The sequence below is a fragment of the Nuphar pumila genome, chromosome 6, assembly GCF_984573655.1.
Source record: "Nuphar pumila chromosome 6, dmNupPumi1.hap1.1, whole genome shotgun sequence".
Taxonomy (NCBI): domain Eukaryota; kingdom Viridiplantae; phylum Streptophyta; class Magnoliopsida; order Nymphaeales; family Nymphaeaceae; genus Nuphar; species Nuphar pumila.
Genome location: NC_143254.1, coordinates 56501787 through 56790144, shown reverse-complemented (window position 1 = coordinate 56790144; position 288358 = coordinate 56501787). Strand labels below are relative to the sequence as shown.

Sequence of the window (288358 nt, the reverse complement as noted above, 5' to 3'; positions counted from 1 at the left end):
AATAGCTCTTTGACATGCCATTATTCAATTTCATTAATGCGGAGGGTATTTTATTTGAGATTTGCTCTTTGTTTATTAAAACTGTCGTATTTATTTGAAAACTGACTGAGGGTGATAGGACGTTTCATTAATATTTGAATGACACATCACACAGGTTAAGGATGTGTTCCACTTTGCTTCGCGAATAAGGAACCGACAAACCGACAATTCCTGCAAAAATGACTTATTCTTGAATCGAGTGTATAGGCGGCTTCGACGCAGTTGTGGTATCCGTGTAGACTCTTTTCATATGTATGCAATATCATAATTAAAGGAAAAGTCGTTTAAAATTCAAAAAATTTTCAAATTCTTACACAAGATTTCATGGTAGTAGTAGTGAAGCTGACGTTAGACCACCATTTCTCAACAGCAAACTCGTCTTATCGCTGTGTATTATTTGTAATTACGAAAGCGACATTAATGGCTCTTGTTCACCGCATTCATCTAGAATCTCTTCTGTGATTTTCATTCTGTGCGTGTCAGCAATAAGGCGATGTTTAAACATCAAACATTTTATAACGATGTTGACTATTATCATTTCGAACATTAGAAGGTTTCGTTCATTGCATACATCGCAATCTAATTCTACGACTGTCAATCATGCGGGTTGGGCACCGCTGGTCGTTGCCTTTTAGATCCTCGTGGCGGCTCGGTTAGTTTCGCCTCCGCAATTAGAAAGGACGTCAATTTTTGGCAGAGTTCTTTGCGGAATCCAAGTATATCAACCTACAAAAACAAATTGTAATGTGGAACCAATAGACATGCATTTAATCACTAATAACAGAGGCCAAGAAATGGCATACAGTGTCGAAACAGGGTTCTGCACCATCGTATATCGCTTTAATGTACTTCATTACAAATACGTCGCAATCAACGCCATTATTTTGTAAAGGAGCATGGTATGTCGTGTGATAGATCCACTCGCTAACGTCGACTCCCAAAATGGCTTTGACAAAATCGATTTGAGAATAATACGGCCGAAAGTGAATTCATGACCTAGTACACGACACGATACTCATATAAATGGAATCTTACGAGATGGAAAATGTCAAGCCGTAAACTACTGTCAACTTCCAACGAATTGAAACACCATATTTGTTTTTCTTGTAAATCCATCACGTATAAGACCCAATGCTTTTCAGCATGCCAGAGTGTAGGAATCAATATCTGCAAATGAATCATAAAAAATGTTGTTAGCACTGTTAAGCTGTGACCTTGCACTCTAGGGGTGTTTACTTACTTTTTCATTAGACAAAAGGTCTCCGCAATGATTACCGTTAACCAATAAGGTAGGCCATCTTTAAATCCACTGGAGTATGGCAAACGGCGTAAGATAGTCTGCAAACCGAAACCTTATTAACAACAATGTTAACATACGAATCAACTGGACTAAATCAATAACCAAAAGCAACATAAAATACAACTGATATACCATGAAATACGGGCTGACGATGCTTATAGTCTTGCTTGGCGCATTGCTTTTAATATAACTGACGAAATCGGATATAGCCTGTTTGCAACAAATATGTTGTTGTTAACATACATACACATGGCTTACGTATATAGACAACTCCTACTACTTTCATACGAACAAAATTACTGATCATGTTGCACTGTGCGAATTCATTGTGCATTCTTTTAATGTCCTGCAGGAGTGATTGACTAAGTTATCGCCCAACTTCGTCGGTGGATGTTCTACTGAAATGAACAAGGACATTGCAATGAACGGTATTGAAATTACATTATAGAGTACACAACACAAAGCGCAAATACGGCATGAAAGAGACAGATTTCTATGAAAATGGAGATGATGTGTAGACAATATCGTACTGATTCACCATTGTTGGTCGTGTAGTTGTCTTCCTTTGCCTCACATGTTTGAGGGAGGAACTCCAGGTTTATAAAGGTACCGTCGGTTTGACTATTGCTGGTTCACGAAGTAGAAGATAATTACACCATCCAGTGCTTGTGCGACTATCTATGAGCCAAAAGATCTACTGCTCACCCACCGTGATAAATGAATAATGTATGATTAATAAAAAAACTTACGATACATCCTTTGTTGTCCGTATGCAACACATATGTGTATTGCGATTTGTAAACAACAAACATTCTGTTCCTTACTAGGGCAGCCTATTGAGGACCTATTTTCCTTTACTCATAGAGTATTGTGGAACATGTGAGCCGTGTAAGTAGTAGATCGATTGAATGAGGTGGTCTTATGACCTCGATCAATACAGACGAAGAAGAAGAGGAAGGAGAAGAGGAATAATTGTCATAGTCCACTGGATTTCAAGAAGGCCTACCTTACTGAGATAACGTTAATAATTACAGAGACCCTTTTGTCTAGTGAAAAATTAAGTAAACAATCCTCGAATGCAAGCTTACAACAAAACAGTCCTAACTGAAATTCCACTAGAGGGGGGGTGAATAGTGAAATATGATTATGATCGATAAAATAAAATAATTAAGCAATAAGGCACAACACATAAAACACAGAAGTTATACTGGTTCGGTCAATATCCAGACCTACATCCAGTCCCCAAGCAAACCACTTGAGATTCCTCTATAACATCCGAGTTACCGGATAAATAGTACAACACCCTCTTCCCAAGAGGTCTTCTTCTCTCAACAGAGAAGGGGCACACCCTCTTCCCAAGAGGTCTTCTTCTCTCAACAGAGAAGGGCAACACCCTCTTTCACAGAGGTCTACTTCTTTAAACAAAGAAGGAATACAGTGAATAACAGAGTTACAATTCTTCCTATAGAACCTTCAGAATGATATGAATGCACGAATGAAGGATTCTAAGAATGTTCTGTTTGTCACTCAGAGGATACTCTTTGTCAAAGAGCTGGACTTGACTTTTTCTCTTTTCTTCCTTTTTCTTTTTCTCTTTCTTTTTCAAGGCTCTCTTTTCAAATCACGAATAGAACTTTTTCTCTTTGTAAGCTCACACGTCTATTCCATTCCTCTTGTTTAATAGTTTATTTGAGTGTGTTTATATAGCCTTTAAAAAGTAGTCGTTACATTTTGGAATTGTAACTTTTTTGAAATGTGAAATGTTATGTCATTTCAAAAATATCTTTTAGAGAAGATCGAGAATGCCTTTTTCCAGAAGAGTAAAATAGAGGGTACACTAGTCGTTGTATTGTTTTTAAGTAATACATATTTTATGTAAAAAGTCTATTTCTTACAATAGTACATTGAACGTTGGGTTGTAGTTTTGTCTTTATTCTAATTAATGATTTGAGGTACATTAGTACTTCTTTGCTTTAAATGAGTGTAAGTACTATGAGTATTTTGAGATATTTATTTGTACATAGTCATGTCAAGTGTTTTCTTTATGTTGTGTATTTCAAAGTCTCCAGAGAGAATGAGGACCAAAAGGAAGGTCGACATTCTTTGAGAAGGATATTTAACAAGGATTTGTTACAGAAGGCATTTAATGCTTTGTAAAGAGAATGATGACTTCAAGTAAGTCGACATTCTATGGTTATGAGAAAAAGTAACTATAGTCCTTTTTAAAACCATATTTTATTTGTTTTTCTTATGTGTAGCCGATTTATGTTTTTGTCTTCTTTTTGTATTTAAGAAACATTTCATTAGAGAAGATAACTAAGGTCTTTTCAAAAACATATTTTATTTGTTTTCTCCATGTAGTCGATGTTATGTTTTTGTCTTTTTCCTACATTCCTTTTTTTTTTATGTTGTCTTGTATATAGTGTAAGGTACAATGATTATATGACAAAAAGTCTTTTTCATAAAAGGTTGTAAGAAGGTACACTTATTATATGACAAAAAGTCTTTTTCATAAAAAGTTGTAAGAAGGTACACTTATTGGTTTTCAAAAAAGAAGCTTTTTGAAACTATCGTATACTTTTATGATATAGAATGTATGAATGAGTATGTAATATGCAAAATGCAAGATCCTAAGGTTCTGTTACATATGACTCTAAAGAAGAAAAAATCTTCATCTGGAGGTAGCCGATATCTTCATTTGAACTTTAGGAAAGCATGGCTCATCAAGCTTTTTCTTCAAGGAGTATGATTGCACCATAGTTGTACTTGAACAGGAAGTCTCCATCCTTATTGGGTGAGATATCCTTGCATCAAATACTCGTTAGATTTAAGGCAAAACATATTCAGTCATAATATAACATTATTTCAAGAGAACATATTATCATATCATACAAAATCAAATAAGACAGTGTATCATATTATGTGACATCAAAACTGAGTTTCTCAACATTCTCCCCCTTTTTTATGATGACAAAATATGCTCCCCCTGTCAAAAAGACATTATGCATAGAAATAATAATATGATAAAAAAGGTGAAATAATGTTTAAAGAGAGAATATTTCCCCAATAATGGAGACAGGTTTTCTCCCCCTTTGTCATGGACAAAAAGGAGGGATCAGAGTAAGAAGGTTATTACAGACCATAAAGTAATTTAAAAGTTATTACAAACAAAATAAAAAATGAGTCTTAGTCAGAGTCAGTGGTATTGAGCTTGCGGCGACGGCGACGTGAATCTTGGCCCATTGTCAAGGAGTCAAAGGCATGTTGCAGAGAGGCTTGATTCCTGAGAAGTAGAGCCTGGGTATTTTGGATGTCGACGAGGGTAGAGAAGATGTCGGGGTCAGAGCTTGCGGGAGGATCAGCTTCACTGGTGCTTTCATCGTCAGAGTGATGTCGAGGGGACCCTTCCTCAGGGAGGTACGAGTCATCGAAAGCATGATCAGACCGGTGAATGATGTCTTGGTGGAGAGGCACCTGGAAGTGCTGAAGGATATGGGTTATGAAGTACCCGAAAGGAAGAGAGTGGAAGGCCCGAAAATTGATCATGTTATTGAAAATGATACTGGACCAGTTGATGGGAAAGGTGCAGAAGATTGCATATAGGAGAAGGGAGATTTCGTTTGCCACGAAACCCTTGGAAGGAAGCTTTGGAAAGACATTGGATGAGAGGATGTGTGAGAGTATTAGAGCATGAGGTTTGAGATTGCTCGTATGCCATGGAAAATGGGTGCAGCGAGTGGAGAGAAGGACTTTCTTAAACACAGTTTGATCTATCGGAACTATGTTAGGAAGCTCAATGCCATAGGAGGAAAGGTTTAGAATGCAGCCTAGTTGAGAGATATTGAAGGAGATGAGTTTTCCATGTACCATGGATGTAATGGTGGTGTGGTCACGGTCTACAGAGAGGTTGGTATAGAAAATTTTGATGAGATGAGGATAGTAGGTCATGGAGTTAGTCGTTCCTAAGATGGGAACAAAATCTTGAAGAGAGGTATGGAGGTCAAAGGATGTGAAGGCGTCGAAGTTTACTAGTTTGCCAGTTTGAATTGGCAAGGTGCTAATGTACGAAAAGTGGTGAATAAGGTCAGGGTATCTTAGATCTGCGGAGGTGATCGCATTGGTAGAGGAGGAAGCCATTTTCGAGTGTCTTGAAAATAAAGCACTAGGAGAGAAAGGAGCTAGAACCGAGAGAAAGTTTGTATAAGGATAGAAAAGATCGAATGGAATGGTAAGAGATGAACCAATTGATTAAATAGAAGGAAGAAAATAATTGTTGATATGAAATGAATGACATTGGAAGTGAGTAATTTTTAGATTTTAGTCAAATAAGGAAATCCGTGAGGAGTAAGTTAATAGACTTGTGAATGACAAATCAAATCAATGTTTGAGGATAGTGTATTATATTAGATTGAGGAGCACATAGTTATTGAAATATATAGATTTTACTATGGGTGAGTTTATCGACTAGTGAGAGAACCCATTAATAGAGTATGGGGTGTCATGTTGAATAACAAAATGATTGATCTTTGAGAATAATAGCCTAACAAGACAAACAACTTGTTATTCTATGTGAAGGGATTCTAAATTCGTGAATGGAGAGTTAAAGACATAAAAAAGATGATGTGGATATCTAGAGAGGAGAGAAAGAAGATAAAGGACAACATTTACTTGATTGAGATATGACATAAAGTAAAGATAGAATAAATAAAGGTTCTCGATTTTAGAGAGATATACAATAAGAGAGAGACAAGGTCACGGATGGAAAGAAAGGTCATAGGGTGATCATGTGATATGATATTTTAAAAAAAATGTTTTATGATTAATATTTGTAATAATAATTTTTTTTTTTTAAGAGTATACGTGGATATGAGAAGGACATATTTGGACTTAGACTAGTGGTGAGAGAGATGATGAGACAAAAAGGAGAAAGAGTTAAAAAATATATAAGAATTGAAATAAGAATAGACATGTAGGAGTCGGATTCAAAAATGTATATAAAAAAAACGTATTCGAGAGATGAAATGAGGAGACAAAGAAATATTTATGAATGAAGAGTAATAAATGTGAGTTGTCATAGAGAGAGGTGAGATGACATATATGGATTTTTGTGAAGGATAAAGAAGTAATAAAAAAAGGTTGATGAAAGACATGAGGTTATGATTGATATGAATTATTATTTATATTCTTAAAGAAACTCGACAAGGTTAGGTTAAAACAAGAGTTGACAAGAATGGAGGCTTAATATGTATATGAAAGAGATGATAATAGATAGTTTGTAGGGCTATGATATAACATATGATATATTAAAAAATAATTTACGTGAGAATATAGCAACTATATCTTTTAAAGGAACTAAATAGTCATTCGATTTTAACTAATGAAGAGTAATAAGTTCTCATAAACTAAGTAGGACCATTTATCGTAAGAAAAGTTTTTATAAAATGACAAAAATAATAAAGGAGTAGAGTGATGTGAACATTGTTATGATGGCTTTTAATATAATTAGTTCTTATGGATATGAGAGAAAGGAGATAGGACAAGGAGTTATAATGGATGTGTACTTGAAAGATGACAAGTTTGAATGACATAAAGAATGTGTCTTATAAGAATACGTGAATATGGAAACTTAGTTTGACTAACTAAAAATGATAATAAGGAAAGCAATTTAAAATACGATTTAAACAAGACTTATAAGAAGTATTATATTAAGTGTAATTAATTTATAAGTCACTTAGTTTGCATATTCCTAGTTCTCTTCTAATTCGTGTGAAGTCTTCATGTTTTAATGGTTTAGTGAATATGTCTGCTAACTGTTGATTAGTGGGTATGAATTCTAGTTTAATTATGTTTAAGACTTGTTCTCTTAAGAAGTTGTGTCTTATTTGAATGTGCTTAGTCCGTGAGTGTAAAATAGGATTCTTAGATAGGTTTATAGCACTCGTATTATCACAGAAAATAGTTGTATTTTCAAAATTTAAACCAAAATCTTTTAAAGTTTGTTTCATCCAGATGACTTGAGTACAAGTAGGCTAGCAGCAATGTATTCGGCTTCAGTAGTTGATAATGATACACAATTTTGTTTCTTACTGAACCATGATACTAGTGAGTGCCCTAGCATGTGACATGTTCCACTTGTGCTTTTTCTGTCAGATTTACTTCCAGCAAAGTCAGCATCACTGTATGAGATTAGATCAAATGTAGAGGATTTTGAATAGAATAATCCAAAATCAACTGTGTCTTTTAAATATCTCATTATTCTTTTTACAGCTTTAAGATGTGATTCTTTTGGATTTGACTGAAATCTAGCACACAAGCAAACACTAAACATTATATCTGGACGACTAGCAGTTAAATAAAGAAGTGATCCTATCATACCTCGGTATACCTTTGTATCAACAGTCATACCATCTTCATCTTTGTCCAACACAGTAGTAGTGCTCATAGGAGTAGTTTTTGAAGCAGTTGAGTTCATGTTGAACCTCTTCAGAAGTTCACGAGCATACTTAAATTGATTGATGAAAACTCCATCCTTGGTTTGCTTAATATGCAGTCCAAGAAAGTAGGTGAGTTCTCCCATCATACTCATTTCGAATTCCTTCTGCATGGACTTAGAAAAATCTTCACAGAGAGTGCTGTTAGAAGATCCAAAGATGATGTCGTCGACATAGATTTGAACAATTAGGGTATGATTATTCACTACTTTGACAAATAGTGTAGAATCTGCTTTGCCAACAGAAAAACCAGTTTTCAATAAAAAGGTTTTAAGTCTTTCGTACCAAGCACGAGGTGCTTGTTTTAAACCATACAAAGCACGTTTGAGTTTAAAAACATGATCTGGGTATTGTTCATTTTCAAATCCTGGAGGTTGTTTTACATAGACTTCTTCATTTATAAAACCATTTAAGAAAGCACTTTTAACATCCATTTGAAATAATTTGAAATCCATATAGCTTGCATATGCTAAGAGCATTCTAATAGATTCAAGTCTAGCAACAGGAGCAAATGTTTCATCAAAGTCAATACCTTCCTCCTGGTTGTATCCTTGAGCTACTAGTCTGGCCTTGTTTCTTATAACATTACCTGTCTCGTCTAGCTTGTTTCTGAAGATCCATCTTGTCCCAATGATTGGATAATCCTTTGGTCTCGGTACAAGATCCCAAACGTCATTTCTTTGGAATTGATTCAGTTCTTCAGTCATGGCTAGCATCCAGAACTCATCAATGATGGCTTCATCAATCTTCTTTGGTTCAAGTTGAGAAATGAATGCCATGTTTGCAATCCGTTCTAGCTGAGCTCTAGTTTGAACCCCCTTTGTTAGTTCTCCTAAAATCTGCTTTTGAGGATGATCTTTGATATCGACAAAGGTTCTTTGGTGATCATCTTCATTAGACTTAGCTGTGTTATCTAAAAATAAATCTGTACTTTCAACATCATCATCATTAGTTTGTATATGAACAGATTGATCAATAGATTCACAAAAACTAACATGCATAGATTCTTCAATAGTATTATGACACTTATTGAAAACTCTGTATGCTTTACTATGACTTGAATATCCTAAGAATATGCCTTCAACAGATTTAGCATCAAACTTATCCAGGCTATCTTTTGTGTTTAGGATAAAGCATTTACATCCAAAGACTTTGAAGTAGTCTATTCTTGGAGTTCTGTCATAGAATAGTTCATAGGGAGTTTTATTTAATAAGGGTCTAATGAGAACTCTATTTGTTATGTAGCATGCAGTATTAACAGCTTCTGCCCAAAAAGATTTTGCAAGATTATTGTGTTGGAGCATAGTCCTGGCAGATTCCTGAAGGGTTCTATTCTTTCTTTCTACTACACCATTTTGAGGTGCAGCTCTAGGAAAGGCAAAGTTATGAGAAATACCATGCAAGTTACAAAAATTTTCAAAGAGTTCATTTTCAAATTCTCCTCCATGGTCACTACGGATTTTAACAATAGAACATGATTTTTCGTTTTGTAATTTTTTACATAAGATTTCAAACTGACAAAACGTGTCACTTTTGTTTTTCAAAAATATTACCCAAGTAAATCTTGAGTAATCATCTACAATGACAAAAGCATATCTATTATGATTAAGGCTAGCTACCCTAGAAGGACCAAAAAGGTCCAGGTGGAGAAGCTCTAAAGGTCTTTTACTTGAAATGACATTTTTTGATTTGAAAGAAGATTTTGACAATTTTCCTAATTGACATGCATCACAAAAATAATCTTTTTTAAAAGATATGTTGGGTAACCCACGTACTAATTTATTTTTAGCTAGTTTGGACATGTATTTTGAATTGACATGGCCCATTCTCATGTGCCATAAATGTTGAGTGTCATTATTAGCTATGAGACAATGTTCTGTGATGTTTTCTAGGTATAGTTCATATATATTATTCTTTCTTATACCTTTTAAGATGATGTTTTCATTTGTGTCAGCTATGAGGCATGCATCATGATTAAAGCTAACATTATAACCTGTGTCACACATTTGACTGATACTTAGTAGGTTATGTTTTAAGCCTTTAACAAGGAGAACGTCTTTGATAAGAGGTTTGTCTATGTTACCAATATTTCCAATACCAATTATCAAACCTTTGTTGTTATCTCCAAAGGTGACGGTTCCTCCTTCTTTATGATGAAGAACAGCAAAAAGGCCTGGATGTCCTGTCATGTGCTTTGAACATCCACTATCTAGTATCCATCTGTTCTTCTTCTTTAGAGCCTGCAAAACATTAAGTAAATCTTCTTTTTGGTACCCAATCGGGTCCTTTTTTGTTAGACTTTGGAACCCATATCCATTTGGATTTGGGTTTGTCTATCTCTTTAGAGGAGTTAAAAAGATTATCAATATAATACTCCTTATTTGGTTCAGATGAACTTTTCACAAACGTGGTCTTTTGATTTATACAAGAAGGTTTTTTGAAATGAGAATAGCCAATCCCATTCTTGTAAAAGGAGACCTTCTGAGAGGATAAGAGTTTATCCAAGTTCTTTTTACCTTTAGTAAACTTGAAAACCGTTTTCATGAGGTTCTCAATTTTACTTTTTAGCTCTGAAATTTCTACTTGCATATTTTTAGTTTTGGAGCTAGTAGAAGAAATTTCAGATATAAGCAAAAGATTTTTCTTTTTCAACTTAGAATTTTTACTGCTGAGTTTTTCATTCTCTTGAGAAAGCTCTAAATTTTCAGATTTTAAAACTTTATTTTTGAAACTCAATTTTCTAGATTCTTCAAATAGTTCTTGAAAAGCATCTAGAAGTTCTTCAAAGGAAAAATCAGAGATTTCACTTACCGAACTTTCTTTTGCCATGAAGCACATGTTTGCAGTTTCGGCTTCATCATCACTTGACTCTTCACTAGTGGATGATTCTGAATCATCCCATTGAGCATGCAGAGTCTTTTTCTTGAAGAACCTCTTCTTTGGTTCTTCAGTCTTGGACTTTCTTTTGAGAAGAGGACAGTCACGTTTTAAGTGGCCTGGCTTATTACACTGAAAGCACATGGGATCTTCTTTAAGATCTTTTCTTTCCTTGTGCCTGTTTGGAAGCCGGTTCCTTCTCATGAAGCGCTGGAATTTTCTGGTAAGTAGCGCAATTTCTGATTCTTTATCTGAGTCTTCATTCTCAGATAGGGCTGGGAAAGCTAGAGTTTTCTTTACTGGTTGCTCTTCTTCCCTTCTTTCTTTCATATGGACTTCATAGGCCATAAGATTGCCTATTAAGTCGTCCAATGTAAGCTTAGATAAATCTTGAGCTTCTTCAATAGCAGTGGTCTTTTTCTCCCAATCAGTTGTGAGAGATCTCAAGATTTTCTTCACCTTTTCAGTCTGGGAATATGTTACACCCAGAGATTTCAGATCATTGGTGATGTTGGTGAATCTGGTAAACATCTCTGTGATGGGTTCATCTTTGTTCATTTTGAACAACTCATATTTTCTAACAAGAGATGATATTTTGGCTTCTTTAACTTTGTTGGTTCCTTCATGAATAACCTCCAAAGAATGCCAAATGTCATATGCAGATTCACATATAGATATTCTGTTGAATTCATTCTGATCAATGGCACAATATAAGGCATTCATAGCCTTTGCATTTAGGTTTGCCATTTTCTTTTCTTCATCAGACCATAAGTTATAGTCTGCGGATGGAGATGTGTATGGATGCTCAACAATTTTCCATACAGCAAAGTCTATGGATTTGAGAAAGATAGCCATTCTGCACTTTCAATATCCATACTTGGAGCCATTGAAGAAGGGAGGACGAGATGCGTGTTGACGTTCAATATCACGAGCATAAGAGGTAGATGCCATTTGTGCTGGAAGACTTGTTACGTCGAAACCAGCAAACCTGCTCTGATACCAAATGAAATTCCACTAGAGGGGGGGTGAATAGTGAAATATGATTATGATCGATAAAATAAAATAATTAAGCAATAAGGCACAACACATAAAACACATAAGTTATACTGGTTCGGTCAATATATAGACCTACATCCAGTCCCCAAGCAAACCACTTGAGATTCCACTATAACATCCGAGTTACCGAATAAATAGTACAACACTCTCTTCCCAAGAGGTCTTCTTCTCTCAACAGAGAAGGGCAACACCCTCTTTCACAGAGGTCTACTTCTTTAAACAAAGAAGGAATACAGTGAATAACAGAGTTACAATTCTTCCTATAGAACCTTCAGAATGATATGAATGCACGAATGAAGGATTCTAAGAATGTTCCGTTTGTCACTCAGAGGATACTCTTTGTCAAAGAGCTGGACTTGACTTTTTCTCTTTTCTTCCTTTTTCTTTTTCTTTCTTTTTCAAGGCTCTCTTTTCAAATCACGAATAGAACTTTTTCTCTTTGTAAGCTCACACGTCTATTCCATTCCTCTTGTTTAATAGTTTATTTGAGTGTGTTTATATAGCCTTTAAAAAGTAGTCGTTACATTTTGGAATTGTAACTTTTTTGAAATGTGAAATGTTATGTCATTTCAAAAATATCTTTTAGAGAAGATCGAGAATGCCTTTTTCCAGAAGAGTAAAATAGAGGGTACACTAGTCGTTGTATTGTTTTTAAGTAATACATATTTTATGTAAAAAGTCTATTTCTTACAATAGTACATTGAACGTTGGGTTGTAGTTTTGTCTTTATTCTAATTAATGATTTGAGGTACATTAGTATTTCTTTGCTTTAAATGAGTGTAAGTACTATGAGTGTTTTGAGATATTTATTTGTACATAGTCATGTCAAGTGTTTTCTTTATGTTGTGTATTTCAAAGTCTCCAGAGAGAATGAGGACCAAAAGGAAGGTCGACATTCTTTGAGAAGGATATTTAACAAGGATTTGTTACAGAAGGCATTTAATGCTTTGTAAAGAGAATGATGACTTCAAGTAAGTCGACATTCTATGGTTATGAGAAAAAGTAACTATAGTCCTTTTTAAAACCATATTTTATTTGTTTTTCTTATGTGTAGCCGATTTATGTTTTTGTCTTCTTTTTGTATTTAAGAAACATTTCATTAGAGAAGATAACTAAGGTCTTTTCAAAAACATATTTTATTTGTTTTCTCCATGTAGTCGATGTTATGTTTTTGTCTTTTTCCTACATTCCTTTTTTTTTTATGTTGTCTTGTATATAGTGTAAGGTACAATGATTATATGACAAAAAGTCTTTTTCATAAAAGGTTGTAAGAAGGTACACTTATTATATGACAAAAGGTCTTTTTCATAAAAAGTTGTAAGAAGGTACACTTATTGATTTTCAAAAAAGAAGCTTTTTGAAACTATTGTATACTTTTATGATATAGAATGTATGAATGAGTATGTAATATGCAAAATGCAAGATCCTGAAGGTTCTGTTACATATGACTCTAAAGAAGAAAAAATCTTCATCTTGAGGTAGCCGATATCTTCATTTGAACTTTAGGAAAGCATGGCTCATCAAGCTTTTTCTTCAAGGAGTATGATTGCACCATAGTTGTACTTGAACAGGAAGTCTCCATCCTTATTGGGTGAGATATCCTTGCATCAAATACTCGTTAGATTTAAGGCAAAACATATTCAGTCATAATATAACATTATTTCAAGAGAACATATTATCATATCATACAAAATCAAATAAGACAGTGTATCATATTATGTGACATCAAAACCGAGTTTCTCAACACTAACACCATTTGTAGACCAATTTGCATATATTGATTCTTACACTCTAGCAATCTTAAAAGCATTCGGTCTTATAAGTGATGGATTACAATAAAAAACAATTATGGTGTTACATTCAAAGTTGTTTGTGACTGGTTTCCCTCCTTATTCAATTTCGCAGCAGAATTCCAAGCGCGCCTCCTGATCATGTTGAGGTTGTCCTTCCTATTCGCTGGACAATGATTTGTAGTAGTGATCATCAGCTGAATGACGATTTGTAGTAGTGGTTTGTCTGTGTATATGAACTCAACTCCATTTTCATCCTTTGTTGTCCTCTCCTCTTTAACAACCACAACTATCTTTTGATACTTGTCAACAAGCCACCGGTAGAAGGATGGCACACCCATCGCTAGATAGTTTGTGCTGTGAGCCAGACAACGATTTGTGGCTTCTGCAGGAAGTTGATTCATGGCATCACTGTATGACGATTTGTGGTTATCGTTGAATAGCGATTTGTGACATCGCAGCATAGTGATTTGCGGTTGTCCTTCAAATGTCAATCTAAGCGGGCTGAGAAGGGTTGTTCAAGTAAGCTTTTTTTGGGCCATTGATCAAGATTGCAATTCATTTTATGATCTGAGTAAGCTTTCACCTTCATTTTTCAGGTAGATGTTGGACTTGAGTAATGATAATAAAAGGAAATCATTTTATGATATGAGTTTTTTTGTTTGATTTAAGCAAGTTCTTTATTTATTGAATTGCGATTTACATCCAATAAATAGAATGTGTCCCAACATAGCTGCCAATCTACTCCCAACATTGAAATAGAAAATATAAGACACATACTACAAGTTTCACAGGAAATGCAAACCTCCTCCCAACATTGATTATATATCAAAAGACTTCTAAAGCGCAATTTACGATAAATAAAATAATAATCTATTTTACAAGATGTTTATACGCACAAGTACAAAGAAAAAGAGGGGCACTCGTAGCTTGTGAACATGACACTATCTTGGAAGTAGATTGGAGCTATGTTGGGACACAATCTATTTATTGGATGAAAATCACAATTCAATAAATAAAGGACTTATTTAAATCAACCAAAAAAACTCAGATCATAAAATGATTTTGTTTTATTATCATTACACAAGTCCAACATTGTGCAACCACTTACCTGGAAACGCAGGTGAAAGCTTTCTTACATCATAAAATGAATCGCAACCTTGATCAATGGCCCAAAAAAGCTTACTGGAACAACCCTTCTCAACCCGCTTGGATTGACATTCCAACAATACCCACAAATCACTATGTTATGATGCCACAAATTGTTATTCAACGATAACCACAAATCGCCATTCAATGATGTCATGAATCGACTTCCTGCAGAAGCTACAAATCGCTATCTATTTGTTTAAGCAAATCCAACCACGGACCGCAAGTCGTCACTGACAAATCACTATAAACTCTTAACAAATCCGACAATGTGGAAATCGGGTCATGCAAAGAGGCATGACAGCTAAATTAATAGCCCACATGAGATTCCTGTGTCCCATACCTATCTGTCGAAAACATCAGAGACTGTCATGAAATTGAAAATATAAGACACTGCATTAAGTTTCACAAGAAATGCAAACCTCCTCCCAACATTGATTACATACCAAAAGACTTGTAAAACTGAAGCTATCGATGCCGAAAATCTGGTCGGGAGGAATGAAGGTTTCAACGTTTGGTGTTACTTTTATAGGGTATTGTTGCATGTTCGACTTTACATGAGTTAGATATTGACAAGCTTCACGTAATGGAAAGCAATATAATGTCTTACATACCTGTTCATTCGAAGAGCTTTGTTGTTTTTTATTATAGGTTGGTTGTTTCTTAGTCCTTTTCTTGCTAACCAATTCTAGTGCACCCTTTGCTCTCCGACGACTGTGATGAGAGGCAGGTTTTCTTTTCATACCCTTTGCTTCATAAATATGTCCATCATAATCAACAACGTTCACTACTGACTTGTTGAAGATAATGTTTACGCTTCGGCCAAACTTCTGAGGAGTGTCAAGCAAAACATGATTTTCACATACGTTGTTCGATCCCATTATCTTCGACTGGTATTCATTTGCTGCAACAGACTTAAGGTGAATTAACTCCAAGTTTTCAAGTAACTGCATTGAAGCTTTTCTCACGAATACATAGCCTTCTTCACTTCTCGATGCCAAATCAGCAACATGCATAAATGACCTACACAGTTATTGGTAACGGGAGGCTATGTGGCACTTCTCGTCAACACCAGATTTACTCACATTGTCTATAACAATGGTTTTTATCTTTGCACGTCTCTTCCATCTTCGCATTACGTAAGACTCAGGTATTTCTTGTATCTTCTCTTGATTGAGTGTCTTTAATGCATGACAACATAAAATACTTTTGAATTCATACATTTTGCACGAACATTCAACTCTTCTGTTGTCAACATTGTACGTGACATGTCCTTCTCGCCTTTCGTGATGCTTTTCGCCCTGCCATAAAATATAGTATTTGTGCATATTCTCGGTTTGCACGAGTCTTTCTATTTTGCAATTCATGACATGTAACACCTCTTTCTTGATCCATTCAAATACAGTTAGTGTATACAGAGCTGCAGGTCGCATCAATATTTTCATGCCAAAAGTTAGAGGTCGTGTGTTGAAGCATTTCACGTCTTGTTCAAGCTCATTTTGTCTTAAACCGTCTACAAATAATTCATATTGTTCCATGAAACGAAACATTGTCAAACATGAATACAGGGTTTTCTTCAGCGTGGCATGCATAGATTCAGCTCTTTGTGTGCTTATCATATCAGCACAAAAGTATTGTCTTCCATATGCCAATACCCAGTTCTTTTTTTCTATATATAAATTTTGTAACCACAGACAATCTTGAAGGTCGTATGTCTGAATCATTTACTCCCAATCAGACATAAAGGTGATCTCGTCTACGCTCTCAAGCACACACCTAGTAAACTTTTTGTCAAACCATGTCTTCTGATTAAATATGTGTCCTATGTTCTTTGTTGCATTTTTAAAGATATGCCACAAACATAAGCGATAATGTGCATCTAGCCACACATGAAGCACCGCATCCGCAATTGCGTGATCACCATCTGTAAGTACAACTTCAGGTTGCTTCCCATTCATTGCCTATGTAAATACTCTGAACAACCACTCAAAGCTTTCCTTGGTCTGGTCATACAAAAACGCCCCGCCTAATATACAACTCTGTGCATGATGGTTCACTCCGACAAACTGCGCAAATGGCCATTGTTCAGTATTAATTTTTACTGTAGTATCAAATACAAGTACATCATTGAAGCATTCATAATCTACTCTTGACTTTGAATCTGCCCAAAACATATTCACAGCATATCCATCTACGTCCACTTGCATTTCACTAAAGAAACCATGTTCATTGCTTGATTTATTCTGTAAGTAATCTACCAAAGAACATATTTCTCCTTTCTTCATGTTATCTGTCCTCTTCCTTCTCAAGTGGTTTCTTGGATCCAAAGGTGTGAATGGCACATTATCGTGACCATCGTCGATGTGGGCAAACAAATTGTATGTCTTTCTTGGTGCAATACCGGCGCTATCGGCTATTTCAGCCATTGCAGCATGCGTTACAGTTACTTTATGATGTGACCTTAGCATAGGAGTCATAAATGATGCAGATAAATCATGATTATGATCACTGATTAAAGTACGAACTACAAATTTCCCATTCGGATGTCTTCTCAAAACCATTCTCGCTTGACATCCACATCTTGATTCTGGCATGCTCCTTGTTGGATTTCCCATTGATTTCTTCCAACCTTGCTTGGAACAAACATACGTCTTTCTAACCAAGACACCCAATGCATTTTTTGACCAAGAAAACCTTCTCACACTCAAGTCAACTTTTAAGGCATAATCATTGTAAAATTTGTATGCAGCTTCCTCATTATTAAACTGCATTCCTTCTACAGGAACAGAGTCAAGTGTAATTCCATGTACATTCAAAGTTCCTACACTTTTATTATGTGTACTGCCATCAAAATCTACCTCATTATTGAATTGCATTTCCACTACTGGAACATTCAAGTCTAGTGTGCTTCCATTTACATTCCCGGTGCCTACTCTTTTATTATGTGTATTGTCATGATAATCTACCTCATTATTGAATTGCATTTCTTCTACTGAAATATTCAAGTCAAGAGTGGGTCTAATGCCGGCACCTTTCTTTTTATGTGGATCATTAGCGCAGATGTTCAATTCTCCAGATCTTTCAATTGATTGAGCTACATCATCTTTATTACAACCTGATGATAAGCTCAACAAAGTTTTAAGCAATATATCAATTGGTGTTTGCAGCAAAATAACAAACAAATCGATATTAACTAACAAAAATATATCTCACAAAAAACGAGAGTATGTTACTAATAGAGGAGTTTGAGATACAATGCATATAATGAGTGAATATAGGATACTTGATGGGGTAGAGGCTCTTCCTAGCATTTGTAAACAAGCATTCTTGTCAACAGGTCCCAGCGTCTTACAAATATGGATAAGTTTCCAACCATCGTAAGAACAAGATCTACCTACAATAAACAAACAATGCCTTAATGGCACACAAGACGAGATGCCTTCTTCATCGATAGCATGATGAGATGGAAAGCTACTCACGCCGCCTTAATGGAACTGGTTGGAATGTTTGTGCATCACTGCTTTATTCCATAATGCCTAACAACAACGAAAAAGAAGAGAAGAAAGTGGAATGTTTTGTAAGCAATATATCAATTTGCGTTAGCAAGCACATACATTTACTGCGATTTAATCAGGATGCATATAACAACGGATACCGATAAGGTTAAGCAAATTAAAGCAACGATTTAATAAATGACAGTATCAAAGCAAGTGCGGTTTGATATTTGCTTATACTGAGCATCGAGTTGTCACATACCATGCCAATAAAAGATATATGTCGTACATGTGTGTTGACAATAACGCTCTCATTATATTCACGATGCTGTAAAGCGAGTTCAATAGAAATCGCTGACAGAGCAACGGTATGAATGCGAAAATCGCCCCCGCAATCGTGTAATGATGTGTTTCTGCACACACACGTTTTCAAAGTTTGTATACAAATATCTTAGAAATACATATTACAAAACATATAATATCTTACAAAGCGATATGAATATCGAATAATATATTGAAAATCGATACGACAGTTCAGCATAATAACTTACAACTCGACAATACAAAACCATAATATCTAAAAGGTCAATAAATATATTGCACAATAAATTACAAATCGATACGGAAGAAATTGAGCAAAATAGCAAACAAATCGATATTAACTAACAAAGATATATCTCACAAAAACGGGAGTATGTTACTATTACAGCGGTTTGAGATACAATGCATATAATGAGTGAATGTAAGATACCTGATGGGGTAGAGGCCCTTCCTAGCATTTGTAAACAAGCATTCCTGTCAACAGGTCCCAGCGTCTTACAAATATCGATAAGTTTCCAACCATCGTAAGAACAAGATCTACCTGCAATAACCAAACAATGTCTTAATGGCACACAAGACGACATGCCTTCTTCATCGATAGCATGATGAGATGGAAAGCTACTCACGCCGCCTTAATGGCACTGGTTGGAATGTTTGTGCTGAAAGTGCAGTAGGATCGAGGCAACGAGCACTAGAGAGAGGGTGAATAGTGCTTTTAAAAATTGTTTGCAGAATATTGACGGATTTTGCAATTTGAAAAGCAAACACACAAAAAACATAATAATTTATCCTGGTTCGGTTTTTCCCGACCTACATCCAGTCCCCAAGCAAAACCCGCTTGAGATTTTCACTATCAACCTTGTGTAACTACAAGATCATACAGAACAAATCTGGTCCCACTTCCAGTAACACACCTACTAAAAGCAAACAACTCCTTTAAACCAAGGAGTCCTTCCTTTTACAGAAAATTAAAACAAGTAACAACTTACAATACAACCTATGAGCCCTTCTTTTGAATGCAAATGAGATGCAATTGGCTTTTGAGGTTGTTGAAATACTCTACTCACGAATTCACTATCTCTCAAAGGAATTTGAGTGAAAAACTGAAGTGAAAAAAATCACGTGAGTGAGAAAATGAATATGAGTGAAAAGCAAAGAGTAATTGATTCAAATTGATTGAATTGCAGTTGTTTTGAGTGTAAAATGCACTCATATTTATAGTTGAAAGTTTCCATACGTTGAGGGTATGAAAGGGTGTCAAAACAGTCCATTTTGAATGATCAAAACGTTTGAAAAATGAAAAGACATGCTTTTTTAAAGTTTCAGGAAAAATGACAAAATTAGTCGATTGGAACAGTAGTTAGTCGACTAATAATTAGTTATTAGTAGACTGACAGTTATCGTCGGTCGACTGATCTGTTTATCGAGCCGTTTGAAAATTTGAACTTTTGAAACTTAGTCGACTAGAGAAAAATTAGTCGACTGATAATATCATCAGTAGACTGAAAAAACTTTCAGTCGACTGCTGCTAAAATTTTCTGAAAAACACAAGTTCTGTTTGGTCGACTGATAAAAGCATTAGTCGACTACTATTAAATTTTTTCTGAAAATACATGTTCTGTTCAGTTGACTGATAAACTCATTAGTCGACTGCTGCTAAATTTACAGAAAATAGATATTCTGTCCAGTCAACTGATTAAACCTTCGATCGACTAATTTGACAAAAATGACATTTTGGAAAATATGGCGCGAAAGGATTAGTCGACTGGTGAGTCTATTAGTCGACTAATAAACACAAAAATTTAAAAAAAGAGTTTTCTAAAAAGATTTTCATGAAGGGTTCTTTTAGAAAAGTTTTTCTAAAGACTTTTTAGGTAAAATGCAACCTAAATATGCATTCTAAGTAAGACTCTTACAAGAATCTAAGACTTTTAATGAATTTAACATTTACACACTAGTCTTCAAAGATTCTTCATCGATATCTTCAATGTCTTCATTGCCTTAGCTGAAATGCAGTTGATTTCACTTTGCTCATCATCAAAACCTTGTACTTGAAGTATCATATATGGCTTCATTGTCGTAACAATCTCTCCCTTTTTTATGATGACAAACTTAATCAAAGAAGAAGCATTTAGAGGCATAGATGGAGATTTTACTCTCCTTATCAATATGTTGCACAACATTAAAAGTTAGTACATTCAAAGCACATATATCACATATTGATTGGTTTGCATTTTCATCATTACTTCATGCATTTTTTAAACTTTTTCAAGAATGCAATTTTCAATGCTTTCTAAAATAGAACCAAAGAATATCAATGAGGTTTGTGATGATGAATTTTGGCTTTTTGCCATGTCTGAAGAACTTAACCAATTTACTAGGAATGATGTTTGGGATCTAGTTGATAGACCAAAGGATCATCCAGTAATTGGAACAAGATGGGTCTTCCGAAATAAGCTGGATGAAAATGGCGAAGTCATTCGAAACAAAGCCAGGCTAGTAGCACAAGGCTATAATCAAGAAGAAGGCATAGATTTTGATGAAACCTATGCACCAGTGGCTCGATTGGAGTCAATTCGAATGATGCTTGCTTTTGCTAGTTACATGAACTTCAAGTTATATCAAATTGATGTTAAAAGTGTATTTTTAAATGGACACATCAATGAAGAAGTTTATGTAGAGCAACCTCCAGGCTTTGAAAATGAGAAATATCCAGAAAAAGTATAAAAATTAAAAAGAGTTTTGTACGGACTTAAACAAGCACCAAGAGCGTGGTATGAAAGATTACAAAATTTTCTACAAATATCTGGTTTTTCCATTGGTCGGGTAGACTCCACTTTATTTATTAAAAATCTTAATTCAGATATTCTTATTGTGCAAATTTATGTTGATGACATAATATTTGGTTCTACTAATGATTCTCTTTGTAAAGAATTTGCTAAAGCTATGCAGGAAGAGTTTGAAATGAGCTTGATGGGCGAACTAAACTACTTTCTTGGACATCAAATAAAGCAAATTGACGAAGGAATCTTAATCAATCAGGCTAAGTATACAAAAGAACTTCTCAAGAGATTTGGGATAGACTCATCGAAATCAAGAAGAAATCCTATGTGTACATCTACTTCTCTTGATAAAGATGAAAATGGTAAAAATGTAGATACTAAGCTCTATAGAGGTATGATCGGATCTCTATTATACTTAATTGCTAGTCGACCTGATATAATATTTAGTATTTGTATGTGTGCAAGATTTCAAGCTAATCTAAAGGAATCTCATTTAACTACAGTAAAACAAATTCTTCGATATTTGAAAGATACTTCAGATTTTGGTTTGTTTTACCTAAAATCACCTTCCTTTGATTTAGTTTCATATAGTGATGCAGATTTTGCAGAAAGTAAATCTGATCGCAAGAGTACTAGCGGAACTTGTCATTTCTTAGGAAATTTCTTAGTCTCTTGTTTTAGTAAAAAGCAAAATTCAGTGTCTTTCTCAACAACTGAAGCAGAATATATAGCGGCTAGTTTAGCATGTTCACAAGTACTATGGATGAAACAGACCTTAAAAGATTTTGGTTTGAATTACTCTACAACAACTATTTATTGTGATAACACTAGTGCTATAAATCTTTCGAAAAATCCTGTTCAACACTCAAGAACTAAGCATATTGAAGTTAGACATCATTTCTTAAGACATCATGTGTCTACCAAGAGACACCAAGTTCTATCTTTTTCTCCCCCTTTGTCATAATAAAAAAGAGTAAGGGCAGAAATAGCATAAGCAAAATGTAAATACAAGTTTAAAATATTACAACCCATAAAGTATTAAAGTTCAGTAAAGACATAAAATAAAGATCGGAAAAGTGAGTTGAGCAAGTCCTTGATTGCAATAACATCTTTCTGAATCGAAGAAAGTTGTTGAGTCACATCTTCACGAAAAGTGCATTGATGCAGCTCCAAAGCTTCCAGTTGCTGCAAAACTTCATCATTGTCTTGACTTGTAGAAAATTTCTTTCTTTTTGCTTGAGATGAAGGTGTCGCAGAAGATGGTGAGGGTTCAGTAGGATCAGATGGTTCAGTTTGATCAACATTTAAAGGAGACAGATATTTGATTTTCATCCTTTTAAAAATGGTTTGATCAAAGAACTCCTTTGCTTAATATATTTTTCATTAGTTAAGGGAACTTTGAAATGTCTGAAAATATTAGAAGACATCCATAAGGAAGAAATGGTTTTTGTTTTCATAAATTAGTAAAATACACATTGGCCCAATTTATAAAAATATTTCCAAATAAGACATAAGGAGCCGTAGAAAGATCTGTGGAATAATAATCAAAAGAACCAGTTTTAGGTAGAACATTGTGGGCAAGAATTCGTCCAGCAATGCGTGCACAAGTTTGAAGATTCGTATTTTTGAAAGGAGGACAATGATGTGCACCGAGAAGAAGAATTTGTTCAAAAATTCTTTCATCATTAAGTTCAATAGTATTGAAAAGAGTGTCTGAAGGTGGAATATCTAGGATTTGTCCAAGCAATTTAGAATCAAACTCAATTTCAACATCGCGAACAAGAGAGGAAAGAAATCCAGTTTCATGATTAATTTATAAATTTGTGTAAAACAAGTGGATCAGTAAAGGAAAATGAAGAGGGTCTGCACCGGCATAAAAAAGATATGAAATACCTGGAAATAATTCTTTGATATTGTAACGAGAAAATAGATGAAACAGGACATTTCGACCTGGTAAAATAGGAAGTGCAGAAATCAATCCAAAAGTATCATATAAAAGAGGATTTCTGAGTAGTCTGAGAGAAAATCCATGACGTGCTTGTGGTGTAGTTGGAGGAGAACCTTGTGCAGATGCAGTCTTCTGACGAGGCATGATTGATAAGGAACGAAACAGATTCACCTGAAAAAAAATCTGCAGTTGCAGAGAGTGATTGATCAACACAGTCGTTGAGAGGAACAGTTGGAGATGGTGTTGATGTCGGCTTTCAAATGCTTTAAAAATGATGTCCGACGGGAGGAAGATATTGTCCAACGTCGTGGAGTAGAATCAATGCACCAAAAATACTTTGTGCAAAGTAAACGTTGTGCCTTCTACGATCAAGATCGTTGGTAGTGGCCAAAATAATTGACAGTAACAACCCACCAAAAGAGATGTCGATTTTCCACAGATGTTAGGCAAGAATGAAGAGGCGAGGAGGAGTTCGTCTGCAAGAAGATGACGGCGGGTGAAAGGAGGCTGCCACAAGAGGATTCCAACAAGAACTGAAGATGCACCAGTCACGGCAAGAGGATTCCGGCGTAAACTGAAGATGCACCAGTCACGGCCAGAGGATTCCAGCGAGGAGGGGTTTGAACGACACTCCGAGGGATTTTTGGAAGAGAGAGAGGAGAGAGAGGAGAGAGAGGAGAGAGAGGAGAGAGAGGAGAGAGAGAGAGTTTCATTTTTCAAAGGGTTTCGTTTAAGAAAAACGAAAAGGTGCGTAAAATGAAACGGTGCCCTTTTAAAAAAAATCGGGTGTTAAAAAAAACCCAAGGGGTATCGGGTCCCTTCAGTTGAAATTTTAAAAAAAAATTTAGTCGACTAAAATTTTATCAGCCGATTAATAAGGTGCGACTCATTCTAAAAAAAATTTTAAAGCATCAGTCGACTAGAAATTTATCAGTCGACTAATAAGGTGCAATTTTGAGATTTTGTTCAAAAATAGCATTTTCAAAAACAAATTTTATAAATATACAAATAAGCAAATGTCTGGTTCTCTCATATTTTAGATATGAAAGCAATATTTGCAATATATTGCAATTGCCTTCTAGTTTGGATATCACTCTTTATTTCTCCAATAACTTGTTCATGTGGATGATTGAGAACTTCTTTCCAAACCGGTTGAAGAGGAATATTTTCTTGAGAAGTACTCTCTATCAAAGGTTCTTCTTGAAGTATTACTTCTTCTCCTTCGCTTAGAGGTATAACCTGCTCACAATTCTCATCAAATGCAATATGTAAAGATTCTTTAATGCAAGATGTTCGTTTAATAAAAACACGATAAGCTTTACTTCTAGACGAATATCCAAGAAATATGGATTCATCTAATTTTGAATCAAACTTATCAAGATTATCTTTGGTATTTAACCAGAAACATTTACTACCAAAAATTTTGAAATATGAGATCTTTGGTATACGATTATAATACTATTCAAAACATGTTTTATGTAAGTTTGGTCGAATAAGAACACGGTTTAAAACATAACATGCTGTATTTATTGCTTCAGCCCAAAAGTATTTTGGTAAATTTTTATCTTGAAGTATGGTTCTAGCACATTTTGCAAAGTTCTATTCTTTCTTTCAACAACTCCATTTTGTGGAGCTGCTCTAGGAAAAGCAAAGTTGTGAGATATACCATGTAAATCACAATACTTTAGAAAAGATTCATTTTCAAATTCACCACCAATGATCACTATGAATTTTAATAATAGATGTAGATTTTTCATTTGTAATTCTTCTACAAAGTTTGGAAAATTCAGAAAAAGCATCATTTTTGCTTTTTAGAAAAATCACCCATGTAAATCGAGAATAGTCATCTACTATAACAAAAGCATACTTGCTACCACTCGGACTTTGAATTCTAGATGGTCCAAATAGATCTAAATGTAAAAGTTCAAGAGGACGTTTTGTTGAAACTGTATCTTTTGCTTTAAAAGAACTCTTGATTTGTTTACCCCTTTGGCAAGCATCACATAAGTGATCTTTCTTATATGGTATTTTAGGTAGGCCTCTAACAAGATCATTCTTGGATAACTTGGAAATAATCTTAAAGTTAACATGTCCAAGTCTCTTGTGCCATAACCATTGAATTTCATTTGAAACAATAAGACATTTTTTATTAAAAGTGGGTAACTCATCTAGATATAGTTCATACACATTGTTCCTTCTTTTACCTTTAAAAATGATCTTTTTAGATTGAAAATAAGAAATTAAGCATAAATCATTTGCAAAAAAAAAATGAAAACCTTTATCACATAATTGACTAATAGATAATAAATTATGCATTAAACCATCTACTAAAAGAACATTTTCTATCAAGGGAAATTTTTGATTACCAATATTACCAACACCTATTACTTTTCCCTTGTTATTGTCACCAAAGGTGACGGTTCCTCCATCCTTATTTTGGAGGGTGGAAAATAACTTCGGCCTTCTAGTCATATGTTTGGAACAACCGCTGTCCAATATCCATTTGCTCCTTATTTTGTGTACCTACAACAAAATTAGAAGACAAAGCATTTGACCCCTTTCTATTTTTGGGTCCATGAGAGTTAGTCTTAGGAATCCATATCCATTTGGATTTTGGTTTCCTTTGATAATAAATATTCTTTCTATAAAAAGATTTAGCATTTATAGAGTAATCATGTCTAGGCTTATAAGCATTATAAGTTTCATGATTAGGTGCATTTCTATTAGAACTGGAAAATTTAGTTCTATGAACAAATGGTTGAGAATATTGTCTTTGATTCTTCACCACATAGTTTGGTCTATTTTGAGTATCAAAGAAGCTATATCCTAATCCGGTTTTATTAACCGAGCATCTTTGAGAACCAAGAAGTCTTTCTAGATTCTCTTGACCATTTGTGAATTTGGTCACTATAGAAAGAAGATCATTTGATTTTTCTTTTAGACTAGTTATTTCTTTTTGTAAGAGATTGGTTTTTGTTCCAATTTCTTTTATCTCAAATGCTTAACAAGAGTTTTCCTTCTTGAGATCTTCTATCTCTTGAAGTAACACTTTGTTTTGAGAGTCAAGAGTTAAATTTTCAGTTTTTAACTCTTTGTTTTTAGAACTTAGACTCTTAAATTTAGCATATAAATTATTGAATGCTTCTAATAAATCATCATAGTCAAATTGACTTACCGAATCTTCTTGTGCTACAAAACACATGTTGGCGACTTCTTCATTTGATTCTTCATCGGAAGAGGAGTCACTATCATCCCAACATGCTTGAAATGTTTTTTTCTTCTTGAATTGGTCTTTGGGCTTGATTTTGAGAAGAGGACAATCTTTCTTGATATGTCCTGCCTTTTTGCAATTAAAGCACTTGGCTTCATTTGGATTATAAGAATCCGCTTTCTTTACCTTTCTTTGAAATCTTCCCTTTTTGATGAATCTTCTGAATTTCCTTGTAATGAGGGCAATATCTTCATCTTCATCTTCTTCAAAATTTTCAGAGTCAGAAGTAACCTTAAAAGCAAGAGATTTCTTCTTGGGTTCTTCTTCTTGTCTGTCTTGAAGTTGAACTTCATATGCCATTAAGTTACCAACCAAATCTTCAAGAGTGAGAGTGTTTAAATCATTTGCTTCCTCAATAGCTGTAGTTTTTCTCTCCCATTCAGGAGTTAAACACCTTAGGATTTTTCTGACTAAATCCACTTGTGAATATTCTTTTCCAAGGGATTTCAGAGTGTTAGTGATATTGGTCATTCTTGTTACCATGTCCGATATAGATTCATTTTGTTTCATTTTAAACAATTCAATTTTATTAACAAAAGAAGCAATTTTAGATTCCTTTACCTTTGACGTACCTTCATGAGTCACGAGAAGAGTATGTCAGATTTCATTTGTTGTAGAGCATTGGGAGATACGATTGAACTCTACCTTATCAACGGCACAATACAATGCATTCATAGCCTTGGCATTAAGTGAAGCAGTCTTCTTTTCTTCATCGGTCCATTGACTGAAATCAGTTGATGGCATTTGGTACTTTTCTAAAACAACTCTCCAAATTTTGAGATCCATGGATTGCAAGAATATTGTCATTCTCACTTTCCAGTATCCATAGTTTGTTCCGTCGAAGAGAGGAGGACGAACAGAGGAGCATCCTTCTTTGTGCTGAGATGTTGTAGTTGCCATGCTAGATGATGGTCAAATCAAAATAATAGCAAACCTGCTTTGATACCAAATGAAAGTGCAGTAGGATCTAGGCAACGAGCACTAGAGAATAGTGCTTTTAAAAATTATTTGTGGAATATTGATGGATTTTGTAATTTGAAAAGCAAACATACAAAGAACACAATAATTTATCCTGGTTCGGTCTTTCCCGACCTACATTCAGTCCCCAAGCAAAACCCGCTTGAGATTTCCACTATCAACCTTGTGTAACTATAAGATCATACAGACCAAATCTGGTCCCACTTCCAGTAACACACCTACTGAAAGCAAACAACTACTTTAAACTAAGGAGTCCTTCCTTTTACAGAAAATTAAAACAAGTAACAACTTATAATACAACCTATGAGCCCTTCTTTTGAATGCAAATGAGATGCAATTGGCTTTTGAGGTTGTTGAAATACTCTACTCACGAATTCACTATCTCTCAAAGAAATTTGAGTGAAAAACTGAAGTGAAAAATATCACGTGAGTGAGAAAATGAATATGAGTGAAAAACAAAGAGTAATTGATTCAAATTGATTGAATTGCAGTTGTTTTGAGTGTAAAATACACTCATATTTATAGTTGAAAGTTTTCATACGTTGAGGGTATGAAAGGGTGTCAAAACAGTCTATTTTGAATGATCAAAATGTTTGAAAAATGAAAAGACACGCCTTTTTAAAGTTTCAGGAAAAACGACAAAATTAGTCGACTGGAACAATAGTTAGTCGACTAATAATTAGTTATTAGTAGACTGACAGTTATCGTCGGTCGACTGATATGTTTATCGAGCCGTTTCAAAATCTAAACTTTTGAAACTTAGTCGACTGATAATATCATCAGTAGACTGAAAAACCTTTCAGTCGACTGCTGCTAAAATTTTCTGAAAAACACAAGTTCTGTCTGCTCGACTGATAAAAGCATTAGTCGACTGCTGCTAAATTTTTTCTGAAAATACATGTTCTGTTCAGTCGACTGATAAAATCATTAGTCGACTGCTGCTAAATTTACAGAAAACAGATATTCTGTCCAGTCGACTGATAAAACCTTTGGTCGACTAATTTGACAAAAATGACATTTTGGAAAATATGGCCTGAAAGGATTAGTCGACTGGTGAGTCTATTAGTCGACTAATAAACACGAAAATTTAAGAAAAGAGTTTTCTAAAAAGATTTTCATGAAGAGTTCTTTTAGAAAAGTTTTTCTAAAGACTTTTTAGGTAAAATGCAACCTAAATGTGCACTCTAAGTAAGGCTCTTACAAGAATCTAAGACTTTTAATGAATTTAACCTTTGCACACTAGTCTTCAAAGATTCTTCATCGATATCTTCAATGTCTTCATTGCCTTAGCTGAAATGCAATTGATTTCACTTTGCTCATCATCAAAACCTTGTACTTGAAGTATCATATACGGATTCATTATCGTAACATGTGCATCATTGCTTTCTTCCGTAATGCCTAACGACAGCAAAAATGAAGAGAAGACACAAGAATGTTTTGTAACACAAGGCAAGCACGAGAAGGCGACAATGTGTTGTAAAACAGGATAAAAAACAAGGCGAAAACCTTGAGTGGAGACGAAGGCAAAGTTTGGGTTGATAATGGGAGCTACTGTTACACCAGATGGCGCAGAAGTTTCATGAATAGGGAACGTCTCCACTTTAAATAGTTAACATCAAACTTTCTGGATGGAGGACTTTTTTGTCCTTTTCTCGAACCATATTTTCCCAACTTTTGAATGGCGGATATTTTTGTCATTTCCTCGAACCGTTATTTCAGGGCAAGAAAAGCAAGTAAGGGTGATTAAGTCTTTGCAACAGCACCAGAGTCCGATGCAAAGTTATGTCATCATACACAGGAATACGAGCCCCATGTGCATAAATACGTGTCACTCATTCGACCCCCCGAACACAAACGTGGGATTCAGTGAATCATCAGGGGCGAACATACACCACCCTCCCAACAAACAGTGGACGAAGGTGTCAGACTCGCGCGCACCCACATTTCCGTAAAAATGACCCTTTAGAGGTGGTCACTAAAGGGTCCTTTTATGGAAAATCAACGCGCAAGCACGTGACACTGTTCGACGATTTTTCCATCCATTGTTACTCCGAAGCAGGTTATATACCCCCCCCCCCCAACACGCAGGTGCGTGTTCTCGGGTCTTAATGAGCGTCACATATGTAATCACATGGGGCTCGTTTCCCTGTGCATGTCGGCATCACTTAGCATCGAAGCCCAGTTTTTTTGCAAAGACTTAAGTACCCTTTCCTGCCACTAGTGCCATGAAATGACGTTTTGAGTAAAGGACAAAAATATCCTTCCGCCAGAAGAAAGAAAGGGTTAAAATCATCATCATTTTTGCCCTAAGGAGTAAACGATTCTGCTTTAATAGGAGCTCCTCGCAATACATAGCCCTAAACATTTGGTCTCACCCTTTGACGATGCACCATTTGATGTAACAGGAGCTCCCTTTGACGATGCAGATTTTGACATTGTCTGCTGCCGCAGGATCACCCTTTGTTGTTGTTTGCTGCCACCAGAGCACCCCTTTTCATCGTCTACTGCCGCCAGAGCACCCTTTTTTGTCGTTTACTATCGTCGGAGCATAGTCGTAGCACCATCAGCTGCATCTACTTTCTAGGCATTTCTCCTTCAGTGTCGGATTAGCAAAACTTGTGTCCTTTCAGTGAATTTTGTGTAAGGTTTCATTATGTAAACAAATCGATTTTCGTTAAGTAAAACTGAATGCTAAATCTTATAACTAGTTATACTATTCATGCTAAATAACACGTATTTTCATACTGAAACAAATCAATTTGAACCTATCCACCTTCTTGGAAGTCGAAAAACAATTAGCACGATTTGTTCTTATGAAGGCCAAACATTACAACGATATGTACTCATAAAGGCTAAATTTCTACAATGATTTGTAAGTTTGAATTTAACAATTATTTATACATTTAATGCAGCAATGATTTATACGTTTCAAGCAGTAGCAATTTAGCTGATTTATGATTCATGATTTATACATTTAAAGCAGCCACGATTTATACATTTAATGCAGTAGCGATTTATAATTTACAACGATATGTACTTATGAAGGGTTCGATTTCTACAATGATTTGTTGTTAAATTTATGTGTTGTGCAGGTTAGCAATGGCTACAATTCGTAAGACAAGAAAGCCTTCGCCGTTGGAGGGGATGACTCTTGGAGAAATCACCTGTCAATCCGATATATATGAGGGTTATGTAAAGTACCAAAATATAATGAACATTGACCATGAAAAAGACGAACAAATTGTTGGATATTTATTATGTTGAGCCTGATCCATCAGATATTGAAGATGAAAAGCAAACGAAGAAAGATAAGGAAGAACTAAGGATGACGAAGAGAAGGAAAAGCAAAGGAAGAAGGAGGAGGAGAATGAAAACTACGCACACTTATGAGGCAAAATCATTTCTTCCTGCCGACCATGCAAAATTAAATCTACATAAACATCATTCTTCATGTTATCTTTCATGAGTGTCAATTGCATCGCACTATACTATGCATCGAGTTGTTATTTATCTTACCAATTAAAGAAACAACTTATCCTATATGTGTGTTGATGATAGCGTTTCACGTGACAGCAATTTAATGACAACTACGACGTTGTGAAGCGATTTCAATTTTAGTCGCTAAATGAACAACGATTTGAATACACAAATTGCTACCGCAATCGCGCAATAATATAAATGCCGCACACACACATTTCAATATCATAATACAAATATCTTACAAATCGACACTAGCAAACACATAATATGTTACAAATCAATATACATGTTGTATAATATATTACAAATCGATATGAAAATTCAGCATAATAGCTTACAAATCGCGATTTGCGTTATACTATTCCAATATTATCTATACAAAGGCAAATCATTGTGGTCGACATATACGTCATTGCGTAAATCGCATAAATCGTCAACCGAAATCCAGGTCTCACAAGGCATATCGATTTTTGACAACGAGCGGGATGTGGAACGATGTTTACTGTTGAATCTCAAATATTACAACGATATGTACTTATGAAGGGTGTGATTTCTACAATGATTTATATGTTTGAAGCAACAATTCGTATGTTTAAAGCAGGAATGATTTATACGTTTGATCAAATAGTGATGTATACTTATTGACGATAGCGATTCACGTGCCGGCTATTTAATTACAAGTACGAAGCTTTGAAGAGATTTCCATAGTAATCGCTAAATGAGCAACGATTTGAACACGCAAATGGCCACCTCATGTCGCTACAATGTAAATCTTCACACACATTTTTCAATTACATACTACAATATTTAATAAATCGACACTAGAAAGTACTTAATATTTTACAAATCGATACATATATCCAATAATATATTACCATACCTAAACCTATACTCTAAACCCCAAACCCTTAATATCTTACTAAACCCTAACACTAAACCCATAATATATTACTAAACACTAGACTGTAAATCCTAATGCCTAAATCCTAACCCTGAACCCTAAACCCTAGACCCTAAACCCTAAACCCTAAACCCTAAACCCTAAACCTAAACACTCAACCCTAAACCTAAACCTAAACCCTAAACCCTTTAATCGTAAACCCTTTAACCCTAAACCCTAAACCCTAAACCCTAAACTCTAAACCCTAAACCATAAAACCTAAACCGAAACCCTAACCTAAACTAAACCCTAAAAATCTTAACCCTAAACCTTTAAAATATTGTTTTGATTATTAATATCGATTTAAGATATTGTTTTGATTCTAAATATCGATTTTTAAGATATCAATATGAATTTCCAAATCGATTTAAGATATTGTTCTGAATCTTAATATTGATTTCTATATTGATTCTTAATATGAATTTAATATATTGTTTTGATTCTTAATATCGTTTTAAGATATTGTTTTGATTCTAAATATCGATTGTTAAGATATCAATAGGAATTTCCATATCAATTTAAGTTATTTTGATTCTTAATATCAATTTAAGATATTGTTCTGAATCTTAATATTGATTTCTATGTTGATTCTTAATATCGATTTAAGATATTGTTTTGATTCTAAATATTGATTTTTAAGATATCAATAAGAATTTCCATATCAATTTAAGATGTTCTTTTGATTCTTATTATCGATTTAAGATATTGTTTTGTTTCTAAATATCGATTTTTAAGACTTCAATACAAATTTCCAAATCGATTTAAGATATTGTTTTGAATCTTAATATTGATTTCTATGTTGATTCTTAATAGTGTACGCCTCATGCGCCTTGAGGCGTACGCCATGAGGCGAGGCGCGCCTCAAAGTGAGGCATGCATTAAAAAATCGGATGGCCCAGACCCGAGTTTGACCCGGATCTGGGCCCGTATTCTCAAAGGATCGAGAACCTGTGTCTTTAAAAAAGACACAGGCGCTTTGAGGCAAGGGAAATCCCTCGCCCCTTCTCTCTCCACTCCGTCCCCCGCCACTGCTGTCGCCGGCCACCACTCGCCACCGGCCACCACCTGTCGTCGGTCATCGCCTCTTCCACCTTCTTCTTTCCTCATCTGTGAAGGCATCAGCGATCTGTCGGCCACCACTGTCTTCTTTTCTTTGTTACAAGGGCGCCAGCGACTCACCGCCACCGCTGTCCATTCCGGCGAGCTCTGTGTTTTCCTGTGATAGGTAAACTTCTTTGCTTCTTCTTCTCCGTGATGGGTCGACCGACAGGGGGGAAGAGCCCCCTGTCGTCGCCTCTCTTCGGCAGGGGGTTACCCCCTGCCAATCTTTTGGGGTCAACCGACAGGGGGCGGTGCCCCCTGTCGTTGCCTTTCATGGGCAGGGGTCCCCCCTCCCCCCCCCCCCCCAATATGCTTTTCTCACTTGGTCGTTGCCTCTCTTGGTCGACCGATAGGGGGCGGAGCCCCCTGTCTCTTCCTTTTTCAGTAGGGGGCTCCGCCTTCTGTCGCTCACCTTATCATCAAGCGGAGGGTTTACCCCTTGCCTTTCTTTTGAGGGGTCGACCGACAGGGGGGCAGAGCCCCCTATCGCTCACCTTGTCATCAGACAGGGGGTTACCCTTGCCTTTCTTTTAAGGGGTCGACCGACAGAGGGGCAAAGCTCCCTGTCGTTGCCTCTCTTTGGCAGGGGGTTACCCTCTGCCTTTCTTTTGGGGTCGACCGACAGAGGGTGGAGCCCCTGTCGTCACCTTTGGTGGGCAGGGGGTCTCTTTTACTACTTCATGGAGGCAGAGTGTCATCCTCATCATAAGCCCTTAATTCTTTGGTTGAACGGAGGTATTTTGTTCCTTTGTTTATGGTTTCAATCTTTTTGTCTTTTGGGAATCGAATTAGCTAATAGACTGTGTTTCTGAGTTTCTCCCTTATGGTGATGTGGAGTTAAGATTTAGCATTTGTTTTTTGTTGGTTTAAGAGAACATTGAATTGAGGATTCAGTTTCATAGTTGTTCATGGTTCTTTATCTTTTTCTTGGGGTAATGGAGTAAATCGGCTCGAGGCTTTTTGGATGTTAAAGAAACAAAAAATTTGTGTATGTTTTTGTCTGTGAATTAGTATAAGTCTGGATTCTCTTTTCATGATATGAATTTTCAGTTTGTAGCTAAAAATTTAGAAGTTTGTTTCTTTGATTATTGTATGACAAGCAATATACTTCTGGCATACTTCTTATTGTGAATTGGATGTCTCTGAACTTCCAGGTGACAGATAATATTATGGCCTTAGGGGATTTGAAGTTAAGTCGATTTTTCATCTGCTTAGCTTTTTGCTTTGTTTTACTGTTCCCATCTTCTTCTTTTTTCTTTTTTTTCTTGAGAGATTGTTTTACTCTTCCCATCACTCTTTGGTTCTCCACTATGAAAGGTTATCATGCCAACTATTTAGACCACTAGACGCACTTGGCCTAATTAAAACTGAAAAGTAGGTTCATTATATGAATATTTTACTGTTGGCTTCTGTTCCTGTTGTCTTATTAATGACTTTTTTGCCATGTTGTCACTCGTGTTTTTCTTGTCACCTTTTAGCCTTGTTTGTATTTATGTATTAGTTTAGTGACTACGGATTCAAAATATTTTGGATGTTATTCCTTGCCTCTTCAAATATAGAAATACTCTAGTCTCTGGACATGCACAAGTAGCCATCTTTTCGCTTCCATCATTTTTGACTTATAGTGACAAAATGTTGATTTTTAGATTTCTTTAAAAAATCTGACTAAACATGATAAGTTTTGAATGTGGTATGTGTTTTCAACTAAAAGAACTAAAGAGATCACAATCATGGGTTTGGTTTACAAAATCTGCAACGGACCAAACCTGGTTAAGATGGACAAAATACTTAAAGAACCTTTCAACTCACATTATATTTTGATAGATTTGCAACTTCCTGACTACTATGCCTTCAGTTAGCATGTTGTATATTAGTTTGTTACATTACAAAAGAGTTATGTATGCCGTCATTGTTTTGTTTCTATTACTTTGGCACACATGAGCAATGTAGCTCCTGTTGCTCAATTATGTTTTTTTCTAGGATTCCTATATAGCTTATACACCAGGATTGTCTATTTTGCATTTGTTTTCATGTAATGTGGTCAGCAAAATGCATGATGTTAATATATATTTTGTGTTATGTATTTTTGCAGTTGAACAATGACAAAAGATGTAGGATGGGATCATGGAGTTAAAGTTCCAAATCCTATTAAAGATCCCAAACTCGTAGGACATGTAATTTGCAATTACTGTCATAAAGAGACTACAGGAGGCATCTGTAAGCTAAAACATCACTTAGCTGACACAAAGCATGGTGTAAATATGTGCAAAGCGGTTCCACCTGACGTGAAAAGATTTTTTCAGAATCATCTAAAGAATCAAAGGCTAAAGAAAGAAGAGTTAGAACAAAACATGTTGGATATCGGGAGAAGTGTTTATTTTGGATCATTAACCGGCGATAATGTTAATAAAGAAACTAGTGGATCATGTAGTGATGCAAAAACAAGTACAACTGGTCCTATGGACCTTTTTGTGAACAAAAGAAGCACGACAAACCACAATAAACACTGCTTTCAAAAGGGATGAAAGAAAAAATGTATGTCGTGCCATTGGTAGATTTTTTTATGCAAATGCCTTATCATTTAATCTTTGCAACAATCCATATTTTGGTGCAATGGTAGAAGCTATTGCAAATTATGGGCAAGGGTTCAAACCGCCTTCTTATCATGAGATTAGAACGTGGATTTTGAAGGACAAGGTAGATTGTACTCATAAAATTTTGAAAGAGTTCAAAAAAGAGTGGCAAAAGGTTGGTTGCAGTATTATGGAAGATGGTTGGACAAATGGAAAAGGAAGAAACTTAATTAATTTTCTTGTGAACAGCTCATCTGGGACAGTATTTTTGAAGTCCGTTGACATCAGCGACATGGAAAAAACAGGTGTAAATTTGTGTAAGTTGTTTGAAGAAGTTGTTAAAGAAGTTGGTGAAAGTAATGTGGTGCAATTCATTACAGATAATGCGCCAAATTATGTGGCAACTGAAAATATGTTAATAGAAGGAAAAAAATGTTTTTGGACACCATGTGCAGCCCACTGCTTGGATCTTATGTTAGAAGATATTGGAAATATATCAATTTTTAAAGATACAGTGGAAAAGGCAAAAAAAATTTACAAGATACATTTATAGTCATGCATGGGTATTAAATTTAATGAGAAAATTCACAAAGAAGAAAGAACTTCTGCGTCCAGCCGTCACTCGTTTTGCCACAACATATCTTATACTTCATAGTATTGGATGTTATAAGAAAGAGTTAAAGTCGATGTTCTTATCTTCAAATTTTAGAACATCTAATTACTATAAGAAATCTGATGCAAAGAACATTTCTTATATTGTTCTTAATGATCATAAGTTTTGGGCTGCCATATCATATGCAATTAAAGCTACACTACCTCTCGTGAAAGTGTTGCGACTCGTTGATGCAGACGAACCTGCTATGGGATTTTTGTATGAGGCAATGGATAGAGCGAAGGAGGAAATTGCTTCAAACCTTGACAATGTCGAAAGAAAATATAAACCTATTTGGGATATCATTGATAGACGATGGGACTTGCAACTTCATAAGTCTTTGCATGCAGCTGCCTATTATTTAAATCCACATTTTCATTATGCTGACAATTTCAACCCTGATGGAGAAGTTATGAGTGACTTTTATGATTGTGTTGAAAAATTAGTTTCTGATGAAAATATTCGGTTGAAAATTACAACACAAATCAATGCATTTAAAAAGGCAAAGGGCTTGTTTGGCAGAGAGGCAGTTGTTTCAACAAGAAAATTAAAAAGTCCTGGTAAGTTTGCAATTATGTTGTTATTTGTCAATATTTTTTTATGTTTTTGTTAATTATGACATTCTTAATGTTTTTATCAATTTTTTATTATTTTATTTGAATGCAGCTGATTGGTGGAGTTCATTTGGGCACGAAAATCCTTAGTTGATGAATTTTGCAATTCGAATTTTAAGTTTGACATGCAGTGCATCGGGCTATGAGAGGAATTAGAGTACTTTCTCATTGGTTTGTGACTTTGTATTTTATTTTTGAAATACATTTTTATATATTTAATTATCTTATATTTGATTATCAATGATTTGAAATTATAGGTGCATACAAAATGAAGGAATAGACTTGAACAAGAGAAGATGAATGCATTGGCTTTTGTAATGTACAATATGAAATTAAGAGAGAGAAATATGAAAAAGAGGGCTACCGAAGACCCTATATGTCTAAATCATATAGACTCAGACGATGAGTGGATTGTGGAGAAGGAAGATCCAGTGTTGCCAAGTGATCCCAATTGGTTGGAGGATTCATGGTTGGATCCGAACTTTGACATAAATGCCATTGAGCATGTGCTTATTGAAAAAATCACTTCACAAAAATCACTTCACCTCATGTTTTACAAAGTGGTTTTAGGCAAGACATGTCTTCAAGAGATCGAGGTAAAATTATATTCCTTTTACCTATCTATGAATATAAATGTATTTTTTTAATTACATAACATAAATATTTAATACATGATTTTTTATTGAAGAAAAAAGAAAAGCAAAAGAAGTAATTGAGGACGTGGATGAAGACAATGTAGATGATGAAGAGTCAGAGAATGAAGATGAAGAAGAACCTATTTATATGAATTCTTCAGATGATGATATTGAAGACTTAAATATTGATGATGACGAGACACAACAAGACCCTAGGCCCTAATTCATATCATAGAGCTATTGGCCATTTATATGTTTTTTGGGACTTTCAGTTGTAATTGTGAATGTTAACACTCTCATTTTGAAGAATTCTGGACAAATACATTAACATTTGGTTGTTAATGTTAACATGCATTTTTTAATTATGACATGATGTTGTTAGTGCTAATATGCATTTTGTTGTTAATGTTAGTTTTTTATTGAATGAATGCTCATATTTATGCAATTAGATACTTATATAGATCAAGTTGTTGCATTAATGTTACATTTACATGTTAATATCATATTTTTTTTGTATTTATTTGAGATTTTTTATTTCGTGTTGGTTGGCGCTTCATCAATAAAGCATTTCTTATTTATTTATAATTTTAGATATTTTTTATAGTTTTTTTAAGTTTAAAATTTTTTTTTTGAGGCTTACGCTTTGCTCCTCGAGTCTTTACGCCTCGCCTCAGATTTTGGTGGAGCGCCTCGCTACGCCTCAACGCTTTTCACAACACTGGTTGTTACCTATGATATCCTATATTCACGACTTTGTTATTAATTAGGAGGATGTATAGCTAGACCTAACTACCGCAACTGTGGGCAAAGCAAAAATCATCATATAGAACCCACGAAGACAACTATGGACAGAAAGATGTATTCCTTTTTTTATGGGATGCACAACAGACTAGACACTAATGATATACATATAGCAGGAATCATATGCAAATGGATAATGAAGCGACAATGCTACAAACTCAATTACTCAGTTTTAGAGCTAAAGTTCGCTGCAGTCTCACAGTAGGAATGTCAAGGATCAGGTCTTATCTAAAACTCCACTGTCTATATATTTAGACAACTTAGTTCACTTAGAATGCAACTATGCAACTACACCCTTAGAGAAAAAGAGAAACAAGAAAAAGATAAAGTGAAAAGGTAAAGAACAGAAAAGGGCTGGATAGAGGAATGTCAACAGGTTGGCTGCAACCCGACACACGACCTGAATCCGAGTCCATTAGGCAGATTTGGTAACCAAATTTGGATCCGATTAATAATCAGATCCAAGTTTGGTATTAACTATTAAATTATGCATTCAAACCTGAATCTGACTTAAAACCTGACCCGATTACGTGTAAATAACGGGTTTTAAGTTAGTCAGATCCAGGTTTAGTTTTACCTTTTCCATCTGAATCTGATTCCGATTAGGCTAAACCCGATTAATTTGGACTTGGTAATGCCTAGATCCAACCCAAATCCGACCCGTTTACATCCCTAGCTGGATATAAGACTTGGTTAACTAGAGCAAAACAACACAAACAACTGCAATAGAGTAACTGAAAATATGATTCTATATCCCCAGCAGCAGTCAAATTCTTATTCACCTAGTTTGATTGAAAGATTTTCCAACACAAAAAGCACAAAGAAAATGAACAAATACAACAAAAATATAAACTGATTTCTAAACATTCATTCTGGTTATTGAAACAAAAAGGAATAATCAACAGGGCAAAGGTAAAGCAGAGTCCCCAATCAGATTTACTGTTTTAGCTCAAAAATTGAGAAGTTGAATGGTCACAGCCTAAAGGACTTAAACTTTGACATTCATCGAGTATTTCATTGCGGCAGTCACATAAAAAAAGGAACTGCCAAACCAAATATAACTTCAAAAAGAAGGGCTATGGGAGCAATTAGAATGCAAGAGAACCAAAAATTGAAGGAAAAGGAAAAAGAGGACGCATTCAAAAGAACGACCAGAAATGAAAGATCTATGAGGAAAAGAAATGACTCATTTTTTAAAAAATGCAATCTTTACAAGATATATCATTTTCATTACAAATATTTTCCAAAAAAAGGAAAGATATGCATATTCAAAAAACTAGGATGCCCAAGTTTTTTATGCCAATTATCAATATTTTTGTTTTGGACATAATTACCAAATGACTTGGGTGAAAGAGTCAAAAAGTCCATGAAATAAAGATTGCCTCTCCTATGACCTTTCCCAATTAGCTTTCCTCACTCGAGATCCTGCACGATGCAATCTTTAGATGAAAAAAAGATTTTACATCCATGGTCAAAAATTTGAGAGGCGAAGAGAAAAATTGAATTTAATTTTAGAATAACCCTTATTTTTTGGAACAAGAAATTTTTGTGAAAATTTTGAATCAAGAGTTCCAATATTATTTATTTTTAAAGAAGTCCCATCGGCGGTTAAGACATAAGATGAAATAAAATTAGTGCAAATTTCAGAAAGAGCATTCTCATGAGGGGTCATATGAAAGAAAACACTTGAGTCAAGAATCCACGTACCTAGAGGAAATGAAGAAGATGCAATAGAGACACCCGAAGTATAAGATGATTTGAGGAGTTGTTGTAGTGCTTCCGATATTTGACTACGAGTGTCTTTAGTATCTCCTTAATTCTTGCTAGATTCTTCCTTGGTTGTGATTTCTCCAACGAAAGCAACTTTGCCTTTAAGCTTTGGGCAAATCGGTTTAATATATCCTAGTTCATTAAATAATAATAAATAACACCCTTCCTATTGTAAAAGTATCTCCAAACAAGATACTAGGATCAAGACCTTAATATTCTTGATAATAAACCCGGCACACATGCACAATAAGAACACTTTAGAACACTTGTGCACAAGAGCACAACTCACAAAAACTCACAAATGCACAAAGGCATAAAAAATATTGGAATCACTTTATTGATCACTTGGGCTTTGACTCAAAGCCATAGAAAATACAAGAGGGGAAAGCCTCTATTTAAATGAAGCAAGGGAGCAACATAGGGGGCTCCCAAGAGAATCGTTGGGAGCCCCCAACGGTCACATATGTGACCGTTGGAGGCTCCCCAACGGTTCTTTGGGGAGCCTCCCTATGTGGCACAAAAAACAAAAGAGCAAAAAAAGAAAAAAGAAAACAAAAAGGAAAAAGAAAAAAAAGAAAAAGAAAAAGCAAAGTTACAAGCATATTCCAAAATGGAATATGCGTAAAACAGGAACTTATAGAAATACCCTTTTGGGTGGATAAGAATATATATATATATATATATATATATATATATGTGAATATAAATATATATGAGATTACAAATATTGATACATAATTTAACACCCCCCTCAAACTTAGGGCAAGATGATCGAGAGTTTGCCAAGGAGAAAGTTGAATCTTGGGGCACATAAGGCTTTGGTGAAAAAATATGCCAACTGATATTATGAAGTAACATGAGGTAGATCAATGACTCCTTTTAAGTAGGCTTCACGAACATAGTGACAGTCCATTTCAATGTGCTTAGTCCTCTCATGGAAAGTATGATTTTTGGCAATGTATATTGCACTCTTGTTATCACAGCATAGCTTAGTGGGCCCTTCAATAGTGATCCCCATGTCTTCAAGTAGCTGATGAATCCATACAATTTTCATGGTAGTAGTTGCCATGACACGATATTCAGCTTCAGTCGAAGATAGAGAAACTTTTTGTTGCTTCTTACATCTCCATGAAATTAAATAATCACCTAAGAATACACAAAAACCAGTGGTGGAGTGATGGTTATTTGGGTCACCTCCCCAATCAGAGTCAGTATAAGCAATTAATTTTAACTCAGAAGAGGATGACAGAAAGACTCCCTTATTAAGAGTACGCTTTAGGTATCTTACGACACGTAAGACGGCACTTATGTGAATAGAAGTTGGTGCATGCTGAAACTGACTTGCCGTATGCACTACATGTGAGATATCTGGTCTGGTAATACTCAGGTACATCAACGATCCTATAAGTTGTCTGTAGGGAGTAGGATTGAAGAGAAAAACACCATCATCAATCTTCATTTTAGTTCCTACTATAGCAGAAGTTTCACAAACTTTATCATCTGTAATACCTGACCTGTCAATAATCTCATATGCAAACTTAGTTTGAGACAAAAAATACCCTCTATGAGAGTATGCTACCTCAATACCCAAAAAATAAGTTAAAAACCTCAAGTCAGACATTTAAAACTTATCCTTTAAAATTGATTTTATGCTTTTAATCCCTTTAGAATCGCTTCCGGTTATAAGCATGCCATCCACATATAGAAGTAAAATAACAATCTCTACATTAGATTTTTTAACAAACAAAGTAGTATCAGTAAAACAGGATGAAAAACCATTTTCTAGCATTACAGAGTTAAACCGATCATACCAAGCCTTGGGGGCTTGTTTCAAACCATAAAGTGTTTTACGAAGGCGAAGCACTTTTACTTTAAGAGACTCCATTCCAGGAGGAGCATCCATATACACTTCTTCGTTTAGATCTCCGTTTAAAAAAGCATTCTTAACATCCATTTGATAGATGTTCCACTTGTTGATTGAGGCAACAGTTATAAGACATCGGACGATGACCATTCGAGCTATCGGGGCAATGGTCTCTTCATAATCAATTTCATATTCTTGACTATATCCTTTTGCAACTAAACGGGCCTTGTATCTCTCGAGGGATCCATCACTCTTAGTCTTAACCTTAAACATCCATCTACACCCTATTGCTTTCTTATCTTTAGGAAGGTCTTGAAATTCTCATGTTTTTGCTCTGCTTAGAGCTTCAAGTTCATTATCCATAGCGACTATCCATTCAGGACATTTTCGTGCTTCCTCGAAGTTTCTAGGTTCTATGTAAGAGTGAATGGCACTTAGGCAGGCTCTATATTTAGGTGAAAAAGACTCATATGAGATGAACCTAGAAGGGGGTTTTCTCTGTCTTTCGGTCCTATAAAGGTTTTCCTCACTTTTAGAAGTAGTCCCACTAGCAGCATCATATCTTTCGAGGGCACTTCTGAAAGTATTCCTATCTCTATGAGTGTAGTTTATGGGATCTCTATGCGGTTCCTCATTGACATGTTGGTGAAACGTTGGGGGCACAGAATTGGTTTTATTATTACTTGGGTCATTCTGATTCGACTCATCATCACTAGTATCATCATCTGCAGTCAACAAATCAAACAAAAAAGAATATTCTATATTCTCGTCATTAGATTCAAATTTTTCGAAACCACTGATATTGTAACGCCCCAAAATCGTGGACTTGAAACCTTTTATGAAAAAAGGTTGAAAGCTTTGAAATCAATCATTTATTAGAGTTTAAAACAGAAGTTCAGCGGAAGATCACGTTCAAAACAGCAAGTCCCTAGACCTTGACTGCATTACAACACAAAAGCAGACTTCTCCTTATAAACCGATTTGCAATTCAAGCACATATTTTATTGAAATGAAATGAAGAACCACGTTTTGGTAATACAGTTTTAGAAATCCAGAGTTCTAATCAGAAGAGATGCTTTCAAAGAAACTTTATACCACATCTATCAAAAGAGTCCCCAAGAGCGCAACATCAGGAAAGGGCATTGCCTTGAATGCATCGCATCATCGTGTCATTGCAAGTTGTTTCAACCTGTTCACCACCTGCCCATGAAATGGGTTAGTCCCACAACAGACTAGTGGGGGTGCAAAGGACAAGAAAGAACAAAATCTGCAATAAGTAAGATAAACGCTAGCTCAAGCAGGAACAAGCAAGACTAGAAGATCTAACCAAATGTGTTGTGGAGTAAGAAAAGCTCTAGTAAAGCAAACAGCTAAATACAAGAGCAGGAAGGATCATAGTACTTAACAACTATAGCAATCCCACAGATATAATAGGTGAAGAGTAACTAACTCTATCCACCAGCCAAGCAAAGCAATTGCATAAGACAAGTATTCATAACAATACTCGTAATACATACTATTAAAATATAATGTATATATATATATAGATTACGACACATACACATATATATTATCATATGTATGTCTATGCGTCTATCTACATATATAAATATATATTTATTTTGTAACACCCGATAGGGGTAATTCTGTCATTTCACTTATACACGCATATCCTAGATATGCTTTCTTTTCTTTTTCCCTTTTTTTCTTGAAATTCCACTAGAGGGGGGTGAATAGTGAAATATGATACAGATCGATAAAATAAAATAAGGCACAACACAATAAGCACAAGATTTATACTAGTTCAGCCGAGTTACTGACCTACATCCTGTCCCCAAGTAAAACACTTGAGCCTTCCACTATAACATCCGAGTTACCGGATAAATAGTACAACACCCTCTTCCTCAGAGGTCTTCTTCTCTCAACAGAGAAGGGGCACACCCTCTTCCACAAAGGTCTTCTTCTCTCAACAGAGAAGGGGAACACCCTCTTTCACAGAGGTCTTCTTCTCTCAACAGAGAAGGGGAACACCCTCTTTCACAAAGGTCTTCTCTAAACAAAGAAGGACAACACCCTCTTTCTCAGAGCTCTACTTCTTTCAACAAAGAAGAAATACAGTGAATAACAGAAAGATACAATACTTCCTATAGAACCTTCAGAATGATATGAATGCACGAATGAAGGATTCTCAGAATGTTCTGTTCTTTTCACTCAAACAATACTCTTTGTCAAAGAGTTATTCTTGACTTTTTCTCTTTCTTTTTTTTTTCTTCTCTTCCTTTTTCAAGGCTCTTTTTCAAATATCAAATAGGAATTTTTCTCGTTGTAAGCTCACATGTCCATGGTGAATAAGTTATTTGATTGTGTTTATATAGCCTTAGAAAAATAGTCATTGCCTTTTTGAAATGATGGTCTTTTTGGGATGTGAGATGTCAAGTCATTTCAAACAACACTTTATGGTTTTACGAAAAAGTCTTCTTTCTAAAAAAGTAGCGTGTGGTACACTAGTCGTTGTAGTATTTTAAGTATGATATATTTTATGTAAAAAAATTTATTTCTCATAATAAATGACTTATAGTACATTGAACGTTAGATTATAAACTATCATGTAGTTTTGTCTTTGTTCACATTAATGATTTGTAGTACTTTAGTATTTTATTTAGAAATTGTCACTTCTTTACTTAAATGGGTGTAAGTACAATAAATGCTTTGAGTCCTTTAATTTGTAAATGGTCAAATCTCAAAATACTTTATGATGTGCTACTTAATGTCTATACAGAGAATGAAGACTTTAAGCAAGTCGACATTCTTGAGTGGGATTAAGATAGTCATTTCTAAACAAGTTTTTTGAGGAGGCATTTAATGCTTACAGAAACAATGATGACTTTAAGTAAGTCGACATTCTTGAATGTGGATTTTAAAATAAATAAAGTCTTTTTCAAACACAATTGTCTTGTATATAAAATAATATTTGTTTTCTCAAATTGTCAATTCAAGATGAATGGTTGTGAAGTACCCTAAATGCTTGAGTAATACTTATATTACAAATAGTCATTTCTCAAATAAATGTTTGTGTATTATCTTTTCATAATTTGTCTTTTCTTACATAAATGTTTATGTATTATGAACCAAAATTTCTTACATAAATATTTGTGTATTATGAACTAAAGCATTTTGTCTTTTCTTACATAAATGCTTATGTATTATCAACCAATACATCTTTTCACATTTTGTCTTTTCTTACATAAATGCTTATGTATTATGAACTAATACATCTTTTCACATTTTGTCTTTTCTTCATAAATGCTTATGTATTATGAACCAATACATCTTTTCACAATTTGTCTTTTCTTACATAAATGCTTATGTATTATGAACCAATACATCTTTTCACATTTTATCTTTTCTTACATAAATGCTTATGTATTATGAACCAAAATTTCTTACGTAAATGTTTGTGTATTATGAATTAATTCATTTTGTCTTTTTCTTTCATATTTGAAATCATTAACTTTTATATCTTTTCAAGTTGTCTTTTTCATAAATGCATGTTAGAAGGTACAATTAATGCTTTTAAAATCATGAGCTATTATATCTTGTCAAAATGTCTTTTTCATAAATGCTTGTAAGAAAGTATAATTAATGCTTTTGAAATCATGAGCTATTATATCTTGTCAAAATGTCTTTTTCATAAATGCTTGTATGAAGTACAATCATTTGTTTCAAAAAGGTAATTTTGAAATGCTACAATATACATAATGTATCATTTTATGAAAGCTTAACTTTTTGTAAATAAATGGCTTGTATGATTTCAAAGCATATAGTCTAATATGAAATATGCATGCTTATGAAGGTTCTATTACATATGACTCTAAAGAAGAAAAAAATCTTCATCTTGAGGTAGCCGATCTTCTTGGATAATCTTTATGAATGTATGGCTCATCAAGCTTTTTCTTCAGAGTAGTATGTGTTGAGAAACTCTGTTTTGATGTCACATAATATGATACACTGTCGTATTTGATTTTATATGATATGATAATATGTCCTCTTGAAAAATGTTATATTATGACTGAATATGTTTTGCCATAAATCTAACGAGTATTTGATGCAAGGATATCTCACCCAAAAAGGATGGAGACGTCCTGTTCAAGTACAACTAGTGCAATCATACTCCTTGAAGAAAAAGCTTGATGAGCCATGCATTCCTAAAGTTCAACTGAAGAGATCGGCTACCTCAAGATGAAGATTTTTTTCTTCTTTAGAGTCATATGTAACAGAACCTTCAGGAACATGCATATTGCATATTACATACTCATTCATAAAAACTATATCATAAAAGTATACGATAGTTTCAAAAAGCTCCTTTTTGAAAACTAATAATTGTACCTTCTTACAACCATTTATAAAAAAGGTATTTTGACATGATTTTAAAATGTAATAATTGTACCTTACATCATATACAAGACAACATGAAAAGAAATGTAGGAAAAAGACAAAACATGAAATCGGCTACATAAAGAAAAACAAATATAATATGTTTTTGAAAAGACTCTAATTACCTTCTTTAAAGAAATGATTTTAAATATGGGTAAAAGACAAAACATGAAAATCGGCTACATAAAGAAAAACAAATATAATATGTTTCTTGAAAAGACTCTAGTTATCTTCTTTAAAGAAATAATTTTAAATATGGGTAAAAGACAAAACATGAAAATCGGCTACACAAAGAAAACAAATATAAATGTTTTGATAAAGACTCTAGTTACCTTTTTACAAACCCATAGAATGTCGACTTACTTGAAGTCATCATTCTCTCTGTACAAGCATTAAATACCTCCTGTAAGAAATCCTTGTTAAATATCCTTCTCAAGAATGTCGACCTTCTTGTAGTCCTCATTCTCTCTGAAGACTTTGAAAAACACAACATAAAGAAAACACTTGACATGACTATGTACAAATAAATATCTCAAAACACTCATTGTACTTACACTCATTTAAAGTAAAGAAGTACTTATGTACCTCAAATCATTAATTAGAATAAAGACAAAACTACAATCCAACGTTCAATGTACTATTGTAAGAAATAGACTTTTTACATAAAATATGTATTACCTAAAATATTACAACGACTAGTGTACCCTATATTTTACTTTTATGGAAAAAGGCATTCTCGAATTTCTCTAAAAGATGTTTTTGAAATGACATAACATTTCACATTTCAAAAAGGCTACGATTTCAAAATGTAACGACTACTTTTTTAAAGCTATATAAACACACTCAAATAAACTATTCAACAAGGAGATGGAATAGACGTGTGAGCTTACAACGAGAAAAATTCTATTCATTATTTGAAAAGAGAGCCTTGAAAAAGAAAGAGAAAAAGAAAAGAAAGAAAAGAGAAAAAGTCAATTCCAGCTCTTTGACAAAGAGTATCTTCTGAGTGACAAACAGAACATTCTGAGAATCCTTCATTCGTGCATTCATATCATTCTAAAGGTTCTATAGGAAGTATTGTAACTTTCTGTTATTCACTGTATTCCTTCTTTATTGAAAGAAGTAGAGCTCTGAGAAAGAGGGTGTTGTCCTTCTCTGTTGAGAGAAGAAGACCTCCGTGGAAGAGGGTGTGCCCCTTCTCTGTTGAGAGAAGAAGACCTCTGAGGAAGAGGGTGTTGTACTATTTATCCGGTGACTCGGATGTTATAGTGGAAAGCTCAAGTGGTTTGCTTGGGGACTGGATATAGGTCTGGGTACTGACCGAACCAGTATAAATTCTATGTTTTATGTGTTGTGCCTTATTGCCTGATTATTTTATTTTATCGATCTTTATCGTATTTCACTATTCACCCCCCCTCTAGTGGAATTTCATTTGGTATCAGAGCAGGTTTGCTGGTTTCGACATAACAAGTCTTCCAGCACAAATGACATCCACCTCTTATGCTCGTGATATTGAAGGTCAACACGCATCTCGTCCTCCTTTCTTCAACGGCTCCAACTATGGATACTGGAAGTGCAGAATGGCTATATTTCTCAAGTCCATAGATTTTGCTGTATGGAAAATTGTTGAGCATCCATACACATCTCCATCCGCAGACTATAACTTATGGTCTGATGAAGAAAAGAAAATGGCAAACCTAAATGCAAAGGCTATGAATGCCTTATATTGTGCCATTGATCAGAATGAATTCAACAGAATATCTATATGTGAATCTGCATATGATATTTGGCATTCTTTAGAAGTTATTCATGAAGGAACCAATAAAGTGAAAGAAGCCAAAATCTCATCTCTTGTCAGAAAATATGAGTTGTTAAAAATGAACAAAGATGAACACATCACAGAGATGTTTACCATATTCACCAACATCACCAACGATCTGAAATCTCTGGGTGTAACATATTCCCAGACAGACAAGGTGAAGAAAATCTTGAGATCTCTCACAACTGATTGGGAGAAAAAGACTACAGCTATTGAAGAAGCTCAAGATTTATCTAAGCTTACTCTGGACGACTTAATAGGCAATCTTATGGCCTATGAAGTCCACATGAAAGAAAGAAGGGAAGAAGAACTACCAACAAAGAAAACTCTAGCCTTCCCAGCTCTATCTGAGAATGAAGACTCAGATAAAGAATCTGAAATTGCGCTACTAACCAGAAAATTTCAGCGCTTCATGAGAAGGAACTGTCTTCCAAACAAACACAAGGAAAGAAAAGATCCTAAGGAGGATCCCATGTGCTATCAGTGTAATAAGCCAGGTCACTTGAGGCATGACTGTCCCCTTCTCAAAAGAAAGTTCAAGACTGAGGAACCAAAGAAGAGGTTCTTCAAGAAAAAGGCTCTGCATGCTCAATGGGATGACTCAGAACCATCCACCAGTGAAGAGTCAAGTGATGATGAAGCCAAAACTGCAAACATGTGCTTTATGGCAAACGAAAGCTCTGTAAGTGAAATTTCTGATTTTTCCTTTGACGAACTTCTAGATGCTTTTCAAGAACTATTTGAAGAATCTAGAAAATTAAGCTTCAAAAATAAAACTTTAAAATCCGAAAATTTAGAGCTTTCCCAGAAAAATGAAAAACTCAGCAGTGAAAACTGTGAAGTGAAAAAGAAAAATCTTCTTATTACCTCTGAAATCTCTTCTACCAGCTTCAAGACTAAAAATCTGCAAGTAGAAATTTCAGAATTAAAAAGCAAAACAGAAAACCTTATGAAAACGGTTTTCAAGCTTACTAAAGGAAAAGAGAACTTGGATAAACTCCTATCTTCTCAAAAAGTCTCTTTCTACAAGAATGACATTGGCTACTCTCATTTCAACAAGCCTTCTTGTATGAATCAAAAGACCACGTTTGTGAAAGGTTCGTCTGAACCAAATAAGGAGTATTATAATGTTAATTTTTTTAACTCCTCTAAAGATGTAGACAAACCCAAATCCAAATGGATATGGGTTCCAAAGTCTAACAAAAAAGGACCCGATTGGGTACCAAAAAAGAGATTTACTTAATATTTTGCAGGCTCCAAAGAAGAAGAACAGATGGATACTAGATAGTGGATGTTCAAAGCACATGACAGGACATCCAGACCTTTTTGCTGTTCTTCATCATAAAGAAGGAGGAACCGTCACCTTTGGAGATAACAACAAAGGTTTGATAATTGGTATTGGTAATATTGGTAACATAGATAAACCTCTTATCAAAGATGTTCTCCTTGTTAAAGGCTTAAAACATAACCTACTAAGTATCAGTCAAATGTGTGACACAGGTTATAATGTTAGTTTTAATCATGATGCATGCCTCATAACAGACACCAACGAAAACATCATCTTAAAAGGTATAAGAAAGAATAACATATATGAACTATACCTAGAAAACATCACAGAACATTGCCTCATAGCTAATAATGACACTCAACATCTATGGCACATGAGAATGGGTCATGTCAATTCTAAATACATGTCTAAATTAGCTAAAGATAAGTTAGTACGTGGGTTACCCAAAATATCTTTTGAAAAGGATTATTTTTGTGATGCATGTCAATTAGGAAAACTGTCAAAATCATCTTTCAAATCAAAAAATATCATTTCAAGTAAAAGACCTTTAGAACTTCTCCACCTGGATCTTTTTGGACCTTCTAGGGTAGCTAGTCATAATCACAATAAATACGTTTTTGTTATTGTAGATGACTACTCAAGATTTACTTGGGTAATATTTTTGAAAAACAAAAGTGATACGTTTTGTCGATTTGAAATTTTATGTAAAAAATTACAAAATGAAAAATCCTCTTCTATTGTTAAAATCCGTAGTGACCATGGAGGAGAATTTGAAAATGAACCTTTTGAAAATTTTTGTAACTTGCATGGTATTTCTCATAACTTTGCCTTTTCTAGAGCTGCACCTCAAAATGGTGTAGTAGAAAGAAAGAATAGAACCCTTCAGGAATCTGCTAGAACTATGCTCCAACACAATAATCTTGCTAAATCTTTTTTGGCAGAAGCTGTTAATACTGCATGCTACATAACAAATAGAGTTCTCATTAGACCCTTATTAAATAAAACTCCCTATGAACTATTCTATGACAGAACTCCAAGAATAGACTATTTCAAAGTCTTTGGTTGTAAATGCTTTATCCTAAACACAAAAGATAGCCTAGATAAATTTGATACTAAATCTATTGAAGGCATATTTTTAGGATATTCAAGTCATAGTAAAGCATACAGGGTTTTCAATAAGTGTTCTAAGTCTATTGAAGAATCTATGCATGTTAGTTTCTGTGAATCTATTGATCAATCTGTTCATAAGCAAACTAACGGTGATGATGTTGAAAGTACAGATTTATTTTTAGATAACACAGCTAAGTCTAATGAAGATGATTATCAAAGAACATTTGTCGATATCAAAGATCATCCTCAAAAGCAGATTTTGGGAGAACTGACAAAGGGGGTTCAGACTAGAGCTCAGTTAGAACGGATTGCAAATATGGCTTTCATTTCTCAACTTGAACCAAAGAAGATTGATGAATCCATCATTGATGAGTTCTGGATGCTAGCCATGACTGAAGAACTGAATCAATTCCAAAGGAATGAAGTTTGGGATCTTGTACCAAGACCAAAGGATCATCCAATCATTGGGACAAGATGGATCTTCAGAAACAAGCTAGACGAAACAGGTAATGTTATAAGAAACAAGGCCAGACTAGTAGCTCAAGGATACAACCAGGAGGAAGGTATTGATTTTGATGAAACATTTGCTCTTGTTGCTAGACTTGAATCTATTAGAATGTTTTTAGCATATGCAAGCTATATGGATTTCAAATTATATCAAATGGATGTTAAAAGTGCTTTTCTAAATGGATTTATAAATGAAGAAGTTTATGTAAAACAACCTCCAGGATTTGAAAATGAGCAATATCCAGATCATGTTTTCAAACTCAAACGTGCCTTGTATGGTTTAAAACAAGCACCTCGTGCTTGGTATGATAGACTTAAAACCTTTTTGCTAAAAACTGGTTTTTCTGTAGGCAAAGCAGACTCTACATTATTTGTTAAAATAGTGAATAATCATACCCTAATTGTTCAAATATATGTAGACGATATCATCTTTGGATCTTCTAACAGCACTCTTTGTGAAGAATTTTCTAAGTCCATGCAGAAAGAATTTGAAATGAGTATGATGGGAGAACTCACCTACTTTCTTGGACTGCATATTAAGCAAACCAAGGATGGAGTTTTCATCAATCAATCTAAGTATGCTCGTGAACTTCTGAAGAGGTTCAACATGAACTCAACTGCTTCAAAATCTACTCCTATGAGCACTACTACTGTTTTGGACAAAGATGAAGATGGTAAGTCTGTTGATACAAAGGTATACCGAGGTATGATAGGATCACTTCTGTATTTAACTGCTAGCCGTCCAAATATTATGTTCAGTGTTTGCTTGTGTGCTAGATTTCAGTCAAATCCAAAAGAATCACATCTTAAAGCTGTAAAAAGAATAATGAGATATTTAAAAGACACAGTTGATTTTGGATTATTCTATTCAAAATCCTCTACATTTGATCTAATCTCATACAGCGATGCTGACTTTGCTGGAAGTAAATCTGATAGAAAAAGCACAAGTGGAACATGTCATATGCTAGGGCACTCACTTGTATCATGGTTCCAGTAAGAAACAAAACTGTGTATCCTTATCAACTACTGAAGCCGAATATATTGCTGCTAGCCTAGCTTGTACATAAGTTATCTGGATGAAACAAACCTTAAAAGATTTTGGTTTAAATTTTGAAAATACAACTATTTTCTGTGATAATACTAGTGCTATAAACTTATCTAAAAATCCTATTCTACACTCATGAACTAAGCACATTCAAATAAGACATCACTTCTTAAGAGAACAAGTCTTAAACAACATTATTAAATTCGAATTCATACCCACTAATCAACAATTAGCAGACATATTCACTAAACCATTAAAACATGAAGACTTTACACGAATTAGAAGAGAACTCGGAATATGCAAACTAAGTGACTTATAAATTATTCACACTTATTAAGATTATTACTCCTTATAAGTTTTGCTAAAATCTTGTTTTAAAAGGATTTTCCTCTTATCGATTTTTTGTTATTCAAAGTCAAACTATGTTTCCATATTTTCGTATACTCTCAATACTCATAGAAACACATTCATCATGACACTTTTTTTATGTCTTTCAACTTGTCATCTTTCAAGTACACTCTCATAATGACTTCTTGTTCTATCTCCTTCCACTCATATCCATAAAAACTAATTATATTAAAAGCTATCATAACATTGTTCACATCTTTCATCTCTTTTGTCTTCTTGTGACAACCTCTCATACGATAAGCTAGCCGACCTCCAACCATGATATTATATTCCTCATAACTTTAATTATTATCCTTCATTGATTATATTCATGTGATATATTCCCTTTCAAAACCTCTTATCAATATACTTCTCTAAAAATCTTAAAAAAAAATCCTTTTATAAAAAAAATCAAAGTGAGTATTTTTTTTGTGATTATATTTCATGTAGATTTTTTACTATATCATCGGTTATTTCATAGCTTAAGTATAATCTATTATCATCCTTTTCGTCCTTCACATCTTTTATGAAATAATACTAGTCACTCTCCTTTTTCGACAACCTGTCCTCTATTATTTTTTTAATACTACTTATTACCTCTTTCTCTCTTTTTCTCATATGAAGTGACCTTCCATCCGTGACCATGACTCTCTCATGTATTCTATCTCTCTCTAAAATCGAGACTCATTAAAGTCTTGTCCTCAAGCAAAACTTTACTTCCTGTCTATCCTAACTCCACTTTATGTCATATCTAAATCAAGTGATAGTTGTCCTTTCTCATTTCTCTACATATTCGTATCATTTTTCTCTCTCCCTCTCTCTATATTATACGAAGCTCCTTTTTATCTGTGACCATCACTCTCTCATCCTATATCTCCCTCCAATAGAGACTCATTAAAACCGTGTCCTTTACTTTTATTCTCTTAAGTACCTTTAGTACTTTCTCTCTCTTATACAAATTGATTCTCCATTCTTGTCAAACCGAGCTTGTGACTCATTTAAAACTTAACTCTATTCTCTATGAACTTCCTCAAATCGAGTTTCTTTAAAAATATGTTTATCAAATAAACAATAATTCATATCAATTATAACTTTACATCTAGTCATTCTTTTTTTCACACATATCAAAATATATACTTATTAATTAACACATTATTGCCTCTCACTCTCTTTTCTGTTTGTCTTATTCCAAAAATCACTCTTCACGAATTTGAAATGCTTCCACATCAAGTAACATCATGTAGAAAAAGTTGTTTGTTTTATTAGGCCATTATTTTCTTCACTCTCTTCAATATGTCACTCCATACTCCATTCATCATATTTCTCACTACTCGATACACTCTCCCATAGTATATTTTTCAAATCTATGTCTTTTTTTAACTTACATACCAATATGATACACTATCTTCCACCATTGATTTGATTTGTCATTCACTAGCCCCTTAACTTACAACTCACGAATTTCCTTATTCAAACTACAATCCAAAAATCCTTCACTTCCAATATCATTCATTTCTTATCACCATTATTTCTCTTCTTCTATTTATTTGATTGATTCATATCTCATTCCTACAATTTTCTCCATTCTCTTACAAACCCTTACTCGTTCCAAGATCTTCTCTCTTGCTTGTTTTCTTTTTGCTCTTGCAATGGCATTCTCGGGCACATCCGACTTTCTCCAAGCTTCTGAGTTGAGATTTCCTGATCTCGTTCACACTTATCACTCCATAAAATCTTTGACCATCCTACCAGGCAGCTTGATTCACCTTGAAGCCCTTCCAGCATTTGACTCACAAACTTCTCTTTCTGAACTTATTCATGTTCTAGCCTCTCCAAAACAAATGCCCATCTATCCTCACCTTATCAAAGTTTTCTACACCAACCTTTCTATCGACCATAATCACTCTTCTATCACTTCCATGGTACATGGAAAAATTTTCTCCTTTGACATATCTCAGTTAGGCAATATTTTGAATATTTCTTCTTACGGTATTGAACTTCCCAACATTGTTCCTCTCGACCACTCTGTGTTTCAGAAAATCCTCCTCTCCACTCGCTCCACTCACTTCCCATGGCATGAGAGCAATCTCCAACCTCATGCTCTGTTGTTATCCAAAATTCTTTCCTCCAATATCGTCCCCAAGTCGCCCTCCAAGGGATTTATTGCAAATGAAGTCTCCCTTCTTCTTTATGCCATCTTCTCTGCCTTTCCTATCAACTGGTCCAGTGTCATCTTCCACAACATGATAAACTTTCGTTTTTTTAAGTCTCTTCCCTTCGGATACTTCATCTCACTCATTCTTGAATTCTTCCAGATTCCTCTTGCAACCGATGTCGTCTACTACTCAAATAATATAATTGATGACTCCTCTCTTCATGAAGAAGAGTCCTCTCCTCTTAACTCTGACGACGAAGGCCCTTAAGAAACAGATCAAGCCACAACTTCTGACCTTGACATCTTCACAGCTATTGTCAATATTCAGAACACCCAGGATCTCCTTCTGAAGAATCAAGCTTCACTATAACTTGGCCAAGATACACTACTCCAAAAGTTTCACCCTTCATCCGGCTCAAAATAAATTTTTTTTGGGTCTGTAATAACTTTTAATTACTTTTGGTCTGTAATAACTCTCTCACTCTGATCCCTTCCTTTTTGTCTATGACAAAGGGGGAGAAATCCTGTCTCCATTATTGGAGAAATACTCTCTTTAAACATTTTTTCAATATTTTATCATATTATTATTTCTATGCATAATGTCTTTTTGACAGGGGGAGCATATTTTGTCATCATCAAAAAGTGGGAGAATGTTGAGAAACTCTGTTTTGATGTCACATAATATGATACACTGTCGTATTTGATTTTATATGATATGATAATATGTCCTCTTGAAAAATGTTATATTATGACTGAATATGTTTTGCCATAAATCTAACGAGTATTTGATGCAAGGATATCTCACCCAAAAAGGATGGAGACGTCCTGTTCAAGTACAACTAGTGCAATCATACTCCTTGAAGAAAAAGCTTGATGAGCCATGCATTCCTAAAGTTCAACTGAAGAGATCGGCTACCTCAAGATGAAGATTTTTTTCTTCTTTAGAGTCATATGTAACAGAACCTTCAGGAACATGCATATTGCATATTACATACTCATTCATAAAAACTATATCATAAAAGTATACGATAGTTTCAAAAAGCTCCTTTTTGAAAACTAATAATTGTACCTTCTTACAACCATTTATAAAAAAGGTATTTTGACATGATTTTAAAATGTAATAATTGTACCTTACATCATATACAAGACAACATGAAAAGAAATGTAGGAAAAAGACAAAACATGAAATCGGCTACATAAAGAAAAACAAATATAATATGTTTTTGAAAAGACTCTAATTACCTTCTTTAAAGAAATGATTTTAAATATGGGTAAAAGACAAAACATGAAAATCGGATACATAAAGAAAAACAAATATAATATGTTTCTTGAAAAGACTCTAGTTATCTTCTTTAAAGAAATAATTTTAAATATGGGTAAAAGACAAAACATGAAAATCGGCTACACAAAGAAAACAAATATAAATGTTTTGATAAAGACTCTAGTTACCTTTTTACAAACCCATAGAATGTCGACTTACTTGAAGTCATCATTCTCTCTGTACAAGCATTAAATACCTCCTGTAAGAAATCCTTGTTAAATATCCTTCTCAAGAATGTCGACCTTCTTGTAGTCCTCATTCTCTCTGAAGACTTTGAAAAACACAACATAAAGAAAACACTTGACATGACTATGTACAAATAAATATCTCAAAACACTCATTGTACTTACACTCATTTAAAGTAAAGAAGTACTTATGTACCTCAAATCATTAATTAGAATAAAGACAAAACTACAATCCAACGTTCAATGTACTATTGTAAGAAATAGACTTTTTACATAAAATATGTATTACCTAAAATATTACAACGACTAGTGTACCCTATATTTTACTTTTATGGAAAAAGGCATTCTCGAATTTCTCTAAAAGATGTTTTTGAAATGACATAACATTTCACATTTCAAAAAGGCTACGATTTCAAAATGTAACGACTACTTTTTTAAAGCTATATAAACACACTCAAATAAACTATTCAACAAGGAGATGGAATAGACGTGTGAGCTTACAACGAGAAAAATTCTATTCATTATTTGAAAAGAGAGCCTTGAAAAAGAAAGAGAAAAAGAAAAGAAAGAAAAGAGAAAAAGTCAAGTCCAGCTCTTTGACAAAGAGTATCTTCTGAGTGACAAACAGAACATTCTGAGAATCCTTCATTCGTGCATTCATATCATTCTGAAGGTTCTATAGGAAGTATTGTAACTTTCTATTATTCACTGTATTCCTTCTTTATTGAAAGAAGTAGACCTCTGAGAAAGAGGGTGTTGTCCTTCTCTGTTGAGAGAATAAGACCTCTGTGGAAGAGGGTGTGCCCCTTCTCTGTTGAGAGAAGAAGACCTCTGAGGAAGAGGGTGTTGTACTATTTATCCGGTGACTCGGATGTTATAGTGGAAAGCTCAAGTGGTTTGCTTGGGGACTGGATGTAGGTCTGGGTACTGACCGAACCAGTATAAATTCTGTGTTTTATGTGTTGTGCCTTATTGCCTGATTATTTTATTTTATCGATCTTTATCGTATTTCACTATTCACCCCCCCTCTAGTGGAATTTCAGTATGATTGCATCAAATAGTTGCACTTGATCAAGTTGTTTTCACTCTTCTTAAGTGAAATAACCTTGCATCAAATACTCGTTAAATACATAGCACATCATATCCAGTCATAATATAACATATTCAGTTTCACATATGAAAGCTTATCATATTTATCATATCTCATGAAAGCATATCATGTATTTATCATATATTTATTATGTATCATATATATGCATCATGAAAGCATATCATATTTATCATGTATCATCAAAACATAGTTTCTCAACATTCTCCCCCTTTTTTATAATGACAATATATGCTCGCCCTATCAATAAGCCATATATATTATGATGATTTAAATATGATATAAGAAATAAAAATTGCATAGAAATAGTAATCATAAAAAAACACCAGAATTAACATAAAAAAGTTTGTGTATACTTCATGTGTATGAGATAAAGAGTTTAACGCTTTTATCCTACATAGGAGAGGTAGGTTTTCTCTTCCTATTTGTCATTGACAAAAAGGAGGGATTAGAGTCGAAGAGTTAATATTGTAGACCAGGTTGAAGCAAGTTGACAGTTGAAGACAACAAGTCAAGAAATGGATTTCAAAAAATACATGGGGCGATCCATTGTTTTGAGACAGAGTAAAGAAGGAAGTGAGCTCAATTCATGTGAGAGAGATGAATAGAGATAAAGTCAAGCTGAAAAGACATAATGAGAAATTTTAAGTTGGGCGTATGAAGAGAGTGATGACAGACATGGATTTTCAAATAAGACATGGATAGAGAAGAGGACAAAAATAATTAATAAGTGATATGAGATGAAAGAGATAATGAAATGTCATGATTGCTTATTTAATATATAAATAGTTTTTATGGATAGACATGAAAGGAAATAGGTCATAGGGTGATCATGTGATGTGTACTTTGAAAGATATGACATTTTTTAAAGAAAAGAATGACTTAAAAAATGTGTCATGATTAATGTGTTTTCATATTTGTAATTTTTATGAGTATACGTGAATATGAGAAGGACACACTTTGACTTTGAATAGTGGTAAGAGAGATGATGGGACAAAAAGTAGATTGTACTTTGAGAGATAGAAAAAAAATGACATAAAGTCTTTGTTTTCAAGGTAACATGTGATATACGTGAATACATGAAGGACCTTTTTTTTTTGAACTTTTAAAAAGGTGGTGAATGGGATGAAGACAAAATAAAAATAATAAGAAATACAAACACTCGATTACGATAAAAAATAATTTGTAAATGAAACCAAGATTTGACATAAAGTGAATTTACCTTTCAACTTTGGTTAAGATGAATTTTGTGAAGTAAAGATTATATTTTAATATTTTATAAAGGTGAACTTGAGTAGACTCATTTTTCTATATTTTAATTAGTCATATGAATTAATTTTATAAATCACTTAATTTACATATTCCTAAATCTCTTCTAATTCTTACAAAGTCTTCATTTTTTAAAGGTTTAGTGAAAATGTCTGCTAATTGTTTATTAGTAGGTATAAATTCCAGTTTGATTATATTGTTTAGAACTTGTTCTCTTAAAAAGTGGTGTCTAATTTGAATGTGTTTAGTTCGAGAGTGTAAAATAGAAAAGTTTTAAGTCTCGTACCACGCACGAGGTGCTTGTTTTAATCCATATAAAGCACGTTTTAGTTTAAAAACATGATCAGGAAATTGTTCATTTTCAAAACCTGGAGGTTGTTTTACATAAACTTGTTCATTTATAAAACCATTTAGAAAAGCACTTTTAAAATTCATTTGATATAGTTTAAAATCCATATAGCTTGCATATGCTAAAAACATTCTTATAGATTCAAGTCTAGCAACATGAGCAAATGTTTTATCAAAGTCAATACCTTCCTCCTGATTGTATCCTTAAGCCACTAGCCTTGCCTTGTTTCTTACAACATTACCTGATTTATCCAGCTTATTTCTGAAGATCCATCTTGTCCCAATGATTTGATGATCTTTTGGTTTTGGTACAAGATCCCACACATCATTTCTTTGGAACTGGTTAAGTTCTTCAGTCATTGCTAGCATCCAGAACTCATCTATGATGGCTTCATCAATCTTTTTAGGTTCAAGTTGAGAAATGAAGGTCATATTTGCAATATGTTCCAACTGAGCTCTTGTTTGAACCCCCTTAGTCAGGTCTCCCAAAATCTGCTTTTGAGGATGATCTCTGATTTCAGCAAATGTTCTTTGATGATCATCTTCATTAGATTCAGATGTGTTATCTAAAAGAAAATTTGTACTCTCAAGATCATCATCATTAGTCTTATTATGAACAGATTGACCAATAGATTCATTAAAACTGACATGCATAGATTCTTCAATAGTATTAGTACTCTTATTGAAAACTCTGTATGTTTTACTATGACTTGAATATCCTAGAAATATGCCTTCAACAGATTTATCATCAAATTTATCAAGGCTATCTTTTGTTTTCAGGATAAAGCATTTGCACCCAAAGACTTTAAAGTAGTCTATTCTTGGAGTTCTGTCATAGAATGATTCATAGGGAGCTTTATTCAACAAAGGTCTAATAAGTACTCTATTTGAAATATAGCATGCAGTATTAACAACTTCATCCCAAAAATATTTAGCAAGATTGTTATGTTGAAGCATAGTTCTAGCAGATTCTTGAAGGGTTCTATTCTTTCTTTCTACTACACCATTTTGAGGTGCAGCTCTAGGAAAGGCAAAGTTATGAGAAATACCATGCAAGTTACAAAAATTTATAAAAAGATCATTATCAAATTCTTCTCCATGGTCACTACGAATTTTAACAATTGTAGAGGATTTTTTATTTTGTAATTTTTTACATAAAATTTCAAATTCACAAAACGTATCACTTTTGTTTTTCAAAAATATTACCCAAGTGAATTTTGAGTAATCATCAACAATGACAAAAGCATATTTATTATGATTAAGACTAGCTACCCTAGAAGGACCAAAAAGATCCAGGTGGAGAAGCTCTAAAGGTCTTTTACTTGACACAACATTCTTTGATTTGAAGGATGATTTTGACAATTTTCCTAATTGACAAGCATCACAAAAAAATAGTCTCTTTTAAATGGTATTTCAGGTAACCCACGAACCAAGTTATTTTAGGGATATATTTAAAGTTAACATGTCCCATTCTCATATGCCATAAATTTTGAGAGTCATTATTTGCTTATGAGACAATGTTTAGTAATATTATCTAAGTATAATTCATATACATTATTTTTCTTTATACCTTTTAAAACAATATTTTCGTTTGTGTCCACTATGAGGCATGCATCATGTTTAAAACTGACATTATATCCTATGTCACACATTTGACTGATGCTTAAGAGATTGTGTTTTAAACCTTTAACAAAGAGAACGTCTTTGATAAGAGATTTATCGATATTACCAATATTGCCAATACCAATTATCAAACCTTTGTTGTTATCTCCAAAGGTAACGGTTCCTCCTTCTTTATGATGAAGAACAGCAAAAAGATCTGGATGTTCTGTCATATGTTTTGAACATCCACTGTCTTGATATCCATCTGTTCTTCTTTTTTAATGCCTGTAATAGATCAAGTAGAAACTCTTTTTGGTACCCGATCGGGTCCCTTTTTGTTAGATTTTGGAAACCATATCCATTTTGATTTGATTTTATCTATAATCTTAGAGGAGTACATAAAATTACAATTATAATACTCCTGTTTAGGTTCAGCAGAACCTTTGACAAAAGTGGTCTTTTGATTCGAACAAGAAGGTTTATTATAATGAGAGTAATCAATATCATTCTTGTAAAAAGAGAATTTTTGAGAGGATAGGAGTTTGTCCAAGTTCTCTTTTCCCTTGGTAAACTTGAAAACCGTTTTCATAAGGTTTTCAGTTTTACTTTTTAATTCTGAAATTTCTACTTGAAGATTTTTAGTCTTGGAACTAGTAGAAGAGATTTCAGAAGTAAGCATAAAATTTTTCTTTTTCAACTCAGAATTTTCAATACTGAGTTTTTTATTTTTCTGGGAAAGCTCTAAATTTTCAGATTTTAAAACTTTATTTTTGAGAATCATTTTTCTAGATTCTTTAAATAGTTCTTGAAAAGCATCTAGAAGTTCTTCAAAGGAAAAGTCAGAAATTTCACTTACAAAGCTTTTGTTTGCCATGAAGCACATGTTTGCAGTTTCGGCTTCATCATCACTTGACTCTTCACTGGTGGATGGTTCTGAATCATCCCATTGAGCATGGGGAGCCTTCTTCTTGAAGAACCTTTTCTTTGGTTCCTCGACTTTAGATCTTCTCTTTAGTAGAGGACAGTCACGTTTTACGTGACCTGGCTTATTGCATTGATAGCACATGGTGTCTTCTTTAGAATCTTTGTGCTTTTTGGACAGTCGGTTCTTTCTCATGAAGTGCTGGAATCTTCGAGTAAGTAGCACAATTTTAGACTCTTTTTATGAGTCCTCATTCTCAGAAAGGGTTGGGAAGGCTAGAGTTTTCTTTGTAGGTTGATCCTCTTTCCTTCATATGGACTTCATAGGCCATAAGGTTGCCTATTAAGTCATCCAGTGTAAGCTTGGATAAATCTTGAGCTTCTTCAATTGTTGTTGTCTTTTTCTCCCAGTCTGTTATGAGAGATCTCAAGATTTTTTTCACCTTATCAGTCTGAGAATAGGTTTCTCCCAGAGACTTGAGGTCGTTGGTGATGTTTGTGAATCTTGTAAACATCTCTGTAATGGGTTCATCTTTGTTCATTTTGAACAACTCATATTTTCGAACCAGAGATGAGATCTTGGCCTCTTTCACTTTGTTGGTTCCTTCATGAATAACTTCCAGAGAGTGTCAAATATCATAAGCAGATTCACAGATATATATTTTGTTAAATTCATTTTGATCAATGGCACAATACAAGGCATTCATAGCCTTTGCATTTAGATTGGCCATCTTCTTTTCTTCATCAGACCATAAGCTATAGTCTGAGGAGGGAGATGTGTATGGATGCTCAACAATTTTCCATAAAGCAAAATCTATGGACTTTAGGAATATAGCCATCCTGCATTTCCAATATCCATAGTTGGAGCCGTTGAAGAAAGGAGGGCGAGATGCGTGTTGACCTTCGATGTCACAAGCATAAGAGGTTGATGTCATTTTTGTGCTGGAAGACTTGTTATGTCGAAACCAGCAGAACCTACTCTGATACCAAATGAAATTCCACTAGAGGGGGGGTGAATAGTGAAATACGATGCAGATCGATAAAATAAAATAAGGCAATAAGGCACAACACAATAAACACAAGATTTATATTGGTTCGGCCGAGTTACTGACCTACATCCAGTCCCCAAGTAAAACACTTGAGCCTTCCACTATAACATCCGAGTTACCGGATAAATAGTACAACACCCTCTTCCTCAGAGGTCTTCTTCTCTCAACAGAGAAGGGGCACACCCTCTTCCACAGAGGTCTTCTTCTCTCAATAGAGAAGGGGAACACCCTCTTTCACATAGGTCTTCTTCTCTCAACAGAGAAGGGGAACACCCTCTTTCACAGAGGTCTTCTTCTCTCAACAGAGAAGGACAACACCCTCTTTCTCAGAGGTCTACTTCTTTCAACAAAGAAGAAATATAGTGAATAACAAAAAGATACAATACTTCCTATAGAACCTTTAGAATGATATGAATGCACGAATGAAGGATTCTCAGAATGTTCTGTTCTTTTCACTCAGACAATACTCTTTGTCAAAGAGCTATTCTTGACTTTTTCTCTTTCTTTTCTTTTTCTTTTCTCTTTCTTTTTCAAGGCTCTCTTTCAAATATCAAATAGGAATTTTTCTCGTTGTAAGCTCACATGTCCATGGTGAATAAGTTATTTGATTGTGTTTATATAGCCTTAGAAAAATAGTTGTTGCCTTTTTGAAATGATGGTCTTTTTGGGATGTGAGATGTCAAGTCATTTCAAACTACACTTTATGGTTTTACGAAAAAGTCTTCTTTCTAAAAAAGTAGTGTGTGGGGTACACTAGTCGTTGTAGTATTTTAAGTATGATATATTTTATGTAAAAAGTCTATTTCTCATAATAAATGACTTATAGTACATTGAACGTTGGATTATAAACTATCATGTAGTTTTGTCTTTGTTCACATTAATGATTTGTAGTACTTTAGTATTTTATTTAGAAATTGTCACTTCTTTACTTAAATGGGTGTAAGTACAATAAATGCTTTGAGTCCTTTAATTTGTAAATGGTCAAATCTCAAAATACTTTATGATGTGCTACTTAATGTCTATACAAAGAATGAAGACTTTAAGCAAGTCGACATTCTTGAGTGGGATTAAGATAGTCATTTCTAAACAAGTTTTTTGAGGAGGCATTTAATGCTTACAGAAAGAATGATGACTTTAAGTAAGTCGACATTCTTGAATGTGGATTTTAAAATAAATAAAGTCTTTTTCAAACACAATTGTCTTGTATATAAAATAATATTTGTTTTCTCAAATTGTCAATTCAAGATGAATGGTTGTGAAGTACACTAAATGCTTGAGTAATACTTATATTACAAATAGTCATTTCTCAAATAAATGTTTGTGTATTATCTTTTCATAATTTGTCTTTTCTTACATAAATGTTTATGTATTATGAACCAAAATTTCTTACGTAAATATTTGTGTATTATGAACTAAAGCATTTTGTCTTTTCTTACATAAATGCTTATGTATTATGAACCAATACATCTTTTCACATTTTGTCTTTTCTTACATAAATGCTGATGTATTATGAACCAATACATCTTTTCACATTTTGTCTTTTCTTCATAAATGCTTATGTATTATGAACCAATACATCTTTTCACAATTTGTCTTTTCTTACATAAATGCTTATGTATTATGAACCAATACATCTTTTCACATTTTGTCTTTTCTTACATAAATGCTTATGTATTATAAACCAAAATTTCTTACGTAAATGTTTGTGTATTATGAATTAATTCATTTTGTCTTTTTCTTTCATATTTGAAATCATTAGCTTTTATATCTTTTCAAGTTGTCTTTTTCATAAATGCATGTTAGAAGGTACAATTAATGCTTTTGAAATCATGAGTTATTATATCTTGTCAAAATGTCTTTTTCATAAATGCTTGTAAGAAAGTACAATTAATGCTTTTGAAATCATGAGCTATTATATCTTGTCAAAATGTCTTTTTCATAAATGCTTGTAGGAAGTACAATGATTTGTTTCAAAAAGGTGTTTTTGAAATGCTACAATATACATAACGTATTGTAAACACCCCAAATTTTCACTCAATTCTTGACATCGCCCTCAATCGGCACATTTCAGTTCTCCGGAAGCAATAAAGGGCAAAATGGTCATTTTCTGAGATTGAACCTTGCAGAAGGTCCTAAATTTCATTCTTGAGCCTCAAAATTTCTATATTTAAGTTCAGAGACATCTTCAAATTGCAAAATTTCAAAATCCGTTTTCTGGACAAAAAGCTAGAATTTTCAAGTCCGAGCTCAGAGTGATATTTCATAGAACATGTCTTTGCATAGAATTGCGTCATTTCACTGCACAGCATGTCATTTTGAGATCCAGAACTCCTGATTTTCAAAATTGTCCATCCAGATTTGATTTTTAAACTTTTTCAAATTGATTTTTAAAACCCTGGGTATTAAAAATTACCAAATTTTCCCATTTTACCCCCAGGACTTTGAATTACAAAAATTTTCTCAAAAAAACAATCTGAATGTTTGGATATTGATTTTAAAGATTTTAACTCAAAACTTTTTGCAAAAGATTTTAAATCTCTTTACGAATTTTGTTTTTACATTTATCCATATTTTTGCCCTAAAAACCCAATTTTTCCAAATTCTTGAAAAACAAATAATGTTTTATCTTGTATCTTCAAATAAATGGAGCGGGAACCGCCTTTGAACTAGCATCATACTCAGACTCTCAGGTAAGTTGTTTATTCTCAAGCGGGACCCACCTGGAGTTCATACCAATTTGCAAAATTGTCTTTTTCATTTCTTATTTATTTTTATTTTTTATTTTTAGTTAGTGGGCCCACATACATGTGGCACCCCATTTGAAAATAAAAGATTTTACAAAACAAAATAAAGCTTTATTTTCAAAAGGATTTTAAAAGTGGGTTGAGGTGGCATTTCCATAAAAGTTCTCATTTATTTCAATATCCATTTTTTTTATTTTATTGATTTATTTAAATAAATTGTTTTTTTTAGAAGGAGGCAGCCTTAAATGGCACAGCCGAACTTCCAAAACAAAAAATAACATAATAAATTTCATTTTTACCTAGAACTTAGGTAAATGAAATGAAACATTCGAAAAAAAAAAAAAGATGCGCCCTTTTTAAAACATTTGAAGGTTGCGAGAAGGGGGCGTCGTCGCAAGGAGAGCGAGGAAGAGGAGGAGAGGAGCATCGCTGAGAGCCCACCCTCCCCTCCTGCGATGCTCTTAAAGAGCTCGGGGGGGTGGGGGAGAGACGGCACGGGCGGGGTGCGGCGTACAACGGAGAGGGTTTTCTTAAAAACCCTCACCCTTGCGTCGGGTTTTACAACCCTAACGAGAACGAGCCCGGGTCGGGTCCAGACCTAACCCGGGTCCGAAAATCTTTTTTTTTTAACATGGGTTTTATATATTCTTAAGAAAGAACCATGCCTCATTGACTCTTCTAAACTTAGCAATGTTGGTACATGTTTTTATGTTAACATTGTTCATAAACCTTGCTAAAATCTTAGCATAATTGCTTTTCCAATCTTCTACCTTTAATTGATGCTCATGGATAGCCTTAATGCAATCATCTCCTTCAAGGGCCTTTTTAACACATTCGATTTTGGTGAGCTTCAAAGATGGTTTGGGAGTAGTGCTCATCACGAATCTCCAAACTTTCTTGCCTTTGAGGGGATTTTATATTATTGAAGACCATATCATGTAGTTGGATCCGTTGAGTTTGAAGGAGAGCTCGATTCTTGATTCATGTTCCATGACAAACAACAACAGAAATAAAGAAGAAGAGAGAGCACCAAAAACTTTAATCATGAACACATGATCCTCGATCACCACGAACAAAGCCTCCAAGATCAAAAGAACCCAAAGAGCTCTAATACCATGTAATGAAACTCAAGTGCACAAAAGAGATGCTAAAGGGGTTATAAAGAGTGCACAACCACACAAGTATGAAGCCACTAATGGAAAAAATACAGAGGGCCACAAAGTGGCTAAGCACAATGCTTACAAACAGGAACATGAACACATAAAAAATAATCAATGTTGTATTGAGAAAATATAAAGAAACACATGTAATAGGAGAGGGGCTAACAACCCCTATTTATACAACCAAAGGACCAAGGGGGGGCTCCGTAGAGTCGTTGGGAGATCCCCAACGTTGGGAGATCTCCAACAATCATATTTATGATTGTTGGGAAGTGTCCAAACGACTCTATGGTTAAAGGCCATACAACCCTTGGTCAAACAATGAAAAGAAAACAAAATAAAAAAAATAAAAAGATAAAAACAGTCCTTAAGGGTATGTTTGATGCGCCATTCCCAGCGTAATTCAGACGAAAATCTCCCTAGGAATGACAATTTTCAACAAACGTTGGACGCGGTGGACACCTCACCCCACCTGGTGCACATCTACTGCAAGAGAGAGAGAGAGTCGGGAGACACTTCCCCCAACTTAAAAAAAAACAAAATGTTCCTCTTGTTCCTGTTCTAACCGTAACAGGGGGTGGAATGAAAATAACATGATGAAAAGGATGCAGCAGACCTGTTCGCCATATCCCTTGTTTGTTTGACGTGACGTTACGTACGGCCGCCGCATCCTGTGGAATGCTGCATCAAACAACCTCTAATGGTGTAATGGAATGGATTAAATCCAAACATACGTCACTTATGGACTTGCAAGAACACTCACAATCAAGAAAAACTCTTGATTGAATAAGCCACACCACCCTCACAAGGGTCAAAATATATTTGTTATTGCATGTGAAAACCTCTTCTAGAGAGTAAGAAATACAAAGGCCTTAATGGCTTATTTGTAATACAAGAGCCCTTAAGGGAGCAGCCCAAAGTAGCTATTGGGCTTCTCCCAACGGTTACACTTCAACAACTAGTTGAAGTTGTTCGCTTATTTCAAAAAGAAGAAAAGTACAAACAAACAAACAAAAATAAAGGTGGTCAGCCCCTAATGGGCTTATGCCTATTACAATGAAATGACCAAAATACCCCTGATGGGTATTTCGGTTTACATATATATATATATATTAATATATTAATATAAGTATATATATCTTAACACCCCCGCCCTCAAACTCATGGGGGAACAACCGAGAGTTTGCCAAGTAGGAAGTGAAATATGGGTGATGGAAGCACTTTAGTGAAGAAGTCTGCTAGTTGATACTCAGATGGAACGTAAGGCAATGTGATGGTCTTCTGCAGGAATTCTTCACGAACATAGTGTCAATCCATTTCAATATGTTTTGTCCTCTCATGGAATGTATGATTGCTTACAATGTATACAACGCTCGTGTTGCCACAACATAATCTTAAGGGTTCTGCAATGTGAACTCTCAAATCTTCTAGTAATTGTTTCAACCATACTAACTTGGATGTAGTTGTTGCCATGACACGATACTCTGCTTCAGTGGAAGAGAGAAAAACCTTCTGCTGCTTGTATCGCCATGAAATTAGAGAATCACCTACAAAAACACAGGAACCAGTTGTAAAACCCAGTTTTAACCAAAAAAAATCTCGGACCCGGGTCGGGTCCAGACCCGACCCGGATCCAACTCATGCCCAGCCCCTCGAAAAGGGTTTTTGAGGGGGTTGGCAGCCCACGGAAGGGAGGGGATCTCCGGCGACACAGGGGGCGGGCCCTGTGTGCGCCCCCTCCTTATAAAAAGGTGAGAGGGGAGGGCTTACAAGCCTTCCCCGACCCCTTGACTCTCTCTCTCATCTCTCGTCTCTCCCCTCTGTCTCTGATCTCTCTCCCCAAGACTCCATCTCTTGTCTCTCTCTCATTGCCGACGTCGGCCAACACCCCTTCACGGCAGCCACTCCCCGGCAACCACCTTTCCCTCGGCAGCCCAGTAAACCCTCCTCTTTTCTTCCTCTGGTTCGCCGGAAGGCCGGCAGGTGGCCGGCGGCCCCTGTCGAGCCTTCCTCCTCCCTTTTTCGACAGGCAAGGGGCTCCGACCCCCTTGCCTTCCTCTTTTTAGCAAGCAAGGGGATCCGCCCCCCTTGCCCTCATCTTTTTAGCATGCAGGGGGCTCCGCCCCCTGCCCTTTTTACCATTTTGGCCTTCCCTTTCGTGTAGGGGCCGATGGCCCCTACCCTTCCCTTAAGCAAGAAAGCAGGAGCCTTCGGCTCCTGCCTCACCTCTTGGAAACTCAGCAGGGGCCGATGGCCCCTGTCTCTTTTTTCAGTCGAGCAAAGGCTTGACAGGGGCCATTGGCCCCTGCCTCCTCTCCTGTTAAGCCGCAGAGGGCCTTTGGCCCCTGCACTCCCTCTCCCTACTCGTTTCCTTGACTGGGGCCATCGACCCCTGCCCCTTTCTTTTAAAACCTAGTAGGAGCCGAAGTCTCCTGCCCCTTCTTTCTTTAAAACCCAGTAAGGGCTTCCTAAGGCCCTTGCCCCTTTATTTCTGGAGACCCAGCAGGGGCCGATGGCCCTTGCCCCTCTAACCGACAGGGGCCGATGGCCCCTGTCCCATTTCCTGTCGAGCAAAGCTCGGCAGGGGCCATTTGGCACCTGCCTCATCTTTCGAGGGCCGCAAGTGTGCATTTGGCCCCTGCGACCCCGTCTCTCTCTCATTTTGCCTTTTGACAGGCCAACAGAAGCGGGTGGGAATCCCCCCTTCCATTTGAGGTAGGAGAAGCCGAGTCTCCTCTCTACCTTTGCTCATTTTTATGCCTTCTAAAAGTCATATTTTTGCAGTTTACGCAACGAAGCTCGTTCGCGCCCCGCGAGCTAAACCAACGATCACCTACGCTCGTAGACGACTTCTTCCTCGCAATACCCCAAGGTAGGAGAAGTTGTACAATGAGTTAAATAATTAAATCAAGATTAAATAATTAAAGGTTGAAAGGACTTAATTATATATTTATATACATATACGTATATAAGTACGCTTTTAATTCAAGGACATTGTTTCGCGATCCTTGTCGTTTGCTTTCGCATTTGCTGTTTCTGTTTGTCATCGCGCTTTGCGCCCAGGCTTTTGCTTTCATATTTACTACTTTCTGTCTTTTTAATTCAAGGACGCGGTTTCGCGATCCTTGTCCTTTACTTTCGCATTTCCTGTTTCTGTTGTCGTCGTGCTTTATGCCTAGGCTTTTGCTTTCGTATTTACTACCATCCGCTGGATACCCCATTTAGCCTTTTATCTCATTAGCATTGCAACATCATCCTGTAGTAATAATACTTTCACAGCCACCTATTTCTGTTCACTTGTTGTAAATGCAAACACATTTTTTTTTTTTACTGGCCTCCACCATATCTTAGCTTCTGTGGTCATGATCATAATATCTGTTGTGGAGTCGCTTGCACAGGAATTCCCCTCTATAGCATCCTTTTATACTAGCCTTACCGCACTTCATCCCCAACATTTACTATCTGTCATCACTTCCAAGCATGTTAAACACTTCAACTCGACTGAGTTTTCTGTTGTCCACATTCCATATTCTCCATTACTTTGGCACCTTATATCTCTATTTGCCTTAACACACTTGCTGTTGTGTTTCATACAGCTGCAAGTGTCATGCCTTGCTTCTCTGTAAACATTACCATCATATTACATTATTGGCATCACCTGTAATACATTTCACTTGTCCCAACACATTTTTTTTAATGATTCATTACATAGGCATTCTTTACTTAAATTAAGAAAGTATATATACATACTAATCCCTCAATATGACATTTTCTTGAACGGTTTATACTAACTCTGTTTTGCAGGAAATATGCGGAAAATATCATTATTAGGAGTTGTAATTTCAATTTTGTGTATTGTAATAGTTAGACCTTAATGAGAATTTATATTCCCTGCTTTAGGTAGAATGAATGAGCATTGTAAATATCATGAATTGCTTGTTTTCATGCATTTTGGCATTGATTTCTCAAAATTCTCACAATGGTGAAACACGAACGGCACGTGCACCATTTCATAAGAGATAAATTAATCCTAAGTTGATGATTTACATCAACGACCATACTCGGGATGTAAACAAGACTTAGTATTTTTTTCTTTTATAAAATAACACTGGATCCTTTTAAAAAATCATCATATTTTCAAATATTTCATCTTTTATCAGAGTTTAACTTAAAATTAATTCAATATATATACCAATGGCCATAGTCAGGGTATATTGAGAGTTAATTTCATTTTAAACTCTATAAAAGCACAAAATATGTTTCATTCTTCACTTGAATTTAAATGTGGTTATTACATAATACATTCAATGACCATAGTCAAGGATGTATTATGTCTTCAACCTCATTTTTTAATTCATTTAAAGAATGGAATAGCTTTTCAAAATTCCAAATTCCAAATCTTTAAATTCATTTCATCATTTAGGATAGAATTGCATCATATTTTCGAAATTCCCTTTTCAAAATTCCAAGTGATTCTTTTCTTCATTTCTCAGATCAAATATGGATTCAAATTCGATTCTATCTCATTCTTCAAAGATTCAAAATTCTATTTCAAAGTCCAATTTGACTTTGAAATTTCAGAATCATCTTTTGTATTCAAATTTCAAATTTCCAATTTAAATTCAAAATTCAATTTCAAAGTTCAAATTAAACTTTGAAGTTTCTGATTCATTCTCAAAATCAAAATCAAGTTTATCTTCTTACCTTCAATCACAGTTTGAGATTGATTTTGAATCTCAAAATTTGAATCTTCCTAAAGTTTTAAAATTCAATCTGGGTTTCTAAAACCCAGATCCATCTTTAAAGGTCTTATTTGGACTTTTCATAATCTGAATCCAAAGTTAAAATCCTAAACTTGGATCCAGACTTCCAAGTATGAATCCAACTTCACTTTGGATCTCAGACTTTAGATCCAAAATCTATTATAGGATCCAGAATCCAATCTCATCTTGGATCTCAGATTTCAGATCCAAAATCCATTCTTTAAGATCCAGAACCCAATTCACCTCGGATCTCAGATTTAGATCCAAAATCCATCTTAGGATCCAGAATCCAATTATACTTTGGATCTTAGACTTTAGATCCAAATCTATTCTAGGATCCAAAATCCAATTCTACTTTGGATCTCAGACTTCAGATCCAAATCCATTCTAGGATCCAGAACCCAATTCTACTTTGGATCTTAGACTTCAGATCCAGAATCCGTTCTAGGATCCAGAATCCAATCTCATCTTGTATCTCAGATTTCAGATCCAAAATCCATTTCTAGGCTTCAGTACCAAATTCCATCTCAGATCTCCAATTCTTAAATCCAATTCCATTCAGAATTTCAGATTCAAATTCCATCTTGAATTCCAAACATTCAAATCAATCCCAATTCTATCTTTCCTTCTGATTTCAAACTTCAAAGTTAGAATTCAATTCCATTTTCATCTCTATACTGATTCAAAAGTCCATTTATGACTTTGAAAATTCCTTTCTTTTTCTTTTATCTCAAACTTCAAAATCATCTCTTTCCAAATCCAGATTTATTTTCCCAGGGTCTTGATTATTTCCAAAAACTTAGAACTTTAAATCTTAAGTTCTAAGTTAGAAACCATTTCTTCACTACTATCATCAGATTCATCTCAGAAATACTTGGGAATTTTTCAAATCATTTTCGAAAAGAGCATACATCTTTGCACTGCACAAGCATGATTCTTTGTGCATCTAGACTTGGATAATTTCTTAGCAAAACAAAAGGCATAAATTCGACCCTTGGTTCGATTACCCCTGGTAAAAGCGCCGGGAATGGTTGAACCTCGTACCGACGAGTGGATCCCGTCTCCGAGTTTTCCCGCAAATATTTCAAAAACAGAGGTGAGTTATTTTCTCAAACATTTTCAAAAATTAAGGTCAAGTGAGACCTCGCAAAAGAGTTCCTCTTCTCTTCTTTTCTTTTCTTTTCTCTTCTCTCCTTCTTTTCGTCTTTTATTTTTCTCCCTTCAAAAAAGAGGAAATAGAGGTTGGAAAAGAAAAGAGAAGGAAGAGAGAGAACATTACGAGAGGGAAAATTTTGCGATGATCACAGTTTTGGCGAACGTGATGGGACAGGTCTTCATCCGGTCGAATTATGCCTTTTCTTTTACTTTGATATTATCTAAGTCTTTATTTTTCGAATGTTAGCTTCATTTTCATGCAAACCATAGGGGCCTAGATTTTGTCCTAAGCTGACATCAGTGCATATATGTTATCATCGCAAAGTTTTACTTTTGCAAATCAAACTGACCTTTGAAAAAGATTTTGAAAATAACTCGCCTCCGTTTTAAAATGCGAGAAAATTCCGTAGAATGGGACTCGCCTGTCGGTACGAGGTTCAACCGTTCCTGCCACCTTTAACAGGGGTAATTGAACCAAGGATCAATCTTATGCTCTACTCTATTCAACTTGTCTAAATCATATTCTAATTTCTAAATGCACATAGAATCAGGCTTGTGCTATGAATTTTCTCAAAATGTATATTTGAAAACATGATGTTTGCTTTGAATAACTGAAGTACTTGGAAAGGATATCACATGGAAAATCGTGAATTAGGGTTGAGATGATGTATTTGAGAAAGTGAAAATTGATTTCTGAAGTATACAAGAGATTTTTGTGAAAATCAATTTTCAAAAATGTGAAATAACTTTAGAGAACTTGATTTCTTTGAATTCAAACTTTGAAATTGAAAATATAACTTAGAAAATCGAATTTGGAACTTGGGAAATACTTGAAATATCATTAGCAAATCCATATTTTGAGAAAATCGATTTTTGAATAAGACTTAGAAAATTTTGAGAAAATGAACTTCTTTGAATTGAGATTTGAATTGGAATTGGCAAATGCATGAAATGAATGAATATGGATTTGAGGAATTGAGAAATACTTTTTGTATTTTTGAGAAATGCATTGCATTTTGAAGTTAGCCTAAGAGTGTAGGCTGAATGTGGCTAATGTGAAGATCATAAATCTAGATATCCTTCATATTCTGACTATGGCCATAAATACGAATTCCACCAGGTTTATAAACTTCATAAAAGCTAGTGTATGTGTCATTCGTGTAGACCATAGTGAGTTTGAATATGCATGAATCATCATCCATCACACATTAACATTATTTAAAAAAATAAACTATATGCAATGCTGCCTAAGCTAAGCAGGAAATGTAAATTCTTATTCCAAAGTTTAATTTAGTTTACATCGCTATTGAAATTTAAATACATGAAAAATAAAATCTTCAATGTACCAGCAAAACTAGAAAGCTTGGTTAGTGAATATATGTTGGCTTTTCTAGGTTTATCGAGTAATATCTAGAAATTACTGGATTTTGCTAGATATAAGCCTTTTTGCCATGATTCTCTTGATAAAATATGAAATAAGATTGAATAAATAAGGAAAATAAGATATGAAATTTCGAAATTGGGGTCAAAATGACCAAAATACCCCTAATAACAAGACTATGGCCTTGAAATTAGTGTTTTCAGAAAGATATTTGGTAAATGCAAGTTTTGAAATACAAATAAAAATAAATCAAACTAAATATGCTATGACATGATTAAAAATATGAAAATTAGGGTTAGGAATTTCAAAATTGAGGTCAAATGACCAAATTGCCCCCGATAGCAAGACTATGGCCTTGAAATCAGGGTTTTTTGAAATAGATTTTGGTAAAAACTTAGGTTTTATGCACTAAATGAAATCAAATGAGCATAAAATTAAACCTAAAGCATCCTAATATGATTATGAATATGATTAAACCCTGAAACTATATGCTTATGAACGAAAATCCAATAATATCACAAAAAAATATGATTTTAACAGTGTTTTTGGATCTTTGAGGTATCCTGTTTTGCAATTTTATTAATTCAGACATCAAATGGATTCCAAAATCCATAAAAATTGGTATCTGCACTTGTTATAACCCTAGTTTTGACTTAGAATTATAAAAATAATTTTTTGACATTAAATTAACCCGAAAATTGCATCAAACTTTAAAAATATGCTATTTTTGACCTAATTTATCAACCAGTTTCAATCCAAGACCCGAACCAGGGGTCAAATCTCCATGAAAATTTTTGAACTTTTGCAGAGCCTAACTAAGAAGAAAAACAAAGAATTCCCAATTTACAGATCGGAAAAAGCATCTCCGGTTAGGGAGAAACCCTTCCAGCAATCTGAGCTAAAATATATCACTTTCAAGAGGGATTAAAACGGCTACTTCAGATTGAAAATACAGACATATATAGCAATCCTAAACAAAACTCTGTGAACAAAATACAGACATATATAGCAATCCTAAACAAAAATCTGTAAACTTTTAGTGGTGAACAGTAGACAGAAAAATAGCAATACTCACTTTTTACAGATCATGAATCGGATCTGTGGTTTGGGATTTATGACTAACACAAGTCTGATTAAGGTTTTGGTAAACCCTAACGAGTTCTAAATTTAAAAACAGATTCTCTGAAAGGGGAAAAATACTAAACAGTGATCAAAAAATTCGGAAATTTTACAGCAGACAGATCTACTCAATGTGAATCCATAGCACTTTACAGATCTAAAATCGGATATAAAATGAGAGAAATATCATAACAGCAAGTTACCTTCTTGATTTTAACCATGATTTTAAAGCTTTAAAAACCCGATTTGATATCTGATTTTTTTTACAGGGTTCCCGATATCCAAAACCTCTGATTTTTCTACAGTAACTCAATAACTCATGCATGCATCACATATAAAAAAATCAGAAATAAACAATGAGTACTTCAATCCGAAATAACATTATCTTTATTGTTCTAAACCTAAAACACACAGAAATTTAAGAAACTTGAAAAACCATGCATTAACTAATGTAAATCCATAAAATAAGCCATAAAACAGTAAATAAAATTATTTCTATGCTATATAACGTAAAACAAACATGAATAAACCATGAAAATAAAATAAAAACAGGGAATCAATGGCTGGAATTCAATATCACCTTTAAAACATAGATTTAACCCATTAAAAGGGTAAATCATGTATTTTATTGGTTAATAATGTAAAGAATCATATTAAAATTAATTCTAATGGATTAAAATCCCTGTAAAATACACCAAACAAGGTTAGATCACCTTCTTGGACCGTTCTTGCTGGTTCTTGATGGTTCTTGAGGTGAAACCATGGTTGAATCCATGAAATAGAGGTATTAATGACTAAATTCATGTTTAAATTAACAAAAGTATTAAATAAACTAAAGAATTTAAAAGAAATAAATACCTTGGAGTTGCAGAAATAGAGGAAGTGCTGGAGAGAAGAGAGAAGCTCCAAGAATCCCAAGGAGAGCAAGTTGGGAAAATCGACCCCCCTTATGCTCCTTTTTATAATAAAAAATTAGGTTAAAAATTAAAAGAAATTGAAAATTTTTGGACTCTCTAAAGGGGGGGCGATTTTCGGGTGGAAAGACCTAACTACCCCTAACCTAACTTATCTAAACTAATGCCTAATTAACCCCTAGACTTTCCTAAAAAATCCCCAAATGTAATGCCACTTGGCATTTTCTACATTTGGTTTTTTAAAACACCTTTAAAAACCTTTAAAAACACTAGTTTTAAAAACTAACTTAGAAAAATGAGTTTTTTCAAAATGGTTTTGACTCTTCTAAACCTCTAACATTAACCAAGACATCAACTAACCCTAGTCTAGCCCTGACTGACTCGAATATGGCGTCACCCCGAGTGCGCCCTACTTGAGTTTTTTTATTTTTTTTCCAAAAAGCTATTTTAAACTTGAAATTGAAGGAGTTTATAAAAGGATTTTCAAAAGCAAACTTGAAATTCAAAGTTTTGAAATGTCATAGGGTTCTAACTAAGTCAGAACTCCTCTGGATATGGTGCCACCTGAGTGGGCCCACATCGAATTTTGGAAATTTTGAAATAAACACTGAAAATGGCTTTGAAAAAGGGTTAAAATCGACATTTGAAATTCAAGATCTTTGAAAATAGGGTCTCAAGCGAACTGAAACTCCAAGTTAGAGTCCTGAACTCTTAAGACTGAGATTTTAAATTTTAGAATTCAAATGAAATAATTTTCGAAAGATTTTATCGAGAAATGGTGAAATAAGTCAGAAAACACAGTCAAGGTTAGACTCCTAACTCGACCGAACTGTAAAATAGAGTCCTGAACTAACTGAACTCTGTAAAATGACCTAAATTTTGAAAACAACCGAAAAAGACTGAAGATGGAAGTAAACAGACTTCAAAACAGATTTTTGACTGGATTTGGACTCTGGGACAGAGTCCTGATCGGACTGAAACTTTCAAAAATTTGAGAAATTTGATGAATAGAGAAATTCAGAAACGACCCCATCTCAATGGGTCTCTTCTGAGAATTGAAATCGATTGAAATTTGAATTTAACATGAATCCAGATCGTTTTCTAAGAAAGTATTTCAAAATATAAGGTCCCGAGGGTTGGAAAATGACAAAATGTTGAATAAAAACCCAGGTTTTAAAATTGTTTTTGAAAGAAAAGTTTTAAAACTCAAATCTGGATTGAATGTTTTGAAAACTGGAGTGCTGGATCTCAAGAATGAGATGCAATGCTATGCAATGCAATGAGATGGTATGCTGAATGCATGCAATGATATGCAATGACACATGAAATGTAAGCACTGGATAAGAGTGAAAATTTGGGGTGTTTACAAATGCCCCTCTTTGCTGCTAAGCCGGTTGAAAGCCAAGCTTAGTGGCAAAGAAAACACACCAAATTTGGATTATAAAAATGCCCCAGTTAGATGAATCTGACTAGGTATGAAAGAATTAATTCAAATTTGGTGTGTTTTCTTTGCCACTAAGCTCGGCTTTCAACCGGCTTAGCAGCAAAGAGGGGCATCTGTAAACACCCCAAATTTTCTTTTGCAATCACGGTCGCCAAACCTGTTATCATCGCAAAGTTTTACTTTTGCAAATCAAACTGACCTTTGAAAAAGATTTTGAAAATAACTCCCCTCCATTTTAAAATGCGGGAAAATTCCGTAGAATGGGACTCGCCTGTCGGTACGAGGTTCAACCGTTCCTGCCACCTTTAACAGGGGTAATTGAACCAAGGATCAATCTTATGCTCTACTCTATTCAACTTGTCTAAATCATATTCTAATTTCTAAATGCACATAGAATCAGGCATGTGCTATGAATTTTCTGAAAATGTATATTTGAAAACATGATGTTTGCTTTGAATAACTGAAGTACTTCAAAAGGATATCACATGGAAAATCGTGAATTAGGGTTGAGATGCTGTATTTGAGAAAGTGAAAATTGATTTCTCAAGTATACAAGAGATTTTTGTGAAAATCGATTTTCAAAAATGTGAAATAACTTTAGAGAACTTGATTTCTTTGAATTCAAACTTTGAAATTGAAAATATAACTTAGAAAATCGAATTTGGAACTTGGGAAATACTTGAAATATCATTAGCAAATCCATATTTTGAGAAAATCGATTTTGAATAAGACTTAGAAAATTTTGAGAAAATGAACTTCTTTGAATTGAGATTTGAATTGGAATTGACAAATGCATGAAATGAATGAATATGGATTTGAGGAATTGAGAAATACTTTTTGTATTTTTGAGAAATGCATTGCATTTTGAAGTTAGTCTAAGAGTGTAGGCTGAATGTGGCTAATGTGAAGATCATAAATCTAGATATCCTTCATATTCTGACTATGGCCATAAATACGAATTCCACCAGGTTTATAAACTTCATAAAAGCTAGTGTATGTGTCATTCGTGTAGACCATAGTGAGTTTGAATATGCATGAATCATCATCCATCACACATTAACATTATTTAAAAAAATAAACTATATGCAATGCTGCCTAAGCTAAGAAGGAAATGTAAATTCTTATTCCAAAGTTTAATTTAGTTTACATCGCTATTGAAATTTAAATACATGAAAAATAAAATCTTCAATGTACCAGCAAAACTAGAAAGCTTGGTTAGTGAATATATGTTGGCTTTTCTAGGTTTATCGAGTAATATCTAGAAATTACTGGATTTTGCTAGATATAAGCCTTTTTGCCATGATTCTCTTGATAAAATATGAAATAAGATTGAATAAATAAGGAAAATAAGATATGAAATTTCGAAATTGGGGTCAAAATGACCAAAATACCCCTAATAACAAGACTATGGCCTTGAAATTAGGGTTTTCAGAAAGATATTTGGTAAATGCAAGTTTTGAAATACAAATAAAAATAAATCAAACTAAATATGCTATGACATGATTAAAAATATGAAAATTAGTGTTAGGAATTTCGAAATTGAGGTCAAATGACCAAATTGCCCCCGATAGCAAGACTATGGCCTTGAAATCAGGGTTTTCTGAAATAGATTTTGGTAAAAACTTAGGTTTTATGCACTAAATGAAATCAAATGAGCATAAAATTAAACCTAAAGCATCCTAATATGATTATGAATATGATTAAACCCTGAAACTATATGCTTATGCACGAACATCCAATAATATCACAAAAAAATATGATTTTAACAGTGTTTTTGGACCTTTCAGGTATCCTGTTTTGCAATTTTATTAATTCAGACATCAAATGGATTCCAAAATCCATAAAAATTGGTACCTGCACTTGTTATAACCCTAGTTTTGACTTAGAATTATAAAAATAATTTTTTGACATTAAATTAACCCGAAAATTGCATCAAACCCTAAAAATATGCTATCTTTGACCTAATTTATCAACCAGTTTCAATCCAAGACCCGAACCAGGGGTCAAATCTATATGAAAATTTATGAAATTTTACAGAGACTAACTAAGAAGAAAAACAGAGATTTTTCAATTTACAGATCGGAAAACGCATTTCCGGTTAGGGAGAAACCCTTCCGGCAATCTGAGCTAAAATATATCACTTTCAACAGGGATTAAAACGACTACTTCAGATTGAAAATACAGACATATATAGCAATCTTAAACAAAAATCTCTGAAATTTTAGTGGTGAATAGTAGACAGAAAAATAGCAATACTCACTTTTTACAGATCATAAATCGGATCTGTGGTTTGGGATTTATGACTAACACAAGTCTGATTAAGGTTTTGGTAAACCCTAACGAGTTCTAAATTTAAAAACAGATTCTCTGAAAGGGGAAAAATACTAAACAGTGATCAAAAAATCCGAAACTTTCACAGTAGACAGATCTACTCAATGTGAATCCATAGCATTTTACAGATCTAAAATCAGATATAAGATGAGAGAAATATCATAACATCAAGTTACCTTCTTGATTTTAACCACGATTTTAAAGCTTTAAACACCCGATTTGATATTTGATTTTTTTTACAGGGTTCCCGAGATCCAAAACCTCTGATTTTTCTACAGTGACTCAATAGCTCATGCATGCAAAACATATAAAAAAATCCAAAATAAACAATGAGTACTTCAATCCGAAATATCATTATCTTTACTGTTCTAAACCTAAAACACACAGAAATTTAAGAAACTTGAAAAACCATGCATTAACTAATGTAAATCCATAAAATAAACCATAAAACAGTAAATAAAATTATTTCTATGCTATATAACGTAAAAAAAATATGAATAAACCATGAAAATAAAATAAAAACAGGGAATCAATGGCTGGAATTCAATATCACCTTTAAAACATAGAGTTAACCCATTAAAAGGGTAAATCATGTATTTTATTGGTTAATAATGTAAAGAATCATATTAAAATTAATTCTAATGGATTAAAATCCCTGTAAAATACACCAAACAAGGTTAGATCACCTTCTTGGACCGTTCTTGATGGTTCTTGAGGTGAAACCATGGTTGAATCCATGAAATAGGAGGTATTAATGGCTAAATTCATGTTTAAATTAACAAAAGTATTAAATAAACTAAAGAATTTAAAAGAAATAAATACCTTGGAGTTGCAGCAATGGAGGAAGGGCTGGAGAGGAGAGAGAACTCCAAGAATCTCAAGGAGAGCAAGTTTGGAAAATCGACCCCCCTTATGCTTCTTTTTATAATAAAAAATTAGGTTAAAAATTAAAAGAAATTGAAATTTTTGGACTCTCTAAAGGGGGGGCGATTTTTGGGTGGAAAGACCTAACTACCCCTAACCTAACTTATCTAAACTAATGCCTAATTAACCCCTAGACTTTCCTAAAAAATCCCCAAATGTAATGCCACTTGGCATTTTCTACATTTGGTTTTTTAAAACACCTTTAAAAACACTAGTTTTAAAAACTAACTTTCAAAATGAGTTTTTTCAAAATGGTTTTGACTCTTCTAAACCTCTAACATTAACCAAGACATCAACTAACCCTAGTCTAGCCCTGACTGACTCGAATATGGCGTCACCCCGAGTGCGCCCTACTTGAGTTTTTTTATTTTTTTTCCAAAAAGCGATTTTAAACTTGAAATTGAAGGAGTTTATAAAAGGATTTTCAAAAGCAAACTTGAAATTCAAAGTTTTGAAATGTCATAGGGTTCTAACTAAGTCAGAACTCCTCTGGATATGGTGCCACCTGAGTGGGCCCACATCGAATTTTGGAAATTTTGAAATAAACACTGAAAATGGCTTTGAAAAAGGGTTAAAATCGACATTTGAAATTCAAGATCTTTGAAAATAGGGTCTCAAAAGAACTGGAACTCCGAGTTAGAGTCCTGAACTCTTAAGACTCTGAGATTTTAAATTTTAGAATTCAAATGAAAGAATTTTCGAAAGATTTTATCGAGAAATGATGAAATAAGTCAGAAAACACAGTCAGGGTTAGACTCCTAACTCGACCGAACTCTAAAATAGAGTCCTGAACTAACTGGACTCTGTAAAATGACCTAAATTTTGAAAACAACCGAAAAAGACTGAAGATGGAAGTAAACAGACTTCAAAACAGATTTTTGACTGGATTTGGACTCTGGGACAGAGTCCTGATCGGACTAAAACTTTCAAAATTTGAGAAATTTGATGAATAGAGAAATTCAGAAACGACCCCATCTCAATGGGTCTCATCTGAGAATTGAAATCGATTGAAATTTGAATTTAACATGAATCCAGATCATTTTCTAAGAAAGTATTTCAAAATATAAGGTCTCGGGGGTTGGAAAATGACAAAATGTTGAATAAAAACCCAGGTTTTAAAATTGTTTTTGAAAGAAAAGTTTTAAAACTCAAATCTTGATTGAATGTTTTGAAAACTGGAGTGCTGGATCTCAAGAATGAGATGCAATGACATGCAATGCTATGCAATGCAATGAGATGGTATGCCGAATGCATGCAATGACAAATGAAATGTAAGCACTGGATAAGAGTGAAAATTTGGGGTGTTTACAATATAGGATTTAAGTATGGTTTGGTAGGACCATATTGAGGAGATTATACCATGTTCACATTAGACTTAGGTCTGAAATACAACTCTCCTCAATTTTTAGGGATTGAATGCAAAACAATGTATGCAAGTGTATGCTTCTCTTCATTTTAATCTATCTCTTTAGGACTTGCATTAGAGCCATCTGATTTCTTGCATGTTGCGCATATTTTGAAAACCTCCTTACCTATATTGTCCTGGTCTTTACGTTGCTGGGATGTCTCACTGAACCATAGTTCAGGAGAGAGCCTCACAACTAGACCACTTATTTGGGTTCGCGCCCCCCTACCACGTACCTAAGAGCCATAGTCCGAGGTATATCGGTAGGTGCTCATGGATGTTGGGAAGCCATTACCTTAGAACCGGAGAAATATTTCTATGCCACGTACTTCGAGCTTCGGCTTGGGTATATCAGCGTATCTTGATTAGAATCAGATGATTTGAGCCCTACAGTTAGGATTAAGGTCCTACAAGCCATTTCAACTATTGCATTTAGAGTCAACCTTTAGGGAGTGCTGTGTGCGCATCCTTATTTGTGCAGCTTTGGTTGTATGATAATTCTCTTATTCTCTCATATATATGTATCAAACCCTTTTTAAAAACCCTGGGTGTATTATTCAAAATTTACCCTTATTTTCAAAAAAAAAAAACCCAGGTGTATATTTTTCTCTACCTACATTTCTTTTCTCTTTTAGATCAAACTTTCTTGAAAAAACCCTGGAAAATTCCTCTAAAAATTTCCTCAACCTTTTCAAAATTTCCAGGTTTGATTCTTCAAAAGAGTCTATCCGTAAATCCTGCATTCTATCTGATTCTTCTCATTTTTTCTTTGCCCCAGTATCATTTTGATGGCATCTGACTCCCTCGATGCGGTCTTTCCCCGAGATCATGTCTTTTATCAGATTCAGGATGGATCCCCGGATCAACAGGTCATCCAGTCTCATCCTTTCTTCCCTCGGTGGTATTATTCTTGGTTTGCCACCTTCTCACGTATGTTCCCAGACCACTTGGATGACTGTGGGTTGGAAATGGCGTCGGCAGTAGGCAAGCAAACCATTAATGGAGCTTTGATTCAAGCTATGGAAGAGCGGTGGAATCCACGTACCTGCACATTCTGGTTTCCTTGGAGAGAGATGACTCTACTGATGGATGAGTTCAATGATATTATAGGATTGCCCGAACCAGCTGACTCTACTGGTTTCTTTAATATATTTTATCATGGTTGACGACCTCGCCTAGGTAACAAGGCACATTTCTCTATTATCATCAAATGGTAACACAATTGTCACAAATCTTGTGATGACCCAATCCCAGGTAATGGGATAATCTCTTGAAATTGTCTGCCGAAATCCTTAATTTTGGTTTTCAAAAAGCTTCTCCATACTCTAACCATTCCCATATTTCTACAGGAAAACTTTGGCATCTGAAAATGGTTCAGACAAGGGCTGGTAAGGAGGCTGCTCAACGGCACAGTGAATTCTCCCAGATTAACCAAAAAGCATGACTCGGGGGATGAGAGCGATGTTGATCCGGCCATGTACCGGGTTTTTCAAAAGATGATGACCAAGATAATGACCGAGCAGGCTAAAGCTGGTCCCAAGAAGGCAGCTTCTAAGAGCAAAGCTAAGAAGAAGCTCATGAAGAAACCCATTAAAATCAGCAAGCAAAAAGTACAACGTGACAGTACTTCAGAAAATTCAGAATCAGCGGAAGAGAACTCTGAAGAAGAGCAGTTGATCTACATCCCAAAGCATCTGCGATCATACAAGAGGCCAGTAGAAGAGTCAGTGTCAGTAAACAAGCCCAAGTATGGGGCCCCTGCGGAGGACTCAATCCAGGCCTTAACCAAGATAGTCAAAGACCTGCAACTTCGGGATAAAGGAAAAAGGTCATACACCAGACAGGATTTCTACCTCGGCTTGGAAGGAGACATCAATCTGGAGAACCTTCCCAGAAAATTCATTAAGTTTGATGGATCCGGCGATCCTAAGGCCCATCTGTAAACACCCCAAATTTTCACCCTCATTTAGGGTTACATTTCATATATCATTGCATATCACTGCATACATTTTTGCATATCATTTCATCGCATTGCATAGCATTGCATGTCATTACATCTCAATCTCGAGATCCAGCACTCCTGTTTTCAAAACATTCAATCCAGATTTGAGTTTTAAAGCTTTCTTTCAAAATCAATTTCAAAACCTGGGTTTTTATTCAACATTCTATCATTTTCCAACCCCAGGACCTCATATTTCAAAATATTTTCTCAGAAAACAATCTGGATTCATTTTAAATGCAAATTTCAATTGATTTCAATTCTCAGATGAGACCCATTTAGGTGGTGTTGCTTCTGGGTTCCTTTACTTGTCAAAAATCTCCAAAAATTTAAGAGTCCTAGTTGGATCAGGACTCTTTTTCCAGAGTCCAGTCGGATCAGAACTCTACTTTTCACTACCTTTTTACCTGTTTTCGGAGAAAACCTTTTAAAATCCAGAGTCCTAGTTGGATCAGGACTCTTCTTCAAGAGTCCAATCGGATCAGGACTCTTCTTTAGAGTTTCAATTGGATTGGGACTCTAATCTTTTACAGCTATTTTATCTATTTCAATCAAATCTTTCAAAATCTTTCAAAAAGAGTCAGAAACTCAGAGTTTTAGTCAAAACAGGACTCTGTTCAGAGAGTCTAGTTGGATCAGGACTCTGATCCTGATTTCAATTTTGAGAAAATCTTTCAAAAATCTTTCCATTTATCAAATTTGTTACACTTTTATCAAAGAATTTCAAAATTCTGAGGTTTTATCTCAGAGTCCTGATCAAATCAGGACTCTACCCCAGAGTCCTGATCAAAGTAGGACTCTATCCAAAATTGATTTTCTCACTTCATTTTCACTAGTTTTCAAAAAGCTTTGCTTAAATTTCATCATTTGCTTATCAGAAAACCAAAATTCTTAGAGTTCTGATCAAATCAGGACTCTTTCTCAGAGTCCTAATCAAATCAGGACTCTGAACCAAAACTTTGATTTCATCTTGTTTTTAACTATTTTTCAAAATTCTCTTATTTGTTTTCTCAGAAAATCCAAAAATCTGAGAGTCCTAGTTCAATTAGGACTTTGTCCCCAGAGTCTCAGTTGAATCAGAACTCTGTTTTATTCCAATATTTATTATTGTTTTCACTGCTTTCACAAGTTCTTTCATTTGTTTTTCAGAAAAATACCCAAAAATCTAGAGTTTCAGTCCGATCAGGACTCTGTCCCAGAGTCCTAGTCCAGTCAGGAGTCTGTTTTGAAGTCTGTTTATATTCTATTTTCATTTATTTCCATTTGTTTTAAAAAATTAGGTCATTTTGTAGAGTCCAGTTAATTCAGGACTCTATTTCAGAGTCCTGATCGAGTTAGAAGTCTAACCCTGACTGTGTTTTTGACTTATTTCATCAATTTTTGATAAAATCTTTCAAAAATTCTTCCATTTGAATTCTAAAATCTAAAATCTCAGAATCCTAAGAGTTCAGGACTCTAACCCGGAGTTCCAGTTCGCTTGAGACTCTATTTTCAAAAATCTTGAATTCCAAATATTGATTTTAACCCCTTTTCAAAGCTGTTTTCAGTGTTTATTTCAAAGTTTTCAAAAATCAATGTGGGCCCACTCAGTTGGCACCATATCCAAAGGAATTCTGACTCGGTTAGAACCCTATGCCATTTCAAAAATTCTAATTTTAAGTTTACTTTTGAAAATCTTTTAAAAACTCCTTCAATTTCAAGTTTTAAAATCGCTTTTTGAAAAACTCAAGTAGGGCCCACTCGGGGTGGCGCCATATACGAGTAAGTCAGGGCTAGACTAGGGTTAGTCAGTGTCTTAGTTAGTGTTAGGGGTTTAGAAGAGTCAAAAATCATTTTGAAAACTCATTTTGAAAGTTAGTTTTTAAAACTAGTGTTTTTAAAGGTTTTTAAAAGGTGTTTTAAAACTCAAATGTTAAAAATGCCAAGTGGCATTACATTTGGGGATTTTTTAGGAGAGTCTAGGGGTTAATTAGGTATTAAATAGGATAATCTAGGCTAGGGGTAGGATAGTCTTTACACCCCAAAATCACCCCCCTTAGAAGAGTCCAAATTTTCCAAAATTCCAAAATTTTTAACCTAAATTTTTTTTATAAATAAAAGGCTATAGGGGTGTAAACACCCCAAATTTTCACTCACCTTCTTGACATCGCCCTCAATTGGCACATTTCAGTTCTTCGGAAGCAATGAAGGGCAAAATGGTCATTTTATGAGATTAAACCTTGTAGAAAGTCCAAAATTTTATTCTTGAGCCTCAAAATTTCCATATTTAGGTTCAGAGACATCTTCAAATTGCAAATCTTCAAAATCCTTTTCTGGACAAAAAGCTAGAATTTTCAAGTCCGAGCTGAGAGTGATATTTCATAGAACATGTCTTTGCATAGCATTGCATCATTTCACTGCACAGCATGTCATTTTGAGATCCAGAACTCCTGAGTTTCAAAATTGTCCATCCAGATTTGATTTTTAAACTTTTTCAAATTGATTTTTAAAACCATGGGATTTCAAAATTGCCAATCTTTTCCATTTTACCCCCAGGACTTTGAATTACAAAATTTTTTTCAAGAAAACAATCTGGATGTTTGGATATTGATTTTAAAGATTTTATCTCAAAACTTTTTGCAAAAGATTTTAAATTTCTTTATAAATTTTGTTTTTACATTTATCCATATTTTTGCCTTGAAAACCCAATTTTTCTAAATTCTTGAAAATAAATAATGTTTTATCTCGTATTTTCAAATAAATGGAGCAGGACCCGCCTTTGAACTAGCACCATACTCGGATTCCCAGGTAAGTATCTTATTCTCAAGTGGGACCCACTCGGAGGTCATACCAATTTGCAAAATTTTCTTTTTAAAATTCTTATTTATTTATTTATTTTTTTTAGTGGGCCCACACACATGTGGCACCCCACTTGAAAATAAAAGATTTGCAAAACAAAATAAAACTTTATTTTCAAAAAGAATTTTAAAAAAATTGGCTGAGGTGGCATCTCCCATTTAATTTTATTCTTTTTATTTTTTATTTTTTTATTCTTTTTTCTTTTTATTTACTATTCGTTTTTTTTAAAAGAAACAACCCCAAAACGACGCCACAGCTGAACTTTCATTAAAAAAAGTTCATTTTACCTAAACCTTAGGTAAAAGAACCGAAAACTTTTGAAAATAATGAAACCGTCCTCTTTTAAACAGTAAATCTTTCAAACTTAATGAGGCATCGGTTTCACATTGCCAAAATTTTTAAAAAGAGAGAAGGTGTAACGGAAACTGGAGGAAAAGAAGCTGCGTTTTTTTTCGTTTTTGGAAAGAGGCTGAATGTCTTTAAAAAGACCCAGCCATTGATCGATGGGGAAGGGGGGGAAAATCGTGATTTTCTTGTCTTCTTGGGTTTTCGCAGGAGATTTCTTTCCAGCAGAGAGGAAGCAGCAGGTTTTGGTTTTTTTTTTTTCCCTTCAGCCCATCTTCAGCCACAGGTCGTCCACCACAAAGTCTTCATCTTCTTCAGCCAACGTCTGCATCTCTTTCAGCCACAACAGGAGGTCCAGCGGCTGCTGCCCAGCCCTCTTTCAGCCCAGCCGCAATGCATATACCAGATCCAACATAAGACGCAAGCTGCTCCCCATCCTTCCTTCATCCTTCAGCCAGCAAGGATCCAACGTTTCCTGGTCCCTTTATTGCTGATTAAGCAGAGCTTTCAAGGCACAACCAAGGAGTGCGTGGTTCTCCTTTCCTCTTTCGTGGACTGACCCACCATCGAAGGAAACACCCTTGTTAATTTCTATTGAACCAAGGTTGGTTGCAGAGGAAATCGCCAGATCCTGTTTAACATAGTTATTTTTTTTTTGTCACAAGTGACCTTGTAACGTGATTTTTTTTTAGGAGAGCACAAACTCTTTTTCATTCCCCTGTATTCATTTTAATTCATTCCTGTATTCTCCTCTCCCTTTCAGATCACCGGCATCTCATGCACACCGTAGAATTAATCTCTAATGTGCTATTCTGAATCATGAAATTCCAGATTTAAGTTATCTCCATATAGTATGTTTGTTGGGTTTCACTTATCATATGCATCCTGGTCTTTTATTTAGCATCCTGCTCATGCACATTATGCTAATTTAATGTCATCCATGTATAACATTTGTAACATAACTGTCATCGTAGGTTCATGCACGCCTGCATATATATTTTTTTTTCTCCTACACATGGTTCATTTTATCACACAGTCCATTCTCTCATCATGGTGTATTGCAATATCATCTATCATTTATATACCAAATCCACTACCTTTTGTACATTTAATTAGGCTTTGAAATTCAATGAAAATCATTTTCATAAAACCTGTTTTCTACAACAGAAAATGATTTTCTGCAATAGAACAAACTCCATTTGCTGCCATAAAACCTGTTTTCTACCACAGAAAATGATTCTCTGCAATAGAACAAACTCCATTTGCTGTCATAAAAACCTATTTTCTACAACAGAAAATGATTTTCTGCAATAGAACAAACTCCATTTGCTGCCATAAAACCTGTTTTCTACCACAGAAAATGATTCTCTGCAATAGAACAAACTCCATTTGTTGTCATAAAACCTGTTTTCTACCACAGAAAATGATTTTCTGCAATAGAACAAACTCTATTTGCTGCCATAAAACCTGTTTTCTACCACAAAAAATGATTCTCTGCAATAGAACAAACTCCATTTGCTGCCATAAAACTTGTTTTCTACAACAGAAAATGATTTTCTGCAATATAACAAACTCCATTTCCTGCCATAAACATGATTGTCTACTCCAGAAATTTATTTTCTGCAATAAGACAAACTCGAATTTCTGCTCCCCATCTAATGGTCGGTTAGGCTAAGCTGTTTGGAAAATTCAAATATAAACTTACCCTTCGGCCCCATGACTTCTGAAATTTAGTCACTTACACCATATGTTTGTATTTCATGCCTTTATTTTGATCATCTATATTGATTCCATTGCTTATCCAATATCTTGTATATCTATTTTAAATACTACCCATATTACTATTTTGTCTTTAGTTACTATAAGTCATTAGTTTATATCAATTTAACTGAATGACTGATATTAAGATGGTTACAGGGGAAATTGATTGACCCTCTTGATAAACTATAGGATGTAATGAGCCATTCCCTTCTTCTGCAGGTACCCAGCCTTGATAATCGGTCATGTTCATGGATGGATATTTTTATATGCATTCATGATCTATAAACCATCTTTTGCATGCTTCATTGTTGATATATAGGGAAGCTCCATACCCGAATTTGTTGAAAAATATGTTGTAATTTGGGAAATATGACTGTGTAAAATCCCCTACAGAAACAGTATATACCTGTATTTTCTGACTTTACCCATTATATGTAATTTCCATTAGTATATGTATATGTTTCTCATTATATTTCTTTTTTATATGTATATGTTTCTCATTATATGTATATATATATATATGTATATATATTGTATATCTACCTATATGTATACATACATATGTATATATATATATAGATATATGTTATGAACATACATATATAAATATATGCATATACTTATATATATATCCGTATATCCTTTCATTGTACATTTACTTCCATATATGAGCATCCATGTATCTAATTTCTCATGTAAATACACTTCCATTGATACATATCATTTAGCATCAATTTTAGTAATACATCTCTTTGTTGTATATAATATGTATATATACACCCGTTTTTTTTTGTTATCTTGTACTAACTCTCATTTTGCAGGAAAATATAGAAGATGCTGATTCCTTGGCTCCATTTCATCATTTTTTTTTTTTACTTTATGTTATGCAATGTAACAATCCAATGTAAACCTTGGAATAAGATTTACTTTTACTGCTTAGATTAGGCCGCATCTCATATAGTTTGATTTCGGTGATATCTTGATTCTATGATGCATATATCTCAGTTTTCTAAATTCACCGTGGATAAACACGAATGGCATGTGCACCAACTCTTAGAGAGTTGATGAACTCGGTGGAGTCCATATTTACGGCCCTAGGCGGAATATGGACGAGACCCAGATCCATCATCTTTCTACCAGTCACATTGAGCCTACATTCTTAGGCTATCTTGAAAATGCACCTCATATTTCCAATGTTTTCAAAATATTGTGAATTAATTCAAATAAATCCTGAATATATTCATGGCCACAGTCAGAATATGTGAAGGATTTACTTTGGCTTAATCCACATTCAAAAGTCCATTTGTGACTTTGAAAATTCCTTTCTTCTTCTTTTATCTCAAACTTCAAAATCATCTCTTTCCAAATCCAGATTTATTTTCCCAAGCTCTTGATTATTTCTAAAAAACTTAGAACTTTAAATCTTAAGTTCTAAGTTAGAAACTATTTCTTCACTACTATCATCAGATTCATCTCAGAAATACTTGAGAATTTTTCAAATCATTTTCGAAAAGAGCATACATCTTTGCACTGCACAAGCATGATTCTTTGTGCATCTAGACTTGGATAATTTCTTAGCAAAACAAAAGGCATAAATTCGACCCTTGGTTCGATTACCCTTGGTAAAGGCATCAGGAACGGTCGAACCTCGTACCGACGAGCGGATCCCGTCTCCCAGTTTTCCCGCAAATATTTAAAAAACGGAGGCGAGTTATTTTCTCAAACATTTTCAAAAATTAAGGTCAAGTGAGACCCCGCAAAAGAGTTTCTCTTCTCTTCTTTTCTTTTCTTTTCTTTTCTTTTCTTTTCTCTTCTCTCCTTCTTTCCGTCTTTTATTTTTCTCCCTTCAAAAAGGAGGAAATAGAGGTTGGAAAGGAAAATAGAAGGAAGAGAGAGAACATTACGAGAGGAAAATTTTTGCGATGATCACAGTTACATATGACTCTAAAGAAGAAAAAAATCTTCATCTTGAGGAAGCCGATCTCTTTAGATGATCTTTAAGAATGCATGGCTCATCAAGTTTTTTCTTCAAGAAGTATGATTACACCACGGTTGTACTTGAACAGGAGGTCTCCATCCTTTTGGGTGAGATATCCTTGCATCAAATACTCGTTAGATACATGGCAAAGCATATTCAGTCATAATATAACATTTTTCAAGAAGAAATATTATCATATCATATTAAATCAAATATGACAGTGTATCATATTGTGTGTCATCAAAATATAGTTTCTCAACACCATAATGTTTTTCACGTATCCATGCTTCAGAAATACGTTCACGACCCATCACACATCATCCATTATGATAATGTAGACATTCAGAAGGATTTGTCTTTCGAGGAAAGACCAGTCGAGATCAAGTGCTCAGATCAAGTGTTCACAACATGTCAGCTCTTTTACTTTCAATATCATGTGAATCTAGGAGCCTATATTCTGACCTAGCTGACATTGACTGCATATAGACTAGGCATGGTTTGGTAGGACCAGATTGAGGAGAAATTTTCATGCTCACATAGACTTAGGTCTAAACACAACTCTCCTCAATTTAGGATCTGAATGCAAACAATGTATGCTTCTTCAAGGATTTTTCAAAATCTATCTCTCTAGGACTTAGAGACATCTATTTCTTGCATGTGATCATTTTTTTCAAACCCCAATTACCTATCATTACCCGGTCTTCACGTTGCTGGGCTCTCTTCCAAAACCCTAGTTCGGGACAGAGCCTCACAACTGGGCCAATTATTTGGGTTAACACCCCCCTACCACGTACCGCGGGCTACAGTCCGAAGTATATCGGTAGGCGCTCAAGGATGTTGGAAAACCTTACCTTAGAACCGGAGTTTAAATTATATGCCACGTACCTCGGATTTCGGTTCGGGTATATCGGCATAACTGATTGGACAAAGATGATCTGAACCTAGAGTTAGGATTAGGGTCCTACAGCTGTTTTCAAATGGATGCATTTAGAGTCAGCCTTTTAGGGAATGCTGAATGTGCATAAATGTTTGTGCAGGATGTGATTATATGTGTGTTATTTCCTCAATTCTTTATATTTCCCAATGTTTTCCAACTTATTAGGTTTTTTTCAAATATCCTTATTTTGCACGAGATATTTTTCTCAAACCCTGGATGATTTTCTCAAATATCCCATTTCTTTCAAAACTCCAGGTAATTTTACATTCTACCTTTCCCCTAGATCTCGAATTTTCCAGTTACATTTTTTTGTTCTGCCTGCAATTTTTTTTTCAAAATTTCACAATTTCCTAAGTCTCATTCTAAGTCTTCTTCTATTTTCAGTTCAATGGCATCCAGTCAAGTCGATCCTATCTTTCCTGAAAGTCACATCTCCTTCGAGGTGCGACAAGGTCGTCCTGAACATCGAGCCCTTAGCACCGGAACTTTCATTCCCCGGTGGTATTATTCTTGGCTAAAAAGCTTTTCCCGAATGTTCCCAGACCATTTGAGCGAGTGCGGATTAGAATTAGCGTCAGCAGTTGGGAAGCAGACCATCAACGGCAACTTGATCCACGCAATGGCGGAGCGATGGAATCCTCGAACATGTACATTCTGGTTCCCATGGGGAGAGATGACCGTTTTAATGGATGAATTTTCAGAAATCATGGGGTTACCAGAACCAGCCGGTCAGCCAAGCGATCCATTAGAACATCAATTCCTGATTAATGTCAAGGGTTTGGACCCCCGAGACTCCTTAGCTCGTATGACAGGCCGCCGATCCTAGCCCTTGATCCAGTTGGAGTGGAATGAATATGTCGATCTGCTCGAGTTGTATCGTCAGTACGGGACCTTCGTTGAAGTCAGTTCGCTATCCAGGACAGCTAAAGAAAGGATTCAGAATGCAATGGTTTTATGCACTATAGGATTATCCCTCTTCCCAGATGGACAAAACTACATGGACATCAGAATAATCCAGCTTATGAGAAGATGGGGAAGTCGACAAACCAATCGTCTCTCCATAGCCATGGCAGCGCTCGCCTTCCTATATCGTGGTTTGACCCAATTCTCACTTGGGGAATCCATCTTAGTTGAAGGATGCATCTACACACTTAAATCCTGGTTCTTTCAACATGTTCCAGCCCGAGCAAGCTCTTTCAGATATAATGGTCAAGAACTTCTTCCAGTGGCACAATATCGGTCTATGATCAATAACATTTAAGAAGATGACGTAGTCTGGGACTATTTTGATCGGCAATTATCTCCTCCCAGATACACATATGCTTATGGCAAGAGGTTTAAGTTACTGGGACCATTCTTCTGCACTTACTACCAACCAGAGAGATGTGTTCGACAGTTCTCCCAGAGACAGCAGTACGTCGAAGCTCGATTGTTATCAGGAGTTATGGCAGAGTTTGATCTCACTTCCGCGCAATGGTTCGGGGCATATCATTCTGCCCGCTACAGCTGGGATTCTTTTGTCTCTCTTAAAATCTTTCCTGGTCCTAGAGTGTCTGCTGATTATCGTGAATGGTGGCAAATTGTTTGTCCTCCACCTCTTTGTCAAGATCAATAAAATCATATTTTCTCATTTCAATAAAATTCTCTCTTTTTCTATTGTGATTTGACGACCTCGCCTAGGTAACAAGGCATATTTTGTTGATTGTTTCTCGTATTGACAACACAATTGTCGTGATTTTCGCAACGACTCAGTCCCTAGTAATGGGATATCTTCTTCAAATTGTCTACCATATTTTCAATAAATATTTCTTCCAAAAGCCAATTCCTTCATGGTTTTTACGATACTTTCTTGGAATAGAAGTAGCCCACTCACCTCGTGGTTATTTTTTTATCGGGGACTACATATGCAGCAGAGATCATATAATAATCAGGACTCTCAGATGAAAAACGAGTTGATACTGTAGAGGTCATAAATGCGAAAATGAAAAAAGATGGTGGAGAACCTCTGAAGGATCCAACTCTATATAGACAAATGATTGGAGCTTTGTCTTATCTCTCCATTACTTGTCCTGATATTTCTCATGATATTCATTTTGTTAGTCAATTTCAGCATGCTCCCACTACAGTACATGTGAGTATTGTAATGAGAATTATTAGATATATTAGGAATTTTACCAATTATGAATTATTTCTATCATCCACTTCCTCATTAGAAGTCATTGCATATTTTGATTCTGACTAGAAGGGGATGTGAATGATAGACGCTCAACCACTGGTTCCTGTGTTTTTGTAGGTGATTCTCTAATTTCATGGTGATACAAGCAGCAGAAGGTTTTCCTCTCTTCCACTGAAGCAGAGTGTTTTGTCATGGAAACAATTATGTCCAAGTTAGTATGGTTGAAACAATTACTAGAAGATTTGAGAGTTCACATTGCAGAACCCTTAAGATTATGTTGTGGCAACAAGAGCGTTGTTTACATTGTAAGCAATCATACATTCCATGAGAGGACAAAACATATGGAAATGGATTGTCACTATGTTCGTGAAGAATTTCTGAAGAAAACCATCACATTGCCTTACGTTCCATCTGAGTATCAACTAGCAGACTTCTTTACTAAAGCGCTTCCATCACCCATATTTCACTTCCTACTTGGCAAACTCTCGGTTGTTCCACCATGAGTTTGAGGCGGGGTGTTAAGATTATATATATATATATATATATATATATATATATATATATATATATATATATATATATATATATATATATATATACTGAAATAGTCATCAAGGGTATTTCGGTCATTTCATTGTAATAGGCGTAAGCCCATTAGGGGCTGACCACCTTTTTTTGTACTTTTCTTCTTTTTGAAATAAGTGAACTCCAACTAGTTGTTGGAGTGTGACCATTGGGATCAGCCCAACAGCTACTTTGGGTTGCTCCCTTAAGGGCTCTTGTATTACAAATAGGCCATTAAGGCCTTTGTATTTCTTACTCTCTAGAAGAGGTTTTCACATACAATAACAAATATATTTTGACCCTTGTGAGGGTGGTGTGGCTTATTCACTCAGGAGTTTCTCTTGATTGTGAGTGTCCTAGCAAGTCCACGAGTGTCGTATGTTTGGATTTAATCCATTCCATTACACCATTAGAAATATTGCTGGAAAAATGGACACCAATCATGCATAAACCAAAGACTGGTCACATGGATGCTGTCAAACACATCCTTCGCTATCTAAAAGGAACGGTAGGCGATGGACTTACATATATTCAATCTTCATGGAAGTCACCAAAACATAACATACTTACCTATACAGATGCAAACTGGGCAGAGGATCCAGATGAGAGGAGGTCTGTTTCAGGATATTGTGTTTTCATTGGAAGAAATCTTGTCTCATGGAGTAGCAGAAAACAGAAGGTTGTGGCAAGGTCTAGCACAGAGGCAGATTATAGATCTATGGCAGCCACCACTGCAGAAGTGACCTGAATTAGGCATCTACTTACAGAGATGTGAGAGGATATCTCAAATTCGACACTTATGTGTGATAATAAAAGTTCTATACAAATTGCATTCAATCCCATTCATCACAATCGAACTAAGCATATCGAGATTGATCAACATTTCATCAGACAAAAGATAGCAGACAAAGAGATTGAACCAGTTTATGTGCCTTCAGAAGACCAAATTGCCGATATGTTTACAAAAGGTCTTACAAGTCACCGTTTCTGGTATCTGAAGAACAAGTTGCACATGGTTCACTCCCATGCACAACTTGAGGGAGGATATTGGAATATGGGCTGGATATGGATCCATATCCATTCCCAGGTTTTGTATTTTAATGTAATATGAGTTACTAATACAGGGGCACTTTTGTCCATGTGTAAATTATTGTAACCCTATTAAGGCTAATGAAGTATTAGCTCATCCTGTGTGAAGGATACTGGTTGCCAATTCCCAACAATATTAGAGCTCTCTCTCTCTCTCGTCTTAGATTTCTGCAGGAGTTCTGACACAAAGGGTAAAAGAAGTGTGGTGGAATGATGCGTCGCGTGTGCACAATGCCTGGGGGCAACACACACGCGCACCGCACAGGAGTAGCACACCTGCACACCGCATAGGCAGCACACACGTGAGTTGTGCACATGAGCACCGTGCACGAGTGTCGCACACATGAGCGCCGCACACGAGTGCAAGCGCCATGCGCAGCCCACACCCATGAGCACGAGCGCCACCTCAACAAGTTGCAAGTTCAAAAAACTAGAAGTTTTTCCAGCAAATCTGATTCTACTAGTGGGTTGCCCAAACCACTAGGGTCCCACGGTTTTGCGACCACTCCGCCTTGGTAGGCCGTTATAAGCCAAGGTGTGAGAAGAGAGGGAAGCTTTTTGTCATTTGAGATTTTTCTAAGGAAATACAACTTATGAGTTGTGGGGAATTGTCCTCTTTTTTTCTTGAAGTAGATTTCAAGTGGTGGGATTCTTGGTGGGCTCAAGATCCTTGGGCCAACTTGTCGATCTTTAGTACGTGTTTTTAAAATTCATATCCTTTGTATACCATATGTGACTATAAGTTATTAGATTATCTTATTGCTTTGAGTATTCATGATTGGTGGTAATTATGAATGCTCTTGGATTTATATATGGTTCTTTGAGAATCTCTAGATGTGTTTTTCTCTTAATGTTACATGTCATTGTTTTCCCTTAGTTTGACTCTAACTGACGGTTGTTTGATTCATGGTTCTGTGTGAGTGTGTTGTATCACTCATTTGTATATTTGACCATTGTTATTATGATAGATGCTTATAATTATGCTTATCTATTTTCGAAATCATGGTGTTTTGAAAGTTTGTAAAATTTAATATCTTGCCTTGATTTGTAAATAATTTTTCTTATCTTCTTGATGACATTAGGTTGATTTCATTACAAGCTCTCTTTACCTCGTTGGTTTTTTCACTCATACCTCTCATTTGAGTGACCTTTTTTTATAAGAGATTTTTGTTTATCACTTTTACAACCATGGTTGTGGTGAGTTATGTGCACCCATTGTAGATGATGTTATTTGCAGTTTTACAATCATTTGTGAGGTGAGGGATCTGCACCTCTTATGGTTATAGCTAGTTTGTATTGTCAGATAGGTAGTATTGCTGGTGCATGGTCATTGGTATGGTTATTTTTGACATTTGTGTTTGATCTCTTGTTCTATGCGCCGATACACTTGAATTTTGAGGTTTTTGAGTTGGAGGCCTAATGAGGTGATTACTAGTGGTGACTAAACTATTATTGGGATTTGCAAATATCATTTCTCCTTTTAATATTAAACTTTGTTATATGTGAGATTTTTTTTTTTAAATCTCTTTTTTAAGTTGATTATTGTGAAATAATATATATTCTTTCTTGTAAATTATTTCTTGTGTATGAGTGTTTTTCCCATAAGTGGCCTTTACATATTATTCTCTTATTGCCTTTGTAGGCATTTTCATTGTTCTTCTATTTCAATCATTACATTTTGATTATGTTTGAAATTTTTTGTGCTTAAACTTATTATTAAAAACATTTTTTCTTGACACATCTTTTTGAATATTTATATATATATATATATATATATATATATATATATATATATATTGTACTTTTGGTGTGTTAGACCATTCTCTCTAATATAGTTAATTTTTGAAATCTTGTCTTATGTTTTATGATATGGAAACCTACCCGATAGAAAATGCACCAACCCTACCCACTAAGCATTTTTGCAGTGTTTTTTCGAAATTTTGACCTTACAGATGTGTTCAGCATGATTGATTTACTAGAAATTGACACTTTGATCATGCATTTTGGATGGAAAAATGATATATGAAGCCGCAAAAAATTATGAAAATTGTAGATCGTTAATTTTTGAACCTTATAAAAACATATCCATGGATCGGAATCTAATGATCCAAGTGTCAATTTTTAGTAAATCAATCATGCTAAATACATCTGTACAAGGTTGTAAGTATCGTATCGTTATCCGTATCAGTCGGGCCCAAAGTAACACTGTATCGCATCATAAATATATCATAAATTTTTAATATTTTTTTTAAAATCCAAAAAATCAATAAAACTCAGAAAAAAATTAACATAAATTAAAAAAAAAATCATAACACATGAAACAATGATGAATTGCACAAAATACAATCATAAAATCACATTTATGTCTCTATAAGCTACACAAGACATCATCAAACATCAACTAATATAGAATCATAAATAATATTGCATGCATATTTCCCAAGAACAATGCCACAAGACTCATACTTTCATATTATATAAATAAAAATAAAATAACCGATTTTGTCAAACACGATTAAAAAAAATGATATGTATATTGTACAATAAGGGGTTTATCGTATGATACACCCGATACAGGTACAATACACACCCATTTTGAGATACAAGTGTGTATCATGTCGTTTTCCCCCAAAGTAACGATATGTATCGTAAGATACAGTACAATACTTACAATATTGAATTTGTAAGGTTGGAATTTAAAAAAAACACTGAAAATTGATGGTCCCAAGCAATCGGGTACCATCTGGTAGGGATGCAGTCGGGTAGCTTCCCACTACCCCATATATGTATAGTTGAGGTATATTGTTAGCTCTATTTACATGTTCTCAAGTATTGATGATATTGAATATCCTAAAGACCCTTTCTATAATAGCGCATATGATTGAAGAACACCCTTTAAAGAAGCAACAAATGGAAGAACTTGATGAGGTCAAATGAAAACTTTTTATGTAATGGGTTCTTTCTCTTGTAAATTGCAAACATACGGTGAGTGACTATAAGTTTGAGGGAGTCACTACCAGACAGGTGCCGCACCCCCATCGACGCAATGCACGTGCGACACCCGGTGTGGTCAACCCGACCCTGGTTGCGGTCAACGCACCTAGGGTCATTTGGGTTCATTTTTGGATTTTTTTTTTTTAAATTTGCTCTATGAAATGGGCCGTGGAATTTAAAAAAAAAAAATCTTGGGGGTGAGGGGGCGCTGCCCCCATATAACCCCTCGGCAGGGGCGCCCCCCTGGACCCCCGCCCGCTGAAGCGGAACCCTCGACGGGGGAACCCCCAGACCCCCCATCTATATATATATATATAAATTTTTTTTGCCGCACCCCCGCACCTAAGGTTTTTGAAAGTGCCGCACCCACACCCGCACCCATGTGATATAGATTATATATACGTACATGCATATAATATTAGATATATAATATTATTGCTAATGGATGAACTTAAGTTGACTTAGTACTAGTCATTGGACTTAGTACTAGTCGTTGGACTTAGTCCAACGGAGTCTTTCTAGCCGTTGGACTAGGTCCAATGGCTAGAGAGAACTCTCTCTTCTCTTTCCTCTATCTCTTCCTCTCTTTTCTCTCTCTACATATGAGGTGTGTGTGTGCATATTATGGTAGAGAGAATGATGGGTAGTTCTAGGTATTTTGAGTGTTCTTGAGTGCACTTTGTAGTGAGATTTTTATGTATTTTATTTTTCATTATGAATGAAATCATTTATCCACATAACTTGTATTAGTTTGTATCTTGTTAGTACAAATGCATTTCAATTTGGCATTAGGAGTATGATTTGGAATGTCTTGGGTTCCGTGCCACTCCTAGAATGTCTCTATGACAATCTTTGCTCACTTATAGATCTGTTTTAGACATGGACATTACTTATATGGGAGATAAAAATTTTCCTAGAAATCCCTGGGAATGCACTCGTGACATAGGAGTATACATGCATATTGTTGCTTGCTAAGATTTTCTGTACTTGTTGCTCTAGCCACACTTAAATAAATGAGTTTGTGTGTGCACGTCTATGCATGCGTGTAGATGTATTTTTCCCTTCATAATTGCAGCAGTATAGTCAGTGTAGTTTTGATAGTCAAGGTGTCTGTCTCTTTGTGTGCATGTGTGTGCAACTGTGCATGCATGTATAGGTACAATTTTCCATCATAACTGTATTAGTATAGTCAGTGTAGGTTTCATAGTCATGGTGTCTGTCTCTGTCAAGAACTTATCAGGTTATACAGTGTCATTCATGTATCATTTGTTACTTCTATCCATTTTGTGTTGAAGGTTGTTTAAATCAATTTTAGAGAATTTCATTGGGTACTTTTACTAAAACTGGTTAGATTATTTTTGCTTTCAGTGGAAAAAGGAAAGAAAAGAAAAGGCAGCTCTGGTGTTGAGGTATATGACTGTTGAAAATGCATGCATTTCAGTGACAAAAGGAAATAAATGAAAAGGCGTGCCTGCATGTGTGCATGCCATTCTTGTTCTCTGATTTGGATTTTGAATAAAATTGCTTGATATCTAAACTGTTAGGGGAATGACACTGAATTGCCTGAAAAGCTTGTGAAGATTCAATTTCCTTCCACTTTGCAGAAGCAGCTGGTTGATGATTGGAAATTTGTGACACAACTGGGTAAGGTAATTTCTCATAACCTTGTTTCCATTTATTATAATGAGTGGTGTGATTTCTCTTGTGCTGCAACCCAACCCCCACTGCAAGCAGCCAACCACTATCTAGTGAGGCCTTTCCACACTCCCTCCTTACCTTTCTCATGGGTGGAACAAGGAGGGGTTGAGATTTTCGTGAATCGGCATTCGTAGGCAAAGTGGATTTTGGGATTTCGTTGATTTCTGAAAGGCTCAGGGATTCTCATTCAATTTTTTGGTGTAAATCAAGGGGGGTTGCCGGAGGCAGACGAAGCCCGTCTACCAGATACTCTCTCTCTCTCTCTCTCTCTCTCTCTCTCTCTCTCTCTCTCTCTCTCTCTCTCTCTCTCTTTGGATCGCTGGAACCTGGGTCGTAGGAGGCAGACAAAGCTCGTCGGTGCCTTCCCCCAACCCTCAAACCCGATTAACCGCCCTCTCTCTCTCTCTCTCTCTCTCTCTCTCTCTCTCTCTCTCTCTCTCTCTCTCTTTCGCGTGCGCGCGTGTAGGAAGCTCGTCAGAGGTAGACGAAGCTCCCACCGCACATCTCTCTCTCTCTCTCAGCGGCAGAGAGGGGGTTTTCACGCCTTGGGAGATCCGACACGGGTGACGGAGGTAGCCCCCCTCGATGAGCGACGATTCAAGGTATTTTTTATGTACTTCCGCCAAATTCTCCTTTTGTGGCATTTTCATGTCGTTTCTTTTAAAAAAAACTTGTTTTTTATACATTTTTAGGCCGTGTTTTTTTATCCTGTGCATAACTACTTAGTTATACACTGTCTGTCCCAAGATCGGATAACGGAGGAGGGTTGCGGTAGGTCAGTGACAGCCAATGTAAAAACTTAGTCACACCCTATGAATATGAACCAATATGCGAATTTCGTTGGGGCAGTCCCTACTAAGCGACGCTCTGTACTCTATAGGCCCAGAGGCAGTGATAAGTGGGCAAGGGTAGCTAGGACATTGCCCAGAAGCGATGCGTCTAACCGGCACCCGGGGGTGGGGTCAAATAGGCAAGGGTTCCCGCACTTTGTTGAACGGGTGAGGGTAAAAAAGATAGTTCAAGACCATACAATTAGGTTAGCCACTTGGAACATAGGGTCTTTAACTGGTAAGTTTGTAGAGTTAGTAGATGTTATTTGTAGGAGAAAGATTGATATTTTATGTTTACAAGAGACCAAATGGGTAGGTGAAAAAGCAAAAGTGATACAACCTTGGGGATATAAGATTTGGTATTCAGGAATACATAGGAATAAGAATGGAGTTGGGATTGTTATTAGTCGTGAGTTTATAGATAATGTAGTTGAGGTCTGTAGGAAGGGGGATAGGATTATACTTATTAGATTAGTAGTAGGTACGGATATTATTAATTTTATTAATGTTTATGCACCTCAAGTCGGTTTAGACGATTTCATTAAGCGTCATTTTTGGGAAGATTTAGACGGAGTAGTAGAAGGGATATCTCATGGAGAAAAGATTTTCATCGGCGGAGACCTTAATGGACATGTAGGCATTAGTAGGGATGTATTTGAGAGTATCCATGGAGGCTATGGTATAGGAGAAAGAAACGAAAGTGGAGAAAGGATTTTAGATTTTGGTTTGTCCTATGATTTGATTTTAGCCAACACATGGTTTAGGAAGAGGGAGTCTCACCTAGTAACATTTAAAAGTGGGGTTAATAAGAGTCAGATAGATTTTTTCCTACTCAGAAAGAGAGATAGGGGTTGTTGTATCGATTCTAAGGTTATACCGGGAGAAAGTGTAGCTACACCGCATAGAGTCTTAATTTTAGATCTTAAAATTAGAAAATGCCACAAAAGGGATAGACATAGGATAGATCCTAGAATTAAGTGGTGGGCACTGAAAGGAGCTCAACAATGAATGTTTGTATAACAGGTAGCTAAGGAAGCTAATTGGTGTCTCGAGGAGGATGCATAATCAATGTTGAATAAGATAGCGGGTTACATGCGAAAGGTGGCGAAAGAGGTTTTGGGTGAGTCTAAAGGCGGTGCACCGCTAGGTAAGGATACATCATGGTGGAACGAAGATGTCAAATTAGCTATTAAGGTTAAAAGAGAGTGTTATAGAAATATAAGTAAGAGTCATGATAATGAGAATTTGGAGAAGTATATGGTAGCAAAGAAGGAAGCTAAAAAAGTAGTTCGAAACGTGAGGGATAAAGTATATAAGGAGTGAAATTCCACTAGAGGGGGGGGTGAATAGTGAAATTTGATTATGATCGATAAAAAAAAATAATTAAGCAATAAGGCACAACACATAAAACACAGACGTTATACTGGTTCGGTCAATATCCAGACCTACATCCAGTCCCCAAGCAAACCACTTGAGATTCCACTATAACATCCGAGTTACCGGATAAATAGTACAACACCCTCTTCCCAAGAGGTCTTCTTCTCTCAACAGAGAAGGGGCACACCCTCTTCCCAAGAGGTCTTCTTCTCTCAACAGAGAAGGGCAACACCCTCTTTCACAGAGGTCTACTTCTTTAAACAAAGAAGGAATACAGTGAATAACAGAGTTACAATACTTCCTATAGAACCTTTAGAATGATATGAATGCACGAATGAAGGATTCTAAGAATGTTCTGTTTGTCACTCAGAGGATACTCTTTGTCAAAGAGCTGGACTTGACTTTTTCTCTTTTCTTTTTCAAGGCTCTCTTTTCAAATCACGAATAGAACTTTTTCTCTTTGTAAGCTCACACGTCTATTCCATTCCTCTCATTTGAATAGTTTATGTGTGTGTGTTTATATAGCTTATAAAAAGTAGTCGTTACATTTTGAAATTGTAACTTTTTGAAATGTGAAATGTTATGTCATTTCAAAAATATCTTTTAGAGAAGATCGAGAATGCCTTTTTCCAGAAGAGTAAAATAGAGGGTACACTAGTCGTTGTATTGTTTTTAGGTAATACATATTTTATGTAAAAAGTCTATTTCTTACAATAGTACATTGAACGTTGGGTTGTAGTTTTGTCTTTATTCTAATTAATGATTTGAGGTACATTAGTACTTCTTTGCTTTAAATGAGTGTAAGTACTATGAGTGTTTTGAGATATTTATTTGTACATAGTCATGTCAAGTGTTTTCTTTATGTTGTGTATTTCAAAGTCTCCAGAGAGAATGAGGACCAAAAGGAAGGTCGACATTCTTTGAGAAGAATATTTAACAAGGATTTGTTACAGAAGGCATTTAATGCTTTGTAAAGAGAATGATGACTTCAAGTAAGTCGACATTCTATGGTTATGAGAAAAAGTAACTATAGTTCTTTTAAAACCATATTTTATTTGTTTTTCTTATGTGTAGCCGATTTATGTTTTTGTCTTCTTTTTTTTTTTAAGAAACATTTCATTAGAGAAGATAACTAAGGTCTTTTCAAAAAACATATTTTATTTGTTTTCTCCATGTAGTCGATGTTATGTTTTTGTCTTTTTCCTATATTCCTTTTTTCATGTTGTCTTGTATATAGTGTGAGGTACAATGATTATATGACAAAAAGTCTTTTTCATAAAAGGTTGTAAGAAGGTACACTTATTATATGACAAAAAGTCTTTTTCATAAAAAGTTGTAAGAAGGTACACTTATTATATGACAAAAAGTCTTTTTCATAAAAAGTTGTAAGAAGGTACACTTATTGGTTTTCAAAAAAGAAGCTTTTTGAAACTATCGTATACTTTTATGATATAGAATGTATGAATGAGTATGTAATATGCAAAATGCAAGATCCTGAAGGTTCTGTTACATATGACTCTAAAGAAGAAAAAATCTTCATCTTGAGGTAGCCGATATCTTCATTTGAACTTTAGGAAAGCATGGCTCATCAAGCTTTTTCTTCAAGGAGTATGATTGCACCATAGTTGTACTTGAACAGGAAGTCTCCATCCTTATTGGGTGAGATATCCTTGCATCAAATACTCGTTAGATTTAAGGCAAAACATATTCAGTCATAATATAACATTATTTCAAGAGAACATATTATCATATCATACAAAATCAAATAAGACAGTGTATCATATTATGTGACATCAAAACCGAGTTTCTCAACATTCTCCCCCTTTTTGATGATGACAAAATATGCTCCCCCTGTCAAAAAGACATTATGCATAGAAATAATAATATGATAAAAAAGGTGAAATAATGTTTGAAGAGAGAGTATTTCTCCAATAATGGAGACAGGTTTTCTCCCCCTTTGTCATGGACAAAAAGGAGGGATCAGAGTAAAAAAAAAGTTATTACAGACTAAATATAAAAAAACGTCTATCTCGAAGGTTGAGAAGGTGAAGGCATCCGGGTGGCACGATTCCGCTTGCGAGTCTGCTGCAACAGGGCTTGATTACGAAGGATTCGATCTTGAGTTTGCTCGATATCCATCATAGCAGAAAAGTAATTGAAGGAGGATATTGGATCTGCTTCATCAGAGCCGGGCATGTGCAGGGACCTTAGATTGAAGGTGGTAGCATCGAGGACGTGAGAGGGTCGGAGGATGACTTCGTTGTGAAGTGGTACTTGGAAGTAGTTGAAAATGGGAGTTATAAAACACCCAAAAAGAAGAGGCTCAAATTTCTGATAACGAATAAAGAGGTTGAAAATAATGGATGACCAATTTATCGGAAGAGAAGAAAGGATGGCGTAAATAAGAAGAGAGATTTTTCGAGGAACTAATCCCTGGCGGGGATGCTTGGGATAGAGGTTGTGGAAGAGAATCTGGGCAAGTAGCTGAGCTTGAGGTTGGAGATTCCTCATGTGCCACGGAAGTTGGTAGCAGTTGGTGCAGAGAAGTATTTTTCGAAGTACCGATCGGTCGATTGGTACTATGGCGTTAAGGTCGGTACCAGTGGAAGGTAGATTTAGAATTCTACCTAGGTCGGAAGCATTGAAAATCATCAGCTGTCCTCGGACTTTGCTGGTGATTGAGGTTTGTTCATGATCAGAAGAGAAGTTGGTATAAAACAGTCGAACTAGTTCAGGATAATAGGCGGCTGGGGATGAAGATCCTATGAGAGGTTTGAGTTCGGGGAGATAGGTGTCTAAGTCGAAGAACATGAAGTCGTCAAAGTTGATCAATTTTCCTTCATGAATGGGGCGAGAGCAGAGTGAGGTGTAGGTGTGAAACAAATCAGGATACCTTAGATCGGCGGAGGTGATCACATTGGTAGAAGAGGAAGTCATTTTCGAGTGTCTTGAAAATAAAGCACTAGGAGAGAAAGGAGCTAGAGCCGAGAGAAAATTTGTATAAGGATAGAAAAGATCGAATGGAATGGTAAGAGATGAACCAATTGATTAAATAGAAGGAAGAAAATAATTGTTGATATGAAATGAGGAAATGCGTGAGTTGTAAAATAAGAGACTTGTGAATGACAAATCAAATCAATTTTGGAAGAAAGTGTTTTATATTAGCATAGATATTAAGAAGGACATAGTTTCGAAATAATTTTTCTATATATGTAACAAATTTACTATGGGCATTCTTGTTGGATAGTGAGAAGAGACATGAATTGAGTATGGAGTGTCATATTAAACGTAAGAGAAAGAATGATTCAAGAGTTTTTAAAGATTTTCGTGAAGATCATGAAGAATAGAGAGTGAATAATGGCCTAATAAGAACAAACAACTTTTTCAAGAATTTACTTTATGTGAAAGCATTCCAAAATCGTGAAGAGGGAGTTTGGAATAGGACAAACATGAGAGTATGAGGAAATGCAATAATTTCTTATTTAAGAAGTGTATATTTTGATATACGTGAAAGGAGTGTGAATAGATATAAAGGAGGGTGATACAGATATGTAAAAGAAATGAGAGTGGTCATAAAGGACATCAATCACTTGAAGTTGGATAGAAATTGTATGACATAAAGTGGAGTGAAGGACAAGGTGTTAATGAATCTCGATTGGAGAGAGATATAAAATATGTGAGAGAGTCATGGTCACGGATGAAAAGGAACTTCGTATAATGTAGAGAGAGATAAAATGGTGATACAAAACGTACTAATGAGTGGAGTACAAGTTTTTTTTTAAAAAGAGAATTTTACAGTATTTTTTCGTAAAAGATGTAAACCATGAAGAGATGATAATAGGTTGTTCTTAGGCTATGATATAATAGATGATATAGTAAATATAATAACTTAAAAGGTGGTACGAGAGGATAATCATTTGAATTTTTCATGAAAGGCATTAATGTCTTAGTGAAGTGTCTTGATAGGAGGAAAGGAAAAAATAGAGTGTACATACTATATGATATAACAAATGATATAGTAAAATTTATACGTAAAAACATAGCAACTAGATCTTTAGAAGAAGGTAAAAAGAACCAAAAAAAACATCATTCGATTTTGACTAAAATTCGAAAAGTAAGATTTCTCATAGAATAATATGTTATCATGTTGAAGGTGAATCAACTTAACGTAAGAGAAGTTTTCACAAAAGGACAACAAATAATAAAGGAGATATGAGATGAGTGATGTGAACAATGTCATGATAGCTTTTAATATAATTAGTTCTTATGGATATGAGTGAAAGGAGATAGGACAAGGAGTCATTATGGATGTGTACTTGAAAGATGACAAGTTGAAAGACATAAAGAATGTGTCTTATAAGAGTTTAGAGTATACGTGAATATGGAAACCTAGTTTGACTAACACAAATCGATAAGAAGAAAAAAAAAAATTTAAAATAAGATTTTAACAAAACTTATAAGAAGTATTATATTAAGTGTGATTAATTTATAAGTCACTTAGTTTACATATTCCTAGTTCTCTTCTAATTCGTGTGAAGTCTTCATGTTTTAATGATTTAGTGAATATGTCTGCTAACTGTTGATTAGTGGGTATGAATTCTAGTTTAATTATGTTGTTTAAGACTTGTTCTCTTAAGAAGTGGTGTCTTATTTGAATGTGCTTAGTTCGTGAGTATAAAATAGGATTCTTAGATAGGTTTATAGCACTTGTATTATCACAAAAAATAGTTGTATTTTCAAAATTTAAACCAAAATCTTTTAATGTTTGTTTCATCCAGATAACTTGAGTACAAGCTAGGCTAGCAGCAATGTATTTGGCTTCAGTAGTTGATAATGATACACAATTCTGTTTCTTACTGAACCATGATACCAGTGAGTGCCCTAGCATGTGACATGTTCCACTTGTGCTTTTTCTGTCAGATTTACTTCTAGCAAAGTCAGCATCACTGTATGAGATTAGATCAAATGTAGAGGATTTTGAATAGAATAATCCAAAATCAACTGTGTCTTTTAAATATCTCATTATTCTTTTTACAGCTTTAAGATGTGATTCTTTTGGGTTTGACTGGAATCTAGCACACAAGCAAACACTAAACATTATATCTGGACGGCTAGCAGTTAAATAAAGAAGTGATCCTATCATACCTCGGTATACCTTTGTATCAACAGTCTTACCATCTTCATCTTTGTCCAACACAGTAGTAGTGCTCATAGGAGTGGATTTTGAAGCAGTTGAGTTCATGTTGAACCTCTTCAGAAGTTCATGAGCATACTTAGATTGGTTTATGAAAACTCCATCCTTGGTTTGCTTAATATGCAGTCCAAGAAAGTAGGTGAGTTCTCCCATCATACTCATTTCGAATTCCTTCTGCATGGACTTAGAAAAATCTTCACAGAGAGTGCTGTTAGAAGATCCAAAGATGATGTCGTCGACATAGATTTGAACAATTAGGGTATGATTATCCACTACTTTGACAAATAGTGTAGAATCTGCTTTGCCAACAGAAAAACCAGTTTTTAATAAAAAGGTTTTAAGTCTTTCGTACCAAGCACGAGGTGCTTGTTTTAAACCATACAAAGCACGTTTGAGTTTAAAAACATGATCTGGGTATTGTTCATTTTCAAATCCTGGAGGTTGTTTTACATAGACTTCTTCATTTATAAAACCATTTAAGAAAGCACTTTTAACATCCATTTGAAATAATTTGAAATCCATATAGCTTGCATATGCTAAGAGCATTCTAATAGATTCAAGTCTAGCAACAGGAGCAAATGTTTCATCAAAGTCAATACCTTCCTCCTGGTTGTATCCTTGAGCTACTAGTCTGGCCTTGTTTCTTATAACATTACCTGTTTCGTCTAGCTTGTTTCTGAAGATCCATCTTGTCCCAATGATTGGATGATCCTTTGGTCTCGGCACAAGATCCCAAACGTCATTTCTTTGGAATTGATTCAGTTCTTCAGTCATGGCTAGCATCCAGAACTCATCAATGATGGCTTCATCAATCTTCTTTGGTTCAAGTTGAGAAATGAATGCCATGTTTGCAATCCGTTCTAGCTGAGCTCTAGTTTGAACCCCCTTTGTTAGTTCTCCCAAAATCTGCTTTTGAGGATGATCTTTGATATCGACAAAGGTTCTTTGGTGATCATCTTCATTAGACTTAGCTGTGTTATCTAAAAATAAATCTGTACTTTCAACATCATCATTAGTTTGTATATGAACAGATTGATCAATAGATTCACAAAAACTAACATGCATAGATTCTTCAATAGTATTATGACACTTATTGAAAACTCTGTATGCTTTACTATGACTTGAATATCCTAAGAATGTGCCTTCAACAGATTTAGCATCAAACTTATCCAGGCTATCTTTTGTGTTTAGGATAAAGCATTTACATCCAAAGACTTTGAAGTAGTCTATTCTTGGAGTTCTGTCATAGAATAGTTCATAGGGAGTTTTATTTAATAAGGGTCTAATGAGAACTCTATTTGTTATGTAGCATGCAGTATTAACAGCTTCTGCCCAAAAAGATTTTACAAGATTATTGTGTTGGAGCATAGTCCTAGCAGATTCCTGAAGGGTTCTATTCTTTCTTTCTACTACACCATTTTGAGGTGCAGCTCTAGGGAAGGCAAAGTTATGAGAAATACCATGCAAGTTACAAAAATTTTCAAAGAGTTCATTTTCAAATTCTCCTCCATGGTCACTACGGATTTTAACAATAGAACATGATTTTTCGTTTTGTAATTTTTTACATAAGATTTCAAACTGACAAAACGTGTCACTTTTGTTTTTCAAAAATATTACCCAAGTAAATCTTGAGTAATCATCTACAATGACAAAAACATATCTATTATGATTAAGGCTAGCTACCCTAGAAGGACCAAAAAGGTCCAGGTGGAGAAGCTCTAAAGGTCTTTTACTTGAGATGACATTTTTTGATTTGAAAGGAGATTTTGACAATTTTCCTAATTGACATGCATCACAAAAATAATCCTTTTTAAAAGATATGTTGGGTAACCCACGTACTAATTTATTTTTAGCTAGTTTGGACATGTATTTTGAATTGACATGGCCCATTCTCATGTGCCATAGATGTTGAGTGTCATTATTAGCTATAAGACAATGTTCTGTGATGTTTTCTAGGTATAGTTCGTATATATTATTCTTTCTTATACCTTTTAAGATGATGTTTTCATTTGTGTCAGCTATGAGGCATGCATCATGATTAAAGCTAACATTATAACCTGTGTCACACATTTGACTGATACTTAGTAGGTTATGTTTTAAGCCTTTAACAAGGAGAACGTCTTTGATAAGAGGTTTGTCTATGTTACCAATATTTCCAATACCAATTATCAAACCTTTGTTGTTATCTCCAAAGGTGACGGTTCCTCCTTCTTTATGATGAAGAACAGCAAAAAGGTCTGGATGTCCTGTCATGTGCTTTGAACATCCACTATCTAGTATCCATCTGTTATTCTTTGGAGCCTGCAAAACATTAAGTAAATCTTCTTTTTGGTACCCAATCGGGTCCTTTTTTGTTAGACTTTGGAACCCATATCCATTTGGATTTGGGTTTGTCTATCTCTTTAGAGGAGTTAAAAAGATTATCAATATAATACTCCTTATTTGGTTCAGATGAACTTTTCACAAATGTGGTCTTTTGATTTATACAAGAAGGTTTTTTGAAATGAGAATAGCCAATCCCATTCTTGTAAAAGGAGACCTTCTGAGAGGATAAGAGTTTATCCAAGTTCTCTTTACCTTTAGTAAACTTGAAAACCGTTTTCATGAGGTTCTCAGTTTTACTTTTTAGCTCTGAAATTTCTACTTGCATATCTTTAGTTTTGGAGCTAGTAGAAGAAATTTCAGATATAAGCAAACGATTTTTCTTTTTCAACTCAGAATTTTCACTGCTGAGTTTTTCATTCTCTTGAGAAAGCTCTAAATTTTCAGATTTTAAAGCTTTATTTTTAAAACTCAATTTTCTAGATTCTTCAAATAGTTCTTGAAAAGCATCTAGAAGTTCTTCAAAGGAAAAATCAGAGATTTCACTTACAGAACTTTCGTTTGCCATGAAGCACATATTTGCAGTTTCGGCTTCATCATCACTTGACTCTTCACTAGTGGATGGTTCTGAATCATCCCATTGAGCATGCAGAGCCTTTTTCTTGAAGAACCTCTTCTTTGGTTCCTCAGTCTTGGACTTTCTTTTGAGAAGGGGACAGTCACGTTTTAAGTGCCCTGGCTTATTACACTGAAAGCACATGGGATCTTCTTTAAGATCTTTTCTTTCCTTGTGCCTGTTTGGAAGCCGATTCTTTCTCATGAAGCGCTGGAATTTTCTGGTAAGTAGCGCAATTTCTGATTCTTTATCTGAGTCTTCATTCTCAGATAGGGCTGGGAAAGCTAGAGTTTTCTTTACTGGTTGCTCTTCTTCCCTTCTTTCTTTCATGTGGACTTCATAGGCCATAAGATTGCCTATTAAGTCGTCCAATGTAAGCTTAGATAAATCTTGAGCTTCTTCAATAGCAGTGGTCTTTCTCTCCCAATCAGTTGTGAGAGATCTCAAGATTTTCTTCACCTTTTCAATCTGGGAATATGTTACACCCAGAGATTTCAGATCGTTGGTGATGTTGGTGAATCTGGTAAACATCTCTATGATGGGTTCATCTTTGTTCATTTTGAACAACTCATATTTTCTAACAAGAGATGATATTTTGGCTTCTTTAACTTTGTTGGTTCCTTCATGAATCACCTCCAAAGAATGCCAAATGTCATAAGCAGATTCTCATATAGATATTCTGTTGAATTCATTTTGATCAATGGCACAATATAAGGCATTCATAGCCTTTGCATTTAAGTTTGCCATTTTCTTTTCTTCATCAGACCATAAGTTATAGTCTGCGGATGGAGATGTGTATGGATGCTCAACAATTTTCCATACAGCAAAGTCTATGGATTTGAGAAAGATAGCCATTCTGCACTTCCAATATCCATAGTTGGAGCCATTGAAGAAGGGAGGACGAGATGCGTGTTGACCTTCAATATCACGAGCATAAGAGGTAGATGCCATTTGTGCTGGAAGACTTGTTACGTCGAAACCAGCAAACCTGCTCTGATACCAAATGAAATTCCACTAGAGGGGGGGGTGAATAGTGAAATTTGATTATGATCGATAAAAAAAAATAATTAAGCAATAAGGCACAACACATAAAACACAGACGTTATACTGGTTCGGTCAATATCCAGACCTACATCCAGTCCCCAAGCAAACCACTTGAGATTCCACTATAACATCCGAGTTACCGGATAAATAGTACAACACCCTCTTCCCAAGAGGTCTTCTTCTCTCAACAGAGAAGGGGCACACCCTCTTCCCAAGAGGTCTTCTTCTCTCAACAGAGAAGGGCAACACCCTCTTTCACAGAGGTCTACTTCTTTAAACAAAGAAGGAATACAGTGAATAACAGAGTTACAATACTTCCTATAGAACCTTCAGAATGATATGAATGCACGAATGAAGGATTCTAAGAATGTTCTGTTTGTCACTCAGAGGATACTCTTTGTCAAAGAGCTGGACTTGACTTTTTCTCTTTTCTTTTTCAAAGCTCTCTTTTCAAATCACGAATAGAACTTTTTCTCTTTGTAAGCTCACACGTCTATTCCATTCCTCTCATTTGAATAGTTTATGTGTGTGTGTTTATATAGCTTATAAAAAGTAGTCGTTACATTTTGAAATTGTAACTTTTTGAAATGTGAAATGTTATGTCATTTCAAAAATATCTTTTAGAGAAGATCGAGAATGCCTTTTTCCAGAAGAGTAAAATAGAGGGTACACTAGTCGTTGTATTGTTTTTAGGTAATACATATTTTATGTAAAAAGTCTATTTCTTACAATAGTACATTGAACGTTGGGTTGTAGTTTTGTCTTTATTCTAATTAATGATTTGAGGTACATTAGTACTTCTTTGCTTTAAATGAGTGTAAGTACTATGAGTGTTTTGAGATATTTATTTGTACATAGTCATGTCAAGTGTTTTCTTTATGTTGTGTATTTCAAAGTCTCCAGAGAGAATGAGGACCAAAAGGAAGGTCGACATTCTTTGAGAAGAATATTTAACAAGGATTTGTTACAGAAGGCATTTAATGCTTTGTAAAGAGAATGATGACTTCAAGTAAGTCGACATTCTATGGTTATGAGAAAAAGTAACTATAGTCCTTTTAAAACCATATTTTATTTGTTTTTCTTATGTGTAGCCGATTTATGTTTTTGTCTTCTTTTTTTTTTTAAGAAACATTTCATTAGAGAAGATAACTAAGGTCTTTTCAAAAAACATATTTTATTTGTTTTCTCCATGTAGTCGATGTTATGTTTTTGTCTTTTTCCTACATTCCTTTTTTCATGTTGTCTTGTATATAGTGTGAGGTACAATGATTATATGACAAAAAGTCTTTTTCATAAAAGGTTGTAAGAAGGTACACTTATTATATGACAAAAAGTCTTTTTCATAAAAAGTTGTAAGAAGGTACACTTATTATATGACAAAAAGTCTTTTTCATAAAAAGTTGTAAGAAGGTACACTTATTGGTTTTCAAAAAAGAAGCTTTTTGAAACTATCGTATACTTTTATGATATAGAATGTATGAATGAGTATGTAATATGCAAAATGCAAGATCCTGAAGGTTCTGTTACATATGACTCTAAAGAAGAAAAAATCTTCATCTTGAGGTAGCCGATATCTTCATTTGAACTTTAGGAAAGCATGGCTCATCAAGCTTTTTCTTCAAGGAGTATGATTGCACCATAGTTGTACTTGAACAGGAAGTCTCCATCCTTATTGGGTGAGATATCCTTGCATCAAATACTCGTTAGATTTAAGGCAAAACATATTCAGTCATAATATAACATTATTTCAAGAGAACATATTATCATATCATACAAAATCAAATAAGACAGTGTAGACATCAAAACCGAGTTTCTCAACAAGGAGGTCTATGACAAGTTGGATACCAAGGAGGGCGAAAAGGATATTTATAGGCTTGCAAAGATGAGAGATACGAAATTGAGGGATCTGGGTATGGTTAGATGTATCAAAGATGCAACGCAAAGGGTTTTAGTTAAAGATGAGGAGATTAAGGAGAGATGAAAAAATTATTTTGATAAGCTATTTTATGGAAGGCATGCCCAGGATCTTGGAGATTTCTCCATTCCTTTTCATGAGATAAACCATGACTTCATGCGCACGATTCAAAAGAAAGAAATTGCAGAGGCTTTGAAGAAAATGCAATCCAGAAATGCAGTTGGCCCAGATGGTATACCCATCAAGGCTTGGAAATGCTTGGGTGAGAAAGGTTTAGTATGGTTGGCCAATCTTTTTAACAAGATTTGGCGGACAAATAAGCTGCCTAATGAGTGAAGGAAGAGTACTTTGGTGCCTCTCTATAAGAATAAGGATGATATACAAGATTGCACAAATTATCGTGGTATAAAACTCATGAGTCATACTATGAAACTTTGGGCGAGGGTGATTGAGTATAGGTTGAAGAAGGTTGCCATGATATCGGAGAATCAATTTGGTTTTATGCCTGAAAGATCAACTATAGAAGCTATACATCTTCTTAGACAACTTATTGAGAGATATAGAGAGGGGAACAAAGATTTTCATATGGTTTTTATTGATTTGGAGAAGGCATACAATAGAGTACCTAGGGATGTTCTCTGGTGGACAATGATGAAGAAAAGTGTTTCTCTCAAGTACATTAGTATAATTAAAGATATGTACGAAAGAGTAGTAACCAATGTCCGCACTTGTGGAGGGGCGACAACCAATTTTCCTATAATGGTTGGGTTAGATCAAGGATCTGCATTAAGCCCTTTCCTATTTGCTATAGTGATGGATGAGCTTACGAGATCACTTCAATAAAATGTGCCGTAGTGTATGTTGTTTGCTGATGATATTGTTTTGATTGATGAGTCTAGAGCTGAGGTTAATGCTAAGTTAGAATTATGGAGACAGACTTTGGAAGCAAGAGGTTTTACGTTGAGTAAGTGTAAGACAAGATATATGGAATATCGGTTTAGTAAGCAACGAAGTAGTGATGAGAGTGTAGTGAAGTTTGGTAAGCAAGAAATAGCGGTGGATGACTTTCAAATATTTGGGATCTATCATTCAAAAGAATGGAGAAATTGATGGAGATGTAAATCATAGGATTAAGGTTGGGTGGATGAAATGAAAAAGTGCAATTGAAGTGTTGTGCGATCGTAGAATGCCATTGCGGTTGAAGGTGAAGTTTTATAGGACGACAATTAGACCCGCTTTACTATATGGTACGGAATGTTGGGCTGCCAAGAGACATCATTTTCAAAAAATGAGTGTAACTAAGATGCGTATGCTTCGATGGATGTGTGGAAAGACACTAAAAGATAAGATTCAGAACGAGGAAATACGTAAGAAGGTAGGCATTGCATCCATTGAAAATAAGATGAGTGAGAATCGTTTACGATGGTTTGGGCATATTCGGCGAAGGCCTAATGATGCTCCAGTTAGAAGGATGGAGAAATGGGAAAATATATTAGCTAAAAGAGTTTGGGGTAGGCCTAAGAAGACTTGGATGAAGATGATAAGAAAGGATATGAATGCTTTGAACCTCACCGAGGACATGACATTGGATAGAAATGAGTGGAGGAGAAGGATTCATGTGGAGGACCCAAAATAATTTTCTTTTTGGTTCATATCGCCGACCCCAATTGTTTGGGATGAAGCCATTGTTGTTGTTGTTGTTGTGGTGTGATTTCTGCAAGTGGGTTTGATTCAGGCTACTCTTAGGTGTTCAGTGCTCTTGTATTTTGTTCTCATTGTTTCATTTTTGTACCTAAATTAATATTGCAAGTTGTGATTGTGGGTTTATGTTCATGATCCAGCTTTGCTTTATTGTTGTAGATCTTTTGCTATATTGGGCAATCGGCCTTGAAGCTCTTGTAATTCTTATTAGAATATGGATCCAGTAGAGGATCCATATCCGACACGAGTTTGTATATGGATGTAATATATATTACTTATACAGGACAGTTTTGTCCATGTAAAAAAAGGTTTGTAAACCCTATTAATGTTAATGAAGAATTAGTGCAGCTAAGGTTCTGGCTGCCGATTCCCAGCATAGCCGAGTTCTTCTCTCTCTCCTCCTCTTCCCCTCCATTCCTTCTCGGTTCTCTCGATAAAGTTTGCCAATCTAGGGCAGTTTTCACAATTCTTTCGTAGTTTGGGCCAGAGATGTGTCTTATTTTATTCAAATTTGTTTTTAATGCCATCAGTACATCTCATTAAAAACAGGGAAGCATTTTTTTCTTTAAAAATTTGTGACCTTATTGACAATTGTAGTTTCTATTGCAGCTTGTTAAACTTCCTCGTGTGCCAAATGTGGATGATATTTTGAAGATCTATCTTGAGCACCGGACAAAGAAGGATGGCATGTAAGTCGGATACAGCTTATTCAAAAGGGGCTGCATTATGCCCTTTTGTGCATATTATGGCCTTGTATTGTGATAATAAGTCTTACCTTTTTGTTTCCATTCTCCGTTGTACCTTGGATATCTTGGTGTTATACAATAAAACCAGGTTTGCCATGAGCATCTGAACTGCTGGCCTGTGTTCATCAAGTTTGTGAAGTAACCAAGATTTCTGAGCAACTGAACAAACTGTCTGCTGTCAATTGTGTATACTAGACAAGAATGGCCTGATTGTCCTAAACAAGGTTGCATCAGAGTTATTTTATGAGCTAATGTAAAATACAAAAGGAATTTTTAAATCTTTTAGGGGTGAATAGGGCTGTCAACTGGCTGATGTAATAAAACTCAAATGCACAAAAGAGATGCCACAAGGGGCTATAAAGAGTGCACAACCACACAAGTAAGAAGCCACTAATGGGAAAGATACAAAGAACCACAAAGGGCTAAGCACAATGCTCACAAATAGGAACACAAACACATAAAAATAATCAATGTTGTATTGAGAAAATGCTAAGAAAAGCATGGAATAGGAGAGGGGCTAACAGCCCCTATTTATACAGCAAAAGGACCAAGGGAGGGCTCCCATAGAGTTTGGGAGCTCCCCAATTGTCTTATTTATGATCGTTGGGAAGAGTCCCAATGACTCTATGGTTAAATACCATAGTGCCCTTAGTAAAACAATGAAAAGAAAAGAAAAAAATAAAAAATAGGAAAAAAGACAAAAACAGTCCACTAGGAAATGTTCAAATTATAATGGGTAAAAGAAAAAAATGCCCCTGGTGGGCATGACAAATTACAAAATTGCAAAACTACACACACACACACACACACATATATATATATATATATATATATATATATATATATATATATATATATATTAAAAAATATATATGTATATATACCACTGTCGTCGATATCGTATATATTTTGAAAGTATCACGATAATATCGTGATAGTTTTTTATATTTTTTTTAAAATTTAAGCTTGCATTTCCTATTTTTTTGTTTCTTTTATATTTTAAAACATTTAAAACATGTTTCTTTATATTTTTAAAAGAAAAATAATGCGAAACTTATTATTTTCTTAGTTTTTTTGTTATTTATATTTTTTTTTTCAAAATTTTAAACTCTTGAGCTTTTCTCGGGATTTATCAACTTTTCAAAATCTCTTCAAGAAATCTCGAGAAATTATGTTGAACGATACATGTGACTATGATATATACAATAGTGTATGTATATAGGGGTGGCAATCGGGTCGGGTTGGCGGGTCGGGTTGGCGGGTTGGCGTGTCAGCATACCTCAACCCGAACCCGACCCGTTTAATAAACGGGTAATCCGACACGACCCGCCAACCCATTTAATAAATGGGTTGGGTCGGGTAAACAGGTTTTCAGGTTCGCGGGTCAGTTTGGCGGGTCGGGTTGGCGGGTTGATGGATCGGGTTGGCAGGTAGGCAGGTTGGCGGGTTGACGGTTCGGGTTGGCGGGTTGGCGGGTCAGGTTGGCAGGTCGACCCACCCGCCTAACCCGTTTATTAAACGGGTTGGCGGGTTGGCATACCTCCAACCCGAACTCGACCTGTTTAATAAACGGATTACACGGGTCGACCCGTTTATTAAACGGGTTGGCTTAAGCCCAACCCGAACCCGCCTAAGAGGCGGGTTGGCGGGTCGTGTCAGAAATTGCCACCCCTATATGTATATATATATACACATTTTAACACCCTCCCTCAAACTTACGGTGAGGCGCACTGAAAGTTTGTGAAGGAGAAAAATAAAACGAGTTGTAGGAATGGCTTTGGTGGAAAAATCTACAAGCTAGTACTTCGATGTGACATACAATAACTTAATAGTTCATTTCAGATACTCATCACCTATGTCACTTGGGTACGAGTACAGGTATGGAGGGTACAACACGACAATTCCAAAAAATATGGGTATGAGGACACGATTAAATATATAGTAAAAAATATATATTATATATCTAAAATATATATTATATATTGAAAATATGTAATATAATATAATATAGGACACAACATTTATCGTGTCCAGGTATCAGTACCCATGTCGACACATGTGACACCCTAAGTGTCGTGTCCCAGTTACATAGCTTATCACATATGTATTAGAATATGAATGGAATTGGATCTGGATCCCTTATTGGATCCATATCCATATCGAGTTTTATAATGTTGAATGTTGTATTTTATTTTTCTTATACAGGGCATTTTTGTCCTTGTAAAAAGGTTGTAACCCTATTTAATATCACTAAAGTTTACCGCAGCCTATTGAATGAATGAGAGGCTGTTGATTCCCAAAAAGCACGAGTTCTCTTCTTCCTCCCTTCCTATACTCTTCTAGATTTCCTCAACAACAAGATCTGTCAGTGGAAGGGCAGTTCTATGATGGTATCAGAGCCACGAGCCTAAAGGCGTCATCAGAATCTTCCAGAAAAGTGCGTCAAAGAGGTTTGTTTCAAAAAAAAAAATCCAAACCCTTCTTCCATCGTCCTCTTACCTTTTCTTCCTCTGATATTCTTTTCCCTCAAACCCCTTGTCTGTTTCCTTTCTTCCTCTCTCTTAATGTCTCATTCTTTTCTCTTAACGTCTCCTCTGATATTCTTTATATTTTTGGGTTGCTGTTAAAACGTGATACGATCCTGTTTAGCTTTATTTCATTATTGCTATTAAAACGTGATACAACCCTGTTTAACTTTATTTCATTCATATTATTTTTCTGGGTTGCTGTTAAATTATCAATTTTCTGGGTTGTTGTCTTTAACATCAGAAAATCAATACTTTTGGCTGATTTCTTGGACTCTGATCTGCGTATTTCATTGAGGGTATCTTTCTTGTTTCACGTTACACATTAGTTTCATTAGTTTCAGCGTATGCTTCTTGGTTTGAATCACATCAACATATTATTTGAGATATTTAGATTCTGCTAACAACATCGTTAGCCTGCAGTTTGTTAACAACATCGTTAGCTTGCAGTTTGCCTGATCTAAAAAAAAAAGGCACTTGTTATCGTTGTGTCCTCCAGATCCCTTTCCAGCTTATTTATTTTAGTTTGCAGCTGTGCAATTCTTTATTCAAACTTAGCTTGCCATTCCACCAGCTCTTCATCAGTGTCTTCATTCTCCTCAGCTAGAGTAGCAAGTTGAGATTGTTGAAGCTTAAATAATGCACTTCTTTTGGTAGTACTCATATTTATTTCATCCTGCAGCTTTCTCAAATCTTTAAGTGTTGTCTCTGTGTGTTGTATCTTAACTTCTCATAGAACTCTTTTGTCTCAATCTGATCATGGATTCTTCTTTTCCCCAATCTGCTCTTTCTTCTAGCTTTTTGGGTCAACTCGTTTCAGAGAAACTCAATAACAATAACTTTTTGACCTGGAAAAGACAGATTATTCATTTTATTAAAAGTCAGGACCTCTTTGGACACTTGGATGAGTCTGTCACAACCCCGTCAGAATTTGTTGTGCAGAAAATTAAAGATGCAGGTGAAGCTATCTTGACTAAACTCACTCAAAACCCTGATTTTATTTCCTGGATGAAACGTGACCAAGCTCTAGTTGCATATATTACCTCCACTTTATCCCAGGAAGTTCTTATTGCCATTTCTGATGATTGCTATGCCAAGAAGCTGTGGGAAAGATTGGTTCATACATACTCGCAGATTTTAGAAGCTAGAATCATGTACCTTAAGTGTGAATTCCAATTACTCAAAAAGGGGACTATGACTATTATGGAGTTCCTAAACAAAGTCAAGAGTATCACTGATCTGCTGGCTGTGGTGGGGTGTAAGGTATCAGATAGAGACATGGTCCAACAGACATTGAATGCATTGGGACAAGAATATCATGTGTTTGTGACCTCTTTGTTATGTCTACCTGAGCTCCCTAGCTTTGAAGATCTGCGAGCCAAGATGTTACAATATGAAGCCACGTTGAAGGGTTTAACAGGTGAAACAAGTGGACAATCTGATTCTCATGAAGTCCTTGTTACAGGCTTTGGTTTAGGGCGCGGACGTGCGGACAATTATTTTGGTGGAGGACGAGGAAGAGGGAGGGGTGGGCAAGGAGGACACAAATTGCTTCCCACTCCCAGTGGATCACCCCATCCATTTACAGGAAGTCAAAACAGCAAGAGTGTTCCCATTTGCTATCAGTGCAACAAACGTGGCCACATCAAAGCCAACTGCTGGTTCAATCCCCAAAATCCTCAAAATTGCAATAGAATACAAAACAACATGAAGAACCACTTGATTTTTGTCAAGCTATTCATTCTAACAAATGGATTGAAGCGATGAATGAGGAAATTGAGGCGCTTCATGAATGCCAGACATGGGAGATAGTTGGGCGTCCCCCAGATAAGAATGTTGTTGGCTCAAAATGGGTTTATAAGATTAAATATAAACCAGACGGTAGCATTGAACGATACAAAGCACACCTTGTTGTTTAAGGTTTTACTCAAGAATACAGTCAAGATTACGAGGAGACATTCAACCCAGTGGTGAAAATGGGAACTATTCGTATTATTCTTGGCCTGACAATTGAACATGAGTGGACTCTTAGTCAGCTTGATGTTAAAAATGCATTTCTGCATGGGGACTTAAAAGAAGAGGTTTACATGGAGCAGCCTCAAGGTTATGCAGAGGGAGACCCAAGGGAATATGTATGTAAATTAACCAGAACATTGTATGGCTTAAAGCATGCCTCTAGATCTTGGTTTGAAAGCTTCTCCTTAGAAATCCAGAACCACGGTTTCATCCGGTCCCAACTAGATCATTCTCTATTCATATACAAGGGTGGAACCACTGTGGTTTTCCTACTCATATATGTTGATGATATCGTAATCACTGGTAATGCTTCTGACCACATTCAACGAATTAAAGTGTTACTAAGTATGCAGTTCAAGATGAAAGATCTTGGGAAACTGCGATATTTTCTTGGTGTAGAGGTGGACAGACAAGATGGAAACATGTCATTGACTCAACACAAATACACTCTTGATCTTCTGGCCAAAGCAGGACTGACAGATTGCAAACCTCTGCCTACACCCAGTGTTGTCAATCAAAAGCTCAGCATTTGTAATGGTGAGTTGTATCCTGATGCAAGCAAGTACCACAATATAGTGGGTATGTTACAGTACCTCACTTTTACCAGAACAAATATCATATATTCTGTAAATCAAGTATCTCAGTTCATGCATGAACCGAAAACTGGTCACATGGATGCCGTCAAACGTATTCTTCGCTATCTAAAAGGCACTGTGGGTGATAGACTCACATATGTTCAGTCTTCATGTGGTACACCAAAACATGAGATATTGGCCTACACAGATGCATATTGGGCAGGGGACCCAGATGAAAGGAGATCTGTTTCAGGGTACTGTGTTTTTATTGAAAAAAATCTTATCTCATGGAGCAGCAGAAAACAGAAGGCTGTAGCAAGATCTAGCACAGAAGCTGAGTATAGATCTATGGCAGCTGCCATAGCTGAAGTGACCTGGATTAGGCATCTACTTGCAGAGATGGGAGAGAATGTCTCAAGTTCAAATCTTATGTGTGATAATAAAAGTGCCATACAAATTGTAATCAACCCTGTCCATCACAGCCGTACCAAGCATATCGAGATTCACCATCATTTCATCAGAAAAAAGATAGCAGACAAAGAAATTGAACCAGTTTATGTGTCTTCAGAAGACCAAGTTGTTGATGTGTTCACAAAAGGTCTCACTAGGAACCGTTTCTGGTATCTGAAGAACAAGTTGCACATGGTTTACTCCCATGCACAACTTGAGGGAGGGTATTAGAATATGAATGGAATTGGATCTGGATCCCTTATTGGATCTATATGCATATCGAGTTTTATAATGTTGAATGTTGGATTTTACTTTTCTTATACAAGGCATTTTTGTCCTTGTAAAAAGGTTGTAACCCTATTTAATATCACTAAAGTTTACCGCAGCCTATTGAATGAACGAGAGGCTGCTGATTCCCAAAAAGCATGAGTTCGCTTCATGAGTTTTCTTCTTCCTCCCTTCCTATACTCTTCTAGATTTCCTCAACAACAAGATCTGTCAGTGGAAGGGCAGTTCTATGAATATGAAAATGGCAGTCCATCTCAATGTGCTTTCTTTTATGGAAGGTGTGGTTGCTTACAATGTAAATTACACGTTTGTTGTCACAACACATTTTCAAAGGTTTAAAGATGCAAACTCGCATGTCCTGGAGAAAAGTTTTTAGACATATAAGCTCCATTATTGTCATAGTCATTGTTCTATATTTTGCTTTAGTTGAAGACAAAGAGACCTCCTGTTGTTTCTTGCACCTCCAAAAAATTAAGGAATCCCCTAAGAAAACACAAAAACCAATAGTTGATATTCTATTATTTGGATTATCACCCCATCAGTGTAAACAATTAAATCTAAGGATGAAGATAAAAAATCCCTTTTGAGATTGTGTTTTTAATATATCGTATAATCCTCATTGGTGCGCTCATGTGCACTGTGGTGGGAGCATGTTGGAACTGACTTACTGCATGAACCGCATGAATGATATCAAGTTGAATGATAGGAAGGTAGATGAGAGATCCAATCAATTGGTCATAAGGAGTAGGATCTTCGAGCAGTGCATATCTTCAAATCTGAATTTGGCATTTATGATTTCTGGGGTCTCCACCTTTTTATCAGAAATTTTAGACCTAGCATATATATCAGCAACCGATTTTATATTGGAGAGAATATATCCTCTGGGTGAGTATGTAACCTCAATTCTTAAAAAATATCTAACATATCCCAAGTCAGATGTATCGAATTTTTTCTTTAAAACAAATTTAATTTCAGTAACTCCTTTGTCATTTCTTGTAATGATCATGTCATCAACATATAATAGAGATATCACAATATTAGTACCTCTTTTCTTGACAAAGAGAACAATGTTGGTATAACAATAAATAAAACTTAAACTTATCGTAACATTACTAAATTGATCATACCAAGTCTTAGAGTTTTAGTTAACACCATAGACAACCTTTTTTTGTTTCAAAATTTTGCCATTAAGGCAAGGTATCCATGTAAACTTCCTCACAAAGTTCTCCATTTAAAAAGTCATTCTTAAGATCTAGTTGATAAATTGGCCATTGTTGGATAGAGGCAATAACAATTAAGATTCAAACACTAGTCATCCTAGCGACAAGGGCAGAGGTTTCTTCATAATCTACTCCATATTCTTGAGCCTACGCTTTGACAACCAATCTTACTTTATACCTTTTTAAAGATCTGTCACTTTTGATCTTGACTTTAAACACCCACCTACATCCTATAGGTTTCTTGTCTTGAGGAAGATCAACTATTTCCTAAGACTTGGCTTTCCTAATGTCATCAAGCTCCATTTCCGTTGCTTCAATCCAACGAGGATTTTGTTTGGCATCATTATGATGAGATGATTCATAATAAGAGTGTAGAGTTATTAGACATGCCCTAAAGTTGGGAGAAAATGAATCATAAGATACAAATCTACTAGGAGCATTAGAGATTCAATTAGATCTCCTAAGTTGGGATTCCTCTAATGATATATTTTAAGAGAACTTGACAAGCGCACATGAATAATTACCTTGTTCACGTCGAGTATAAACATGCATATTATTAGATGCATCTTCAATTAAACTTTCATTTCTATGACATACCTCATGAACAACGGGATGTTCATTACTAGAATCATCATTCAAACAAGAATAAAAAAACATCATTAGAGTCAAACTTGTTAGATTCATCATGTCTTGGTAAGAGATCAAATAGAAATATATAGTCAACTTCCTCTTTAGTTCCTTTGTTATCAAATTCATTTTCATTTTCTAGGAAAGTAACGTCTTTAGAAACATAAAGTTTGTTGTTTGGGTCAAAACAACGATACCCTTTTTTATTTTCCCCATATCCCAAGTAAACACACTCAATAGCTTTTGGAGACAGTTTATCATTTTTATGAGTAAGCATATAACACTTACAACCAAAAATTCTTAATCTTTTAAAACCGGGTGTCATTTTGAAAAGTTTTTCAAATGGAAAGACAATTTGTAAAGCGGATGAAGGTATTCTATTTATTAAGTAGATTGAGGTTAAATAGACTTCGACCTAATTTTTTTTTTGGAATGTCCCTAAAAACAAGAAGAGTCGTATTCCGCTACCCCATTTTGTTGAGGAGTTCTAGGGTAAGACCTTTGATGATAAATGTCATTTTGTTTCAAATAATTTTGGAAATCATTTGACATATATTCTGCTCCTGAATCAGATCTCAGAATAGATATGTTGCTAAGAAATTGTTTTTTAATGAACACATTGAATTTAAAATTTAGAAAATAAACTCATGTATATCTAGTGAAATCATCAACAAAAATAATATAATAGGAGTAACCTCATTTCGATATGACAGGAGAAAGGCCCATCCATCCAAATGCACTAATTCAAAAGAACATGTAGAAATGAAAGATCTATGAGGGAAAGAAATGACTCATTTTTTTTTAAAAATGCAATCTTTACAAGATATATCTTTTTCATTACAAATATTTTCTAAAAAAGGAAAGATATGCATATTCGAAAAACTAGGATGCCCAAGTTTTTTATGCCAATTATCAATATTTTTGTCTTGGACATAATTACCAAATGACTTGGGTGAAAGAGTTAAAAAGTCCATGAAATAAAGATTGCCTCTCCTATGACCTTGCCCAATTAGCTTTTCTCACTCGAGATCCTACACGGTGCAATCTTTAGATGAAAAAAAAATTTTACATCCATGGTAAAAAATTTGAGAGGCGGAGAAAAAAAAATGAATTTAATTTTAGAACAACCCTTATTTTTTGGAACAAGAAATTTTTGTAAAAATTTTGAATCAAGAGTTTCAATATTATTTATTTTTAAATAAGTCCCATCGGCGGTTGAGACATAAGATGAAATAAAATTAGTGCAAATTTCGGAAAGAGCATTCTCATGAGGGGTCATATGAAAGGAAACACTTGAGTCAAGAATCCACGTACCTAGAGGAAATGAAGAAGATGCAATAGAGACACCCGAAGTATAAGATGATTTGAGGAGTTGTTGTAGTGCTTCCGATATTTGACTACGAGTGTCTTTAGTATCTCCTTAATTCTTGCTAGATTCTTCCTTGGTTGTGATTTCTCCAACGAAAGCAACTTTGCCTTTAAGCTTTGGGAAATCAGTTTAATATATCTTGGTCCATTAAATAATAATAAATAACACCCTTCCTATATCCACTATTATAGCTATTTTGCTATACAAAGTGAGGGGGTTTATAAGCCCTTACATTGTTACTCAGCCTAGTAACGACCAAAACATCTTCACCCTTGGTAGTCATGCCCAATGTTGTCAGTATCGGTTCGTATCAGCCTATATTGGCCGATACTTATCGTTTCAGCAGAAAATCAATATGCTTCACCCCTGAGTTGGCTATTTTTTAATAAAAGTAAAAGATACTTTAAATTATTTTTTAATATTATTTTAATAGCTTTAGCTTGTGTCACGTTCTGATTGACACATAATATTTTTTAATTATTTTTGGTCGATTCAAATCAATTCCCTTGAGTATCAATATTGACCGATTCACCTGAATAGTTGGCCAAACGATACTGGGCCGATACCGATTATGACAACATTGGTCATGCCAAGGCGAGTCTCCTCTTGGCATATCTCGACAAGTGTATTTTCAAGAGGCATTGTCGAAGTCCTACGAAGGAGCGATGACCTAACTTGTTTAAATTTCGGCCTCAAGCCATGAAGAAATTTGAAGTATTCTCTCTCAACTTGCTCTCATTTAAGTTTAATATTTTCAGTGGCCACCCATTTTGGCTAAAAAAGTGCTAATTCATCTCAAAGATGAGCCAAAATAACAATTACAAACATTTATGTTCTCTTGTTTGGGGGTTCTAATCTTGTCTTATGAAAAATATTATCTAGCAAGGTTTTTTTGGGTATACATATTCTTAAGAAAGAACCATGCCTCATTGACTCTTCTAAACTTAGCAATGTTGGTACATATTTTTATGTTAACATTGTTCATAAACATTGCTAAAAGCTTAGCATAATTGTTTTTCCAATCTTCTACCTTTAATTGATGCTCATGGATAGCCTCAATGCAATCATCTCCTTCAAGGGCCTTTTTAACACCTTCGATTTTGGTGAGCTTCAAAGATGGTTTGGGAGTAGTGCTCATCACGAATCTCCAAAGTTTCTTGCCTTTAATGTTATTTTATATTGTCGAAGACCATATCATGTAGTTGGATCCGTTGAGTTTGAAGGAGAGCTCGATTCTTGATTCATGTTCCATGACAAACAACAAGAGAAATAATGAAGAAGAGAGCACCAAAAACTTTAATCATGAACACACGATCCTCGGTCACCACGAACAAAGCCTCCAAGATCAAAAGAACCCAAAGAGCTCTAATACAATGTAATGAAACTCAAGTGCACAAAAGAGATGCTAAAGGGGTTATAAAGAGTGCACAACCACACAAGTAAGAAGCCACTAATGGAAAAAATACAGAGGGCCACAAAGTGGCTAATGTGAACACCCCAAATTTTTCAAAATGTTGTAAATATTTTCCTTTTGCCCCTAACTCCATCTTCTGAGAAAACCAAAGCTAAATTTCAATCATTCTTCAGATTTTTCCGGATCGAATTCCATATTGATATATTCAAATTCAATTCCGGATCCAAACCCAGTGTTTTAAATCCAAATCTGAGCCTCGTTGTCTGATTTCTAAAAATTACAAAAATATCAAAAAATGGTTCTAAAAGGCTCGGGCAGTTCATCCAGCATCCTCTTGGATCCACAACCCTATATTTCTCAGTTCAAGGTTGTAAACCTCGAATATTTCCTAAGAATCCGAATATAAACCCATTTTCTGAAGAAATTTTCCCAAAAATCGCCTTGAGTTTTCAGAAAAACTCTCTTTTGTAAATATTTTTTGCAAAAATACAAAAAAATTAGTGTTCGATCTTTGTTTTCTCATAAAATCTTAGATTTTATTCCAAAAATACAAAAAAAATGGAAAAATAACACAAAAACCAAAAAAAATGGAAAAACTATGAGAAAAACAAATGATTCTTAAGCTTTTTAAAAGATTTTTGCTAAAAACCTCATTTTTTTAAAGCTTTTTTTTACAAAAATTTCTTAAAAGGAACCCTCTTTTTGGAAAAGAGAAAAAAATGGAAACGGCTCATTCCCGCGCCTCCCTCCTCTCCTCACCATCGTTCATCTCCAACGGTTCCCCCTCTTTTCCACCTTCCATCGCTAACAGTCGCTCCTTCTCGACACTTCCTCTTCTCGATGGTTCCTCTGCTGTCTATATTAACAGACATCGAGGGAAAAGGAGAGGCATCCCTTAGCTTCATCATCCGCTATCCCACCTTTCTTCACTCTCTCAGATCGCGCTTCATTCTCTCGTTGCCTTCTCTTGGGATCTCCCTGGAAGAATTTGAAGACCGACCTCACCCTGCAGTAGCACACAGGAGCAAGGCCTTCTCCTTTCCCAAATTAAAATCAACATCACGTTAAGCCGCCAATTGCCTCCCCTCTGATTTCTCTTTCTCTAAATTCTCTTTAAAGTTCTTTTTTTTTCTTTTTTACTATTAATGCTTCGCTACCGCACTTATGGTGGTGTTGAGTTGCATGTGTTACAGCAAAATGGAACCACCGTTCCAACATATCGTCTTCATCTATTTTATATTTTATTTTGTTTTATTTTTTTCCCTTTTTCTGTTGTTTATTCCAATTTACAGTCAATCTGTTCCTGATTTTCGTTTGTTATTCCCTGTTTACATCAGTGTCTCGATCCCGTCTTGATGAATCGACGTGGGCTTCGATTTTTTTATTCTATGTCTGGATTTTCTGTTAATCATGATTAGCTATATACCTTCGAATCTTTATTTTTGATAATGCCGAGTTCGTTGTTTTATTTTTGCTACGTTCTGGCCCAACTGCATTTCGTTATCGTTTGTTCTTGATTCATCTCAAATCCTATTTTGAGCTTCATAATGTATTGAATTTTCTGTTTATTCCCATCCAATATCATGCCTATATCAATCGCACCCAATTAACATCAAGCATGTATGCTCTGCGTCTTGCGTCCATTAAAGTCTTATACATCCACGAGCATCAGCATGTTAGTTTAGCTACATCCTTTCTTTATCTTACACTTGCATATTAGTTTATGGCATCTCATGATATCTATTTATCATCACATCTCACATATACCTCTGTGTCTTCGTTCCTTTTACCTTTTACTTTTCCTGTATATTAACGCTTGTGTTACAGGTGTTTAGATAGAAAGCTACATCTCCATATCTCATTAAGGACCCTTTCCATATGCAATTTATCATCGCCCTTTCTTTTGTTTAATTTTCTGATCCACCTTAGTTAATGGTGAAATACAATTATGATCCATTGTAATAGCAGATTTGATTCACTGGTTTGAGTTGTTGTAAAAAAAAAATCTGTATAAACAATAGATTTGATTGGTTGATTGGATTTGCTGTAGGAACCTGTTTGAATAGCAGACTCGATTGGCTGATTGAATTTGTTTGGAATAGTAGCCTTGTTTTATTGGGAAAAGCCTTCACTGTGAATAATCGTATCATTCCCTGTGCTCTCAAAATTCTGACACACCGAGTAGAATCACTTTGGTATGATCAATAGGGCTTAGCAAGTCGACTAGAGACATCTTGAACATTTGTTGACGCTCAGTTGAAGCATGAGAATGTTGCCACTAATGCTAGAGTGAATGTTGAATCAGAATCTTAATAAACTGTAAGTGTTGATAAGTGAGCATCAGGACTCGAAAAGCCATTTCAGCTTTGTTGTCCTGGAACAGAGATTTGGTAAGTTTGAACTTCAGTATCTACAAGAATATACTGAGGTTGGCGTAAGCATTGGTCTAATTGAAGGTCATGTGGTAAGTTTCTCGGATGCCATTAGAAGCAATCTTGTTATCCTTTGGGTTGATATTACATTTGATACTTTAACAGGAAATTTCACCAAAAACAATGATGGGTTTTTTTTTTTTAGGATGATTTGTTCATTTCTCTGATCTCGTATGGCAAAAGGGGGGGATGTCTTGATCGTTTCCCATCTTATCTGCTCTTGCTAACACTTACATCCCATTATCTATGTATATATCCACCACACTTTTTTTTTTAACAAAATACACAGCACACACACCACCATCATCCTTCCATCCATTTCACAGCATCATAGTCAATTTCCATTAGATCACCCCAGATTTTAGGTCATATATAGCATTTGATTCACTTACAAATAAAGAATTAGAACTCCCTCCATCCATTGAGGCATCCAAAACTTGTGTTAAGCCAAGCGTCATATGGAACCAAAACTTTTGGGGCAGAGAGGTACAGGGGAAGAATTTTTGGCTGAATTTGTGTTTATCTCATCAGTAGAGGTACCCCTGCTGATGAAATTAAAAATAGCTAGTTTCTTTCTTTTAAAATGGCTTAGACTAAGTGTTTTCCCTTTCATTCCCATATATCTTATAAATGCTAATCAAGTTTTATCGTGGATGCAGATTCAAGTTTCCACAGGTTGAGCAGGGGAAGGTGTTATTTCCACTGGTTCTGCATCATCTTGCATTCTTTTTTTTAATGATGGGTTAGAGATATTGGGTGCATATGTTACAGTAGCAACCATCTAAAAACATGATCGAAATCACACTAAAATTTATTGTGTTGATAATGTCTCAACTTACCATAAAGCTTTTGATCTGTTGTGTGGTTGTTCTTATGATTGGTTGTACACCTCAAATTCAAAGATTGCCAAAAGGCTTTGATCTGTTGTATGATCATTCTTAGGGAACCGATTCATTTATCGGCTTGCTGCCATCATCATCACAGCTATATCATCATTAATGCCCTCTTCGTTACCTATCACTATTCACCCACTGCCCAACACCCCATTTCCAGCTCCAGCACCCTTGTCTTCCCTTGCTGTCAACCTCTGCAACATTACCTACAACAATAACCTACTCACTTCATTCTTCACATATCTCACACCATCCCATTGGCACTAGTCTTCTCCCATCCCTATCACCAAACCTACCATTCTACTTCCATACAGCCCCCTGCACATAGTTGTGCCTACAGCAGATCCATTCTAGCCCTCTTTGTCTTCACATCATTCACTGTTACACTCACATCACCTTGTTACTGTTGAAGCCCTGAAAGCAAAATGCTGAAACCGAGGCAGAGAGAGAGAGAGAGAGACGACAATATGAAAATAGAACTCGTTAAACACATTAGGGCTGCTCTCTATGTCAAATAGAGAGAGGCCAAAAGAATAAATTACCTCTAGGTCCCTTATTAAGAAAATAATTCAAATAACCTCCAAACTAAGAAGGTTTAACCTTAAACCACCTATTCTCAACACTCCCCCTCAAGCTGGAGCATAGATATCAATCATGCTTAGTTTGTCACAACATTTTGAGAAATTTGGTCTAGCAAGGGGTTTTATAAACATATCTGCAACTTGATCTTCCGACTTTAGATATCTGGTAGTGATATGTCCAGCTTGAACCATATTTCTTACATAGTGGCAATCCACCTCAATGTGCTTCGTTCTCTCATGAAAGACATGATTGTTCGCTATATATGTTGCAGCCTTGTTATCACACATCATGGTCATAGGAGAGGAAACCTTCACCTGAAGGTCATGAAGAACAGTACGAACCCACGTCAATTCCGCAGCTGTTTGGGCCATAGCCCGGTATTCTGATTCTGCACTCGACCTAGAAACCACATTTTGTTTCTTCTCCAAGAAATCAACTTGTCTCCCAGAAACACACAGAATCCTGTGGTAGATTTTCTATCCACTACAGATCCTGCATAGTCAGCATCAGAATAGGCCACTATCTCCAGAGTTCCACCTTTCCTGAACAATAACCCCTTTTCAGGAGAAGATTTTAGATATCTGAGAATCATAATAGCTGCATTCCAGGGTACCTCAGTCGGTTTGTCCATAAACTGGCTAACTTTGCTTATTGCTAAAGCAATATCCGACCTGGTCACAGTTACATATAGTAGTTTCCCTACAAGGGAGCGATAGCTTTTGCTATCAACCGGTTTTGACCCTTCTTCAAACAACTGAACTTTATAGTCCATGGGAATATTTGCTGGTTTAGCTCCCAACATTTCGGTTTCCTTTAATAAGTCAAGAACATACTTCCGTTGAGACAACACCATCTCTTCATGGCTCCTGGCAACTTCTATACCCAGAAAATACCTGAGTGAACCAAGGTCTTTTGTAACAAAGTGTTTTTGAAGATGAGCCTTTGTGGATTCAATAGCTTTCTCATCATCTCCTGTAAGAATGATGTCATCCACATATACCACCATAACAACTATGCCAAAGCCAGTTTTCTTGATAAATAGTGTATGATCTGCTGCTGACCTATTAAAGTCAAAGCGTGACATCACTTCAAACAACTTTTGAAACCATGCACGAGGACTTTGTTTCAGGCCATAAATCGCCTTCCTAAATCTACACACCTTCTGACACTCCCCCTCAACCTCAAATCCTGAAGGTTGTTGCATGTAAACGGTCTCAGATAGATCCTCATATAGAAATGCATTTTTCACATCTAATTGGTACAAGCTCTAACCATGCTAAACAACTACTGAGAGAACAAGACGAATGGTACCCATCCGTGCAACAGGAGAAAAGGTTTCAAAGAAATCAATACCATATGTTTGAGTATACCCTTTTGCTACTAATCTGGCCTTATACCGTTCAATGGAACCATCAGATTTGTACTTTATTGTATATACCCATTTACATCCAACAATGTCAACATCTGCTGGGGAATCAACTAGATCCCATGTATGCTGAGATATTAAAGCATCCATTTCTTCTTGCATAGCCAGCTTCCAGCGAGTATCAAGCTCTGCCTGCTGATAGTTCAGAGGAATAGTTTCAGCCGATAAGGCTGAAATAAAAGATTTCATCTGATTTCCAATTTTGGCATCAGAGACAAAATGAGATATGGGATATAATGTACATTGTCGTGTCCCTTTTCGTAGAGCAATAGGCCTGTTATCATCATCATGAAGATCACTATTGTCAGTAGAACTTACCTCAGAGGAAGAAGAAGATGAAGGCACTTGCGGAGGTGGATCTCTATGCACATATACCAATGGAGGATTATGAAATCTGGAAGAGGATGAAGGTTGGTTCGGGAATAAGGGCACGGATTCCAAAGGCAAAGGAGGTATAGGTAACAGACAAGACTCAGCTGGATCAACCTGCAGCGTGGAACCGGTACTAGAGTAATATGGAGTGGATTCCAAGAAAGAGACATCCACACTGACATACTCTCGGCGAGAAGTAGGATCATAACATCGATATCCCTTTTGATTTTTGGGATGACCTATAAATATGCATTTTGTAGCTTGAGCAGTTAATTTATCACGGTCAGGGCGAAGTTTGTGTACAAAACAAACACATCCAAATACTTTGGGCGAGAGGGAGAAGAGGGGGGTATTGGGTTTTAGGATATGAATTGGAATTTGATCACCCACAGAAGATGAAGGCATGCAGTTGATCAGATAGCAAGCAGTTGTAATCGCATCACCCCAGTATAACGCAGGAACATTGGATTGAATCATAATGGTCCTGGCAACATCAAGCAGGTGACGATGTTTTTGCTCAGCCACCCCGTTTTGTTGAGATGAATAGGCACAGGAAGTTTGGGGTTGGATGCCATTATCTTGGTCAAATTGTAATAGACCTTTTGATTTAAACTCAAGAGCATTATCAGTGCGAACAATCTTGACAATAGATTCAAACTGAGTTTTTATTTCAAGAATTAAAGATTGGAGAATACTTGGAACTTCAGATCGTTCCTTTATTAAAAACACCCATGACAACTTAGAGAAATCATCAACAATAACTAGATAGTATCGACACTGAGTCCTAGTAGGAATCTTACTAGGACCCCATACATCTGCATGAAGAAGTTCAAAGACTTTATTACTAGATTGACTCTGACTCGAAGGGAATGAACTTCGATGATGCTTCCCCAGCTGACACGCTTCACACTGAAATGATGTGGTGGAAGGAATCTGAGGAAAGATCGACTGAAGCTTTGACAATGAAGGATGACCAAGACGACGATGCCACTGAACATGACTGAATGAATGTTCCACTGCAGCATGAACAATACCCATTGGATGATGTAGGTAGTAAATTCCATTTTCTTCATAGCCTCCACCAATCTTCTTCCCCGTCAGCAAATCCTGAAAATGACAACCCATTGGATCAAATATTACTCTACAGTTTTGTTCTTTTACAAGGCAACTAACAAAGAGTAAACTTTGAGGAAAGTTTGGAGCATGAAGAGCATTTTTCAACTGTAGTGAGGAGGATACAAAAATATTTCCCTGACCAACAACCGGGGAGGAGCTCCCATCGGCTAATGAGACTCCAAGTTGAGCCTTAATATCCTTTAGATCTGAAAAAACAAGTGAATTTCCACATAAATGTCTGGATGCACCAGAGTCAATAATCCACTTACTGTCAGTCGGATGAAGATGATTTCCGATTGAATAGGCAACAACAGCTACAGGAGGGGTGGAACTCAAAGGTCGAAGAGCTACCAGCTCATCATATTCAGCACGATTAAGGGTGATACTACTTTCACTTGCAAAGATATTTTATTGTGCCTTTGTTGCCTCAAGAGTAGCAACATTTGCTTTATGAGCATAAGACTTTGATGAAGAAGAGGTTGGCCGACCATGCTTATCCCAGCAACAATCTTTTAAATGTCCAGATTTTCCATAGAATGTACATTGAAGTTTTCCTCTGCCTCCCATACCGCGTCCACGACCACGTCCTCTGATATTCTGAATATTTCCACGCCCAAAACCAGAAGAGACAACAAGAGCAGATGACTGAGTCACAGGCTGAGATTGTGGAAGAGAGATCGCAAGTCTAATCAGACGATTGTATGCCTCAACAAGAGTAGGTACATCTGATCCAGTCAACATTTGAACTTTTGCAACATAAAAATCTGAGGAGAGACCTGTAAGAAACCGAGTAACCATAGTTTGTTCTTGATGATCCTTTTGCTTCGAGCAACAAAGAGGCCTGTGAACATTGAGTCTTTCAAACGCAGCTTTGACAGAGGCATAATATTGGGACAATGTTTGATCTCCCTGCTGCAAATTATATATCTCTTGTTTGACTTGCAGGATACGACTCACATTAGTCTCTTGTGAGTATGTATCTCGAAGATTATCCCACATCTGTTTGGCTGTATGATAGTAAATTAATCCATAGGCAATATGGGGTCGACACTATTCATGATCCATGACATAACTATGTCATTATCTTCATCCCAAGTAACATATTTTCCAATCTTTTCATTAGGTTCATCTTCCAATAAAATATATTTTCTACGATGTCCAGATACAGACATCATAAAAGTTCAGGACCACCTGGCATAGTTAGTTTTATTCAACCTTATAGAGGAACCATACGAGAAGGGATTTGCAAAAGCCTTATATTCCCCAATATGTTCAGTTTTGGAGTCACATTTCAAAAATTCACCCATACTGATTATGGAATCCTATTTCAGCAAAAAAAAAAAATCAGACTTACTCACGTGAACAACATGTGTTATAACCCCACGTCAGGCAAGTCCACGACTACACAAGCTGTAACACCAGAAAAAAAGCCTTGACAGGTGACAAATGTGTCCACACAGCAGCAGCAAAAACACAACTTTTCACAAGCCAATGCTACGATATGGACCAAACAATAGAATCACACAACATATGTTTCCACAGAGCAGCAGTTCTAATTAAGAAACTTGTCACAGGCCAATACTACGACACAACCTGATGCTGCCAAAAAAAATTTGCTATTAACATCTGTTTTCACAACACTCATGCTACGACTGAAAAGCTCACGACACAGCAGGAATCACGCCTGCCAATACTACGACACAGCCTGCTGCTTCCAAAAAAAATTTCTATTAACATCTGTTTTCGCAGAACTCATGCTACGACTGAAAAACTCACGACACAACAGAAATCACGCTTGCTGATATTCATGTTCTGAAAATGAACAGCCAAATAATATCCGAGAAGAACTCGACACCCAGATTCATAACAAATGACAACATGCTATTGCTGGAAGAAAAACATTTCACGACTCAGCAGGGAACTCGGCAACCAGATTCACAACCCACGATAATAGGAGCACGCAGAAGCATAGAGATCACGACACCCAGAAATTTTCGGTTGGGTTTTTTTCAGCAACCAAAAAAAACTTTTTATATGCAGATCTTAAGCACCCACACTCATCGTGTCAAAGATCTGTCATCAGAAAAAAAAGGAATCGACGCACCTGTTTCCACCTCTTTCAGATTTATTTGATTTTTTTTCTGTGTTGTGTAGATCGATCACACTCCCGAGATCTACCGCTCTGATACCATATTGAAAACCTGAAAGCAAATGCTGAAACCGAGAGAGAGAAAGAGAGAGAGAGAGAGAGAGAGAGAGAGAGAGACGACAGTATGAAAATAGAACTCGTTAAACACATTAGGTCTGCTCTCTATGTTAAATAGAGAGAGGCCAAAAGAATAAATTACCTCTAGGTCCCTTATTAAGAATATAATTCAAATAACCTCCAAACTAAGAAGGTTTAACCTTAAACCACCTATTCTCAACAGTTACTATGTGTCCACAGCCATCCATGCCATTTTTTTTATTATTCATCGCCAATAGCACTAACCCTTCATGTGCCTATAGCAGTGTTTAGGCACTGCTGTGGTTTAATGTTCGGTACCTACAACAGTGTTCAAACATTGCTATGGTTTCATTTTGGTCACCTACGGCAATATTGAACACTACTGTAGCTGGCTACATCTCTATACACCTTCACCACACAACATCCACATATCTTCACCTCCTATCATCAGTTTAGCTGATGACAGCACATTTCACTGCACCTACCATAATACTTCCACTTCACTGCCAGTATGTTTACTACACCCAGCATCATCCTTTGCATCTCTTATTGTCCTCCAGCTCATCCCACGACTTCTATTTGTAGCAAGCTTCTATTAGGCCCTATGCTCAGCATCTTCTTCACATTTTATTCGCTTCATTCCCAGCACATCTACATATCCCATAACATTTCAGCACCTTCTCCAAGATCAGCTTCACGTATATATATATATATATATATATATATATATATATATATATATATATATATATATATATATATATATATATATATATATATATCTTCCATTCTATACCATACAAGGCATAGGGTATACCATATACATATATAGGTGTATATATATCTTAATTGTTGCTTCGCATCTGATACCTCCATTCTTCATCGGAATGAACACTTTTCAGGTATGTCTTTAGTTTTAGTATGACAACTCTCAGATCTATTTCTTCTTTTTATTATATATATATATATATATATATATATATATATATATATATATTGCCTATTATCTTGTGCTAACTCCATTTTTGCAGGAAAATATATGAAAATGTCGTACTTCTTCTTAGCTTAGAAATTGTAAATAGTAATATCAGAATTGTAATAGTTGGATTATAATGAGAAAACTTACATTTCTAGCTTAAATTAGAATGTATGAACATGTAAATCTCATAAATCATGTGTTTCATCTCATTTTTATCTTTTATTTCAAAATCTCACAATGGTGAAGCACGAATGGCACGTGCACCATTTTGTAAAAGGCAATTATTCCTAAGTTGATGATTTACATCAATGGACATAGTCAGGATGTAAACAAAACTTAGGAATTTTGCCTTTTACAAAATAACATTGGATCCACACTGGATCCTCTTCAAAAATCATCATATTTTCAAATATTTTCTTTTTTTATTAGAGTTTAACTTAAAATTGGCTCAAAATATATATCAATGGCCATAGTCAGGATATATTGAGAGTTAATTTCATTTTAAACTCTATAAAAGCACCAAAATATGTTTTATTCTTCACCTGAATTTAAATATAGATTATTATATAATGCATTCAATGACCATAGTCAAGAATGTATTATATCTTCAATCTTATTTTAATTCATTTAAAGAATGGAATAGCTTTTCAAAATCTAAATTCAAATTCTTTAAATTCATTCATCATTTAGGATAGAATTGCATCATATTTTTCAAAATTCTTTTCCAAAATCCAAGTGATCTCAAATATCTTTCCTTAATCTCTATTTCAATTCATTCTCTTATCTTATTTCAAAGATTTAAATTTTGATTACGAAGTCCAATTTGACTTTGAAATTTCAAAATTCAATGTTATATTCAAAATTCCATTTCCAAATTCAAGTTCAATTTAACTTTGAGATCTTTGATTCATCTTCTGATTCCAAATTCAAACTTCAAATTCAAAGTCCAAATTGACTTTGAAATTCATTTGTATATTCAAAATTCAATTTCTAAATTTCAAATCAAAATTCAAAACTTCAAATTCAAACTTTGGAATTCTAAATTCATCTTCGGGATTCAAATTCGAATCAACATCTCAAAATCCAAAATCAAAGTTTTGACATGGATTCTGAATCTCAGAGTTCAAGTCTTTTCTAAATTTTAAATTCAATTTGGGTTTTCAAAACCCAAATCCATCTTCAAAAGTCCCATTTGGACTTTCAAAGTTCAAATCCAAAGTTAGAACCCAATTCCACTTTGGATCTCAGACTTCAGATCCAAAACCCATCTTAGGATCTAGAATTCAATTTCATCTCGGATCTCAGACTTCAGATCCAAAATCCTTTTTTAGGATCTAGAATCCAACTTCACCTTGGATCTCAGACTTCAGATTCAGACTCCATTCCAAAAACTCAGATCCAAATTTCATTTAGGATCCAGAATACAATTCCATCTCAGATCTCAGACTTTAGATCCGAATTCCATCATTGGATCTCAAATTTCAGATCTAATTCCCATTAAGGATTCTAAATCCAGAATTCAATCTCAACTGTATTTAGAATCCAGACTTTGGATTCAAATTCCATCTTAAATTTCAGATGTCAAATCAACTTCCATTCTCAAATCCAATTCTCAAATCCGATTCCATTTCATCCCAGATTTCAAAATCCAAGTTTTGATTCCCAAAATTCCAAAAACTAATTCCATCTCTTAATTCTATTTGGATTTCTCAAACCTTACTCTGATTTCGAACTTTAAAGCTGAAATTCAAATCACATTCCATATTTATCCTTATTCAAAAATCCTAATTCAAAGTCCATTTATGACTTTGAATTCTCCTTTCTTCTCCTTTTATCTCAACTTCAAATCATTCCTTTCAAAGTCCAGATTTATTTTCCCCAAGCTCTGATTACTCCAAAAACTTAGAACTTTAAATCTTAAGTTCTAAAGTTAGAAACCATTTCTTCACCCTATTATGCAATTCATCTCAGAAACACTTGGAGATTTCCAAAAATCATTTTTTTGCAAGATCCTACATCCTTGCATTTGCACAAGCATGATTCTTTGTGCATTTAGACTTAGGATAAATTCTTAGATGATATTTTAGCAAAGCAAAAAGGCATAAAATTCGACCCTTGGTTCGATTACCCCTGGTAAAGGCGTCAGGAACGGTTGAACCTCGTATCGACGAACGAATCCCGTCTCTCCATTTTTCCCGCAATATTTCAAAACAGAGGCGAGTAATTTTCTAAATATTTTCAAATCAAGGTCAAGTGACACCCCGCAAAAGAATTCCTCTCTCTCTTCTTCTTTTCTTTTCTCTTCTCTCTTCTTTTCTGTCTTTTATTTTTCTCCCTTCAAAAAGGAGGAAAATAGGGATTAGAAAGGAAAAAGAGAAGGAAGAGAGAGGAACACCAAGAGAGAAATTTTTTTGCGATGATCACAACTAAGCACAATGCTTACAAAGAGGAACCTGAACACATAAAAAATAATCAAAGTTGTATTGAGAAAATGCAAAGAAACACATGTAATAATAGAGGGGCTAACAATCCCTATTTATACAACCAAAGGACTAAGGGGGGGCTCCGTAGTGTTGTTGGGAGATCCCCAACGATCATATTTATGACTGTTGGGAAGTGTCCAAACGACTATATAGTTAAAGGCCATACAACCCTTGGTCACACAATGAAAAGAAGAAGATAAAGACTGTCCTTAAGGGTATGTTTGATGCGCCATTCCCAGCGTAATTCAGACGGAAATCTCTCTAGGAATGACGTTTTTCAACAAACGTTGGACGCAGCGGACAACTCACCCCATCTAGTGCACATCTATTGCAAGAGAGAGACAGAGAGAGTCGGGAGATTTCCCCCCAACTTAAAAAAAACAAAATGTTACTCTTGTTCCTGTTCTAACCGTAACAAGGGTGGAATGAAAATAACATGATAAAAAGGATGCAACGGACATGTTCGCCATATCCCTTGTTTGTTTGATGCGACATTCTGTACGGCCGCAGCATCCTGCGGAATGCTGCATCAAACAACCTCTAATGGTGTAATGGAAAGGATTAAATCCAAACATACATCACTCGTGGACTTGCTAGGACACTCACAATCAAGAGAAACTCCTGAGTGAATAAGCCACACCACCCTCACAAGGGTCAAAATATATTTGTTATTGTATGTGAAAACCTCTTCTAGAGAGTAAGAAATACAAAGGCCTTAATGGCCTATTTGTAATACAAGAGCCCTTAAGGGAGCAACCCAAAGTAGCTGTTGGGCTGATCCCAATGGTCACACTCCAACAACTAGTTGGAGTTCACTTATTTCAAAAAGAAGAAAAGTACAAAAAAAGGTGGTCAGCCCCTAATGGGCTTACGCCTATTACAATGAAATGACCGAAATACCCTTGATGACTATTTCAGTATATATATATATATATATATATATATATATATATATATATATATAATCTTAACACCCCGCCTCAAACTCATGGTGGAACAACCGAGAGTTTGCCAAGTAGGAAGTGAAATATGGGTGATGGAAGCGCTTTAGTGAAGAAGTCTGCTAGTTGATACTCAGATGGAACGTAAGGCAATGTGATGGTTTTCTTCAAAAATTCTTCACGAACATAGTGACAATCCATTTCCATATGTTTTTTCCTCTCATGGAATGTATGATTGCTTACAATGTATACAACACTCTTGTTGCCACAACATAATCTTAAGGGTTATGCAATGTGAACTCTCAAATCTTCTAGTAATTGTTTCAACCATACTAACTTGGACATAATTGTTGCCATGACACAACACTCTGCTTCAGTGGAAGAGAGGAAAACCTTCTGCTGCTTGTATCACCATGAAATTAGAGAATCACCTACAAAAACACAAGAACCAGTGGTTGAGCGTCTATCATTCACATCCCCTCCTAGTCAAAATCAAAATATGCAATGACTTCTAATGAGGAAGTGGATGATAGAAATAATTCATAATTGATAAAATTCCTAATATATCTAATAATTCTCATTACAATACTCACATGTACTGTAGTGGGAGCATGCTGAAATTGACTAACAAAATGAATATCATGAGAAATATCAGGACAAGTAATGGAGAGATAAGACAAAACTCCAATCATTTGTCTATATAGAGTTGGATCCTTCAGAGGTTCTCCACCATCTTTTTTCATTTTCGCATTTATGACCTCTACAGTATCAACTCGTTTTTCATCTGAGAGTCCTGATTATTATATGATCTCTGCTGCATATGTAGTCCCCGATAAAAAAATAACCACGAGGTGAGTGGGCTACTTTTATTCCTAGAAAGTATCGTAAAAACCAAGATCTGTCATATCAAAATTGTCTTTAAGCACATCTTCGATATGATTAACTCCCTACTTGTCACTTTTCGTGATAATCATATCATCTACATAAAATATTAATATCACCATTCCTGCATTAGAAGACTTAACAAACAATGCAGTGTCAGTATAACAAGATTTAAAATAGAGTTGTGTCATCACACTACTGAACCTATCATACCAGACTTTGGGAGTTTGTTTTAAACCATACAAAGCTTTTCGTAACTGAATGATTTTTCCAAGTGCTAACCTTAAACTTGATGGAGGATCCACGTAAACTTCCTCACCGAGATTACCATTCAAAAAAGCATTTTTTACATCCATTTGAAAGATTAGCCATTTTTTAATTGATGCTATAGAAATAAGGGTTCTAACAGTGGTCATTCGAGCGATGGGAGCAAATGTCTCGTCATAGTCTATCCCATATTCTTGACTGTATCTCTTAACTACTAGCCTAGCTTTATATCTTTTTAATGTCCCATCCTATTTAGTTTTTATCTTGTATACCCATCTACATCCTATAGTTTTTCTTTCTTTAGGTAATGTTTGGATTTTTCAAGTTTTTACCTTTTATAAGACTTCTAATTCATCATTCATTGCCTTCCATTCTTAATGATTTTTAGTCGCATGGTAAGATATTGGTTCTACATATGAGTGTATGGCCATTAGACACGATCTATACCTCGGTTAAAAAGAATCATAGGATACGAATCTATTATGTGCTTTTAAAATTCTCATAGATTTTCTAATACTAGTAGAATCTACATCTTGATTTTGAAAATATCTTTCTAAAGCACATGGTGGATGGTCTTCGGTATATCGAGCATAGGTGTGTATGTCACTATAAGATAGGTCTATATTATGAAAACCCTTATTCACATTCTCATTTGCATCATGAGTGTTTTCATTGGCACTCTCATGCACATAAAAAATGTTTTCACATCTTTCATGTTCAGTGACAAGGTAAAAAAGAAATGAATAATCACAATTCTCTTGGATTTTTTCTTTGCCAAACACATTTTCGTTTTCAAGAAAAGTAACATTTCTTTAAACATATAATTTGTTTTTTTTCAATGTCATAACCAGTGTTTTAAAACTCGTCGAGTCAACTCGTTGACTCGGCTGACTCGGCTCGGCTCGGCCCTCCAGCGAGTCAACCCGACAAGGCAAACTTGGTTAGCCAAAACTCGGGCTTGGCTCGACCTGACTCGGCTTGACTCGGCCTGACTCGGGCGAGTTTTGGGATGTTTGAAATTTGTTTTTTGAGTTTCAAATTACAGTTTCGAAATATATAAGTACATATATTTTAACAAGGGTTACCCCCAGATTTTGTATAAAAAAGAAAATAAAAATCATTCAAAGATAAAAAAGCATTTAAATCCATAGAATAAAATCGCCATGTTGTTCGAACTACTGTTCACCCTGTGTTATCAACTTATTCTAGCAAAATATTTTAAAGAAATGATTCTCACTATATATGGAGGGTCAACTGTGCCTATGAGAAGTCACATTTAGGTTTCATCATCCATTTGTTATGTGAACAAGCATTGTACATATTCAAATATTAGTAGTCTTTTTATAGTTGTGTCGTTAATATATTTCCTGCATAGTTTTATACATGAGAAAATTGCTTATTTATGTTGATATTGGGCATTCTGTAAACTTTCAATATGCACATATATCCCTATTTTACATTTATGGATTTGTTAGAGAGGGAATTAAAACTTTTAAAACAAGCTAGCATATATGATTGGCCATTTTAGGAACCTTAGGTAGTAGCAGACTGAACTCATGGTGACCAAATCCTCTAATTCAAGTCATGAATTAGTCAAAGTGCTTGTATAAATATCAAATTCAATTATTCAAGCAAACCTCTATAGCTCTTTGCAGTTGTTTTAATATTCTTACAGACATTTGGAAACTATATTTACTAAAAAATATGGTTTCAGACAAATTATATATTGTTTTTATTTTAAAATCAAAAGTTAACAAAACCCGGTCCGAGTCACCGAGTTGACCCGCCGAGTCACGAGTCAATAAAGAACGAGTCGAGTTCCGAGTCACGGGTTTTAAAACCTTGGTCATAACATCTATATCCTTTTTTATTTTCGGCATAGCGTAAAAAACACAAGGAATTACTTTTGGGGAAAGTTTGTCATTCTTATTGGTAAGGACAAAACATTTACACCCAAATACTCTTAACCTTTTATAATTGGGAGATGTTTTAAATAAATTTTCAATAGGAGGGATATTTTCAATGTTTTTTGAAGGCATTTTATTTATCAAATAAATTGCCGTAAGGGTGACTTTGACACAAATTTTTTTGGAACATTTCTTGATATAAGAAGTGCTTTAGTGGTCTCAACAATATGTTTGTATTTCCTTTCGGCTAGCCCATTTTGTTGAGGAGTGTACGAACAAGATTTTTGACGAATAATTCCATGTAGGTTAAGGTAATTTTTGAACTCTTTTGACACAAATTCTCCCTCGGAATCGGTCCTAAAGATTTGAATATTGGTTTTAAATTGAGTCTTTGTATAGGAATGAATTTTTTTAAAATAATCAAATACTTTAGATTTTTGTTTAAGAAAAACTATCCAAGAGTGTTTACTATAATCATCCACATATACAATATAATAAGATGCACCTCCTTTGGATACAACCGGAGCCGATCCCCATTCATTCGAATGTACTTACTCAAATGAATTTTTTGATATAAAATGTCTTGGCCCAAAAGGTAAAGTCTTTATTTTACCAAGAATGCAATCTTCAGAAACAAATCTCTTTCTTTATATCTTGTAAGAAATGGAAACAAGTGTAATTTGGACACACTAGGATGTACTAGTCTTTTGTCCCAATTTTCTATATCTTTCTTTTCCACAAAATTATAAAAAGTATGTTTTGATAACTCAAGGTTGTCCATAACATAGAGATCTCTTCTATGGCCTCGCCTAATCGGCTTCTCGGACTGGAGATCCTGTATTAAACAATCATATATGAAAACAAGACTTTGCATTCATGATCGACAATTTGAGAAACATATAAAAGATTTAAATTCAATTTTGGTACTACTCTAATATTTGGTATATGAAAGGTTTGTTATTTTTTAAAAACCCCAAAACTTTGGATTTTTAAGAAAGTTCCATCCGCGGTTGAAACATAAGACTTATTCAGGTTAGTATGACACTCAGATAATATAGACTCATTTGGAGTCATATGAAAATAGGCACAGGAGTCAAGGATACAAGAAGTCTTACTGGGGTCACCACTTATGGATATGGCCTCTCCTGAGAAGGAGGAAGCTTGATTTTTGAACATTGGTTATAATGCCTCCATTATATGTGCCAAAGATAATGAGCCGATGTATTTGGAGTCTACATCATTTTTTCAAAGAATGCTTCCACCGAAACAACCTTTTTATCATCTCTATAATCCTCCTTCCTTCTTTTGGGACAAAATGACTTGATGTGTCCCGATTCATAGCAATGGTAGCATATGATTTTACCACCTTTTTTTGTATTCATGATCACTTTTTTATCATTTTGACTTCTTTCATAGTCATTAGAGTTTCTTCCATTGTCATTTTTTATAAAGTGAGGAGGTTTATAACTCCTAGTGTGATTATGGGGCTTTGACATAGCATGCACGGATTCTTCATCCTTTGAGGCAGATGGTTTCTTTAACCTATTTTCTTTCATAGTGAACTCTTCAAGAGTTTCGACTATGGTTGGTACACTGTTAAAATATGTATATATATACATATACTTATATATATATACATTCGTATATATATATATAAGTATATATATACATATATGTATATATACTATTTCTTCTTTTTAGTGAAATACCCGATAGGGGTATTATTGTAAAACCACCAATGTATTTTTCTATTTTCTTTTTTTACTTTTTCCTTTTTTTATTTTACTTTTTTTCTTTTATTTTTTTCCTTTTGTAATGACCACAAGGGGCCCCACACTTGTAGTCGTTGGGGCTCCAACAGTCAGATTTCTGACCGTTGGGGCTCCCAACGTCTACAAGGGAGCCCCCTTGTGGTTCCTTTTTAGAGCCTCCCTCCATTATAAATAGAGGAGGTATTCTCCTCTTGTAGGTATGGGTTTTTACACCCTTCTCTTCCTTTCTTCAATAAATCCAACTTATGACTTTAAGTCATTTTCTATATTTGTGAGTTTTGTGTGTGCACATTTGGTGTTTGTGTTCTTGGCTCTTGTAGTCACTCATAAAGAGTGACTTTTTGCCCTATTGGTGCTTCCGCCTCTTTTCATTACATGGTATCAGAGCTCGGTTGGTGATTGGGCTTTTCTTTTGTCATCTTGGAAAGCGTGCCTCTCAAAGTTTTGAAGAAAGGAAGTATATTTGGTGCCGATGGAATGTGACTCTAAAGTGGAGCTTTCTTTCAAGCTGAATGGGTCCAACTATCTCATGTGGGCCTCTGCTATGGAAAATCATCTAAGAGGTAAGAAACTTTGGGGATTTGTTATGGGGACTACTCGCGAACCCTCTCTTGTTCTTACCAAAATTGAAAATGAAGTTGAAAAGGCTTTAGATGGCGATGAGCGCATCAAAGCCATTAATGAACATCAATCCAAAATCGAGGATTGGGAAAGTAACCATGCCAAAATTTTGGCATGGTTTATGAACAATGTAGATCTTAAAAATTGTGCTAATATTGCCAAGTTTAGAAGGGCCAATGAGGCTTGGTTTTTCCTTAAGGGTATGTATACCCAAAAGGATCTTGCTCGGCAATTCTTTTGTCAAGAAAAAATTCGTTCAACCAAACAAATGGATATGAGTGTTCGGGACTATTTTAGCTCTCTAACCCCTCTTTGGGATGAGCTTGCCCTTCTTGAGCCCAAATGGGTTGCTCCACAAGACATTGAACTAAGAAGGGAACAAATTGAAAAGGAGCATTTTTTTCAATTCCTTCATGGACTTCGCCCGGAATTTGAACAAGTGAGGGCATCTCTTCTCCATAGAAGCAAAGCCCTACCTATTGAAGATGCTCTTGCCGAGGTATGTCAAGAAGAAACTCGACTTGGCTTGAGCATTAGGAATGATGAGGTTTTGGCCGTTAATAGGCCCGGATCAAATGTTAAAGCATATAGACCTCCCCACTTTAACAAAAATATCAATGGGCCTAGAAAGGGAATCATATGCCACTATTTTAATGAACCGGGGCACATTAGACCGGTTTGTCCAAAGCTTAAAGGAAAGGTTGCCGCGGTTGGAGAAAATTCTCCAAAGAAGGCAGAAAGTACCAAAGAAGGAGATATCAAAGAAACTCTTAATCATATCTCTGAAGTTCTCCAACACCTTCTCAAGTCTTCTCCTTCAACATCCGGAGCCACCATCGCCTACTCTTCATCACCTCCAGGTATGTGGATACTAGACTCTGGTGCTTCTTTTCATATGACATCTCATAAAACCTCTCTTTCCAATGTTTTTTCCGAACCCATGTCCTCCTATGTTTCAATGGCCGATGGAACGTCATTAAAAATTGAAAGTATTGGAACACTTGACTTCAAAAATTCTCAAAACTTTTTTGTTCCTAAAGTAAGAGTTGTTTCAAAAATTAATTTAAATCTCTTTTCCGTTTCCCAAATCACCGACCATGGATGCCAAGTCTCTTTCTCACCTAAAGATTGCATCGTGCAGGATCTCCAGTCAGGGAAGCTGATTGGGCAAGGCCATAGAAGGGGTGATCTCTATTTTATGGACTTTTTGACGCTTCCATCTAAGTCATCTTGCAATCTTGTTAAAGACAAAAGTATTGAAATTTGGCATGAGAGACTTGGTCATCCAAATTTTGTAAAAATATCTCTTTTCCCTTTTTTGAACAATACTTGTAAAGACAATCACATGACTTGTAAAGATTGCATTTTTGGGAAATCTAAAGCTACTCCATTTCCTCAAAGAAGTTATTTTGCCACTCGGCCATTTGAACTTGTTCATTCCGATGTGTGGGGACCTTCCCCAATTTTACCTAAAGGAGGTTTTTCGTATTATGTGGTCTTTATTGATGACTTCACTAGATTTACGTGGATATACTTCCTAAGTCGCAAATCTGAAGTCTTCTCGTTCTTTAAAGAATTTCATGCAATGGTTAAAAATCAATTTTTGAGAAATCTATCTATTCTTAGGTCCGATTCGGGAGGTGAATATATGTCTAATGATTTTCAAAATTACTTAAAAGAAAATGGAATTTGTCATCAACGTTCTTGTCCCAACACTCCGCAACAAAATGGTCTTGCGGAAAGAAAGCATAGGCACATAATAGAAACTACAAGAACATTATTGATTTCAAAAAATATCCCAAAACCCTTTTGGGCCGAAGCGGTTCTAACTTCAACATATCTCATCAATAGAATCCCTTCATCCTCTTTGAAAAATCTTTCTCCATTTGAAAAACTTTACAATATGTCTCCCGATTATAAAAGATTAAGAATTTTTGGATGTAAATGCTTTGTTTTAACTCGCAAAAATGATAAACTTTCTCCTAGGGCTATTGAATGTATTTTTTTGGGATATGGCGAAAAACAAAAAGGATATCGATGTTTTGACATACTTAATAATAAACTTTATATCTCAAAAGATGTCACATTTCTCGAAGAAGAAAATGGTTTTTCGCATCAACCAAATAAAAATATTGACTATTCTTTTTTATTTGACTTGTTACCTCAAGAAAACATCATAGATGATCATATTGATCTTAATGAACCTCTTAATGAAGATCTTGTTGAACATCCAAATAATGATCAAAACTTAGAAGAAAATGCTTCAAGACAAATACAAGTCTACTCTAGAAGGAATGAAAGAAATCCTCCTTGTGCCCTTGAAAGATTTTCTCAAAATTAGTCGATAGAAGAAACCTCTCAAAGAAGATCAAATCGCATTCCTAATATTCCAAATAGATTTGTTTCTTATGACTCTTTTTCCCCTAATTATCGAGCATGTCTTCTTGCTCTTCACTCCTTTCATGAACCATCTCATTACAATGATGCTAAACAATATGATCATTGGAATGAAGCTATGGAGCTTGAACTTAATGCCCTTAAAAAGGCGCAAACTTGGGAAATCATTGATCCTCCCAATGGCAAGAAACCCATTGTATGTAGATGGGTGTTTAAAGTAAAAACTAAGAGTGATGGTTCATTAGAAAGATATAAGGCTAGGTTGGTAGCCAAAGGTTATGCCCAAGAGTATGGGGTAGACTATGATGAAACTTTTGCCCCAGTTGCTCGAATGACTAGTGTTCGAGCCCTTATTGCTATAGCTTCTGTTAAAAAATGGCCCATCTTTCAACTTGACGTTAAAAATGCCTTCTTGAATGATAATTTAAATGAAGAAGTTTATATGGAACCACCTCCAGGTATGAATTTAAATAGAAAAGTTTTAAAATTAAAAAAGGCTTTATATGGACTTAAGCAAGCTCCTAAAGCTTGGTATGACAGGTTTAGTAATGTATTAATCAATTTAGGTTTTTCTTCTTGCTATACTGACACTGCTCTTTTTGTCAAAAGGACAGGTGACTCCTTTATTATGCTTCTGCTGTATGTTGATGATATGATCATCACATCACTGGGAATAACAAAAAGGGAGTAAATGATGTTAAGTCTATACTAAAAGATACTTTTGATATGTCTGACCTTGGTTATTTGAGATATTTTTTAGGAATTGAAGTGGCTTATTCCGCACGAGGATACATCTTATCTCAAATGAAGTTAGTTGCAGAAATTTGTACCAAATCAGGAATATCTGATGAAAAGAAAGTTGAGACTCCCGAAGTTATCAATGCAAAACTAAGACTTGAAGATGGTGTTCTCCTTGAAGATCCAACTCCCTACCGTCAATTAATTGGATCCCTCACCTATCTATCCATTACCCATCCTGACATAGCTCATGCGGTTCATGCAGCAAGCCAATTTCAGCATGCACCTACCACGGTTCATATGGCGGCCGTAATGAGAATTGTGCGATATATCAAAAATACCATCTCCAAGGGACTCTTCTTATCCTCTTCCTCATCTCTTGAATTGACTGCTTTTACTGATGCTGACTGGGGAGGAAATCCCAATGATCGTATCTCAATTACGGGTCTTTGTATTTTTTTAGGTGAATCTCTCATCTCGTGGAGATGCAAGAAGCAGCAGAAGGTCTCCTTATCATCTACTGAAGCTGAATATCGGGCTATGGCTATGACAACTATGGAAATTGTATGGCTCAGAAGTCTTCTTGGTGACATGGGCGTTTCCATTTCCACTCCCACCAAGCTCTGTTGTGATAACAAGAGTGCGATATACATTGCCAGCAATCACACCTTTCATGAGCGGACCAAGCATATCGAAATGGATTGCCATTATGTTCGAGACGAATATCTCAAAGGCACCATCACATTTCCATATGTCACTTCAGAGTATCAACTGGCTGACTTCTTCACCAAGGCGCTTCCAACTCCACGATTTATGTTCCTCCTTAGCAAACTTTCGGTCTTCTCCCCGTAAAGTTTGAGGGAGCGTGTTAAAATATGTATATATATATATATACATATACTTATATATATATACATTCGTATATATATATATATAAGTATATATATACATATATGTATATATACTATTTCTTCTTTTTAGTGAAATACTCGATAGGGGTATTATTGTAAAACCACCAATGTATTTTTCTATTTTCTTTTTTTACTTTTTCCTTTTTTTCTTTTACTTTTTTTCTTTTATTTTTTTCCTTTTGTAATGACCACAAGGGGCCCCACACTTGTAGTCGTTGGGGCTCCAATGGTCAGATTTCTGACCGTTGGCGCTCCCAACGTCTACAAGGGAGCCCCCTTGTGGTTCCTTTTTAGAGCCTCCCTCCTCTATAAATAGAGGAGGTATTCTCCTCTTGTAGGTATGGGTTTTTACACCCTTCTCTTCCTTTCTTCAATAAATCCAACTTATGACTTTAAGTCATTTTCTATATTTGTGAGTTTTGTGTGTGCACATTTGGTGTTTGTGTTCTTGGCTCTTGTAGTCACTCTTAAAGAGTGACTTTTTGCCCTATTGGTGCTTCTGCCTCTTTTCATTACAATACACATCCTTTATGAATGAGAGCCGACTTGGTCCCTTCAAATTCAGGTCTAAACCCATTAACGAATTGGTAGAAATGTTCTCTTCTAATTTGTTTTTCATTGAGTTCTACATCTTGGGGACAATGCCATTCTGGTTCTAGAAGAGCCAATTCATCCTAAAGGAGAGATAGTGTATTGTAATATTTCCTAATGCTCATCTCTCTTTGGGTCATGGTTCTTACTTTGTTTTGTAGATTGCATATATAAGTAATGTCCTTAAGACTATACATATTTTTAAGGTATTTTCATGCATCACTAGCGAAATTGAATTTCACCAAACTAGAACACTTGTGGATGTCTACATTTTTTATGAGCCATCCAATTATCGTGTTATGACCCATCCTCGACTCTTTCTATTTCTTTTCATAATTGGAGACTGCTTTAGACATCTCTTCTCCTTAAAGAGCAACATCCTTTTCATTCTCAATTTTAGTACAAATGAGTTTAGTCTCTCTTTCGGTACCATCAACCAAATCCCATAGACCTTTTTCCCATATTTTGCGTTTCACTATTGATGCCCACATCACATAATTCACATCATTGAGTCATACGGGAATGGGGACGATTACTTATCTTTCATTCTTCATGATTTGCAATGAGAAAGAGAGAGAGAGAGAGAAATACAAGATTTGTTTGAAAAGCTTTTTGATGGTGCACTTCCCGATGCAACAATCCACCATGCTCACGATCCTCCTCTTGATATTATCCATGAATAATACTTCAAGAGCACCAAAGCTTTGATACCGTATAATGGATTGATTAAATCCAAAGAGATGTCACTTATGGACTTGCAAGAACACTCACAATCAAGAAAAACTCTTGATTGAATAAGCCACACCACCCTCACAAGAGTCAAAATATATTTGTTATTGCATGGGGAAACCTCTTCTAGAGAGTAAGAAATACAAAGGCCTTAATGGCCTATTTATAATACAAGATCCCTTAAGAGAGCAGCCTAAAGTAGTTGTTGGGCTGCTCGCAACGGTCACACTCCAACAACTAGTTGGAGCTGCCCCATTATTTCAAAAAGGAGAAACGTACAAACAAACAAAAAAAATAAAAAAAATAAAGGTGGCTGACACCTATGTCACATGGTTGTGGGTGCGGGTCCGAGTGCGGGGGTGCGGCACTTTAAAAAAACTTGGGTGCGGAGGTGCGACAAAAAAATGATATATATATATATATATATATATATATATATATATATATAGTCTAAAAGTTGGACATAAATGACCCTGAGTGCGTTGACTTAAACCCAGGGTCAGGTTGACCGCATCGGGTGCGACGCGGGTGCAGCACCTAATTGAAGAGTCCCTGGGACATAGGCTGACACCTATTACAATGAAATGACCAAAATGTCCTTAATGGGTATTTTGGTTTATATATCTTAACAAATGGACCCTTCAAATTACAAGGGGTAAAAAGATAAAAATTCTCCAGGTGGGCATTACAAATTACAAAATTGCAAAACTATATATATATATATATAGTCACAATTATCGAAATCCGCTATATTTCGGCTAGGCTATTTCTCGCAATATTATTGGTTTGGTGATAAATCTTGGGAAAATATCAGGAAAATCTTGGGACTTAAAAAATGTCATGTTTAGACAAAAAGTACATAAATAATAAAAAATAAGTAAAATATATAAAAGAAAGAAGAAAAACATATTTAAAATGTAAAAAATAAATAAAAAGTAAAACGGATTGATAATATCGCGATATATATAAATTTCTGATATTTTGAAAATATCATTATATTTTACCTTTAATATCATTTTTCCATCATATCATGATATTTTCAAAATATCGCCAATATCTGTGACTATGGTATATATATATATATTAACAGATACTTTTTCAGATCGGATTCAGGCTTCATGCAGTGGCTCCGAGCAGCTAAGCGGGCAAAACCCAAAAGATCCAATTAGTGTTTGGATCTGGCTCTGGTTTATAAATTTCAGACAGACCTGAGTTTGATTAAGATTAAGTTCAGGGTGAAATATATAAAAAGTTAAGAGTTTACTCAGTCTTGTTTTTGCTAAGTGAACATAGTCCTAGATCTGGTCCTTCCTAAGACAGGTCCATTCAGTCCTGGACCCGGTATCAGCACGTCATAGTCGGATCTGGGTCCAGACCCATCAGATCCAGCTCAGGTGCGATCGAGTGACAACCTTAAGTATGAGATTATAATTTTTAAATTTAAATTTGATATCATTGATAACCGTTGTACTGCAAGCAATTTAATCCCCATATGAATGTGCACATATGTACCTGGTTAGTCCTAACTCCTAACCTTTTGAAGTATTCTGACTGATCTACTTTGTTGGTCTTATTTTTTCACTATATTAAAAGTAGATGGCTGTTTTTCATAAGAGGGTAATGATCTAACATTATTTAAGGCAATTTCGATGGTTTATATTTGGGGCAGGTCATCGGGCTGTTATGTATGATTACTGTTCCTAAAAGAGACATTTAGGGAACATTTGCATGCCACAGAAAGTCTGGGTTTTCCACAGAATTTTATGGGGCCCATGCGTTGCTGCAGGCCCCACAAACTCCCATTGAAACATGGGAATCTCTTTCTGCAAAGAATACGACCCATTTTCAATGGGAGCACCCCCCCCCCCTCTCTCTTCAGCGGAAACAAATTCTGACAAGGGGGGGGGGGGGGGGGGGTCTGTCAGACTTCGTTTCGGTGGAGAGAGGCTCCGCACATTATCTTGTGCGGCACTCCTTTCTTTGGCATGCAAATGTGCCCTTAAAGCAGGAAAACTTGAAAGAAAGATTTCTATCTGAACTTTGAGTGCATTTTATTTTTAATTCTTTGTACCATATGCTGCAGTAAACGATGTGCAGCGAATGAATGTGGATAACTTGTCTTTTCGAAACTTTTGCCTCTTTCTTTTTTGCTTATTTGCAATCGGTCTAGACAGAAAAACATGTCAAATATACAATCATTGGTCTCATCATGGTTATAATCAATTGGGAGGGGTGAGCACAGATACAGGGAACTGGTACTGTTAGAATGTCTGATGCCAAAACTATTCTAAGCAATGGCTACCGTATCCAATTAAAGAAAAGACTGGAACCAGTTGATTCCTGCTACGAGTTGATGCCGTAAAAATTATGGCTATAAACTGAAAAATGTTTTAAGTTTGTAACAGAGCTTCATTCATTGCCTAAAAATCTAGGAATTACAAAGTTAAAACTTTAGATTTTTGCTAATGCTATATTTCTTTCAGAAAATGCTAGACGTCCATATCCATCTTTTAGAGCTTCATGGTATGGTTGCTTTTTGTTCATTCATTCCTGTCAGTGTTGCTATGGGCCTTGTTTTATCCACATCATGGACTGTATCCGTGTAAACACCCCAAATTTTTATCCTCATCCAGTGTTTATATATTTCATGTGTCATTGCATATATTCGGCATATCATTTCATTGCATTGCATAACATTGAATGTCTTTACATCTCATTTTCGAGATCCAGCATTCTTGTTTTCAAAATATTTAATCCAGATTCGGGTTTTAAAACTTTTCTTTCAAAAACAATTTTAAAACCTGGGTTTTTAATCAACATTTTGTCGTTTTCTAACCCCCAGGACCTTATATTTTGAAATGTTTTCTCAGAAAACAATCTGGATTCGTTTTAAACTCAATTTTCAACTGATTTCAATTCTCAGATGAGACCAATTTAGGTGGTGTCGCTTCTGGATTCGTTCATTTATCAAAAATTTCAAAATTTTTGGATCAGGACTCTGTATTTTCATCTGTTTGAATCTTTTAAAACATTTTCAAAACTCCATTTTGATTTTAAACATGTTATAGTCATATCCTCTGTCCATTTTCTCTATTTTGGCCAAAATCCTAGAGTCCTAATTGGATCAGGACTCTTTTTCCAGAGTCCCAGTCGGATCAGAACTCTACCTTTTACTATATTTTTTACCTGTTTTGGAGAAAACCTTTCAAAATCTTCCGTTTTAGCCAAAATCCTAGAGTCCTAGTTCGATTAGGACTCTTCTTCAAGAATCCTAGTCGGATTAGGACTCTTCTTCAGAGTTTCAGTTGGATTAGGACTCTGTCTTTTGTCATTATTTTTACCTGTTTTTAGCCAAATCTTTCAAAATGAGTCAAAACTCAGAATTTCAGTCAAAACAGGACTCTGTTCAGAGAGTCCTAGTTGGACCAATACTATGATCCTGATTTCAATTTTGAGAGAAATCTTTCAAAAATCTTTCCATCTATCAAAGTTGTTACACTTTTATCAAAGAATTTCAAAATTCTGAGGTTTTATCCCAGAGTCCTGATAAAATCAGGAGTCTACCCCAGAGTCCTGATCAAATTAGGACTCTACCAAAGCTGGTTTTCTCACTTCATTTTCACTGGTTTTCAAAATTTTTGTTTAAATTTCATCATTTACTTATCAGAAAAACCAAAATTCTTAGAGTTCTGATCGAATCAGGACTCTTTCTCAGAGTCCTAATCAGATCAGGACTCTGAACCAAAACTTCAATTTTATCCTATTTTTTAACTATTTTTCAAAATTCTCTCATTTGTTTTCTCAGAAAATCCAAAAATCTGAGAGTCCTAGTTCAATTAGGACTCTGTCCCCAGAGTCTGAGTTGAATCAGAACTCTATTTTATTTCAATATTTGCTATTGTTTTCACTGTTTTCACAAGTTCTTTCATCTGTTTTTCAAAAAAATACCAAAAAAATCTAGAGTTTCAGTCCGATCAGGACTCTGTCCCAGAGTCCTAATCCAGTCAGAAGTCTGTTCTAGAGTCTATTTTTACTTTCATTTTTATTCTTTTATATTCGTTTTAAAAAATTAGGTCATTTTACAGAGTCAAGTTAATTCAGGACTCTATTTCAGAGTTCTCATTGAGTTAGGAGTCTAACCCTGACTGTATTTTTCGACTTGTTTCACCATTTTTTGGTAAAATCTTTTCAAAAGCTCCTTCATTTGGCTTTTAAAACCCAAAATCTCAGAGTCCTAAAAATCTAGGACTCTAAATCGGAGTTCCAGTTTACTTGAGACTCTATTTTCAAAGATTCTGAATTTCAATTATTGATTTTAACCCCTTTTCAAAGTTATTTTCAGTGTTTATTTCAAATTTTTCAAAACCTGATGTGGGCCCACTCAATTGGTGCCACATCCAGAGGAGTTCTGACCCAGTTGGAACTCTATTAAAGCTTACTTTTGAAAATCTTTTGAAAATTCTCTCAATTTCATGCTTTAAAATCATTTTTTGAAAAGTCAAGTGGGGTCCACTCAGGGTGGCGCCACATTTGAGAAAGTCAGGGTTAGACTAGGGTTAGTTAGTGTCTTTGTTAGTGTTAAGTTTAGAAGAGTCAAAATCCATTTTGAAAACCCATTTTAAAATTTGGTTTTTAAACTAGTGTTTTTAAAGGTTTTAATTAAAACTTGAAAAACGAATGTGGGCCCACATTAGGTGGCACCACATTTGGAGCCTTTAGGTTTTAGCTAGGAGTCTTAGGTTAGGTAAGAGCCTAATTAGGAAATTCAAAATGTCAAACCCAATTAGGAAAATCGCCCCCCCCCCCCTTTAGAGTCCAAAATTTTCAATTTTTCTAATTTTTAAAACCTAATTTTTTATTATAAAAGGAAGCCCATAGGGGTCGACCTTCCCAATCTCTTTCCTCTTGGATTCTTGGAGCTTCTCTCTCTTCTCCAGCCCTTCCTCCATTGCTGCAACCTCAAGGTAATAATTTCTTAATTTTTTTAGTTTTACTTAATGTTTTTTCATATTTTAACATGGATTTAGCCATTGATGCCTTCTATTGCATGGATTAAACCATGGATTCAACCCCAAGAACGGTCCAAGAAGGTGATCTAACCCTGTTTTACTGTTTGTCCAGGGATTCTAATCCGTTAGAATCAATTATTGTATTGATTTTCATGTCCTTAACCATGAAAACATGTGATTTACCCGTTAAATGGGTTAAATCCATGATTTCAAAGGTAAATATTAATTCCAGCCATGGATTCCCTGTGTTTTATTTACTTTTTTACTTATTCATGTTTATTACATGTGTTCTAGCATAGAAATTAATTTTATTTTACTGTTTGGATATTATTTTATTTGTTCTCATTGATTAATGCATGTTTTATTAAGTTTTATTAAATTTCTGTGTGTTTTAAGCTTAAATCAATAAAGAACATGTTATTTCGTATTGAAGTACTCACTGTAAATTTCTGATTTTTTTATATGTGATACATGGATATGTCAGTGAACTACTTTAAAAAATTTAGACGTTTTGGGATTCGGGAACCCTATTAAAAAAAATAAAAGATTAAACCATGATTTTCAATCATTTAAAATCGTTGTTGAAATTCATAGGAAAAGTGTAATTGTGTTATTTTTCTCATTCGATATCCGATTCAAGATCTGTAAAATGAGTGGCTTCATATTGATGTGAAATATTTACTGTGAAATTATGATAATTGTTTACTTCTGTTTGGTATTTTTCCTTTGTCAGAGAATCAGATTTAAAATTTAAAACTCGTTAGGGTTTACCAAAACCCTAATCTGACTTGTACTGATCATAGATCTCAAACCGTAGATCAGATTCAGAATCTGTAAAAAAAGAAGTTCATTATGTTTATGTCTAATATTTACTGCTGAAATTTCAGAAATTTTTGATTAAGTTTGCTATTTATTTCTGTATTTTCAATCGGAAGTACCTGTGTTAACCAATTTTATATTCATTAAGTTTTAGTCCGGATTGCTGGAAGGGTTTTTCCCTCTTCGGAGATGCTTTTTCCGATCTGTAAATAGGGAATTTTTTGTTTTTCGTTCTAGTTTACCTCTGTAAAATTTCAGAAATTTCTATGGTGATTTGACCCAAGATTCGGGTCTAACACTGAAACTGGTATGTGACCATAGACAAAAATAGCTTATTTTAGGGTTTTAATGCGATTTTCGAGTTGGAATAATTATAAAAATATATTTTTACAATTCCAATCTGATTTTAGGGTTATAATAAGTGCATATGCCAATTTTTATGAATTGTGGAATCCATTTGATGCTTGAATGGATCAAATTGCAAAACAGGGTACCTGCAAGATCCAGAAACACTGCCAAAATTGTGATTTTTGTGATATTTCTTGATTTTCGTGTATAAGTTCTCATTTTTAGGTTTTGTTCATGTTTATAATCATATTAGGATGTTTCATGATCAATTTTGTGTTTATTTGACTTCATTTAAACCATAAACCCAAAGTTTTTACCAAAATTTATTTATGAAAACCCTGATTTCAAGGCCATAGTCTTGCTATCAGGGGCAATTTGGTCATTGGACCTCAATTTCGAAATTCTAAACCCTAGTTTTCATATTTTTAATCATACCATATCATTTTTGGTTCAATTTATCCTTATTTGAGTTTTAAAACTTGCATTTGCAAAATATCTTTCTGAAAACCCTGACTTCAAGGCCATAGTCTTGCTATCAGGGGTATTTTGGTCATTTTGACCCCAATTTCGAATTTTTAAATCTCATTTTTATTATTTGTTTAGTTTTATTTCATATTTCATTAAGTTTATATCAGGGATTCATGGAAAAAAACTTATAACTTGCAAAATCCAGCAATTTCCAGATATTGCTGGATAAACCTAGAAAAGCCAACATATCTTCACTAATCTATTTTTCTAGTTTTGCAGGGACATTGAAGACTTTATTTTTCTATATTTAAATTCAATTAGTGATGTAAATTGTAATTAAATTTGGAATAAGAATTTCAATTCCTGCATAGATTAGGATTTGCATTGCATATAGTTTTAAACTTTGATGTATAACTGCAATGTATACCAATTCATGCATATTTTTATAAATTCACCATGGTCTACACGAATGGCACGTGCACTAGCTCTTATGGAGTTGACAAACTTGGTGAAATTCGTATTTATGGCCATAGTCAAAATACGAATGAGACTCAGATTTGTGATCTTCGTATTAGCCACATTCAGCCTACACTCTTAGGCTAACTTCAAAATGCACTGCATTTCTCAAAAAATACAAAAGGATTTTCTCAATTCCTCAAAATCAAGTCTTTCAAATCCATATTCCTTCATTTCATTCATTTGCAATTTCCAATTCCAACTAAGAGAAATCAATTTTCTCAAAATTTCTCAAGTCTTTCTCAGAAATTGATTTTCTCAAAGTTCTGAGTTTTTAATGATATTTCAAATACTTCTCAAGTTCAAATCCATGATTTTCGAAGTCCTAATATCTTTAATTTCAAAGACTGAATTCAGAAAAATCAAGTTTTTCCCAAAGTTACTTGAAATTCCTCAGAAATCGATTTTCACAAAACACTTGTATTTTTGCAGAAATCGATTTTCTTTTTTTCATAAATATTCTCTTAACAAGGCTCATGATTTTCCAAGTGTTATCTTTTCCAAGAATTTTTCAAGTATTTCAAATATTCAAAGCAAAAATCATGTTTTCAAACCTGCATTTTCAGAAATTCATAGCACATGCCTGATTCTTTGTGCATTTAGGAAATAGAACACGATTTAGACAAGTTGAGCAAAACTAAGCACACTTTTGATCCTTGGTTTGATTACCCCTGGTAAAGCCGCGATGAACGGTTTAACCTGAAAAGAAGTCATTATTGGGTCTTGGACCCAACTTCTGTATGTACACGACCCGACCCGATCCATGTACTGAATCGGGTCAATGTCCAGTTATCATGTAATGTAATTTAAGATATTGTTAGAGGGTATTTTCGTACCCTAAAATCTTGTATTCGATATATTAATACATTGATAGATGCAGTCTGTGACTCTGACGTCTTTTCTTCCTGCAACCCCTTCTTTCGTTATTTTGTTCTTTCTTTTCCTACATAACTGAACGTGAAGACTTCCTTTTCTAATATGGTATCAGAGCAGTGTGACTTCTGGGTGTAAAGAGTTGTCTCGGCTTCACTCTGTCAACGTGAAAACTTCTGGGTGTAAAGAGTTGTCTCGACATCACTCTGTCAACGTGAAAAGTCGATTTTCTCTCCTACAAGTTATTCTCCTTTTCTTTTCTGTCAAGTTAACGATTCTTCCTCCTCTCTTTTCTATCTTCCATCGCAGATCTGAATCGTATTCAGCCTACTGTTACCTATTTTTCTTTTCTGTCAAGTTAACGATTCTTCCTCTTCTCTTTTCTAGTGGATTCGAGTCCTATTCTTTCACGCAATTTGCCTAATCACATGAACCTGGCCCTTCTCTCGTTTTACTTTCTAACTCTTCACGTGATTTGCTCAGGCACGTGAATCTGATTCACTTTCCCCTGTATCACGCAAAAGCCGAGCTTCCCTGTTTATTCTTTATACCTGCTGGTTATTTCAGATCTGGTTATTTCAGATCTGTCCCTTCTCGTTTCTTCTGTCCGCATGAGTTCTTCATTATTTGCCTCCATATCTACTGTGTGCCTTACATAGTTTTGAAATAGTATATACGATCATCCTTTTATTTTTCTATCTGAATATTATTTCATTCCCTGTCAAACCTTTATTCTCTGTCATAAATTTCTTTCATATCTCTGTGCCGATTTCTATCATAATTTACTTTCCCCTCAAATGGATTCCCCCCTTCCGCAGTCCGGTCTCTCTTCCAACTTTCTCGGTCAACTAGTCTCTGAAAAACTGAATAATTCCAACTTCTTAACCTGGAAAAGACAGATTGTTTCGTTCATAAGGAGTCAGGACCTCTCTGGTCATCTGAATGGATCGATTCCACCTCCTCCAGAGTTCACTTCACAGGAAAAGATGGACGATAAAGGGGTGCAATCTACTGTTCTTCTCAAGAATCCAGAATATGTTACATGGATGAAAAGGGATCAATCGTTAGTGACATACATCATTTCAACCCTCTCACAAGAGGTTCTTGTAGCCATTCCTGATGATTGTCCGGCCAAAGAATTGTAGGACAAGCTAGTTCAGACCTATTCGCAGATCTCTGAGGCGAGAATCATATTTCTCAAGCGAGAATTTCAAATGTTGAAGAAAGATTCCATGTCTATTATGGAATACCTGAACAAAATGAAAGGCATCACGGATCAGCTGGCTATTGTGGGGTGTCTCGTTAGTGAAAAGGATAAGGTACAACAAACTTTGAGTGGGTTGGGGCCAGATTATCATGCTATGACGACCACTTTATTATGTTTACCAGAACTTCCAAAATTTGAAGACCTTCGTGCCAAACTATTACAATATGAAATGACTCTGAAAGGATCTTCTGAAGACATTCATGGACATTCAGGAACCCAAGATGTGCTGGCCACAGGAATGACTTATGGTAGAGGTAGAGGAAATTTCTTTCGAGGAAGGGGAGGCCACGGGAGAAATACTTTTGGAGGTCGTGGTATACTTCCAACACCCAATATACAAGGACAAAGGCCCATTCCCACCTGTTTTTTATGTAACAAGAAATGGCATATTAAAGCAAATTGTTGGTTCAACCCTCAAAACAAGGGAAAATCATCACAAGCTGAGGCTAGGAGGGATGAAGAAGTAAAAGAGTTGTTGTTGGCAGCCTTGGCAGGCTTGAATATGAAGCAAAATGATAAAGGCACTTGGTACGTCGACTCTGGAGCAGCGACTCATGTCACGGGTGATGCGGGTAAACTCTTGAATCTCTCTCCTTATGTTGGTAAGAATAGCATAGTCACGGGAGACGGTTCTCATCATTCTATCTCACACATTGGAAATGCCATTATACCCATGTCCAAGTCCTCTCTTAAACTTCCAAATGTTATTCATGTTCCTAATATTCAGAAGAATATTGTTTCTGTCTCAAAACTTGTTAATGATGTTAATGCTTCAGTTGAATTTACTCCCTCTTCTGTTTATGTTAAGGATCTTCGCACGAGGAAGACATTCGCTGAGCGAAAAAGATGGGGCAACATGTACATCTTTCAAGAAGATCCTTCCTCTGTTCATTCTGACTACTCATCCTTGAAGCCTCATCAAATCAATTTCTCGCTCCTTCTAAGTTTGTGTTTGCCATTTCTGAATGTAATAAGCCAAGACTTTGGCATAGTTGTCTGGGTCATTGTGGTCGTCATTTTATTGAAAAACTTGTCTCAAATAATCTCATTCCTAAGTCCAGTCTGAGTTCAGAAGTCATTGATATAAAGTGTTCTAGTTGTCATTTATGTAAGAGTCGTGTTTTGCCATTCAATTCCATTAATAAGAGAGCTTCAAGGCCCTTTGAGGTCATATGTTCTGATGTCTGGGGTCCTGCTCCAATTGCTTCTCTTTCTGGCAGTAAATATTATCTCATTTTTGTTGATAGTTATTCACGTTATACTTGGATATTTTTCATGAAGCACAAATCAAAAGTTTTTGGATTGTTTCAGAAATTTCATTCCTTTGTTCAGAACCATTTCTCTACCAACATTCTCAATTTTCAGTGTGACGGAGGAGGTGAATTCTGTTAGTTTTGGATCATGGATCCGACCCGCACCACATTCCAACGATCCATCTTGGGATGCGTGGGCGGTGGCATGTTTGTAATTAGTTTTACTTGTGTAATGTCATACTATGTACAACACTTATAAATATTAAGTAAAAGAGGAAAAACCCTATTGCCACCAACCCCTCTCTTCTCTCTCTTCTCTCTTTACCTCATCTCTAACCCTTGCAGGTGGATATTTCTGACATGGTATCAAAGCACAAGCGTGGAAATCAATCATCTAGAAGGCCTCTAAAGACCAACACGTGCTGCTAAAGAACGTAGGTTTATTTCTGTCCCTTCTTCCTTAATCAGTTTCGCTTCTTTCCTCCTTTTTCTTATAAATCTTTCACGTCATTCCAATTTTTTTTTTTTGGTTCTTCTCATTCTCAATATTTCTGGTACGCACGTCTTAACATCTTGTTTCAGTCTGCCGAGTTTTTGTTTTCTCCCCAAAATATTTCTGATTCTTTCCCTTTTTCTGGTTCGCACGTTACTATTCTCTGTGTAACGTGTGTGTTGATATCTTTTTCAGCACACAACAACATTGTTGCTTCCTTTTCTTTGTGTAACGTGTGTGCTGATATCATTTTCAGCACACAATAGCATTGCTGTTTTCCTCTTTCTCTGAATAACGTGTGTGCTGATATTATTTTCAGCACACAGCATTGCTGTCCATTGCTGTCTCCTCTTCAATACACTGTTAGAACAATTTTGGCTTCTCATTCTTCGTATAATCCATGGATTCCAAGTTTAACCCTAGTTTTCTTACTCACCTCATGACCTACAAGTTATCTCATGATAACTACTTACTTTGGAAACGTCAGATTGTGCCCTTTATTCGCAGTCATGGTCTTTATGGGCATCTAGATGGGCGATCACCCGCCCCACCTACACATATCATGCAAGAAATAACAGGTGAAGATGGGAAGGTGAGTCAACTTCGAACCACCAATCCTGCTTATGACATATGGGTACAACGGGATCAGACATTAGTTGCTTACATAACTTCCACACTTTCTGATCGTATTTTACAAACTATTTCTGATGATCAATCTGTTGCCGAGTTGTGGAATGGACTAGCTCATTCATTTTCTCAGGTATCTGAATCTCGGGCTTTGCAACTCAAGTGACAATTCCAATCCATGCGAAAAGGAAACAAATCTATTAGAGAGTTCATGGGGGATGTCAGGGTTATTACAGATCAGTTAGCTGCCATTAGAAGTCCTGTATCAGATAAGGACATGGTACAACAAGTATTAGGTAGCCTTGGATCTGAATATCGCATGTTTTGCACAACACTCCAGGTTGTCTCAGTTCTTCCATGTTTTGATGATCTTCAATCTAAGCTTTTGCAATATGAGGTCAGTTTAAATCAGGAACACGCGTTAGATGATACTCATCCTGTGATGATGGCACATACGCATATTCAAACAGGAGCCTTATTTACTCCTCCTCGTCCAAATGAAACAACTATAAACAAAGGAGGATTACTACCTACACCAGCTGGAGGAGGCCTTGGCTTAGGCAGTGTACCACGAGGGGGACATGTTCCTACTTGTTTTCTATGCAACAAGCGGGGACATGTTAAAGCAAATTGCTGGTACAATCCTCAGAACCGGAACAAAACAGGGAGGCCAGGGCAGAGGGCAACTCAGACGTTTGCACACACTCCTCAGGGACATGTTCTTCCACAGGACGTACAAAATATCCTTATGACTACTTTCAATCAGATGAACTTGCGTCAAAATGATGATGGTATACGATATATTGATTCAGGGGCAGCAACACATGTTACTTCTGATGCAGGTAAATTTTATCACTTGACTCCTTACACTGGAAATGGCACTATAGTCATAGGAGATGGATCTCACCACCCCATCTCTCACACTAGAAATGTCTCCCTTTCTTTGCCTGAATCTCAATTACCCTTGTCAAATGTCTTACTCACACCTGTTATTCAAAAGAATATTCTATCTGTGTCTAAATTAGTTGATAAAACAAATTCTTCCATTCAATTTACTCCTTCTGTTTATCTTAAGAATCTTCACACCAAGAAGACGCTCGCTAAAGGTGAACGACGCGAGAACATGTACATCTTTGAAGAATCTAATGTGCCTTTGAAGACGTCGTCTTCCGTAGCCGTGGATTCTTCAGCTCCTTCCTTTCCAACATTTTTGAGTCGATCCACAGATCATAGTTCTTCATCTAGAGTCTTGAAACTTAATAAGCCAGACTTATGGCATCTTCGTTTGGGTCATTGTAGTCAAGTTTTTCTTGACAAGTTGTCTGCTAAAGGTCTAATACCCGCAGTCAGTTTAGAGTCAAAATGTCCAAGTTGTCATTTATGCAAAAGTCATGTACTTCCTTTTCATAGTATCAATAAAAGAACAACAAAACCTTTTGAGATTATATGCTCAGATGTTTGGGGTCCTGCGCCCACTGCCTCTCTTTCTGGATCTCGATACTATGTACTCTTTCTTGATTCTTACACTCGTTTTAGTTGGATTTACTTCATGAAAAACAAACATGAAGTTTTCAAGTTGTTCAAACAGTTTCATGCACTAGTCCAAAACCAATTCAATACCAATGTTGTATATTTTCAGTGTGATGGGGGGGGGGGGGGGAGAATACATATCCCATGATTTTAGTGAATATTTGAAGGAGCATGGCATTACACGTAACATTTCTTGCCCTCATGCCCCTCAACAAAATGGAGTAGCTGAGAGAAAACACATGCATATTGTTGAGACAGCCTTGAGCATGATGCACACTGTGGGTATTCCCTTCTCTCTTTGGATCGAGGCTTTCCATACAGATGTTTATGTTATCAACAGGTTGCCCATGACCATCCTTGAAGATAATTCTCCATACTTTGTTCTTTATAATTGTCATCCATCATATGAAGAACTACATCCTTTTGGTTGTGTATGTTATGTTCACATTGATCATTCATTGAGAAATAAGTTTCAAGACAGAGTTGTACAGTGCAAGTTTCTTGGGTATGCAGATGAATATAAGGGATACATGTGTTATGATCCTCATACAGGCAAAATTCAGGTATCTAGAAATGTTGTTTTTGATGATGAAAATTTTGACACTCTGGGTTCATCTTCCACAGATACACAGGACAGTTATGATCCTTGGCTCAGTGACTCACTTTTATATGACTCGTTGCCTTATGAGGATTCATCTTTATTGACAGACAATGAACCCTATGCTTTCGATGTGGAACCGCATATGGAAGACATTCCTCCTACAACAACATCCTCATGTTTTTCTGGTCTTGTTTATTCTCGTAGAGCCCATCCAGTCAATGATGAGACTCCTCTACGACGTTCCACTCGGATTAGACATCCTATAAGTCGTTGGGTAAGTTATAATAATTTCTCTTTGGATTTTCAAACATTTCTAACCAGAGTGTCCAAAGAAACAAAACCTTCCTCTTTTCATGATGTTGTACATTCCCGTACTTGAGTAGAGGTGATGAATGAGGAAATGGAAGCATTGCATGAATGTAATACATGGTAAATTGTATCAAGGCCGGATAACAAGAATGTTGTAGGATCCAAATGGGTGTACAAGATCAAGCACAAACCGGATGGCAGTGTTGAGCGCTATAAGGCTCGTCTGGTCGCACGAGGCTTCACACAACAGTATGGGCAGGACTACGATGAACGTTCAGCCCAGTCGTAAAATTGGGCACCGTTAGGATTATCATTGCATTGACATTACAACATGGATGGTCACTCAGTCAACTTGATGTTAAAAATGCCTTTTTGCATGGTGAACTAAAGGAAGAAGTTTACATGGAGCAGCCACCTGGTTATAGTATGCATAATTCATCCAATTGGGTATATACACTTCGACGCTCTCTTTATGGCTTGAAACAAGTTTCTCGATCTTGGTTTGAGAGTTTTTCCACGGAGATCCAACATCATGGGTTCACTAAAAGTTTCCTAGATCATTCATTGTTCATATTCAAAAGTGATTCAGCTATTGTTTGGGTGCGTATATATGTTGATGACATCATTATTACCGGGAGTGATGAGGTTCACATATCTTGGGTTAAGTCTATGCAGATGGCTAAATTCAAGATGAAAGACTTGGGTCCCTTGCAATATTTTTTGGGTGTGGAAGTTGATAGTCGATATGAGACTATTACATTGAGCCAACATAAGTACACCATTGATATTTTACTTGCTACCAGTGTTTTAAAACTCGCCGAGTCAACTCGGCTGACTCGGCTCGGCTCGGCTCGCCCCTCCAGCGAGTCAACCCGGCAAGGCAAACTCAGTTTGCCAAAACTCGGGCTTGACTCGGCCTGGCTCGGCTTGACTCGGCCTGACTCGGCTTGACTCGGCCTGACTCAGGCGAGTTTTGGGATGTTTGAAATTTGTTTTTTGAGTTTCAAATTACAGTTTCTAAATATATAAGTACATATATTTTAACAAGGGTTACCCCCAGATTTTGTATAAAAAATAAAATAAAAATCATTTAAAGATAAAAAAGCATTTAAATCCCTAGAATAAAATCGCCATGTTGTTCGAACTACTGTTCACCCTGTGTTATCAACTTATTCTAGCAAAATATTTTAAAGAAATGATTCTCACTATATATGGCTGGTCAACTGTGCATATGGGAAGTCACATTTAGGTTTCATCATCCATTTGTTATGTGAACAAGCATTGTACATATTCAAATATTAGTAGTCTTTTTATAGTTGTGCCATTAATATATTTCCTGCATAGTTTTATACATGAGAAAATTGCTTATTTATGTTGATATTGGGCATTCTGTAAACTTTCAATTTGCACATATATCCCTGTTTTACATTTATGGATTTGTTAGAGAGAGAATTAAAACTTTTAAAACAAGCTAGCATATATGATTGGCCATTTTAGGAACCTTAGGTAGTAGCAGACTGAACTCATGGTGACCAAATCCTCTAATTCAAGTCATGAATTAGTCAAAGTGCTTGTATAAATATCAAATTCAATTATTCAAGCAAACCTCTATAGCTCTTTGCAGTTGTTTTTATATTCTTACAGACGTTTGGAGACTATGTTTACTCAAAAACATGGTTTCACACAAATTATATATTGTTTTTCTTTTAAAATCAAAAGTTAACAAAACCCGGTCCGAGTCACCGAGTTGACCTGCTGAGTCACGAGTCAATAAAGAACGAGTCGAGTTCCGAGTCACGGATTTTAAAACCTTGCTTGCTACAGGGATGGAGAATTGTAAACCAATTAGCACACCTTGCCTTCTAAATCATAAGCTAAGTGCAAAAGAAGGCACTACTTATCATGATCCTACTTTGTATCGTCGAGTTGTAGGGATGTTACAATACTTAACATTCACTAGGCCTGACATAGCATACTCTGTCAATCAGGCTTCACAGTTTATGCATGCTCCTACAGATGTACATATGGAAGGAGTAAAAAGGATCCTTCAGTATTTAAAGGGTACGATTGGAGATGGCTTGATGCACACCAAGGACACAACTTATATGTCAGGGCATCGACTATTCACCTACACAGACGCAGACTGGGCGGGTGATCCTGACGAGCGAAGATTAGTTTCGGGGTATTGCATTCTTATCGGCAATAATATTGTAACATGGAGTAGCAAGAAGCAAAAGGCAGTGGTACAATCTAGTACTGAAGCAGAATATCGTGTAATGGCAGCAGGAACAACCGATGTTACATGGGTGAGACATCTACTGCAAGAATTACAAGAACCAATCTCGTCCTCTATGCTTCTTTGCGATAATCAGAGTGCTATTAATATTGCCTTCAATCCCATCCTTCATTGTCGCACGAAGCATATCGAGATCGATTAACATTTTGTTAGGCAAAAGGTGGAAGAAAAAGAAATTGAACCTGTATATATTCGGTCAGATATGCAAGTTGCTGACATCTTTACCAAGGGATTATTTGCTCATCAGTTTTGGGCACTCAAAGGCAAGTTGAACATGATCAAAGACCATACTCAACTTGAGGGAGGCTGTTAGTTTTAGATCATGGATCCGACCCACACCACATTCCAAGGATCCATCTTGGGATGTGTGGGCGGTGGCATGTTTGTAATTAGTTTTTACTTCTTGTGTAATGTCATACTATGTACAACACTTATAAATATTAAGTAAAAGAGGGAAAACCCTATTGCCGCCAACCCCTCTCTTCTCTCTCTTCTCTCTTTACCTCATCTTTAACCCTTGCTGGTGGATATTTCTGACAAATTCGCCTCTAGTGACTTTGTTAGTTTTCTTCAACATAATGGAATAAAGAGAAGAGTGTCTTGCCCACATACACCTCAACAAAATGAGATTGCTGAGAGGAAGCATCGACATATTGTTGAGAGTGGAATGAGCATGATGCACGGGAGCAATCTTCCTGTAGCACTATGGACTGAAGCCTTTCATTCCACAGTTCATGTGATAAATTGACTGCCCATGACCATTTTAGAAAATAAGTCACCATATTTTTCTCTATTTGGCATACAACCCGATTATCATGAATTACGTGTGTTTGGGTCTATTTGCTATGTTCACATTGACAACTCATTGAGACATAAGTTTCAAGACAAAGCCTTAAAATGTCGGTTTATGGGATATGCTGAAAACTACAAAGGGTATAGGTGTTATGATCCATTTAGTAAACACGTCAAAATATCAAGAAATGTAGTTTTTGATGAATTGAATTTTGATGATCAGCCGCCTAATTCAAGTCTTCATGTTGTTAACTCAAGTCCGAGTGTTGAGGTATACTACCCATGGTTAAATTCAGAACTCTTCTCCAGTGCTAAGGAAGACTGCAATCAAAAGGAGATATATGAAGAATCAGCAAATGCAACTCAAACAGAAGAGATTGTCACACAAAACTTGGAGCCAACAAGGTAAAAGGGTGTTGTATACACCCGACGAGAGAAAGAACCCTCATCCATTCCTTGTACAGATACAGATCCTTCTGATCCTGCTTCACAGATGATGGATATCAGAAGATCCTCACGGATTCGACATCCGCTTGACAGGTGTGTAAGCTATAAAAATTTTTCATTGGATTTTCAACTATTCTTGACGTCCATAAATAAAGAGGATGAGCCTCTCATGTTCTATCAAGCTGCAAGTTCTAGAAGATGGGTCGAAGCAATGAATGAAGAAACGGAAGCCTTACATGAATGTGGGACATAGGAGATTGTGCCTAGACCACTAAATAGAAATGTCGTTGGGTCAAAATGGGTATACAAGATAAAGTATAAACCAGATGGAAGCATAGAAAGGTATAAAGCTAGACTTGTAGCCAAGGGATTCACACAAGAACAAGAACAAGATTTCGATGAAACTTTCAGTCCTGTGGTTAAGATGGGAACCATTCGTATTGTGTTGAGTATAGCCATTGAACATGGATGGACATTGAGCCAGTTAGATGTAAAAAATGCATTTTTACACAGGGATTTAAAAGAGGAAGTCTACATGGAACAACCCACTGGGTATGCAGAACGAGACGCCAAGCAATATGTATGCAAACTAAAGAGGGCACTCTATGGATTGAAACAAGCCTCTCGTTCCTGGTTCAAGAGTTTTTCACTAGAGATACAAAGGCATGGCTTTTCTCGGTTATTTCTGGATCACTCGTTATTCATTCACAATGAAGGAGATGTCACTACTCTCCTATTGATATATGTTGATGATATTGTATCACAGGGAACTGCAAAAGTCACATTGAAGAGGTAAAGAAGTTATTAAATCAGATATTCAAAATGAAAGATTTAGGGGAACTGCCGTATTTTCTTGGGGTGGAAGTTGATAAAAGATGTGATACACGAACACTTACTCAACACAAATACACGTTGGACATTCTCAGCAGGGCATACATGACAGATTGTAAGCCATTAGCAACTCCAAGTGTCATTCATCAGAAACTGAGTTCTAAAGAAGGGGATATATATGGAGATCCCACTAAGTATCGTAGCATACTACAATATCTGACTTTTACTAGACCAGATGTAGTATATTCGGTTAATCAGGTGTCTCAGTTTATGCATGAACCTCATACGTCACATATGGAGGCAGTCAAACGAATACTTTGTTATCTGAAGGGTACAATTGGTGATGGGCTGGTATATAAGAAAAGTGAATTAGATCCAGGCGGCGGCCATGAGATCATTATTTATGCTGATGCTGATTGGGCCGGTGATCCAGATGAACGACGGTCAGAATCTGGTTATTGCAGCTTCATTGGATCGAACATGGTATCTTGGAGCAGTAGAAAACAGAAGGCGATCGCTAGGTCAAGTACTAAGGCTGAATACAGGTCGATGGCAGTTGCCACATGGATAAGGCATCTCCTAACGGAAATGGGAGAACCTATTGCTTGATCACTGCTACTGTGTGATAATCAAAGTGCCATCAATATGTCTTTTAATCCCATTCATCATAGTCGAGCAAAGCATATTAAGATAGATCAACATTTGATTAGGAAAAAGGTTGAAGAAAAGGAGTTTGAGCACATGTTTGTGCGAACTGAAAAGCAAGTTGCTGATATTTTCACCAAAGGGCTGACAAAGGAGAGATTTTGGTTTCTGAAAGGCAAGTTGTTAATGGTCCAGGACCATGCACAACTTGAGGGAGGCTGAAAAGAAGTCGTTATTGGGTCTTGGACCCAACTTCTGTATGTACAGGACCTGACCCGATCCATGTACTGAACCGGGTCAATGTCCAGTTATTATGTAATGTAATTTTGTGATCATCGCAAAATTTTTCCTCTCTTTATGGTTTCTCTCTCTTCCTTCTCTTTTACTTTTTCTAACTTCTATTTTCCTCCTGTTTGAAGGGAGAAGAATAAAAGAAAGAAAAGAGAAAGAGAAGAAAAAAGAAATAAAGAAAGAGAGAAGAGGAACTCTTTTGCGGGTTTTCACTTGACCTTTATTTGAAAACATTTAGAAAATTACTCGCCTCCGTTTTTGAAAATGTTGCGGGAAAATGGAGAGACGGGATTCGCTCGTCGGTACAAGGTTCGACCGTTCCTGGCGCCTTTACCAGGGGTAATCGAACCAAGGATTGGATCTATGCCTTTTGCTTTGCCTAAATATAATCTAAGAATTTATTCTAACTCTAAATGCACAGAGAATCATGCTTGTGCAATGCAAAAATGTATGCTCCTTTTGAAAGATGTTTTGAAAATTTCCAAGTGTTCTGAGATGAATTTGGCAAAGGAGTGAAGAAATGATTTAATCTAACTTAGAACTTTGAGATAGATCAGAGGAGTTCTAAGTTTTTTAAGTAAATCAGGATTGGAAGAATGAATGAGGAGGAATGACTTAAAGCTTTAAAATGAAGTTCCAAAGTCAGAGATGGACTTTGAATTCGAACTTTTGAATTTAGGAAAGGAGATGAATACTTGAGATGAAATTTGGATTTAGATTTTGAAGTTTTGAAATTTAGAATGGATCTGAGAAAATTAAATGGTATTTAAGAATAGAAATGGAATTGAAATCTAGGATTGGAATTGGGTTCCGGATATTAAACAGAATGGGATCCGAGATTTGGGATCCAAGATGGACTTGGGTTCTGGATCCTAAAATGGAGTGGATCTGAAGTCTGAGATCCAAATGTAGAATTGAGTTCTGGATCCTAGAATGGATTTGGATCTGAAAGTTTGAGATCCAAAAAGTGGAATTGGATTTGAAGTCTGAGATCCAAGATGGAAGATTGGATCTGAAGTCTAAGATCCAAAGTGAAATTGGTTCTGAATCCTATAAGTAAATTGGATCTGAAGTCTGAGATCCAATATGAGTGTTAAATTTTGGATCTTATAATGGATTTGGAGTTAAATTCAGAAGAGAAATCAAGAATTTCTAAGTCTGATTTGAATTTGGGAAAAGGAATTTTAGACATTTGAATTTTGAATATACAGATGAATCCCAAAGTCAATTTAGACCTTGGATTTGAAGCTTGAAATGAATCGAGAATCTCAAAGTTAAATTGAACTTTGAGTTTGATTGGAGCTTTTGAAAATGAATTTGAAATTTTAAAGTAAAATTCAAACTTTGAAAATGAATTTGAATTGGGAATTTTGAATATGAAATGAATTTGAAATCTCAAAGTTAAATTGGATTCTGGGATGGAAAATGAAATAGGATTGAATAGGATTGAAAATTGATGGAAGAGGATATTTACATCACTTGGAGTTTTGAAAAAGGAATTTTTGAAAACATGATGCAGTTCTATCCTAATTGATGAAATGAATTTAAAGAATTTGAAATTAATTTTTGAAAAGCTATTTCATTCTTTAGATGAATTAAAGTAAGATTGAAGATATAATACATCCTTGACTATGGTCATTGAATGTATTATATAATAATCTGTATTTGAATTCAGGTGAAGAATGAAACACATTTGGTGCTTTTATAGAATTTAAAATGAAATTAACTCTCAATATACCCTGGCTATGGCCATTGGTATATATTTTGAGTCAATTTTAAGTTAAATTCTAATAAAAGGAGAAAATATTTAAGGAAATATGATGAATTTTGAAAATGGATCCAGTGTTATTTCGTAAAAGATAAAAATCCTAAATTTTGTCCACACCCTGACTATGGCCATTGATGTGGATCATCAACTTAGGATTAATTTACCTCTTAAGAAATGGTGCACGTGCCATTCGTGTTTTACCATTGTGTGAATTTGAGAAATAAAGAAAAATATATGAAAAACAAGTAATTCATGATATTTATATTGCCCATTTATTCTATCTGAAAACTGGAAATGTAAAATTTCTCATGATCATCTAACTATTACAATACATGGAATCGAATTTACAATCCCAACCAATGACCCTTCATGCGTATTCCCTACGAGGCAACTGGGTTAGTATGAAGGTAGAAGGAAGTTGCATATATCATATGGATGTTAATGATAAAATATTCATATACCAAGATATACATGAGAAGATAGAAAATAACACACATATACATACCTATAGGTGTATATATGTAGGTATGGCATATACAACATCTCATGAGATAGGAGAGGTGAAACATCCATGCTGTGTTTGCTAAACTGAACCATTCCAACACAAGACAATCCTTCCAAGTTGATTTTATGACAAGATCAACCTTCTCAAATCGATTATGTATCATAAAACAATTTGAATGTTCGATCTGATGAGGTACTAAAACAGCAAATGTAAAGTGTTTACAATAGATCACTCGTCGGCCCAAAACCAGTTAATTATGGAAGCTATGATATCCACATTGTTTTATGGGAAGGTCTTACTGCTGTGCAAAAATCAGTTTTTTACACAGTACCTTGAGATATCTTACAACAGCTCAAAGAAAAGTAAATTTTCTTCTGGTTATTGGGTTTTGAATCTCTAATGCCTAAGTGGTCTTGATTCAGAATACCTGATGATCAAATGGCCTGCTTTGGTGACAGCAAGCTGGTTGCAAAATGATGTAGTTACCTTAACTAGACTCATTAAATGCCCGAATTTTATTAACCAACTTTAAGACAGATGACCAACGTTGTAGGGCAGATGTAACTATCTATAATTTATAAATGGGAATTATTTCAGAATGATACTGTTTGACAATCAGGCACTACTGCATTAATGAACCCTAAATTTATATTTTAAAGGAAAACAACATTCAGCTATTCCGAAGCTTTGTGGCAAAATTTATAAATGAACCAGGTTGCCTATCAAACAGAGAGGATTGACATTACATAGTGTTCCCAACATCAACAGACTAGCGGGAGGTAGTGGACCAAAGGCTTTGGAAATTATTGGATTGATGGTTTCACCAATTCGAACCATGACAGATATGAAAATTATGTCAAAGGCAAGTATTCATTGATTAGTCCCACCCAGTTTATGATAATCTTTCCTGGTTCACTCTTAAAGTTCCCCTTTGGCTGTTGTTTTATCTGTCCTACAGACCTCACTATTTGTCCATATCAATGTTCATGGTCTTCAGTTCCAACACATTAGACTAACCAAGATCGGTAACATGTTAACACCGGTTGTTGATAAAGAGAGATACTTGCCGAGATCAGATTCAACACCTATTCAGCAGGGTTATTGAACAGGAACCACTTAGTCAATATTGGTACCCCATCTAATACACACTCTGTAATTCAGATTCATCATATGTATATTTAACCATTATAGATAAGCCAAGCAAGTTATCTAATTTAGTAACTAGCCAGTCTGGCGACTGTAATTATTTGGGAAGTTTAAAGAAAAGTGCCTGACCGAGACTCAGTATCCTATCATTCAAAGATCAAACATCGAACTAATCCTGATAATGCTACTATCAATGGGAAAAGCATTTTATCAAAAGACAAAGATGATCCTCTAGTGTCCGAACAACATTCGGATGCTCCAATATTCATTCATTTTGCAAGATCGACAGTGTTTGGAATCATTTCGGATTTTAGCAGACGATACCCTGATTAATCTATAACTCAATAACCTACTTTGAATATCAATGAACAATACTTGAATTTAACATACTGCTAACTGGGATTTTAGATAGTGGCCACTTACTGGATGATGATGCTAATAATCAAACTCTCTCAACGACTGGTCAATCTACAGATGGGATGACACCGAACGTGATTATCCCTGCAAAAAAATTTGAAGACATATCAGCTATGGATCGGAACATGCGACCACCAATTATCGATCGTGGATCAGCTGCTACTACAGATCATTGAGGTGATCGTCCCCGGACTGCCAAAGTAAGGCATGCTAGACTCCGCAGGGTACATCGAACTTGTTAATCTTTCCTTGACAGCAGGATGCTCATGAAAGTTGCACCTCTTTTGATTTCTCAGAATCGCCCCCAAAGCACAGTCTTCAAGAATAACCCTTTTTGCCGATATCCATTGAGGGATTTGCGAGAAAGGATTCGGGTAACAGAGGTAATTTCCCAACAGCATTGTCCCTTAATGGTCTCATGAATCAATGGCATGCAACAAAACAGACAAATTAAATGTGACATGCAGGGTAAGCTACAGCAAAGTAATAAAACATGAATCAGATGATTAGTGTAGATAGAAGGTGCAAATGTCGTATCATGAAGTAACAATCTGAGGTACGTCATGCTAACGGATTCAATACATGCTGTACCTGTAATGACATACATGAATCAATGTATCTGAAAACAAAATCAAACATACATGAAACTAATGCATACTCAGGAGAAGATTTAATAGGAAGGAAACCCTGTATTCGACACTTCGAGATGCACATGGGAAAAATTTGCGTTACAAGATTGACAACCATTTTGCAGTAAATGGGTTACAGTGAAACTGACTTCTGCTAAATGAATTCAGCAAGCCGATCATTCAATCCAGGGGTTGATTCCTAGATATCTGATATAAGCCCATTAGACCATCTTGCTAGATATCTCCTAGAAATGATACTTAGAATTATATACACTATCAGTAACCCAGCGAAAGAGTACAGCAAAGACGACCATCATTGCAATTTGCATAATGAAATTTTAGTAAGGGAAAGGGATCTCATCCAATATACAACTGATGTTTTGCTGTGATCCGACACCATTGGCCCTTTTAGGAACACATTGACCCAAACTAACGAACTCAGGTAGACTTACCACTTCGCAGGAGATCAATAGTTGAAAACTTCAATCAAACAACAACAAAATTCCCAGATCAAAGATCACCGACTCCCATAAGGTAATTCGTTTGAGCCAGATCAACCATACTTGTTCCATTATTTTCTAGCAATCAGAGAAATCGGACTCCATACTGACGAGTTTCGATATTATTTGGGAACCACGATTAGAGAATCGGAACACGAATGAGGGCGTATGCATAAATGGGTGATCAAAATAATAAGAAATACATGGATCGATGGTGACGCTATATACAAGATAAAGTGGGGAATCAAAATATGCATTATAAACAGAATAAGTATAAGAAACTAGAAGTGTTAATAATCGATAATAATAGAGAAAAAAAAAGAAAATGTTGAAAGCTTAAACAAGCTAAGGAAAAACAAAAGCATGATGAGGAAAAAGAGATGTTGGAATCTAAAGATTCCTATCAATGTCGCACAGGGGTGGGCTGAAGGGGCTATTAGCGACTCAATACCACCGAATGTGCTTTTGATAAAGTAAGAACAAAACGATGTTCAGAAAAGGAAGAGCAATGTTTACAAATGAAGAGGGGTGAAAATTTACCGGGCTTCGGCAAGGTTGAAACGTGGAAGGATTGTGGCTTTGCTGCCAGGCTTGACTTCCTTCCCTTCTACCTGCAGGAACTCTGAATTCTGCCGGGATTCTTAAAAGGGGGGACTCGGGAGGATGGAGCTGACGAATGTCGATCGACGATCGTTTTCGGCGCGACCAAACCCAAAAACGGATGTTACTAATGAAGGATGTGTCTCGTGGACTATGTTGATCCCCCCCTTTTCATCCCTAATTGCGCTCCTTTTATAGAGAGGGATGGAAGCCGAGAAGATGGGGGAAGTTGAAGATGATGTCGACGATCAAGGGTTGCCCTGAAGCAGCAGGGGGATGAGCGGTTAATGGAAAAGGGGCGTGCAAAGCCGTTGCAGATGAAGGGCGAATGGAGGCCATGGGGGTTGTGGATGGGTGGCTTGCTGAGGAGGGTTCGGCCATGGAGAGGGAAGGAGGGCGGCGGCTGAGAGGAGAAGAAAGGGGAGAAGGCGAGAGTTAGGGTTTTCAAAACTCTAACTCGACTTTTAAATGAAAATACCATTTTTCCATAGAAGGGCCTCTTTAAAAAGTTTTTTCAAAAACAGGTTTCTAAAAACCATTTTACGATTTCCTTTATTTTTGAATTTTTTTTTATTTTTTTCTGAGTATTTTTATTTTTTTGTATTTTGGGAAATACAAAGTCCTAAAATGTACGGCAAAACAAGGATTTAAACTATTTTTTTTTTGTATTTTTGAGAAATATTTACAAGAGAAGGTTTTTAAGGCTATTTTTGAGGAAATTTCTTCAGAAAATGGGTTTGGACCCAAGTTTTGAGGAAATACTCGAGTTTTAAACCTCGAATCGAGAAATACAACTCGATGGATCCAAACGGGTGCCGGACGAAGTGTCTGAGCTTTTCAAAAGATTATTTTGGTAATTTGGAGAATTTAATTTTAAAATTGGATAATGAAGCTCACATTTGGATTTTGATAATGGATCCGGATCCGAAATTGAGTCAGATATGGAAAATGAATTTAATTTCAACAAAATTTGAGAAACAGAATGGAATTTAGATTTAAAACTGACTCAATTACCCAGAAAATGGGGGCAAAGGGAAAAACGGGGATATTTACAACATTTTGAAAAATTTGGGGTGTTCACAGATGCCCCTCTTTGCTACTAAGCCGGTTGAAAGCCGAGCTTAGTGGCAAAGAAACACTCCAAATTTTGAAAAATGTCTCAGTTAGCCGACCTGAACTGGGTGTGGAAGAATTTGATTTGAAAGACTTGGTTTTCCGGGCTTGAAACCTTATCCTGAATAGTCCTGGGGGGATGAAATCTTTGACAATGGTACGACCGAATGATAGAAATGAAGAAATCGTGATGGGACTTTGGGTGAAAATCCCAAGGATGGTGAAAGATAAGAATTTTGATCAAGTTTCAGGGTGAGACAAGATCAACTCTTGGAACGAGTCAGGTTTAGCTCTTAACCTGGATGGGACGAAGATATATCAAGATGATTTAGATGGGGAAAGGAAATATAAGCAGACCTCGATGGGACATTTTGAGAGAAATGCCTCGTGAGATAAAATTCAAGCATGATCCTTTCCTGGATTGATGTATAGAGAGTATGGATTTCCTTGTGGGGAAACACCATGATGGGACGGGAGGATTACACCTCGTTGAAACAAGACTCAGGTTTAACCCAAACCTGAAAAAGGAAAAATACCTTGAGGCACGAGGTTCAGGCTTAACCCTTATCCTGAAAGGGACGACCATACAGAATCCTCGAACGAGGAAGCCGTGATGGGACAACAAATGCATCACAAAAGCGAGATTCAGGTTTAACCCTTGTCTTGAGTGGGGGGAGAATCGCACGAAGTTCTCAAATGAAGAAACCGTGGAAGGACTAGAAAGGATATCTAGTCGAAAATGAGACTCAGGTTTAACCCTAACCTGAACGGAAAGATACCTCATGGAACGAGGCTCAGGCTTAACCCTTAACCTGAAAGGGGCAACCATGCGGAATCCTTGGATGAAGAAACCATGATGGGACCTTCGGAATTTGGACAAACAAATCCAGAAGGGGTTTGCGAGAAGAGAAAAATAAGAGATTCCCTAAAGCTTGAAAAGGGGATGATCTGGGGCGTCTCGTTGCTGAGACTAAATCAGCTTTCTAAAAACAGACGACCTCTCGCAGAAGGTTTGGGTGATACCTCGAGGAGCGAGGTAACAGGTTTAATCCTTAGCCTGAATGGATACAGCATCTTCGAGGAGCGAGGAAAACTGTGATGGGACCTCTAGACTTTGCACAACAAGTCCGAGAGGGGTTTTTGCAAAAGGATGAAAATGGGGGTCCCTAAAGCTTGAAAAGGGGTTGTTCTTGGGCGCCTCATTGCTGAGACTGAAAATAGCTTTTGACAATAACAGACCTTTTGCAAAAAGTTCAGGTTTAACCCTTATCCTAAGCGGGAACTGTCTATGGCGGGACAGTGGGGAGCACAAGGAAGTGTGCGAATCTGAGAGCGCTCAGATCAGACGGAAGGAAAGGACTTTTCAGTCCTAAGGAGGGACGACGTCAGGATACGTCAAAACAATCTTCAAGTTCACACTTCATGTTGGGATAATCAGAAAATATTGCCAATAAGATGCCAAAAATTGTAGTTGATTCGGAATGATTGAATTGTGCTCATGTGTGAAAATATCACCTCTTTCTACCTAGAGTATTAGCTTCAACAGGGCTAACTCTGTAGAATTTGAGATCTAAAATTCAAATTTGTTGTTGTTGAGTTTCTTTAAGGAAGATATTAATTTCCTTGACATGAAAAGTGAGGAAAACATTCTTAGCTTCATAAAAGCAATTAAGTGAAAAGACATTGATAAAGAATTTCACATAGGTAAAGATGATTCTTGATAGTTTCGGGCAGTTTGATATCCTGGGCATTTCCCATGATGATCTGTTTGCACTCTTTTGAACCATGGATCTTTTCTGGGTTCTTTTACATCCTCCTTCATTTTGGAGATGCTCCTGACTTTTCTCTCTTTTTCGAGGAAGGGTACGTCACAAACTCCTTCATCTTGGAGATGCTCTGATCCTTCTTTTTCTTTCTCAGGAATTATGACATTGGTTCTTGGGTTGAAATCTCTAAATGATAGTAGAAATCAAATATCTTTTAGGGTTTGTCGGTAGGTTCATCGCATCCGCCTTCATCTCGACGATGATCCGAACTTTCCCTGGAAGGATTCGTCACAAACTCCGTCATCTTGGAGATGTTTTAAATCTTCTTTGGCCCCGAGGGTCCACTCGCTTAATTCGTCTTCATCTTGACGACAATTGAGAGATCCCTTTTGCGGATATTTGATTGCAGCTTAGCTTGGATGACTGAGGATATATGGATTGGGTAGGTTCTTTTTACTGCCCAGGATATTTCCACTGTCTTACCGCCAAAAGAATAATCTTTAAGAATGCGCCACTGCTATGATTAATATCAGTTCACTTATGGCTTTTCAACATCATTGAATTTTCCTTTGCCGGTCATATCGAAGATTTTTCTTCATCCGCTTGGTCGACCAACAGAACAGCTTGAATTTAGTTCTTATTTTGCAAGAGTCTTGCTCTTTTGAAAATGATACTGGAGGTAGTTTGAGATAATTCTTTGTATGATGAAAAACTTTTGAGATCAACACTGACTTTTGATAGCAAATTGGCAACATATTCTAGAAAATCCTTGACGAAAGTCGCTTGATATCGAGTCGACACGTCCGTGACAAAATTCTCCTCTCTTTTTCCCCAAAAAGAGAGACTCAGGCTTAAGCCCTTACCTGAATCGGAAGTTGGAAATACTCCTCTCTTCCCTGAAAGAGGAGGTGTTTGCAAAACGGAACTTTCGAAGAGAAATTAAGTTTTCGTCAAAACTCCCTATCTCTAGGCTTCTCTTATGGAAAGGTGGCCGAAAACAAAGTTGAGAAAGTATCACAGAGGAACGAGTCCATCACACTCTCCCTAGAAGAGGGTCCTCTGTGAAGGGGTTGGCCAAAGATGATAAAAACAGGGGCCACAAAAGAAATGAGCTTCCGTCGAAGCTCTCCCTGGAAAAAGGGTTCTCTTGTGTAAAGTTGGTTGTTGTTTTGCAAACTGTTCGCGAAGAAAATGAGTCCCTTCAAACTCTCCCTGGCAGAGGGTTCTCGCGAACTGAAGATGGTTGCATGCGAAAGGAACGAGCTCCCTCGAACTCTCCCTGAAGAGGGTCCTTCACAAGAAAAGATAGATTTTTGATGAAATGATAACCCGAAGGTTGAAATTTGAGAATTTATAGCTTGAAATGATGATGTTTGGTTAGCACAAAGGCTGAACTTGGAAGGCTAACTGATTAGTCAGCCAAACACTAGCACGAGCGCTAGATGCACCAGCACGAGTGCTGGATTTCGAAAAATGCCCCAGTACGAGCGCTGGGTTTTTGGAAAAATGCACACCAGTACGAGCATTGGGTTTTCGAAATGCACACCAGTACGAGCACTGGTTTTCGAAATGCACACCAGTACGAGCACTGGGTTTTCGAAATGCATACCTAGTACGAGCACTGGGTTTTCGAAATGCATACCTAGTACGAGCACTGGGTTTTTCAAAAGGAGGATTTGAAAAATGAGACTGATATTTGAAGATACTTGAGAATTAAGCGAGAATGATTGCCGGTGTTTCAGGATTATCCCTTATCCTGAAGGGGAAGTTCAAGGAGGAACTTGAGACTTCAAATAAAAGGAAAGACCCGAGTCGGAACCCGGATCTTTAAAACAATGATAAAAATGGGGAATCCGAGTTTCGAAAAACTCGAGTCTTCAAGGGTACGATCGATTCCAACACGAGCGTTGAATTCGATAGGAAGTCCGAGTCGAAACTCAAGACTTCAAACGATATATAAAAAGGGAAAACCCGAGTTGGAACCCAGATCTTTAAAAAATAATGATAAAAAGTGGAAGAACCCGAGTTTTGAAAAACTCGAATCTTCAAGGGTACGATCGGTTCCAACACGAGCGTTGAATCCGATAGGAAGTCCGAGTCGGAACTTGAAACTTCAAACGATATATAAAAGGGAAAACCCGAGTCGGAACCCGGATCTTCAAAATAATGATAAAATGGAAGAACCCGAGTTTTGAACAACCCGAATCTTCAAGGGTACGATCGGTTCCAACACGAGCGTTGAATCCGATAGGAAGTCCGAGTCGGAACTCGAAACTTCGGATGATATATAAAAAGGAAAAACCCGAGTCGGAACCCGGATCTTCAAAATAATGATAAAATGGAAGAACTCGAGTTTTGAACAACTCGAACCTTCAAGGGTATGATCGATTCCAACACGAGCGTTGAATCCGATAGGAAGTCCGAGTCGGAACTCGAAACTTCAAACGATATATAAAAGGGAAAACCCGAGTCGGAACCCGGATCTTCAAAATAATGATAAAATGGAAGAACCCGAGTTTTGAACAACTCGAATCTTCAAGGGTACGATCGGTTCCAACACGAGCGTTGAATCCGATAGGAAGTCCGAGTCGGAACTCGAAACTTCAAACGATATATAAAAGGGAAAACCCGAGTCGGAACCCGGATCTTCAAAATAATGATAAAAATGGAAGAACCCGAGTTTTGAACAACTCGAATCTTCAAGGGTACGATCGGTTCCAACACGAGCGTTGAATCCGATAGGAAGTCCGAGTCGGAACTCGAAACTTCAAACGATATATAAAAGGGAAAACCCGAGTCGGAACCCGGATCTTCAAAATAATGATAAAAATGGAAGAACCCGAGTTTTGAAAAACTCGAATCTTCAAGGGTACGATCGGTTCCAACACGAGCGTTGAATCCGATAGGAAGTCCGAGTCAGAACTCGAAACTTCAAATGATATATAAATATGAAAAGGGAAGACCTGAGTCGGAACCCGGATCTTTAAAAATAAAAATGAAAACAAAAAACAAAAACAAAAAACTTGAGTCGGAACTCAGACGGGAAGGAAATAATTTCTACTTAAGAGTCGGAACTTGAAGGATTGACAGAAGCATGAGTAGATTTTGATGATGAAGATGAGGGATTTATTCGAGATCCTAGACCCAAGATGGCCTAAGGTTCGAACGGCTTCAGGATCTCCTCCTATCCTAAAGGAGTATGGAATAAAATTTGATGAGAATTGAAGAATTTTTTGGGGGAATAATCCAGATTTATTCCTTAATTTGAAGAAGAATAAAATTTATAAACATGGAGAGGAATTTAAATAGATTTATTTGGAAATTTGTTTTTGGAAAAGAATTCTCACGGGTAGCAACGATGCTCCTATGAGGGATATCAGGATTATCCCTTATCCTGAATGGGAAAAGAATAGAATTTAAGAAAAATTTAAATGAAGAGAAATTGATATAAATTTAGAAAATCAAATGAAGGTTGATAAAACTTGTTATTTACAAAAGAATCCTCATAGGTAGCACTATCGCTCCTGCGAGGGGTTTCAGGATTATCCCTTATCCTGAATGGAAAGAAGAATAGAATTTAAAGAGTTTTAATGAAGAGAAACTGATATAAATCTAGAAAATCAACAAAGATTAATAAAACTTGTATTTACAAAAGAATCCTCATAGGTAGCGTCGTGGCTCCTACGAGGGGTTTCAGGATTATCCCTTATCCTGAATGGGAGCACCTCGGACAACGAGGGTCAGGTTTATCCCTTAACCTGAAAGGGGTAGCACCTCGGACAATGAGGGTCAGGTTTTTCCCTTAACCTGAAAGGGCAGCTCCTCGGACAACGAGGGTCAGGTTTATCCCTTAACCTGAAAGGGGTAGCACCTCGAACAACGAGGGTCAGGTTTTTCCCTTAACCTGAAAGGGCCAAAAGAAGATTTTTAGAAAATACCTCATGGGAAAGAGGCATCAGGTTTATCCCTTAACCTGAAAGGGTTATGAAAATTTGATGAAAAATTGATAAAGATAATGAACTGACGAAAATTTGATTAAATTGAAGATGAATGCAACTAATAAAGATAACAAGATTAACTGAAAAATTGAGAAGATTTTTTTTTGAAAAAGAGTTTGTCTGATCCTGCCTGCACGTGGGATCTTTAAAGGAAAATGTTTATTTAAGTGAAAAATCATTTTTGGGAAGAAAATCCACCGCAAGAAGAATGATCGGTGCGAGGACTGATCCTTCGAATCAACATGAGAGATCATCATGAGGGTCAATTTTTGAAGGCAATGATTTTGAAATCTAATTTTTGAAAAAGAAGATCAACAACAGATCTGATTTCTAAAAATGACAGTTCAAAATTGATAATAAGATCAACACAAGGGTTGATCGTTGAAGGTAATGCTTAAAAACCAATCTTGTAAGATAAGACCAACACAGGGTCGATCTTTGAATATAATGATTTAAAACCCATTTTTGGAAGATAAGACCAATGCAATGATTGATCTTTGAATATGATGATTTATAACCCTTTTTAAAAGATAAGAACAACGCCAGGGTTGATCTCTGAAAAAGTTTTGAGTTCAATTTTGGAGGATAAGATCAACACAAGAGTTGAACTTTTGAATAAAAAGATTTGAAATCTATTTTGGAAGAGAAGATCAATACCAGGATTGATCTCTGAATATAAGGGTTTTGAAATCCACTTTGAAAGATAAGATCAACACAAGGATTGATCTTTGAAAAGTTTAAAATTCATTTTGGAAGATAAGACCAACACAAGGGTTGATCTTTCAATATAATGGTTTGAAAAACTTATTTTTGAAGACGTGATCAACACGAGGGTTGATTTTTTTGTCAAAGGTTAGACCAAAGAATATTTGAACTCCTTGGTCATAACGAAGATTTTTTTTTTTTTTAAAATTTCATGATTTTTGAAAAAGCCCTCATAGGCAATATCATTTCTCTCATGAATGATGTCAGGATTGTCTCACGTTCCGAAAAGAACAAGAATTTAAATGCCCCAGTATGGCAAAAGAAAGAAGTATTTGAATATCAAAGATATAAAGAAAACTTGACATTTCATTGATAAGCAAAGGTTTGATGACAAAAACTGAATATTTACAAGAACTTTAAAAAGGAAAAGATCCATAGAAGGTTGAGCTGACTTGCCCCTACAAGATAACTAACAAAAAGAGACGAAAGTAGGAAACTTTGGTTTTATCAATTCTTCGGGTGATCCGGAAGAGTCTAGGTTGGAACTGCAGGTTGCTCCCCTCCTTCATCTGGTACCAAAATTTCTTTGTCGATGAAATCCTGTATGATGTTTTTGAGGACGAAGCAATGCTCTGTATCGTGCCCCCTTACTTGATGAAATTTGCAAAAACACTCTTTCCATTTTCCCATGGTGACTGAAGGATCAACTCCCCTGGGAAGCTTGATCATATCTTCCGTGAGCAGGTATTCGAGAACCTCCTCGACTGGCTGACCTAAAGGGGAAAACTGGCGATCATAACTCCAGCCAACATGCTTTGCCTCCTTTGGCTTGTCTGATTTTTGTCGAGAGTCGTCCCTTTCCTGAGAGCTAGACTGAGCATGCTTGGTTAGGGGGATCAAACACTTTTCTTCTTCGTCTTCAACAAAAAGATTCCTATCAATGCAGTCTTGAATAATATTTTTGAAGACAAAGCAATGATCAGTGTCATGTCCTGTTGTCCGATGGAATTTGCAGAATTGGTTCTTGTATTTTCCCAAGATAGTGGAAGGACTTGTGGCTTTTGGGAGCCTGACTAGTCTCTTGGTCAACATGTATTCAAGAACTTTATCCAGCGGCTCATCCAAGGGAGTGAAATCTCGGTTGCTACTCCAATCTTTACGCTTTAGCTTTTCCTGATTCTTCTCCTTCTGCGGAGGATTGGATTGAAGTGGTTCATCTTGGTTTCTGCTGAACTTTCCCTTCTGGTTTCTAGATGACTCCAAATTGCTGTTTTGATTGCCCGGGTCGCCTTTGTAGCTGCCCCCGCTGGTTTTAGAACTTCCTGCACTGCCATCGTTGTGCTTGCTCGTTCGGAAAGTGACAGGTGTCTCTTCCTTGGTGGGAGCTTTTCCAAAACTGGCTTCAGCCTGCTCGGATAATATCTCAACCATCATCTTTTTGAACAACCGATATATGGCAGGATCAATCTCATTCTGGCTGTCCTGACCTCCTTCTCTGGCAAACCTCTGAGAGTCCATTTCTCAATTCTTGCTTCTGACTGGTGCGGTCTCTGATCTCAGTTTGAACCACCCGTTAATACAAAAATGCTCTCTCTGTAGGACAAAATGGGACCCTTTTAGAAAGATTTTGGAGGAAACTTTGATAAAGGAAGAAATCGAATTTGACAAAGAGATATCCCACTACTAGGGATTGAGCCCGCACGAGAGGCACGACAGTCGTATTATTTTCCCGTGAAAAGAAATAAACAATTTAGAATATGATTAAAAGGACATCTCTTGATGAAAGAGATCTTTGTTACAAAATAGATTTAGAAGATATGTAGAAGAAAATTCTAGAATAATGGATGGTAAATTTTGAAAAGTTGGAAAAATTGCAGGCAGGATCAGAAAAGAATTTTAAAGAAATCAAGAAAAGAAGAAGAAAAAAAGATACACCTGGGGTTTTAAAAGAGGAAATTTTAAATAATATATACCCAGGGTTTTGGAAAGGTTTGATATATATAAGAGAATACAATAAAAAATTACACAATCATGGCTGCACAAACAAGGTTGCGCACACAGCACTCCCTAAAGGCTGACTCTATATGCAATATTTGAAATAGCTTGTAGGACCTTAATCCTAACTCTATGGTTCAGATCATCTGATTCCAATCAAGGTATGCCGATATACTCAAGCCGAAACTCGAAGTACGTGGCATATAAGATATTTCTCCGGTTCTAAGGTAAGGCTTCCCAACATCCTTGAGCACCTACCGATATACCTCGGACTATGGCCCTTAGTACGTGGTAGGGGGCGCGAACCCAAATAAGTGGTCCAGTTGTGAGGCTCTCTCCCGAACTACGGTTCAGTGAGACAGCCCAGCAACGTGAAGACCGGGACAATATAGGTAGGGATGTTTTCAAAATATGATCAACATGCAATAAAATCAGAAGGCTCTAATGCAAGTCCTAAAGAGATAGATTTAAATAAGAAGAAGCATACACTTGCATACATTGTTTTTCATTCAATCCCTAAAATTGAGGAGAGTTGTATTTAAGACCTAAGTCTAATGTGAACATGGAATATTCTCCTCAATATGGTCCTACCAAACCATACTTAAGTCCTATATGCAATGATGTCAGCTTTAGGACAAAATCTAGGCTCCTAAGGTTTGCATGGAAATGTAGCTGACATATGTTAAAATAAAGACTTAGATTATATAAAAGCAAAGCAAAGGCATAGATCCAACCGGACGAAGACGGGTCCCATCACGGTCGCCAAAACTGTGATCATCGCAAAATTTTTCCTCTCTTTATGGTTTCTCTCTCTTCCTTCTCTTTTACTTTTTCTAACTTCTATTTTCCTCCTGTTTGAAGGGAGAAGAATAAAAGAAAGAAAAGAGAAAGAGAAGAAAAAAAAAATAAAGAAAGAGAGAAGAGGAACTCTTTTATGGGTTTTCACTTGACCTTTATTTGAAAACATTTAGAAAATTACTCGCCTCCGTTTTTGAAAATGTTGCGGGAAAATGGAGAGACGGGATTCGCTCGTCGGTACGATGTTCGACCGTTCCTGGCGCCTTTACCAGGGGTAATCGAATCAAGGATTGGATCTATGCCTTTTGCTTTGCCTAAATATAATCTAAGAATTTATTCTAACTCTAAATGCACAGAGAATCATGCTTGTGCAATGCAAAAATGTATGCTCCTTTTGAAAGATGTTTTGAAAATTTCCAAGTGTTCTGAGATGAATTTGGCAAAGGAGTGAAGAAATGATTTAATCTAACTTAGAACTTTGAGATAGATCAGAGGAGTTCTAAGTTTTTTAAGTAAATCAGGATTGGAAGAATGAATGAGGAGGAATGACTTAAAGCTTTAAAATGAAGTTCCAAAGTCAGAGATGGACTTTGAATTCGAACTTTTGAATTTAGGAAAGGAGATGAATACTTGAGATGAAATTTGGATTTAGATTTTGAAGTTTTGAAATTTAGAATGGATCTGAGAAAATTAAATGGTATTTAAGAATAAAAATGGAATTGAAATCTAGGATTGGAATTGGGTTCCGGATATTAAACAGAATGGGATCCGAGATTTGGGATCCAAGATGGACTTGGGTTCTGGATCCTAAAATGGAGTGGATCTGAAGTCTGAGATCCAAATGTAGAATTGAGTTCTGGATCCTAGAATGGATTTGGATCTGAAAGTCTGAGATCCAAAAAGTGGAATTGGATTTGAAGTCTGAGATCCAAGATGGAAGATTGGATCTGAAGTCTAAGATCCAAAGTGAAATTGGTTCTGAATCCTATAAGTAAATTGGATCTGAAGTCTGAGATCCAATATGAGTGTTAAATTTTGGATCTTATAATGGATTTGGAGTTAAATTCAGAAGAGAAATCAAGAATTTCTAAGTCTGATTTGAATTTGGGAAAAGCAATTTTAGACATTTGAATTTTGAATATACAGATGAATCCCAAAGTCAATTTAGACCTTGGATTTGAAGCTTGAAATGAATCGAGAATCTCAAAGTTAAATTGAACTTTGAGTTTGATTGGAGCTTTTGAAAATGAATTTGAAATTTTAAAGTAAAATTCGAACTTTGAAAATGAATTTGAATTGGGAATTTTGAATATGAAATGAATTTGAAATCTCAAAGTTAAATTGGATTCTGGGATGGAAAATGAAATAGGATTGAATAGGATTGAAAATTGATGGAAGAGGATATTTACATCACTTGGAGTTTTGAAAAAGGAAATTTTGAAAACATGATGCAGTTCTATCCTAATTGATGAAATGAATTTAAAGAATTTGAAATTAATTTTTGAAAAGCTATTTCATTCTTTAGATGAATTAAAGTAAGATTGAAGATATAATACATCCTTGACTATGGTCATTGAATGTATTATATAATAATCTGTATTTGAATTCAGGTGAAGAATGAAACACATTTGGTGCTTTTATAGATTTTAAAATGAAATTAACTCTCAATATACCCTGGCTATGGCCATTGGTATATATTTTGAGTCAATTTTAAGTTAAATTCTAATAAAAGGAGAAAATATTTAAGGAAATATGATGAATTTTGAAAATGGATCCAGTGTTATTTCGTAAAAGATAAAAATCCTAAATTTTGTCCACACCCTGACTATGGCCATTGATGTGGATCATCAACTTAGGATTAATTTACCTCTTAAGAAATGGTGCACGTGCCATTCGTGTTTTACCATTGTGTGAATTTGAGAAATAAAGAAAAATATATGAAAAACAAGTAATTCATGATATTTATATTGCCCATTTATTCTATCTGAAAACTGGAAATGTAAAATTTCTCATGATCATCTAACTATTACAATACATGGAATCGAATTTACAATCCCAACCAATGACCCTTCACGCGTATTCCCTGCGAGGCAACTGGGTTAGTATGAAGGTAGAAGGAAGTTGCATATATCATATGGATGTTAATGATAAAATATTCATATACCAAGATATACATGAGAAGATAGAAAATAACACACATATACATACCTATAGGTGTATATATGTAGGTATGGCATATACAACATCTCATGAGATAGGAGAGGTGAAACATCCATGCTGTGTTTGCTAAACTGAACCATTCCAACACAAGACAATCCTTCCAAGTTGATTTTATGACAAGATCAACCTTCTCAAATCGATTATGTATCATAAAACAATTTGAACGTTCGATCTGATGAGGTACTAAAACAGCAAATGTAAAGTGTTTACAATAGATCACTCGTCGGCCCAAAACCAGATTATTATGGAAGCTATGATATCCACATTGTTTTATGGGAAGGTCTTACTGCTGTGCAAAAATCAGTTTTTTACACAGTACCTTGAGACATCTTACAACAGCTCAAAGAAAAGTAAATTTTCTTCTGGTTATTGGGTTTTGAATCTCTAATGCCTAAGTGGTCTTGATTCAGAATACCTGATGATCAAATGGCCTGCTTTGGTGACAGCAAGCTGGTTGCAAAATGATGTAGTTACCTTAATTAGACTCATTAAATGCCCGAATTTTATTAACCAACTTTAAGACAGATGACCAACGTTGTAGGGCAGATATAACTATCTATAATTTATAAATGGGAATTATTTCAGAATGATACTGTTTGACAATCAGGCACTACTGCGTTAATGAACCCTAAATTTATATTTTAAAGGAAAACAACATTCAGCTATTCCGAAGCTTTGTGGCAAAATTTATAAATGAACCAGGTTGCCTATCAAACAGAGAGGATTGACATTACATAGTGTTCCCAACATCAACAGACTAGCGGGAGGCAGTGGACCAAAGGCTTTGGAAATTATTGGATTGATGGTTTCACCAATTCGAACCATGACAGATATGAAAATTAGGTCAAAGGCAAGTATTCATTGATTAGTCCCACCCAGTTTATGATAATCTTTCCTGGCTCACTCTTAAAGTTCCCCTTTGGCTGTTGTTTTATCTGTCCTACAGACCTCACTATTTGTCCATATCAATGTTCATGGTCTTCAGTTCCAACACATTAGACTAACCAAGATCGGTAACATGTTAACACCGGCTGTTGATAAAGAGAGATACTTGCCGAGATCAGATTCAACACCTATCCAGCAGGGTTATTGAATAGGAACCACTTAGTCAATATTGGTACCCCATCCAATACACACTCTGTAATTCAGATTCATCATATGTATATTTAACCATTATAGATAAGCCAAGCAAGTTATCTAATTTAGTAACTGGCCAGTCTGGCGACTGTAATTATTTGGGAAGTTTAAAGAAAAGTGCCTGACCGAGACTCAGTATCCTATCATTCAAAGATCAAACATCGAACTAATCCTGATAATGCTACTATCAATGGGAAAAGCATTTTATCAAAAGACAAAGATGATCCTCTAGTGTCCGAACAACATTCGGATGCTCCAATATTCATTCATTTTGCAAGATCGACAGTGTTTGGAATCATTTCGGATTTTAGCAGACGATACCCTGATTAATCTATAACTCAATAACCTACTTTGAATATCAATGAACAATACTTGAATTTAACATACTGCTAACTGGGATTTTAGATAGTGGCCACTTACTGGATGATGATGCTAATAATCAAACTCTCTCAACGACTGGTCAATCTACAGATGGGATGACACCGAACGTGATTATCCCTGCAAAAAAATTTGAAGACATATCAGCTATGGATCGGAACATGCGACCACCAATTATCGATCGTGGATCAGCTGCTACTACAGATCATTGAGGTGATCGTCCCCGGACTGCCAAAGTAAGGCATGCTAGACTCCGCAGGGTACATCGAACTTGTTAATCTTTCCTTGACAGCAGGATGCTCATGAAAGTTGCACCTCTTTTGATTTCTCAGAATCGCCCCCAAAGCACAGTCTTCAAGAATAACCCTTTTTGCCGATATCCATTGAGGGATTTGCGAGAAAGGATTCGGGTAACAGAGGTAATTTCCCAACAGCATTGTCCCTTAATGGTCTCATGAATCAATGGCATGCAACAAAACAGACAAATTAAATGTGACATGCAGGGTAAGCTACAGCAAAGTAATAAAACATGAATCAGATGATTAGTGTAGATAGAAGGTGCAAATGTCGTATCATGAAGTAACAATCTGAGGTACGTCATGCTAACGGATTCAATACATGCTGTACCTGTAATGACATACATGAATCAATGTATCTGAAAACAAAATCAAACATACATGAAACTAATGCATACTCAGGAGAAGATTTAATAGGAAGGAAACCCTGTATTCGACACTTCGAGATGCACATGGGAAAAATTTGCGTTACAAGATTGACAACCATTTTGCAGTAAATGGGTTACAGTGAAACTGACTTCTGCTAAATGAATTCAGCAAGCCGATCATTCAATCCAGGGGTTGATTCCTAGATATCTGATATAAGCCCATTAGACCATCTTGCTAGATATCTCCTAGAAATGATACTTAGAATTATATACACTATCAGTAACCCAGCGAAAGAGTACAGCAAAGACGACCATCATTGCAATTTGCATAATGAAATTTTAGTAAGGGAAAGGGATCTCATCCAATATACAACTGATGTTTTGCTGTGATCCGACACCATTGGCCCTTTTAGGAACACATTGACCCAAACTAACGAACTCAGGTAGACTTACCACTTCGCAGGAGATCAATAGTTGAAAACTTCAATCAAACAACAACAAAATTCCCAGATCAAAGATCACCGACTCCCATAAGGTAATTCGTTTGAGCCAGATCAACCATACTTGTTCCATTATTTTCTAGCAATCAGAGAAATCGGACTCCATACTGACGAGTTTCGATATTATTTGGGAACCACGATTAGAGAATCGGAACACGAATGAGGGCGTATGCATAAATGGGTGATCAAAATAATAAGAAATACATGGATCGATGGTGACGCTATATACAAGATAAAGTGGGGAATCAAAATATGCATTATAAACAGAATAAGTATAAGAAACTAGAAGTGTTAATAATCGATAATAATAGAGAAAAAAAAAGAAAATGTTGAAAGCTTAAACAAGCTAAGGAAAAACAAAAGCATGATGAGGAAAAAGAGATGTTGGAATCTAAAGATTCCTATCAATGTCGCACAGGGGTGGGCTGAAGGGGCTATTAGCGACTCAATACCACCGAATGTGCTTTTGATAAAGTAAGAACAAAACGATGTTCAGAAAAGGAAGAGCAATGTTTACAAATGAAGAGGGGTGAAAATTTACCGGGCTTCGGCAAGGTTGAAACGTGGAAGGATTGTGGCTTTGCTGCCAGGCTTGACTTCCTTCCCTTCTACCTGCAGGAACTCTGAATTCTGCCGGGATTCTTAAAAGGGGGGACTCGGGAGGATGGAGCTGACGAATGTCGATCGACGATCGTTTTCGGCGCGACCAAACCCAAAAACGGATGTTACTAATGAAGGATGTGTCTCGTGGACTATGTTGATCCCCCCCTTTTCATCCCTAATTGCGCTCCTTTTATAGAGAGGGATGGAAGCCGAGAAGATGGGGGAAGTTGAAGATGATGTCGACGATCAAGGGTTGCCCTGAAGCAGCAGGGGGATGAGCGGTTAATGGAAAAGGGGCGTGCAAAGCCGTTGCAGATGAAGGGCGAATGGAGGCCATGGGGGTTGTGGATGGGTGGCTTGCTGAGGAGGGTTCGGCCATGGAGAGGGAAGGAGGGCGGCGGCTGAGAGGAGAAGAAAGGGGAGAAGGCGAGAGTTAGGGTTTTCAAAACTCTAACTCGACTTTTAAATGAAAATACCATTTTTCCATAGAAGGGCCTCTTTAAAAAGTTTTTTCAAAAACAGGTTTCTAAAAACCATTTTACGATTTCCTTTATTTTTGAATTTTTTTTTATTTTTTTCTGAGTATTTTTATTTTTTTGTATTTTGGGAAATACAAAGTCCTAAAATGTACGGCAAAACAAGGATTTAAACTATTTTTTTTTTGTATTTTTGAGAAATATTTACAAGAGAAGGTTTTTAAGGCTATTTTTGAGGAAATTTCTTCAGAAAATGGGTTTGGACCCAAGTTTTGAGGAAATACTCGAGTTTTAAACCTCGAATCGAGAAATACAACTCGATGGATCCAAACGGGTGCCGGACGAAGTGTCTGAGCTTTTCAAAAGATTATTTTGGTAATTTGGAGAATTTAATTTTAAAATTGGATAATGAAGCTCACATTTGGATTTTGATAATGGATCCGGATCCGAAATTGAGTCAGATATGGAAAATGAATTTAATTTCAACAAAATTTGAGAAACAGAATGGAATTTAGATTTAAAACTGACTCAATTACCCAGAAAATGGGGGCAAAGGGAAAAACGGGGATATTTACAACATTTTGAAAAATTTGGGGTGTTCACAGATGCCCCTCTTTGCTACTAAGCCGGTTGAAAGCCGAGCTTAGTGGCAAAGAAACACTCCAAATTTTGAAAAATGTCTCAGTTAGCCGACCTGAACTGGGTGTGGAAGAATTTGATTTGAAAGACTTGGTTTTCCGGGCTTGAAACCTTATCCTGAATAGTCCTGGGGGGATGAAATCTTTGACAATGGTACGACCGAATGATAGAAATGAAGAAATCGTGATGGGACTTTGGGTGAAAATCCCAGGGATGGTGAAAGATAAGAATTTTGATCAAGTTTCAGGGTGAGACAAGATCAACTCTTGGAACGAGTCAGGTTTAGCTCTTAACCTGGATGGGACGAAGATATATCAAGATGATTCAGATGGGGAAAGGAAATATAAGCAGACCTCGATGGGACATTTTGAGAGAAATGCCTCGTGAGATAAAATTCAAGCATGATCCTTTCCTGGATGGATGTATAGAGAGTATGGATTTCCTTGTGGGGAAACACCATGATGGGACGGGAGGATTACACCTCGTTGAAACAAGACTCAGGTTTAACCCAAACCTGAAAAAGGAAAAATACCTTGAGGCACGAGGTTCAGGCTTAACCCTTATCCTGAAAGGGACGACCATACAGAATCCTCGAACGAGGAAGCCGTGATGGGACAACAAATGCATCACAAAAGCGAGATTCAGGTTTAACCCTTGTCTTGAGTGGGGGGAGAATCGCACGAAGTTCTCAAATGAAGAAACCGTGGAAGGACTAGAAAGGATATCTAGTCGAAAATGAGACTCAGGTTTAACCCTAACCTGAACGGAAAGATACCTCATGGAACGAGGCTCAGGCTTAACCCTTAACCTGAAAGGGGCAACCATGCGGAATCCTTGGATGAAGAAACCATGATGGGACCTTCGGAATTTGGACAAACAAATCCAGAAGGGGTTTGCGAGAAGAGAAAAATAAGAGATTCCCTAAAGCTTGAAAAGGGGATGATCTGGGGCGTCTCGTTGCTGAGACTAAATCAGCTTTCTAAAAACAGACGACCTCTCGCAGAAGGTTTGGGTGATACCTCGAGGAGCGAGGTAACAGGTTTAATCCTTAGCCTGAATGGATACAGCATCTTCGAGGAGCGAGGAAAACTGTGATGGGACCTCTAGACTTTGCACAACAAGTCCGAGAGGGGTTTTTGCAAAAGGATGAAAATGGGGGTCCCTAAAGCTTGAAAAGGGGTTGTTCTTGGGCGCCTCATTGCTGAGACTGAAAATAGCTTTTGACAATAACAGACCTTTTGCAAAAAGTTCAGGTTTAACCCTTATCCTAAGCGGGAACTGTCTATGGCGGGACAGTGGGGAGCACAAGGAAGTGTGCGAATCTGAGAGCGCTCAGATCAGACGGAAGGAAAGGACTTTTCAGTCCTAAGGAGGGACGACGTCAGGATACGTCAAAACAATCTTCAAGTTCACACTTCATGTTGGGATAATCAGAAAATATTGCCAATAAGATGCCAAAAATTGTAGTTGATTCGGAATGATTGAATTGTGCTCATGTGTGAAAATATCACCTCTTTCTACCTAGAGTATTAGCTTCAACAGGGCTAACTCTGTAGAATTTGAGATCTAAAATTCAAATTTGTTGTTGTTGAGTTTCTTTAAGGAAGATATTAATTTCCTTGACATGAAAAGTGAGGAAAACATTCTTAGCTTCATAAAAGCAATTAAGTGAAAAGACATTGATAAAGAATTTCACATAGGTAAAGATGATTCTTGATAGTTTCGGGCAGTTTGATATCCTGGGCATTTCCCATGATGATCTGTTTGCACTCTTTTGAACCATGGATCTTTTCTGGGTTCTTTTACATCCTCCTTCATTTTGGAGATGCTCCTGACTTTTCTCTCTTTTTCGAGGAAGGGTACGTCACAAACTCCTTCATCTTGGAGATGCTCTGATCCTTCTTTTTCTTTCTCAGGAATTATGACATTGGTTCTTGGGTTGAAATCTCTAAATGATAGTAGAAATCAAATATCTTTTAGGGTTTGTCGGTAGGTTCATCGCATCCGCCTTCATCTCGACGATGATCCGAACTTTCCCTGGAAGGATTCGTCACAAACTCCGTCATCTTGGAGATGTTTTAAATCTTCTTTGGCCCCGAGGGTCCACTCGCTTAATTCGTCTTCATCTTGACGACAATTGAGAGATCCCTTTTGCGGATATTTGATTGCAGCTTAGCTTGGATGACTGAGGATATATGGATTGGGTAGGTTCTTTTTACTGCCCAGGATATTTCCACTGTCTTACCGCCAAAAGAATAATCTTTAAGAATGCGCCACTGCTATGATTAATATCAGTTCACTTATGGCTTTTCAACATCATTGAATTTTCCTTTGCCGGTCATATCGAAGATTTTTCTTCATCCGCTTGGTCGACCAACAGAACAGCTTGAATTTAGTTCTTATTTTGCAAGAGTCTTGCTCTTTTGAAAATGATACTGGAGGTAGTTTGAGATAATTCTTTGTATGATGAAAAACTTTTGAGATCAACACTGACTTTTGATAGCAAATTGGCAACATATTCTAGAAAATCCTTGACGAAAGTCGCTTGATATCGAGTCGACACGTCCGTGACAAAATTCTCCTCTCTTTTTCCCCAAAAAGAGAGACTCAGGCTTAAGCCCTTACCTGAATCGGAAGTTGGAAATACTCCTCTCTTCCCTGAAAGAGGAGGTGTTTGCAAAACGAAACTTTCGAAGAGAAATTAAGTTTTCGTCAAAACTCCCTATCTCTAGGCTTCTCTTATGGAAAGGTGGCCGAAAACAAAGTTGAGAAAGTATCACAGAGGAACGAGTCCATCACACTCTCCCTAGAAGAGGGTCCTCTGTGAAGGGGTTGGCCAAAGATGATAAAAACAGGGGCCACAAAAGAAATGAGCTTCCGTCGAAGCTCTCCCTGGAAAAAGGGTTCTCTTGTGTAAAGTTGGTTGTTGTTTTGCAAACTGTTCGCGAAGAAAATGAGTCCCTTCAAACTCTCCCTGGCAGAGGGTTCTCGCGAACTGAAGATGGTTGCATGCGAAAGGAACGAGCTCCCTCGAACTCTCCCTGAAGAGGGTCCTTCACAAGAAAAGATAGATTTTTGATGAAATGATAACCCGAAGGTTGAAATTTGAGAATTTATAGCTTGAAATGATGATGTTTGGTTAGCACAAAGGCTGAACTTGGAAGGCTAACTGATTAGTCAGCCAAACACTAGCACGAGCGCTAGATGCACCAGCACGAGTGCTGGATTTCGAAAAATGCCCCAGTACGAGCGCTGGGTTTTTGGAAAAATGCACACCAGTACGAGCATTGGGTTTTCGAAATGCACACCAGTACGAGCACTGGTTTTCGAAATGCACACCAGTACGAGCACTGGGTTTTCGAAATGCATACCTAGTACGAGCACTGGGTTTTCGAAATGCATACCTAGTACGAGCACTGGGTTTTTCAAAAGGAGGATTTGAAAAATGAGACTGATATTTGAAGATACTTGAGAATTAAGCGAGAATGATTGCCGGTGTTTCAGGATTATCCCTTATCCTGAAGGGGAAGTTCAAGGAGGAACTTGAGACTTCAAATAAAAGGAAAAACCCGAGTCGGAACCCGGATCTTTAAAACAATGATAAAAATGGGGAATCCGAGTTTCGAAAAACTCGAGTCTTCAAGGGTACGATCGATTCCAACACGAGCGTTGAATTCGATAGGAAGTCCGAGTCGAAACTCAAGACTTCAAACGATATATAAAAAGGGAAAACCCGAGTTGGAACCCAGATCTTTAAAAAATAATGATAAAAAGTGGAAGAACCCGAGTTTTGAAAAACTCGAATCTTCAAGGGTACGATCGGTTCCAACACGAGCGTTGAATCCGATAGGAAGTCCGAGTCGGAACTTGAAACTTCAAACGATATATAAAAGGGAAAACCCGAGTCGGAACCCGGATCTTCAAAATAATGATAAAATGGAAGAACCCGAGTTTTGAACAACCCGAATCTTCAAGGGTACGATCGGTTCCAACACGAGCGTTGAATCCGATAGGAAGTCCGAGTCGGAACTCGAAACTTCGGATGATATATAAAAAGGAAAAACCCGAGTCGGAACCCGGATCTTCAAAATAATGATAAAATGGAAGAACTCGAGTTTTGAACAACTCGAACCTTCAAGGGTATGATCGATTCCAACACGAGCGTTGAATCCGATAGGAAGTCCGAGTCGGAACTCGAAACTTCAAACGATATATAAAAGGGAAAACCCGAGTCGGAACCCGGATCTTCAAAATAATGATAAAATGGAAGAACCCGAGTTTTGAACAACTCGAATCTTCAAGGGTACGATCGGTTCCAACACGAGCGTTGAATCCGATAGGAAGTCCGAGTCGGAACTCGAAACTTCAAACGATATATAAAAGGGAAAACCCGAGTCGGAACCCGGATCTTCAAAATAATGATAAAAATGGAAGAACCCGAGTTTTGAACAACTCGAATCTTCAAGGGTACGATCGGTTCCAACACGAGCGTTGAATCCGATAGGAAGTCCGAGTCGGAACTCGAAACTTCAAACGATATATAAAAGGGAAAACCCGAGTCGGAACCCGGATCTTCAAAATAATGATAAAAATGGAAGAACCCGAGTTTTGAAAAACTCGAATCTTCAAGGGTACGATCGGTTCCAACACGAGCGTTGAATCCGATAGGAAGTCCGAGTCAGAACTCGAAACTTCAAATGATATATAAATATGAAAAGGGAAGACCTGAGTCGGAACCCGGATCTTTAAAAATAAAAATGAAAACAAAAAACAAAAACAAAAAACTTGAGTCGGAACTCAGACGGGAAGGAAATAATTTCTACTTAAGAGTCGGAACTTGAAGGATTGACAGAAGCATGAGTAGATTTTGATGATGAAGATGAGGGATTTATTCGAGATCCTAGACCCAAGATGGCCTAAGGTTCGAACGGCTTCAGGATCTCCTCCTATCCTAAAGGAGTATGGAATAAAATTTGATGAGAATTGAAGAATTTTTTGGGGGAATAATCCAGATTTATTCCTTAATTTGAAGAAGAATAAAATTTATAAACATGGAGAGGAATTTAAATAGATTTATTTGGAAATTTGTTTTTGGAAAAGAATTCTCACGGGTAGCAACGATGCTCCTATGAGGGATATCAGGATTATCCCTTATCCTGAATGGGAAAAGAATAGAATTTAAGAAAAATTTAAATGAAGAGAAATTGATATAAATTTAGAAAATCAAATGAAGGTTGATAAAACTTGTTATTTACAAAAGAATCCTCATAGGTAGCACTATCGCTCCTGCGAGGGGTTTCAGGATTATCCCTTATCCTGAATGGAAAGAAGAATAGAATTTAAAGAGTTTTAATGAAGAGAAACTGATATAAATCTAGAAAATCAACAAAGATTAATAAAACTTGTATTTACAAAAGAATCCTCATAGGTAGCGTCGTGGCTCCTACGAGGGGTTTCAGGATTATCCCTTATCCTGAATGGGAGCACCTCGGACAACGAGGGTCAGGTTTATCCCTTAACCTGAAAGGGGTAGCACCTCGGACAATGAGGGTCAGGTTTTTCCCTTAACCTGAAAGGGCAGCTCCTCGGACAACGAGGGTCAGGTTTATCCCTTAACCTGAAAGGGGTAGCACCTCGAACAACGAGGGTCAGGTTTTTCCCTTAACCTGAAAGGGCCAAAAGAAGATTTTTAGAAAATACCTCATGGGAAAGAGGCATCAGGTTTATCCCTTAACCTGAAAGGGTTATGAAAATTTGATGAAAAATTGATAAAGATAATGAACTGACGAAAATTTGATTAAATTGAAGATGAATGCAACTAATAAAGATAACAAGATTAACTGAAAAATTGAGAAGATTTTTTTTTGAAAAAGAGTTTGTCTGATCCTGCCTGCACGTGGGATCTTTAAAGGAAAATGTTTATTTAAGTGAAAAATCATTTTTGGGAAGAAAATCCACCGCAAGAAGAATGATCGGTGCGAGGACTGATCCTTCGAATCAACATGAGAGATCATCATGAGGGTCAATTTTTGAAGGCAATGATTTTGAAATCTAATTTTTGAAAAAGAAGATCAACAACAGATCTGATTTCTAAAAATGACAGTTCAAAATTGATAATAAGATCAACACAAGGGTTGATCGTTGAAGGTAATGCTTAAAAACCAATCTTGTAAGATAAGACCAACACAGGGTCGATCTTTGAATATAATGATTTAAAACCCATTTTTGGAAGATAAGACCAATGCAATGATTGATCTTTGAATATGATGATTTATAACCCTTTTTAAAAGATAAGAACAACGCCAGGGTTGATCTCTGAAAAAGTTTTGAGTTCAATTTTGGAGGATAAGATCAACACAAGAGTTGAACTTTTGAATAAAAAGATTTGAAATCTATTTTGGAAGAGAAGATCAATACCAGGATTGATCTCTGAATATAAGGGTTTTGAAATCCACTTTGAAAGATAAGATCAACACAAGGATTGATCTTTGAAAAGTTTAAAATTCATTTTGGAAGATAAGACCAACACAAGGGTTGATCTTTCAATATAATGGTTTGAAAAACTTATTTTTGAAGACGTGATCAACACGAGGGTTGATTTTTTTGTCAAAGGTTAGACCAAAGAATATTTGAACTCCTTGGTCATAACGAAGATTTTTTTTTTTTTTAAAATTTCATGATTTTTGAAAAAGCCCTCATAGGCAATATCATTTCTCTCATGAATGATGTCAGGATTGTCTCACGTTCCGAAAAGAACAAGAATTTAAATGCCCCAGTATGGCAAAAGAAAGAAGTATTTGAATATCAAAGATATAAAGAAAACTTGACATTTCATTGATAAGCAAAGGTTTGATGACAAAAACTTAATATTTACAAGAACTTTAAAAAGGAAAAGATCCATAGAAGGTTGAGCTGACTTGCCCCTACAAGATAACTAACAAAAAGAGACGAAAGTAGGAAACTTTGGTTTTATCAATTCTTCGGGTGATCCGAAAGAGTCTAGGTTGGAACTGCAGGTTGCTCCCCTCCTTCATCTGGTACCAAAATTTCTTTGTCGATGAAATCCTGTATGATGTTTTTGAGGACGAAGCAATGCTCTGTATCGTGCCCCCTTACTTGATGAAATTTGCAAAAACACTCTTTCCATTTTCCCATGGTGACTGAAGGATCAACTCCCCTGGGAAGCTTGATCATATCTTCCGTGAGCAGGTATTCGAGAACCTCCTCGACTGGCTGACCTAAAGGGGAAAACTGGCGATCATAACTCCAGCCAACATGCTTTGCCTCCTTTGGCTTGTCTGATTTTTGTCGAGAGTCGTCCCTTTCCTGAGAGCTAGACTGAGCATGCTTGGTTAGGGGGATCAAACACTTTTCTTCTTCGTCTTTAACAAAAAGATTCCTATCAATGCAGTCTTGAATAATATTTTTGAAGACAAAGCAATGATCAGTGTCATGTCCTGTTGTCCGATGGAATTTGCAGAATTGGTTCTTGTATTTTCCCAAGATAGTGGAAGGACTTGTGGCTTTTGGGAGCCTGACTAGTCTCTTGGTCAACATGTATTCAAGAACTTTATCCAGCGGCTCATCCAAGGGAGTGAAATCTCGGTTGCTACTCCAATCTTTACGCTTTAGCTTTTCCTGATTCTTCTCCTTCTGCGGAGGATTGGATTGAAGTGGTTCATCTTGGTTTCTGCTGAACTTTCCCTTCTGGTTTCTAGATGACTCCAAATTGCTGTTTTGATTGCCCGGGTCGCCTTTGTAGCTGCCCCCGCTGGTTTTAGAACTTCCTGCACTGCCATCGTTGTGCTTGCTCGTTCGGAAAGTGACAGGTGTCTCTTCCTTGGTGGGAGCTTTTCCAAAACTGGCTTCAGCCTGCTCGGATAATATCTCAACCATCATCTTTTTGAACAACCGATATATGGCAGGATCAATCTCATTCTGGCTGTCCTGACCTCCTTCTCTGGCAAACCTCTGAGAGTCCATTTCTCAATTCTTGCTTCTGACTGGTGCGGTCTCTGATCTCAGTTTGAACCACCCGTTAATACAAAAATGCTCTCTCTGTAGGACAAAATGGGACCCTTTTAGAAAGATTTTGGAGGAAACTTTGATAAAGGAAGAAATCGAATTTGACAAAGAGATATCCCACTACTAGGGATTGAGCCCGCACGAGAGGCACGACAGTCGTATTATTTTCCCGTGAAAAGAAATAAACAATTTAGAATATGATTAAAAGGACATCTCTTGATGAAAGAGATCTTTGTTACAAAATAGATTTAGAAGATATGTAGAAGAAAATTCTAGAATAATGGATGGTAAATTTTGAAAAGTTGGAAAAATTGCAGGCAGGATCAGAAAAGAATTTTAAAGAAATCAAGAAAAGAAGAAGAAAAAAAGATACACCTGGGGTTTTAAAAGAGGAAATTTTAAATAATATATACCCAGGGTTTTGGAAAGGTTTGATATATATAAGAGAATACAATAAAAAATTACACAATCATGGCTGCACAAACAAGGTTGCGCACACAGCACTCCCTAAAGGCTGACTCTATATGCAATATTTGAAATAGCTTGTAGGACCTTAATCCTAACTCTATGGTTCAGATCATCTGATTCCAATCAAGGTATGCCGATATACTCAAGCCGAAGCTCGAAGTACGTGGCATATAAGATATTTCTCCGGTTCTAAGGTAAGGCTTCCCAACATCCTTGAGCACCTACCGATATACCTCGGACTATGGCCCTTAGTACGTGGTAGGGGGCGCGAACCCAAATAAGTGGTCCAGTTGTGAGGCTCTCTCCCGAACTACGGTTCAGTGAGACAGCCCAGCAACGTGAAGACCGGGACAATATAGGTAGGGATGTTTTCAAAATATGATCAACATGCAATAAAATCAGAAGGCTCTAATGCAAGTCCTAAAGAGATAGATTTAAATAAGAAGAAGCATACACTTGCATACATTGTTTTTCATTCAATCCCTAAAATTGAGGAGAGTTGTATTTAAGACCTAAGTCTAATGTGAACATGGAATATTCTCCTCAATATGGTCCTACCAAACCATACTTAAGTCCTATATGCAATGATGTCAGCTTTAGGACAAAATCTAGGCTCCTAAGGTTTGCATGGAAATGTATCTGACATATGTTAAAATAAAGACTTAGATTATATAAAAGCAAAGCAAAGGCATAGATCCAACCGGACGAAGACGGGTCCCATCACGGTCGCCAAAACTGTGATCATCGCAAAATTTTTCCTCTCTTTATGGTTTCTCTCTCTTCCTTCTCTTTTACTTTTTCTAACTTCTATTTTCCTCCTGTTTGAAGGGAGAAGAATAAAAGAAAGAAAAGAGAAAGAGAAGAAAAAAAAAATAAAGAAAGAGAGAAGAGGAACTCTTTTGTGGGTTTTCACTTGACCTTTATTTGAAAACATTTAGAAAATTACTCGCCTCCGTTTTTGAAAATGTTGCGGGAAAATGGAGAGACGGGATTCGCTCGTCGGTACGATGTTCGACCGTTCCTGGCGCCTTTACCAGGGGTAATCGAATCAAGGATTGGATCTATGCCTTTTGCTTTGCCTAAATATAATCTAAGAATTTATTCTAACTCTAAATGCACAGAGAATCATGCTTGTGCAATGCAAAAATGTATGCTCCTTTTGAAAGATGTTTTGAAAATTTCCAAGTGTTCTGAGATGAATTTGGCAAAGGAGTGAAGAAATGATTTAATCTAACTTAGAACTTTGAGATAGATCAGAGGAGTTCTAAGTTTTTTAAGTAAATCAGGATTGGAAGAATGAATGAGGAGGAATGACTTAAAGCTTTAAAATGAAGTTCCAAAGTCAGAGATGGACTTTGAATTCGAACTTTTGAATTTAGGAAAGGAGATGAATACTTGAGATGAAATTTGGATTTAGATTTTGAAGTTTTGAAATTTAGAATGGATCTGAGAAAATTAAATGGTATTTAAGAATAAAAATGGAATTGAAATCTAGGATTGGAATTGGGTTCCGGATATTAAACAGAATGGGATCCGAGATTTGGGATCCAAGATGGACTTGGGTTCTGGATCCTAAAATGGAGTGGATCTGAAGTCTGAGATCCAAATGTAGAATTGAGTTCTGGATCCTAGAATGGATTTGGATCTGAAAGTCTGAGATCCAAAAAGTGGAATTGGATTTGAAGTCTGAGATCCAAGATGGAAGATTGGATCTGAAGTCTAAGATCCAAAGTGAAATTGGTTCTGAATCCTATAAGTAAATTGGATCTGAAGTCTGAGATCCAATATGAGTGTTAAATTTTGGATCTTATAATGGATTTGGAGTTAAATTCAGAAGAGAAATCAAGAATTTCTAAGTCTGATTTGAATTTGGGAAAAGCAATTTTAGACATTTGAATTTTGAATATACAGATGAATCCCAAAGTCAATTTAGACCTTGGATTTGAAGCTTGAAATGAATCGAGAATCTCAAAGTTAAATTGAACTTTGAGTTTGATTGGAGCTTTTGAAAATGAATTTGAAATTTTAAAGTAAAATTCGAACTTTGAAAATGAATTTGAATTGGGAATTTTGAATATGAAATGAATTTGAAATCTCAAAGTTAAATTGGATTCTGGGATGGAAAATGAAATAGGATTGAATAGGATTGAAAATTGATGGAAGAGGATATTTACATCACTTGGAGTTTTGAAAAAGGAAATTTTGAAAACATGATGCAGTTCTATCCTAATTGATGAAATGAATTTAAAGAATTTGAAATTAATTTTTGAAAAGCTATTTCATTCTTTAGATGAATTAAAGTAAGATTGAAGATATAATACATCCTTGACTATGGTCATTGAATGTATTATATAATAATCTGTATTTGAATTCAGGTGAAGAATGAAACACATTTGGTGCTTTTATAGATTTTAAAATGAAATTAACTCTCAATATACCCTGGCTATGGCCATTGGTATATATTTTGAGTCAATTTTAAGTTAAATTCTAATAAAAGGAGAAAATATTTAAGGAAATATGATGAATTTTGAAAATGGATCCAGTGTTATTTCGTAAAAGATAAAAATCCTAAATTTTGTCCACACCCTGACTATGGCCATTGATGTGGATCATCAACTTAGGATTAATTTACCTCTTAAGAAATGGTGCACGTGCCATTCGTGTTTTACCATTGTGTGAATTTGAGAAATAAAGAAAAATATATGAAAAACAAGTAATTCATGATATTTATATTGCCCATTTATTCTATCTGAAAACTGGAAATGTAAAATTTCTCATGATCATCTAACTATTACAATACATGGAATCGAATTTACAATCCCAACCAATGACCCTTCACGCGTATTCCCTGCGAGGCAACTGGGTTAGTATGAAGGTAGAAGGAAGTTGCATATATCATATGGATGTTAATGATAAAATATTCATATACCAAGATATACATGAGAAGATAGAAAATAACACACATATACATACCTATAGGTGTATATATGTAGGTATGGCATATACAACATCTCATGAGATAGGAGAGGTGAAACATCCATGCTGTGTTTGCTAAACTGAACCATTCCAACACAAGACAATCCTTCCAAGTTGATTTTATGACAAGATCAACCTTCTCAAATCGATTATGTATCATAAAACAATTTGAACGTTCGATCTGATGAGGTACTAAAACAGCAAATGTAAAGTGTTTACAATAGATCACTCGTCGGCCCAAAACCAGATTATTATGGAAGCTATGATATCCACATTGTTTTATGGGAAGGTCTTACTGCTGTGCAAAAATCAGTTTTTTACACAGTACCTTGAGACATCTTACAACAGCTCAAAGAAAAGTAAATTTTCTTCTGGTTATTGGGTTTTGAATCTCTAATGCCTAAGTGGTCTTGATTCAGAATACCTGATGATCAAATGGCCTGCTTTGGTGACAGCAAGCTGGTTGCAAAATGATGTAGTTACCTTAATTAGACTCATTAAATGCCCGAATTTTATTAACCAACTTTAAGACAGATGACCAACGTTGTAGGGCAGATATAACTATCTATAATTTATAAATGGGAATTATTTCAGAATGATACTGTTTGACAATCAGGCACTACTGCGTTAATGAACCCTAAATTTATATTTTAAAGGAAAACAACATTCAGCTATTCCGAAGCTTTGTGGCAAAATTTATAAATGAACCAGGTTGCCTATCAAACAGAGAGGATTGACATTACATAGTGTTCCCAACATCAACAGACTAGCGGGAGGCAGTGGACCAAAGGCTTTGGAAATTATTGGATTGATGGTTTCACCAATTCGAACCATGACAGATATGAAAATTAGGTCAAAGGCAAGTATTCATTGATTAGTCCCACCCAGTTTATGATAATCTTTCCTGGCTCACTCTTAAAGTTCCCCTTTGGCTGTTGTTTTATCTGTCCTACAGACCTCACTATTTGTCCATATCAATGTTCATGGTCTTCAGTTCCAACACATTAGACTAACCAAGATCGGTAACATGTTAACACCGGCTATTGATAAAGAGAGATACTTGCCGAGATCAGATTCAACACCTATCCAGCAGGGTTATTGAATAGGAACCACTTAGTCAATATTGGTACCCCATCCAATACACACTCTGTAATTCAGATTCATCATATGTATATTTAACCATTATAGATAAGCCAAGCAAGTTATCTAATTTAGTAACTGGCCAGTCTGGCGACTGTAATTATTTGGGAAGTTTAAAGAAAAGTGCCTGACCGAGACTCAGTATCCTATCATTCAAAGATCAAACATCGAACTAATCCTGATAATGCTACTATCAATGGGAAAAGCATTTTATCAAAAGACAAAGATGATCCTCTAGTGTCCGAACAACATTCGGATGCTCCAATATTCATTCATTTTGCAAGATCGACAGTGTTTGGAATCATTTCGGATTTTAGCAGACGATACCCTGATTAATCTATAACTCAATAACCTACTTTGAATATCAATGAACAATACTTGAATTTAACATACTGCTAACTGGGATTTTAGATAGTGGCCACTTACTGGATGATGATGCTAATAATCAAACTCTCTCAACGACTGGTCAATCTACAGATGGGATGACACCGAACGTGATTATCCCTGCAAAAAAATTTGAAGACATATCAGCTATGGATCGGAACATGCGACCACCAATTATCGATCGTGGATCAGCTGCTACTACAGATCATTGAGGTGATCGTCCCCGAACTGCCAAAGTAAGGCATGCTAGACTCCGCAGGGTACATCGAACTTGTTAATCTTTCCTTGACAGCAGGATGCTCATGAAAGTTGCACCTCTTTTGATTTCTCAGAATCGCCCCCAAAGCACAGTCTTCAAGAATAACCCTTTTTGCCGATATCCATTGAGGGATTTGCGAGAAAGGATTCGGGTAACAGAGGTAATTTCCCAACAGCATTGTCCCTTAATGGTCTCATGAATCAATGGCATGCAACAAAACAGACAAATTAAATGTGACATGCAGGGTAAGCTACAGCAAAGTAATAAAACATGAATCAGATGATTAGTGTAGATAGAAGGTGCAAATGTCGTATCATGAAGTAACAATCTGAGGTACGTCATGCTAACGGATTCAATACATGCTGTACCTGTAATGACATACATGAATCAATGTATCTGAAAACAAAATCAAACATACATGAAACTAATGCATACTCAGGAGAAGATTTAATAGGAAGGAAACCCTGTATTCGACACTTCGAGATGCACATGGGAAAAATTTGCGTTACAAGATTGACAACCATTTTGCAGTAAATGGGTTACAGTGAAACTGACTTCTGCTAAATGAATTCAGCAAGCCGATCATTCAATCCAGGGGTTGATTCCTAGATATCTGATATAAGCCCATTAGACCATCTTGCTAGATATCTCCTAGAAATGATACTTAGAATTATATACACTATCAGTAACCCAGCGAAAGAGTACAGCAAAGACGACCATCATTGCAATTTGCATAATGAAATTTTAGTAAGGGAAAGGGATCTCATCCAATATACAACTGATGTTTTGCTGTGATCCGACACCATTGGCCCTTTTAGGAACACATTGACCCAAACTAACGAACTCAGGTAGACTTACCACTTCGCAGGAGATCAATAGTTGAAAACTTCAATCAAACAACAACAAAATTCCCAGATCAAAGATCACCGACTCCCATAAGGTAATTCGTTTGAGCCAGATCAACCATACTTGTTCCATTATTTTCTAGCAATCAGAGAAATCGGACTCCATACTGACGAGTTTCGATATTATTTGGGAACCACGATTAGAGAATCGGAACACGAATGAGGGCGTATGCATAAATGGGTGATCAAAATAATAAGAAATACATGGATCGATGGTGACGCTATATACAAGATAAAGTGGGGAATCAAAATATGCATTATAAACAGAATAAGTATAAGAAACTAGAAGTGTTAATAATCGATAATAATAGAGAAAAAAAAAGAAAATGTTGAAAGCTTAAACAAGCTAAGGAAAAACAAAAGCATGATGAGGAAAAAGAGATGTTGGAATCTAAAGATTCCTATCAATGTCGCACAGGGGTGGGCTGAAGGGGCTATTAGCGACTCAATACCACCGAATGTGCTTTTGATAAAGTAAGAACAAAACGATGTTCAGAAAAGGAAGAGCAATGTTTACAAATGAAGAGGGGTGAAAATTTACCGGGCTTCGGCAAGGTTGAAACGTGGAAGGATTGTGGCTTTGCTGCCAGGCTTGACTTCCTTCCCTTCTACCTGCAGGAACTCTGAATTCTGCCGGGATTCTTAAAAGGGGGGACTCGGGAGGATGGAGCTGACGAATGTCGATCGACGATCGTTTTCGGCGCGACCAAACCCAAAAACGGATGTTACTAATGAAGGATGTGTCTCGTGGACTATGTTGATCCCCCCCTTTTCATCCCTAATTGCGCTCCTTTTATAGAGAGGGATGGAAGCCGAGAAGATGGGGGAAGTTGAAGATGATGTCGACGATCAAGGGTTGCCCTGAAGCAGCAGGGGGATGAGCGGTTAATGGAAAAGGGGCGTGCAAAGCCGTTGCAGATGAAGGGCGAATGGAGGCCATGGGGGTTGTGGATGGGTGGCTTGCTGAGGAGGGTTCGGCCATGGAGAGGGAAGGAGGGCGGCGGCTGAGAGGAGAAGAAAGGGGAGAAGGCGAGAGTTAGGGTTTTCAAAACTCTAACTCGACTTTTAAATGAAAATACCATTTTTCCATAGAAGGGCCTCTTTAAAAAGTTTTTTCAAAAACAGGTTTCTAAAAACCATTTTACGATTTCCTTTATTTTTGAATTTTTTTTTATTTTTTTCTGAGTATTTTTATTTTTTTGTATTTTGGGAAATACAAAGTCCTAAAATGTACGGCAAAACAAGGATTTAAACTATTTTTTTTTTTGTATTTTTGAGAAATATTTACAAGAGAAGGTTTTTAAGGCTATTTTTGAGGAAATTTCTTCAGAAAATGGGTTTGGACCCAAGTTTTGAGGAAATACTCGAGTTTTAAACCTCGAATCGAGAAATACAACTCGATGGATCCAAACGGGTGCCGGACGAAGTGTCTGAGCTTTTCAAAAGATTATTTTGGTAATTTGGAGAATTTAATTTTAAAATTGGATAATGAAGCTCAGATTTGGATTTTGATAATGGATCCGGATCCGAAATTGAGTCAGATATGGAAAATGAATTTAATTTCAACAAAATTTGAGAAACAGAATGGAATTTAGATTTAAAACTGACTCAATTACCCAGAAAATGGGGGCAAAGGGCAAAACGGGGATATTTACAACATTTTGAAAAATTTGGGGTGTTCACAGATGCCCCTCTTTGCTACTAAGCCGGTTGAAAGCCGAGCTTAGTGGCAAAGAAACACTCCAAATTTTGAAAAATGTCTCAGTTAGCCGACCTGAACTGGGTGTGGAAGAATTTGATTTGAAAGACTTGGTTTTCCGGGCTTGAAACCTTATCCTGAATAGTCCTGGGGGGATGAAATCTTTGACAATGGTACGACCGAATGATAGAAATGAAGAAATCGTGATGGGACTTTGGGTGAAAATCCCAGGGATGGTGAAAGATAAGAATTTTGATCAAGTTTCAGGGTGAGACAAGATCAACTCTTGGAACGAGTCAGGTTTAGCTCTTAACCTGGATGGGACGAAGATATATCAAGATGATTCAGATGGGGAAAGGAAATATAAGCAGACCTCGATGGGACATTTTGAGAGAAATGCCTCGTGAGATAAAATTCAAGCATGATCCTTTCCTGGATGGATGTATAGAGAGTATGGATTTCCTTGTGGGGAAACACCATGATGGGACGGGAGGATTACACCTCGTTGAAACAAGACTCAGGTTTAACCCAAACCTGAAAAAGGAAAAATACCTTGAGGCACGAGGTTCAGGCTTAACCCTTATCCTGAAAGGGACGACCATACAGAATCCTCGAACGAGGAAGCCGTGATGGGACAACAAATGCATCACAAAAGCGAGATTCAGGTTTAACCCTTGTCTTGAGTGGGGGGAGAATCGCACGAAGTTCTCAAATGAAGAAACCGTGGAAGGACTAGAAAGGATATCTAGTCGAAAATGAGACTCAGGTTTAACCCTAACCTGAACGGAAAGATACCTCATGGAACGAGGCTCAGGCTTAACCCTTAACCTGAAAGGGGCAACCATGCGGAATCCTTGGATGAAGAAACCATGATGGGACCTTCGGAATTTGGACAAACAAATCCAGAAGGGGTTTGCGAGAAGAGAAAAATAAGAGATTCCCTATAGCTTGAAAAGGGGATGATCTGGGGCGTCTCGTTGCTGAGACTAAATCAGCTTTCTAAAAACAGACGACCTCTCGCAGAAGGTTTGGGTGATACCTCGAGGAGCGAGGTAACAGGTTTAATCCTTAGCCTGAATGGATACAGCATCTTCGAGGAGCGAGGAAAACTGTGATGGGACCTCTAGACTTTGCACAACAAGTCCGAGAGGGGTTTTTGCAAAAGGATGAAAATGGGGGTCCCTAAAGCTTGAAAAGGGGTTGTTCTTGGGCGCCTCATTGCTGAGACTGAAAATAGCTTTTGACAATAACAGACCTTTTGCAAAAAGTTCAGGTTTAACCCTTATCCTAAGCGGGAACTGTCTATGGCGGGACAGTGGGGAGCACAAGGAAGTGTGCGAATCTGAGAGCGCTCAGATCAGACGGAAGGAAAGGACTTTTCAGTCCTAAGGAGGGACGACGTCAGGATACGTCAAAACGATCTTCAAGTTCACACTTCATGTTGGGATAATCAGAAAATATTGCCAATAAGATGCCAAAAATTGTAGTTGATTCGGAATGATTGAATTGTGCTCATGTGTGAAAATATCACCTCTTTCTACCTAGAGTATTAGCTTCAACAGGGCTAACTCTGTAGAATTTGAGATCTAAAATTCAAATTTGTTGTTGTTGAGTTTCTTTAAGGAAGATATTAATTTCCTTGACATGAAAAGTGAGGAAAACATTCTTAGCTTCATAAAAGCAATTAAGTGAAAAGACATTGATAAAGAATTTCACATAGGTAAAGATGATTCTTGACAGTTTCGGGCAGTTTGATATCCTGGGCATTTCCCATGATGATCTGTTTGCACTCTTTTGAACCATGGATCTTTTCTGGGTTCTTTTACATCCTCCTTCATTTTGGAGATGCTCCTGACTTTTCTCTCTTTTTCGAGGAAGGGTACGTCACAAACTCCTTCATCTTGGAGATGCTCTGATCCTTCTTTTTCTTTCTCAGGAATTATGACATTGGTTCTTGGGTTGAAATCTCTAAATGATAGTAGAAATCAAATATCTTTTAGGGTTTGTCGGTAGGTTCATCGCATCCGCCTTCATCTCGACGATGATCCGAACTTTCCCTGGAAGGATTCGTCACAAACTCCGTCATCTTGGAGATGTTTTAAATCTTCTTTGGCCCCGAGGGTCCACTCGCTTAATTCGTCTTCATCTTGACGACAATTGAGAGATCCCTTTTGCGGATATTTGATTGCAGCTTAGCTTGGATGACTGAGGATATATGGATTGGGTAGGTTCTTTTTACTGCCCAGGATATTTCCACTGTCTTACCGCCAAAAGAATAATCTTTAAGAATGCGCCACTGCTATGATTAATATCAGTTCACTTATGGCTTTTCAACATCATTGAATTTTCCTTTGCCGGTCATATCGAAGATTTTTCTTCATCCGCTTGGTCGACCAACAGAACAGCTTGAATTTAGTTCTTATTTTGCAAGAGTCTTGCTCTTTTGAAAATGATACTGGAGGTAGTTTGAGATAATTCTTTGTATGATGAAAAACTTTTGAGATCAACACTGACTTTTGATAGCAAATTGGCAACATATTCTAGAAAATCCTTGACGAAAGTCGCTTGATATCGAGTCGACACGTCCGTGACAAAATTCTCCTCTCTTTTTCCCCAAAAAGAGAGACTCAGGCTTAAGCCCTTACCTGAATCGGAAGTTGGAAATACTCCTCTCTTCCCTGAAAGAGGAGGTGTTTGCAAAACGGAACTTTCGAAGAGAAATTAAGTTTTCGTCAAAACTCCCTATCTCTAGGCTTCTCTTATGGAAAGGTGGCCGAAAACAAAGTTGAGAAAGTATCACAGAGGAACGAGTCCATCACACTCTCCCTAGAAGAGGCTCCTCTGTGAAGGGGTTGGCCAAAGATGATAAAAACAGGGGCCACAAAAGAAATGAGCTTCCGTCGAAGCTCTCCCTGGAAAAAGGGTTCTCTTGTGTAAAGTTGGTTGTTGTTTTGCAAACTGTTCGCGAAGAAAATGAGTCCCTTCAAACTCTCCCTGGCAGAGGGTTCTCGCGAACTGAAGATGGTTGCATGCGAAAGGAACGAGCTCCCTCGAACTCTCCCTGAAGAGGGTCCTTCACAAGAAAAGATAGATTTTTGATGAAATGATAACCCGAAGGTTGAAATTTGAGAATTTTTAGCTTGAAATGATGATGTTTGGTTAGCACAAAGGCTGAACTTGGAAGGCTAACTGATTAGTCAGTCAAACACTAGCACGAGCGCTAGATGCACCAGCACGAGTGCTGGATTTCGAAAAATGCCCCAGTACGAGCGCTGGGTTTTTGGAAAAATGCACACCAGTACGAGCATTGGGTTTTCGAAATGCACACCAGTACGAGCACTGGTTTTCGAAATGCACACCAGTACGAGCACTGGGTTTTCGAAATGCATACCTAGTACGAGCACTGGGTTTTCGAAATGCATACCTAGTACGAGCACTGGGTTTTTCAAAAGGAGGATTTGAAAAATGAGACTGATATTTGAAGATACTTGAGAATTAAGCGAGAATGATTGCCGGTGTTTCAGGATTATCCCTTATCCTGAAGGGGAAGTTCAAGGAGGAACTTGAGACTTCAAATAAAAGGAAAAACCCGAGTCGGAACCCGGATCTTTAAAACAATGATAAAAATGGGGAATCCGAGTTTCGAAAAACTCGAGTCTTCAAGGGTACGATCGATTCCAACACGAGCGTTGAATTCGATAGGAAGTCCGAGTCGAAACTCAAGACTTCAAACGATATATAAAAAGGGAAAACCCGAGTTGGAACCCAGATCTTTAAAAAATAATGATAAAAAGTGGAAGAACCCGAGTTTTGAAAAACTCGAATCTTCAAGGGTACGATCGGTTCCAACACGAGCGTTGAATCCGATAGGAAGTCCGAGTCGGAACTTGAAACTTCAAACGATATATAAAAGGGAAAACCCGAGTCGGAACCCGGATCTTCAAAATAATGATAAAATGGAAGAACCCGAGTTTTGAACAACCCGAATCTTCAAGGGTACGATCGGTTCCAACACGAGCGTTGAATCCGATAGGAAGTCCGAGTCGGAACTCGAAACTTCGGATGATATATAAAAAGGAAAAACCCGAGTCGGAACCCGGATCTTCAAAATAATGATAAAATGGAAGAACTCGAGTTTTGAACAACTCGAACCTTCAAGGGTATGATCGATTCCAACACGAGCGTTGAATCCGATAGGAAGTCCGAGTCGGAACTCGAAACTTCAAACGATATATAAAAGGGAAAACCCGAGTCGGAACCCGGATCTTCAAAATAATGATAAAATGGAAGAACCCGAGTTTTGAACAACTCGAATCTTCAAGGGTACGATCGGTTCCAACACGAGCGTTGAATCCGATAGGAAGTCCGAGTCGGAACTCGAAACTTCAAACGATATATAAAAGGGAAAACCCGAGTCGGAACCCGGATCTTCAAAATAATGATAAAAATGGAAGAACCCGAGTTTTGAACAACTCGAATCTTCAAGGGTACGATCGGTTCCAACACGAGCGTTGAATCCGATAGGAAGTCCGAGTCGGAACTCGAAACTTCAAACGATATATAAAAGGGAAAACCCGAGTCGGAACCCGGATCTTCAAAATAATGATAAAAATGGAAGAACCCGAGTTTTGAAAAACTCGAATCTTCAAGGGTACGATCGGTTCCAACACGAGCGTTGAATCCGATAGGAAGTCCGAGTCAGAACTCGAAACTTCAAATGATATATAAATATGAAAAGGGAAGACCTGAGTCGGAACCCGGATCTTTAAAAATAAAAATGAAAACAAAAAACAAAAACAAAAAACTTGAGTCGGAACTCAGACGGGAAGGAAATAATTTCTACTTAAGAGTCGGAACTTGAAGGATTGACAGAAGCATGAGTAGATTTTGATGATGAAGATGAGGGATTTATTCGAGATCCTAGACCCAAGATGGCCTAAGGTTCGAACGGCTTCAGGATCTCCTCCTATCCTAAAGGAGTATGGAATAAAATTTGATGAGAATTGAAGAATTTTTTGGGGGAATAATCCAGATTTATTCCTTAATTTGAAGAAGAATAAAATTTATAAACATGGAGAGGAATTTAAATAGATTTATTTGGAAATTTGTTTTTGGAAAAGAATTCTCACGGGTAGCAACGATGCTCCTATGAGGGATATCAGGATTATCCCTTATCCTGAATGGGAAAAGAATAGAATTTAAGAAAAATTTAAATGAAGAGAAATTGATATAAATTTAGAAAATCAAATGAAGGTTGATAAAACTTGTTATTTACAAAAGAATCCTCATAGGTAGCACTATCGCTCCTGCGAGGGGTTTCAGGATTATCCCTTATCCTGAATGGAAAGAAGAATAGAATTTAAAGAGTTTTAATGAAGAGAAACTGATATAAATCTAGAAAATCAACAAAGATTAATAAAACTTGTATTTACAAAAGAATCCTCATAGGTAGCGTCGTGGCTCCTACGAGGGGTTTCAGGATTATCCCTTATCCTGAATGGGAGCACCTCGGACAACGAGGGTCAGGTTTATCCCTTAACCTGAAAGGGGTAGCACCTCGGACAATGAGGGTCAGGTTTTTCCCTTAACCTGAAAGGGCAGCTCCTCGGACAACGAGGGTCAGGTTTATCCCTTAACCTGAAAGGGGTAGCACCTCGAACAACGAGGGTCAGGTTTTTCCCTTAACCTGAAAGGGCCAAAAGAAGATTTTTAGAAAATACCTCATGGGAAAGAGGCATCAGGTTTATCCCTTAACCTGAAAGGGTTATGAAAATTTGATGAAAAATTGATAAAGATAATGAACTGACGAAAATTTGATTAAATTGAAGATGAATGCAACTAATAAAGATAACAAGATTAACTGAAAAATTGAGAAGATTTTTTTTTGAAAAAGAGTTTGTCTGATCCTGCCTGCACGTGGGATCTTTAAAGGAAAATGTTTATTTAAGTGAAAAATCATTTTTGGGAAGAAAATCCACCGCAAGAAGAATGATCGGTGCGAGGACTGATCCTTCGAATCAACATGAGAGATCATCATGAGGGTCAATTTTTGAAGGCAATGATTTTGAAATCTAATTTTTGAAAAAGAAGATCAACAACAGATCTGATTTCTAAAAATGACAGTTCAAAATTGATAATAAGATCAACACAAGGGTTGATCGTTGAAGGTAATGCTTAAAAACCAATCTTGTAAGATAAGACCAACACAGGGTCGATCTTTGAATATAATGATTTAAAACCCATTTTTGGAAGATAAGACCAATGCAATGATTGATCTTTGAATATGATGATTTATAACCCTTTTTAAAAGATAAGAACAACGCCAGGGTTGATCTCTGAAAAAGTTTTGAGTTCAATTTTGGAGGATAAGATCAACACAAGAGTTGAACTTTTGAATAAAAAGATTTGAAATCTATTTTGGAAGAGAAGATCAATACCAGGATTGATCTCTGAATATAAGGGTTTTGAAATCCACTTTGAAAGATAAGATCAACACAAGGATTGATCTTTGAAAAGTTTAAAATTCATTTTGGAAGATAAGACCAACACAAGGGTTGATCTTTCAATATAATGGTTTGAAAAACTTATTTTTGAAGACGTGATCAACACGAGGGTTGATTTTTTTGTCAAAGGTTAGACCAAAGAATATTTGAACTCCTTGGTCATAACGAAGATTTTTTTTTTTTTTAAAATTTCATGATTTTTGAAAAAGCCCTCATAGGCAATATCATTTCTCTCATGAATGATGTCAGGATTGTCTCACGTTCCGAAAAGAACAAGAATTTAAATGCCCCAGTATGGCAAAAGAAAGAAGTATTTGAATATCAAAGATATAAAGAAAACTTGACATTTCATTGATAAGCAAAGGTTTGATGACAAAAACTTAATATTTACAAGAACTTTAAAAAGGAAAAGATCCATAGAAGGTTGAGCTGACTTGCCCCTACAAGATAACTAACAAAAAGAGACGAAAGTAGGAAACTTTGGTTTTATCAATTCTTCGGGTGATCCGGAAGAGTCTAGGTTGGAACTGCAGGTTGCTCCCCTCCTTCATCTGGTACCAAAATTTCTTTGTCGATGAAATCCTGTATGATGTTTTTGAGGACGAAGCAATGCTCTGTATCGTGCCCCCTTACTTGATGAAATTTGCAAAAACACTCTTTCCATTTTCCCATGGTGACTGAAGGATCAACTCCCCTGGGAAGCTTGATCATATCTTCCGTGAGCAGGTATTCGAGAACCTCCTCGACTGGCTGACCTAAAGGGGAAAACTGGCGATCATAACTCCAGCCAACATGCTTTGCCTCCTTTGGCTTGTCTGATTTTTGTCGAGAGTCGTCCCTTTCCTGAGAGCTAGACTGAGCATGCTTGGTTAGGGGGATCAAACACTTTTCTTCTTCGTCTTTAACAAAAAGATTCCTATCAATGCAGTCTTGAATAATATTTTTGAAGACAAAGCAATGATCAGTGTCATGTCCTGTTGTCCGATGGAATTTGCAGAATTGGTTCTTGTATTTTCCCAAGATAGTGGAAGGACTTGTGGCTTTTGGGAGCCTGACTAGTCTCTTGGTCAACATGTATTCAAGAACTTTATCCAGCGGCTCATCCAAGGGAGTGAAATCTCGGTTGCTACTCCAATCTTTACGCTTTAGCTTTTCCTGATTCTTCTCCTTCTGCGGAGGATTGGATTGAAGTGGTTCATCTTGGTTTCTGCTGAACTTTCCCTTCTGGTTTCTAGATGACTCCAAATTGCTGTTTTGATTGCCCGGGTCGCCTTTGTAGCTGCCCCCGCTGGTTTTAGAACTTCCTGCACTGCCATCGTTGTGCTTGCTCGTTCGGAAAGTGACAGGTGTCTCTTCCTTGGTGGGAGCTTTTCCAAAACTGGCTTCAGCCTGCTCGGATAATATCTCAACCATCATCTTTTTGAACAACCGATATATGGCAGGATCAATCTCATTCTGGCTGTCCTGACCTCCTTCTCTGGCAAACCTCTGAGAGTCCATTTCTCAATTCTTGCTTCTGACTGGTGCGGTCTCTGATCTCAGTTTGAACCACCCGTTAATACAAAAATGCTCTCTCTGTAGGACAAAATGGGACCCTTTTAGAAAGATTTTGGAGGAAACTTTGATAAAGGAAGAAATCGAATTTGACAAAGAGATATCCCACTACTAGGGATTGAGCCCGCACGAGAGGCACGACAGTCGTATTATTTTCCCGTGAAAAGAAATAAACAATTTAGAATATGATTAAAAGGACATCTCTTGATGAAAGAGATCTTTGTTACAAAATAGATTTAGAAGATATGTAGAAGAAAATTCTAGAATAATGGATGGTAAATTTTGAAAAGTTGGAAAAATTGCAGGCAGGATCAGAAAAGAATTTTAAAGAAATCAAGAAAAGAAGAAGAAAAAAAGATACACCTGGGGTTTTAAAAGAGGAAATTTTAAATAATATATACCCAGGGTTTTGGAAAGGTTTGATATATATAAGAGAATACAATAAAAAATTACACAATCATGGCTGCACAAACAAGGTTGCGCACACAGCACTCCCTAAAGGCTGACTCTATATGCAATATTTGAAATAGCTTGTAGGACCTTAATCCTAACTCTATGGTTCAGATCATCTGATTCCAATCAAGGTATGCCGATATACTCAAGCCGAAGCTCGAAGTACGTGGCATATAAGATATTTCTCCGGTTCTAAGGTAAGGCTTCCCAACATCCTTGAGCACCTACCGATATACCTCGGACTATGGCCCTTAGTACGTGGTAGGGGGCGCGAACCCAAATAAGTGGTCCAGTTGTGAGGCTCTCTCCCGAACTACGGTTCAGTGAGACAGCCCAGCAACGTGAAGACCGGGACAATATAGGTAGGGATGTTTTCAAAATATGATCAACATGCAATAAAATCAGAAGGCTCTAATGCAAGTCCTAAAGAGATAGATTTAAATAAGAAGAAGCATACACTTGCATACATTGTTTTTCATTCAATCCCTAAAATTGAGGAGAGTTGTATTTAAGACCTAAGTCTAATGTGAACATGGAATATTCTCCTCAATATGGTCCTACCAAACCATACTTAAGTCCTATATGCAATGATGTCAGCTTTAGGACAAAATCTAGGCTCCTAAGGTTTGCATGGAAATGTAGCTGACATATGTTAAAATAAAGACTTAGATTATATAAAAGCAAAGCAAAGGCATAGATCCAACCGGACGAAGACGGGTCCCATCACGGTCGCCAAAACTGTGATCATCGCAAAATTTTTCCTCTCTTTATGGTTTCTCTCTCTTCCTTCTCTTTTACTTTTTCTAACTTCTATTTTCCTCCTGTTTGAAGGGAGAAGAATAAAAGAAAGAAAAGAGAAAGAGAAGAAAAAAAAAATAAAGAAAGAGAGAAGAGGAACTCTTTTGTGGGTTTTCACTTGACCTTTATTTGAAAACATTTAGAAAATTACTCGCCTCCGTTTTTGAAAATGTTGCGGGAAAATGGAGAGACGGGATTCGCTCGTCGGTACGATGTTCGACCGTTCCTGGCGCCTTTACCAGGGGTAATCGAATCAAGGATTGGATCTATGCCTTTTGCTTTGCCTAAATATAATCTAAGAATTTATTCTAACTCTAAATGCACAGAGAATCATGCTTGTGCAATGCAAAAATGTATGCTCCTTTTGAAAGATGTTTTGAAAATTTCCAAGTGTTCTGAGATGAATTTGGCAAAGGAGTGAAGAAATGATTTAATCTAACTTAGAACTTTGAGATAGATCAGAGGAGTTCTAAGTTTTTTAAGTAAATCAGGATTGGAAGAATGAATGAGGAGGAATGACTTAAAGCTTTAAAATGAAGTTCCAAAGTCAGAGATGGACTTTGAATTCGAACTTTTGAATTTAGGAAAGGAGATGAATACTTGAGATGAAATTTGGATTTAGATTTTGAAGTTTTGAAATTTAGAATGGATCTGAGAAAATTAAATGGTATTTAAGAATAAAAATGGAATTGAAATCTAGGATTGGAATTGGGTTCCGGATATTAAACAGAATGGGATCCGAGATTTGGGATCCAAGATGGACTTGGGTTCTGGATCCTAAAATGGAGTGGATCTGAAGTCTGAGATCCAAATGTAGAATTGAGTTCTGGATCCTAGAATGGATTTGGATCTGAAAGTCTGAGATCCAAAAAGTGGAATTGGATTTGAAGTCTGAGATCCAAGATGGAAGATTGGATCTGAAGTCTAAGATCCAAAGTGAAATTGGTTCTGAATCCTATAAGTAAATTGGATCTGAAGTCTGAGATCCAATATGAGTGTTAAATTTTGGATCTTATAATGGATTTGGAGTTAAATTCAGAAGAGAAATCAAGAATTTCTAAGTCTGATTTGAATTTGGGAAAAGCAATTTTAGACATTTGAATTTTGAATATACAGATGAATCCCAAAGTCAATTTAGACCTTGGATTTGAAGCTTGAAATGAATCGAGAATCTCAAAGTTAAATTGAACTTTGAGTTTGATTGGAGCTTTTGAAAATGAATTTGAAATTTTAAAGTAAAATTCGAACTTTGAAAATGAATTTGAATTGGGAATTTTGAATATGAAATGAATTTGAAATCTCAAAGTTAAATTGGATTCTGGGATGGAAAATGAAATAGGATTGAATAGGATTGAAAATTGATGGAAGAGGATATTTACATCACTTGGAGTTTTGAAAAAGGAAATTTTGAAAACATGATGCAGTTCTATCCTAATTGATGAAATGAATTTAAAGAATTTGAAATTAATTTTTGAAAAGCTATTTCATTCTTTAGATGAATTAAAGTAAGATTGAAGATATAATACATCCTTGACTATGGTCATTGAATGTATTATATAATAATCTGTATTTGAATTCAGGTGAAGAATGAAACACATTTGGTGCTTTTATAGATTTTAAAATGAAATTAACTCTCAATATACCCTGGCTATGGCCATTGGTATATATTTTGAGTCAATTTTAAGTTAAATTCTAATAAAAGGAGAAAATATTTAAGGAAATATGATGAATTTTGAAAATGGATCCAGTGTTATTTCGTAAAAGATAAAAATCCTAAATTTTGTCCACACCCTGACTATGGCCATTGATGTGGATCATCAACTTAGGATTAATTTACCTCTTAAGAAATGGTGCACGTGCCATTCGTGTTTTACCATTGTGTGAATTTGAGAAATAAAGAAAAATATATGAAAAACAAGTAATTCATGATATTTATATTGCCCATTTATTCTATCTGAAAACTGGAAATGTAAAATTTCTCATGATCATCTAACTATTACAATACATGGAATCGAATTTACAATCCCAACCAATGACCCTTCACGCGTATTCCCTGCGAGGCAACTGGGTTAGTATGAAGGTAGAAGGAAGTTGCATATATCATATGGATGTTAATGATAAAATATTCATATACCAAGATATACATGAGAAGATAGAAAATAACACACATATACATACCTATAGGTGTATATATGTAGGTATGGCATATACAACATCTCATGAGATAGGAGAGGTGAAACATCCATGCTGTGTTTGCTAAACTGAACCATTCCAACACAAGACAATCCTTCCAAGTTGATTTTATGACAAGATCAACCTTCTCAAATCGATTATGTATCATAAAACAATTTGAACGTTCGATCTGATGAGGTACTAAAACAGCAAATGTAAAGTGTTTACAATAGATCACTCGTCGGCCCAAAACCAGATTATTATGGAAGCTATGATATCCACATTGTTTTATGGGAAGGTCTTACTGCTGTGCAAAAATCAGTTTTTTACACAGTACCTTGAGACATCTTACAACAGCTCAAAGAAAAGTAAATTTTCTTCTGGTTATTGGGTTTTGAATCTCTAATGCCTAAGTGGTCTTGATTCAGAATACCTGATGATCAAATGGCCTGCTTTGGTGACAGCAAGCTGGTTGCAAAATGATGTAGTTACCTTAATTAGACTCATTAAATGCCCGAATTTTATTAACCAACTTTAAGACAGATGACCAACGTTGTAGGGCAGATATAACTATCTATAATTTATAAATGGGAATTATTTCAGAATGATACTGTTTGACAATCAGGCACTACTGCGTTAATGAACCCTAAATTTATATTTTAAAGGAAAACAACATTCAGCTATTCCGAAGCTTTGTGGCAAAATTTATAAATGAACCAGGTTGCCTATCAAACAGAGAGGATTGACATTACATAGTGTTCCCAACATCAACAGACTAGCGGGAGGCAGTGGACCAAAGGCTTTGGAAATTATTGGATTGATGGTTTCACCAATTCGAACCATGACAGATATGAAAATTAGGTCAAAGGCAAGTATTCATTGATTAGTCCCACCCAGTTTATGATAATCTTTCCTGGCTCACTCTTAAAGTTCCCCTTTGGCTGTTGTTTTATCTGTCCTACAGACCTCACTATTTGTCCATATCAATGTTCATGGTCTTCAGTTCCAACACATTAGACTAACCAAGATCGGTAACATGTTAACACCGGCTGTTGATAAAGAGAGATACTTGCCGAGATCAGATTCAACACCTATCCAGCAGGGTTATTGAATAGGAACCACTTAGTCAATATTGGTACCCCATCCAATACACACTCTGTAATTCAGATTCATCATATGTATATTTAACCATTATAGATAAGCCAAGCAAGTTATCTAATTTAGTAACTGGCCAGTCTGGCGACTGTAATTATTTGGGAAGTTTAAAGAAAAGTGCCTGACCGAGACTCAGTATCCTATCATTCAAAGATCAAACATCGAACTAATCCTGATAATGCTACTATCAATGGGAAAAGCATTTTATCAAAAGACAAAGATGATCCTCTAGTGTTCGAACAACATTCGGATGCTCCAATATTCATTCATTTTGCAAGATCGACAGTGTTTGGAATCATTTCGGATTTTAGCAGACGATACCTTGATTAATCTATAACTCAATAACCTACTTTGAATCTCAATGAACAATACTTGAATTTAACATACTGCTAACTGGGATTTTAGATAGTGGCCACTTACTGGATGATGATGCTAATAATCAAACTCTCTCAACGACTGGTCAATCTACAGATGGGATGACACCGAACGTGATTATCCCTGCAAAAAAATTTGAAGACATATCAGCTATGGATCGGAACATGCGACCACCAATTATCGATCGTGGATCGGCTGCTACTACAGATCATTGAGGTGATCGTCCCCGGACTGCCAAAGTAAGGCATGCTAGACTCCGCAGGGTACATCAAACTTGTTAATCTTTCCTTGACAGCAGGATGCTCATGAAAGTTGCACCTCTTTTGATTTCTCAGAATCGCCCCCAAAGCACAGTCTTCAAGAATAACCCTTTTTGCCGATATCCATTGAGGGATTTGCGAGAAAGGATTCGGGTAACAGAGGTAATTTCCCAACAGCATTGTCCCTTAATGGTCTCATGAATCAATGGCATGCAACAAAACAGACAAATTAAATGTGACATGCAGGGTAAGCTACAGCAAAGTAATAAAACATGAATCAGATGATTAGTGTAGATAGAAGGTGCAAATGTCGTATCATGAAGTAACAATCTGAGGTACGTCATGCTAACGGATTCAATACATGCTGTACCTGTAATGACATACATGAATCAATGTATCTGAAAACAAAATCAAACATACATGAAACTAATGCATACTCAGGAGAAGATTTAATAGGAAGGAAACCCTGTATTCGACACTTCGAGATGCACATGGGAAAAATTTGCGTTACAAGATTGACAACCATTTTGCAGTAAATGGGTTACAGTGAAACTGACTTCTGCTAAATGAATTCAGCAAGCCGATCATTCAATCCAGGGGTTGATTCCTAGATATCTGATATAATCCCATTAGACCATCTTGCTAGATATCTCCTAGAAATGATACTTAGAATTATATACACTATCAGTAACCCAGCGAAAGAGTACAGCAAAGACGACCATCATTGCAATTTGCATAATGAAATTTTAGTAAGGGAAAGGGATCTCATCCAATATACAACTGATGTTTTGCTGTGATCCGACACCATTGGCCCTTTTAGGAACACATTGACCCAAACTAACGAACTCAGGTAGACTTACCACTTCGCAGGAGATCAATAGTTGAAAACTTCAATCAAACAACAACAAAATTCCATGATCAAAGATCACCGACTCCCATAAGGGAATTCGTTTGAGCCAGATCAACCATACTTGTTCCATTATTTTCTAGCAATCAGAGAAATCAGACTCCATACTGACGAGTTTCGATATTATTTGGGAACCACGATTAGAGAATCGGAACACGAATGAGGGCGTATGCATAAATGGGTGATCAAAATAATAAGAAATACATGGATCGATGGTGACGCTATATACAAGATAAAGTGGGGAATCAAAATATGCATTATAAACAGAATAAGTATAAGAAACTAGAAGTGTTAATAATCGATAATAATAGAGAAAAAGAAAAAGAAAATGTTGAAAGCTTAAACAGGCTAAGGAAAAACAAAAGCATGATGAGGAAAAAGAGATGTTGGAATCTAAAGATTCCTATCAATGTCGCACAGGGGTGGGCTGAAGTGGCTATTAGCGACTCAATACCACCGAATGTGCTTTTGATAAAGTAAGAACAAAACGATGTTCAGAAAAGGAAGAGCAATGTTTACAAATGAAGAGGGGTGAAAATTTACCAGGCTTCGGCAAGGTTGAAACGGGGAAGGATTGTGGCTTTGCTGCCAGGCTTGACTTCCTTCCCTTCTACTTGCAGGAACTCTGAATTCTGCCGGGATTCTTAAAAGGGGGGACTCGGGAGGATGGAGCTGACGAATGTCGATCGACGATCGTTTTCGGCGCGACCAAACCCAAAAACGGATGTTACTAATGAAGGATGTGTCTCGTGGACTATGTCGATCCCCCCCTTTTCATCCCTAATTGCGCTCCTTTTATAGAGAGGGATGGAAGCCGAGAAGATGGGGGAAGTTGAAGATGATGTCGACGATCAAGGGTTGCCCTGAAGCAGCAGGGGGATGAGCGGTTAATGGAAAAGGGGCGTGCAAAGCCGTTGTAGATGAAGGGCGAATGGAGGCCATGGGGGTTGTGGATGGGTGGCTTGCTGAGGAGGGTTCGGCCATGGAGAGGGAAGGAGGGCGGCGGCTGAGAGGAGAAGAAAGGGGAGAAGGCGAGAGTTAGGGTTTTCAAAACCCTAACTCGACTTTTAAATGAAAATACCATTTTTCCATAGAAGGGCCTCTTTAAAAAGTTTTTTCAAAAACAGGTTTCTAAAAACCATTTTACGATTTCCTTTATTTTTGAATTTTTTTTGATTTTTTTCTGAGTATTTTTATTTTTTTGTATTTTGGGAAATACAAAATCCTAAAATGTACGGCAAAACAAGGATTTAAACTATTTTTTTTTTTGTATTTTTGAGAAATATTTACAAGAGAAGGTTTTCAAGGCAATTTTTGAGGAAATTTCTTCAGAAAATGGGTTTGGACCCAAGTTTTGAGGAAATACTTGAGTTTTAAACCTCGAATCGAGAAATACAACTCGATGGATCCAAACGGATGCCGGACGAAGTGTCTGAGCTTTTTAAAAGATTATTTTGGTAATTTGGAGAATTTAATTTTAAAATTGGATAATGAAGCTCAGATTTGGATTTTGATAATGGATCCGGATCCGAAATTGAGTCAGATATGGAAAATGAATTTAATTTCAACAAAATTTGAGAAACAGAATGGAATTTAGATTTAAAACTGACTCAATTACCCAGAAAATGGGGGCAAAGGGCAAAACGGGGATATTTACAAGATTTTAAAAAATTTGGGGTGTTCACAAATTTAAGATATTGTTAGAGGGTATTTTCGTACCCTAAAATCTTGTATTCAATATATTAATACATTGATAGACGCAGACTGTGACTCTGACATCTTTTCTTCCTGCAACCCCTTCTTTTGTTATTTTGTTCTTTCTTTTCCTACACAGCTGAACGTGAAGACTTCCTTTTCTAATAGAACCTCGTACCGACAGGCGAGTCCCATTCTTCGGAATTATCCTGCATTTTAAAACGGAAGCGAGTTATTTTCAAAATCTTTTTCAAAGGTCAGTTTGACTTGCAAAAGTAAAATTTTTGCGATGATAACAATCCGTCTTGATGTATCTTTTGAAACTACTGTTAAATTGTAATATCAAATCTATGTAATGATATATACATTTTATATATATAGGAAGATACATGCACATATATATTTCATATATATGTACATGTACCTACCTACCTACCTACCTACCTATATATATATATATATACTTATTTCTTGTAATAGTCATAGGGGTACTTTAGTCATTTTGTGCATATTCTTTTTTGAATATGTTGTAATTTTCTTTAATTCATTTTTTCTTTTATTTTTTATTTTTTTCTTTTTTGTAAAAGGAAGTGTACACCTTGGAGGGTCCCACCATCTAGTCGTTGGGCCCCTTCCAACGGCCACATTTGTGACCGTTGGAGGGGCTCCAATGACTAGAAGTGGAGCCCCTCCAAGGCATCCACTTCCTCTATGAAAAGGGGCATTCCCCTATTGTATTTTCTATGGCTTTGGGTCAAAGCCCAAGTGATTAATAAAGTTTTCCTATTCTTTTATGCATTTGAGCATTTGTGAGATTTAGTGGGTTGTGCTTTTGTGCACTAGTGTTTTAAGAGTTCTTATTGTGCATGAGTGTACGTGTTTCTATCAAGAATATTAAGGTCTTGATCATAGTATCTTATTGAAGATACTTTCACATGGTATCAGAGCAAGGTTAGAGAAAGAAAGATCGTGTGGATTTTATCCTTTTTCATTGCCTCGAAAAGCGTGCTCTCGAATTTTTGAAGATTGAAGTGGATCCTCTTGTTCATCCAATATTTTAAAAGATTCTTTTATCAAGAAAGATCTAAAAGTCCTTTGTGGTACGTATTCTTTTTCATCATCTGTAAACACCCCAAATTTTCACTCACCTCCCCAACATTTCCACCAAACATCAACATCCAGCCTCTGAAATCGCTGGAGGGCAAAATGGTCATTTTCTGAGCTCGAACCCTGCAAAAGTCCAAATTTCATCTCGAACTCTCAAAATTTCTCTATTTTTAACTCAGATGTTCAAAATTTTACTCTTGACAGGAGACAGACAACTCCAAGTCTTGGTTCAAGATTGCATTTCATAAGACATGACATTGCATGAGCATTTCAAATCACTGCACTACACAGCATGTCATTTCGAGGTCCAGAACTCCTGATTTCAAAATTTTCAATCCAGATTAGAATTTCAACTCTTTTCAAAATTGATTTCAAAACCCTGGGTCTTCAAAATTATCAATTCTTCCCATTTTACCCCTAGGGCTCTGAATTTCAAAATATTTTCTCAGGAAAACGATCTGGATAGTTTTCAATATGGATTTCAGTCACTTCACCTCAGATTTTGCCCTTTTTGATAATTTCAAATATCCTCCTTTTACAAAATTTCCCTACAGGGGCCAACTCTTTCCAAAAATTCCTGTTTTACCAATTAGTCCAGATTTTATGAAAATTCCAAAAAGAAGTTGTTTTATCCTTATTTCAATAAAGAAGCAATGTGGGACCCACACTGAGGCGGTGTCACACAAGCTTTTCTTTTGAAAATTTGAATTTTGAAAAACCCAAAAATATAGGAGCCTTGTCCCCTGGATTGTGCCACTTGTCCTTTCTCTCTCCTCTCATCTACATGCAAGTGTCAGTGTGGGGCTACCTTAAGAAGCCGCCACATGTCATCCCATGTATCTGCCATATGTTAGTATCCTATCATGCGCCATGTGTCATTTCAAAGAACACCAGGAGATGCCAAGTGTCATAGGTTGTCCTGTCTAGAAAAAGTGGAGCTTGTCTCCTCTGAGGTGGCGCCACTTGAAGTGTGTCTCCTATAGGGGACACGTGTCAACCTCTTACTCCTTCTAGAAAAGTAGCCTGACACATGTCTCTCCCTACTTTTCTCAGAAAAGTAGGAGACACGTGTCACTCCTAGATTCCTCCAGAAAAAGTAAGCTTGTCTCCTCCGAGGTGGCGCCATCTGGAGTGTGTCTCCTGTAGAGGACACGTGGCAAGCTCTCATTTCCTCAGAAAAAGTAGACGCCATGTATCGTTTTCTGCTTTCTTCAGAAAAACTAGAATTCAAAAGTTCAAAACTCCTCATAGGTGGCGCAAATCCTGAACTTCTACCTTTTTCAGGTTGTCTGAGATGGCGCCACATGGCCTGGCCCAACTTCTCTTCCCTCTGCCACGTGTCATTCTCTGCTTCTTTCAGAAAAAGTAGAGGACACATGTCTTCTCCCTACTTCTTTCAGAAAAGTAGGAGACACATGTCACTCCTGGCTTTCTTCAGAAAAAGCAAACCATTCAAAATTCAAACAAGGCACTAGGTGGCGAAAATCCTGAGCTCTGATTTTTCCAGATACCCTAAGAAGCCGTCACATGTCCTTTCCCTCCTCTTCCTCCCTCTTGCCACATGGCATTGTAGGAGCCACCCTGAGGTGGCGCCACATGTCCATCCCCCCATTCCTCCAGGGCCAACCTCCATTTGAAATTTGAATTCTCCTCTGAGGTGGCGCCATCTGAAGAACCTCTCCAGCAGGCTGACACTTGGAACCATCCTGGATTGCCACATGTCCAGATCTCCTTTCACCAGAAAAAGCAAAATTCAAATTCCTCTGAGGTGGCACCTTCTGAGCCCACTGCTCTGTCCTTCTGACATGTGTCAAACACCTTTTGAGGTGGCACCATTCCAGGACTCCACTTGGCTTCAAATTTTATTTTTTATTTTATTTTTAATAAAGGTAGCCCACCATGAGGTGGCGCCACCTGAGGACTCCCTACAAAAGGTGAGTTTGAATTTCAAATTCCAAGAGAACACCCTCTGAGGTGGCGCCTTCTGGGAGTTCCCTGCAGAGAGAATCAAGCAAACTTTTGAAAAATTCCAAATTCCCCCTGCTGATTTGTCTCACCCACAAAATTTCCATTTTTTTTATTTTTCTCAAAAACTAAAACACCTTTTGAGGTGGCGCCACCTGAGGGCTCCTTGCAAAAGACAAATTCGAATTTCAAACCCCTCAGATGGCACCCTCTGAGATGGCGCCACATGGAGGGCTCAGATCGAGCCTGTTTGAATTTCAAAAATTTTCAGAAAATTTATAAAACAAGGGTTCATGCCCAGCCTAAGGAGATCATTTTTTTTAGCTCTTGTGAACTTGGAAAATCCGACCTAGCCTTCCTAAAATTGGATTTTGAACTGTGGAAATCGTGCCCCCTTTGGCACATTGAAGAAGGTGGAGTAAAGTTCGTGCCGTGGCCAATCCGATTCAAACATAGCTCGATTTTGGTGGACCATCCGAAGCTCGGAGCGAAGGACGAAGGAAGCTCGTGATAGCCTCCCCTCTCAAGAGCTCCTACGCTGCGTAACGAAGCAAGGTGCACTTCTTTTCCCCTTGATTTGATGCCATAATTCGATTCGGGAGTCGTTTGAAGAAAGAGCTCATCCGAGCGATGGATTGAGCTATTCTCATAAAACGACATATATAAAAATGCTTAATTATGCTTCCTTGATGATTTTTAACATGCATGTAGTTAGCTAGATTTAATTTGCATTTTATTTCATTAATTTAGCATATTTCATGAATTAATTAGGATTAATTTAGCATTTATTTCAATTCTGCTTATTTTCAGTAGGTCTCTGTTTTTGTCAGTCAGTCCACACGTCATTTCATGCATTTATGTTTTATTAAAAATACCAAAAAAATCACGGAATGCGCCCTTAGGTGTCCCTGAAATTTTGCCAAAAATTCGAAGGCATTTGAATTTGTTTATTATGGTAAACGTTCAAAATGGCAAGTCGGGTTTTTTTACCCTGGATGCATTTTGAAAATCATTTGCCGACTTGTAAAATCGAGATATCCCTCATGAGAGATCCGATTTTCGATCCGAAAAATGTTATGAACTCAGGAGAATGTTTAGTTTTTAATATGATGTTTTCAGATTTTTCTGATCTTTTTTATATCTGACAAAAATCCAAGAGTTTGGGACATGTGTCAGAGCCTAATTTGGGCCTCGGAAATCTTGGATCGACTTAGGGCTATGGTTTCTCCTTGTGTGTTGCTCCAAATCCAAAACTGTAAAACGTGAAAGTGGTTTCCGAGATGTCCTCTGTTTGCATCTGAAAGCCTGTAATTTTTAGAACAGTGTTGACCCCTGCTTCGGATTTTTCTTGTCAGTCCCCTGTTTTGCTACATTTGTCTATTCTGTTATTTTAGGCAGGAATAGTTATATTTTTACCTGTGTTTCCGTTGATCAAATGCCAAAGTCATAAACATGAAAATTGTTTATGTAGGGGTCGTGCATAACTCGGATTATTTTCATAAATTTACATGGCTTTTTGATATTTGTTTAGCGTTTTACATCAGATTAGTGTGATTTTTACCTCTGTCAGAACTAAATCCCTGTTATTGAACTCACCATGGCTCAAATCCCGAGGCTGTAAAAACCAAAAATGTTCCATTTCGAGTCTTTAATCAGTCTGCAAAATATCAGAAGTTTTCATGGTGTAAATCTTGCATTATCATATTAGGCATTGCATTTGGTTCGGATCCATAGGCAAAATCCACCATTTTAGGACTTTCTTTGAATTTTGGCATTTAAATCATATCATTTCATGATTTTTAGCATTCTAGGCTGTTTATCAGAGTAAGTAGATGCTTCATACCGAATTTGGTGCAATTCGGAATCCATTTGAGGTTCGGATTAGCCATAATACCAAAACAGGGTCCCGCAGGACCCGGATCCAAGTGAAAAACAAGCGAAATTCGCTATTTTGGCTAAATTTCAAAATGTCAAATTCTGATTTTACAGTCATAATGTGTTAGCAGCATGTCATCATGCCTCATACTGCATTTTATCATCATTGGATTCAATTTGAATTTCGAAATCTCAATTTTACCTAATTTTCCTTCAAAAAAACCCTGATTTTAAAGGTGTAACTTTAATTATAGGGGTATTTTGGTCATTTTGACCACCAATTCCGAATTTCAAACTGTTTCCTACTGAATTTCTAGCATTTTCATCATTTCAAAATATCAAGGAAGCATGAGAATAGGGTTTATATCCAATTAAATCCAATAATTTCATAATATTATTGGAAAATCTTGGAAAAACCCACATATTTGAGCTAACCCAATTTCAAGTTTGGCAGGAACAATCAAAAGAAGGAGCTGAAGTCTGCAAATTTCTTTTATTTCCTTTATTTAGTGATGTAATGATGTAAATTTTGGAATAAGAGAGTTAATTTCCTGCTTAGACTAGGATGCATATCATATAGTTTAAATTTATGCAATATCCTGCTTATATGATTCATGCATTTTATTTCAAAAGCACTATGGATGTTCACGAATGGCACGTGCACCAACTCTTAGGGAGTTGATGAACTCGGTGGAATCCATATTTACGGCCCTAGTCGGAGTATGGATGAGACCCAGATCCATCATCTTTCTACTAGTCACATTGAGCCTACACTCTTAGGCTATCTTAAAATGCACATCATATTTCCAATGTTTTCAAAGCTTTGTGCATTAAATCAATTAAACTCTGAACATATTCATGGCCACAGTCAGGATATGTGAAGGATTTATTTTGACTTAATACACCTTTTTTCAACAAATTTCTTAGAAAATCTTTCAAAGTATATTCATGCATCCATGTCATTTGCATCAGGAAATCATTGGTTTTCTCATGATTTCTCAAGAAAATTTCATTCTCAAAAAAATCGATTTCTCAAGAAACTCTTAAGTTGATTTTCCCAAAGTCAAGTTTTCATAGTTTTCCCTGAAAATCGGTTTCTCAAGAAACTCTAAGGATTTCTTAAAATCGGTTTTCCAAAGACAAGTTTTCCACAGTTTTCCCTTGAAAATGTTATTTTCTTAAGACTTTCAAAAGGAGTTTTCCAATCTTTCTCCAAGATCAAAATCAATTTCCAAGTATTTCGAGGTTAAGATTCTCAGGTTTTCAACTTCCCAAGTTTCAATTTTCCTTTTCCACAAGGGCTTTCCAACGAATTTCCATCATTTTCCTAAGAAAACTCTCAAAGCCCAGGTTTTCCTAAGAAGTGTTTCCCTTTTCAAAGGTTCATCCTTTTCTCAAGAATCACTTCTATTTTCCCAGGATTTTCAACTATTCCTGATTTTCCCGCACCTTTATGAACTTTCCCGTGATTTCAAAAACCCTTTTTCATTTGAGTTTCCTGAGAAATTGACTTTCCTCTTTTTCCTGAGAAATATCTTTCAACTCCAAATATTTTCCAAGCATACATCATGTTTTTCCCAAGCTGCATTTTCCAAAATCTCATAGCACATGCCTGAATTCTCTGTGCATTTAGGATAGAACATAACTTTGATAATTTAACTAAGTCAAGCAAAATTTTGGTCCTTGGTTCGATTACCCCTGTTAAAGGCGGCAGGAACGGTCGAACCTCGTACCGACAGGTCGAGCCCCATCCCATGGATTTTCCCACAATTTTCAAAATGGAGGCGAGTATTTCAAAACAATTTTCCAAAATCCGGTCAAGTTTGAAGCGCGAAAGCGTTTCTTTTTCTCTCTCTTCCGCAAGGAAGGGAAGACGGGGAAAAATTTCGCGACGAGAACATCATCTTTCCTCTCTTATAGGTGAAAAAGACTCATTTCTCTCTCGGTTTCAAACTCAATGGGTCCAACTATCACGTTTGAGCCAGAAACATGGAGGCTCATTAAAGGAAAAGGGCTTTGGGGATATGTCCAAGGCTCGATTCCCGAACCGGAGCCAAAGATAACCTTGATGGAGAAAGGAGAAATAAAAATCCTTGAAGGCGAAGAAAGAGCTAAGGCTTTTGAAGATTATACCAAAAAGCACGAAGAATGGGAGATGAGGAAATTTAAAATCCTCTCATGGATTTTCTCATCCGTAGAAACAAGAATTAACGCTAATATTATCAAGTTTAAGAAGGCTTCTCAAGCGTGGGAGTACCTTGAGAAGATGTACACCTCTAGGGACTTATCTCATAAGTATTACTTCAAAAAGAGGGCTCTTACTCTTCATCAAGGGGAGATGACTATAAGGGAGTATTTTGCCGAACTCTCTTCTATTTGGGACGAGCTTGCTATGCTCGAACCTAAGTGGAGTGAAGAAGCCATAAAGCTTCGTCATAAACAATTGGAAGAAGATAGATTTTTCAATTTTTTGAATGGGCTTAGGCCCGAATTCGAACAAATCTGGTCTTCTCTTTTATCCGCCTTCACTTTTCCCTCTCTTGAAGATGTAATTACTAAGCTAAGTGGGGGAAGAACCTCGTATGGGTATAAGCAAAAACAACCCAAGTGTTCTAGCTACACCTTCCAATAATAAAGAGAATGATTTTATGCCACGTATATCGGGCCTCGGCTCAAGTATATAGGCATAGCATGATTGGACACAGTTGATATGAACCTTAGAGTTAGGATTAAGGTCCTACAACTATTTCAAAACTTGTGCATCTAGAGTCAGCTTTTAGAGAATGCTGTATGTGCATACTTGTTTGTACAAGATGTGATTGAATGTTAGTTTCTTTTATTACATTTCCACAAGTTTTCTAAAATACTAGACAATTTTAAAAAATCTTTAATTTTTCCATCTGTTTCCATATACTATCTAAAATTCCTGTTTTATTCAAACCCTGGACAATTTTTTAAATTCTCCTTTATTTTCTTTAAAACTCCACGTGATTTTCCATCCTTTCGTTCTTTTGAATCTCGAATTTCCTGCTTCATTTTTATCCTGCCTGCATCTTTTTCAAAATTCCTGTATTTTCCTAAGTCTTATTCCAAATTTTCCATGTTTTTCAGCCCTGATGGCATCCAGTCAACTTGATTCAGTCTTTCCTGAGGGTCACATCTCCTACGAGGTGCGACAAGGTCTTCCTGAACATCGAGTCCTTAGCACCGGATCCTTCCTTCCCCGGTTGTATTATTCATGCTCAAGAACTTCTCTTGTATGTTTCCGGACCATTTGGACGATTGTGGATTAGAATTGGCATCCGCAGTAGGAAAGCAGACAGTCAACGGTAATTTGATCCACGCACTGGCGGAACGGGTGGAATCCGAGCACTAGTATCTTCTGGTTCCCATGGGGGGAGATGACTTTATTGATGGACGAATTCTTGGAGATTATGGGATTACCTGAACCAGCTGGCCAGCCTGGAGATCCGTTGGAGAAACAATTTTTAATCAATGTTAAGGGTCTGGATCCTCGAGACGCTTTACCTCGCATGACAGGACGCAAGTTTTGGCCATTGATCGAGGAAAATGAAAATGAATATGTGAGCCTGCTCGAAAAATATGGACAGTACGAGGCATTTTTGGAAGTCAGTTATTTATCTCGAACAGCTCGAGAAAGAATCCAGCATGCGATGATCTTATGCAATGTGGGATTAACTCTCTTTCCAGATAGACAAAATTACATAAATATCATGATAGTTTAACTTCTGCGAAGGTGGAGAAGTCGACAGACCAACCGCCTCTCTATAGCCATGGCCGCACTCGCTTTTCTATACAGAGGGTTGACTCGTTTCACACTCGAAGAATCCATTCTAGTCGAAGGGTGCACTTATGCATTGCAATCGTGGTTCCTCCGGCATGTGCCAGCCCGAGCCAGTTCATTTAGATACAATGGTGAAAAGCTTCTTCCAGTTGCGCGATATCGATTCTTGATCGATAACCTTCAGGAGGAAGAAGTCGTGTGAGACTACTTTGATCGTCAGGAATCACCTCTCAGATAGACTTATGCATATGGCATGATATTCAGGCTACTGGGCCCATTCTTTTGCGCATACTACCATCCAGAGCACTGTGTCAGACAGTTCTCTCAGAGACAGAAGCACATAGAAATTCGTCTACTATCAGGAATCTTTACAGAGTTCGATCTCACGTCAGACCAGTGATCCGGAGCATACCATTTTGCCAGACATGGCTGAGATTCTTTTGTTATTCTCATTATTTTTCCTGGTCCTCGAGTGTCTAATGATTATCAGGAGTGGTGGAAAATTGTTCGACCTCCTCCCCTTTGTCAAGTTTATTATTAATAAAATCATGTTTTTCCTTCAATAAAATTCCTTTAATTTTCATTTTATCTTGGTTTAACGACCTCGCCTAGGTAACAAGACATATCTTCAGTTGTTTATTTTGCAAAGAATAGCAGCGCAATTGTCATGACTCCAGCGATGACTCAGTCCCCTAGTAATGGGACATCCTTCAAATTGTCTACCAGATATTCAACAAATATTTCCTATTCAAAACCATTTTCAGCAGCTAATCCTCAGTTTGCCCTGCTGAGAGCACCCACATCCTTACATGGTTCAGACGAGGTCCGAAAGGAAAACCACGCCAGTCCAGCTTATCAGTTCTCCATCAACTTCAGTACAAGAAATGACCTCTTCACAATCTGCTGGAAACGAAACTCAGCAAGCTAATGATGACATCGATCCTCATATGTATTCGTTGTTCTAGAGAATGCTGAGTAAGTTATTGACTGAAGAAACAGGAGCTAGCTCGAGAAAAGCCCACAACAAAAAAAAGGTCAAAGGCCGAACAACGATGAAGAATATAAAGATCACTAGAAAGCAGAGTCGTCACGAAGAAACATCTGATGAGGCAGAATCAGCAGGAGATACTGATGAGGAATATGAAACTCACCAAGCATCTAGAAAATGAATTCAAGGACAAGGATCGGCCTATAAATCCAGGAATCAATCTGTCAATGACCCTACTCAGCCACAACTCCGAGATGTGATGAAAACGATCAAGGATCTGCAGGCCTGTGACAAGGGTAAAAGGGTCTTTACAAGCGAAGACTTTTATGACGGATTGGATGAGGATGATGATCTCGATAATCTTCCCAAGAAATTTATCAAGTTTGATGGTTCAGGTGACCCAAAGGCACACCTTGCCCTATTCTTCGCAGAATGTTGCAGGTTCAGGAGGAATAACCGAGCCTTATTTCTTTGTTTCCCTCACAGTCTGAAGGGTATTGCAGCAAAATGATATTCAGAGCATATTAAGCCTATAGAGCTAAAAGAGTTTGACAAAGTGGTCAATTTGTTTATTGAACACTTTTTATTCAATGCTGAGACCCTCCCGACTCTCAGCCACCTCTGCAGTCTGAAGCAGAAAGAAAATGAAAAAGCCAGGGATTTTTTCATAGGTGGAGATCCGCTTGTAACAAGATGCGTGATTCAATATCAGAGGGACACACACTATCTTTGATCCTGAGTAACTTCTCGCAGCCCCTAAGGGGATTAATTTTCACCTCTCCATCAAAGACCTTCATAGAACTAACAGAACGAGACGAATGACTTGAGTTGAATATGGAAAATGACTCTTATGAGGGCTTCATGTTTAGCAAGAACAACAGTCAACAGGAATGAAACAAGAAAACCCATTTCACATACTCTGCCAATAACAACAAGAATCAAAACAAAGGAAGTAAGAAAGATCACAGTTATGGTTCCGGAGGGTCAAATCCCAACAAAAAGGATCAGAAAGGCAAATCGATCCCTCAGTATGACAGACAATCACAACAGGCTCTTGATCAAGGGTCGAGACCTCAAGAAAAGCCAAAGCGTGAAGGGTGGAGTTATAATCACAAGTTTACCCCTCTAGATCAGTCCCTCGAAACAGTGTTAGAGTATATGCTTGGCAATGACATGATTAAGCTCCCAAGGGTAGCTGATCCACCAACAATTATGGGTAAAATGAAGGACAAATTCTGCAAGTTCCACCGAACAGTGGGACACGACACTGCGAACTGTTCATACAAGATTATTTTGATAAAAACCTGTTGGTGGAAGGGGCCGAAGATGAGAAAATGAAAATACTAAATCAACCTTTCTTTCAACATTCCACTGCAATGATATTTGATCATCCTTTTCAGCCACAAGATCATATCCAACCCTGCCCTAACAGCGATATCGATATACAACATCAGGTATTCGTACTGCATAAGGTTCAGTCCAATTCCCAGAAGATGGACCTCGTTTAGGCTCTCAGTAAGCTGAAAGTTTCAAAGAAACCTACCATAGTATCTCCAGAGGTAGTCAAAAGAATGTCATGGTTTCCCAAAAGCTTTATCTAATCTGTTTCAAAAAAAGGGAAAGCATTAGAAGAAAAGGTTAATACGGTGCAAAGACCAATTACTGCCTTCTCTAATATCCCTATTCTTGAGTTGGCGCGTGCCTCTCCCAAGCATCAACAAGTCCTGGACGATTTACTGCGAAAAATCAAGGTTAAGCCAGGCATCACTCCTGAAGACATGACTCAGATCGTTAATCAGGCCATGACCAATGCTCCCATAACCTTCTCAGATGAGGATCTGCCCAAGCCTCACGCATTTCATAACAATGCTCTGTACATTGTAGTACGAACCCGGGGAATGACGGTACCCCACGTGCTCGTAGATGGAGGCAGTAGCCTCAACATTTGCCCCGAAATGACTGCCAAGGCTCTGGGCATAAAAGAAGAAGAATACACGCCAGATCCGATCACCATTTATGGATTTGATAATCACAGACAAACAACAAAGGGCAAGATCTTCTTATAAATATTTATCAACTACTCTGTTCACATAGTGCTTTTCCATGTTGTCAATGTGCCACCAACGTATAATCTTCTATTGGGAAGAACGTGGATTCACAATGCCAATGCAGTGCCATCCACCCTACACCAGTGTATTAAGTGGTTTAAAGGCGGTATGATCACTACTGTCCTGAGAGAAGATCCAGAAGAGAGGCTGCCTCAACCTATGATTCCTCGACCGACCTATACTGCTGATATTCCTAGCATCAGGGAAAGCGAAGAAGTTATCCTTAGTGAAAGTCTGGAAATGTTAAGATTAGAGGCAGCTCCAGAGGCAAAGCATACCGCAACAATGGTCCAATGGCAAGAGCCATATTTCTTCAAAATTGGAGGTCGCCTCGACTACAACACTTTCAAGGACCATCCTCTTTTCCCGTAGTTTATAAGAACCAAGAAAGGGTTTGACCTGTTACTAAAGCATGGTTATCATCCTTTCAAAGGCTTGGGCAAGAATGAAGATGGCTGGCTAGAGCCAGTGATCCCTGACCATCATCCGCGCAGAGCAGGATTGGGATTCATGGGCAAAAGATCTCACAAAAATACTCTCTTCATTAAAAGGGTTTAGGGCAAAAGCTTCTACCATTTGTCTTTCTTCTTTTCATTCATTTTCTGCAGTTTGTAGGGACAATGTCCCATTTCAGTTTATTTTAAATGTCATCATTTCATTTTAAGTCTTCAATAAGGCTATCAATTTTCTCGTCTATCTGGATTCCATCTTTCTCTTACTCCTCTGCAATTTGTCTTCAAAATTCATTATTCTTATCCTTTTTTATTTCATGCAATTTATGTCATAATGAATAAACTTTTTCTAAAAAGCTATTCCTTTTCAAAAATTTCAGAATGTCTTCCCAATCGATAAGGAGATTAGTCATCAATTCTTTAATCGCACCGAAAACTGCAAAGATTCATCGGGTCAAGGCAAGAGTGGAAGACAGTAAGACCACAAAGCAGCCAGAAGAAATGGCAGAATTTAATTCATCACTTATAGAGTTGCCAGAATTTGCAGCAATTCAAAAACAGGATGAGCCATCAACCCTAGTTCAGGATCCAACTAAAGACATCAATATTGGTTCAGAGGACAATCTTAAAATTCTCAAGATCGGTACCAGTGTAAGCGCAAATGAGAAGGAAAAACTCAACGATTTTCTCAAGCAATATCCAAAAGTGTTCGCATGGACATATGAGGATATGTCAGAGTTAGATCCTAAATTGGTGGAACATCGCCTCGTTTTGAATCCTGATGCAAAACCAGTTAAGCAAAAGTTAAGGAAGATGGATCCTCGAATCGAGCAGCAGGTCAAGGAAGGACTTGAGGATTTGCTTAAAGCAGGGTTCATTCGAGCGATAGATTATCCCGATTGGTTGGCAAATATCGTAGCAGTTCCCAAGAAGAATGGTAAAGTTTGAATCTGTATCGACTTTCGTGATCTCAATAAAGCTACTCCAAAGAATGACTATCCACTCCCAAATATTGATCTTTTGGTCGATAGCACGGCCGGTCATGCCATGTTCTCTTTTATGGATGGATACTTCGGATATAATCAAATTAAACTGGCCGCTCGTGACCAATCCAAAACATCCTTCACTACGCCATGGGGTACTTTCTGTTATACAGTCATGCCGTTTGGGCTCAAGAATGCCGGAGCAACCTATCAACTCGCAATGACCGCCATATTCCATGATCAGATGCACAAGACCATGGATGCATACATTGATGATATCCTAGTCAAATCCAAGAAAGAAGAAGACCATATCGATGCTCTAAGTCTGGTCTTCAAACGACTCATTCTTTATAAGCTAAGACTCAACCCTCAAAAGTGTGTCTTCGGAGTTGAATTAGGCAAGTTAATAGGTTTCTTGGTCAGCAAAAAGGGAATAGAAGTGAATCCCGCTAAAGCAAAGGCCATCATTGATATGTCACCTCCAACTACTCTCAAAGAATTACGTAGTCTTCAAGAACGTATGCAATCAATTCGGAGATTCATATCCAATCTCGCCATGAGACGTGAGCCTTTCAATTTTTTACTCAGAAAATGAGTGAAGTTTGAATGGGGACCAGAATGTCAGCAATCGTTTGATCGTATCAAGAAATATCTTCTTAACCCACCCGTTCTGAAGCCACCGGAATTGGGAAAGCCTCTTTTGTTGTATGTTTCAGTTAACCAAGTCGCTTGTGGCGGATTCTTGGCACAGTATGAGGAAGGCAGTCTGATTGAGCATGCCATCTACTATGTAAGCAAAACTTTTATTGACTACGAGAAGTACTCTCAGATAGAGAAGACATATCTAGCACTAGTTTGGATGCGTCAGAAGTTGAGGCATTACCTGTTAGCATCAGAAGTCAAGATCCTCTCAAAACTTAATTCTCTCAAGTACATTCTCGAACAACCATTCCTCAGTGGACGGATTGCCAAGTGGCAAGTCCTTTTGATGCAGTATGACTTGAAATATGTTTCTCAACAATCTATCAAAGGCCAAGCAATTGCAGACCAATTGACAGATTTTCCTTTGACAGAAGATGTTAAAGCTGAGGATGATTTCCTTGATGAGCGGATCTGCAATATTCAACGGTCTCCAGTTTGGAATCTATTTTTTGATGGATCCAAGAACATGGCCAGCATAGGAATCAGAATCTCACTGATCACACCAGAGAAAGAGATGATCCCCTTTTCTCTAAAACTGATTTTTCAAAGTACCCATAATATGGCTGAGTATGAAGCTTTAATACAAGGTATGAGAATTCTGCAAGACTTCAATGTTAAGAGAGTACACGCTTTCGGTGATTCACTGCTTGTCGTTAGCCAAGTCAAAGTTGAATGGCAGGTAAAAGGCCAGAAGTTGCTTCCTTATCAAAAGATCGTTCTAGCCCTCATCAACAATTTTGATGAATTTCAGCTTTTCCATATCAAAAGAGAGTTTAATTAAATAGCTGACGGTTTGGCCAGCCTAGGCTCCATTATGTCTTTCAGAAGCAGAAAATTTTGTCGTTCTTTTGAAATTGGCACACTTGATCAACCTGCCTTCATTCCAGTGATGCAAGTTAATCAGGCGGAACAGAAGAAGAAGCCTTGGTACCAAGATATTAAAATTTTTATTGAAACTGAGGAGTTTCCACCAAAATTATCAAAGAAGGAGCAAAAAATGATTCAACATATGTCTGCCCGATATTTTATTCTTGCCAATGTTCTTTATCGTCGTGGGTTCAGTTCTGAGTACTCCAGGTGCTTAGACTAAGAAGAAGCCAAAGAAGTCGTGCGAGAAGCACATAAAGGCATTTGCGGTGGTCATATTGGCTACCAAACCCTTGTTAAGCAGATCATTCGAGCAAGATATTATTAGAAAACCATGTAGCAAGATTGCTATCGCTTTATAAAGAAGTGTGTTCTGTCACTTCCGTGTCAGGTGCATACACCTTTTATTCATGCGCCAGCTACATACTTGTAATCAGTCGTGTCTCCATGGCCATTCTCTATGTGGGCCTTTGATGTCGTACGACCCTTTCACTCCTTCCACTTCCAATGGTCATAAATATTTCCTTGCCGCTACAGAGTACTTCACCAAGTGGGTTGAAGCAGTCACTTTGCGTACAGTGGAAGGTCGACATATAGTCTCGTTCATTCATAAGAACATTCTTTGTCGTTTTGGTATATCGCATAACATTGTGTCAGATAAGGGTACTCATTTCACGAATGAGAGAATGAAGGTCTTTTGTTCGAAATTCATCATCATTTTTCAGCTCCTTATTATCTCCAAGGGAACGGTCAGGCAGAAGCGACAAATAAAAGTTTGATCCGCATCTTGGAAATAACCGTTGAGATGGGTCGTGATTGGCACGAGAAAATCCATGATGCACTCTGGGCCTATCGAACCACCATTCGAACCCCGACCAATGCAACACCTTCAGAATTTGCTTATGGGACTGAGGTGGTGCTACCTCTTCATGTTAAAAAACCCGCTCTTAAATTTGCATCTCTTGTAGAGTTACCACTTGATCAGTATCAGCAACAAAGATTAGTACAACTAGATCTACTCGATGAGAAAAGACTTAAAGCAGTAAAGCATGCCCAATCTTATCGTCAAAGGATAGCAAAGCAATATGCCAAGTCAGTTATCGAAAGAAGATTCCAAGTTAATGACCTGGTCCTTAGATCAACGACTCATCTTAAGCATCGTCCGCGTGGCAAATGGTCACCAAACTGGGAAGGTCCCTACGTGATGAAAGAAGCGTTACCACGTAATTCATATCGTCTGATTAATGCAGACGGGGTAGAATTATCCGATCCCATTAATGCTCGACATTTGAAGAAATTCAACACCTAGAAAATCTCTATTCTATCTTTTGTATTCTTCAAAATTCCTTCCAATCAATGATCAATTATTCTTTTATCGGAATATTTCTCATTCCCAGAATACACTGGGGCATTTTTTTATAAAACTCATTTTTTTACCTTGTATGCAGGCATGATCAAATAAAATCTTTCATTATTTACTTATTCGCATTCATTCGTATGTATTCACATAATATTTGCATCCATTCATTTTGTGTGCATCCGCATGCATCCATTTTACATCTGCATCAAATTCCCATTCAGGATAAGGGGTAAATCATGAGACCCGTGACATCTGTCCAAGTCATTGTGAGGGTGAAGATTAAAAATCCCCTATTACATTCAACCGACAATCTTTCAAAAACCCAGTGCTTGTACTGACAAATCTTTTAAAATCCAGTGCTCGTGCTGGTATTTTTCTAAATCCTGGTTTACTGATTGAAACTCTTAAATCTGTTTTTTTTCTAGTCGATGTTTCCAAACCCAAATTATATTCATCTAATTTTATTTCCTTTAAATGTCTTCAATTGGTCTAGAAAATCTGAGTTCCGACTCGAATTTTCTTCCAAATCCAATTCAGAATTGGTCTAGAAAATCCGAGTTCCGACTTAAATTTTTTTCCAAATCCAATCCATCTAGCTTTCTTTCCTTCAAATGTCTTGAATTGGTCTAGAAAATCAGAGTCCCGACTCGAATTTTCTTCCAAATCTAATTCAGAATTGGTCTAGAAAATCCAAGTTCCGACTCGAATTTTCTTCCAAATCCAATTCATCTAGCTTTATTTCCTTCAAATGTCTTGAATTGGTTTAGAAGATCCGAGTTTCGACTCGAATTTTCTTCCAAATCCAATTCAAAATTGGTCTAGAAAATCAGAGTTCTGACTCGAATTTTCTTTCAAATCCAATTCGCTTAGCTTTCCTTTAAAAGTTTGAACTTCTACTCAAACTTTCCTGCAAATTTAGCAATTGGTCTAGAAGATCCGAGTTTCGACTCAAATTCTCTTTCAAAATCCAATTTATCTAGTCTTTTCTTGAAGATTTGAATTCCGATTCAAAGCTTCCAATCGAACCCAGTTTTCCACCGGTCCGGTTAAATCCAATTTTCAAATTGATCCTTTTATGAAAACCAACATCGCCTTGATTGCTCTACCAAATCTTGTATTATACTGAGTCTTTCAAAAATTCAGTGCTCGTACTGATAATCTTTTAAAATCCAGTGTTGGTACTGGTAATCTTTTAAAAACCAGTGCTCGTACTGGTAACACTTTAAAATTCAGTGCTCGTACTAGTAATCTTTCCAAAAACCATTGCTCGTACTAGTAATCTTTAAAAATCCAGTGCTCGTACTGGTAATCTTTCAAAATCCAGTGCTCGTACTGATAGTCTTTTAAAATCCAGTGCTCGTACTGGTAATTTTTTAAAATCCAGTGCTCGTACTGGTACTTTGTCAAAGTTCGGTCTTCATTCTGGTCGCAACATAAATCTCACATTGAGGTTCAGACTCAATCTTCAGATCTGCGAACCAAACAATCTTTATCAGACCTTTGGGTCACTCCATTCTGTTGATCTGACCTTCGGGTCACCAATTTTGTCAGACCTCTGGTCATCCATTTTACCAAGCAAACCTTTGGGTTATCAAATCTTATCAATGTCAATCATATTTGTCCGACCTTTGAGTCGTATCCTGCAATCATAGTCTTTCAGGATTCGACTTTTATGTCGAATCCATTTGCCAGTTAATTCAGAATCAATCATCAATCATTTTCTCTTGCGAGAGACCCTTTTTCCAGGGAGAGTTCGAGGGAGCTGGTTCTTTTCGCATGTCTTTATTGTTCGTTCGTTGAACCCCTTTTTATAGGGAGAGTTTGAAGGGACTCATGTTTCACGAATAGTTTGCAAAACAATCTTTATTGTCATACAAGGAACCCTTTTCTAGGGAGAGATTCTACAGAAACTCGTCCTCCTTGTAATCCTGAATGTCTTTTGTTAGGCCACCTCCGTCATCGAGGACCCTTTTTCCAGAGAGAGTGTGATGGACTCGTTCCTCTATGATATCTTTCCAACTTTTGTTAGCGACCCCCTTTCCATAAGAGAAGCCTAAAAATATGGAGTTTTGACGAAAACTTTATTTCTTTTCGAAAGTTCGTTTTGCAAACACCTCCTCTTTAGGGAAGAAATAAGTATCTTTTGTTACCCGTTCAGGTAAGGGTCAAGCCTCAGTCTCTCCTTTGGGGAAAGTAGAGGAGAATCTAGCCACAGATGCGTCATTTAGACCTCAAGTGATTTCTTTCACCAAGGATTCCAAGAATATTTTGCCAATTTGTTATGAAAAATAGTTGTTGATTCAAAAAATCTTTTATTACACAAAAGAATTATCTCAAGTTACCTTCAATATTACTTTCAAAAGAGCGAAACTTTTTCGAAGAAGGATTGAAAATCCAAATTCTTTCTATTGGCCAACCAAAGGGATGAAAAATAAATCCTCGATATGGCCAACAAAGAAAATTCAATGTTGTCGCAAAGCCATAAGTGATTGATATTGATCGAAGCTATGACACATTTTTAAAGATCATTCTTGTAAAGATAAGGCAGTGAAAATATCATGAGCGATAAAAAAAGAGAGAGTTTATTTAATTTCCATATCTCCTCAATCACCCAAGTTGCAATTAAATATCTACAAAATGGATCTCTCAATTGTCGTCAAGATGAAGACGAATTATGCGAGTTAGATCCCCGGGGCCAAAGAAGATTTGGATCATCTCTGAGATGAAAGAGTTTGTGACGGATCCTTCCAGGGAAAGTTCAGAGCACCGTCAAGATGAAGGCGACTGCGATGAGCCTCCCCACAAACCCTAAAAGATATTTAATTTCTTCTATCATCAAGAGACCACCAGCCAATGAGCCAATATCGTCAATATAATCCCTGAGGCAAAGAAGGATCCAAACATCTCCAAGATGAAGGAGTTTGTGACGTACCCTTCTAAAAAGAGAGAAAAAGCTAGTACATCTCCAAAATGAAGGATGATGTAATGAATTCCCCAGAAACCCAAAAAGCTCCAATTCTGTCGAAAAAAAAGAGTACAGGCAGAAAGACCATTCTGAGAAAAGAATCCCAGGATATCAAACTGCTGAATCTGCCAAGAATCTTCTTTAATTTTGTGAAATTCTTTTATCAATATCCTTTCACCAATTGCTTTCACAATGAGAATCCTTTCTTTTTTGTTCATATCAAGGAAATTGCTAGCCTCCTTAAAAGAAAGTCAATTGCAAGCAATTTGAATTCGAATCTTAATTCTACGAAGTTAAGTCCCGTTGGAGGTAATACTTCAGGTAGAAAAGAGAGAATATTTTTCATATAAATATACTTACATCTCAATCATTTTTCAATCTACACTTTTTATCTTATTGACAATCTTTTCAAGTTATCCTGACATGAAGTGAGAACTTGATGTCTATTTTGATGTATCCAGGCGTTGTTGTTATCCTTTTTAGGATCGAATGATGGGAGTTGTCCAAAATCCTTCCCTTCTTGTTTTGATCTGAGCGTCTGGGCTCTCAGATTCGCACACTTCTCTGTGCTCCCCACTGTCCCACTATAGACAGTTCCCGTTCAGGTTAAGGGTTAAATCTGAATTTTCTGCAAAAGGTCATCTGTCTTAAAAGCCATTCAGTCTCAGCGATGAGACGCCCAAGATCAATCCCTTTTCAAGCTTTAAGGAACCCTCTTTCTTCCTTTTGCAAACCCCTCTCGGATTTATTGTGCAAAATTCGAAGGTCCCATCATGGTTTCTTCATTTGAGGATTCCGTTTGTTGTCCCCTTTCAGGTTAAGGGTTAAGCCTGAACCTCGTTTTTTCATGAGGTATCGTCCCCTTTCACATTAAGGGTTAAGCCTGAACCTCATTTTTCCACGAGGTATCGTTCCCTTTCATGTTAAGGGTTAAGCCTGAGCCTCATTTTTCTATGAGGTATAGTCCCCTTTTAGGTTAAGGGTTAAGCCTGAACCTCGTTTTTCCACGAGGTATCGTCCCCTTTCAGGTTAAGAGTTAAGCCTGAACCTCATTTTTCCATGAGGTATCGTCTCCGATCAGGTCAAGGGGTTAAACCTGAGCCTCATTCTTATGAGGTATTTCGTTTCCCGTCCCATCCAGGTTAAGGGCTAAGCCTGAGCCTCATTTCGATGAGGTGAATCTTCTTCTTTGTTCTCTATTCCCTATCTATCATCATCATCTGAATTAATTCTTTCACACCCAGCTAGATTTTTCTAACTGGGGCATTTTTATAGTCGAAATTTGGTGTGTTTTTCTTTGCCATAAAGCTCGGCTTACAACCGGCTTAGTAGCAAAGAGGGGCATCTGTAAACATCCCAAATTTTTACCCTCATCCAGTGTTGATATATTTTTCGGCATATCATTTCATTGCATGTCTTTACATCTCATTTTCGAGATCCAACATTCTTGTTTTCAAAATATTTAATCCAGATTCGGGTTTTAAAACTTTTCTTTCAAAAACAATTTTAAAACTTGGGTTGTTAATCAACATTCTGTCGTTTTCCAACCCCCAGGACCTTATATTTTGAAATGTTTTCTCAGAAAACAATCTGGATTCGTTTTAAACTCAATTTTCAACTGATTTCAATTCTCAGATGAGACCAATTTAGGTGGTGTCGCTTCTGGATTCCTTCATTTATCAAAAATCTCAAAATTTTTGGATCAGGACTCTGTATTTTCATCTGTTTGAATCTTTTAAAACATTTTCAAAACTTCATTTTGATTTTAAACCAGTTATAGTCATATCCTCTATCTATTTCCTCTATTTTGACCACAATCTTAGTCCTAGTTGGATCAAGACTTTTTTTCCAGAGTCCCAATCGGATCAGAACTCTACCTTTTACTATATTTTTTTACCTGTTTCGGAGAAAACCTTTCAAAATCTTCCGTTTTAGCCAAAATCCTAGAGTCCTAGTTGGATTAGGACTCTTCTTCAAGAATCCTAGTCGGATTAGGACTCTTCTTCAGAGTTTCAGTCGGATTAGGACTCTGTCTATTGTCATTATTTTTACCTGTTTTTAGCCAAATCTTTCAAAATGAGTCAAAACTCAGAATTTCAGTTAAAACAGGACTCTATTAAGAGAGTCCTAGTTGGACCAAGACTCTGATCCTGATTTCAATTTTGAGAGAAATCTTTCAAAAATCTTTCTATCTATCAAAGTTGTTACACTTTTATCAAAGAATTTCAAAATTCTGAGGTTTTATCCCAGAGTCCTCATAAAATCAGGACTCTACCCCAGAGTCCTGATCAAATTAGGACTCTATCCAAAGCTGGCTTTCGCACTTCATTTTCACTAGTTTTCAAAATTTTTGTTTGAATTTCATCATTTACTTATCAGAAAAACCAAAATTCTTAGAGTTCTGATCGAATCAGGACTCTTTCTCAGAGTCCTAATCAGATCATGACTCTGAACCAAAACTTCAATTTGATCCTGTTTTTTAACTGTTTTTCAAAATTCTCTCATTTGTTTTCTCTGAAAATCCAAAAATCTAAGAGTCCTATTTCAATTAGGACTCTATCCCCAGAGTCTCAGTTGAATCAGAACTCTGTTTTATTTCAATATTTTCTATTGTTTTCACAAGTTCTTTCATCTGTTTTTCAAAAAAATCTAGAGTTTCAGTTCGATCAGGACTCTGTCGCAGAGTCCTAATCCAGTCAGGAGTCTGTTCTAGAGTCTGTTTTTACTTCCATTTTTATTCTTTTATATTCGTTTTAAAAAATTAGGTCATTTTACAGAGTCCAGTTAATTCAGGACTCTATTTCAGAGTTCTGATTGAGTTAGGAGTCTAACCCTGACTTTATTTTCCGACTTGTTTCACCATTTTTGGTAAAATCTTTTCAAAAGCTCCTTCATTTGGCTTTTAAAACCCAAAATCTCAGAGTCCTAAATATCCAGGACTCTAAACCGGAGTTCCAGTTTACTTGAGACTCTATTTTCAAAGATTCTGAATTTCAATTATTGATTTTAACCCATTTTCAAAGTTATTTTCAATGTTTATTTCAAATTTTTCAAAACCTGATGTGGGCCCAATCAATTGGCGCCACATCCAGAGGAGTTTTGACCCAGTTGGAACTCTATTAAAGCTTACTTTTGAAAATCTTTTGAAAATTCTCTCAATTTCATGCTTTAAAATCATTTTTTGAAAAGTCAAGTGGGGTCCACTCAGGGTGGCGCCACATTTGAGAAAGTCAGGGTTAGACTAGGGTTAGTTAGTGTCTTTGTTAGTGTTAAGTTTAGAAGAGTCAAAATCCATTTTGAAAACCCATTTTAAAATTTGGTTTTTAAACTAGTGTTTTTAAAGGTTTTAATTAAAACTTGAAAAACAAATGTAGGCCCACATTAGGTGGCGCCACATTTGGAGCTTTTAGGTTTTAGCTAGGAGTCTTAGGTTAGGTAAGAGCCTAATTAGGAAAGTCAAAATGTCAAACCCAATTAGGAAAATCGCCCACCCCTTTAGAGTCCAAAATTTTCAAATTTTCAAATTTTTAAAACCTAATTTTTTATTATAAAAGGAAGCCCATAGGAGTCGACCTCCCCAATCTCTCTCCTCTTGGATTCTTGAAGCTTCTCTCTCCTCTCCAGTCCTTCTTCCATTGCTGCAAACTCAAGGTAATAATTTCTTCATTTTTTTAGTTTTATTTAATGCTTTTTCATATTTTAACATGGATTTAGCCATTGATGCCTTCTATTGCATGAATTAAACCATGGATTCAACCCCAAGAACCTCAAGAACAGTCAAAGAAGGTGATCTAACCCTGTTTTACTGTTTTTCCAGGGATTCTAATCCATTAGAATCGATTATTGTATTGATTTTCATGTTCTTAACCATTAAAACATGTGATTTACTCGTTAAATGAGTTAAATCCATGATTTCAAAGGTAAATATTAATTCCAACCATGGATTCCCTGTGTTTTATTTATTTTTTACTTATTCATGTTTATTACATGTGTTTCAACATAGAAATTAATTTTATTTTACTGTTTGGATATTATTTTATTTGTTCTCATTAATTAATGCATGTTTTATTAAGTTTTATTAAATTTCTGTGTGTTTTAAGCTTAAATCAATAAAAAGAAAGTTATTTCGTATTGAAGTACTCACTGTAAATTTCTGATTTTTTTATATGTGATACACGGTTATGTCAGTGAACTACTGTAAAAAATTCAGACGTTTTGAGATTCGGGAACCCTATTAAAAAAATAAAAGATTAAACTGTGATTTTCAATCATTTAGAATCGTTGTTGAAATTCATAGGTAAATTGCAGTTGTGTTATTTTTCTCATTCGATATCCGATTCAAGATTCGTAAAGTGCAGTGGATTTATATTGATGTGAACTATTTACTGTGAATTTTTATAATTTTTTGCCTCTGTTTGGTATTTTTTCTCTCTCAAAGAATCTTATTTAAAATTTAAAACTCGTTAGGGTTTACCAAAACCCTAATCTGACTTGTGAAGATCATAGATCTCAAACCGTAGATCAGATTCAGGATCTGTAAAAAAGGAAGTTCATTATTTTTATGTCTACTATTCACTGCTGAAATTTCAGAATTTTTTGATTAAGTTTTCTATTTATTTCTGTATTTTAAATCGGAAGTACCTGTGATAACTAATTTTATATTCATTAAGTTTTAGTCCGGATTGCTGGAAGGGTTTTTCCCTCATCGAAAATGATTTTTCCGATCTGTAAAAGGCGAATTTTCTGTTTTTATGTATAGTTTACCTCTGTAAAATTTCAGAAATTTCTATGGTGATTTGACCCAAGATTCGGGTCTAACACTGAAACTGGTATGTGACCATGGACAAAAATAGCTTATTTTAGGGTTTTAATGCGATTTTCGAGTTGGAATAATTATAAAAATATATTTTTACAATTCCAATCTGATTTTAGGGTTATAATAAGTGCATATGCCAATTTTTATGAATTTTGGAATCCATTTGATGCTTGAATGGATCAAATTGCAAAACAGGGTACCTGCAGGATCCAGAAACACTGCCAAAATTGTGATTTTTGTGATATTTCTTGATTTTCGTGTATAAGTTCTCATTTTTAGGGTTTGTTCATGTTTATAATCATATTAGTATGTTTCATGATCAATTTTGTGTTTATTTGACTTCATTTAAACCCTAAACCCAAAGTTTTTACCAAAATTTATTTATGAAAACCCTGATTTCAAGGCCATAGTCTTGCTATCAGGGGCAATTTGGTCATTTGACCTCAATTTTGAAATTCTAAACCCTAGTTTTCATATTGTTAATCATACCATATCATTTTTTGTTCAATTTATCCTTATTTGAGTTTTAAAACTTGCATTTTACAAAATATCTTTCTGAAAACCCTGACTTCAAGGCCATAGTCTTGCTATCAGGGGTATTTTGGTCATTTTGACCCCAATTTCGAATTTTCAAATCTCATTTTTATTATTTGTTTAGTTTTATTTCATATTTCATTAAGTTTATATCAGGGAATCATGGAAAAAGACTTATAACTAGCAAAATCCAGCAATTTCCAGATATTGCTGGATAAACCTAGAAAAGCCAACATATCTTCACTAATCTATTTTTCTAGTTTTGCAGGGACATTGAAGACTTTATTTTCCTATATTTAAATTCAATTAGTGATGTAAATTGTAATCAAATTTGGAATAAGAATTTCAATTCTTGCATAGATTAGGATTTGCATTGCATATAGTTTTAAACTTTGATATATAACTGCAATGTATGCCAATTCATGCATATTTTTACAAATTCACCATGGTCTACACGAATGGCACGTGCACTAGCTCTTATGGAGTTGACAAATTCGGTGAAATTCGTATTTATGGCCATAGTCAACATACGAATGAGACTCAGATTTGTGATATTCGTATTAGCCACATTCAGCCTACACTCTTAGGCTAACTTCAAAATGCACTGCATTTCTCAAAAAATACAAAAAGATTTTCTCAAATCCTCAAAATCAAGTCTTTCAAATCCATATTCCTTCATTTCATTCATTTGCAGTTTCCAATTCCAACTCAGAGAAATCAATTTTCTCAAAATTTCTCAAGTCTTTCTCAGAAATTGATTTTCTCAAAGTTCTGAGTTTTTAATGATATTTCAAATACTTCTCAAGTTCAAATCCATGATTTTCCAAGTCCTAATATCTTTAATTTCAAAGACTGAATTCAGAAAAATCAAGTTTTTCCCAAAGTTACTTGAAATTCCTCAGAAATCGATTTTCATAAAACACTTGTATTTTTGCAGAAATCGATTTTCTTTTCTTCAAAAATATTCTCTTAACAAGGCTCACGATTTTCCAAGTGTTATCTTTTCCAAGAATTTTTCAAGTATTTCAAATATTCAAAGCAAAAATCATGTTTTCAAACCTGCATTTTTAGAAATTCATAGCACATGCCTGATTCTTTTTGCATTTAGGAAATAGAATACGATTTAGACAAGTTGAGCAAAACTAAGCACACTTTTGATCTTTGGTTTGATTACCCCTGGTAAAGGCGCCAGAAACGATTGAACCTTGTACCGACAGACGAGTCCCATTCTTTGGAATTGTCCTGCATTTTAAAACGGAGGTGAGTTATTTTCAAAATCTTTTTCAAAGGTCAGTTTGACTGGCAAAAGTAAAAATTTTGCGATGATAACAATCCGTCTTGATGTATCTTTTGAAACTACTGTTAAATTGTAATATCAAATCTATGTAATGATATATACATTTTATATGTATAGGAAGATACATGCACATATATATTTCATATATATGTACATGTACCTACCTACCTACCTACCTATATATATATATATATACTTATTTCTTGTAATAGTCATAGGGGTACTTTAGTCATTTTGTGCATATTCTTTTTTTAATATGTTGTATTTTTCTTTAATTCATTTTTTCTTTTATTTTTTATTTTTTTCTTTTTTGTAAAAGGAAGTGTACACCTTGGAGGGTCCCACCATCTAGTCGTTGGGCCCCTTCCAACGACCACATTTGTGACCGTTGGAGGGGCTCCAATGACTAGAAGTGGAGCCCCTCCAAGGCATCCACTTCCTCTATAAAAAGGGGCATTCCCCTATTGTATTTTCTATGGCTTTGGGTCAAAGCCCAAGTGATTAATAAAGTTTTCCTATTCTTTTATGCAGTTGAGCATTTATGAGATTTAGTGGGTTGTGCTTTTGTGCACTAGTGGTTTAAGAGTTCTTATTGTGCATGAGTGTACGTGTTTCTATCAAGAATATTAAGGTCTTGATCATAGTATCTTATTGAAGATACTTTCACATGGTATCAGAGCAAGGTTAGAGAAAGAAAGATCGTGTGGATTTTACCCTTTTTCATTGCCTCGAAAAGCGTGCTCTCGAATTTTTGAAGATTGAAGTGGATCCTCTTGTTCATCCAATATTTTAAAAGATTCTTTTATCAAGAAAGATCTAAAAGTCCTTTGTGGTACGTATTCTTTTTCATCATCTTTCCTCTCTAATAGGTGAAAAAGACTCATTTCTCTCTCGGTTTCAAACTCAATGGGTCCAACTATCACGTTTGAGCCGGAAACATGGAGGCTCATTAAAGGAAAAGGGCTTTGGGGATATGTCCAAGGCTCGATTCCCGAACCGGAGCCAAAGATAACCTTGATGGAGAAAGGAGAAATAAAAATCCTTGAAGGCGAAGAAAGAGCTAAGGCTTTTGAAGATTATACCAAAAAGCACGAAGAATGGGAGATGAGGAAATTTAAAATCCTCTCATGGATTTTCTCATCCGTAGAAACAAGAATTAACGCTAATATTATCAAGTTTAAGAAGGCTTCTCAAGCGTGGGAGTACCTTGAGAAGATGTACACCTCTAGGGACTTATCTCATAAGTATTACTTCTAAAAGAGGGTTCTTACTCTTCATCAAGGGGAGATGACTATAAGGGAGTATTTTGCCGAACTCTCTTCTATTTGGGACGAGCTTGCTATGCTCGAACCTAAGTGGAGTGAAGAAGCCATAAAGCTTCATCATAAACAATTGGAAGAAGATAGATTTTTCAATTTTTTGAATGGGCTTAGGCCCGAATTCGAACAAATCTGGTCTTCTCTTTTATCCGCCTTCACTTTTCCCTCTCTTGAAGATGTAATTACTAAGTTAAGTGGGGGAAGAACCTCGTATGGGTATAAGCAAAAACAACCCAAGTGTTCTAGCTACACCTTACAATAATGAAGAAAATGAAGGTGTTAATGCCGAGTAACTTAAGGACTTACAAGCCTCCTCACTTCAAGAATCAAAACTCAAATGGTCAAGGAGGGAAGAGGGATTATAGCAAGCTTTTGTGCCATTTTTGTAAGGAACCAGGGCACATTAAGCCTATTTACCCAAAGTGAAAAAAGTTACTTGCCATGGCAACTACATTTCAACCTCAAAAAGAAGAGTGCTCGCCATCTTCAAATGGAGCTCTCTCATTACAACAAATCGTAGATGGACTTCAACCTCTCCTAAAAGAGGCTATTTTTGGAGCCGCCATGTCAAACTCCTCTCCTCCTAGTAAAACCTCTTGGCTTTTAGATTCGGGTGCTTCTTTTCACATGACCCCAAGTTTTAATTCTTTTTTCGAATATTAAAAAAATTCCTCTCCTTTCTTTGTTTCAACCGCGGATGGAACATCTCTTGAAGTAAAAGAAAATTTTGAAAAACATGGGTTCTCATTCAAAAAATTAGATTTATACTCAAATTAAACTTAAATTTGTTTTTCGTTTCTCAACTCTCGGATCATGGGTGTGATATAAAGTTTTCATCTAATAAATATTGGATACATGATCGCTTGTCCGGGAGATTGATTGGAGAAGGCTCTAGGAAGGGCGATCTATACTATGTTGATTCCCTCCTAATTCCAAAAAACCCGTTTTGTAATGTTGTCCAACAAAAGGATGTTAATGTATGATACAAGAGACTTGAACACCCAAATATTGTAAAAATTTCTCATTTACCTTTTGTTAAAAATCTATGTCAAAGTCATTTCACTTGTAACGACTGTATACTTGCGAAAATGAAAAAATTACCTTTTTGTCAAAGATTTATGTTTACAACAGGATCTTTTGAAATTGTTCATTCGGATGTATGGGGACCGATACCCATTCTATCTAAAGGAGGCTTCACATATTTTGTCATTTTTGTTGATGACTACACGAGATATTGTTGAATTTATTTTTTTAAACACAAATATGAAGTCTTTTCGGTTTTTAAAACCTATCATATGATGATTAAAAATCAATTTAATGGGAATCTAAAAATTTTTAGAACCGACTCTGGTGGAGAATATCTTTCAAGTGAATTAAAAAATTATCTTGAAAGTTATGGTATTCTTCACCAAAGGTCTTGTCCAAAAACCCCTCAACAAAATGGATTAGCCGAAATGAACCATAGACATATAATAGAGACAACTCGAACATTACTTGTTTCTCAAAATATCCCAAAAGGTTTTTGGGCTGAAGCGACCCTAGCATCTGTCTATCTGATAAATCGGATACCTTCAAAAAACTTGAACAATATCTCGCCTTTTGAAAAATTATACACCAAAGAACTCGACTATAGTCGGTTGAGAATTTTTGACTGTAAATGCTTCGTTCTTACTGACAAGAATGACAAGCTTTCACTTAAAGCCATTGCCTGTGCCTTCCTTAGATATTCTGAAACTAAAAAAGGGTTTCGTTGCTATGATGTTAAGAATGATAAGCTATATGTTTCCAGAAATGTGAGTTTTCTGGAAAATGTTAATGGTTTTGAAAAGAGTGAACCCTTTGAAGAAAACATGAATTACTCTTTTTTTTTTGAAATGTTAGCTCATGATGATGATAGTGATGATGATCTCATTCATAATGAAGTCAATGATAAAGAAGATGATTCTTCCCATCCTCCTATTACCCAACATAGTAATGAAGGAGCATTAAGAGATCCCATAACATGTACCCATAGAGATAAAACCAATTTTAGGAGTGCAATTGAAAAATACGGTGAACCTAGTAGTTCCAACTCAACCAATGCTGAAAACCTACGAAAGACTGAGAGAAGTAGAAAGATGCCTTCTAGGTTCATTTCATATGACTCCTTTACTCCTAAACATAGAGCCTGCCTTAGTGCCATTCATTCCTATATAGAACCCAGAAACTTCGAAGAAGCCAAAAAGAATGATGAATGACTAAAAACAATGGAATGTGAGCTTTCAGCTCTCAATAGGGCAAAGACTTGGGAGTTCCAAGATCTTCCTAAGGGTAAGAAAGCAATATGATGTAGATGGGTTTTTAATGTAAAAACTAAGAGCGATGGATCTCTTGAGAGATATAAAGCTCGATTGGTAGCAAAAGGTAAGTCAAGAATACATGATTGACTATGAAGAAACTTTTGCTCTTGTGGCCCGAATGGTCACTGCCCGATGTCTCATCACCGTTGCCTCAATCAATAAATGAAACATCTATCAAATGGATATTAAAAATGTCTTCCTAAATGATGATATGAATGGAGAGATATATATGGATGCTCCACCAGGAATGGAGACTCCCAAAGGGAAAGTGCTTCGCCTTCGCAAAACACTTTATGGTTTAAAACAAGCCCCCAAGGCTTGGTATGATAGGTTTAACTTTGTAATGTTAGAAAACAATTTTTCATCCTGTTTCACTGACACTGCCTTATTTGTTAGAAAACCCAATACAGAGATTGTCATTCTGCTCTTATATGTGGATGATATGCTTATAATCGGAAGTGATTCTAAGGGGGTTAAAAGCATAAAAACTATTTTGAAAGATAGATTTGAAATGTCTGATTTGAGATTTCTAACTTATTTTTTGGGTATTGAAGTAGCATACTCTCATAGAGGGTATTTTTTTTTATCTTAAACTAAGCTTGCTTTTGAGATTATTGACAGATCAGGTATTACAGATAATAAGGTTTGTGAAACTCCTGCTATAGTAGGAGCCAAAATGAAGATTAATGATGGTATTCCTCTCTCCGATCCCACCCCTTACATACAGCTTGTGAGATCATTAATGTATCTGAGTATTACTAGACCAGATATTTCTCATGCAATTCATATTGCAAGTCAGTTTCAACATGCACCAACATCAGTCCACATGAGTGTCATCTTGCGGGTCATAAGATACATAAAAGACACAATAAATAAGGAAGTATTCTTGTCTTTTTATTATGAATTAAAGTTAATTGCTTATACTGATTCTGACTGGAGAGGTGACCCAAATAACCGTCATTCCACCACTGGTGTTTGTGTGTTCTTAGGAGACTCACTGATCTCATGGAGATGTAAGAAACAACAAAAAATGTCTTTATCCTCAACTGAAGCTGAATCTCGTGCCATGACAACTACTACCATGAAAATTGTATGGATTCATTAGCTGATAGAAGACATGGGGATCACAATAGAAGGGCCCACCAAGCTATGCTGTGATAATAAGAGTACAATATATATTGCCAAAAATCATATGTTTCGCGAGCGGACTAAACACATTGAGATGAACTGTCATTATGTTCGGGAAGCCTATCTGAAAGGAATCATAAAACTTCCGTATGCCACTTCAGAATATCAGTTGACAGATTTCTTCACCAAAGCACTGTGTTCTCCGCAGTTCAACTTCCTTCTTGGCAAACTTTCGGTTATCATGCCCTAAGTTTGAGGGGGGGGGGTGTTAAATTGTAATATCAAATCTATGTAATGATATATATATTTTATATACGTATAGAAAGATACATGCACATATATATTTCATATATATGTACATGTACCTACCTACCTATATATATAATATATACTTATTTCTTGTAATAGTCGTAGGGGCAGTTTAGTCATTTTGCGCATATTCTTTTTCGAATATGTTGTATTTTTCTTTAATTCTTTTATTTTTTATTTTTTTCCTTTTTGTAAAAGGAAGTGTACACCTTGGAGGGGCCCACCATCTAGTCATTGGGCCCCTTCCAACGGTCACATTTGTGACCGTTGGAGGGGCTCCAACGACTAGAAGTGGAGCCCCTCCAAGGCATCCACTTCCTCTATAAAAAGGGGCATTCCCCTATTGTATTTTCTATGACTTTGGGTCAAAGCCCAAGTGATTAATAAAGCTTTCCTATTCTTTTATGCATTTCAGCATTTGTGAGATTTAGTGGGTTGTGCTTTTGTGCAGAAGTGTTCTAAGAGTTCTTACTGTGCATGAGTGCACGTTTCTTTCAAGAATATTAAGGTCTTGATCATAGTATCTTATTGAAGATACTTTCACAACTACTACCTGTATATTTCGTAGATTATATGCCTCTCAATTAAGATTGTTGAATCGGTTCATTTTCTGTTCATTCTTGTTAATTGTTGATGATGGAAGCTAAACACATTGATGGTAGGGTAGTTGGCAGTTGCCTTGGAAAGTATCTTCTGGGTGGGCACGTGTTAATCATAACAATTTTTTGGAGCATCACCATGGTTTGGGTTTTTGATACCTTCTAGTGGTCCTGAAAGCTTAAAATTTTGCTTGATATGCTTCTTTTGTAGGATTGCTGAATCAGTTGGTGAAATATTAAGTGGACTGCGCTGTTACTTCGATATGGCTTTGCCAGTAATGCTTTTATATAAACAAGAGCGGCAACAATACCAAGATGCAATTTCAGAAGATAGTAGCATCTCTCCTTCAACAATATATGGGGCTGAACATCTGTTGCGTCTCTTTGGTATTGTCTACATTCATGCTGTCTTGTGGTTGTTAGGTTCAATGCTTTTTCTTGTTGCTAACGTGTTTTCTGCTTAATCTTATCTTAAGCATTTTATATTTGTTGCATTTGCTTATTTCACTGTTTACATTGGGATCTGGATGCCTTGGATTTTGCTATTACAGGTATTCTCCCTATGCTTCTTTGTCTCTGAAAGAGTACCTCCAACTGTGACGCTCTATGTTGAGGAGCTTGCTTCATATGTGTGTCTTAACTTAAGTAACATGGATGCCTGTTGCTAACATATCTCTATGGTTAATCGTGTCCTAATGGTTATTTATTTGATGATTTTGCTTGGTTTTGCTATATATTTTTTTCGGATTTTGGATGTCTTGGATGTTGCTGTGCTGAAGTCCGGTACTTTTCTGGATGAATTTTTACATCCATGGCTTTAATGGATTTTGACAGGTTTGCCTGGTTTTTTTGCTCCTAGTAGATTTATCATGATGGTATCATGCAGTCGTTGCCACCACAAAGGACATTTTAATAATTTACATACAACATCCATTAGAATTTAGAAGACGCCATGTGCTCCTGGATGCACAAAAGATTGATGTCTTTGACACTCTTATCTGGTGATGGTTAATGCGTGTCTACTATGACATTTCTGGATATGTGGGTCAAAGAGATATTGTGAACTTGTTAGCATCCACTAAAGGCTGTGGATGAATCACCACTATGAATATAGTCACCAAAGCATCCATAATGTGAAATATCATAAAGGGTTTTCTTAGGAGAGTCTAAGAAACATTGCTTTTCTTGGGAAAATCTTGAGAGCTTTGAAAAAAGGAAAAAAATGAAAGAAATAAAAAGGGAAACATAAGAAACTAGCAAAAAAACAGAACTAAATTATTCGTTGTTAATAGCTTGGCATATGTGCATAACTGTAACGACCAGAGACCAAGTCGCCATATACTTTCTGAATAAAAACTGGGTACCCTAGTGGACAAATCATCGTATGCTCCTTGGGGAAAATTTCTCTTTATTTTTTAATCTTTGAACCTCCAAAAGCTAGGGTTTTAAATTTTTGAAGACAAAAAGTTGTAGGGTTTTAATGTGTTTATATATTGTAATAGTTATCGTGCTTTTCATACAGGGTGTCAGTTTTGAGGTCCAGTCTGTCCAATCAGCAGTTGCTTGGTGGTGGGCTGGGATTGGTAAGTGGTTTCTTGATCATTTGTATGGTTGACATGAAGCTGCATGACCTCTTTACATGGAGTTCTGTCATGTCTGATAAATCATGCCTGCTTCAAGGAACATCTAGAAACCCTATACATGAGTGAGCACTGCACAGCAGGATCCGGCTTTTCTTTGTCTGGATAGACTGTTATAGGCAATACACTTTAGTTCAGATTCTAATTATGATGCCCAGAAAAATGTTACAACGCATAAAAAAATTTGCCGCAAAATTGTCTGTTTAATTTTATAATCTTTTTATCAAAGTTTTTATGTATGTTTCAGCTTGTTTTTGTATGCTTTTTGGTGATTGTTTTGACATATGTGCAATGAATCTGTATGCACACAAAAATGTCTTTTCTTGCCAAATGTCTGATTCAGCATCAATTTATTATGTGCTTGGGTTGAGTGCAAATGGTGAGATTCTGTTATTACTATTTTCTTTTAAGATGATTCAGGTGTCGGCAGTTGCTGTGTTGGTACTGTTCCCTATATTTCAGTTAGTGCACCAGATAATTCATGTAATAACTGTTTCTGATTAGATTTTGGCATTGTGTTTGATATAGTGAAGTTACCTGAGCTATTGGCATATGTCAACATGGAAGAGGAGACAATGACTCAGTTGCAGAAAAGGTTGTTTGATTTCCTCATGTATGTTTCCTTCCCTGATTTCAGTATAGTTAAAAACGATCGTTGAAACTTAATAAGGGCTTTATTAGGCTTTTCCCCCCAAAAATGGTTGTTAGGGCCCTAATGCTATAGAAAACCATGCATGATTGACATGTAGTACTTGATTCCCTCTGTGAAACTTGTTAACCCTTCTAGGCACTAGCATTCTATTCAATAGATAAGCTACTATGTCACATGGGTGCGGGTGCCACGGGTGCGGCACTTTCAAAAACCTTGGGTGAGGGGGTGTGGCATGGCAAAAATGTAATATATATATATATATATATATATATATATATATATATAATTTTGAAGTTTTAACAGTTAACATTTAACCGTTAACATTGTCATAATATCATTCTTCATGCATGAAATATAACAACCTAAATATCAATCAAATAAGTAAAGTAGAAAAAAGCTAAATTACATACCAAAGTATATCCTGATGAAGTAATGGATCTTAATAATTTTCTTCTTCATCATCAAATGCATCATTAGAGGGAATACTGAGCTCAGCTAAATCCATGTTTGTTATGTTGAAATCATGCTCTTCCTCGAAGTTGCACTCTTCTAGGTTTACATCTCAAAATTTGGATGTTCCTTGTCTGCGTTACAAACTCAATTTGAAAATGTTAAATACAATACAAGTATATTTAAATGAAAAACTAAGAAATAATCAAATAACTAAGAGAACAAATTAGTACATGTATTCATCATTGGTTCGCAAAAATAATTAAAGATTTGAATGAACATATACTAAATCATCTGCACGTTTGCTGGCGAGTTTGTTTCTCTTCATGTTGTGGATTTGAGAATATGTGGTCCAATTTCTTTCACAACAAGATGAACTAGCAGACTGCGATAGCAATCTTAATGCAAGACGTTGAATAAGAGGTGTTTCTGATCCAAATGTTGACCACCATGTGATAGGATCTATATTATCCTTTTCTCTCGCGAATAATGCCGGTCCATATAATCTCGAAGATGAAAATTTTTTAAACTCTTGTGTGACTTGACGTAGAAGATATGCTTTTGGAAAAGTCTTATCATACACATATTTCTATGTCTTGATAGCTCTGAGTTTAAATTTGGAGGGACACGACCAATACCACCAGCCCGTCATTTATTTGCGTAATATTTTGGATTAAGAGAATGTGCCATGCAATGCAAAGGAGTGTTGCTCTTATCCCGTCTTCTGACTAAAATTGAATGAATATGATTAAAAAATTCTGAATCATCCAATGCAGAATTTTTTTCTTTATGCTTGAAAACTATAGCTTGTATTTTTTCAATCATATTATCCCACATTTCATAAACTCTGTGAAGCATGAGCTCATTCTTATCAACTTCTTTTAACATTTGCCAAATAGGTTGTGTAAATTAAAGGAACTATACCACTCTGTTCCAAAACTCATAATCAAGAATGAATTTTTTAATTTTTTGAGCTTTGATATCTTTAGCAGCACAATACCAATTTTCATCAGTCACCATGTGAACCAAAGCATTCTTCGCTCTTTTAATCCTCTTCACCATCACAATGATGGCCGCAAAACGCGTTTCAACGACCTTTAACCTATGTCACAGGGATTCAGTCAGACAGGTGCCGCACCTACGTCGATGCGATGCGAGTGCGACACCGGGTGCGGTCAACCCGACCCTGGGAGCATTGACCACACCCACGGTCATTTTGGTCCAATTTTTTGTTTTTTTTTTAAATTTTGCCCTGTGAAATGGGCTGTGGAATTTAAAAAAAAAATCTGTTGACAGCTGACCGCGCAGCGGGACCTTCCCCTTGCTGGATTTTGATTTTGATTATGATTTTGGCCTTGATAGCTTTGGTCTCTTTAGAGTTGCCTATTCCCTGACGAGGACTTCCAGATTCTTCACCTCTCCCCACCCTTGCTGGATCCCTGCAGGTAGTGATGAGAGAATGAAAGGACAGAACAACCGATGCCTGTTTGCTACTGCTGCTGCTCTTGTTTTATAAAGGGGGCACTTGTGTCCACAACATATGACGAGCTTTGTTGGCATCCCATGCTATTCCTGCCTCCAAACAATGAATTCGCAGTGTTGGAAAACATACTGTTTACTTGGAAATGATGATCCATCTTCCTCAAAAATTAAAACTAAAATTCAAGAGCCTTTTGAAGTCTTTATCCTTCAACCATCCAGATCTTTCTTCGACAAGGATTTTCTCTCTCCATAATTAATGATAATGGTGGTGGTAGCCTTGGTGGCTATTAGTATTCACTTTTCTCCTGACGAGATGGGTGCTCTAGCCGTAGCCTGGTGTAGACCTCTCTTTTCCACATGTCAAATCTAATAAATTTCTTTTAGCTGTCATCCAGAGTCCAGACTAGAGATCTGTGTGCAACTGTATATAAAATGAAATTTGAAGAACCCTAGGCAGTGGCGTGGCAGTGGAGGTGGAGCCGTAGGCCTCGTGAAGACTCTCTCTCCAACAAACCACATCAAACCTTTTGCTTATATTTTTTTTCGTGAAGACCAGGGAGTTTTAAACATGATTGAATCATGACAGTCAGCAGAACGCTGCAGGCTGGGTCGATCAGATTGCCAATCCTTTCGGTTCATCAATTTTGTCCCGTTACGCCAAAGTACACAACAAGCAGAACGTGGATAACAAGTCTTTAAACAAACACACCAGCAAAAAAAAAACTGGTTATACTATATATATATATATATATATATATATATAATTTTTTTTTTGCCGCACCCCCACACCCGGGTTTTTTGGAAGTGCCGCATCCTCGCACCCGCACCCGCACCCATGTGACATAGCCTTTAACAATTTCAGGTCAAAATACCTATTAAATATAACATTAGCACGATGATGGTTAATAACAAACTTCCTAATGCTGTTGACATTTCTTTCTAAATCTTTAATCCATGAACATAAATCATATGTTTGTGAATTTTTTTCTTTGGGGTTGCAGATGCTCTTTAAGGTCAGATTTAAGCTGTGTGCTACACAGGAAGTCCAAAAAATATGAGGGTACTCACTCTCCAAACTCAACATCACACTTTTACAAACTGGAGCGTTGTCTGTAATGATTTGTATCACTTTTTGATCACTCACTTCTTTTATGACTTCTACAAATAACCCCTTCAAATACTCTGCATTTTTATATTCCTCAGATGCATCAACTGCTTTCAAGAATATTGGGCCACTAAGTGAACAAACAATGAAATTGATCAGTGGACGCCTTTGAATATCTGTCCATCCATCAGACACAATAAAAACTCCATTTTGCTCCCATGAATATTTTTTAATCTTCAACAACCTCTCCGCATTTGCCCTCTCTTCTGCAAGAAGTGTGGTTCATATTCTTTTTGAACTTGGAGGCACATAGCTACTCAAATTACAATTTGTCAAGGATGTTACTAAATCCTTTCAATAAGGATTTCTAACCACATTAAATGACAACGAACTAGAATAAAAATACCTCTCAACTTTTCTATCCAATTATTTTCTTCCATATGTATTGAATGCTGCTTGTATCGTTTCTCTACCTCCTACATTGACTTTTTTTTTTCAGCATCTTCTTAGTGGCTTGCAAATGGCACACTAACTGCACAAGAATCTGCCATTGCCTTTATCTTTTCATATTCTTGTATTGTCTTCGCATTGCCTCGTCAATTTTTCTGCATCCTGAAATGCCATGTCCTGGTATCTTCAACAAATGAGTCTTCACTTTTGTGTAAGACCCAACAAAATCTCTTTCGCAGAGCTTGCATCGAAATCTTTTGTTTCCATCATCTCCTTCTCCAGTTTTTACAAGTTTATCTACATGTACCCATAGTGACCCCATATCATCAATCCCACTACAACTAGCAGCAGAACTCACACGTTGGGATGAGGATGACACAAGTCCTTTCCCTTTATTCGTCATTTTTATCTTGAAAACACAAAAAAATTATATTCAAAATTTCAAATCAATTATACAGACATATCTTGATATAAAAAAAAAATATATATATAATATATATATATATTATATATATAATAAAATCAGGAGTAAGGAGGGGGATCTGCCCCTCCCCTGCCAAAAACAGAGAGGTACTCAGCCCCTCTCCTGAAATAAGAGGGAGCAGGGATGGGGGCTCGACCCCCCCCCCTGTCGACCCAACAAGATTGCGAGAGGGGGGGCTCGGCCCCTCCCTTGCCAAAAACAGAGGGAGCATGGGGGACTCAGCCCCTCCCCTGCCGACCCAACAAGAGAGCGAGAGGGGGGGGGGGGCTCCCCTGAAATCAAAGGGAGCAGGGTGGGGGGCTCGGCTCCTCCCCTGCCGAAAACAGAGGGAGCAAGGGGGGCTCAACCCCTCCCTTGCCGACCCAACAAGAGAGCGAGAGGGGGTGGGGGCTCGGCCCCTTCCCTGCCTACCCAACAAGATAGCGAGAGGGCGCAGGGGGAGCTCAACCCCTCCCCTGCCGACCCAACAAGAGAGCGAGAGGGAGCCAGAGGGTACATACCTGCGACGAGGGAGAGGAGGAGCCTAGGAGGTGGTGTCGGGAGGAGAGAGCTCGAGCAGCTCCCGGGAAAGGAGAGATTAGGGCAATTTTTTTTTGTTCTAATCCTCCTTTTCATCGTTTTTTTTTTTAACGTCCGAAACATGGCATACTCGGTGAGCCATGGTATTCGATCTCCGCTTCCTGTAATCCTCTTGTATGCTATCATTTTACAATCAGCTAGGACACATTGATTCTTTTGGATTTGTGTTTGATACCTGTCTGTCTATTTTCCATCAAATGGAATAATTGTCTCTTATGCACAGCATCAAGTTTGAACGTACCTAGGATCTCTCTCTCTCTCTCTCTCTCTCTCTCTCTATATATATATATATATATATATATATATATATATATATATATATGTGTGTGTGTGTGTGTGTGTGTGTGTGCGCACGCGCGGCGTGGTGTCCAGAATCAATGTAGGTTTTATTAGTAATTCTATTTGTCCCATTCAAAAACAGATTCTTGCAGAAGAAGCAGAGCACCTTCTTCTTTTCTACATACGATGAACCTAGATTTTTTGGGGACATCGGGGACAAGGAACAGGACACATCAACATGATGTGGCTGATGCGCCGCCACCACCACCACCACCACCACCATGCTGTTGGCTTCTAGAGTTTGTGTTTCAGAGGGCAGTAATTTCACTCTCGTGCTTTGCGAGCGAGATGTGTCCCGAGATGTAATTTGTATCTTGTAATGTTAAACTTAAGCTTTCCCCACTGCTTTCATTCTTCCTCTTGGGGTGACCCATGCCACAAATGTAAACGATTATATTGACCGATCATTGTTGTACATTATGGTTGTATTTGACATTGTTTGTGCTTACGCTAAATTCTGCATAAGTGCCAGAAATCAATATGCATGCGCTTATAGCATTGTATTCTTTTTGCGTATAGTTGATAAAACCAACACCAACTAACCTTGATAATATCTCTATAACAAGTTCTCTGTTGAAAATCCAATTAAAAGGGGATGAAACTTGTGGCCTTCTTGTCCCTAGCTTGATCTCTTTCTCCTAATCTCCTGAACCTCGGCACCAAATTACAGAGGTGGTCTTGGGCTTCCTGCCCCTTGCTAGAAAGACCAGTCAGCTTCTCCGCGTTCGACCTCTTCACCAGGTGCTCCAGTATATCTGCATTGTCTTTTGCAGTATATACCCCCAACCTCTGAGCAACATCTGAGAAACGCTTGAAAAATTTGCCGTCCTGACCTTCATCAAGCCAGCAAACACTTCAAGCCTTCAACTGCACCATCGGGATCTACCTCTAACAGCTTCTTGATGAAGGTAATCATCTAGGAACTCCCTCGTGCGGGCCTTCAATTCCTTGAGTTGATCATGGCCCGAATCCGATGGCTGGCCATAAAGCCTTGATCGGCTTCAACAGCGGTAAGATGGTATACTCTTTTTAGGTAGGATGTGAAAGAGACCTAGTTGCACTGGCTAAGCTTGACTGTATGCTTAAGGTCGCTGTCCTGACGATAAAAACCTTTACCCACAGAGAGTCGCCAAACTTTGGCTGACCAAGGGCTTATCCCTTGCCCTCATTAATGCAAGGGTCCGACTGATTATAAATGGCTGGGGATGGGCCTGTGTTGAAGCTAGAAACATAATTAGTTTGGTGCATAGTAACTATTTCTATTTACCTAATAAGATACATTAATTTTATGAAAATTAAAAGATGATTAATTAAGATGCATATGATGAAACATTGGAGAGTTTACATGCCTATAATGTGCATGAAATATAGCGTTTAATATGATGATTCATTACCATGCATGCATCCATCTATAACAAATGGGTTTGGGTCAACCTGGCTGACTTGCTGAAAATTGGCCAATTGCTTTCCAAACCTGAGCCTGTTGAGAACAGGGCGCTGGGTCATTTCCAGGATGGGTCGTGCTCAAAGCCCAACGGGCCGAGCTCCAAATGGGCTTGGGTTGGCCTGATGCACACGCTAGTTTTACCCCTTGAGAGTGAGAGCCATAAGATTAGGAATGCAAACAGACTGAATCCATTATGCCACTTTTATGATTTTTTAATTGTTTCAACCCAATTTGGATCCAACCTTAACTGATCCAGATTTGTTCCATTTGTGTCCTGATACGATAAATCACGGATGTCAATGGGATGTATTCAGGTTGGATTCGATTTTATGGGGATGCAGGTGACGAGTAGATGCAGCGCGATGCGACGACGCACAACAGGAGCCTTGAGACCCACACTTTGCAGCAGATTCAGGCTTCTTTTGGTTTTGGGGTTTGAGGGATTGTACCTCTCATTTTTGTGAGACTGTCCCTTTTTGTACCCAGTCTCCTTTTTGTGTATCATTGTAACTATTGTGGATATGAAAAATACTTTACTTGTCCTGTGGTTTGGTTTTCTCACTATGGCTCGCTCAGACTTGCGGCCTTTGCTTTACCCCTCTTCCCCTCTTTTACTTCCGCTAGTTGTTTTTCACTTTGTATATCCTTTCAAATTTTTTTTTTTGCTAAAAAACCAAAGGTTTTTACAAGGTCGGGGTTTGGGGCGTCACACAGTTTCCAGATCCTGAAGTTGAAGCTGACGACCTCGCCGGTGTTAGCTTTACCCTCTGGCATAGGTGGTTTTGTGGTGTACACAAATGCCTCTGGTACCGGTTTTGGTTGCGTGCTTATGCAGCATGGCCGAGTAATTGCCTATGCCTCTAGACAGTTGAAGACTCATGGGCAGAATTATTCGACGCACGATTTGGAGTTAGCAGCAGTTGTGTTTGCTCTGAAATCGTGGTGACATTATCTGTATGGAGAATCGTTCGAGGTCTTTTCTGACCACAAGAGCCTCAAGTATCTGTTCTCTCAGAAGGAGCTAAACATGAGGCAGCGACGTTGGCTTGAGTTCATCAAGGACTACGACTTCACGTTATCTTACCATCCTGGTAAGGTGAACGTTGTGGCTGATGCGCTTAGCCACAAAGCGAGTGGTGTTCTGGCTAGTCTTGTGTGTAGCCAGAAGCTTATTGAGGATTTCGTAGCCTGGAAACCTTTTTCTGTTGGTGGAGGTTCGATCAGATTGTCTGGTCTGACCATTCAATTCGAGTTTTTGCCGAAGATCGTAGAGACGCAGAAGCTTAACAACCAGTATGACAAGTTTCTAGCCTTGGCGGAGCAAGCAGACTCTTCTTTTAGAGTATCTGATGATGGTGGCGTTCGTTTGAGAGATCGCCTTTGGGTTCTGAGCAACCCTGAGCTGAAGACAGAAATTCTTGACGAAACTCATATGTCGAAGTACACGATTCATCCTGGAGGAACAAAGATGTTCAATGACTTACAACAAAAGTATTGGTGGCATGGCATGAAGCGCGAGATAGCGGCTTACGTTGCAAGGAGTTTGACTTGTCAGCAAGTCAAAGCGGAACACCAGTGTCCCGGTGGTACCTTGCAGAGGATTGAGATTCCTCAATGGAAATGGGAGAATGTCACGATGGATTTTGTGGTAGGTTTGTCACTGACTAGGCGTAAACACGATGCGATATGGGTAGTCGTGGACAGACTCACCAAGTCTGCCCATTTTTTGCCGATCAGGATCAGTCAATCGCTTGAAAGCCTAGCTGATTTGTACATTAGAGAGATCGTTCGACTTCATGGTGAGACGAGATCTATCATTTCCGATCATGATCCTCGGTTTACTTCGCGACTGTGGGGTCAATGTCAATCTGCTTTGGGGATGAAGTTGAAGTTTAGTACAACCTTTCATCCTCAGACAGATGGCCAGTCTGAGCGAACGATTCAAACGTTGGAAGATATGTTGCGAGCTTGTATACTTGATTGGAAGGGTGAATGTGATTCACACCTATGTTTGGTAGAGTTCGCGTACAACAACAGTTACCACAGGAGTATTGGGATGGCCCCGTACGAAGCGTTGTATAGTAGACCTTGTCGGTCACCATCTTATTGGGACGATATCAGCGATAGATCGAGCGAATCGCCAATTGTTCTTCAGCACTACACGCAGCAAGTGCAGAAGATTCACGAGCGTTTGAAGGCAGCACAAGATAGACATAAGAGTTACGCCAATAAGAGACATCGCGAATTGTCTTTTGATGTTGGAGACATGATTTTTGTCAGGGTTTCGCTGACTAAGAGCGTGTTTCGTTTTGGAAAGAAAGGAAAGTTGAGTCTGAGATACGTTGGACCGTTTGAGATCGTGGCAAAGATTGATGAAGTGACATATCGTGTTGAGTTGCCTCCACAATATGCTCACATTCACAATGTTTTTCATGTGTCGATGCTCAGGAAGTACATTTCTGACCCATCACATGTCATTCGTTATGAAGATGTGTACGTGCGAGAAGATCTGACTTTGTTAGAATGGCCTATCAAGATTGTTGATCGACGAGATCAAGTTTTGCGTACCAAGACTATTCCGTTAATTAAGGTACGTTGGCAGCACCATGGCATTGAAGAGTGCACATGGGAACCAAAAGCGAGTATGAGAGAGACCTATCCAGAACTTTTTATAACCTCCTAAGGGTGATTTTGCGGACGAAATCATTTTTAAGGAGGGGAGGATGTAAGATTCACGATTTTAATTTTGATGTATATTGCGTAATTATGTGGAAATCAATGATTTTTTATATTTTGGCATTTTCTGAAGATTTGCTTATTTTAAGAATCAGGTAAAATCGCGTAATTTTACGTAAAAAGAGCGATTTCGGAAAATCTAGAGCGAAGTAACTTATGAAACTTTTAGGGTAAGTTTGGAATAGGGTTGTGGGGATACACTCCGAATTTGAGATCCGAACGACAAAAAAACCTTGTCAGTGCATGTGAATTACGAGTCTTGATTTAATATTGGACCCGAATCTTAGAACACTTTAATTCTAGCAAACAAAAGGTTATTTTCTCAAAAGGCTACGTCCATTTTATGTTAATTAGAGTTATAAAGAGAACTAAATAATTTGTTAGAATTAAATTATTATTTTAATGTATTAAATAAGCATTATTTTGAGATATTTACAATATGCGATTTTGGATTTGGATCCAAAGCATCTAGTGGACCCAAACCCATGGACGACCCCTATAGTGGACGTCCATGACCATGGATGACCAGCTGGTCAAGGGCTGACCAGCTGGATGGCATTTTTGAAATTATCTTGCATGGATTTAAAAAGGAGGCCTTCATTGGCAATGTATCTTTTCCAACACCCTCATGATGAAGCCTAGGCTCCATCATGAGGGGTGTCAATTCAAAAAAGGAGCCATGGGGCTGGCACCCCATGACAAATTTGAAAGGTTTTTAAAAAGTTTCAAACTCTCTAAACCTATTGGACACGTTGGGTGGCAACCAAGGGCGCCCCCTTGTAAAATTTCAAAGTTTTAAAGGCTTTTCTAAATGGCGTTTTTGAAAGTTCTATAAAACTTTTTGAAATAACAACATGCATTGGTGGTTGGGGAGCGTGGAGCTCCCCAGCACTCCATCTTGGAGAGATTAAATCCCAGCCGTACAACCCTAAGCAAACCTCTATAAAAACCTTAGAAAAAAAATGGGCTCTCTTGTTGGACGACTTTTGCAAAAACTCCTTCACTCTCTCTCTTCTCTCTCCAAACCTCCTCTCTTCTCTCTAGCTTCCTCCCTCCAAACCGTGGGAGTCTCCTTGACGTGGAGAAGCTGCAACACATCACCATCTCCTTCTTCAATACAAGCTAAGGTGAAGACTCACCTTATTCGTTATGATTATGGATTGGCATGAAGCCAATGGTGCTTTGCATCAATGCATGCAAGCCCAAATGGCGGATTAGTTAGAAATGTAGTTTTAAATCTTGAATCTTCATAGTTTTACATGAGCCTTGCATTGCATACATTTTCAATCTGTTTTCTTTTAATTTCCACATTGTTATTTTTGTTTTGTTTCATTTTCTTCTATACATGTTAGCTGCTCACTCCATCTTGATGATGTTGTCTGGTTTTATGTTTTATTCTTTTCTTTCTGGTTGTTTCATGGCATTTTCATCTTAAGGGTGTACTGGACCGAGCTGGGCTAGTCCAGCTTACGCCCAATCCGCTAGGTCCACTCTCTTTGAGCGTTGGCGCATCAGTTGGTGTGCTCCAGCCAGCCGTTAACTCTTTCTTCTTGGGTTTTTGGCTCAACCCAGTCCTAGCACATTGGGACTAATGTTGCAACCAAGCTCTTGGTCAGTGTAAACACCCCCAATTTTCACTCATCTTCCTAATATATCCATCAATCACCACATTTCGGTTCTCCGGAACCAATAAAGGGCAAAATGGTCATTTTCTGAGATTGAACCTTGCAGAAAGTCCTAAATTCCATTCGCGAGTCTCAAAACTTCTCTATTTAAACTCAGAGACACCTTCAAACTGCAAATTTCCAAAATCCGGTCAAGTTTGAATCGCGAAAGCATTTCCCTCTCTCTTCCGCAAGGAAGGGAAGACGGAAAAAAATTTGTGATGATAACAGGTTTGGTGACCGTGATGGGACCTGTCCTTGTCTGATTAAAAGTGTGCTTGACTTAGTTTAATTATCGAAATTATGTTCATCAAATGTCAGCTCTTTTACTTTTGATATCATGCGAACCTAGGAGCCTAGATTCTGACCTAGCTGACATTGACTGCATATAGACTAGGCATGGTTTGGTAGGACCAGATTGAGGAGACATTTTCATGTTCACATAGACTTAGGTCTAAACACAACTCTCCTCAATTTAGGATCTGAATGCAAACAATGTATGCTTCTTCAAAGTTTTTAAAATCTATCTCTCTAGGATTTAGAGCCCTCTATTTCTTGCATGTGATCATTTTTTCAAACCTCCATTACCTATCATTACCCGGTCTTCACGTTGCTGGGCTCTCTTCCAAAACTCTAGTTCGGGACAGAGCCTCACAACTGGGCCATTTATTTGGGTTAACATCCCCCTATCACGTACCGTGGGCCACAGTCCGAAGTATATTGGTAGGCGCTCAAGGATGTTGGAAAACCTTACCTTAGAACCGGAGTTGAAATTATATGCCACGTACCTCGGATTTCGGTTCGGGTATATCGGCATAACTGGATTGAACAAAGATGATCTGAACCTAGAGTTAGGATTAAGGTCCTACAACTGTTTTTCAAAATGATGCATCTAGAGTCAGCCTTTTAGGGAGTGTTGTATGTGCATAAATGTTTGTGCAGGATGTGATTGTATGCTACTTTTTTTTTTCCTCATATTTTCCCAAAAATATTATCAAATTTCCATTTTCTCATCCTTTCCCTTTACTTTCTCAAACCCTGGATGACTTCTCAAAATATCAAATTTCTTTCAAAACTCCAGGTGATTTTCTATTCTCCCGTTCTACTGGATCTCGAATTTCCAGCTTCATTTTTATCCTGCCTGCAATTTTCCAAAATCATATGTTTTCTTTCATTGGATTTTCAATCCTTTTGTCTATTCACAAAATTCTTCGCCTGATTTTCCTCGTGAATACCTTGATTATTGCGGTGGAAATTGTTTACCCACTTGCCTTCTCCTTATTCTAAATCCGTTTGCGGATTGTTTTTCCAAGAGATATCTCTTTCCTTCAAAATGGTATTTTCCTCGTGGTTGATGACCTCGCCTAGGTAACAAGGCACATTTTCCGTTGTTTATTTCTCTTGCAAAAGGATGACAACACAATTGTCGTAATCCTTATGACGACTCAATCCCTAGTAATGGGATACTCTTCCAATGGTCTACCATATTTTTCTCAATATTTTCCTCAAAAAAATCTAAAAATTTTCCTCAAAATTTGATCATGTCTTTGCCCAAGAGAATAAAAGAGAGCATCCTCAGCATTTGATGGTTCAAACAAGATCAGGCAAAAGAACATCTCAATACTCATCCGCCTCAGAAGAAGAAATGGACTCCCCGCGATCCGAGAAGAGCCAAGAGCAGCAACAAGAAGATGATGGCATAGACCCACAAATGTATGCCATGTTTCGAAAAATGATAAATAAGATGATGAATGAGCAGCCCGGGACCAGTTCAGAAAAGAATCCATTTAGAGAGAAGTTCCACGAGCACAAGGATAAGAAGGCTTCCAAGAAGCAGGTTCAGCCAGAGGAAATTTCAGATGAATCATAATCAGCGGAAGACACCGATGAAGAGTATGAAGTGCCTCCGTCATTCCTGAAATATGGCAGAAAGAGCCGCAAGCCAAAAAGCCAGGTCGCAGAAGAACCTCTGCAGACACAATTCAGAGAAATGGCCAGGGTGGTAAAAGATCTGCAAGCCCGCGACAAGGGCAAAGAAAGTCTTAACCAGTGAGGACTTTTATGACGGTTTAGAAGGGGATGAAAATCTGGAAAACCCGCCTCGTAAATTCATCAAGTTCGATGGTTCTGGCGACCCAAAAGCACATCTCGCCATGTTCTTCGCTGAATGCTCTAGGTTCAAGAGAGACAATAGAGCACTATTCTTATGCTTTCCCCGCAGCCTGGAAGGAGTCGCGGCCAAATGGTACGCGGAACATATCAATCCTATAGAACTGAAAGAGTTCGACAAAGTTGTGAATTTGTTCGTGGAACGATTCTTGTTCAATACTGAAGCGCTACCAATGCTAAATCACCTCTGTAACCTGAAGCAGGGAGATAATGAAAATGCAAGGGACTTCATTCGCAGATGGAGAGAGACCTGCAACAAAATGAGGGATCCTATATCAGAAAGCCATGCTTTATCGTTGATCCTCAACAATTTTTCACAACCTCTGAGAGGATTAATCTCTACCTCACCCTCCAAATCTTTTGTTGAACTCATTGATCGAGCAGAATGGCTCGAGCTGAGCGTGGAGAATGGAGTCTATGAAGGCTTCACATTTTCCAAGAATAACCCTCAAGGTGAACAAAAGAAGAAGGCTCACTTCACTTTTGCGGCCAAATCTTTCAATAATAGCAAAGGCAACAAGAATGATCATGGCAACAGTTTGGAGAGAATAAAAAAGCAAAAAGGGAAGGACATCAACAGTGATAAACCTCTCCAATCCAGCCCTCAACATCAAAAGAAAGATCAGGAAAAATCAAAGCGCAAGGACTGGAGAACTGATCGAGAATTCACCCCTCTGGATCAGACACTCGAGAGTATCCTCGAGTATATGCTTGAGAAAGACATTGTCCGGTTGCCTAAAGCTGCTGATCCTCCAGCAATTATGGGCAGATTTAAAGAACAATTTTGCAAGTTTCATTGAGCAGTAGGGCACGATACAAAAAACTGCTTCATCCTTAAGAACATTGTTCAAGACTGCATTGACAAGAAGCTCCTCGTTGAAGATGAAAAATAGGACTAGTCATCCTGACAAAGATTCTTTTCACAATCATTCTAGAAGATGACAATGCCATTTCTCATCTTGCTTTTTCAAAAGAATAATGTAATCCCATTCTCTTTCCTTGATTTTAAAGCATCAATAAAGTCATTAAACTTTTCAATAGCTTGGTGCCATCTTATTTGTTTCTCCTTCCTTTTCACAATGTCTCTCTTGTGAGAAATAATCTTGAGGACGTCTCTTAGTCAAGAAGCTTGTCGCCTTATTCATCAATTATCCTTCTTTTATTCAAAATTTTCCTCCCTAGTTACACTGGGGCATTTTTTTTTCTGAAAATTTATCTTTACCTCAAAACATCCTGTATGCAGGCAAGATAAACCAATCTCTCATTTTGCATATATATGCACTCATTTGCATTAATTTTGCATTCATTTGCATCAATTTGCATTCAATCATATTCATTTGCACTTCATTTGCATTTCATGTGCATGTTCATTGCATTTGCATTAACTATGCACCCAATTCCATTTCCCCTTCAGGTTAAGGGATAAACCTGAATCATTTTCCATAATTCTTCAATTTCGACCCCCGGGTCATTCAATTCTTCAATTTCGACCTCCAGGTCACCCAATTTCCAATTTTTAAATTACCAAAATTCTTAATTTCGACCACCAGGTCATCCAATTTCTATTCTCTGTTCAGAATAAGGGGATAATCCTGAAGCCATTCATAGAAGCGATCCAACTCTCTATAATGGTCCTCGTTCTTCATTGAACTGATAGTGTTCCAAGGAACTGATAGTGGTTCTTCATCGAATTGATAGTGTTCCAAGCGAACTGATAGTCGTTCTTAATCGAACTGATATTGTACCCAAGTGAACTGATAGTCGTTCTTCATTGAACTGATAGTGTTCCAAGTGAACTGATAGTGTTCCAAGCGAACTGATAGTCATTCTCCATCGAACTAATAGTCGTTCTTCATTGAACTGATAGTGTTCCCAAGTGAACTGATAGTCGTTATTCATTGAACTGATATTGTTCCCAAGTGAACTGATAGTCGTTCTTCAGTGAACTGATAGTGTTCCCAAGCGAACTGATAATCGTTCTTCATTGAACTAATAGTGTTCCAGCGAACTGATAGTCGTTCTTCATTGAACTGATATTGTTCCCAAGTGAACTGATAGTCGTTCTTCATTGAACTGATAGTGTTCCTAATGAACCGATGGTCGTTCTTAATTGAACTAATATTATTCCCACCAATGGTCATTCTTCATCAAACTGATATTGTTCCCAGTGAACCAATGGTCGTTCTTTATCGAACTGATATTGTTCCCAAGTAAACTGATAGTCGTTCTTAATCGAACTGATTTCACCTTCCCCCAAATGAACTGATAGTCGTTCTTCATTAAACTGATATTGTTCCTAGTAAACTGATGGTCGTTCTTAATTAAACTGATATTTGTTCCCAGTGAACCAATGGTCGTTCTCCCTTGAACTGATATAGTTCCCAGCGAACCGATGATCGTTCTTAATTGAACTGATATTATTCCCAACAATGGTCGTTCTTAATTGAGCTGATAGTATTCCCAAGCGAATTGATAGTCGTTCCCAGCGAACCGATGGTCGTTCTTAATTGAACTGGTATTGTTCCCAGCGAATCGATGGGCATTCTTAATTGAACTGATATTGTTCCCAGTGAACTGATAGTCGTCTCCTTTGGGGAAATGAGAGGATAATTTTCGTCACGGATGCGTTAAGCCAGACCTCAAATGCTCACTTTCACTAAGGATTTCAAGAACTTGTTGTCAATTTGTCAATCAATTATTTGTTGATTTTAGTATCTTTATTGCACAAAATTTTACCTCAGTTTACCTTCAGCAGTACTTCCAAAAAAGTAAAGCTTTTGCAAAAAGATATTCAAAATTCAAGTTCTTTCTATTGGCCAACCAAAAGGATGAAGGATAAATCCTCGATATGGCCAGCAAAAGAAGATTCAATGTTATTGCAAAGCCATAAATGATTGATATTGATCGCAGTCAATGGCACATCTCTAAAGACCATTCTTGTGAAAAAGAGACAGTGGAAATATCCTGAGCGCTAGAAAAAGAGATAATTCATCCAAGCCTTGTCTCCTCAAAATCACCTAAACTGTAATTAAATATCCGCAAAAGGGAACTCTCAATTGTCGTCAAGATGAAGGCGAATTAAGCGAGTAGACCCCCGAGGCCAAAGAAGATTTGAAACATCTCCAAGATGACGGAGTTTGTAACGGATCCTTCCAGGGAAAGTCCAAAACACTGTTGAGATGATGGCAGATGCGATGAACCTACCAACAATCCCTAAAAGATATTTAATTTCAGCTATCACCCAAAGATCTCTAACACATGAGCCAATATCGTCAAAGAAGGATCAAAACATCTCCAAGTTGAAGGAGTTTGTGACGTACCCTTCCAAAAGAGAGAAAGAGAGGAAAAAGAAAGAGAGAAAAGTCAGAAAATCTCCAAAATGAAGGAGAATGCAGCAAAAACTCAAGAGAGCCAAAAGAGTGCAGAAAGATTATCATGAGAGAAGCTTCTAGGATATCAAACTGCCACATCTATCAAGAATCTTCTTTAAATTTGTGAAATTCTATTATCAATACTCTTTCATCAATTGCTTTCATAATATCAAATTCTCTTTCCTGTTTATATCAAGGAAATCGATAACTTCTTTGAAGAAGGTCAATCATAATCAATTTGAATTCCGAATCTCGATTCTACGAAGTGAACCTTGTTTGGAGGTAATGCTTCAGGTAGAAAAGAAGGAATATTTTGCAATAATGCGTATCATTTTCAAATACTTTGAATCAACAACAAAATTCTCAATATTTTGACAGTATTTTCTAGCTAGCCTGACGTGAAGTGAGAGCTTGATGTCCGTCCTTGATACATCCTGACACCAATTTTAAATCCCTCTTAAGGACTTGATTCCTTCCCTTCTTTGAGAGCGTGAGCTCTCAGATTTGCACACTTCCCTGTGTCCCCACTGTCCCACCATAGACAGTCCCATTTTGGTTCGAGGTCGAACCACCAATCATTTCCTGCAAAAGAAAATTTCAAAAGCTGATTTTAGTCTTAGCAATGAGACGCCCAAGATCAACCCCTTTTCAAAGCTTTAGGGATCCCATTTTCGTTCTTTTTGCAAAACCCCTGTCGGATTTACTGTGCAAAATCCGAAGGTTCTATCATACCATCCATTTTACGCCCAATCAGGATAAGGGTATAAACCTGAGCCTCCTTTGAAGAGGTATTTCATTTTCCGCCCGATCAGGATAAGGGTATAAACCTAAGCCTCCTTTGATGAGGTATTCCATTTTTTGCCCAATCAGGATAAGGGTATAAATCTGAGCCTCCTTTGAAGAGGTATTCCATTTTTCGCCCGATCAGGATAAGGGTACAAACCTGAGCCTCATTCAATGAGGTATTCCATTTTCCGCCCGATCAGGATAAGGGTATAAACCTGAGTTTCATTTCTATGAGATATTTCAATCCCCAATCAGGTTAAGGGTCAAAACCTGAGCTTCGTTCCACACGAAGCATTTTCTATCTCATCCAGGTTAAGGGCATAAAACCTGAATTTCACTCTCACAGAGTGAGTCTTTTCTCTTTATTCTTCGCTTCATATCTACCATCTTCCTCAGGCTAATTTCTTCATACCCAGTCAGATCCTTCTAACTGGGGCATTTTTTTATAGCCCAAATTTGGAGTGTTTTCTTTGCCACTAAGCTCGGCCACAAGCCAGCTTAGTAGCAAAGAGGGGCATCTGTAAACACCCCAAATTTTCACTCATATTCCTAATATATCCATCAATCACCACATTTTGGTTCTCTGAAACCAATGAAGGGTAAAATGGTCATTTTCTGAGATTGAACCTTTCATAAAGTCCTAAATTCCATTCTCGAGTCTCAAAACTTCTCTATTTAAACTCAGAGACACCTTCAAACTGCAAATTTCCAAAATTCGGTCAAGTTTGAATCGCGAAAGCATTTCCCTCTCTCTTCCGCAAGGAAGGGAAGACGGGAAAAATTTTGCGACGATAACAATCACCAAACCTGTCAGCGTCGCAAAATTTTTCCCGTCTTCTCTTCCTTGCGGAAGAGAAAGGGAAATGCTTTCGCGATTCAAACTTGACCGGATTTTGGAAATTTGCAGTTTGAAGGTGTCTCTGAGTTTAAATAGAGAAGTTTTGAGACTCGAGAATGGAATTTAGGACTTTCTGTAAGGTTCAATCTTAGAAAATGACCATTTTGCCCTTCATTGGTTCCGGAGAACCGAAGTGTGGTGATTGATGGATATATTAGGAAGATGAGTGAAAATTTGGGGTGTTTACAGTCGAGGGTCACGACGTGACCACTCCCTTTAGGATGTGCGAAGGCCAGGTCGCTGGTAGTTGATGTGTGTCAACTTCTTGTATTTCTTTTTATTTTATTTTATTTTGTTTCGGTTTTCCCTTTGGAACCAAGGACTGGAGCAGGTTGGGCCGACTGTAGGCGTGCCCAGCACACCCTTTTAGCTGCTGTGAACCGAGCTATTGGGCTCTGGTTCATGTTGGCAAGGGTGACTCGGTCTGGTCCAGTGGACCAGACCCCTTGTCCATTCTCCTGCGCTCCAGAGTGGAGCTGGGCGCTGTGCGGGTGGCCCGCGCGCCCAACAACTACTTAAAAAAAAATATATTATACATATAAAAATGTATTTCTTTATTATATATATACATATTAATGCTATACGTATTGTTGTTTGTCGGCATGGGATAGGGTGCTGGTCTGAATCGAGGGTTCATACCTGCCCTATAGCCGGTTGACCAGTGTTGGGCGCAAACCCAGCCCAGCCCGTTTTCACTTGGCTGGAGCTGGGCGCGCACCACGTGGGTGTTGTGCACCCCTTAACACCCTGTTAGCATCCAGTGGGTGCAGGTCTGAACCGTGGTTCAAACCTGAACCCATTGGCAGTCCAGCTAGCACCTAGTGCTAGCCGCGGCTCCACCTATTTAGAGCCGAGTGCCAGCCAACTTGTGCTGAACGCCCCAGGCTCTTTTCCTTTTGGCTGAGCCACTTCGGGCTCAGGTCTAAACTGAAAAGTTCAGACCCTACCCTGCTTAGTAGCCGTTGGACCAAAGGACCAGAACCCCTTTAGCGTGCATGACAGTCGGGTCTGAAGGGCCAGACCATCATTTAAGTTACAACCTCATTGGCGGCAAGAGTGTAGACCCTTGCTTTGGTACACTCACAGCCTCGTAATGCCACTAGTGTGGCTGCCAAAACAGTTGCTTTTAACCCTGCCCGAACCTACTTCAAATCAAACCCAATTAGGTTCAAACTAGTTTTTTGGTCTTTGTCCGCACCTTCCATTAGTCGGCTAGGTTCTGGCATGAGTGCATGCCTTGGTTGCATGGATTCCTATATGTATATATCTATAGGTAGGTATATATGTATATATAATTAAGTGCGAAGGTGTATGTGTATACGTGTACATAAGCATAGGTGTGTGGAACCTTGAGTATGTTGTATATATATATATATATATATGTACACATGTATATTAAAACACATAATGATTGCTTCGGCATAGCCGAATGGACATGCGACACTCGGGTGTCCCGTCCAAGTATTATTCTCCAGATGATGTTACACTCTGAGTTAAATATAGAATTCCATAGAGTTGTTCCACTTTCGGTTTGGCAAACAGTTTGTTTCGGGCCCGCGGGCGCGGCACCCCGAACCGCGGTAATGCTAATGTAATCCCCATCAGATGGGTTACTTCAAAATCATGTTCGACACATGTGTGTGTCGTGTTGCGTAAGGAAAACCCTTATGCTTTGGTTTACATTCGACAGACCAGAATGGTATGCTTTGGTCGTTATTGTAAATTCACAAGCTTAGAGACTTCGTTATTTAAAACTACAAGTGTGTTTAAATGTCTTTGTTTCGGGTCCGCAGGCGCGACACCCATACCGTGGGAATAGCTAATGTTATTTCGATAAGACAAAATATCCCAAACTTCGCTATACACACATAAGTGTGTTGAACCGCATATGATGGTCCTTTGTATCACAATTGCAACTTCCCTGCAAGAGCGACTATTCACCGTGGTAATGCAATGTTATTCCCATAAGATGGGATTTTAGTTAAATTCAAGTTCAAACCCGTGGAAACGCGAATGTAATTCCCATATGATTGAAATATTGATAAATGCAGTCTTAACACTGAACTATACAGATTAGTGCCTTGTGTTTATCGGAGATTATGCAAATGCCTCTAATTATTTTATTATATAAATGATAGAAAACTCATGTTACTTTTACACTTTGCACTTGGCACAACCTGACATTGTTATTGAGTAGTGCGTACCCTGAGGAGGTACATTGCTTGAGGCAATGGTAAGCGTATTAGGTGCACTAACCACATGAAATGAAAAGATAGAAAATTGAACACCATAGGGTATGGATAAACAAAATTGACTTGATGTGGGCTTAGTTAGAGTCCTCGGGCAGTGGCCCCTGTGTTGTATGGACTCTTGTGTGATATACCCATAAACCAGAAATAAATAATATGGTGTTGTAACTGCTTTCACAAGCAGTGTGCTCCGTTGGCCGCGTGAGGCTGAGCACGTGAATGGGCAGGCTAAGTCCTCATTTTGCATATCTTGCGGGGACCACGAGGCAAATTCCTCATTGGGAGGTATGAATGAACATGATCCTAAGAAAGATAAACCTGCTTCGCCCCATTCACAAAATGGTTCACCTTGGGAGAGGGTGGATGGTACAACCCTGAGTGACTTGTCGTTACTACGAGACATGTTTTGACATGAGTTGTAGCGTCATTTGGCCTCCAGTCACTTAGAGTTAAGGAGGTCGAGGTTGCCTTTGTAGGACCTCACTACTGCAGTAGTATGGATTGCAATCCTCGCATGTGGTTGACTCGGTCTGTAGCTTCCCCGGTTACCACAATATAAATTGAATAACAGACGCCGGGTTCATGTCTCACAGAATGCGAGGTTTCCTTTGCATACCCGAAGGAGTAATCAGAAGAACTTAAAGACTAACCAATCAGCTAACTTACAGTAGTTGTTACTTTACTTGTTTTGTGGACTTTACTTTAGTTACCTTACTTACTTCAGTTGTTACTTGGTTACTTTGCCGTTCAGCACTTGTTACAGTTGTTACTGCTTTGAGTACTTACTCTACTGCTACTTCAGCTTGTTACTTTTTAGTTGACTCGTACTTGTCACGTTCGCACCTTCCTGACACGACACTTACACTTGTCAGTTCTGTTACTGCTTTTCTCTTTCGATATATGTATATGTCGTGGTTGTTTCTTAACCACCTCGCAAGAGGACTGGCCCCGTTTTATGGGGATGTAGGTGACGAACAGGTATAGTGCGGATGCGATGATACACAGTGGAGGCTCGAAGGACCCACACTTGACCTGCAGTTCCTGTACCTGGTGGTTTTGGGTTTTGGGATTTTGTTCGGGATGTAATCCCTATTTTGAGACTTGTACTTATATTTTGTAAACTCTTTATACTGTTGGGGTGTTTACTTCGTAGCTACACCTTTGTTACACTATTGGTTACTTGTTGCACTCACCTATGGTGGCCGCCCAGACTTGCGGCTTTGTTGTTTTTCTCACACCAGCTTTTTGTTGATTTTCTAGTTAAACCTTTCAAAAAAAAAATTCACTGAAAATTCAAAGTTTTTCCAAAGTCGGGTTTGGGGCGCCACACTGGGTCTGGACAGAATATGGTTCAGACCATTCAAGGGACTGTCCTAGCATATTCGGCTGGGCGTCCTGCCATGCACGCCATCCCCTTTTTCTGTTTGGTTTGGGCGTAAGCCCTTCTCGCCCTCCAGCTGGGCTTGGACTACTGTGTTGGTTGCAGCGTATGGGCTGCAACCGGCTGCAGGCTGCAATGCCTGCACCCTTTTCTTTGGCTGTTGGCTGGAGCCAACCTAGGTCTGGACCAGTCGGTCCAGACCTGGAACTTGTTAGGTGAGCCTGCTGCAACCAAGTTGCAGCAGGTGGGTCGCCTCTGGGTGCGGGCTGAAAGGCCTGCGCCCCTTTCTCTTGTTGATGACCAAACCACCTGGAGTCTGGACATATGGTCCAGGCCTTATCAGATCTGAGTGGAACCGTTTGGTGGTTCTAAACCGATCGGTCCAGACCTGGGCCTTTGCGATGACCGCAATCTGTGCGGGTAGTCTCACCTTGATCCGCTCGGTTGGTCCCGGTGGGGTAGCTTGTTTCCCTTCGTTTCGCCGTGTGTCGTGGGCTGTTTGGCAAGCTCCGGACTGCAGCCCACGGGGCTGCATGTGTGTTCGCAGCACGGGGTCCAATACCCCAACAACGTGATGGATTTGACTCGTCGTATCGCAAATGGATTGTGCTTGTCAACCAAAGCAAACTTTATATGTATTTTTCCATCTTTATTGTCGTGCCTTTAGCCATGTTAGCAGGCCTCCGAGCTGCAGCCAAAGGGGATGCAAGTGTGTTTGGAACAGGATCCAATATCTCAATGAGTGCACTAAGTGTTTTGACTTGTGCGATGAATGTGCGTGGTCCGATGCAATTTATATAAATATGGTTATGATGGCACAATGATGTGATAACCCATGAATATGGATAATTGTAAACACCCCAAAATTTCACTTACCTGCTTGACATCTCCCTCAATCAGCACATTTCAGTTCTCCGGAAGCAATGAAGGGCAATATGGTCATTTTCTGAGATCGAATCTTGTAGAAAGTCTAAAATTTCATTCTTGAGCCTCAAAATTTCTATATTTAGGTTCAGAAACATCTTCAAACTGCAAATTTTCAAAATTTCATGCTTAACGAGAAGTCAGAGTTTCCAATTTTAAATTCAGAGTGGCATTTCTTGAAACATGTCTTTGCATAGCATTGCATGAGCATTTCATATCATTTCACTGCACAACATGTCATTTCAAGGTCCAGAACTCCTGATTTTCAAAATTGTCAATCCAGATTCGAGTTTTAACTCTTTTCAAAATTGATTTCAAAACCCTGAGTCTTCAAAATTGCCAATCTTTCCCATTTTACCCCCAGGACTCTTAATTACAAAAGTCTTTCTCAGGAAAACAATCTGAATATTTTGATTTTAAAAATTTGGACACAATTTTAAAGATTTTATCTCAAAACTTTTTGCAAAAAGATTTTAAATCTCTTTACCAAACTTCTTCATTCTTATACATATTTTTGCCTTGAAAAAAACCATTTTCTTCCAAGTTCTTGAAAAAAGACAAAGTTTTACTTCGAATTATAAAAAATTTCCAAAAAAAAGGTTATTTCTTTTATTTTCAAATAAATGGTGCGGGACCCACCTTTGAACTAGCATCGCATTCAGATTCTCAGGTAAGTTTCTTATTCTCAAGCGGGACCCACCCGCAGATGGCACCAATTTGCAAATTCCTCTTTTTAATTTCTTAATGTTATTTATTTATTTATTTTTTATAGTTAGTGGGCCCACACATATGTGACACCCCACTTGAAAATAAAAGATTTGCCAAAACAAAATACAACTTTATTTTTCCAAAAGGATTTTAAAAGTGGGTTAAGGTGGCATTTCCCTAAAAGCCTCTCATTTATTTCACTATTCGTTTTTATTTCTTTTTATTTATTTGCTTGCATAAGATTTTTTTTTAAAAAGAAGCAGCATTAAACGGCAAGATAGCCGAGCATTCCAAAAAAAAACATTTTACCTAAAACTTAGGCAAATGAACCAAATTTTTTTAAAATCATAAGATTCGCCCCTTTTGAAAACGGCAACATTGAAATTTCAGTTTCAAATTTTTTCAAAAGATGTAACGGAACCTCTGAAAGGAAGTTGCAAAATTTTTTTAAAGGAGGCTCAAAATTCTTTAAAAGGGGAGGTTTTGGATGAAAAAGGGGGGAGGCCGATTGATCTTTTTTTTTTCGGTTTTGCAGGTGTCTTCCTCTCAGCGTGGAGCTCTCTTCCACCTTTAGCAGCTGCGTGCCCTCTCCTTTGTCGTGAAGCCTTCTTCTCTGTTAAGGATTTCGGCTTTCCTGTCCAAATCGTAGAAGATCTTTCCAAGGCTCCTTCCCATCTTCTTCAACCCACCAGCAGAAGGTCTAGCAGGCTGCCGTCTCATTCCCTTCAGCCCATCCGCAGGAAATTGCCCCTTCATCGCTGGTTACAGGAGATCCAGCTGATTCCTTTCCCTATCTTTCTTCAGCTCAGCGGCAGGGAGTCCAGCCATTGTTTTCCCCATCCACCTTCAGCCCAGCAGCAGAGAACGTACCTGCTGTCTACAAGGTCGTTTGGAGCAAGGATCTACAATGCTGTTTAGCTGGAATTGAGGGAATCTACAAGGAGATTCACAAAGTTGATGTCACATTGCAAGAAGGTTGAACATTTTAAAGTCATGTGGTTAATGCAGACTTTCATTCTGATATTGCCATTGTGAAAATAAAATCTGAAGCTCCCCTTTCAGCTGTAAAAGTTTGGCTCATCTCTCAAGCTTCTTCATGGGAACTCGGTCATAGCTTTGAGATGCCCTCTTTCCTTACGGAATACACTAACTGCTAGTATTGTCAGGTAAAATTGTTGTAGAATAGATTTAAGAAAATTATCGTTCCTCTCTTATGAATCTGCAAAATTTCATCCCCCTTTTTGTAAATACAAAGTTGGACTCTCTGTTAGTGGATGAAAGTATAGTTATTTGCCTAAAAGAAAATTGTCATTCCTCCCTTATGAATCTGCAAAATTGCCGTTCCCCTTATGTAAGTTGTTATTTTGTTTTTTTTGTTTTTTTTGAAAAGGGTAAAAAGAAGTGTGCTGGCTTTGTAGTTATTGTATAAGTTAATGTCTTCATTTGCATGATTCTTACAACTTGTGACCTGCTGTGAGACATTCCTTTACTGTCAAAAGTAATTTACAAGAATTCATTTTTGGTTCGTTTGGTCAATGTAAATGGCACCCACCTGTATGTTCTCCAATATTTAGTACTTTCAGCATCTCACTTCAGTACCACAGAAGCACATCCCTCCCCTACCTGTTCATATTACCATATGGCATCTAGATGCTCATCTATAGCTACCCTTCACCTGTATACGTTAGCCATAGTGCACCTAATGACACAACTATCACTTACAGTAGCAGTAGCATCTTGTATCCATACCCATTCTCTTTTCTGCAGGTGTGTGTAAACACCCCAAATTTTCACTCACCTTCTTGACATCTCCACCAATTATCACATTTCAGTTCTCCGGAAGCAATGAAGGGCAAAATGGTCATTTTCTGAGATTGAACCTGGTAGAAAGTCCTAAATTCCATTCTCGAGTCTCAAAACTTCTCTATTTAGACTCAGAAAACATCTTCAAACTGCAAAATCTCAAGATCTCTTGACAAGAAGCTGGAATTTCCAATTCCTAATTCAGAGAGGCATTTCAGAAAATATGTCTTTTCATAGCATTGCATAAACATTTCATACCATTTCAATGCACAACATGTCATTTTGAGATCCAGAACTCCTGATTTTTAAAAATGTCAATCCAGATTCGAGTTTTAAATATTTCAAAATTGATTTCAAACTCCTGGGTTTTTAAAATTGCCAAATTCTTCCCATTTTACCCCCAGGGCTCCGAATTACAAAAGTTTTTCTCAAGAAAACGATCTGGATAGTTTGGACATTGATTTTTAAGATTTCGTCAGTTAAAAAGAGGGGGAAACAATTTCAAAATTCATAAGACCTTATTTCAAACTTTTACAAAAAGGGTTCCGAATTTCCCCGCATTTTTTCTAAATTTTGCCCTGAAAAACCATTTTCTTCCAAGTTTTGAAATCAAACCAAAATTCACTTCGTGTTTTCTAAACTAGCCTACTATTGTGAAAATTCCAAAATATCTCATCTGACTTTTATTTCAAATAAGTGACATGGGACCCGCCTCGAGGTGGTGTCACACTCAAATTCTCAAAAATTTCTGTTATTTTCAAAACAGTGCCTATTCGGGAGTGGCACCGATTTATAATTATTTATTTATTTATTTAACTCAATTTTAGTAAAATAATTGGTGCAGGCACTACTAGCTTTGGCTTGGGCGGCACTTCCGCACTCTCAAGCGAATATTGGGGATACATGAGGGAATCCAGTTCACTCTCCCAGTCGGCAAGATCAAGACTCTAGGAGTCTGAAATAATGATCAGCGAACAAAAAGAATCCCCTCTTTCATTCCTGCCATTTAAGCTCGGCGTATGTGATGCTGGATGGTAGTTTGGCGAGTGATAGACCTCCGCAGGGAAGTTCAAATCAAAATCTCTCAGCCTTGGTAATTCATCAAAAGATGTTGGGGTATGGTTGCTCCCAACACTAGAGTGATGCGGTCCACTGACACGCGAAGTCTCATCCTTGAGACCCTTTGATGCTCGCCGACCCATATCGGCGGTATATTTTCTTTGGCACTCGTTGGCGGAATGCCCATCTTCGCCACAGTATTGGCAATCTTGGACTTCATACGGGCATATTCACTCATCGTGCATGACCTTGCAACAATAACAATATCCGCGCGAGTCATAAGTTGCCATCTATACAAAGATGCACCCAGATCAGAACAAAAATATAAAAACATATACTTACAGTGCGATATCGGGACCATGACGGATCTAGAACCAGGTTTCTCAGACACATGCTCTGATACCAATTCTATAACGCCCCGGATTTCCAAAACAAAGCTAAGTTAAAATTTTCATGAATTTCTTTCTTTTTTTTTTCTTTACAGCAGAACTTAGAAAAGCTTTTAGCAGCGGAATCAGACGATAATGAGTCGGCGGTTTTAGAAAACTCCGAGCACGTTGCAGGTATGTGGCCAAGCAACTCATTGACCACCAAAGTGTTTCATTTTATCGAAAACCACATGTTTATTACAACACTACTGCTTTAGAAAAGCAATGTAGGTTCAATAAAAGGAAGCAGTACAACTCTGTCTAGAGAAACCCTGGAACTCGATGCCGCCTTGCTCCGCATATCGCCACGCAGGTACAACACCTGTAATCCCCATGAAACGGGGTCAGAACCACTGATGGTCTGGTAAGCATACAATCATACATCCATTCAACTCAAGTACAATAATGACCACACAGGGTCGCAATGCGCAATAACGACGCTCAAGCCTCCAAGACTTAGCGTATATCGCAAGAGCCTCCGCAGGGCTATGAGTTGAGCATTTGCTTAAGTCTTCACGACTTAGCCTTGACCTCTTCCGGGTCTCAAAGTGATGTCTAGCTCAAGTCTTCATACTTGGCACATCTGTATCCCACGCATCTAAGGACAGCTCCTCGAGCTTCGCTTAATCGTGCGGATACAACACGGGTCTTTGCCCAGTCGGTCCAGTAGTATACCGAACATGACACCTTCACAAAGGTTATGCAGGACTGACTCAACAACGGCCATCCACGCATACATTCAAGCATCGCTCAACCTAAGCTAATGCATTGTTTCGATATTTAACCTCTTCCACCCTTGGTACGCGGGCAAAGCTTTGTCCGGGCATCAACGCGACGTTCTGGGGGTTGATTATTCTATGTATTTTAGATACCCCAGAGGCCTGTTGACCCTATCCATAGTAGGGCAGTGTGTTTCAACTGGGAGAACCCTACTAGACCCATATTCGGATGCATTCTCTACTTGCAGTAGTTGGTTCAATTCTTAGATCTTAAGGATAACCACGACCCCAAAACCCATGAGTGACTGAGGCCATCGTGGACTCTATCAGGTCCAAAGTAAAATACGTGTCACTCAAGGTTGTACCATCACTGTCATTCCACAGTGAGCATAATTCCTGAAGGGGTCTGCCAGTCTTACAATTACTTGGACAGAATCTGCATGCCATTTAGGCAGCCCATGCCTTAGCACTACGGGAGTATGTACCCGACCCCATTCAGTCCGCCCCAACACAGTTATTACTGAGGGGGTACCCCTAACATGATTTTCAACCGCGGGGCATGTGCGACCTTAAGTCTTATTCATATGCATACAGAACACCGCTCTTGGCACTTCGGCCACCACGAGCATCACACCTCTTTGGGTGGAAACAACACACTCTAGCTCTTCGGCCCTTACGAGTCTGGTTGCGTAACCGTTCTCAATGAGCATGCATATGACTCAATCTAAACAGATTGGCTACTCGGCGTATTTTTACGCAACGAGTCCAAACCTAGACAAGGCGCAACCTCTACTCCGGCTCAGCGGCCCTTACGAGCAAGGTACCCTCGTAGGCACAAGGATACGAGTCGTTCTGGCATCGTTCCATCAACGGACATCATTATGCCATTCAACTGGTTCCGGCAGCTCTTCTGCCAACCATTTTGTCAGCACCTCCCCTGCTCTACCGGCAGTGGTGCGACGAACCCTTCTACGTTGTAGAAGGCATTCCATGAACTGGGTAGCACTCTGCTGTATGTCAGAGTATCCTGCTACGTTCTTTCTGAGGTATTATTAGCTTCTTCAGAAATTTCTGCAGCACTTCCTCTCTTTTATGGAGAAAGCGTGCGTTTCTTTTATCCATTTCAGCGGCATCTCCCCTCTTTGGCGGGAAATCACTACGCTTAACTCGGGAAATGGATGTGCACCGTTGTGCGTACTTTGCATCCATCAAGGTTGCAGGAACCCTGGGTCATAGCCAGGCCATACGTAATTGACTTAGTCTTTACGTAAAGATCATTTTGCCAAAAACCGAAGCCTTTCCAATAGGAGCTTCATTCGTCAAGCAGAATCTTGAACGAGGAGCGGTAAGGGAATCACATTGGCGATTTGGAGTTTGGTCTCCATTTGAACGCTCATTTATGCGCCATATATGTAGTATAAGCAGAAGCCTGTGCTTTATACATCGGCGGCGTAACGGAAATGCATAAACTATTGTTCAGGGTGTGTAACTGAACGAAATATTCTCTATATATATCAAAACAGGAGCCTTGGCATCGTTCGACGCGACGGCGTAAGTAAATACATTACAGAAAGCAGGAGCCTTGGCATCGTTCGACGCGACTGCGTAAGTAAATGCACAATCGGAAGTGCAGTAATCGGAAGTGCAGAAAACAGGGAGCCTTGGCATCATACGACGCGACGGCAAAGATAAATTACATAGCCTGTGCGATATAGGACGCATCGGTAGAATCAGCAGATATACACCTAGATCCGTATCCAACGATAGTTACGAGGCGAGCGGGTGAACACCAAAGTGTTCTGAAGGGCTCAACTAAGAACTAAGGTGAGATACCATTTTTAAAACGCATATACTGGGTATTTGAATATAGATATATCCGACGATAGTTACGAGACGAGCGGGTGAACACTGAAGTGTCCAAAAAGGGCTCAATCAAGAACTAAAGCAAGATACTACTTCAGAAAGTATATGCTATATACAAACAATCAAATACTTGAGAGAGATGGATCAACAAAGCGAACTTACTTCAAATCGTGGAAGAAACGGCTCCGGGTTGCTCCTTTAGCTTCGAACCTTCCTTCGAGAGGTCAAACTAAGTCAGATGAAGCTGACTTAGTTGAGAAAGAGGTAGAGTAGGTCAAGCTACTCAACCCAAGTGGTCTGAACCAAACAGGGTTCGGTCCAACTCAACTGGGTTCAGCAGGTTCGAATTCAGCTCAAGTAGGCTAAGTCTGGGTTCAGAAATCCAAACCGAAATCTGGACCAAAAAGGGCTTTGACTTTGACTTTAAACCAAACCAGGTTTAAGTCAAGTCAACTGGGTTTGAACTAGGTCAAGTAGGTTCAGACCTAGGTCAGGTGGGTTAGGACCAGGTCAGGCTGACTAAGACCAGGTCAAGTGGGCTAGGCTAGGTCAAGTGGGCTCAAGCCTACTGGGGGAGGTTTTAGAAAATAGGAGAGAGAAAGAGGAGGCAAGAGGAGGGGGGGTCGAATTTTTTAAAAGGGGGAGGGCCCCTATTTATAACTTTTTAAAAGGCATATTCCATGGAATATGCTTTTTAAAAAGGAATATGCTTTGGCATATTCTTTGGAATATGCTTGGAATATCCTATGGAATATTCTGAAAATATTTCAGGAATATTCCAGATATTTTCTGAGAAAAGATTCTCGTGGGTCCCACCAAGGTTCTCGTGGGTCCCACAAAAATGTTGACTTTTCGGCATTTTTTTCTGAAAAATTCTGAATACGCCATTATCTTCGTATTGATGCAACTAAGAAAGTTGGCTAGCAGGAATCCTTTGATTTCGTTCAGGTAGGAAGTTATGACTTCCAGAGTATTTGAGCATATATTTGTGAATCGATGAATATCCTAAGTATAACTGGCTCGCAGGAATTGATTCGTTTCTCATTCTGAGGAAAAATGCTATTT

General features: G+C 36.8%; 1 protein-coding gene across 1 annotated transcript; it reads left to right on the top strand.

The window, feature by feature from the left end:
• Nucleotides 1-99705: 99705 nt before the first annotated feature.
• LOC149834881 (protein MRG1-like) lies at nucleotides 99706-263270 on the top strand. The gene is made up of 7 exons (XM_090009476.1): nucleotides 99706-99736; nucleotides 99865-99905; nucleotides 100041-100145; nucleotides 115803-115882; nucleotides 256119-256294; nucleotides 258076-258160; nucleotides 263171-263270. The coding sequence occupies exons 1-7, from the start codon at nucleotides 99706-99708 to the stop codon at nucleotides 263268-263270; spliced, it is 618 nt and encodes a 205-aa protein (XP_089865602.1).
• Nucleotides 263271-288358: the final 25088 nt, after the last annotated feature.

Excerpts from the sequence above, each read along its gene's own strand:
- LOC149834881 (XM_090009476.1), top strand. The coding sequence starts at position 99,706 with ATGGTGTCTGTCTCTGTCAAGAACTTATCAG. Across the intron at positions 100,146-115,802 it reads TTGTGACACAACTGGGTAAG|CTTGTTAAACTTCCTCGTGT; the intron begins GTAATTTCTCAT and ends TTTCTATTGCAG. Across the intron at positions 115,883-256,118 it reads CGGACAAAGAAGGATGGCAT|GATTGCTGAATCAGTTGGTG; the intron begins GTAAGTCGGATA and ends CTTCTTTTGTAG.